Genomic DNA, 234,508 nt, shown 5'->3' with positions numbered 1-234,508 from the left:
TTAAATTCTTACAGGGGGAAAAAAATGACCAATGTGTGTGAGTACATGTGAAAGTATGTAAACGTCTGGACCACTCCTGGTCCAGATTTTGTTCAAGTTCTACGTCAAAATAAGTTAACTAAACCTCTGCAGTGATGAAATATAAATATCTGTCTGCAAGGCCCATTCTATTTATCCATCCATCCATTATCTGTAACCGCTTCCATTCTATTTATATGCTTAGTTAAACATACTAGTAAAAGTTTGCCATAAATTTCACACAGCTCACCGTTTAATTTTTTTTTCTATGTTAAACTGAGTCATTAACAGTAACTGTGCATCGAAAAATACATTGAAAGTGTATTTGTTTTCTTCTTTTGGAAAATCAATAATATAGCTATATTTTTTAATAAATGCCGAGTAAACCTTTGTGTACTCAGTGTAATTCAGTGTCAAGTAATTTCATTGTGCAGCACTGTATACTAGAGTGAGCTCATGCTAATTACTATAACTCCTCCGGATTTTATATATACTCGTGAGAGTTACTTCAAAAGTACACCGAATGTGAGAGTGGTAGACAGTATCTGAGCGAGCTGGTATCACTGGACATTTAAGGAAACGCATGGCTGTAAGGAGTGAGTCCCTCCCTCTGCTGGAGCGGCTCGGTGTCTCTGCTCTTCAGGCCTTCAGCGGGCGGCATGGCGGCGGTGCTCGCACGAGAGTGTGAGACGGAAGGCTGCTCTAAAGAAGCTAAACTCCAGTGTCCTACCTGTATTAAACTCGGGATACAAGGCTCATATTTCTGCTCTCAGGTAGCGTTCCGGGAAGCTCTGTGGGATTTGTGGTAACGTTAACACATCTCAGCTCTGCCTCTCTTTAATGGCCTGCTGCCGCAAGCTACAGTCATCTGCACGCCGTCCCATCAGGCGCTTAAACTTGGGTATAGTTAGTTGCAGATGCTGCTTTTAAGATAGACCTGTTGGTCTCGGTCTTTAACGCGGCTTTTAAGACTCTGACAGACGCTTTGTCACACAGCCTTGGCAAAAGAGGCTGAAGTGGTCGCTGACAAGTTCGCTAGCCTAGCTCAGTGATGTTACTGACAGCTAACGTTAGTTTAGCAGCGCCAGCTAACAGCCGCGGCGCTCGCTGTGTGAGACTGAAATGTGCTTTTTATTTGCGAACGTCTTACTCGAAGTTGCCGCTCCACCTTAAATTGTTCAGCGGATACTTTGAAACTGCCGCACTGTTTAAGGCTGCATCGTTGTAATTAATGGGTAAAAGAAGCCAATTTCAGCCTCATGCTCGGTTTTGGCTCGCAGTCAAACTGTCAGAAAGGTTATAGACTCCATGGTTCATATTGGACAACTAGCCGAGATGAGTGATAGTCCATGTCTGTGATCAATGAATGAATGAACGAAGCAACTAATGAATGAAGATTTAAACAGCTCCGCTTAGACCGATATCAGGAGGTCATCTTTAATAGACAATATGACATTTTTAATGGAGAATGAATTTAAAGACGGTGTTGGAGTTGGTTGAATGAATTTTAAGTTAACAGCGATAGCTAGCACTGTAATTTAGCTCAACGGCTAGTCTCACTTCAGTTTTACAATAATTTGTCTGGTTGACCCAGACTGATGGAGCGTATTTATCTAACAATATATCGACCTTCGGGGTCAGGGTGGAAAGCTCCTCGGGTTTTTCGTAGCTACGCTGTTCCGTTATTCCTCCGTCTCTGTGTTCTGTCGACCACTTGTTGCACTGTCTTCTTTTAAACTAACATTAACCAAACCAGTACATATATCTTTCACTATCCTGATGTACACAAACACCAGAAAGCCGTTATTTACACTTAATTAGCGTGAGTCTTGAACCGGTAAATATTAATCCACATCAGTGTCTAACGTGCCGTTAATGTCTTGGGTTTTAATGATTACGGTAACGATGTCTGGATTGTGTGATGTAGGCAGCACTGAGTGTACAGAGCCTAGCTCTCCTACAATTCAAAACATTTTGGTATCACTTCAAATGTCACCAACGTTGTAACGTCAGTCCACTTCAATTTTACCAGTGAAACCTCAAGTTCAGGACATGTTTATAGTGTATAAACCTAATATTCAAAAACTTCCGACTTGATAGATTGAGTAGCAATATTGTGACACATTAATAATTAATAAAATAGTTAAAATTACATTGTTAATGTTCTTTTCCAGTCATAGATTAAACCTCTAAAACTGTACTCTGTTCATCAAGGTGACATGTAGATGTTATTTCTAAGAAGAAAAAAAATCCCTAATTAATTAAGGCTGTGCCATATCGTATCATGTGCAATAATATCACAAATTAAAACATTTTGGAAATTTGTTCTGAGTTGAAACATTTGCTCCAAGAGAGGAGTAACATCAGTCGTGTGGAGGTGGTTTGGATATAAAATACCAATATTCTAAATGATTCTTTTTGACACAATGTCAGAATCTTGGTAAGTTACAGTTGTTTACAAAATAAGCAAATGTTTACACATTTATTTCTTGTATCTTTTGAATGTTTGAAATTGTTAGATTTGTACTCAAATAAAACTTAATTAAATATAATTTAAATATGAAATTAAATATTAATAAATATGTGATAAATATTAATATATTTTTATTTATATTAAAAATAACATTTATTTTGTTGCAGTAGTATGTTCTTGAAATGAATAAAATTAGTTCTCAGAGTTTTTTATATCTGCAAGAATATTATTATTGCCAAAAACCCTGAAATATTGTGATATTATTTTAGGGCCATATCGTCCACCCCTATTATTAATTTAAAAATGACTTGGATGTAATTGTACACATTAGTTACGGATTTGTGAATAAATATTTGGTCACAGCCTCTATCTCCACTAACCCTTGTGCCACTTGCCTGCAGTTCAAAATCCCTACCTGGCCTAGTTGATGGGATTGGTTCTGTAGGTTTATAATGCAAGAAACACTGGCTATCTATATTTGCCTTTTTGAATCTGTCTTTGGAACTCCGATTCAAAGCTGAATTGCTCAGCCCTGGTGTTGACTGCTTATTTCCCTCTTGGCTTGTTTTCTAGCTAGGCCTGGGCAGTACATTTTTCAGTATTGATGGATATCAGTATTCACAATTTTAGCAATATAACATATATAAATTAAGAACTGTAGACAGAATACACAAAATATTTTTGGTGTGCATACTTTATATTTATTTACAATATTTATCAGAAGATAATGCACATGCATGGTATGCAAATTGCTCAAGTCCAAAAAAATGTAATTGTACTAGACCTGTTTTGATAAAAAAAAAAAAAAGATACAATGCAAAAAACTGTATCATAATTGTCTTAGCATTAAAAAGTTGTGTTAAAAAAGTTATTGGTGTCCTGTTCTGTGAATGCATTCTTAAATCATCTCCACAAAGTATTGTGTAGGCCCTTCTCTAGAGACAAAAATGCTATATTTACCCACTTTTAAATACAAACAGAGCCATTTCATGACAATTTCTTTGTAAAACTGTATGTTAAACTATCAAATGTTCTATTGAACATTTTTATTAGTCTAATACACTGTAGATTTCTATAATGGAATAGTATAATAGTGTTTTAGGTCTGTTTTTGTGTCTTAGACACCACAGTATTTAATTTTTTTTAATTCAGCCATTTTTTCACAAACACACACACACACACTTACTTTCTGGTCCTAAAATCACTCACTGCACTGTACTTGTTCTTCTATATGTTGCATGTAAAACCTGTTCTTTCATAAACTGAGAGCTCTTCTGTGTTTTTAGGAATGTTTCAAAGGCAGCTGGGGTACTCACAAACTGCTCCACAAGAAAGCAAGTAAGTGGAATTTTCCTAAGTTATGTGTTTGTGTCTGTCCCCCCCCCCCTCACATTTATTATTCTGTGTTCGAACAGAGGAAGACAAAACCAAGGATGAGGGAAAGAACTGTGTAGAGAAAGAAGTCAACACAGACCCTTGGCCTGGGTACCGATACACTGGCAAACTGCGACCTCACTACCCTTTGGTATGAACCGAAATGACAAAACACCAACAAAAGACAATAAAAACAATTGTCGGCCAAGCGTAAGTGATAACCTGAACTCTAATTTCCTTTTTAGACACCCATGCGGCTTGTTCCAGGGAACATCCAGAGACCAGACTATGCTGATCACCCACTGGGTAAGACTGGATAAGATTTTGAGGAGGCAAATAATATCTACATGTTCTATGTTTAACACAGCACTGCCTTAACTTCAGAGCCCCATTTGGGGATTTCTCTGCTTTAACTTCTTTGCTGTGTTTTTCCATTTACAGAAGTGTAGAGGGTGTTTTTATGTTTTTTGTTTTTTCCCAAAAAAGTTTAAGATGGACACTCTGTGACAAAGCATCAATATATTTTATGCAGAGCAGTGTCTTCATGAGGACATTAGCTCTGTGTGCTTGACAGATGTTTTTCACTCTGAGAAAATGTGTATTTCATGTCAGTCTAGTGTATATAATAATAATAGGTCCCTACAATACAAGGAATAATGTTTTATTTCCTCCTAAGCTGAAGCTGCAGAATCTCCCAGTAAGTAATGGCCAAGGTGGCCACTAGGACTAGGCTTCTATTTTATTAGTGTCCTACTGGCAGCTGAGCATTTAGATGAGCATTTTGGCTACGTTCGCATTACCAGGTTAAATTATTTAAATCAGATTTTGTTTTGCATTAGTATGTCAGTGTTTTTCAGTGCTGTGTGGACATGTCAAATCTGATCTTTCCAAATCAGTTTTGAGTTACTTTTATATGGTCCTGTATTGGATATGAATCTGATTTGTTGACCTGCGACATGTTTGTGAATGATCAGATTGAATTTCATGCGTCTTTTTGCCTGTACGCATACGCTTAGTGCTGTTGTCATCAGCAAGCACCGGCTATTACATACAGGCTGTGTCTCAAATGGCTCTTATTCCTAGAGAGTGGGAGAGTAAACTGTGTTCTGCACCAAAATAATGCACTGAAGGTTTGAAAATAAGCTGTGGGGTGATAGCTTAATATTAATGAGCTTGTGTTGGACATATTACATGGTACTTGGGTATAGAAGCTTTATTTAAGGGCCAATATTTTACACTACACAGGGCTTGGGACAAAGGAGCAAAAACACATCAATGTGTGAATGCATGCTCTTTCAGGAACAGATTTGTTCACATTACAGACAGATACAGGTTAAATTTATGGATGTGAACCATCAGATAGCCAAATCCGATTTGAACAAAAAAAAAAAAAAAAGAGAGAGAGTTAAAGAGGCTTGTAATGTGAACGTAGCCTTTAATTTAGCGTAGATATTTTCACTTTGAGCAAGTAATGGGCGTATGTTTCTGTGTGTGCGCACCTCATTCATAGAGTATGTGTGCTAATATCATACATACTTGTGAATGTATGTTTACCAGCACAGCTGTGTGTGAGTGCGTGTGTGAGAGAGGTGGTTCTGATGTTTGTGTGAATTTGCATCTGTGTGTGTGTGTGGTGTGAGTGTCTGAAGCTTTTCTCTTGCTCACTGCAGCAGCAGAGGTTGGCTTGTTGGCAGGTATGAGGCCCGCCGCCCCATGTGTTTGTTGTCAGGCTGATGCTGTGTTGTAGGGCTGCAACTAACAATTATTTATGTGATCTATTGTATATTGTTTGAATGATGGCTTAATTGAAACATGGCTTCTGCTGTTTCCTTTCATTGTGCTGTCACAGCACTGTGTTTACTCAAAGGAGTGTTTCAAGGTTTAGAGGTTCAGTACAGATGACCAGATAGTAAACAACAGCATTTTATTCATATACATTCAGAAACCAGCACATGACACAATACACCCCACCACTGGTAACTGGAAATTTTAAAGGTTTAGGTGTGCTAATTTTTTATTTTTTTTTTGCTTTCTTGTATCTTTTTAATTGTTACTTGTTTAAAATTGTTCTTTTTCTCTCATGTGGAACAGGTACTACATATAAAACATTAGAGTTCCAATATAACATGAGGTGCAATACTGCTGCTGCACTGCTTCATTAACCCTTGCTTCATTAACTCTTGTCATTGTCCGAACAAAGAGCAAATAAAGGAGACTTGTCAGCATTTCTTTGAATGCCAAAATCAGAAATAACAATTGTATCATTGGGTTAAAACCTGCATTATATCTTTGTGATAAGCAGTTATTTATTTAAAGGAACAGAGAAACAGTAGAAGCCCTATTGCCTCCACACATCTTGTAATATATTACAAGATATTATAAGTCATTATAAGTCAGAAGGCTCAACAGAGTAAGATTTTGGACTTAAACAGTGCATCAGCTTTATTCCAGTTCTTGAACACTGTTCAACTTTGTTAACCAATTGTTGCAGCCCTACAGTCTTGTCTTATAGAAGTTGCTGAGAGAAGTGAGGATTCACTTATTGTCCTGTGTGTGCGCAAGAGAGCGACTGTAAACTGGAACGATACTGTGTTTATAAATGTGTAGTAGCATGGCTCTTTGTTTATGCATGGCTGGTATCATTACTTAGCTGGTATCGCCATCATGAAGTTGTTTGATATGGATCATAAGGAAGGAAGTGTCAGTAAAGTGGTTAGGTTTTTGCACCTAGTGTGAAGAGTGGAGTGGTGCAGTCAAAGTTAAGGGTTATTGTGTGTGTATAATACCCTGGCAAGAAATAACGAAACGACAGCAATTAGGTTTTTAATTTGTAGCAAATAAAACAACACACATTTGAAACAAAACAACCTTTGTTTAAAAGCTGAACTTTCTATCTTCATGAAACATCAAAATAAATTCAATAATTTTAAATAATGACATTTTTTGGAGATCAAGTTGTGGAAGAAATAATGGAATCACACAATGTTAGGGGGGAAAAAAATATGGAAAAATTTTGTTGGATGCGGTTCAGATAAAACCTAAAAATGATTTCCAGAACAAAAAATATCTCCTCTCATTTATGATATGGGTTTGCATGTCAGGTGGAGGACCAGGGGAAATGGCAACTGTTACCTCAGAAGTTGTATATAGAAATTTTGTAAACTTTTCTTATCTCATCAGTAGAAACTAGGTCTGGTGCTTAGGTCATTTTACAGGGTGATGATAGGTCTTGCCACAGTGCTAAGCGTCTTAATGCATTTCTTCAGGTAATTGATATAAATTCAGTGACATGATAAAGAAACAGACCAAATCTCAATTCCGTAAAAAATTTATGATGAAAGTTAAAACATATGGTTCAAGACTCCTTTCTGAATAACCTCACTATTTAAGAAAGTTAACAATCTTGATTTCGAATGTTTTTTTTTTATTAGTGAGCTTCATGCCTCAAAGTATTCAGGCACATACAAAGCAAAAATGAACTAATTGTGATTTCTTGTGTTTATGATTCCATCATTTTCTCTATATACAATCTGTCAAATATGCCATTAATTCAGATTGTTTAATTGACTTTATTTGATGCATGTTTCGTGCCGAAAGAATGTTCTGCATTTAAGTACATTTTTGCGTCATGTCTGTGTGGGTGTTTTTTGTTTTGTTCTATAAATTTGTAAAGCTAGTGCAGGATTTCCATAATTTTGCCAGAGGTTGTAGATGTTTTTTCAGTCGTGACATGACTTCGTAATGGCAATACTATATATTGTACAGAGTGTGACTTATGTTCTTATTGGTGTTTAGGGATGTCAGAGACAGAGCAGACTCTGAAAGGGACGTCCCAAATTAAAATCCTGAATGCTGAAGAAATCGAGGGCATGAGAGTAGTCTGTAAGGTAAATCTTGTTGTCATTTTAATTACTGCCTGTACCTATGTTTATATGGTGGCTAATCTTTTGCAGAATTAATTGAGGACCCACTGGGTGCAAATTATTAACTTCTGGTATTGCCACACTTGGACCTGAAATGTATTGGTTCTTCATTGTTGCGCTGTAAGCACAAGTGAATTGAAGCCTAATTTATTTAAAAACATATTACACAGGATTACTATGTCAAACATTCAGAATATGTTCAATAATGTAATGTATATATTCATACATGTTAAGTGAGAACAAATTACAGTACAACCGCAAAATGTGAGGCAAATGATGCCGATTGCATCAGGTTCTAACTTCCCTCCAATGGGTGATTAATTTGTAGCTGGCTCGAGAGGTGCTTGACATTGCTGCCATGATGGTGAAACCTGGAGTGACTACAGAAGAGATTGATCATGCTGTACATCTGGTAAATTTATCTTGCTTTGCTTCACTCCATCCCTATCTACGTAACATTTCTTGTTATTATGCATTATGTTCTGTATCCGGACACCACAATTTGCAAGGAACCATTTCCATTACTAATTTAGTAATATAAATACACCTTTCTTGAACTTCCCCAGATGTAGTAGATTTGCCAAAGATATTTTTTTGCAATTTAGGTTTCTACAATTTATCACTGGAGCTATGTGGCCTGCAAAGCCAACAAAACACTGGAAACTATAACCAAAATACATTCCCAAACCTAACATTTTTTTGAACTGGCAATATGATTAATAGCAGAAGTTGCAGTTTGAAGTGAATGCAATTTGTCATCCATAATCGTACGTTTAAGGGAAATCTAAGGCAGCTGTCCACTGCAATTATTTTAATTTTTATAGTTTAAAGACACTGTAGACTGTAAAAATAAATGAGTACATAATAAAAATATTTGAATTTGTTTTTGATTGACAATGCTATTTAAGGCATAATGCATAATCCTGCAAAACACTCCAAGGTTAATTACATTAAATACATAAATTACATTAATAAATATATACTGTATGGTTTCCTTATTTTATTCATATTAAATATTTTGCAGTTCGGTTGGTCCGTTTTTATTGTTTTCTTTTTAATCTTGATTAGTCATCAAAATGATTGGCGGATTACAACAACCTTTCCTCTAGCTCTGTAAACGCATAATGGTGTAACATCTGTGCTGTTTTTATTTTGCTTAAGGCCTGTACAGCAAGGAACTGTTATCCTTCTCCCCTCAACTACTATAACTTTCCCAAGTCCTGCTGTACTTCAGTCAATGAGGTCATCTGTCATGGCATACCAGATCGCCGTGCCCTTCAAGAGGGAGACATCCTTAATGGTACAGACACACACACACAATATTCCCACATCCACCGGTTTTCGAAAATAGACAGTGCCTTAAAGCAAGGTGCTACTCTAGATTTATTTTGAAAGAAGGGCACACACCATCCACAGTAACAGACTCACTGCATGTTCATTAAAATGTCTGATTTAGGTCAAACTTGTGGCCATATGACGCCACCTGTGTGGCTTAGGACATAATGAAGTTGTGAAAAACATCACTGGAGTTGTTGGTAATCACAGTAATTTTACCAGTAGATTAAGTAGTTCCAACAATGTGCTGCTGCACTATTAATAAATATCTCTGGCCCTGCAGTTAATTGGCTATGTGCAATAGTTCTTCCTGTGGTTATAACTTGAGTTCTCTTGTTTCAGTGGATATTACTGTTTACCACAATGGATACCATGGTGACCTGAACGAGACATTTTTTGTGGGTGAGGTGGATGAAGGGGCAAAGAGGCTAGTGCAGACTACATATGAATGCCTAATGCAAGCTATTGATGCTGGTAAGTACTGACAGTTGCTCTCATATGGCATATTTTCTGTGTACAACTGCTGTAAATGAACACTGTGGCCTGTAGAGGTCAGAGCTGCACAGCAGTAAGATGCAGCTGTTCTGATGGGGTTGTGTTGCTTCTGACGTGTTTCTGCAGTGAAGCCAGGGGTTCGTTATCGAGAGCTGGGAAACATTATCCAGAAACATGCACAGGCTAATGGATTCTCTGTGGTGCGGAGTTACTGTGGTCATGGCATTCACAAACTCTTTCACACCGCACCAAACGTACCACATTACGCAAGTGAGAACATATTTATTTATTTATTTTTGGACAGATTTCTCTTTACTTTTAATCCATATTTCATGATGAACAGACCAGGATATGGAAGCAAGACTCATGAGACTTTGAAATATTACCACTTTTGAATTTGTAGCACTGAATTTTTTTGCACTGAAATTATGCATCTGAATGTTGTTGTTTTTGAATAGAACTCGTGAATTTTCAAGAAAACTTTCACTGTTATTATTAGGTTATTAAATTCAGATAAAAAAAATTCAAGCTCAAAAAATGTTTCCACATAATCTGTCAAATCACGTGCTGTGTTCAAAGGGCCATGGGCGACAGAATAAAACTAGTGCAGCATTTAAGGTGAAAAAGTAAATCCAAATGAAGCAATTGCTCATCCTTTGTATCCCGGATGTGTGCTCTGAATTTTTTGTAACTCGTATTTTGGTATCTGAATTTCATCTACCGAATTTGAGCAACTTTGAAATATATTGTCTGAATTTTTTTATCTAAATGTATTAACCTTGAATAATAACAGTGAAAACAGGTTCTTGAAAATTCACGAGTTCTATTCAAGAGCAATTATATTCAGACGCATAATTGCGAAGCAAAATATTCAGAGGTGGGAATTCAGAGGACGTAAATTCAAAAGCAACAAAATTCACATGCATAATTTAAGTGCAAAAAAAATTCAGTGCTACAAATTCAAAGGTGGTAATATTTCAAAGTCTGATGAGACAGATTTGTTTCCATACCAGGAGAAAATGTCCTAATATTGCTATTCAAAAGTTTTCATTTGCATTTTTTGTGAAGTTAATTAATTACAACAATATATTGATTTAATACATGAACTTATTTATTCAGAACTAAACAGGTCGTGTGTGCCTGTTTACACAAAACTGCATTTGTCTGGAAATAATTTCAGTGTCTCTCCAGAGTTGGAACTGAGCTCTTTTGTATTTGTGTGTGTCTGTATAGAGAATAAAGCTGTTGGGGTTATGAAGCCTGGTCATGTATTCACTATTGAACCCATGATCTGTGAAGGTAAGGGCTCAATAATAATATAGATTTCAGTCCTGATTTTGCATATATACCTGCAGAGCTTTTGGAAAAAGTAAGGTAAATACTTTTTTTAAACTGTCCAAACACGGCACAATATTTGATTGAGTGCCACTCTTACACTTTTTTGGCTATTGTAATTAAAGCAATATTGTAAGCATTAGCAAACGTTTTGAAATTAATTTTTCAAAGTAAAATGCCACAACTGAACAATGATACAACTTTGAGCTGAGGGACAAATGGAACCAGTTGAATATAGAGCACTAGTGAAATCCATGCCTCATGCATTCAGGACACCATAAAAGCCTGTGTGGAGCAGCAATGTAATAATTGTGATTTATTATTTTTTTTATAGTAATGGTGTGTATAAATATATAAATTTAAAAAAAATTTTTGTGTAGGTGGTTGGCAGGATGAGACATGGCCGGACGGTTGGACAGCAGTAACACGAGATGGTAAACGATCTGCCCAGTTTGAACACACACTCCTGGTGACCGAAACAGGTTGTGACATCCTCACACGTCGCCTTGATGACAATGGCCGTGCTCACTTCCTGTCGCAGATGTAGAGTGGTGGGGTGAGAACGTAGGCCCTTCCCCCAGTGGAGGACACATTCACTCCGCCCCTGTCACCAATCAGCCAGTCACACTGTGGTTCTCTGTTGGGCAGGAGAGGATTGGCCGAGTGGCCATGCTTATGAAGTGTCTAATTGGGCGAGAAGTGGAGATTTGTTTATTTATGAATGTCATCTGGACTGTCACATGACTCAGCTGTGGTCTGATCAGACTAGAAGCGACTGACCTTTGACCTGCTTGCAGTGCTGTCTTTCTCTGTCTGCTCAGCAGGCAGAGGGGTGTGTGTGACATACTCATGTTTTGTTAGTTTCAGTGTCATGTGCTGGTTGAATAGTCAGTGTGTGACTTCAGGACAAATCGTGATTGTGTCAGAGTATGGATGGTGTACGTTTGAAAGTGTCTTTCCAGATGATACCAAACGGACTCATAAATTTAATATTTCTGCAGTTCCTTTTCTTTTCCTGAGCATAATCTTTGGCCACAGCCTCCTGTTTACAAAAGAGTGCCTCTAAAGATTACATCATCACCAAGAATATGTGTTCATAGAGCTTTACCAGCGTGCACCAGACCCTTTCTCTTAGAACCCATTTCTATATGGTCACATGTGAAAGAAAAATGTGCTGTGGTAGGATTTTGTGACCATTGTATGGTCTGTGACCTGCAAATGATTCTCTTAATGGCTTTGTGCTCCACTGTCGGAATGGTTCAGTTCATTTGTGATTGTCAGGTCCAGAGCTGTTCTGCTGGGCTGATGGAACAGTAGCAGGTTTTAGGTTTTTGGTGCTCTGTCTGAAACATCCGTTAAAACCATGTGAATGGTCTGCATTCAAGCTGAATTAAAACACATTTTCCTTGTGAATGATGTCTTTATTTTGTTTCCTGTGCAAATTATTTATAGACTGGTCTACAGAAAAACTATAGATAACACTTAATTGCATCATCTCTGCTATTAAAAGTGAACATGTTTCCTACAAATATGTATTATGTTTCAATAATGTATATAATAGAGGCAGTCTAGTACCGACTGGTTACAAAATAGATTTCTAGATATAAAAGGGGACAAAATAGCAGAGGAGGTACAGTTCATTGACATGGGTATGGCAGGATAAAGAGTTTATAGAAACAAATTCTGCAGACTGTTCTGGTCAAATAATTTTTGGCTATAAATTAACAGTTGGCTCCAGTATTGTGAGTGGATGTTATTCAAAATCTCTTGGAGTTGTGGTTAGAAGAGCTGCCTACATGAAGTGAAAACTAGCAGATGTTTCATATTTGCAACTTGGCAGGCAGCAAAGTCTGGTATTTCCTTAAGCTGTATTTTAGGTCTGAGGTGAATTTAGGGCCAGTTAAGTAACATCCCCATTCTCATAAATGTTTTATATATTCTCAAAGACATAAAGCAGTAGTTTGTTTGCGCTTGCAATTTTATTGCAGTAGGTATAGAATGCAACTTTTTTCGCAGTAGGTTTGAACCTCAAAAATATTGACTTGATTAGAGATCACCTTGGTAAAATATATAAAGAATGTGTCACAGAAGGTATGGCATAGAGTAATCAATCTCTGGTAGGAGTCTCGCTGCTGATTTCTCTCATTTGGACACATTCACAATAGTACGAATGCTGTAAAAGAGAAGGCATATTTTTACACTGCTACAAACCTTAACACATTATGCATTTAAAAAATACATATAGGACAATACATGCTCTTACCAGTTCCCAGTTTTCATCAGCTGAATGGCATCATTGACCTGATCCAGACTCACATTGTGCGTCACAAACTCATCCAACTTTATACGGCCAGCCATGTAGTCTAGGACTAAATTTGGGACAGAATCCTTACCCTTAAAGCCTGAAATATACAAAAAGACTTTTTTTTTCTTTCACAGCACCACAGTCTCCAGTAGTGGTAATAACATGAAAAGGCTTTGGTACCTTATATTCAGATGATGGTGGCACATGCCAAGTGAACATACAGGTACTGGTCATAAAATTAGAATATCATGAAAGTTGATTTATTTCAGGAATTCTATTCAAAAAGTGGAACTTGTATATTATGCTCATTCATTACACACAGACTAATATATTTCAGGTGTTTATTTCTTTGAATTTGATGATTATAAAAAACTAACGAAAACCCCAAAATTAGTATCTCAGAAAACTTAAATATTACTCAAGATCAATACAAAAAAAGGATTTTTAGAGCTGGCCAACAAAAGTTTGAGCATGTACAGCACTCAATACTTGGTTGGGGCTCCTTTTGCCTGAATTACTGCAGCAATGCAGCGTGGCATGGAGTCGATCAGTCTGTGGCACTGCTCAGGTGTAATGAGAGCCCAGGTTGCTCTGATAGTGGCCTTCAGCTCTTCTGCATTGTTGGGTCTAGCGTATTGCATCTTCCTCTTCACAAAACCCATACATTTACTATGGGGTTAAGGTCAGGTGAGTTTACTGGTCAATTAGGAACGGGGACACCATGGTCATTAAACCAGGTACTGGTTGCCAAGGTTCTGTTGGAAAATGAAATCTGCATCTCCATAAAGTTGGTCAGCAGCAGGAAGAATTAAGTGCTCTAAAACTTCCTGGTAGATGGCTGTGTTGACCTTGGACCTCAGAAAACAAAGTGGTCCATCACTAGCAGATGATATGGCACCCCAAACCATTACTGACTGGAATCTTTACACTGGACCTCAAGCAACGTGGATTCTGTGCCTCTCCTCTCTTCCTCCAGACTCTGGGACTTTGAATTCCAAAGGAAACGCAAAATTTACTTTCATCAGAGAACATAACTTTGGACCACTCAGCAGCAGTCCGGTCCTTTTTGTCTTTAGCCCATGCGAGACGCTTCTGACTCTGTCTCTTATTCAAGAGTGGCTTAGCAGTGACTCCAGCTGCAGTCCAGTCCTTGTGGATCTCCCCCACATTTTTGAAAGGATTTTGTTTCACAATCCTCTCCAGGGTGCCGTTATTGCTTGTAGACTTTTTTCTACCACATCTTTTCCTTCCCAATCCTCTCCAGGGTGCGGTTATTGCTTGTAGACTTTTTTCTACCACATCTTTTCCTTCCCTTCACCTCTCTATTAATGTGCTTGGACACAGAGCTCTGAACAGCCAGCCTTTATAGCACTGACATTGTGTCTTGACCTGCTTGTAGTGCTGGGCGATAAAGCGAGATATGTTTTGTGATTAACTTTCGCTCGATAACGATGATAAGCTTTTTTGTTATAGAGCTTGATAAACCTTAATTTCTATTCCTGGTTAGCACAACTACCTGCACGCTATCTGGCGCATATACTCATGCTATTACGTTAAATGAACAGGCGACCGCATGAATGCGAGAAGGTAAACAAAACTATACTAGGCTTAATTCATGTGCTTGTGTGTATGTATTAAATACATATACATTTATATTAAATATGTTATAGTCTCCTGTTCGCTTTGTGTATTTTGTCTGGGATGGCGACCCCCTGTCAGAACACAAGCACAGAAATTTTCCCTCGCACACAGGGAGAATCCGGTGGGTTTTTTATTCACTCAAAGTGTATTTTCCTTCCAGGAAATGTTTTCTGGTTTGCAAGAGCACTGTTCGTTGCCTGATGTGGTTTTCATCACACGAAATTATTTTCTCTGCTCGCAAATTTTAAATGGATTCCTATGCCATAGATCAGGCTGCTTCTCTTAAATAAAAACTCCCAAGGGTGAAATTTTTCCGCCTGGGAATGCTCCGGACCCTCCGTGTCCCTGAACTTGATAAGCGGTTAAAGGCAGTGAATGAATGAACGTGCGAAACTGAAAACGTTCTAGCTTTTCCACTGTTACAAGCACTGTTCTAAGCCTTCTAATGGGTTAAGTGCAATATGATTATAGTTCAGCACTTAGGAGTGATAATTTATTTATTTATTTATTTTTAACTCTTCTTAATCTTTTTACTCTTTCTTCTTCATTAAACGCTTGAGTTGTTAATGCCCTAAGAATGTTTTCATAACACAAGACAATAATATCATTACATTTATGTGGTAAGAAAATGTTGTTCCAGTGAAAATCTTTCCTTGTAAATCTAAGTAATGTGAACACTATATGTGCATATATATGTTGTATAGTAATGAGCATTTTGTGTATTCAGTCTATATTTTAAAAAGGATGTCCTTTGTCACAATGTGACAAAATGTTAATATCGCGATAAATATCGAGATTGATCAATATAGAAAACCTTATCGTTAAAACATTTTTGGCCATATCGCCCAGCCCTACCTGCTTGTATAAGGTGTCAATGGTCGCCTTTTGGACAACTGTCAGGTCTTCCCCATGATCGTGTAGCCTACAGAACTAGACTGAGAGACCATTTAAAAGGCCTTTGCAGGTGTTTTGAGTTAATTAGCTGATTAGAGTGTGGCACCAGGTGTTTTCAGTACTGAACCTTTTCACAATATTGTAATTTTCTGAGAAACTTAATATGGGGTTTTCATTAGTTGTCAGTTATAATCAAATTAAAAGCAAAAAAAACACTTGAAATATATCAGTCTGTGTGTAATGAATGCGTATAATATACAAGTTTCACTTTTTGAATGGAATTACGTGATGAAATTAAATAAAATTTTTCATATTCTAATTTTATGACCAGTACCTGTATACCGATGTTTTTAGAATAAACTTCCCCAAACACACACGTGCATTCTAAAAGTTCCTTACTATTCCTTTCCACATAAAAAAATGACAGTTACAAAGTGCTAAGTTGAGTTCTTTGACGTTTCAGTTAAACTTTAAAATCTGCCGTGATATTCACACAATCTAGCACCGGCATATTTGAGGTTTTCTTTACACCTTAAACAGTGAAGCAGTTACAGGTGCCTAGACAAAACTACTGCAACATTTAATGTGACACAATTAAAGCCCCTGGGAACCCGTTTTGAAATTGTGTTTTTGTATACAGTAATCCCTCATTTTATCCCTCATGACCACCCGTGAAAACCGAATTTCGGCAAAGTAGAGGAAAGATTTTTTTTATGTATTTAATGAGTATTTGGACTTTTAAAACCCTCCCTGTACTGTTAACATCCCACCCTTTGCATTAAACAGTCATTCTATAATGTTTTTCAGCTGGAACTACATGTGATATCCTACCAGTTTCTTTAATAGAGTAATTCCTAAGCTGTGATTTAGCGTCAGTAAATTTCATTCGGATGTGGACATGAAGCATACATGTACTGTACGTAAGAAATACTTGTAAATGATATATTTTGTCACCTACAGGCTTAGTCTAATACATACAAATAACAAAAAAAAAACTTTTGGCTTTTCATCTTTCAGTTTTCCTAGATTTTCCCTCAATATCCGCGATATAGCAGCCATAAGTCCCCTTGAAAAAACCCGCGAAGTAGCGAATCCGCAAAAGATAAACCGCAAAGTAGCGAGGGATTACTGTAATTCAAAACTGGAGTGTTATGTGAAATGTTCTGTTTAAATAAAAAACACAAAACAGAAATATTATCTCTCCTCCAAAATGACCAGTACTGTTCTCCTCTCAATGTAGAATGGGCAGCCTTAAAAGTGTGTAATGCTTATATCACTATTACCCTGACCAATCACAAGGCTACCATAACCACGCCCCCTCTCTGAGTCAAAGAGACTGATGAGCTAAACCTTAGGAACCATTAGTAAACGAGTTAGTTAGCTATTCAGCTATTCACTGGCTTGTACAGCAGAGTAGCAGCAGGGGAAAGCACCTATTTTAATTATATATATATATATAATATAACGTTTAATGCATATGTATAACGTTTCACATAATAATAAAAAAAAAATCTACAAAAAAAATAAATTAATTCTAAATTTCAAAATGGGTTCCGAGGGGTTTTAACGCTGCAAGTTGGAGAATAAACAGCTATGTTTGCTGCTTTTTTTTCCAATCCAATTTAAGTGCTACAGTTGTTACAGAATGGCTCACAGAGTTCAGGTCGAGGGCCCCTTATCAAAATTTGGCATAGGGCCCAGGAATGTCTCTGCAGACATTTTACCTCCAAACAGGGTCCCTTTCCAGGTCTTTCCAGCAATTAGCTGAATGGGCCGAGCAGAAAAGTCATGAAGATCCGTCCAGCCAACGAGCACACTTACACCCCAACCCTTGGTACATGACTCTAGTGCACTCCTCTATAGAGACATACAAGCAAAGTTCACACACACAAGCCTTTTTATGTTGTTGTTGCAAAAATCACCCAAAAACATAAACACTCAAACACTAATTAATAGAATTTACCATAACAGCCACATTGCCCACACACTCCAGTGCATAGTCCACCCCTCCGTTGGTCATTTCTATCAGAACTTCACTGATCGGCTTGTTGTGTGCTTTAGGGTTCACAAAATCAGTTGCACCAAAGACTTTTGCCTTTTCAAACTTCTGCTCATTGATATCCACAGCAATGATCCTGGATGCTCCAGCATTTTTGCAGCCCATGACTGCAGCTAGCCCCACTGCACCAAGCCCAAACACAGCACACACTGATCCTGGCTCCACCTGTGCACATGTAAGAGTTTAGAAATATATTATTGCATCATTATCCTAAGTGTAGCAGTGGAAAGGGCGTTGATTTTGATGTAAGAATCAGTTCTTATAGTGTTCAGTTATTATAAAATCATTGATTTTTTTCCTCCAAAGTACAATTCTCAAAAGGTGTTCAAGTGTAAGAACGTGAAAAAGGATCTGTTTAATTCTATAATTTAAAAATGTATTGTTTAAACAATCAAATGTTTGTGAAATTTGAATTGTATTTGTAGTGAAACAAGGGTGTGGTGAACCAATTCCTAAAGTCTTACGGTTTAATCAAATTGTTGTAAGGTCAGATGTTTCATTGTAAGGTCAACATTAAAGCTGGAGTAGGTGATATGTATGAACAAGTAAGTTTAAGCAAGATTTTGAAAGATATCCAACCAAAAAAGACCCACTGCAGTTACACACGGGTGATGTAGTAGACAGGCAAATAAGCCATCCAGTCATTGGTCAAATTCAAATGATTGGATAGATTTTTAATAGTCTATATTAAAAGGATTAGGATTTAGAATTTTTTTTTGTCATTAGAGCATTTAATTTACTGATTGCTTTTGGGATCTAAAGAGTATTTAAAGAAATATAAACTTTAAGAAAAATAACCAAGTCTCCAGCATTACCGTTGAGGTCTGTGTTCCTGGACACTAATCAGACCTAATCATGGATAAAACTGGAAAGACAAAAATTCCCAAACAATCCAAATTTGCTGATCTGAGTCAGGAAACCAGCCCACAGATATTTTCTCACTACATCAGGATAAACAACTATTTCATACATAGTAAATGTTTTCGATGTAGTACCTGCAGCAGTGCACGTACCTTGGCAGTGTTGATTGCAGCTCCGTATCCAGTGGAGATGCCACAACCAAGCAGACAAACACGGTTAAGTGGGGCATCGTCATGGATCTTGGCCACAGCAATCTGATTCAGGACAGTGTATTCAGAAAATGTGCTGGTGCCCATGAACTGAAGGATTGGCTGACCACGACATGTGAAGCGTGTATTCTGAGATGACATTTGAGCATATCGATCACCAGTCCTGAAAATGTAAATGCACTTTACCAACTTCAAATTACACATTTCACTTTGCAAACACTTGACAGATTTATCCCATACCAGTGGCTTACCCCTAGTTTAGAAAAAAAAGTAATATCTTTATCTAACTTTAAAAAAAAGTAAGTGGTTGCATTGGACCTTTTGAGTTGAGTCAACTTCAAGGCCTTAAGTAGAATGAAATCAGTAATATCACTTAAAATGAACTCAATAGTCAAAGCTGAATTACTAACATTACTGATATATTTTAGTTAGGTAAACATTTTTTTGGTAAAGGTAACAATTAAAATGAGTACAGATTACTTGTAGCAATCTATGTAGAAGTTTGAGTAACTTAATTTTCTTAGCAAAATTAAACTATTCACGTGTATAAACTCCAATCTGGTAAATAAATTATGCTGCATCCATGTCTGTATAACTCCGTGTGTGTGTATATAGTATATATACACACACACACACACCATTCACTATTTCAAATTAAGAACAAGATACACATTTAACATTATAGCAATTATTTAATGTTTAACAAACAGTTTCACGTCTAACAATAACTGGAAGAGGCAATAAATATTAAGGGTATTCATCAATAAAAACAAATCAAAAACTGTCAATGACACAGGTGTATGTTAGGCCCAAAATATCCAAATCTACAATGTTCTGCTAAAGGTAAACATCAGACACAATATCGCATCAACCCTGAAATTGCAGTATGTAAAAAAAATTGCATCAAATGTTTTTTTTTTTCTTACTATATTTTTAGCCCCATTAAAAAAAACAACTTAATTTTAAAGAACCCCTGAATTGTGCACAGTATTGTTGTCTCTTTACCTCATTAGGTAATGACTGGTCCAGAACACAGTCCAAAGTCCATTTTCATTTAAATTACATTAGAAAGAACCCAAAAAGAAAACGTTATTTGTAATCCTGTTACATGAGTAACTTACCAAAAGACAACTCATAACACAACAAACGGAAAACAGTCAACTGTCATGGCAGTTTAAGGGTCTCAAGGTGTGAGAACTTGTATTTTTTTCCAATTATGTCAGAAAGGAGTGAGAAGTAATCTAAGACAACTTGGTGAGGAAATTTGTGTATTTAGAGGATGGTTTAGGGTGCATGTGATCCATTCCAACAAGTTTTGGTGGATACTTAGTTTGCTTCTGCAATTTCCTACTTTATATATACTTCAGGCTCTGTTGCCATCCATAGAGACCACTGAAAGAGCCTGGTTTCTTCAAACATGGGTGCTGTTTTATGAGAGCCTCTGCAACTGCACACCGCTGTGCATCATTTAGGCAGGGAGTGTAAGAAAAGATGACCTCAGCTAAACACTCCAGAATGTTGCACTTGACAACAGGGTGTTAACCTCTCTTTGAACAAAGGGGAACCATCTCCGAGGTAATTTTCATACACTTTTGGAAGCACTACTTCAATGTTGTATGAAAACTTTGGAATAGGAATGTCAGTAGGCCATGGCTTATGTATTTCAGGATTACAGGAACTGAGTTCTATAGTGTCATCAGATTCTGCAGATATGGTTTCACTTGATGTTTGAGACAGAGGCATTTTCTGACAATGATCTGGAGACAGAGCAATCTGCTGTTGAGGGCTCAGTAAAGTCTTCATTTGTTAAAATTACTGCAGATTGTGCATACACTATCTTCAGTGTGTCTTTATCTTTTAGGTCATTTTTCAGCTTAATGTAATGAAGTCATCCAAATCTGGGTCTTTGTGGTGAAGGCTTATGCCCACTGAGGTCCCAAATGCTTTCTTTACTGCTGCTTCCAACTCTTGCACTGTACATGGGATTCCAGGAAGACAAAGTTTCTTTATTTCATGATCCAAGATGACTCTAAACTTTACAGCTGCATCCAATTTAATGTATCCTTAAAAAGATGAGAAAACAATGTTATTTAGTTATTTTTGCACTGAGTCATGCATGGTTTAGTGTTCTGTTCTTTGTGTGTGTGAAATTGTATTCAGTTTTGAGGAAGAGAGAGAATTGAACAACTAAGAAGAGAATTGAAAGATGATGCACATCAATATCATTTGAATTAGTACACCAAACATTTACCTACTATTTCAGTAAGATATGGTGCTTCAAGCACGACTATGTGCCTTCCTGCAACATTGTAGTCTTGACAGTGGGCATACATCTGTGAGATCCTTCTGTTCTACAAAAACTACAAACTCTGCACTCTCCTGCTCAAATCCTCAAATGTGTTCAACATACCAGGAAATGAATACTTTAGCAATAAAATTAACCTTGTCTCTCAGAATTACTGTCTGAAGAATTTCAACAAATCTGGGCATCCTGCAGTATGTTGTGGCATGGTGCTGGGAAGATGTACACTGTTCTGACCTGGAGAGACTCTTCTTATTGTTTTTGTTCATTTGAATGCAAACCCACTACAGGCACTAGGGATACTCTGGCAGCATTGGAAGTAGGAACTTTTGTAGTTGCATGCAAGTGGTGTGCAATCATCAACTGATGCTTGGCTGCAAGTGAAAATGTTACATTTCTGAAATTTCCTGTATGCCTAACAAATTGTTTGAAATAACGATATTTTGAATCCAAACACTTTAATGAGGGCTGGATAGTGCTCCAGGAAGTGGTGTTTAGGGATCAACTTCACCCGAGGAAATACTTCCAGTAGCCTGAGTCACTGCTCATAAATCTTTGTGTCATATGATATGACATACTTGCTCCAGTATGGATTGGAACTACCACAAGTTCAACTATGTCTTTAAGACACATGATTACAGTCCATCCTGGATCATTCAATGGTATATTGTGTCCTATCATTAGTGGGAGCAACCTAATGAGGGTCCAGTTTTCATGGGCATTTCCTCCAATAGTTTTTCATGTGGAGAATGTGATGGGAATGGCCTGTGGACAGTCTGTCTTATCTCCCCACAAGTACGAAAACGATTTGATTGTGTTGTTAAGCTCTTCAAGTGTGACATTTTTGGGCAATGCAATCACTAAAGCACAGTGCCAATTCCATGGGATTAATCCCCTCAAAATGTCATGTAAAATCTCAGGTGTATAGCCTTCAACCATGTGAAAATGTTTCAGTTTCTCTGTCAGTGGGCAAAGCAATGATTTAGTGCAGGGTTTTCTTGTAGAGTCTGAACTTGAACAGAATAATCCTCTTTCGTTCGCATGCGGAAAGCACCTAATCTCACTTCCTTTTCTTGAAATTCAGAGCGCTCCTCTAGACAGAATCTACATATGTATGGTCTTAAGAAATTTTCAACAAGGCCAGCAATATAATGTGCACCAAGATTGTCAGCAACTACACAAAAAGTCCCTTTGATAGGTTTCCCAAGGACAGGAATCAAAGTACCAACTTGTTCCGGTTTAGCTAAGTCATCTAAGAGTTGCTTAAGAACCTCTGTGTAGCCAAATATTTTAATAATCTTTTGAATTGTATTTTTCATTCTTGTAACAGTTTTTTATTTTCATTGTTTTATTCATTTTATTATTTTTATTGGGGGGAGGGGATACCTAATTATATGTCTATGCGCTGCACTTTGACCCAAACAATTTCCCATTTCTGGGATAATAAAGTATACTTTAACTTTAATGTCATTAGCTTTGAACAAAAGTGCATGGGATATTTCCTAATATCCAGTATAAAGACGTTATCTTATGTTTTTTTTCTAGATGTTCGTAAGGGATTACATACCTCAAAATCATCCACATATAGGAATATGGAGATTCTAAGGTCTTCAGAATAAAAATTCTACGGTCTTCACTCTCTCTATAAATGGCACCATCACAGAATGATCTGCACTGTGTGGGAATAATTGTGCATCCATCATCTGTGAGAAACATTTCCCTGATATCATTTCTTAAAATTTGTTTCAAGGATTCAAAAATTGGAAGATAATGAAAACTCTCCTTTCATTTGGATCAAGAACATATTCCACTAGCTCCACAACATCAAACCTTTGTATGAAATACTGTCTTCTCTTAAAAGATGATGAGAAATGTCTTATCAAAGGTCTTATCAGTCATATCAATCAAATATCAACAGTCATACTTATATGGCTGGAGTTTAATTTCTCAACTAAAGATGTGACAATAGTGTAATCAAGAGTAATCAAAGATTATTCTTTTTTAGGTGTGATTCAATAGTGTCTCTGAAAATTGGCATGGATGCTGATGACAAACTGTAGCTTATCTACTACACCTTTTGGAAACATTATGCACACTTTCCAGTTTAAACAGGAAGGAAACAATTAAGTGCCTGTCATCCTCTTCCAAAGAATATGCATCTGAGCTTGTTCCTTCCACACTATCATCATCAATATTCTCATCTTGAGCAGCTTCAGAGTTATCAGGTTCAACAGTTGGTTCATCATTTTGCAGAAGAACAGTTCCTTTAAAATCACTAACTGTATGTGGTGTGTGCTTTCTGTTTTTGTGTGCTTTAAATGTTCCATAAATATTGGTTTGAAAATTGCATCCTTTAAACATATATTCAACATTACTCTCATTAAAAGTCAAAAGTCTCATTACTTTTAAGGTGATGGCCAACATGTTCAAAATATTCTCTCTCTGTTCGAAACCCTGGTGTCCCACACTCCAGGCATTTATTAGCCTCAGGTCTTTGTGACTGACTTTCCACATGGCATCGAGACAAATGCATATGCAGACTACTCCAAGTTTTGAAGGAGCATGGGCATTCCAAGTACATACAGGGTAATGAAGGATTATAGCCAAAGGTTCCATGATGCAGTCTATAATGTTCCAAAATATCACTTCTGGTAGGTAATACTTCAATTAATCTTTTGCATGGCCAACTCATTTGAAATTGTTTAAAATGGGAAGGCACACCATTTCTCTTATGAATAATCAGGATGAGCCTGATAGACAAACTCACCAGGTTGATTCCAAGATTAATATCCCAGAATGAACTGAACTCCTCTAAATGCCAGTCTTGAATGTAATGTTTTGATGTCATATATTCACACACACACACACACAAAAAAAAAAGAGAGAAAAGTTGTTATAATTTGGATTATGATGGGGTAAAAAGTTGTCCTGAACACTGTTCTGACCTAGAGACTGAGCAGCATTCATCATCCTTTACCAGTACTCATTTATTTCCTATTCTTAAACATTACATGTAGCAGTGTCCTCGTCAATACTAAGAGCTTAATCAATCTCAGGTTCCTCCTACCTGTATCTGTAGTTTGATGAGTCTAGACTGAAAGTAAAATGCTCTTGTGTATCTAAATACAAGAAAAAAAACATAATAGTGTAAGGTTAAAGAGCATCAGTAGTTGCTTATCTAATAACTTTAAATAGTTTCGCGGGATTTTCAACTAAACAATGTGTCATTAGTGCAGTATACAGCATTAAAAAAAGAATGGATAAATTCTCTAAAATCATGTAGACTAAACATACACCTCTGTGGTTAAAGCTATGCATTCTGTTTTAGTAATTTAACAGGTGCCATTGATTACAAATATTTATATGACAGTCCAAGGGGTTGCTGTACCTGTAGTATCCCACCCATGTATGTCCCATTTTGGAGCATTCAATAATCACTTCATTTATGATGCAAAAAATAATATGGCAACAATAAAATTGACAACCAAATTACTCCATTACTTGGTGACGCGTTTTTCTCTCGCTCATTAAGAATGTTTGGACTTTATCGCTCACTGGACACTTGACAACAGCGTGATGGCAGCATCACGAACAAAATCTTTAAGTGTGGGAGCTAAACTCAGAAAAGCCCTTAGTTGTGCTATTTGTAAATCTGACCTTAGCTGTCATCACTAGGTGAAAATTAATGCGAGATACGTTCCGTCCCAAACAGCACGTTAGCTCACTAAATAGCGTATAGAAATAGCTCATATACCATTAGAAGAGCACTCATTAGTGTAGTGTGTTAAGGACCAAAGTCTGCTGTTTGGGACACTGCGCTAGTTGTGCTAGCGAACTAGTTATTGCTAGCTAATATTAAAGCTCTATTTCGACATATAAATACTTCTCTGGAGTCTTTAATGGAGTTGTAACTGAGAAGCAAGTAATTGTTATTCGCAGCGACCCTGTTCACTTTCCAGATAACGCTTATCTAGCTACCAGGAAAAAAAGTTCTATGTAAAGGTAGAGAGTAAAGCCATCCACAAATTTTACAAGACTTGGAACAACAGAAAAAACACCCTTCCAAGGAAAAATGTGTCTAGATGACAGCATCTCTGATTCCAATGGATTTTGGGTCACAGAAAGTTAACTTTAACCTATTGCTGCAATAAAAATAAGCACAATGACACCCTACAAATTACTAATCTACAATACAATTTTAATAATTCCCGCTGTCGAAAGGTCCTATAAAGTTCTCAGCTCAGCGCGACTTTACATCAAACTATGGGGCTAAAATTGCTCACTTACCGTGATATCCAGGATCCATAAAATCCCCAGCGCAAGCCAAGAAAGATGCCCGGGAAAAGTTAACGGTCAGCCCCAGTGCCGACAGACACGTTGAAGCGCAAAGCATCAGGGGAAGTGGATAACGTCAACTCATTTTTTATTCAATTTCATTAACAGTCACACATACTTTCATTAACTGAGTAGGTTAACTCAATTTAACAAAATTTTATGTACACAACAATCACATTGACATATCTACTCGAATAAATTGTGATGGTTTTATTTAAAATGTACTTTTGTAGATACTCACACATTTTGAATAAAGGGAAATAATACTGATATTTTTTAGGATAAAACAATTAAAATGATGGTATCCTCATATTTAGTACTTTTAGTTAGGGAACATAATTGAATTTTATTCTATTGTAATTCATCCTCATCATCTTCTTTACTGCTTAATCCATTTCAGGGGCATGGTTCTATTATAATTGGAGATTTTAAAATTGTGTTGATTTCATGTGGCCCATTTCGTCGGCAGGGTTTATGTTGTTTTATTTTACACTGTCCTGTAATGAAATCATACAAATATTTCACTCTCCTTCTGGAGAAGTGAATATAATTTTACATCTTGGGCACAAAACTGGACTCTAAAACCACACTGTACATTTAGTGACCAATAATGTACTTCTACCTTACCTTTTTTCTGAGAGTGTATGTTTAGTGTATATGTCCTTTATATTTAAGTCTACTTCTTTAGTTTGCATGGGAGCTACAAGGCTAATAGGGCTAAGGATCATGAAAACTTACTATCATTAAATTAACCTTGTGAAAAGAGAATATTAATAAGTAATTTTAAACAGACATGCTTAGGTTTACGTTTATTTAGGAAAATGAAAAAAAAAAACTATAAACCTAGAGAAACAGAAGCAGCAGCCATTTTGAATATTTATGTATCAAACTGTCAAAATATCTGATCCTACTGTTTGTGGATTTGTGATGTTTATCAATAGAAAGATGTCATACACAGAAAGAAGTAATTTTGAGGTCAGTTCTATCTGGTAAGTATAAAATACACTAGCCTCAGTTTTCAGTGCAAAGCAAAAAAAAAAACAGTGTTTTTTAATGTTTGACATGATTTACTTATTCACTTCTTAAGTTTTAGTTTACATCAATAAAATGACTCTTATTGTCTTTACTCATGTCTCATGTCTTACAAAGTCATTAGCTTTTTGAATCTTCATTTTTTATTATTTATTTATTTGTTTGTTGCTGTTTACATGTTTATGTATGTTTCTTACCAGCTTTTCTCACACAAGTTAGTCTTAGGACTCTTACAGAATTTGCATTCTTTGCACTGAGAGATGAAGAGGGGGATGACCTTATCACCTGCAAAGCATTAACACACATAAAACCACATTGAGGGGCCATATGTACTGCTTATATGCTGTCCTTTAATGGGTTAAGAGACTTAATAATGATTCTCCTAAAATTTATTAGTAATTCCCACATTCCTTAAGCTGTAGATGTATCCTTTGTTTTCCAAGGTATATTCTTGTCTAGGAGAAACTACAGAGATTTTGAAGCTGGAGTAGGTGATTTGCTTAAAAACAATTATGAGTGTTCTGACCTGGTTTAAAGTCAGTGACTCCAGGTCCAACACTTTCCACAATGCCAGCCCCTTCATGGCCCAGGACAGCAGGGAAGCCCTCCTTGTGCTTCCCCTCAAGCAGATGGTACAGGTCTGAGTGGCACACACCTGTAGCAATCACCTAAAGCACACAGGATACTCAACATGAAAAGATCACTCCTTGTTCAAAGATAAAATTGAATAACTCTGAAGCAGAGGTGAGAGAAACTGCTTAAATCTGTACTCAAGCAGAAAACATGGGTTAGGATGTACAGGTGCTGATCATAAAATTAGAATATCATGATAAAGTTGATTTATTTCAGTAATTCCATTCAAAAAGTGAAACTTGTATATTATACTCAATATAACTCTGATCATCAAAATAAAATTTGAGCATTTAAATCATAACAGCCATTGTGGAATAGGTCCATTACATTAGCACACGGGATTCTGAACAGGAGCTCAAGCACTCATATAAAAATATTTTAAAAATAAACAGAAATAAATGCTCATTTATTCTGTTTCATCCTGAGTAAACACATACATCACTGTGCATGTACCTCAGATCAGTATCTACGAGAGACAAACAGGTTTGTTTTCACAGTAAACTACCTCAATCTCTACATTGATATCGTCGGACTTTGCAGGTATTTCAGCGTTTTAAAACAGTAAATCACAGAGAGTATTCATGTTTATGTAAAATCCCCACTGTGTCTCTCCACTGCTGAGCTGCAACGTGGAGTACGCATGCGCAGTCCAAAATCCCTTGGACACTGAGTTGTCATTTAAAAATTCATTAACCAATGGGAAGGTACCCCTAAGAAAACCCGCCCACGCGAGAGATTTGTGCCAAAACTGCTCGCAAAACTCAGGGAATGGGCGCACAGAACTGAGAGTGCTCTCGCACAAAACTCAGAGGGCACGGGCAGAACTCGAAGCACTCGCGCACAAAACTGAGAGAGCACTCGCAGAACTCAGAGCTCACGCGCAAACGTCAGAGCTGGATATTTTTTGCAAGATAAGTTTTATGTTTGAGATTATTTTTTTTTTTGTGCGATTCTTTTTGGCACAAATCTGATTCCATAGAAGGCACCCCTGAGAAAACCCGACCACGTGAGAGGTTTGTGCCAAAAATGCCCGCAAGACTCAGGGATCAAACGCCAATAACTCGGGAGTGCTCGCGCATGTAACTCGTGCAGCTCGCATACAACTCAGAGAACTCGCGATCAAAACAGAGAGCACGCGCAGAACTCAGAGCTCACGCTCAAAAGTCATGAAGCACAAACGTCAGAGCTGGATATTTTGTTTCTCATGTTATAAGTTTTATAATTGAGATGAATGTTTTTGTGCGATTCTTTTTTTGCACAAATCTGATTCCATACAGTTACAAGTGCTTGGACAAAACTACTGCACCATTTAATATGACACAATTAAAGCTACAAGCTGGAGAATATTTTTTATTTCTATTTCACCTTAAGTACTGTATTTGTTACAGAATTGCTCACAGAGTTCAGGTAGGAGGTGCCCTTACTGGCTCTGAGCATAGTGAATTTTTGTAGTGAAGTTTGTTCATTTTAGTGCCTATTTCGTTTTCTACTCTAGTTTGTGTTCTATACTTGTCAGTGTTGTGAACTATTGTGAGGCAGTACAGACCCTTTCACAGAGATGATGAAATTAAATCCAAGAAAGAAATTAGTTAATAAATGTTAATCTCTAAAACATAAATGAGCAAAAAGTAAACGTATTCACTTACATATTTCTATGCATGAACACACAATATTAATCACCAATGTATACTGATAAGTACATAAGTAAATGTGACAGGTTAGTGGAGTATAAATGTGGCTTTTTATTATTTATAATAAATGAAAAAACTCTTTTTTGCTAATTTTTTCAAAGGTTTGACATTTTGCCATAACTGCAAAGAAGAAAAAAATAGTCTGAATACAATGGTTAACCTTGATTCGTATTTCATGATCTTGAGGTGGGGCCACTTCGATTTCTTCTATCACCAGCGGCTCATCAGCCTTCCAGGCAACAGCAGCCTTGCATTTAATCACCTAAAACAAACATACACATACACACACACAGTCTGAGATTCTGTACATGAACAGAGGCTGTGTTCTGTGTGCAGTGCTGAATAGTTGTGATTTGTGCAGAAGCCCTGATCTCTAGCTGCACATGGAGCTATTCCAGGCATCTGTTTTTTGCAAGTTGAGCAATGTTTGTCTTAAGCACACAGATTGAATTCTTTATGTAACCCCAAAAATTCTAGATCATTTAGTGTAAGTGTTTCCATATTTTGTATGAGATGGAAGTATTGATTTTATTATGAGGCTCATATCAGATATTCAAATAGTGAAAAATGAGGTTGACTTCTATATCAACATTTTTGTTACCTCAGCACATTCCAAAGCTTACTACTTTGATGTTAAGCAGGAGTATCTTATTTAAAGCATAAAGGCATGCTTCAAGACATGGCATAACTTGCAATATTTATGACCTGTTCTAAAACCTGACTGTTTAAAAGGAGTCCCACCAGATTTTTTTTTCTGTGAAATGGCTCACTTTAGAGAATCCTACTGTTCTGTACACTGGAACAGAGAGGGACCAGAATATACAAATTCTAAATCCAAATAAAGCCTTTCATATTCGTTATCTAAAATTATAACAAAACTTATGTTTCTTACATGCCTTAATCTTTTTCTGCATTCATGACCTTTCATTGAATAGCCTTCTGTCATTGAAAAGACAATTTATTTAAGAGTTTAAAGCTTTGGACATCTGGTTTCTGTCAGCAACTATGTAAAGGATTCTGACTCTGTAGAAATTAGCATTTCACATCTGTTCATTTTAACAATTAAATTATGCAGAAATATAGAAAAATCTGCATGTGCACTATAACTCTCAAATCTGCTGCTACTGGTGCATCTAATGTAATTGTAACCTCATGACACACTAGGGTTTATTTGCCAGCTTGGGCAGTGAAACTATGCTACAACAAAAAGAGTCCTTGAGCAAGACTCCTAATGTTGCATTTGCCTCCCTCTGTAACAGAGAGGATTTGGATAATCTGTGGAGAAACTGTAGTTCACCATAGTTGACTTACTTTTCTTTTCAAGTAATTGCATTGAATAATTTTGCATGGTCAATTTGAATGTGTGTCCATCGTTGTTGCACTTGACTTGATGAACACATACTGAGAAAGAAAACATATTTCACATTACAGGAAAGGGAGAATAAGAGGTAAAAGACACATACCTTCCCTGCAGTAGCCATGTCTTCGTGCTGTCACAAAGAGAGAGAGAATAAAACACTTGGCAATCATTTATATACTGAAGTCTCTATGAGGAAAAAAAATCTCTCTCCACCTCTCTCTCTTTAGGGAGGAGCTGTAGTCTAGTAAACAGATTCAGAAGAAAAGTCTCACTGTTCAAACACTGTATATATGCATTATTCCTTTTAAATTTACTGAGTAGATTATGTAAGAGCATGATAAATGCCAGGTTGCAGTTTATTTGGAGTGGATGCAAACTATCAAACAAAGTTATCAACAGGATTGTATTGTCAGTCAAAAACTACACTAGTAAGGTTAAATACCGATGATGAATATTTAGTTCTGGATGACAGGCACTACCCCAACTCATCCCAAAGGTACAAGAGCCGACTTCATACAACACATCTCTTGTACTGCACAGCCCTGTATAGATCCCTCTTGCTCTAGTTGCGTGGAAACTTTAGGCTTTGGCTGGAGCCTTGCCACATTCTTCATTCTACATTAAATCAAACAGATTTTTTTGCAGTGTGATAAGCTGCAGCTTGTATTCTGCATGGCTTGCTTTTGAATTTTCTTTGTCCTTGGTTCAAGGCTATTCAACTTTGGATCTGTGAGATACACCATTTGAACTGAACTCTTTCTTTTACTGATTTTTCCATGACATCTGTAGATCTGTATCAACACAACAGCCAGGAGTGGTGTGGTTTTACTGTAATTATTTTACTATATGAGCTTGCTATTATGCAGGGTTATATAACCACTAGCACTTTAAACTTGGTTGTACTTTTAAAACAAATTAAGTATGAATATGTATAATGAGTTGTAGCTAATAAATGAACTGAATAGTTTAAAATACTTTTTCTGTCAAACTTATTTTGCACACATTCTGTCTTGCAGAATACTTCTAGTTCTGTAATATTAGTGGGGAATACTGCAAGTTCAGGAGAAACTAAATCTTTATTACAATAAAAGCTGAAGTATGTGAGTCTGACTGAAATTTGAAAGTTCCATGTTCAATATAAATTAGTTTTCCAATTTCAGTGACTGAGGTCTTTTTGTTTAGGATGTAACTTCATCAGAAAATAAACCAATGTCAGTGAAGTTAAATCAGAATGCTACACCCGATATGCAGATGGGGTTTTGTTAGCAGCCGTCTCTTGGTTTACAGTGGTTCTAAATGGCTTATTCCCGAATTGATTCTGATTGTTAATGTACTGTAAAGAACTCATAGCCCCACAGCAGGAGCAGTAAAGGCATTTACTAAACTTGTCTTTATTATGATAAAGACAACAAAATGTCCTCTGGTTTGTGCCTTTTTATTATGACGATGGCGCTATCCCCTTTATTGCTGGGAATCCAGTCTTCCATCTTCCTGTGTAATGTTCCCTGTGACACTGGCTTGTCAGACAACAAAACAACAATAGTGCCACACAATTATAGACACAAGGCATAAACTCAGAAGGGAATTCATTTTTATAGTAGTAGTATAGCATATTACTAATTTGTATTAAGGATTAATTTAGTTAAATGTTAACTAACTAGTTATTTAAGTTTTCTTTAAACAATTTTTAAATGTTTATTGTGAAAATCATTTTCAAAATCAGTCGTGAGAATGTTTTTCTGAAATTCTTTTTAGATGATAAATACTTTTTCTTACTCAGAAACTCCTTCTGCTTCATCTTCAACTTTTCCTGAATAAGGGTGCTATGAAAAACAGTGGCAAATAGAGACTGTTCTAAAATAGTCACACCCTGTAATTAACTCCCTAAAGTTTAAACATAAAAATATAATGCAAAATCTCACAGTAGTAGATAACAGAAGTGATTGAGATAAGCAACAGGCTCTGTCCTAGAATAACAAAAGCATAGCTGATATTGCAAGCTGCTGTTTGGGCTGGAACTATGTTAGTGCTACTTTTAAATACATAATTGGCATAGAATGCATTACATAAGGTAGTCTATAAACTCATCATCCGTGACATTAGAACAAATTCCTTGTTTCTGCAGTCGCTATCCTTTTAATCAGATACATTTCCATAAATTCACTTTGTAGTTCCATGATTACAGACTGTAGTCAATTTTTTGCTCCTAATACTTTGTTAGCCCACTTTCAAATTGCTCTGTATCATTTGACTTGTAGATCATTCTCAGTGCTGCAATGACTGCCTTCTCCTCCAGACCTCAAAGTTTTTCTCTAAGGCTTTTATCAACCCCCTATTCCAGGCTCTGCCCACTCAGTAACCCACTGGCCAATAGCTGCATTGCATTTGAATCCTCCTCCATCTCGATCTGCAGCTGTTCTACAGCTGTCTTTATACAGAGCTGTAAAGTTTGCTCTAAACAGGTACAACATTCTTTTGTGCTTCATGATTTTTGGTCTTGAAAGTGTATGTTGCAATTTACTGTGGTCTTTGTTATGGAAGGAAGAGACCTGTTAAGTTTTCAGCTTTACTGGGAACTTTACTCTTTGTGTTTTTTACTTTAATCATTTCTTTAATAATTTCTAACCCAGTCAGTGGAGTCAAGCTTGGTGTTTTTTTTTACTCAAGCTAAAGGCTAATAGATCTATCTGTTAATATAAAAGTATTAGCGTCTTACAAACTGTCCTGATTAGTTAAATATCGTATCAATAACGATATATAACGAAATAATTCTACTACTGTGTAGTGTACTATGATGAATGTGCATTAATTTTTAATAAAAGAAATTTGACTTTTTGAGACTTTAATACTTAAAATCTATATGATCAAATTCAAAGACCTTGCCTCTTCACACAAACCAAGATCAGAATCTGAGATAACACCCAGAGAGGATCATAAACCACACTTTATGCCACTCCAGGGATGGTTTACGACACAAGGTCTAAAGGTCTCCTCAATGGAATACAGAGAGTCACAGAGACTCACATAATATTCAACTTTGATTCAATGTCCTCTCACACATCTTAAAGACTGTTAAAACAAAAAGAATCAAACAATCATTAATTTCTAAGTTCTTACCTGGTAAACAAGTTGCATATGGGTACAAATGTGTGAAATCAATTCCATTTAGACAATCAAAACAGGTGGAATTAATGTACATGTTTAAAATCACCTTTTTATATGAACTTATGAAGGAACTAAAGTAGCCACATACTCTGTATGTTATTTTGTTAAGAATGAAGTAAGACATGGTTCTGTCTGAATGATATTACTTTGTGTTAACATATAATTGTTTATATTGCAAAAGCATTGTTCCAGAATCCTTGGATATTCATTCAACAGGAATCTTCCTTAAGTCTTTGTATTGCCAAGTGTCATAAATTTCATGTGATGTCACTACCAAGGAAACTACAGAAAATAGTCAATCAGGAGCAAGAGATGCTCCAGTCCTCAATCCTTGAGGACCAATCAGGCCTTCAAGGCGGGTTTCCTAAAATCTGGTTAAAACCAGTGGCGCAGAATTCAAAGTTCAGGGTTTTTTTTTTTAGTGAGGAGCAGTTCTTCAGCTCTTAGTTCTGTGATCAGCTTCAGAGTTCAGCTCTTCAGAAAGCTCTTCAGCTCTCCTCTGGCTTCTTCGGAAGCTCTTCAGTTCTCTCTTACATCTCTCTCCTAAAACAGGCTTAGGCTCTTCCAGCATGGTCTAGGCAGAACAAACCCAGAACATAGAAAAAATGTAGAGAGAAGAAAAGAAGAGGGGTGGAATAAAGAAGAAACTTCCAGCCCAGAAGCTCAGCTAAGAGAGCCCAGAAATTCCAACTTGAAGTTTTATTTTTATTTCTAATAGAGAAAAAGCTATATTTTAAATCCAGCAAAGCTCAGTTCCACACCGAGTGCATGAAAGAGACCTCAGACCTCTGACCCTCAAAATGGTGACAAGAACTTCAAGATCAGCGATGAAGAAGAAGGCCACATGCTCCCTAAGAATGATCACCTTCTGAGGTGGTATCTCTGAGCAAAGGCCCAATAGAGACATGCATGGACATGGGTCTCACATGGAGGAGAATGATGAGTGATGAAGGAGAATCCCCACATACTCCTCAGAATGCCACCAGCGCCGACGGAGTGGTCGTCGTGTCCAAGGCTGTGTCTTTGACCAAAAGTCAGATGGAAGGAGAGGTGCAATCCTTCAAGGTCCGTGTCTGTGAGATGCTCCAGAAAGCCCAGCATGTCTGTGAAGTCCTCTAAGCCATGTCCACTCCTCTCCAGGGATACATAAGGCCACATGGTTGCATTTCTCATATTCCTCACACATTAATCTCCCTGCTCCCTCAGGTATCGCTGTAGTCCAATTCATTATATGAATGTATAATCAATATTCATTATTTGATATAACATGTAATAAACCAGTTGTATTATAAAACCAATTCTTGGTTATTTGTTTGTGTGTACACATTTCTTGTACGGGATTATTACTTTTGGGTCAGATTCAGTTTCGGAGCCAAGAACCTAGAGCAGATCAATGAGCATAATAATTCATTAATAATAATTAATTCTAGCTAATTCGGCTATATTATATGTAATGTCGCTCATCATTATAGCCTACTTGTCCAAGCTGAGACTGGACAGGTAAAGACACTACATATTACTTAATAGCTCCCAACCATGGAGCTTAACAAAATTATTTAATTAATAATTAATTAACACTGACGTGCTACAACTGTTTTTATCTATGCAAAATGTTTTGTCTATTTTTATAACAGCACACAATACAGTGACAGAAACCACACAACAAACTATTTCTTTGGAACCATGGAGTGCTTGCCAGTGATTGTAATACGTATTGAGTAATGAATGATGGGTATCATAGAAATGAGGTCATACAAATCCATGAATATTTGGTTTAGTCCAAGAGATGCAATGCTGCACCACAGGATATTATAGACTATATTAACAAATAATAACATATAGTAGAGCGGTAGGTAAATGAAACACAGCCATAATGCAAAAAGCAATCTTGAGCAAGGAAGGATTTAACTTGCTGTGTAGGGGAATCTAGAGGCACTACATGCCAGCAGACACCCTTGAGTCCCCTTGAAAACTAAGTAAATTGGAATAGGGACTGTATCTTGTATTAACAAATGCTTATTTAGTATAGTTTACTTACACTTCGGTTTAATTAACTTAAAAAAACTGTATATACTACTTAATAACATGTTTCATATGTACTTCAGATTTAGTATAGCCTACTCAGAATTACTATTTCAAACAGCTAAATAACTTCAATTAAAATGTACTATGTGTATATTCAAAATAACTCATTAATCAAAGTTGGGCTAACTACAGTGACATGTTCTGCAACTTAGAATTTGTCAGTTGTGTTTATTTGAACAGCAATCTGAATTACTTATTAAAACCATGCAAACCGATTGCCTTAAAAAGACCAAGTAAGTATTACTTGTGTAACTTAAGTACTTTACACATCCATAAAACATGAATGAAAAGCAGATTCCGTACACTTTAAAATAAGCCCATTTACACAATAAACCAAGGTACTGAGATTTTAAAGTTCAATTATACATGTTTTTATTTGTTTTTGTTTTTTTTTAGAATAAGAACAAAGGCTTAAAATAGGATTGGCATTGTTTTACAAGATGACAAGGTGTGTACATACATGCCAGCAATTCAATAAATAAAATAAAACTACAAAATTAACATATACAGACAAACATAAATTGCTGGTAAACCCAGGGCTGTTTATTTGAAAGGAGAGCCTTAATTTAGTTTAAACATTAGAAACGACATTAGAAAAAAAAAGAATCCACTTAAGTGAGCTGTCCTAGACTCACACTTGATTAGCCATTTAACTCAAGAGGAGATTAAGAATTTGCAGCTTACGTGGAAGTTTGTTCTCTCCCAAGCCAAGCATCACTCTTTGAATGAAATTGAACATGTTTTTCATGGCTTTAGGGTAATTTAAGTGCTAAGCATATGCCAACCCAAACAAGAGGCACATGGCTTGAGGCAGATTCTGTAAATTGTCCATTACAATATCTCCCTCAACAATGATGGCAGTAGACACTGAGTCAAGGTGGAGATGATTTGGAGAGGGAGGCATATCTTCACTGATGACAGTCAGCACCCCAGCAGACACTTGTGCCCAGGCCTCATCACTGTCAGAATCCTGTATAAAAAAACAAACAAAAAATAACATTACATCAGGGAAATGTTGATAGGCATAGCCATTTCTCAAAATATAAACTGCCCTGCCTATACAGCCTTCCAGCCTTTCCCATGAAGTTGTCATAAGCAACAAAAAACAAATGTGAGGAAAGTATACCTGGTCATTTGTTTATTAAAGAAATTGATCCAATATATATTTAACATAAAGTGGCAACTGTATTTGAGCATTTATTTTCAGTGGTATGACTCCCTTGTGCAAATCTGATGATAGTTTAGGTGAAATTTTTGTCCGGAAATTCTAAAAGGTTCAATCTTACCTTCAGTGTGATATGGCCAACTTCAAACCAGCTTTTCAGTGAATAGCTCACCAACAACTGCCACATCCACTTCTGAGAAGGACAGAAAATGTTTTGGTTAAAACACACCACTTGTAGTGTTGTAATTTGTAGATTAGTAGAAATTTGTAGAAACATTCCTTGATATGTGCATGTTTTAAAAGTGCTAGTGAAAAATAAATGTTTTGATATGAATGTATATTTTTTAAAATATCTATTCAAGGTCATAAAAAAATTTAAAGTAGCATTTCACTTGTTTCACCAGTACACAAAAGTAACAGTTCAGGGAAAAAAGCAACATAAAAGTTAAAAATTAAACTTCTTATTTACATTTCAGATGCTAATTACGACCTTGCAACGCAGGTCGTAGATTACAGGAGAACTTTGGAAGTGCGGCTAAACAGTTTTAAGGTGGAACCCCCGTACAGTGACTATTCGGGACGAATACAGAGAGGGGGTTCAATCTTTAATTGGCAGCTGGCAGCAGGAAGGAGCAGTCAGCGGCTGCCGGCGTTCGCTAGTGGTGTTAGGCTGGAGCTGCCAATGACAACCTCCTGTTATGAGTCTTAAGCGCTAACTGGAGACTGACTACGGAACGGTTTTAATGACCGCTGGCAATAGGTAAGCGTCTGTTACAAACATACAGACTTTATACTACGTACGAAACATAACAGACTTTATACTACGTACATTTATTAAATTAGTAACATTGAAAGTGTAAGGTTTGTATTAGCTAGTAGAATGACGACAACGTATCGTAAACGTGTATTGTACTTTTTTTTGCTAGCTCTGTTGCTAAGTTAAATAACATACCTGCTAGAGCTGTAAAGAAAATAATGTATCTGAGTATGTATGATCATTTCAATTATATTTTTATAAGTCTTGGTGTACTACAGAAATTGAGACGAAGTGCCACTACAACTGTACTAGTAACAAAAGTATATTTCATGCATTTTGATGTACAGTATTTCCCCTTTTTCTTTGTTTGCTTTACTTAATGTGACTTAAAACACACATTAAAAAGTATAAATTCCAATATGATAAATATAATTAATGTTTACAGTCTGTGTAAATAAATGAGTACAATTAATTTTCAATCATTCTAAAATAAACAGGCGTAACGGTGAATAGTTTTGAGTGCACCAATCCTGTTTTATACATAGCAATATGTATTTCACTAAAATGCCAAGACACTTAAGATTTGAGAAATTAATATTGTGATAAAAGAAAACAGACTTTCATATAAATGTACTCAATGTAAAGTATCAAACAAATGAAAAAGAAGAAGCATAGATTGAAATAATTTATCTGGCTTTATATATTTATAGAATTGAATGCATTTCACTTTTGTGCTAATAATTATATAAACTTTGACCTAATGCAGTTATGTTACATATTTATTTGTGGTTAAATTATTTCTATTTCAAACACTTTATTTGCATCCAACATCTTTGCTTTATTCCACTCACACCATCCTTTATTTTGGTGCTTCCTACTGTTTTTGTGACTCTGCTCACATTTTCTCCTCTCTCTGTCATTGTTTGTTTAACCCAACAGATCTTTCCTTTAACAAAAAGAAACATTTATTTACCAAAGATATTCTTTCCCCATTTAAAAATGCCTTCTGTTCATCCCCCTATACTCATTTTCTCTCGTCAGCATGGCAGGTAAGAATATCCTAAACTGTAAACCATATTTTTTTTAAAGCTAAGCATGTATTGTCTAAAGGTTTCAGACTAACAAAGTTGCATTGAGCATACGATTTTACACTTATGTTAGTGTTAAAGACCATTAATTTTTAGGAGGCATACATGTATGTGAAGTAGCTCTATGAACTGACCAGTAATAAGTTACTAAAACTCTTGTAACAACGTGGCAAGATTTTAGTTTGTTACCCAGAAAAAGTGAAATTGATTTATTCCGCTATCTATATGTTGTTAGCCAAGTACAGGATTGTGTTTAATAGATGACTGTTTGTGCAGGTGTTGCTTTTGAGTTTGCAGTAGATGAGGAACTTTATTCATTGAGTGGTGACCTTAACTGCCCATATTGTAAGAATGCTTTTAAAGCATCTCGTGAGCATCTTGTCACAAGGCACCTAAAGTACACAGTGTATTTTAAGTACAATGGCATTAGTAAGTGTATATATATATATATATATATATATATATATATATATATTTATTATTATTATTATTTTTTTTTTTGTAAATGTCATCGTATTGCAGATGTGTCTTTGTTTTTTAATTTTATTTAATGACAGCAAATGAAATATACACACATTTTTCTCATTCAGGTAAAATACACTGTCACTTGTCTTTATTGCTGTTGTATCCATTTTCAGTATTTGTAAAAATAATGAATGATTTACTGTTGAATAGAAAACCACACAATGTGAGTCAGCAGTTTTAGAAATTTGTCTTCCAGGTACGAACATAAACAGTGTACACAGGACTAATTCATATTTTGAATACATAATAAGATGCCCAAACGTTGTTATTGTAAATCTAGTTTTATTTATATATATATATATATATATATATATATATATATTTTTTTTTTTTTTTTTTTTACATAATTTGAATAACATTAACATGATGTTTTGTTTAAATTGTGGTAAGATAATTTGATAGTATAGTAATTGTAGTGGAGAAGATAATAGATAAATAGATTCACTGCAATTTATTCTTCCATGGTTGTGAAAACAAGTAATTAACAAATTGGAACAGTAAACACCACTTTATCAAGTTACTAGTGTGATGATGTACAGTCCCTGTGACACATCACCAAGAGAAACCATTATGTATACTTACCTGTACTTACTCACTTGCATACGGGTCATGTGAGAGGGAAAAGAGTACTATCTCTTGAGTTTTACTTACCTGGTTGAATCCATTCTCCACAGAGGGATGGGGGAACTAGCATCTAGAAGAGGGAAAATATATTATCTAATAAATATTGATATTATGAATGAATGTTAAACATGCCATGGCCGTAATTGAATCTTGGTACAGTTGTTAGTTCATTGTTATTTTTATTGTTTATGAAACTTGTGTATCCAAGATACAATAACTTTTACCTCTTAAGGGAATGGTATATTCTAAGGGGCGGGGCTACCTATATATATATATACCACAAAAGAGAAGACTCGGCTAGACCGTAGCGAGAGGAGCATAACCTAAGGGCATAATAAGACTCAATTGATTTAGTTGTCTTTATCCTTTTTGTCTCTGCTAATAGAGAATTTTGTTTTGTTATTTTTTTTTTGTTCTCAAGGAGCACGCATGTATATATTGTATATAGTAATATAAAGTCTGGTGTGTAAATAAAGGTGGAAGGGAACCAAAAGTCGAACCTCTGGTGTTATTTCGAGTCGACCTTATAACATCTCAGGCCTCTCGCCCAACTCTACCCATAAAGAACACCTCCCACCATTTCACTTTGTGATGGTGAAGGGGTGAGCTTTATCACACTAGCCATTTGCAGTTACACCACAACTAACTGGATTATAAAATGTATTGAAAACTACTGGTGAGAAGGATGCATTTGACAGGCAGCTCCCAGTGTCTGAACGGTGGCTGCTCTCGTTGAGTGGCTGCAAACACCTATCGACTTGCAGCCACAACTGATTGACTGGCAGCTGCCAATGGCTGATTAGGAGCTGCCACTGATCAACTGGCAGCTGCAAATGATTGATTGGTAGCTGCCAATGGTTGACTGGCGGCTACAACTGATTAACTGGCGGCTACAACTGATTGACTGGCAGCTGCCAATGGCTGATTAGGAGCTGCCACTGATCAACTGGCAGCTCCAAATGATTGATTGGTAGCTGCCAATGGTTGACTGGCGGCTACAACTGATTAACTGGCGGCTACAACTGATCGACTGGCGGCTGCCACTGATCGACTGAATACGTTCGACTCTGAATACGTTGTGAAAAAACATTGCACCTCACCATGGAAAACTCATTGAGCTTAAGCCTTAAAGGTCTCCTCAGTCTATTTCCCCTGTCATATCTATAAGACCTGCTGTTGAAACTGAATTTAATACTGAAACTAAAATGTTTTTCATAGCTAAATGTACTCTAATCAGTGGCGGAGGGCGGCGGGTAAACAAGTTATAGGCGGCTAACGTTTAGTGAATTTACTATCACTAAGTCGCATATGTGACAGCTTAAATTGTTTCGCTTTATAATGTACAATATTCAATAATTTCCTAAAATATAGTAGATCTTATGTGAATAAGCGGATGTTGGAATCTAGTCTGTAACGAATTTTAAAACAGTTAAAAAAATGACCAACTTCACACAGTCTGGGGGAAGTTTTCCTTTAAATTTGGCTAAATGTATTCTCCGACTTGACTCCAGCATCTTCTTATTCACAGGCAATCTACTATACTTAACTTTAAAATGTGTATTTTTCGTTTTATATTCTAAAGTGCGACGATATGATAGCTAAACCCGTTTATGCTAGCTAACACATCCACGACTAGCTAGATAGAGCTATGAGAGTATTCAGAAATAAAGTCACACAATTTTATTTCGTTAAATAAATGAAAATAAAATACATTTAAATTCGTTGCTTGCTTGACAACTTACCTTACTTCAAAAGACAAAAGCAGGCTCCACCGAAGTCATCCACCGGCCATTAAACCAGTTCTGGGCGGGAGACTGCTCACATCGCAGACTTTATTACTACTTGATTGTTTTAAGCTGTCTGCACTCAAGACAATAAGTTAATTGTTTTTTTGTCTCTACAATTAACGTTAACTTACAAAAAACTAGTAAGAAGTGCATTATCTTCATAACCAAGTAAAGTTAACTAATTAATTTAAGTCATCACGGCTATTACATTTTACAGTGTGATCACTTGATTAAATTATTTTTCCCAATGTTGCTGAAGAAAGTTTTTGTTCTTAACATGTTTCAATTTTAACAGCAGATCTAAAACATGAATACAAGAAAAGACAAACTGATACACTTAATTAAGGTGCTAAATTTCAGGTGCCTTAGCATAAAAAGCAAAGGGCCAACAATACACACACACATGCACACACACACACACACACACACAAATTCCTGTTGCCTCCCTTGTGAAACATAATACTCTGTGTATGAGTTGCCATGGTGATTATCTGTGTGAATAACTGTGCATGACCTTCACTTGTAGGATCCATAAATACCTTCCAGCATTGAGTATACAACAGAAAACATTCACATCGTTCAGTAAAAATAAATATTTGTTTGCCTGAATATGTCCATGAGTGTATTTTAAATATTTACGTTTTTTTTAAACTAGCTTCCTTATTGATTGTCTTCAAACTGAATATAAAAAAGATACATACATGCGCACAAACACAGGGCAGTGGGAAGCCAAGGGTACCTTGCTTGGGCCACCTCAGCCCTGGATGATGAGGGAGTAGACAGCACTGTTTCTAGCTCCCAGCCCCAGCCCCACCCCTGCCAATTGCCCCCAATTTCCTGCTTGACATGGGGATCAAACTAGCAATTTTCTGGTCCCAAACATGCTTCTTTAACCATTAGGTCACAACTGCCCCATTTCACAACAGAAGTCAGGACCTACCAATATTTATTGAAATTAACATTCTGAACATCTGAATAAATAAGGTATAGATTTAGGAACATTGCTGTGAACATTTAAAAACATTTAGCCAGGAGGACATTAGTGAGACCAAGTGCTGATGTTGGATGATTCTTTTTGGTTTAAAAAGCACCACTCCATCTCGAGGTACCGGTGGAGCTCCATCACTCCAGAGACTGCAGTTCCACTGCTCCACAGGACACACGGCAGCCATAAAGTTAAGCGCTGTATACTCATCATGTATTAGTGTGTTGTTTTTGGGACTGAACAAAGCTTCTTACCCGTTCACCCCAGTTGTTTAATTCACTGTTGCTCCATCCAGCTCTCACTGGGGTCTTTCATCAGCCACCAAACCAAGGAGTGTTTGAACCACTTCCAAAGACCATGGTGTAATTTTACCAGCTGCCGTTGTTAGTCGGATAAAACAAATATGATCATTACTGTAGCTTGGTGATTTAACGAGTGGCAAATTGGTGCTGGATGTCTGATTGAAAAGTCATTCTGGCCAATCAGTGCTCAGCAGAAGTTTACACATCACAGTTTAGTCTCTATTCAACCACAAGCATGCAGATACTAAAAAAGTACTCACTTCCACATACCACATTCCATATTTGCCTAATGGAAAGGCATTGGAAAAGAAATGGAAAAGAGTCAAGTAAAGCAGAAGGACTATATGGTAGAAAAACACCATTTAAGTAGCCAAATTCACTAATTATAAGGGGCTTCTACAAAGTTTTAGACATATACTTTATTAATGCCATTTATTACATCAGTGATATAATGGAATACTTGAGAGCTTTCCAAATTATCTCGATCCATTAACATGAACAACAATGTCCATGCACTCAAAGAATAAAAATGAAACCCACAACAAAACATGTTTTTACAGGTGCATCTCATTAGATTAGAATAGCATCAAAAATTATGGAAGCCCAGAATGCTTTGATAGTGCTATTTAGCTTGTCTGCTTTGTGGGGTCTGGTGTCTCTCATCTTCCTCTTGACAAAACCCTATAGATTCTGTCAGCAGAGGGAAGCATGAAGTGCTCTAAAATTTCCTGGTAGAAGGCTGCGCTAACTTTGGACTTGATATAACACAGTGGACCAATACTGACATATGACATGGCTACCCATCACTGATTGTGGAAACTTCACACTAGACTCAAGCAGCTTGGACTGTGTGCTTCTCAACACCTCCTCCAGACTCTGGGACATTGATTTCCAAATGAAACGCAAAATTTACTTTAATCTGAAAACAAGACTTTGGACACTGAGCAACAGTCCAGTCCTTTTTCTCCTTGGCTCAGGTGAGACACTTCTGGGGTTGTCTCTGGGTCGTGAGTGGCTTGACACAAGGAAAGCAACAGTTGTGTCCTGGACATGTCTGTTGTGGTGGCTTTGAAGCACTGACTCCAGCAGCAGTCCACTCCTTGTGAATCTCCCCCAAATTTTTTAATGGCCTTCTCTTGACAATCATTTCAATACTGTGGTTATCCCTGTTGATTGTGCACCTTCTTTGCCACATTTTTTTTCACTCAGCTTTTCATTAATATGCTCTGTGTTAATGACTGCCTTCCGGACATCTGTTAAGTCAGCAGTCTTCCCCATGATTGTGTAGCCTACTGAATCAGACTAAGGGACCACTTTAAAGGCTTAGGAAATCTTTGCTGGTGTTTTGTGTTGACTATTCTAATTTTATGAGATAATGACTTTTGGGTTTTAATTGCCTATGAACCATAATTACAATTAAATCAACATTAAAAGAAATAAACACTTGAAATAGATCACTCCGTTTGTAATGCAGGGCGGTTGGTAGGTGGATTGGTTACTCAAGTGTCCATAGGTGTCAGTGTGTGAGTGAATGTGTATCACCCTGCAAAGGACTGGTACTTTTACATTTAAAAATAAAAAGCCCAACAGAACAGATGACAGATTTTCTTTAAAAACATATAATAACCTTTATTTATATTCCCAAAACAAGTCAATTTTAATTGTAGCAACAGATGTAAAACATTTCAAAATATTTTCCAATACATTTCTCCCAGAATAATGATAGAAAATACAGCAGAATGGCAAAAATGATCTTCAGAGGTATGGCACAAAGCGCAATCAACAAGGTATAAAGGAACGGCCATAAACAGCAGTGATGCACATTTCTACTCTAGGCTAAGAGAAAATGTATTTATTATTATGGAGAACTGCAGCAGTAGCAAAAGAGCATATCTGTGCTACAGCTATAACACAAAGCGCTTTGCATTTTAAAATCTAATTTACAGATAAACAAATTTACAGATATAATTTCATACCTCTAAGAAAAATAAATTCTCAGAGAGATGCATATAGGCCATAATCATATGAAGAGCAGCTTTACCCGTTTTGCTGATTTTTTTTTAAGTATTATGTAAATACAGTACATATTAAACTAGTATTTTAATAACTTCACATAGAAAGTAGGTGTAATAGATTTAAAGCATTTCAAGAACAGCATTTATTTGAACAGAGCTTCTTTACCAGCTGGTTGCTGCCAAAGATGCCTGAATTTACAATTATTAACATGAATCTTAGGTTTAGTCAGAAAGCAAATGTATAGTATTTTTATTACACAATAAATATAATTTGTATTATTTCCCATTTGGGATTAATTAAGTGTTTGCTTGTTTTTTTCTTTTTTCTTTTTTTTGGGGAGGGGTGGGGGGTGTTATGGTTCTTTCTTGCAGGACTCAGAAATATTGCGCTAACTGTAATGGAGTAAATTAATATTCACATATTATTTTTACCACTTTTGTAGGCAGAGAGGCTGATCAATCTGTGATTGAATTTCCAGATAAAGGACAGGGATAAGGTTGCCCTCTAGTGCACTTGTGTGGTGAATGCAGGAACGACAGAAAGGACAATGAGATGTATACATCCAAGAAACATCATTCATGCCAGCATTCCTCTGGCAAAGAAAGTATGACATGATATGTATCATTCACATTGAATAAGGTTATATTGTAGTACCATTCGTTTCTTCTTTTAAAGTGCATTTTTTAACATCCATGCTATTCATGAATATATATTAACTCACTAGTCCGAGTACAAAGTAATATTCAAAAGGGAAGCATGCATATTAAAAGCACCTCACTTAGTGCACAAATGACAGTAAAGATTATTTCTTTCCCACAAATACCCTTTATAGTGCATGGTAAAAGCATCTCATTTCCCCTGCATTATAAGTGATGCACATTTATGTAATCAATAAATAGTCAGAATCAATCTCTGTAATAAAAAATTTCACTGTTAACCCATTTATCATTCCATTCATTTTAAAATGTTTACATAACATAACAGAAAGCTGTCATTTTCAAAATGAGGTAAAAAATTAAAAGCTGAAAAAAATATTAGGTCTTAATTTAGTCCAAATATTTGTATAGCAAAATACTTCAATACCTTTGCGAGGCACTATATATGCATACATAGTCATTTGAGGCTGGCAAAGGACAGAGACAAAAAACAAAAACAAAAAAACATTCATTTAGCTGATCTGTGTTAGGGCAAAAAGAGAGGATATCACTCTTGCTGTCCTTCTCCCTTACTTTCTTTTGCCCCAGGGCTGGCACTTGTTTAGTTTGTCCATGTACGTGCCTGTCCTGCCGAGACTTTTACTTCTGGATATAAATAATGACAATGCAGAGAGTTCCAACAAGACCCAAGGCCTGGATGCCCAGGAACCACAGGAGCGCCCAAAAGAGTATGACCACCACAGGCTCCACAATCTTTTCTCCAAAGTAAAGCTGTGTAAAGCCAACTCCTCGCAGACACTTGTTCAATTCTCCAAACAGAGTGCCCAGCCTCTCATAGTCATCCACAAGTGCTGCGTCCTCCACAGGATTCACAGCAGGCTGAGGCTCCAGCTCGGCACCTGAAATGCCTGGAGATCGCACTCTTGCCCTGAGGTCATTCTGAAAAGAATGGAGAGTTCTTATATATATATATATATATATATTTATTTATTTATTAACTTGGAGGTTGTTTTCCTGTGTAAGAACATTATTATATTCAATATTTCACTTTTCACGTCCAGTACAATCAGTTAAATATGACCAGATATGCTCTCTTGGACATATTACTTCCCTTTTCCACAAGTTCCATATTTCTGCAGTCTTATTAACACATCTGACAGGCTTTGGTCAAAAGTATCACAAGGATCAATCAACGCAGCATGTTTCTTACCATTTTTAAACAGCCCTCTTTAGAAGGACAAGTTTTAACGGCTCCTCCTTTAACTGAGAAAAGTTTACTCTAAGTGCCAAAGCCCAGCAGTGAGGAGCATGGAGCTCAAACGCTGACCTTTATTAATTTTCTCTTACTTATCTATGTCTGTTTTTGCCCTGTTCAATCAGTACATATATTTCTCCATTTAACCTTGACCTTGCGCTCTTACATAAATGCAGGTCCAGTTCTGTGATTGGAGAGATTCAGGTGAAAAGGCGGGACAACTCTGAAGCACACTCTATGAAGCACATCTACATAAAATGGAGCACAAAATCAGAATGACTCATGGTATCCCATGTTTTCAGACTAGGTTTTGGTTTAAACTTAAGAATGATTCGTAGCCTTCAAATGTATGTAACTACACATCATGCAAATTAACACCAAATTAACAGGCATATAAACAACAAATCCACATGCCTGCTATTGGGTAAGACTCCCTTGTGCTGCCTAAACAGTTCAGACTTGTCCGTTTCAACTACACAACACCTCTGAAAATGCCCTGTAGCTGTACGCTGCAAGGTGGGGCTTCCATGAATAAAACTTGTTTTTCCAGCTAATCCAACAGGTGCAAGATATGGCTAAGAATCCAGGAACATGAAAGCCAAGCCCACTATTTGCCATGTTCCTCAAAGCATTCCTGAACTATTTTTGCAGTGTGGCAGCTGGCATTATCCTGCTGAAAGCTTTTTTTCTGTAGTGAGCATGGGCTTTTTCAGCAGTTTGTAACTTTTCTGTGGGATCAGATCAGACAGGCAAGCCTTTGCACCTCTTGCTGGTTCACCAGTCACCATTGTAACAAGATAATAAATGTTATGCATATCAACCGACAGTGGTATCATGTTATGGCTTATTGGTATGTATATACAGTGGAACCTCTACTAACGAACGCCTATACTAACGAACTTTCCAAGATATGAACCGGGCATTTGAATATTTTTTTGCCTCCACCAACGAACCACGACTCTAGAAACGAACCCGAGCCTGGAAATGGGGCTGGAAATGGCCACTGACCCCAATAGGCGTGTCTCCCAGCGCACCCAGACTTGAGTGAGCTTTTAAGATTAGCAAATTGTAGTTTTAGCAATTTAGCATTAGTGTAAATAGCAGACATCGAAATTCGTGCTAAGTTAAGCCGTATCTACGCTTCGTCTCCCCACATTCACCCGCCTACTCTCCGTTATTCCCCCCACCCCCACCTCCCGTCATACAGCCAGTGCCTGTGTTACTCCTCCAGCCAGTCGTCACGTCTTCAAGGTAGCGATGTGTAACCACTTAAAACTTTTGTATTTCTTTTTTTATTACAGTTACCACTGTATTTTATTTATATATATATATATATATATATATATGTTTCTTACTAATTTGAGAGTTTTGTAAACATATATCAGTGTAAAAAGGGTGACTTTCGGGGTGGGCTGGAACGCATTAATTGTGTTTCCATTATTTTAAACGGGGAAAATTGACTCGAGAAACAAACTTTTCCACTTACGAACCGGGTCACGGAACGGATCAAGTTCGTAGGTAGAGGTTCCACTGTGCTATGTATGCATGAATAAGAATGCTTGCTTTTTACTTGTTGGTTGATTAGTGTGTACAGATTAAATGAAGAGGAGGTAATAAGCTATCAACAGACACAGGAACAGACTCAGAGGTGAAAAAGTCTAATGTAAATGTGTCAACCTACAGCAGTTAAGCAGATGGGTACCTCACAGGATTTCCTGGTTAGTCAGATAAATTCTTATGTACATTTTGTTTAAACACTTTTCTTAGGAAATAGCCCTAATACAAGGGAAAAAATATGGTAAAAATTATCCCATGTATCAAGATTTTTAAAGTGAATTGAATTGAAAACATATTACATATACCCCCCCCCAAAAAAAAACTTATATGAGTCATGTTAGGAATTGAAGCATCTTGGAGTTAAATGTGTTGTTTATATTTGTTTTGGGAAAATAACATTCAAGTTGTCTTGAGTCTATATGAACAGTCTGTATTTTCATGGTGTTAATGGTCATATGTTCAGTGCCATTTACTTCCAGTAAGCATGTGACACAAAAAAAATCCAAAAGGAAGTCAGAGGGACATGTTATAAGCAACAAATCAATGCCGTCCAATGAAAAACATGCATCTCCAAAACAGTAACTTTATAGGAGAAGTGGAAATTCTTAATTTTCAATAGACTACAATATAAAGAGATTTTATTCCTAGTAACTTTGGAGCACTTGTATTTGTCCATTCATCATGAAATTTGATTTGAAAGTCAGTGTGAAGGACAGCTGTGTTCAATTCATGTAGTAAACTATAAATAAACAAAATTGGAGATGCATGTTTTTCTTTGGACAGTGACAAAATGTGGACCATATCATTTTAAAGACTATTCTTTTGGGGGTTAAATTATTTATTCATATAGATGTAAAACATTACATTGACACAGTGGCAAATATGATCTGATATCCTAAATATCACCTAATTATCAATTTCAGTTTTTCTTCATATTCTTATGACTTGGTTTAAGAAGAAAAAATAGAATTTATCATGGTATACATGACTGTCCACTGATGGTCATTGTGATTATTGAGTGTTTTGTGCAAGCGGGCCTTATCAATTAACTGGTTCAACTCTCACAAGTTTCTCACTGGATACAGTGTCACAAGACATTTTCTGAAAATGTATGTACTCGTGTAGTAGGGGTTAAATAAGTTAATTCAAACGAAATGACGCCTAGAGAAGGAACACAGCACAGATAATACAAAATGAATCTGGAAATGATTTATTTAGTGAATTACAAATGGTAGAATACTCCTAGAATGGACTAACAATGTGTAAAACTGCCATATGTCAGGGCTGCTGAGGTCTAAAAAGACAGACCCGTGAACCACGCTGAGCCCTGTTTACATTATAAACTCAGGGAGGCAGATCCGAATAAAAGTGGAAACTAGAGGAACACACGGGTAGTTTAGATGTTAAACGGCTGTGATTGTAGAGAGCAATTGAGAAGAGTGAGCGTTTCTCAGAGATGGTTGTGTTCTAACCTGTTCGTGTTGTAGATAGCGGGTCTGAGAACCGTTTGGAGCCGCCGCCTCCAGAGCCCCTCGCCGCGGGACCACTGCTTCGTTTACCGACACTTCACTCGCCATATTCTGTTGTACACCGGAGAACGGAGCCGTGGTTTTAAATCAGTTCTGAGACAGAAACAGGGCCGAGGCCGACGGGCTCAGCGCCGCTTCACTCGCTTCCGGTCTTTACTGTAAAACAACCTCCCAGTGACGTCACTATAACGGAGCCCCACAGCGAGTGTCACATATAAACTCCACAACACTGCAATACACTTACAACACAGCCTAGAGCACCAGCACAACTGATTAGCCGTATATCGGTCTAATATATATTAGCTGTCTCGGTTAGACTGAAATTCATCACAAACTCAGCAGAGTAACAATAGCTCAGACTAATTTACACTAGCTCTGATATAACTTCAACTGAATGAGGATGGAGATGACATTGCGATTTCAACAACCAGAAAGAACGTTAAAAACAACTTATTTTTCTACTCTGACAACTGCTTTATGAGTTACAAAATTTAAATAAATCAAGAAGTAATTGTGGTTTCTGTCAATGCTAACAACCATAAAGAACTTTAAAAACAACGTATTTTACAAGTTTTCTACTCTGACAATTTCTTTAATGAATTACAAAATTTAAATAAATGAAGAAGTAATTGTGGTTTGTATCAATGCTAATGGCAGGATTTTATAATGAGTTATATATTTCAAAGCACAAAAAAGGTCATTAGAGGCCTTTTTGTCACTTATATGATCTGAGCTGTGCAAACGTGTTCATAGGTGTGAACGTGTGAGTGTATGGAGCCCTGTGATGGAGTTTCGCCCTGTTCAGGTGTTCCGGGTGGGCTCTGGACCCACCGCAGATCAGGATGAAGCAGGATAAATGGATTAACTACACATTAACCTCAGTTTGTTTAGTGTCGTAAATGTTGAGTCAAAGACAGCTCTCTCTCTCTCTCTCTCTCTCTCTCTCTCTCTCTCTCTCTCTCTCTCTCTCTCAGTGTCTTGTGTGAATCAGGCAGAATGTAAAATGGCGACTGCGGAGCCGGTGAGTGGAGTCCGTTCTCTTTTTTTTGTTTGTTTGTTTTTGTTTTTGTTGCTCTCTGTCCCTTGAACCCGAGTCGATCTCACTGCAATAGTATTTGTACTGATCGGTTTGGTTTACAATGACTCCGGAATGTCAGTTACTTGCACACTTTACTGAAGTTTACTGGACCGTTTGAATGAGAGCTGCAGGTTTCTGAGCCTTAACTTCACTCATAGCCCCCACTCCCCCCCCCCCTCTCTCTGAACTACTTCGGCTCAGTCCGGTTTGGGGCTTGTTTTGAAAATAGCCGCTGGTAGTCTGAGCAGCTAGCTTATACTAATTACTGTTTCAGATATATTAGTCAGTACACCGAGTCGCATCTACAGTTAAGTTAAATATTTTAACATTTCAGGCTGTAATATATGCTATCCCACCTAGCGTTGTCAATAGCTAGCAGAAGAATTATTTTATGATATCGTTAGCTAGTCAGGTAGCTTTTCCCTTCCTTTTACTGTCCTGGTTAGGCAACGTGTACCATTAACGTTAACGTAACTTGTTGGCACATGCATTGAGCTAATTTAAGCATATTAAAATTATATACCATATTCAAAGATATAAAAGCAGGCTGACAGCTGCAGCTAGTTTACGTTTGGCCGCCACGACATCTGTAACTGTCCAGAGGTTCATGAGCACTGATTCTTCCTTCACCAATGTTTTTACTAATATAGGCTAAAACTCTGCTGAATTTAAAACAACGTTCTGCAGTCGTCTGTATTTTTGCCTGCAATAAACAGATAACGGAACATGGTTTGTTTAGTCCCTCATCTGGTTTCTTTTATGTTCCAGCTGTTGACTTGGTTCAGACCTAAGTTTTACTTGAGTTCAGGGTCTGTCTAATAAAATAATTAACTTCCATGCAAACGTCGCACAACATATTTTGACACTGCTTTCACACTTCTTTATGTTCGATGTATGCCTCGAGATAAATACGAATATAAATGGTGTTGATGTAAATTTATGTTTTTGTATTATTATTCTCAAGGAAGTAATCTTGAATCCATCTAATTGTGAAGAGGAGAACTCTGAGGAAACAAGCCAGGAGATTGTTAACCCTGAGTGCTATATCAAACATCCACTACAAAACAGGTGAATTACAAACTACATTATTAAAAGAGAATGGCAATATGATGTTGTTTATTGTTATCAAAATACAATTCCTTTGTCTAAGCACTGTGTTAATACAGTTCTTATATAATTTACTCCATGCCAGGCTGCATGTGATTCTGCAGCTAAAATCTATGGCAAATTCTCGCATGTTGAAGACAGATTTTGTGGTGATAAGTCCAAAATGATAGAAAATGCCAGTATGCTGTTTGTGTCCCTCCATGCCACTGTTCAGTCAGTTCACTCACATTGCAAGTTGTGGGACTAAAATTTCTAATAATGCCTGAACTTTAACATAGGCTGTTACTGCTCATAAAGATACCAAATCTTTCACTGTAGGACATGACACATTTAAAATCGGAAAGTCTACTGATTTTAAAATCACAATCAAATAATTATTTAAAAATTAGAATTTTCTCTCTGTGGCAGCATTATTCTGATGGTTATCACACCTTAAATACACCTAAGAATTAATAACTGATAAAGTTTTTTTCACATACTTAATTGAATACCAATCAAATAATTCCTCCTAATGGCTTGTTGCTGTCACACAGCTCCAGGGTTCTGGGGTTGTGGATTAGCCATGCAAAAGTGTGTTCTGCCTTGCATCCACTGATTCCAGGTAGTGTCCTTACCCACTGCGACCCTAAGCAGTATAAATTGCTTACAGAAAAAGAATGAATTAATAATTCCTCTCTATCCCCCAGAATGTTTTAGGGCTTATTGTGCTACATTAGTTCAAGCTGCTGCTTGAGAAAATAACAGAATGTGGAGTGGTGTTGCTAGCTAATTTTTAAACTTACTTTTTTTAAAGCTCTTGCTTTCTCCCTCACTTGGTCTTTGTCTTACTCTCTTTCATTACTGTGGTATACACGTTGTATCGACTTGGTTGTTAATCAAAAAACAAAATTATTTACTTTTCTGATTTTGCTTGTTTTCAACAGGTGGTCTTTATGGTTCTTCAAAAATGATAAGAGCAAAACATGGCAAGCAAACCTGAGGCTGATTTCCAAGTTTGACACAGTAGAGGATTTTTGGGCGTAAGACTTTATTATAAATATTCATTTAATGATCAGAAATGACACTTCTGCTTGGAGTGATTACAGTATTTTTGCACCATGGGAGTCAGCTATGACCATAGCATATTGTACATTATCAGAAAAACAAGTAATGTACAGGTACATCATTGTCTAATAAAGGTACAGAGGACAGAAATGTACATCTAAAGCTATTTCAGAGTTTTTAGGCTCCATTTGTGTTCTCTAAATGTGCATCACATTCTGTTCTCCAGAAGGAAATGTAAATATCTGAAAATCATCGTAATATGATGTGCCTGTGCCAGAGCTTTTGATTCTGTGGTTTTTATAGGCTTTATAACCACATTCAACTATCAAGTAATTTGATGTCTGGCTGTGACTACTCACTATTCAAGGTGAGCTTGCATTTAAAGCTTTTAATATATCTGTGGAATGTTGTTGATATATTTTAATAATTACATTTTTTGGGGAGTGCGCTTTTGTTTTGTTAGCAAAATAATACTAGCTTCTTTTTCCTCCTTGTGTACTTCAGGACGGCATTGAGCCCATGTGGGAGGATGAGAGAAATAAAAAAGGAGGCCGCTGGCTAATCACCCTCAACAAGCAGCAGAGGAAATTTGACCTGGATCGTTTTTGGCTGGAAACGGTGAATTTCCTTGTAGAATTACTTCTTCAGTCATCTTTTACAGAGCTTTTTTCAGCCATTTTCCGCTTTGATGTTTTTTAAAGTTTTCACTCTCTTGCAGCTGCTTTGCCTCATAGGAGAGGCCTTTGATGACTACAGTGATGATGTGTGTGGTGCTGTAGTCAATGTCCGAACAAAAGGAGATAAAATAGCCGTCTGGACAACTGACTATGAGAACAAAGACGCTATAACGCACATAGGGTGAGATCAATACGTATATGTAGGTTAAAATTAAATATATTGTGAATGCAATACACATTTATGTATGTATGCGTGTATGTATGTGTTTGTGTTTTGTTGTTTCCACAGGAGGGTGTATAAAGAGCGGTTAGGCATCCCTATGAAAATGACTATCGGCTATCAGTCTCATGCCGACACCGCCACTAAGAGTGGCTCAACTACCAAGAACAAGTTTGTGGTCTGAAATTCTGAGCCTCTGTCTTTCTCTGTTTCGATCTTTATCAGTCTATGTCAGATGCTCTTTGATTTTCTGTTATTGGGTTTGTGAATCAAATCCTATCCTGAACCAAAGTTACGTTAACATAGTTAGGCTTAAAATATTATGAACAAGTAACACTTGTTCACAACCCCAATAGGTATCTCTTCAGACCTCAGGTGATTAGGAATTTAGTTCACAATGTATTTCTATTGGAACAACCTCAGCATGTAATAAGCTACAAGTATTAAATACAACAAACTATGTCCACCCAAGAAAAACAAAAGAAATGTAAGCATAATCATGTCATATGAAAAGTAATGAAAATTTCAAAAGAGTTCAGAAACACATGTGTTGTTAAACAGGACTTGGAGATTGTAAGATATATGATGTGTTCTTTTAAAAACAAATTTTTGTTGAATAATTTAACAGCAGAGGAAACAATTGCCTGTATGCTCTTATCCAGCAGCCTTGCTGCAGTAGTGCCTAATGATCATAAACATATTAATTTATGCAGATTTATCATAACATTTCATTTGGGCAGTTCACTTCCACTAAATTGCATGTAATCAAGCAAATATTCATAAGGCTGCCTTATTTCTTTCAGCATTAACTTTATTAAATTTGGGGTTTTGCAATTCATTATAAGTGTTTTTTTTATATATATATATATATATATATATATATTTTTTTTGAATTGTGTGATGAAGCTGAGGTTTACATTCCTTTTCAGAAAGGTAATACGCAGAACTTTAATTACGCTGTAATGAGCAGTTTGGTTTGTCTGAATGTAACTGGCTTTGATTGGATTTAGCCTAGTCACTGCATTAACCTTAGGTCACTAAAAATTAAAACAGTATCATGTGGATTAAATTTATTTCTCCAAAATATTGCAAAAACTCTTAAATACAAAACTCTGCCTTGTTTCTGGCACACAAATTCGTCCTTTTGACTTGCATATCAAAAAGATATTGGCATTTATGGTTGACTAATGGCTGTAGCTTCTTGCAGGAAGCATATAATTTTCTGTGGGCACAGGATACATGACAAACTGCGATTTCAAAAGAATCAATTCTTAATGTGCAAAAACGTGGAGGGATCCTGTTGTGAGTTTTTATTACAGGCTTTGCTCTGAATGCCAAATTATTCATCAGATATAAATGTGATATTGGTATGTTTAAATTGTTACAAGTCAGGCAGAAACTGTTTTGGCTCACATTGAGCTTTCGTAGTTTCCTAGCTACTGCTTTTTAGTTATGTGTTGTCAGTATATTCACTGTGGTTAAAAGTCAGAGACCATCTTTCAGTTACTTGATTTTCAGTCTTAATGGCTTTAATCAAGATCATAAAATAAAAAAAGCTGAAGTTAAATGTTAAAGGAAACAGAGAAAATGTCTGTCACCACGTGATAAAATTTTGTCTTTGAGAAATGGGTGAAAATCCCTGCAAAGCCTCCCCAAAAATAAAAACTGTAATAAAAGCCTGCATGGACAAACTAAACAGTGAAGAATTTACTATTGTATATAGTTTAATAATCTGTGTAATTCTCTTTGTTTCCTGCATTTTTCCTAACCCAGAAAAATGAATAATTTATACTTAGTGGGTTTTTTGAATTGAAATAAATTATGGTTGGTAGGATGTATACACACTACTGTATAAGCTATAACACCTGAAACAGCATTTTGTCTACATGCTATTCCACAAAAGAATGCACTTTTAATTGATGGAGGGTTAACAAAAAAAACTATTATATATTTATACTGCTATGCCATTCCTTACTTGAAAAGTGTGCATCTATAATAAATAAACACTGATGTTGTTGGTAGAGTGGTAAGAGCTGGTTCCACTGCCAGTGAAGCATGTATTAAGATAATTGGGCATACTTGTTTTCAAGAAATGCTGTTTGAATATGATATATTACATATCATACTTCAAATTAGCTCAGGGAAAATTGAGCTTCTTAAACAAATCCATTGATTAATCTTCATTGGAGAAACATTAATTAATCTAATGTTTTTTTTCTTTGTGTATTCACACATTTAAACAAATCTAGCAAAACTCACTCGAGTTAAACTAATGTTGAAAGCTGTCTCTGTATATGACAGATGTAGCTGCAGAACGTTAAATGCATGTCGCTTACGCAGATTTTCTGTGACTACATCTTGAAAATTGTGCATTATTATGCATGTGGCACTCTCAGAGATAGTGTAAAGCATATTACTTATGCACATTCATTTTGTTCCAGCTGTGTGTCATGTGACCTGCAGTTGTTTGATTTGGGTCAGCTCAGTTTAATAACGTGCCAGGTCAGTTCATCTGTACTCTCAAGATAATTTAGCCCAAAGATTTACATGCTGGTCCATCTGGGTCCAGACTGTCTGGTCCTACCGGATGAAGATGATGTTGTCATTTTAACAGAAAAACAGTGGGTTATCTCAGTTTTCTGGATCAAAGAAATGTAAATATTTTAATTTCACAACAAATGTGTGTCAGCATAAACATCCTCCAAACATCAATTTAACCAAAATACAATTACAAATAAATGCAGTGATAGGCCCAATATTGTTTCTCAGAAATTTCAGAGAGATTTCAACCTAAGGCTCAATACAGTTTTAAACAGGCCCTGAGGAACACATTTTTATCTTGGCCCAATTTTTTAATCATGTCCCACAAAAGGTAATGGGTATATAATGTGGTTCAGAAAAGGACCTCCTCTTGAGTAAAACAGGAAAAATCTCTGAGGAGGAGGAGGAGGAGGACTCAGAAAATACTGAATCTGCAAAAACAAGGACGTGATGTCAACACAGGCCACTTTCAGACTTGAGAAGCTATTAAGATGTTCCCGCTGGGTTCACACCGAGGGCATATTGAAGCTTTCTGCATTATCCTCACCACCCACTGATGATGACAGACATAACCAAGCATTAGCAATTTATACCTTTTTTGTCCACTGTGCTGTCATTAATCAGTGTACGACTTAATACTATAGTCTTGTGATTTCAGAAGATTTATAGAGGTGATAATATGAAACTTCTACTCTCTTTCAAACTGTGAGACATACTACCCTTTGCAAAAAATGATGTAATCACTGGACTTTTCATCTGGAATTTTCATCAAGATTTTTTTTTACTTTAAATCAAATTTACAAAGCAGAGATATGACCAAGAAAAAGTATTTAATTGTTAATCATCTGGTTTAGGGAAACATACCTTAAACAAAGTTACTTGAATTCATTGCGTAATGTTTCCAGATCAGTTAGTGAAAAAATTGATAGAATGATGAGAGTGTTTATTCTAGGTGAATAAATAATGGAAGCACCTTGAATACATAAAATACCAGCATAAGTCTAAAGATGCCAGTTAGTCTGCAGATACAAGGAACTGCTTGCAGACATTAATCAGCTGTTGGACTTGGTGGATTGAATGAAAATATGGCCTCCACATGTTGATTACATGGAGAAAAAATTTCCTCAGATTCTTGCACTTATCCATTTTTCCTGCAACCAACACTTTAATCTGAAGCAATGATTTTTCATTGCTGTGTTATACCCCACTGATTGACAGGTGCCACTGTAACAACGCAATCAACGTTATTCACTTCACCTATCAGTGATTTTAATTTTGTGGCTGATCATTGCAGGTGAGATATAGAGTACTCTAGATGCTGAAGAGGTTTACTTAGTTTAAAAGTAATTTGGCTGCTGCTTTGACAACTACCCTAGAAACAAAAAAGCACAGGATGTTCATTAGCCATTCTGCTGAGAAGCAGCAAATGAGGGGGGGTCCTCTGAAGCGTGGTGTTTGCCTGCTCTAAATTCACGGCTACAGAATTCGTAATGAGAAACATCTAAATCACTTTCATTGACCCCTATATACTCAGACATTCTACTTATTAGTCGGTGATACATATTTGGCAGATTACGCACTGTTGGAGACTCAATTGCCTCGCTTATTTAAAACAGTTCAGAGCGTAAATGTGGTCTAGCTGTAGTTCTTTGTTGAAACACATACACATTGTTCCTAGGAAGCTCAGTGCAGGTCTCGGTGGATGACAGCAAACTATGGAGCTATAAAAATACTGTAGGAACAGCACATTACACACCAGAGACTGATGGGTGGTGGGCTTTATATGGACACTAAAAAAACAAAAACAAAAGACCCATCAGCACATCTTAATCATAACGCCACACACAGTATTCACTGCTATGGCTACTTTGAAGAACGGAAGTGTTGCTGAAAGGAAACAAAGCACATTCTTTTTAGATGACAAGAAATGATACAAAAAAAATCTTAAGATATTTTGTTTACTGTTAAAACGTTTCTAGTTTATTACACGATTAAAACTGAAGAAAAAAAGCGGTTTGTTTGGCCACTAGATGGAGACTCGTTCCAATATGCCCATTTTCTCACTGGCTCAGAGTCAATGCCCATAGGACCCGCCTGAGAGAACCCGCTTGTGAGTGATCTGACATTTTAATGGCTTTTTAAAAGGCTTTCTGGGTTACGATAGAAGGGCATCTACACTCTTTCATTTTCTGAATAAGTCCCTCCATAACTGACAGTTGGCCAAATCTAAGTAGCCACATAACCCAAACAAGGCTGTCTTGTGTTACACTATGGGCTATCCATTACTCTACAGACAGTCTGTCTAAATTTACTCTAGACCTTTTGTTCATAGACAGCATACACATTGACAGAAGTACAATCAAACTTTCATTCTGAATACAGATAGAGAGCTACAAGGATTGAGAACATTCACTGATAGAGGTCCTGTAACCTGTCTGCACATTTTCCTGGAAAATAAAACCTTAATAAAAGCATGTTAAGGCCAGATTCCTTGCTTACAAAGAATCTAAGACCTGTTAAAGCTGTTTCACTGCATCACCTTGCTGAAGGGAGGCGAGCACTCTAAAACAGCAGCTATGTCCTTTGGGTTACTTATTTGCACACTGTAGAGTCTAAATGAGGTTTTAAAGTCACAGACATACACGCACTAGCCTAATTTGGTCTAATCAGGCCTAATGATTCTCACCCACACACCGACCAGTAAATAAGGCTCATATCCCACAGCACTGTGAAAAGATTCAGGATTGAAGATTCATTATTGCCACATGATTGGATTTGGATTTGGAAAATAGTTGGATGAACCAATGTTCATTCTCTGTTCTTATATTCCAGGATTAACATTTATTAGAATGACTCAGCTGGCAGCAAATAAAAGCTGAACGTCTTAGCTAAATATAAATAATTTCAATGTCATAAACTATTTGCTGGACTTCGTTATAGAAAATTAGTGTCGTTTTGTATAGTCTGACCATAAAAGGCTACAATTTCACAGAATAATAAAACATCTAATAACCTTGCACACCAATACGGTTATTGAACAAATCATGTTTGGGATGTTTAATTTATCATTGTCTTGTATTGAAGAACAGTAATGATAACTATAAACCTGGGCCTTGCCAAGTTAAAATTCTGATTTCATTCTGGGTATAATTTTCACTTGAATGAATATTACGTTTACTATTTAGTGTATTAAGCATTCTTTTAAACAAAATATTCTTAAATTATTAGTATTATTAAATTATTTAATAGGCATATATTTTAGCTTGAAAGTTGGGCAGCACAGTGGTGCAGCAGGTAGTGTTGCAGTCACACGTGGGTTCCAGTCCCGCTCCAGGTGACTGTGAGGAGTTTGGTGTTTTGTGTGTGGTGTGGCGACGGGAGGGAGCGGCCAAGAGAAAAGATGTTTGGATTGAAAGTTCTTTTAAAATTTAGGCAGACTGACTTATTATTTAATGAGCTACAGCTTAAATGTGAGAACAACTTCATGAATTTATTCTAAATTTAAATAAATAATTTGTTTCAAATGAGGGTCTTGCATCCAGTGATTCCAGGTAGGCTCCGGACATGCCGAAACTCTGAACAGGATGAAATGGTCACAAAAAATGATTAAATGGATTATTCTATGATTCAAACAAAATTTTTTATTCCCAGCTTGATGAATATTCAGCACTGTTTAAAATGCTCATCTTGGACACAGGAACTCATACACTAATGGTGCTTTTCCACTGCACAACATGGCTGGTCATTCTTCCACTATAGCTTCCCTGCGATATGGAGCTGGTGATGTCACAAAACCCCATCTCTTTTCAACCCAAGGAGAGTTTTAACATCTTTAAAACAGCTCGGGGCAATGTTATGAGCTGCTGTTGTGAGTCGGATAAAAACAAATGTATCTTCTGCTGTAACTTCCGAGATTTTAAAAGCAGCTAATTTGTGTTAACACCCAGGACTTGACATTTGCCAACATCAGCCATGCTGTACGCATTGTCCCAACCTCCTGGAACCAGACTATGAACATAAGCAGTGTCAGTTATGCCTCTGTGTAAAGCAGAGCATTTCGTCACCTTTGGAAGTGCCTCAAATGAAAAAAAGCCTATGGTGCAGGACCCTCCTGCAGTGGCCACATGCAGAGATTTGATGGATAAAAAGTGTATCTAGCATTGGCTACACTGAGGCTACATATTCCAGCAGTGCAAAGCCTATGCACATATGTGCTGTTTCAGCATACTGAGTAGGAGACATTTGCCATCACCAGGTATGCTTGGCTCAGTACTGTTTGCATGGGTCATGACAGGTTACACTGAGGGCAGTTACCTTAACACCAAGCAGCTTTTTGAGCCCTGGAGCTATATTACTCTCTCGCAGTAGTGCAGATAGTGCATCAGGCTACCTAGCCACAGACGTTTTATCTCTTGCTGCCATGAGCTTGAACATTTCACATTTGGTCTTTTCAGATGTAGCTCACTGGATTGCAAATGGACACCGTTTATCAAACCTATCCTAAATCGGTCCACTTTTGCAGCAAGAAGAAATCTCTTGCCTTTTGGAATTCTCCTGCCTTCCTTCTATTGGGGTTGGTGACATGCTTGCTTCCCTCATGCAGAGAGGTGTTTACTATAGACAGTTTGTGATGTCACAGAACCATCCAGAAATTCTGGTCAACAAACCAGGCTCAGGAGCACCTCGGCTTTTGAAGTTGCTTGCAACAGTGGTGTCCTTTAGGTATTTCTTCCCTGTGCAGTTAGGGAAACATAAATTGGTATGCTTGGACAATGTGTCAGCTGTCTACCACATGAATCAGTGTGGCAGAAGGAGGACTGATGAGAATCTGCATCCTGTAGATGTGGGCCTAGAGCATGTTGCTGAGAGCAGTTTACCTGCATGGGGTCTCCAGTAATACAGTGGACACTCTCACAATGCTCTGCCTTAAGGCCAGTGAAGACTACAACCTGACATGGTCTGGTTAAAGTGGGATCTATGTGGAGAAGCCAGAGTGGATCTTTCTGCTTCATTAGATATGACACAATGCCCCTTGTGGTTTTTGGAGAGTGTGTGGGACAGCCTGTTGGGCTGAGGCACCTTATGCTATGAGTGGTTGAGGAGCCCAGCCCACCTGGACAGGGTTTGTCTGAGACTGCATTTAGTTTTTTTGGTGGCCCCATGGTGGCTAGGCAAACCATGGTTCCTACCTCTCCTATAGCTGATATACAGGGCTTTGTGCCAGCAGAGGATTGTCAGAAGTGCTTCTGTTGTAGGCCACAGGCTGTCCCTCTGTACTCCTTGTGATGCTGTTGGCAGTTGTCATCGACTCCTAAACATTGCCATGGCTGTCAGAATGTATGAAACATAAAGCTGGTTACATATGCATATTTGGTTATGTAAATAGTGGCCAGGCTTCGTAGTCACTGGAAGGGGCAAGGGGAACCCGATGTCTGAGGAAGCACAGTGCATGCCAACCTTATATACTCACGCTGGGTCCTTGTGCTGTGTCACGTTTGTAACTTCATTGGTATGCACTCTCAGATCACCAGAGCATGGCAGAGATATATCTATCCACTGCTAAGATCTGCCCAAGCTGTCATCCAAAATTCATATAACCAGTTACATTTCGACAATATCCAATAAAAACATCTCTCCAAAAATAAAAATTTTTGAGGAGACGTTAAAAACCTTCTTAACTTTCAATTGAAGTCAATGTAAGAATATTTTATTTCAAGTAATTTTGGAGCATTTCTATTGGTCCATTCATTAGGACATGTTCACACAGGACAACTGCTGTGTTCAAACACAGTAAACTAAAAACTAACAAAAATGGAGATATATGTTTTTCGTTGGACATCGACAATATGTAACCGGCTTTGTATTAGGGCCATTTAACATTATGACCAGGAGTACTTAACCCTGCTATACATTCCCTTCTCCCCATGTCTCTTTTCATGAAGCTACAAATAAAGACACGACAAATGTGTAAAACAATAATACATCAGAATATTAAATAAGCAATAAATAAATGCATGAGTGATGTAAATGCTGTTTTTTCCTCTCTCGTGTTAGTGACTGCCTGAGTTTTACATTCTCTGGTTCCTGCTGGTGATAAGCTGATGCCAGTCTCGCGCTCTACTGCAAGCATTCAGTGTTGGGCGCTGTGGACGGATCGGCTCGTGGCGGGAATCCCGTGAGGCACTGATGGTTTCCCATGGCAACGCAGCGGCGAGTGAGTGTCTGCTTATGGAGGGTGAAAGAATCTTGCTGAAACTCTCCCTGACGCTTCATATCAGTCAGCCGCTTGGAGAAACACAAAAGCAGAGCATGGCCCCCAAAGCCATGACTCTTATGGAACCCTACAGCAGTCCACATTCAAAACAAAATCTAATATCTAACATGCCAATGCATCCCTGTGTCTGACTTTAATTTTCCCACTTCTGTTTGCCGATTGTGGCTAAAAGTAAAAATTCAACTCGACTAATGCCATTTTCATTTGCCATACAAGCTTTTGCAACACAGTAAAACAAAGGTTGCCTATCTCCCTCCCCTCTGCAAATCTTCACGCTTCTAAAAAACATCAAAGAATCCACCTGCCTAATGAATTCAGGTCATATGAAACTTGTTTATTTAAAACTGAATGTGGACATTATTTATGAGCCATGAGGCCTAAGATGTTCAACAGAAAAAGTCCTTACCTCCATCTGCAGTGCCATTTTCATGTTTAATCAAATCAATCTGTCTGTCTCTCTCTCTCTCTCTCTCTCTCTCTCTCTCTCTCTCTCTCTCTCCCTCTATCCCTCTCCCCAGTCTCACAATCAGCCTTCCCCTGGGGCACTGAACACTCATCAGAGAATAAAGTGGAACTCATCCATCCAGCTGCATGCAACAGGCTGCTGTTCTTTACAGTGGTCAGCCTACTCAAGAGCATGTGTCCTTTTCACAGGCTGAATTGTTTTGGCCACTGGATTGACCCTGTGCCGACTTTGGCATCAAGACACAAGATATGATAGTTTGGGCCTTGGGTTCTTGTGTTAGTATTACCGTGAAGCAGCGCATGTACTCATCCTACTTAGTAAATATGTGAGGATGAATCTGTTAATGCCAGCTTCTGTAAGTCCCGTGTGTTTTGAGCTTAGAGCAAGCCCAAGTGTACATTTTAGCTTTCATTTCTCTATCATTGGATCAGCCTAGAAGTGACAGGAGATAGAAATAGCCCATTGCTGCTGTCACAGACAGCACAGTCTTTCTCCATTTCTGAGATTTTGCTTTTTCTACATGTATTGACTGTCATTTTTATACACAGTTAGGCATGTCAAAGAGCTATAGAGAGCTAAATTCCCAGTTTTAATTAGAACGGAAGTTCACTGTGACATTTTTCAGTTGAACTTTGCTCTAAGGGCAGTCTTTATAGGGCTACAACACAACACAAAAGGTCCTCATGGCATAGCATGTAAAAACGACTGATTTTTTTGGTGCAGAAGGTAGTGTCGCAGTCACACAGCACCAGGGACCTGTAGGTTGTGGGTGACTGTCTGTGAGGAGTTGGTGTGTTCTCTCCATGTCCACGTGGGTTTCCTCCCACAGTCCAAAAACACATGTTGGTAGGTGAATTGGGGACTCTAAAGTGTCAGTAGGTTTGAGTGTGTGTTGCCATGTGATGGACTGGCGCCTCCTCCAGGGTGTATTCCCGCCTTATGCCCAATGATTCCACATAGGCTTTAGACCCACCGTGACCCTCAACTGGATAAGGGTTACAGATAATGAATGAATGAATGAATGTGCTCAGTCACATAATGCTGCTGGTGTGACACAGCCTACATTCTAAATTTCTAAATTGGCTGAATTAAATATATACATCTATTTTTTGTTGAAGGCATGACATTTGATTCGATTAATTACATAGCATCTTATAAAGTTTGCCTTACAGTAAGGTATTAATGTTTCTGATTTTGGAAAGAAGGATTTCCTGTCAGCAGCAGTGCTTGATACTGTTTCTGCCTTTGAAAACATAGTGAGAACAAATGTTCTGGTTTTGCAGGACTGTACACTACGCACACACTTTTGGTATCTTCCAATATCAGCTGCTCCACTGCTGTACAGTGCATTAGCTCACCATCCATCCATTCATCTCAGCAAAATTCTCAACAGGAAAGCCCTTATTGCATAAATGGTGAATTTCATTGGTCTTTATTCCTTTTGGATGCCAACATAGAGCCATTTATGTCATTTAGGCTGCAGTTTGAGACCGTGTCTGTTATGGAGTGCTATCTATCATCAGTGATGAGGTAAAAGTGCTAGAGTCAGACAGGCCGTCAGTTAGAGGAGCGTAACGGGGCTTTCATACTGGTGGTACTTTCCTTCTGTTTCTTGTCTCAGTACTACTGTAGAAAGTGTTGGAGTGTGTGTTGCGTCAGTGCTGAAGATGGTGTTGTAGTCCTTGTAATCTGAGAGAAGCAGGCAGCTTTAGGGCGTTTGGCTGCAGCTATTTTAATCTTAAGGCTGGAGCATTAAGTCAGTGCACTGAGGCAAACGGTGGAGCTGCACTCCCTCAGGGCTGCCGAATATCACTAATAATGCTGAAGAAAGGAATAGGCACAATATGTGAATTATACTGAGAAATGTATTAATTTATGTATGTATGTGTGTGTGATAGATTGTGTGTGTGTGTGTGTGTGTGAGAGAGAGAGAAAGAGAATCTGTGTTTGGAAGTGTTCATATTTCCATTTACTTTCTTTGTTGTAGTTTTTTTTTTTTTGGGGGGGGGTGGTTGTTTGTTTTTAAATGGGTGTTTGCATATACATTGATAAGCTTAATTTTTCTATTGTCTGTAGGATTCTGGAAACAATCACTCATATATGTTTATGATTATATAAATATATATCTGTGTGAGTGAGAGTGAGTGAGTGAGTGAGTGTGAGCATTAGTTGGGTTTTCCTTTAGTCTCTCCTCTCTGTCATTCACCCTACTTTCCCTTCATGGCTGAATATCTCCATGACGACCCCATCCTCTCCATCTCTTCCTATGTCTCTCTCTCTCTCTCTCTCTCTCTCTCTCTCTCTCTCTCTCTCTCTCTCTCTCTCTCTCTCTCTCTCTCTCTCTCTCACACACACACACACACACACACACACTCTCTCTCTGACTCTTCTGCTCTCTCTCTGATTGTCTCTTTCTCTCGGTCTTTCTCTTCCTCAATCTCTCGATCCTACTCTCTCTCTCTCTCTCTCTCGGTAGTGTGCGTCATACACAGGAAAAGTGCCTTATTCCCCCGTGGAACTCAATCTACCCCCCCCCCCCCCCACACACATACAGACGCACACTCACCTGCAAAATCCCAGCTCCTCTTTGCTCGTCACCCTCACGCTCAACACACACATACACACGCGCACATAGGAGAGCTTATTCACACTCTCTGAATAAGTGCGCGCTTCAGAGCCGGTAACGACGGACGGAGGGAGAGAGAGACGCAGAGTGAGAGAGATAGATAAAAAGAGAGAAAAAGGTAGAGAGCGATAGAGAGAGGGAGGAGATAAAGTCTTATTGTTCTCGAGCAGCGTGTATTGGAGGTGTGGCATCTTCCGGGCGTTGTCGTGGAGACGGAAGGCTGCCCGGGTGCTGTTCTCACTCTCTCTTTCTCTCCGGGCTGATCACTAAGACGCTGATCGCAGGGAGGCTGATCCTTATGGCAAGAGCCGCAGCCACAGGTAACCAGCACACACACATACAGCTTCCCGCTGTCACTCTTGTGCACAAATTCAGCGGACAGTGTCATGTGTGCCGTTAAGTGATTTGACTCGGTGTCCAGAAGACACCGAAAGTGTGTGTCTCTGTGCCTATTTGTGTGTATGTGTGTTCTTGTGACAAAATACAGACTGTATGTGTGTGGCAGGTACAAGAGTGGATCAGAGGTGTGTGTATATATGTGTGAGTTGTGAGTCATAAAGAGGGGAGATGTGGTGATGTATTCTGCCTGTGGCTTCAGAGAGAGATGCAGCAGATTCCCACAGCGCACACACTCCTCTCCTGCTGCGCTTTGAGAAATAGAAAAGAGGAGAGGGAACTGTGTGTGTATCTGTGCTTGTGTGTGTGAGTGTGTGTGTTGTAAATGCAAGCATGTCATATATTCTAGATGTTTGAGGAAGTGAATACAGTAATAAAAACTATGAAAAGTATAAGTGTGAGTGTGTAAGCAGGTACTTGTATATGTGAGAGCCACAGTGAAGAGCAGACATTTCCTAGAAAAGCTATGAAAACATACTGTGTGTGTGTATATATATATATATATACTGTCTATATAACCAGTATTAATTACAATTATGGCATTTTACCACTAATATATCCAGAAACATATATCACTTATACATCAGGAAACACCTGTGGATGTTTTTTTCAGATCAGAAACAGATTGGAGCATGATTTAGACTTTTCTAAATTCAAAAATTTGAGTTTTGAAAACTACTATTTAATCTATTGGAAAATAAAAAATGTCATCGCCAGTTTGATATATATATATATATATTGATTGACTGGGGGTTGGATATTTTATTAAAAAGCTTTGGAGAAAACTGTGTGTGCGCTGGTGAGCATAAGTGTGTCACGATCCAAGTGTGTCATGGACTGACCTGATAGTTCCTTCACCTGCCGTGTGCCTTGGTTGGTTGTCAGCATTGATGTGGCTATGTTGGCTGTCTTTTTCTCTCTTTCTCTCTCTCCCTCTCTTGCTCTCTCCTCTCGCTTACTACACTCACACTGCCTTGTAATCTTTCCCTCGCTTTCTCTCCCTTTCACTTTCCTTACATTTTCTCTCCTTCTCACTCCTTCACTCCACTTCGTCTCTCACTACTTCCCCTTTTGTCTGTCACTCCTCTCTGCAATTTTCTCTCTCTTTCTCTTTCCTCTCCTCTAAATCTCGCTCTGTATCTTTTCATGTCTATACCCCTCCACTCCTCCATTCTCTCTTTCTCCCGACCAGAGGTGGTGGGACAGTGATGGATGCTGTTCCCCCTTAAAGAGTAAAAAGTCTGAGGACAAGGGGGACAGCTCAGCTCTGTCGGCGAGAACATAGAGAGATAAAAAGAGAAAAGCAGATGAAGAGCCCCCACAGATAGAGTCAGAAACAGAGGCTGGAGAGAGTGAATGAGTAAACGCATTAGAGAATGAATGAGTGTGTGTAAGCATATTATTCACTTCGCCACAGTGCCGGTTAACGAAGGTGTGTGGGCCAACCGCATTCGTTTTAAATCTTATGAGCTCAGTAGATCACCCAGATTTTGAAGAGCATGATCACAGAAAGTGATACAGAAGGAAAAGGGCAGAGGGTGGAGACTGTAAAGAAATGTAAACACAATAAAAATAAGACACAACCTCCACAGTTTTCTAGAGACATTTTATAACGAGAAAAAGCAGCCCGTTTAAAGTGCAGCTATTACATACACAGTTTGTACTGTTTCCTTTGAAAAACATTGTCTCTAAAATGTATGCTCTGGTTCAGCTGCACCTTGCTCAGTGCCAAGCATCAGGCTAAAGGGGTGTAAAGCTGTGGATTGATATGGAGCTCATTCACTTCCATTGTCATGAGTTTGATTGGCATCTGTGACCCAGTTCTAATTAGTAAATATCAGTACTTGACCACATTCATGTTTATTTGTTTGTTCAAATTCAATCAAATTCTCAATGCAGTGTTCTAATTTCTACTGTAAAGCCTCCTCTGAAGCAAAAGAAGGGCAACTCCGCATTAATGCCCTTGATTTCAGAAAGAACACCGTAAAAGCGAGTAGCTGTAACATAACAATATAAATGTGCTCATGATGGTATGCATTTTAACTTCTTATAGATGATCATGAACTGTACAGTGCTCAATGTATTTAGAAACACAACATTCATTATGGATGTTTTTGTGCAGTTCAGTCTGTTAGAATTCAGTGCTAATGAACAGGATACGTTCTGTGTTGGGTCACGAGCGCAGCTTATCACTGAAACGTGTTAATTAGAAAATCTCTTAAAATTTGAACACTGCCTCTATTAAAGAAAATAACAACCTGGTCGTGTGAAAAGTAACACAAAAAAGTATCATCCTGAACTAGACATACAAACGTGTTAGAAAAACCACACATTACATGTAATCTTTCACACATCCTAGAGTGTAAATTAATTACAACGGATCCAGGTTAACTGTGCTGGAGTGACATTAGCACTGATAGGGGTTAATTTGACACTGACCGTGTTAGTGTGTAACATACAAATAAGAATGTTTGTCTATTCTGGTGACAGAAGGTTTAGTCGAATCCTATAAGCACATAGACATACTCTAAAGTGCATGATCCTGTTAGAATGCTCCAGGAAAACATGGATCTAGACAGCCCTGATGTGTCTCAAGCACTGTTGTATAATATTTATTATTTTGTATTATGCATCATTATATTTCATTAAGGTCAATAGGAAATCAGAATTGACCTTTTTCACCTTGTTAGCTCATGTCTCAGTCCTATTATGCATGATTCATTATTTTACTCCAGTCTTCAGTAGCTGTAGCCTTTATATATATATATATATATATATATATATATATATATATATATATATATATATATATATATATATAGTATGAAATGTGTTTTATTTCTAAAGCAACACCTAGATATTCCCTGTTGTTGTAGGTTAGAAAGTAGGTCAGCAATTAATAATAATAATAATAGAAGAATTTTTACATATATATCTATATAAATTGTTGTGCCTGTTTTACATAATTTTCCATGTCAAGAATATATTGTTTAGATATTTTTATAGCAGGGGACTCTCAACAATCCCTTTTCAGCTCTCGTTGCTCACCAGCATGTCAACACTGTCACATATTTACACAAACATACTCAACTCGCCTTAATTACTATAAGACAAAATTCATGTTTTCTGAGGGGCTTTGACTGTGTAGATTCTTTGCCCACTTCCATTATGAGCTTTGATTAGGGTAATGTGCACCACTGGCTGAAGGGAACTAACATTAACCAACAAATCATGTATTGCCATCCTCTTCCGCTAGCACTGGATGTCATTGAACAAAACATCTCTGTAGCTCAAGTTTTTTTCTTTAAATCTGTTTTATTAGAAATGCATCACCCTATAGACATACCATGTATAAAAACCTTTGGTTCCCTCTGACTTTAAGCACAAATAAATAAGTTATGAAAGTGTTACATATGAAACTTGTTTTTTTGGCCGAACGGTCCAGGCTTTGTGAAAAGCCTCATCTGATGGTGAGGAAGGCAGTGTTTGTGTTGAGAAAATGGAACATAAAAGAGAGCTTTGTGTTTGTGCACATGGATGTGTGAAAGCGAGAGATGGCCAGTGAGAAAGAAGGCATTGTTCCTTGTTTGGAAATAAAGGACTTTGGTGTTTTCAAGAAGACTCTCCTCTAGATCTCTCATCAGCACGGCTCACACTTAGAGGCTCAGGCAGGTTGTGAGAGTGCTTAGATCTAAGAGGAAAGCTCATTGGTCTATCAATCAAATCTGATTTTCACTAAGAGCCAGTGTGCCTAGTGCTAATGTGACTTTAATGTTTATGGCCAAAACCGTTAAATGGATAATCAGTCAATAACATCATGAAGCCTGTAACAACATTGACCAGGCTCATTACAATGTTCTAATCACTGATATATGAGACAAGGTGCTCTTTATATCTTTTATTAAGCACATTATCTACTGTGGGAAGAAGGATCATAATTTTATTATATGGCTAAATATGCCTTATTCTTTTATTGGTTAAAAAAATTCCAAATAATTGTTGATCATTTTGTAATAGTGATCCCAATAACTTTTCAATATTTTCTCATATTCTAAATGTATAAAAAAATGACACATACAAATAAATGAACTTCACAAATAAAGAAGGCAAATTAACTTCAAAATGCAAATGAAGTCCGTACACTGCTGTTAATAGCAATGAGTTGTTTTTGGACCTAATCAAACAAACCAAAGGACTTGGTATTCACTGTTTGGTATTCACCAGTTTCACTAATTGCATGCTAGTCCACATATCAATGAAATAGTGGCCACAAACACTGAGTAATGACCCTGGGGGGTTTGTTAAGCACCAGGCTGAGCTCCAGCAGCCGAGCTAATAAGTCTGACAGTTGAAGTGACTGGCGTTTGATATGAGAAATCTATCTACAAGTCTAGGCTATTCTCCAAATTACACGCTGCGCCGTCAAAAGTGGGATTGTACCTGTCAGTGTGCTATCAGAGTTTTGTGTTTGGTATGGGCGGTGGAGGCTGAGTTGAGGGTATGATACACAAAGCCTTCAAGTAACTCTGGTTGGCTGTCAGATTTAATGGTAAAAATGCTGCTCTTTGTTGCTTGAATTCAGGAATATTGAAATGTTCTGATATTTATCTTTGTATAAACTGACCTTTGCATCTTGAGTATAAGGCACTATGGCTCTGTGGAGAAGGAAAGGTAGGATGTCAAGGTTTTACCTTTATGGCATGTGATTTTTGTTGTCAAGCAATGTTATAATTGTAGTAGGGCTTTGTTTCCCCGAAAAGACAGCTAACATTCTCAGTCCTTGAGCAGTGCTCTGTCATATGGCCTCACGGCTGGTTAAGGAGGAGAAACCTTGGAATTTGGTCTGACCGAGCATGTGTTGGCGCCTTTTAATTAGAGGCATTATTTTAGAGTACAGACGGCACATGTCTAGTTTAGCTGGCCCCTAGTGGCCCCCAGGAACCTCCAGAGTGTCCTCAGGGGGGAGGGCACCAGCAGCAACAGGCCTTTTAAAGGGAAAATGTATTCAGATTTTCAGCGCTGTGATTCATCATTTTAATAGCCAGGTTTCAGAACTCTTTATTACTTTCCAATATTTTCCATCTGATATTGTTTTTTTTTAACCACCCATAGTCATCTATGCCAGTGCCCTAGTGGCCAGGAATAAATTGAAGTTATGATCTCTGTGTGAATGGGTCTCCATGGTTGAGTGGGCCCTGTAACCATACTTCTGCATGCAGTTCACACAGCAGCCTGGCTGCCTGGGATCACGTGAGCAGCTCAGTGTAATCATTAGTGTATTTGTTACTGTGACCGTGTTTCTCAGCAGCGCTCGGCACAGGCGTTTGAACGCAGGTATTTGTTATTCTTGCTGCCTTGTTAGTTTGTTTGGGAACAAACCATTCTCCGAAGTGTCCAAGCCCGAGAACTGTCCCATTCGCAATCTGCATTGTGTGCATGTATTAGCATACATCAGCCCACAAGCTGAATATGTATGTGCAGACGTGTGCGGTCTGTCAGTGCCGCTCTGTGTGCATGTGCGTGTGTGTGTGTGTGTGTGTGTGTGTGTCAGAACTCGTCCGGGATCCATACGCTTCAGCTACTACTGAAAGTACTTTGTGGCGACTCAGCCAAAGTGCTTCCACTGTGCCAGAAATGTCTCCAAACATTTAAAAACTTTATTTATTTTACTGTGGCTGGGAAGGTTTAAGGTTGGGATTTGATTGAACAGCCTATGAACTGCTGCTCTGAGTGGACTGAAGCATAAAAATACAAACTACATCTCTTGTGAAGCCCAAAAAAATGTTTTGTGCCCTACATTGCTTTTGTGCTAATTTGCTTCAGATATAATATTAATTGATTAATTAATACAGTCATTAAATAATGGAGGAAATTGATCATTGAACTAATGGTGCCATTCTTCATGATTTTTTTTTCTTTTCCTAATGTGATTGTCCCTTTTTGAAATCTCATTTCCAAGGCTTTTCACAGTTTATTCAATTTCATATAAATTTTATTATATACTAGGCAGCAGATTTAAAGAGATGGTAATAACCAATAGTCTGATGACACTTTGCACTGATAGGTGTGGTCCAAGAAAATGAGCATAATGACCATGGTGCCATATGATCTGCAGAATATAACCCATCACAGATTTGAAAACACATTTCTGACAAGCAGGAAATTAAAATATTATACTTTTCCAGTGGTAGTTTAGAGTCATAGGTTGAAATAATATTACTAATTGTTTGAGTGGAGAATATTTTTTTTATTCAGGATTTATGGGGTTATGTCACAATCATTATTTTTTGTGGCTTTTCAATTCAAGGGGAACAGAATGGGAACAGGATTTAATCCTGTCGTGAGCAATAGCCTCTTAGCAAAAAAGCTACACAGAAGCCATAATGTGTGGAAGGCTTAATGAAGCATAGCTTTTATTAACAGCATAATTTTACAAAAATAATAAATAAATAATGGTGGCGCAGCAGGTAGTGTCGCAGTCACACAGCTCTAGGGACTTGGAGGATGTGGGTTTGAGTCCCGCTCCGTGTGAGGAGTCTGTGAGGAGTTTGGTGTGTTCTCCCCATGTCTGTGTGGGTTTTCTTCCAGGTGCTGCTGTTTCTTCCCACAGTCCAAAAACACACGTTGGTAGGTGGATTGGTGACTCAAAAGTGTCCGTAGGTGAGAGTGATTGTCGCCCCCTCCAGGGTGGGTCCCCACATTGCGCCCAGTGATTCTGGGTAGGCTCCAGACCAACCGTGACCCTGAATTGGATAAGTGGTTACAGACGAATGAATGAATAAATATATATATAGAGAGAGATTCTGACTATTTTGTCTACAATATTGGAGTTGAACAAATTCTGCTTTTAAGACACTCTCAGGAGTGTAGAATATACCCACAATGGTTTAAAATAATGTTTTATGGAAATTATTTGATTTGTTTTTGTCCTCAAATATAAATTTGACAAAGGCATACATAACTGGCCCCTGGAAAACAAATTAATGTGTTTTATTTTTAAAAAATGATATCTGACTCTGAGTTAAAACAGTGTTAGCCATTTAGTTAGCCAATATAAGACAAGCTTTGCACAGGCATTAAAGAGTGCACAGTCAGTATGTACTATCAGCCTTGGTAAATCCCAATAGCTGCATTATAGTAATGTCCTCTGAGCATTTTGCTCTTGGAAAGGGAAAGACATAATAGTATGCAAAGAGGCAAAAGCGCAAGAGAGCAGGGAACTCCATTTTGATCTTATTACAGATGCTAGAGGTGCAATTTACTAAATCACAACAGTCCATTTTTAATGCTAATATATGCCCTATTATGGCAAAAATATTTGTAAGTCTGCCTTCAGAGTCCTTATTTAGCTAGCTTTTCAGAGTAAGAATACAGATCTCATTTCAGTTTTTAACAGTAGCTAAAACAGAGGAAATCTATTATTAGGTCTTATTCTGAGAACAATCATAAATATGGACCCTTGTTGTAGAGTACTTGCATATTCCTGTAATGTTTCGATTTAATTGAGTCTTTTTGAATTTGTAGAGAAGGCTGTATTCCTACAGTCCATATCCACATTAACAGCCTGTCTTAATCACAGGATCAGGAGGTAGGAGTGTCCATGTGTCAGCTAATGTAACAACGTGAGCTGTGGACAGGACAGAGGTGGGTAGTACTCATTATATTTACTCATGCACACGTATTTTGGTAAAACATTGATGTATTGGTACTTTCTTGAGTATTTTCAAATACCTTTACTACTGAAGTACATTAGTGAGTCACTGTTTTGCTGGTGCCCCTCCAGGGTGTGTTCCCACCTTGCGCCCAGTGATTCCGTGTAGGCTCCGGACCCACTGTGACCCTGAATTGGATAAGCGGTTTCAGACAATTAATGAATGAATGAATGAATTAATGTTTTGCTGGTGTGCTGCTTGGTGATTTAATTTTTAAGAAAACAACACATCCTTCCAAACTTCAGTTCCTACACTGAGAGATAACTCAGCTGTTTTTTGCTCTTACTCTTACTACTCCTAATTACCCTAGAAACAGTACTTGTAACTGTGAGTATGGAGTGAGACAACTCTACGCAGTGTTGAGACTGAAGCAGTATTGAGGTTTTGAGATGTGGGTTTAAATGTACATTTATATTTAAAAAATGGTTTGGCAACATTCAGGAAGCTCTAAGTCAATAAATACATTTGATTATTGACTTACGATTGTTTTCTCAAAATACTGCAAAACATCATTGTCTCATTTCCTTTTCCATTTGAACAGTCGGCCATCACATGCACTTCCACAGAGCTATATGTTTTATTCAGTCCTACAGTTCATTGGATTACTCTGTGCTGAGAGCTGGAGGGCTGCAGCAGGTGTGTGTTTTATCTGTGTTTGATGTGCTGCACATGTACTGTGTCACCAAGCTTCCTTCATCAGGAATTTCAAAGGTGCATTTTTGCTCTATTCTAGTGCCCATGCCAAAGACACTTAAGGCCCATAACAGTAATGCACTGCATGGCAGCCAATCCCAACTGCCCTTAACAGAGTGGCATCGCTCAAAGGCTGCTGTCATCTTAAGTTAATGCCCTCAATACACCGACCAGGGAAAAGGGAACACCAAGCCAGGAGCCCTGTGTTACAACAGTGTGCAGAAAACAGAGCAAGCACCATAAGAAATTTATAAAAAAAAATGTCAACATGTGATGTGCTGAGGTGCGGAATACATAGAATGATGAATTTTAATGATCTCGTTATATTCACCTGGTATTCTTCCCTTCCGTCTCCATTATGATCTATTTAAATGCAACATCATTCATTTCAGGGCTAAATTTGTGCATTTCTTTGCATTTATGCATTTTTTTGTTTTTAGATTTTAGAACCCACTGCTGTTTATATAGTGTCAAATTTGTAAAAGGAATGAACCAAAATAAAGGTCAGAAAATATTTTGAATAAAATCGTTTTCCATTAACTTATATTTAATGAGAAGCATTTTATTGGCTACTCCTGAAAAATACCTGGAAGTTTTGGGCTGATAGTGACATATACACTAATCAACCGAAACTTTAAAATGACCTCCTTGTTTCTACATTCATGCTTCATTCGATCACCTCCACTTGACCATACAGCTGCATTTTGTGCTTCTACAGTTTTAGACCGTAGTGTCCCAAAGACTCCACACATGCTAAAGAAGGCTGGGGAGAGGCGTAGAAATAAAAGACTGTAAGAGTCAGTTTTCTAACCAAAAGAAACTGGATGAAGCCAAGGAGCAAGCCAGACTGAACATCGATGTAGCTCTAGAGTGTTTTCTTATGCCTGAATCAGACATGAGGTAGGTAGATAATGTTTGAACATAGTGCCTTGGGCTCCTCACAGCTTGCTTGCTCTCTCTGTCACAAACATAAGAGTGTGTGAAGAGGTGTATGCTCACTCTCTATGAGTAGTGGAGAGTCAGGCAGGAACAATGTCGCAGAATTATATTTGGTTTTTCCTGACCTGCACTGCTGTTAAAATGGTGGTGGTACACTCAGAGTTATTCTGTACCTTCAATTAGGGAAGATAATTGTATTTTATTCTATTATAATTCTAGATTTAAAAATTGTGATTATTTATATGCCCAATGTCATTTCCAGAACACACATTATATTTTTTATTTTGCACAGTTCAATAAAGAATTACCAAAATGCACCAATTTACATGTCTTATGGTGGAACTGACTGCAAATTCAAGAGAACAGAGCTACCTTTGCATGAAATTAAATGCATACCAAGAGTGCTACAATACTAAAAAGCCTAAGTTACAAATGAGCGTCTCTGGTGAAAAAAAAAAAAAAAAAACAACAACAATAAAAATCTTACAACTATGAGCAAGCTACAGTTAGCTTTTTACTCAAACATACCGTTCCACTTTAAAAGAAAAAAAAAGACAATATCAGGCTTCAATCTGTACATGCTACAACATGGCTTCATAGACACAGAATTTGTCCTATAGTGTATCATGAAGAGGATAATCAATTGACCCTCCCATTGTATCTTGGCAAATGCACTTTTATTGACATGTGACCACTCTTTTTGGAATCATCCATCATTTCCTCCAGACTGTTAGAAATGTTAAGCAAAAAAACAAAGGTCTAATATATTTATGACGCTTGTTGGTGATTTACCCTTGTATAAATCCAGTTAAAACATTTAGCTAAATATTAGCCCGAATCGTTAATTAGCAGTTATTTACCAATATGATGACTCTGGGGCAAAGTGAGTCAAGTACTGTGGGGTAAACTGAACCAGTGAAATGATGCGCTGAAAAACCTACCTCAACCTCAAAATGTTGGAGGAACTACAAGAAGGGAGCAACAATTCATATTTCACTATAACCTTTCTGAATGTTTAATTTGTGTTGGCTGTAGTTTCGCTCCCATGTTTCCAAAAGCAAATAAGGATTTAAAAAATTTTTTTTTAGGTTCAGTCACTACAAAACCCAAAATGCTACAAAACTAAACATCTCGAGGTACAAATGAGTTTATGAATGAAAACTTACAGACAACTTAAACTTCAGCCACATAAAACAACCGTTGTTTTTTCCCCTCAAACATAGTGTTCCAGATGCAGAAATTCTGAACATAAACAAACCAGAGAGAACAGCAGATGTTCCCCAGACTCACTGCCATTGTTTTATTTAATTGGAAACATCCTGAAATTAGATTAGATACTTATGATGTGCTTCTGCCTCACTTTACCTTATATATTTAAGACTACATAAATAAAAGGCTCACTTTTCTTTACTCTCATCTATTTACATTTCTCAGTAACAGCTTCTTGTCAGCTCTGGTTAGGGTTAGGCATGTAGAAGGTTATGTTTAAGGTTAGAGTTAATCTCTGCATATTGAATGTAAGTCAATGCAATGTCCCTTAAATACATAGAAACGTTTGTGTGTGTGTATATGTGTGTGTGTGTGTAGTGAGGTGAGGGTTACTGCCTTCCTGTCGAGTATTGCCTGGAGGGTTAATTAGCATTGCAGAGTTGATGTCTGGAGGCAGTGTCGTCCGCTCATCAAACCCAGTCTTTGTCTCTCTCTCTCTCTCTCTCTTTCTCTTTTTCTTTCATTTTGTATGTGAGTACTCTTTGACTGGAGGCATCTTCTGTGAATGCAATACAGAAAACAACACAAGCACAAATCTGAACAGGACATAGGCACACACACACACACACACAAACACACACTCAATCTAGATATGCAGTGAGAGGGAAGAAGAAACCTGTTGGCCAAACATCAGCGTGTGACTGCACATACATTAGTGCTATTAGGTAATGCAGGCAGGTGGAGGGATGAATGAATCAGTATGTCTAATTTTTTTTGGGAGGATGTCTGTCATTATTTTGCCCTATGTTCTGCTCTATTTCAGATTCAAGCAGTTTGCTTCATAGCTTAATAAATTTAATATCTTCAGTAATTCACATTCCACTTCCTATTTTATTTCTGTTCTCTTGCGTTTCATATTTTTAAATAATATATGAAAATTTTCCACCTGGTTTAGAATTTGTTTGCTTAAGGTGGCAGTGTATGCTCAGACAAATGAACAATGGATGTTTGACTCATTAAAGCCCAGAAAATATCCTTTAGGGCTAAATTACATGGAAAATAACCAACATGGATGTACTCAAGCGACACTCGTCAATATAAAGGAGGCGTAGAAATGAAAATCAGCTTCTGGATTAGTAATGAACACACCAGAGTGTGGCCAGAATGAGCGCGTCAGAGCTGCCGGAGCTGCTGTTACTAATCCACAATGACAAATGTGAAAAGAGCTGCTGAGCCTACAGCAACTTCAAGAAGCCTGGAGAAGAACTGCTGGCTTCTCAAAAAAAAAAATCCTGAAGGGGGATTTAAGTATGTCCTGGGCAAAGGATGCATATATATGTGCATGTTTTTAATGTTTATGTATATGTGTATATCTAATTATTATTCCTTTGTATGTGTGCGCATGGGTGTTTGACTGTTAGTGTTTTTAATCCTTGTGATATAAAGAACAGCTGCTGATAGGCTGAACAAACACATCAAATGGGCATCAAGCCCATCAAATGGGGCCATGTTCCATCAGGCATTATGTCATGCTCCCAGAGTTACAAAAGACAGTTTTACAAAAGTAATGCATGCATGACAATGCATACACAATTAAAACTTTAATACACAAAAAATACTCATTTATATAATGCAAAAACATGCACTCTCACTGCATCCTAAAAGCTGCTGCTGAGTTAGGACAGTATCTCTTTCTTTCTAAGTATTCATTAGTAGCCCACAGGTCACTCAGATGTAGTTGTCCAACAAGTCTATGTAGGTTCCACTTCTTGTAGATGTGTCAGAAAAAAAAAAAAAAAAAAAATATATATATATATATATATATATATATATATATATATATATATATATAAAACCACTTGAGGCAGCAAACTTTTATTTCATTTTATGGAGCTGGAAAAGGAGAACTGTGGGTAAGTGAGGGCTTGTATACTCCAGTGTCTCTGAGCTGCATTTCTCTGCTGCATTTGAAAGATCCTTCACATTGGAATGGTCTTTCTTGCCATCACAGTTGAAAATGAAGTCCATCTTGCTAGCACCCCAGACTTTGTGAATCAGATTATCTCTCTCTCTCTTTTGCTCTCTCTGACTGCTGCTCTGACCAGCTGTCGTTTTTTGTGCCTCATTCAAAAATCAGTCCAGTCTGAAATGTTTCTTGTAACTTCTATGTGAACTGGCAGCTCTGAACAGCTGTAGGCTGAACTTATGGGCAGGAAAAATATAGTAGTGTGCGAAAGTTTCAGGCTGTAGGCTTTTATTAGCTCAGAAAGTAACAATAACCTTAGAGTAACTATACATGTTGTTGGGCAGCAAACTGGTGCAGCAGGTAGTGTCTCAGTCACACAGCTCCAGGGACCTGGAGGTTGAGGGTTTGAGTCCTGCTCCGGGCGACTCTCTTTGAGGAGTTTGGTGTGTTCTCCCTGTGTCGGCGTAGGTTTCCTCCAGGTGCTCCGGTTTCCTCCCAAGGTCCAAAAACCCACGTTAGTAGGTGGATTGGCGACTCAAAAAAGTGTCCATAGGTGTGAGTGTGTGTGTTGCCCGGTGAAGGACTGGTGCCCCCTCTAGGGTGTGTTCCTGCCTTGTGCCCAGTGATTCCGGGTAGGGTCCAGACCCACCGTGACCCTGAATTGGATAAGGGGTTTCAGACAATGAATGAATGAATGAATTAATGTAAATTTTTAGTGGTTTTATGCATGCAGTGTTACATACTCTCTTCACTTGTAGCCTGTGCCAGGTTTTGGGCATTAGTATTTTATTTTATTAAATTAAGCACATGCTTAGAGAATCTGGCTGGAGAAATCATGAATTTAAAGTATGTTTTTCTTACTACTTTGTGACATATACATTTTTTTATTTTTCAAATAAGTTATTCTTGTTCTTTTTGCTGAATTAGTGACAGTTTCTTGAACTCATATTTAGAGTATACCTATAACATAATAGTATTAAAACACTCACCCTACCTGATCTCTGGGGACACATGAAACATATCGAAACTCAGGGGGGCTTGATTGACAGGTGGGCTGCTGTGGGTCTGCAGCACCAAAGAGTTTCTGTGTAGTGTGTGTGTGTGTGTGTGTCTGTGTGTGCAGTGTGGGACGCACAGGGAAGTGAATGTGTAATAACACAGAGATCAATAGCTGGAGTCAATAGCGCTCCAGTGGGCTGGATCAGACTCCCATAGAGATTCTAGAGAAGCCTGTCAGAAGCATTATAGCCAGAAAACACAGGGCCCATACACACCACCTAAACTCAGCTATGCCTGTACCAAATCATCATCTAATGTAGTTCAGCATGTATTTTTGACTTAAACATGATGTGCAAAGACCCTGCTGGCAAGACTATGCCTGTGTGTGTGTTCGTGTCACAGAGAAAACCACCCACAACATACTTTATTAATGTATATGCATATATTTAACTCTTACATGCTTATTCTTACTTCCTCTACACTGCCAACAGTCGCACAAAAGCACACACGCACAGACAAAAAACTCACATGAACACACACTGACACATGCACGAGCACAAATGCCCTGTGGGAGATGGGTGTTTGGCTCTCAGTGACTGTGGTGGTTTCACTCAATGAAAAATGGATGAGCCTAAAATTAGATCAACTAAAATTAGACAAAGTAAGAAAAACCACAGGCTTCAAAAATCCAGCTCTTAGTAAGCGAGACTCTGTCACAGAGAGGTGATAAACACAGAGATATAGCACAGATAGAGATATCTAGTGATTTTATTTTATACCCATCTGCAACAAGATGAAGGAAATCCTCCAATTTGCCTCCCAAAGCTTCGGCAAGGAGCAGAGTGAGGCTTTAGATTGACGCTTCTGTCAGGGTTTGACATCTCTGTAAGAGTGATCTGGATGAAGGAGTATTGGAATATATAGATGCATTCAATGTTTTGTGCTCTGCTCCAAAGCACAGGTAGGGCTATACATACTTATAACACATTTAATCCCTGCCTTCTGAAGAAAAATTTGATTTGAATGTGTAAAAAAAGTCAAGGTCGAGGTGAATCCTACTGAACGTTAAACAATAAAAACATTTGGTAGACTTGATTTTATGTGAAATTCAACTGTGTATGTACAACTTGCAAGTAATATCTTCATAGAAAGACCCAAACTGATATGAGATGCTTTAAAGCAGCGGAACATAAACCTTAGTGCCAAATGAGAACTGTAGGCTAGAGTGGTATAACCACCCCCCCAGCATTGGGCTGTGAGCCATGGAACTGTGTTTACTGAAATGAGGTTTCACCATCCAATTCCTCTGGGTTGGAGTAGCTTTTGTGAATGTGAACTAACATCAGATTTTGAAAAAAATATATGATACAGCCTCTAGGGTGAAGCCTTTGGAGAAGACTGCAGCACAGACAAATATAGTTAATTAATTTCAGAAGAAATGTTGAATGAGTAGGTGTCCACTAACATTTTGCCACATACTATAGGATTAATTAAGATTGCACAAACATTTTTCTGAAATATATGTTTAAAAAATGCTAAGAAACCTTACAGTTAAAAGCAACAAAAATTGATGTCTTTTTTAGCTGGTTCTCAGTCACGTCTCAACCAGCACATATTTAAAATTCCATCCCATCTGGTTTGAGAAGCTGTTGGACAGTGGTACTCAGTTGGCTGACTGCTGTCCAGTTCTGGACGTAAATCTAATTTAATACTGACCAAAAACTAAAACAGCAAAGAGGAGGAAAAACTCTCCTGGCAATCCACCTCAATTTTGCATTTCTCACAGAGCTTGTTTTTATGGCAAGAATGGCACTATTCAGCAGGCACTTATTCTGCCAACCTGTGCTTGTCAAAAGCTGCTTAACAAATTGACAAATGTAGGCCAAATTTACACCGTAAAATAGCATTGTCATAATTACTCTAAACAAAGGAAAATAAATTGGACAATGAAAATTGATTGTTTTGAGGTTTTTCAACTGAAAAAATTTGTTCACACTTATTTCACCTCCATGACACTGCGGAAATCTGACACCTGGGACTCTAATATTAATATTTGAGAATACTTGCTTTTCATTGTACTGTTGTGACTTATATCCTCCAAATAGGAGGAGCTCATGAATACCCCTATGTGCATTCAATATGCCATATTTTGTTGAAAACTATTTTGTTAAAAACCTCCTGCTACTCCAACCCTGTAAAACATTAAAAAGTTGAGGGTCATTTTAAAAATGAGAATTTACATGAAAAATACTTCACAACCCTTGAACCCACCTTCCAAATCCACTCACCTAAAACACATGAACAGTGCCTGATTACAGCTGGTGGAGTCCATGAGAGAGAGCATTGTAGAGAGGAGCGCTATGTGTCGGCTTGTACTCCTGCCTTTTATTTTTCAGTGCAGTAGTTAGACTGACTCTAATTATTGCATAGGGTTTTTTTACACTTGTAAAAAGATTTTTTTTTATTCTTATTATCTGATTCTTTGATTTATTGATTGCTATCAGGATGTAAAAAGTGTTTTAGAAAATTTAGCCTTAGCTTGTACAATACAAGGGGGCGTGAGTATGTCCCAGTTGTGTTTTTAAGCTTCCAACACCTTGCACATTGTTTGTCTGCACTTCAAAGAGGGCCTTAGGGCTTATGGGAAGTATTAAGACAGGGCCTTAGAGGCATTACTGTTCCAAGTCTTGTGATCCATGTATCGATTTCTTTCTGCATTCCAAAAGCAATCAGTGTCTCTCGGTCACACAGATGAAAAAACCCACAAACCGATACACAAAGCCTCTGATTGATTGGATTTTTATTTCATTGGCCATGTTCATGTAAGCAATACCACTCTTGGGCCAATGTTTGGTCCGAGGGGCCTGAGGAAATTTCTCCAGTAATGTCATTCATTTAGTAATTTGTACCCATTTTAGGGCTGTTTGTTGATCTAATATGTCATGATGCGGTGGAAGATCTTGAGTCTTTGAATTGCCCTGGGTGGTTTGAGGCCCATTGAGAACCCTGGCTGTCAGTGGCCCTGCACTGTCACTCCACTAACTCATCCATTAATCCATCCCTGTCTCCCTAGGAGAGGTTTGGAAATGGTTAAAGAAACTGATAAATGCTTATTGCATTTGTTGGCTGTAATGTGAATGTTCGTTCCCCAACAAAATTGTGGATGCCCATAAAAATGTATATATTTTTTTATAATTGCAATTTTATTGGATATTTGTTACATCTCAAAAACAGTTAATTTGAAATAATGTATTGGAATAAATTTTCAAAATATGATTTGCTACTTAAAAATGTATACATACCCCCACACACGGATACATATAACAGGGGCCCTTTAAACTCAGTGCCGTGATGATAACCCTTCAATTTGCCAGTTAAATCTCCAGCAGCGAGAAGCTGCAGACTGACACTTCTGTCACTATTTGACGGCTCTGTAAGAGTGATCTTTATGGAGGAGGAGTGGAGGTGATTGTGGGAGTATTAGAATATGTGAAAATGGATTTCTTTGTGTGTGTATGAGGAAGAGAATAAGAGAGATAAAGAGAATGGGAACCTGTGTGCCTAGGTATTCTCTGATATAATGGAGCTGATCTCAGCTCTCTGTGAGTGTGCCGTGTATGATGATTTATTGATTAGCTTCAATGTCTAAAAGGCCTCTTCTTGATCTAGTCAACTTTGGGCTGAATTACATCAGCCCTCATTCGCTCTCCAGCTGGGGCTGCTGTCGTCAGAGAGGCCTTAAGCTTCCAGTGGATTGAATTGAATTATTAACTCATTAAAACTTAATATACTCCTCCGGTGAGCAGGCCTGCTTTCTTTAAAAAACCGCACCCCCACCACCACCATTACACCCCCCCAAACCCAGCCATGTATTTTCAGTATTTATTCTGACATTAACACTGACAGAGAGACCTCAAACATGCAGCAGGCTGAGCAGCCAGAACCGTGAATGAGATTCAACTGTGTGAGGCCTCACCAATGCTTTCCCTCACTCTCACTCTGTCTCACAGACACACACACACTGATACAAGGGCAATCTCACTCTCTCACAGAAGCTGATACTGTGACAAATGCCGTGGCGTCCGCTGATATTGATTTGAAAGGAAAGCCCACTACTGTGCTTACTAATCGCTCCGAGTTGTCGAAGGGAAAGCCAGCCAAGTCCGCTGTCTGGATTAAAGATGTGAAACAGTCTCCACAATCTCTGCCATTATTTGGACATTTCTCCATTGTTTGGACATTTAATATACACTGCTGCTATCCACTGCTCTCACTAGATGAATGTACACTGATAACAGGAATACTCATACACAAAGCTGCCACACACACCTAGACCTGTTCAGAGGAGTCCATGCTCAGGTTAAGGTACTGTTAACTAGGTAAAACCAAATTAAAAACAAACCAACTTGGCATGGAAGTCTGACATTTTTTACTGTGGATATTTTCAGTCCCTGTAGATAAAAAGATAACGTATTAATAAGAATGATTAATTATTTAAAATCACATTTTGAGCACATTAGCATATTCATTTGAGCATCTGGAGCCTACCCACACACAAACTGTGAAACAAGACATCCCAGTCTTATTTTTCATGTATTTATTTTATGTATTTATTTTTCGTTTTGTTTTGTGAGCTTCAGGAAGTCAGGAAACATGGAATAAAATTAATTTTATTCCTAGATCAAGTGCAGTGACTTTAGGATTGTAAGCCCCCTCATTTGAATGTCTCCAGTCACAGCGCTTGACCTGAGTTTATATGAGCATGCAAAATGGAATAAAAGAGACACCAAATAGGGAGAAGGATCATTTATTCAAAACAGTGAAATAATAGATAGAAAAAGAAGAAAATCAAGAAAAAAAAAAAGCTACAAACAAGCTTCTCACTACTGTGCACTCGTATAAATGTAAACAGTGACATAGTATAATTTAAAGGTACATGTGCTGAAACATGACTGTCATTCTGGAATGACCTGGGGCCTGTAAAAAAAACACGTTGGGCACGTTGACTGTTTAGTCGCGGGACCATTCAAGTCAATCACAATCACAAGCTAGTTCACATGTAGTCTCAGCCACAGGGGTTTTGCCCACAAGTAGATTGTGAGTGCATAGATTAAGTGCGTTATACAGGCCTCACTGTCAAGATTCTGCCAGTTGCATTGTGATAGGCTCTCTGTACACTTACGTATATGCACTTCTGTACCAGGTTCTGGTACTGGTATGACGCGATTCTTAAAGACTGCCCCCTTTTACACGTCATGCCAAAATAAAGGACTTGTGATTGGACCTTTGGTGTATCAGTCAAATTTATTTTGCTGTAGTAATAGGTGGTTCTTGGACATGTTACATGGTGAAAGGTACCGGACTATTAATGCAAGACTACTTCACAAGTGATCTTAAAATGGGTGAGGTATAAACAGACAGAGCAGAGCAATAAATCAATCACATATTATTTTAGACAGAACAATAAACTAATTCATTTTAAAACACAACATATTAATCAATTACAAAAATATTTTTGTTTTAACAATTATTATTGTTGTTGTTATTATTATTATTTTAAACACCCCATTATTTTCCTTAGACAGTAAAAATATACAAGGGGCCTGTAAAATTCTGACTTACTGGCTCAGGGGAGGAAATATTATGTTGCGCACTGCTGTTTAGACAGGAAAAGGATGGTGCTGGGCTAAGTTCCTTTTAAAATTTACTTAAACAGTAAGGAAGCCTTAAACATGCCATTGCCACAGTGGTTCACGACTGATTAGTAATTTATTTCACTTTATATACACAATGTAGTTTATTATAGTGTGGAGAAATTCATGACAATCTTCTTTTGCAACACTTCATTACATACTGCTAATTTAATACATAATTAAGCACAGGTAACAGACTGAAAAATCTTCCCATAGTTTTTTTTTTGTGTGAGTCTTCTATAGAATGAATGAATACTAAAATAATCTGATTGATGATCTGATTCTATGGGTTTTTAGTGGTTTAATGGATTGTCATAAATAGCCATGCCCCCATTTAATAAATGTGACAAATGACAAGTAATTGTGCCTAAATATATAGTGCACTGTATATTAAACCATTTATCATCTATTGAGCAATTCACAGTGAATAGTGCAGAACAGATTCAATAATATTAAAGATTCTAGAGAGGTGATAAATTATTGTAATACTGGAGAACTGGTTCTTTTCACTGTAATAGTGTTGCGTGTGGGATGTGCCATGTAGTCTGTATTTCAGCTGTTGATGTTCCTGATAGATTTCTGCAGATATGCACAATGGCACTGGATTGCACTCAGTCACAGATAAGTGCCATTCTTTAATCACTGTTATGATCACTGAGGTCTGCCTTTACTCTTTATGGCCATTCAGAAGCAGTAAAGAGAGTGTAATGCAGTACAAGTCCTCCATGTGAATGCAGCCCTCTGCAAACAGGTTTATGTTTGAGGTGCCTAAAAATTTCCCTTCATATCTAAAATTTCCTTACATAACCTCCCAGTTTATGACTAACGCACTGTTCAAATAGAGCTAGGTTATTACTGGAATTCTGTGAGGTGTTTCACCCTTCTGCTCAAAATTCTCCTTTCTAGACAGCAGTAAACTGAACATAGTATAATTAAGTTTCTAGTGGGTTGTACTTTCTACAAACTTGAATATTCACACCAACTAGGCGCAAGGCGGGAACACACCCTGGAAGGGGCGCCAGTCCTTCATGAGGTGACACACACTCACAACTATGGACACTTACCAACATGTGTATTTGGACTGTGGGAGGAAACCGGAGCACCCGGAGGAAACCCACGTGGACACGGCAAGAACACACCAAACTCCTCACTGACAGTCACCCGGAGGAAATCCACGTGGACACAGGGAGAACACACCAGACTCCTCACAGACAGTCACCCGGAGGAAACCCACGCGGACGCGGGGAGAACACACCACACTCCTCACAGACAGTCACCCGGAGCGGGACTCGAACCCACAACCTCCAGGTCCCTGGAGCTGTGTGTCTGCGACACCTACCTGCTGCACCACCGTGCATGATAATAAATCTTTGCGAGCAATTTTTGTGTAACAGCTAGTAAGTGATATTTCTTGTATATAAGCCCATGACATGAGATGATTCTTGGAAGAAAAACAGAAAGAAAAACATCAACTTGACCAATATTGACAGCAATGAAATCACAGAGATGCACATGTGTATACCTGAATAAATTACCACATGTAAATTTAATGGTATTCGATCAGGGCAATATTGAAAAGACATTCCAAAATACAAGAATTGCACAGTGGAAGTGCTTCTCCCAACTCATAATTAATTAAAGAGGTGAAAACACTCTAAATCTGCGGGTGTTATTAGCACTAACTGTGTATAAAAGAGAGGAGGGTGATTAAGAGCAGCTCTGATTTGAGAGTTACCCCATGAGATGGGAATGGAGTGCTGGTGAGAGGCAGTGAAAAGCGCCCTTCAGAAAAGGCTGTGTGGGGACGTTGTGAGAGGGTGAGGCTGAGAGGTGAGACTTTCCATGCTTCTCTCCAGGGAGCTGCTGAGCCTGCCGTGAGCCTTTTGATATGGGGGGAAAGTCATCCATTTTTAATGGCATTAACGAACGACCCTGTAGTTCCAGCTTCAGTGGATACATGCGCATGGATCTGAAGAGCCAGCGGAAAACACTTAGCCTATGCCTTTCATTGCTGCTGGATGATAAATTGATCAACATAAGTACACTACACACAGTGTTACTGTCAATAAGATGAGCTTTAAATAGGTGCCTTTTGAGGCAAGATGTCAAGCCGCTTGTTTGTGTGTGGTGTGAATCTGAGAAACCTGTGGAATGCCTGCACTTCACTTTTTTTCTTATTGATTCTGATCAGCAATGCAGGACTGTATCGAGGGAGTGTGGGGTTTCCATGGTAATCACATGTTTGGAAAGGTCTGCTTGAAAAGAGGGCTTGTGTGTGTGTGTGATTGTATATATGTGTGTGTGCATGTGCTACAGTCAGTACACAACAGGGTTTAGCTCTGTTGAGGGCAGAAAAATCTTGGTTAGGACATCATGTCATGTGGTATATGCTAATATATGTGTGCATGTGTGTGTGTGTCTATGTGTGTGTTTTCTGACTTGTGTTAAAATGAGGACAAATCTACAAGTGTGTAGCTCTTCAAGTGTAAAAATATTGCATAATGTCCAATCACACTGCACATTGCTGATGTCATTTTTTAAAGGTATTCACTTGTCCTTATACAATAAATTTTGTAAGAGACCACCTTTTGTTTATGTAATTCACAGTCAAAGCAGCCTTTAGATATAAAAGGTCTAAGAGAACAAGAAAAATCATCAGTATATAACAGTAAATAAAGCTTATTTTTGGAAAGTCGGCTCCTGGAATAATACTGAAAAAAGAATTGTAAAAAAAAAACTACATGTCAGTTTTTATTTACTTGGATCATGGAATGCAGAAAACCTAGACTGAAATTTGGAGATGAAAAAATGTATGTAAATTACATACATTACAAAACTGTAAGTGTATATCTTGAAAAGAATGGAATATGCAATAAAGACTAGGGATGGGCATATATATATATATATATATATATATATATATATATATATATATATATTGAACTTAATAGCTGTTTTGACTGGAAAGAATATAAATTAACTGTGGTCTCTGAATTTTGCACTGTACTGCATCTAAATTAATATAGATCTTACATAAGAAGCACAACTCATAGGAAATGACAACACAAAGCACCAAAAAGTTTTTTAATATTAAAATTGTACTCTAAATCAAGCTGTTTTCCAGAAACCAAGGAGGCAATAGAGTACAAAGCCAGGTCATTGATGTTTGTAATTGACCTGTCATTACCACATAACTAGTACCAGAATTTGGTCTGTTCCTTTCCAATTGATTATTCACCGTTGTATGAATGCCTGTCTGTGCTGCAGGGGGTTTTATCAGCGGGGCAGAAAGTTTTGCAGACAGACAGAAATGTTCCTGCTTTTCAATGTGATATGCAATTACTGGACTTAAAATAATGACTCATTTATTTATGTCTTGTGGGTGTATTTTCATAGCTGGTTATGTCAACTAAAGCTGGTCATGTCAAAACACTCTTTCCAGTCTAAGCCATTTTTGTAGCCACATTATCTGGCAAAGCAAACTATAAGGAACTCCATGTGTTCTTTACCAAATCATTTATACTTCTAAAGATGGGAAATGGCAAATTATTATAACTTTGTTACTGCACCTAATTACAGTTTTCAAGTACTTTTGATTTTTTTCTTTCATTCATGTCCTTTGCCTTTTTCTCACTGCATATAAAAAGAGCGGAATCATATTTTGATAAATGTGCACATTTCTCCATTTCACCTGTGACTGGCCCCAACATGAAGTAGAAAAGGGAATGTGATGGAGCTCAAAACTGACTGCCATGCTGCTGGTTATCAAGGTTAGAGCCTCTGATGTTTTAACAGTGAATTGCATGACTGTCACATGAATATTAAACACACCACTTTCTTGTTTCTACAATCACAGATTATTATCTCAGATTCACTGACTATAGAGGAGCACTGTGTCCACTCACTGTTGTCACAGCATTGGTTATCCTTTAGTCCTTAGTGGTCATACTGCGTACGGGATGCTGTAGATTCAATATTTTGGGTTGGTGGACTATATAGAAACTCCAGCAACAGTGCTATGTCTGATCCAATCATACTAGCTCAACACACAATAACACACCATCACTACAGTGTCACTGCAGCACTGAGAATGATCCACTACCCAAATCATACCTGCTCTGTCATGAGAGAGGACGAATTCAGTAGGCACAGATAGACCACAGTCTGTAACTGTAGAACTACAAAGTACTCCTGTATGGTCAGTGGACCTGAAAGAGGACAGTGAGTAGAAACAAAATGGTGGTAATAATGTTATTGTTGAATCAGTGAATATAGGCCTAAATATGTTTTCTTTGTTCAGTGTAGGTGTGTTATGTTTGACGCAGGCTGTTAATGATGCAGAAAATAACGAATCAATATTAATGTTACAGGTTTAAACTTAGCAGGCCCAAATGCTCAAATTGTGTAACTTAAACTTTACCATGCCTTTAAAATATGACTGTGGATTTGGGCGATGAATTGGAAACTCAAGAAAACAATGAATTATGGGTTTTTTTCCAATAAAATTATATAGGAAATTCTATGTAGTGAATTTGGAATGGATATCATTTAACATATGACATATTAATACCATTTTTGTTTTAACTCTCTCATCTAACAGTAAACCTGAAGAATATTTGAGAACATTTATGTTGTTTTGGTTTTTTAAATAGTTAATTGCATCAATGCAGGCCAATGTCAATCACAGGTAACATGCTTGTTTGAGGTTAATGTTGGCTGCCGTTCACCTAATAGGAAATTTCATTTTTATTTGCTTTCTTACAGCATTTCAAACAGAAAATGCTCCCAAATCACTGGTGACACTGCTTCTAGATGGCAGGGAGATATGCAAGAAGATACATCATCTCAACAGCCCTGCAGAAATCATTGATACCTGCAAGCACTTATTGCCTTGTCCTGCAGAATATAATCGAATTTTAAAATTCAGTGCTGATTTTCAGGAATACGTTGACACAGACCTTAATGACAACATCCAAAACTTTGACAAGTTTCAAGTTTTGTTCAGCTCAATCAAACCAGGTGGAACACTGAAAAGGGTATGTATGTGTTTTATGCCATATTTGGTTCAATGAGGAGTTCGCCTTCACAAAAATGAAAGCATCAACAAGTTATCTAAAATGAGTAAAAAAAAAAAAAAAAAAAAAAATATATATATATATATATATATATATATATATATATATATATATATATATATAATGTGTATTACGTCACAACTATACTAGGTAATAGGGCTCAGTTTCTTGCCTGTGCAAACACATCATGCTATACCAGTTTAACTCCTGGGCAGGACTCCTATCCCTACATTTGTATATATCTTTAATATGATTAGAGCAGTAAGTACCAGATGATGTAATAGAACTCCTGAAAACTAAAGTGTCTTAACACTTTTATGCATTAAACCAGGGGATTAAACCAGGCCAGGGGATTTGGCCATCAGAGATAGTGGACATGACATTTTGTGGGCCACTTGATGTTTTAAATTTTTAATCATTTCAAATACAGGAAAAAAAAGGAAATCACAATAAATAATTCATGAATGAAATGGTGTATTGCTGCACTAAGTAATAATGTATAGGCTACAGTTTAATTAAAAACACAGCTAGTGATGCACTAATAACAGGACAGAGATAGGCCTAGAGATAAATATAGCTCATTCTTTAACAATCATAATCAAGGGAGTAAAACAATCTTGGGACAACTCAGCTTGTTGGTCCTCTAACGTTTTGTGAGTGAGAGTTCTTCATTAGATATTTATAGTCACATTTTTCTTTTGCCTCTTTTTATGCACCCAATTTAGATGTAAAAATGTGCATGGTATTTCCTGGCTCTTTGGATAGTTAATTTTCCTTAAAACATTATTTACTTGTGTTGATTTATACGGCTAATGACTAGGCAGTCATGTCTTTCATTAAGCTGAAGCATTCATGTAACACTATTATCACAATACAGGTGCATTGCTTCCAGCAAGCAACTGAAAGTAGGCCTAACACTACATTTCTGAATAAACATAAATGCATTTGAATGTAGTTCTAGGTTCATTAAAGACCAAGAGCAGGGATGCACAAATATAACTCCTTTTGTTTTAGGATTTACTCTCTAAAACCTTGGGTTTTCCTGGTGGGATTTGGAGATGTTAAAATAAGAAGGTGAAGTTAAACAAATACAAGGTTATTTATTTATTATTTACATTTATTTTGGGGGTGCACTGATATATGAACATGCAATACAAGTTCAAATGTTATATGGGTATTAAGAGTTTATTTCATTTTTTTACTCCATTAACAGCTACAGCTCTGTGTTTTTAAACTAGATTTTGGAACATTATATTGGGTTCAAAACTCATATCTGAACTCATAATCTATGGACACAGATATGACTTCCCTATTTTTATTTCTACTTCAGCAGAGCAGTGCATTAGAATTGACTGGCATTGCTGTTCTTCAAGTAATGATATTCTTTGCTTTTTAAGGCTGAACAGGGGAAAACTGATACAGCTGGTCCCAGTAATAAAGTGAAGGTATGTACTAAAGACCTGATAATAGGCAAAATTGGCTCAGTATTACAGTAGACACTGTCACTGTAATTTACACTGCTGTTTTAAAGCAGTAACACTAATTAATTTATTTAATTATATATTTGTTTATTTATTTATTTTAAGGTTGGCCCACTCAATTCAGGTGTAACGGGTTCTTATGCTCAAACAAAGGTATGTTCATTGAGACCTGCAGGTAAAAGACGTATCAGTGATTTACTTGGAATCATTAAACAGAATGCCCCAAATTTAGATGAAAGTAGAAATGTTATATATGTTTACTCTATGTGCTTTGGTTTTCCAGCTTGGTCAGGGTCCAGTTGATGAAGTCAGACTGAGAGCAATAATTCAGATCAAAGGTCCAAGTATACTGGCAGATTATGAGTCTTCAGGAACATTGTCAGAGACCTCGAGAAAACTTCTTGTGAAGATAGGTGTCACTGACCTGGTGGAGCAGCAGGGATTGTGAGTTGTTTAGTTACTTGTTTTCATACAGTTAACTCTTATGCTTTTATTATTTGTTAATTTGAATGCTATGACAGCTGCTTATACAAATTTTGCTTTCAGTTACCCATCAAGTGATGACAAACTACAGTTAGCTAAAAGCATCATAACGCTATTCCCATCAATGAAGATTAAAATGGGAGAAGAGAATGAAGGATTTGTAAGTATTTAATTTACAAAGCCATGTAGTGAGATAGGGTGGCACGGTGGTGCAACAGGTAGTGCCGCAGTCACACAGCTCCAGAAGTTTGGTGTGTTCTCCCTGTGTCCGCGTGGGTTTCCTCCCACAGTCCAAATACACAGGTGTATTGACGACTCAAAAGTGTCTATGGGTGTGTGTGCATGTGTGTTGCCCTGTGGAGGACTGACGCATCCTCCAGGGTGTGTTCCTGCATTGTGCCCAATGATTATGAGTAGCCTCCGGAGCCACCCTGAATTGGATAAACGGTTACAGACAATGAATGAATGACTGCATGTAGTGAGATATGTATGACATGAAGTAGTTTTACATCTGAATATATGTAGACACTTTATTTTTTACTCTTTTTTGTGGTTGTGTTCTCATCACATATATAGATATATATTGCTATTCACATATCAACTACATGTATACCATATGTTATCCTGTAATTCTAATCTAGGAGCACTTCTATGACCCACTATCCCACAATGGATTCATTGAAATGAAACTGAGAAATCTACGAAGGAACCTTCATGATAGTCAGCGGCGATACCGTCGCAAGCGAGCAATGGCCAGTAATTCATCTATCCATCCAGTGTCCATTACACTGAGAATGCCCACTGAAAGGGAAGAAGAGTCCACAGTGGAGTGGAAGGCTGTAATTAAGAGAATGAAACCATCTCATGAGAACATTGCAGCAATCAAACTGGCCATGGAGAAAACATACTCTAGCCGCAGGTTCTGGATTACAAACAGTGCACCAACAATGGAGGAGATATTTCAACAGTACCCACATTTTATGGATTTGCCATGTTTAGTAAGTACATATTGCATTGTTCATGTCACGTGTAGCTAAGTTGATTGGAGTTTTTAGTCATGGTGTCCATCAGTATAATGTATTCACTGAATTCTGGTCTTATTCTCAGCTTGACTTTGAATTTGAAAAGATGTATCCAGGGAAATCTGATCTCTTCCTTCAAAAATGGGAAGAATCAGTTGTTCCAAAATTACTAAAGATGGCCACAACAAAAGATGATCCCACTGTTCTGGCATCTCAAATCGAGAGTGATGGTAGGCTACTTTTCAGTTCCCTTTAAGGTGTTAGTTTAATTTCAGTGAACAAAAGTTGTTTTTGGTGCTTATACGATTGGGGTGTTGCTGTGCTAAAATTTCAACACTGCCATTTGTTGTCTGTTGAAAATGTGGATGTTTGGTTGACTTTGATATGAAATTCATGGCAAAAATAAATGAGGAATTTATATGAATGTATATGTTTTTACTATGTGAAGTCAACCTGAAATAACCATTATTTACACTGTCAGAATATCTGCCTGTTCCATCGATGAGCTGTGACTTTTAGAGATATGTCATCAGTTTTTTTTTAACCATAAATGTCAAAACCTGGAAAATAATTGGGAAATAAATTATAGGAAAGAAACATATAGTAAATAAATTACTTAGAATTTAAGTGGTGTGTTGTGGTTTTTACAGATAATGTTTAAGAATGTCACCATATTGTTTCCAACCAAAATGTAACAATGAAAAAAAAGCAGTATTAGGTAATAAGAGTTTAAATACAACCATGGTGCTAATCCTATTAAATAAAAAACAAACAAAAAATTCCTCAGTATGCCTTTTTTTAAAGAATGCCCATTCACCTTGACATTTAGGCATAATTCATCATATACTTTATCACATATTACGTCTGAAATCATCCATGAAACCCACTCTGTCACTACCCTTATGCTTTTGCTGTATTCAGAAAGATTGTGGTGATGTAAAGAATTTGATAAATGCATTTTGTTTTGTGTTTATTGTCTTTTTACAGAGGCATGCTTTAAAGCTCTTCAGATGCTCACACACCTTCTGCCTCCTACTGCATCTGGGAGGGGCAAAGGCTGGACCAAATGCAGTGTGAAATCAGCCATATCTTATATCTTGGACATTACACCGGTAGGCACAATTTCTGTGTGTGTGTGTGTGTATTATAAAGTTTACCCATGGTGTTCAAATTACATTCAGGATTTTGACAAATATTTACACTTTCGATTGATTAGAATTTTGTGGTTTCTCACATAAGTCATTGTGAGTGTAGACCCAGCTCTTATATTCAGAGTTTATCATTTTCAGACTAGCTCAGGTCTCATTCAAAGAACCTTGGGTCCCCTGTAATTTCTAACACTGCTCATTCATTTTATTCTAATTTATATCTTTTTTGTAAAACAAAACCCATACAAATACCATAAAGTATATATTAGAGTGTCTATAACTGCTCAGTTACCCTTCCCTAAACGACATGGATATCACCCCCATTGATCCACCCAAATCTCTCTCCATATACTTTAACACACACTCACACACATCTATGTATGTGTATATTCACATACTCATACATATACATATATCTACATATACATATGTCTAAACATACATAATACATTTAAAAAGAATAAATAAATATATACATACATAAATAAATAAAATATGGCCAATCACACTGCACTTTATGCCACATCCTATGCCTGGAGTATTGTAAGGTTAGTTGCATGCATTTGAGCAACATCTAATTTATATCTTAAATATGTTTAATATGGGTTTTTTAATTCTTGTTTTTTTTCAGCCTGGAATAAGCAGTTCCAGCTCGCTGGATAACACTCCTCAAGGAGTGGTGGAAAATCAGCAGCCCCACATCATATGTTTTGGACACCCCAGTACTAAGGCTCAGTACATCATTGTGGCAGACAAGGACAAAGTCACCATTCCACTTGAGGATAACAGTTTGACATATGCCATTGACAAACTGTTTAAAATGTATTGTGTCTGTAACCTGGCATATCCTGCCCAGCTCACATCAGTCTTTAATTTCTTTGAGCATCTTTATGACATGCCTATCTCTGGTGGGAAGCGACCTAAAGTTGTGGAGCTTATTGCAAGGCTTCAAGCAATAATGTAGGTCATATGTTTGTGTGAAGTGTAAAACGTGCAATGAAATGAATGAAAACTCAAGTGGTCTTCTGAACTTGTGCAATAGAGTCCATTTTTAAAAAGATGTCACACCTTGGATCCTTGCCTTTACTCTGTTGTATTCATCTTATTTAAAATGTCTGTGACCATTATTCATGATACTTTAAAAGTTGTTGTGGTTCCATTTGTGACATAAAACTGATGTAAATTTTCACCTGTGGAGTCACATCAGTTCTGTTAAATTATACAATGTACACATCATATATGGTATGGAAAAAAAGAAAAAAAAGTCTTTCTTAATTTCAGGGCCTCAGAGGGTTCCACTAAGCAAATGTCCAGTCAAATGTGATGAATCTTAATTTTTTAGCCATTCCTGATGGTGAAAGTCAATGAATACACTTATTCTCTTGAGTGAAGAATGTAGCATATAATGTGCCAGAATTGTTGCTATATTTAATGCTGCTGATCACAGATCACCATAAATTATTTAATAATACGTTTCCACACAGGCCCAGATTTAGTTTTGAGTCAATACATATCCGGAAATCTTTGTAATTTAATTTAAAATAGTTATAAGATACTAGCCTAAAAATATATTTCCATGGAAGCTGGGTCTGTTGTTGTAAAAATTAAATGTGTCCTAAACAGTTTTGCAGTTTTGCTGCTTATTGAAAACATGAAGACTTTTGGCTATGAAATTGATGTGGCACATAATATTTGTTATTGATAAATAAACAAAATAATTCCATAAGTAACTCTGTTATGACCCATTTTCTTAGTGTTTTGATTAAGTAATCAAACTGTGTGTGTTTGCTTTAAACTTGGGTTTAAATGCATCTCTAGTAACTAGTCACAGTTACTAGTCAACAGTGACTAGTAATTAGTCACTGTTGGGGTAAAAATCATTGTTTATGACAAATGGGACAACAGAAACTACGGAATCAAATTAAATCTTATGTTATCTTATATTAAACATTATTCCTTTTCTTATAAGATTTTTTCAAGACTAAGATATTTGTTCTGACAGTGACAGCCTGAATGTCAAAACGACAAAGTTCTGTTTTTTTAAATGGACATCACATCTTTAGAAGTAATACATTACAATGAAGATCAACTGTATGTTATTCCAAGAAATGGAATGAATTTGGACCTTGATGTTCTATCTTTTTATAATTGTGAACCCGATTAAAAACATTGAATAAAGCAACAACTGAATTGAACTGACCGTGACCCTGACTGGATATGAAGTTTGTCTTGTTTATGCGCTGAGATTAGTCCAAAATCACACAGCATATTTTCCACACAAGATGTATTATTAGAACCCATCTTTGTGTTAAGGATCTTATCACACTACCTGTGCTAAATAAGATAACACATCGTTCATGTTAAAAGTAACACAAAATGTGTTCATGCTAAACTGGAAGGCAGATGTGTTAAAGTTAACACGTTGCATGTCAGATTTAACACATCTGGGTTGAGAGTGTTGATGCGTCTAATTATGTGTACGTCTCTTTTCTTCCCCCCCCACACCCGTCCCCCCTCCCCTTCACTCACAGGTGGTCATGCTGTTCTCTTTGTTCTCCTGCGCTGTGGGGTTCTCCCTCCCGCTGCTCACCCTGTTCCTGTGTCCTGCCAAGGCCTGCCCCGCCCGCTGTGACTGCTCTGTGCCCACACGCTCTGTCACGTGTCACCGAAAGAAGCTGGTGCAGGTGCCTGAAGGCATTCCGATTGAGACTAGGGTGCTGGATCTGAGCAAGAACCGCCTGCGCATTATCACCCCGCAAAACTTCTCTTCCTTGCTGATGTTGGAGGAGCTGGACTTGAGCAACAACCTGCTGTCCTCAGTGGAACCCGGCAGCTTTCGGGCACAGCCACGTCTCCGCACGTTGCGTCTGCGTGCCAACCAACTGACTCTGCTGCCCCGTGGTGCTCTGGCTGGCCTAGGTGAGTTGAACCTGCTGGACGTGAGCCAGAACCGGTTAGTCATCCTTCTGGACTATGGCTTTGAGGAGCAGCGGCAGCTCCGTGTGCTGGAGCTGGCCGATAATGAGCTAGTGTTCATCGCACCACGGGCCTTCAGTGGCCTGCCTGCCCTGCGCTCACTAACGCTGCAGCGCTGCAACCTGAGTGCTGTGCCAGGACATGCCCTCGCGCACCTGCACAGCCTCACAAGCTTGAGGTTGCGGGAGCTGAACATCAGTGAGTTGCCTCCACACGCTTTTAAGGGCCTAGGCCGTCTGCGCTACCTGGAAATTGACCACTGGCCCGCACTAGAGGGAGTACCTAGCCCAGCCTTGCAGGGGCTTAACCTGAGCTCACTTTTTGTTACTCACACCAACCTGTTGGCAGCACCAATACTAAACCATCTGCCCTACCTGATACACCTGAATCTTTCTTATAGCCGCATAAAGAAGCTGCCGGCTGGATGGCTCCGGGGGATGGATCGATTGGAGGTGGTCCGTGTGCGCCAGGCCCAGTTGGAGAGTGTGGAACCTCAGGCCTTCCAGGGGGCGCTGTCTTTACGCTTGCTTGACCTCTGCCAAAACCACCTGAAAACTCTGGAGCGTTCTGTCCTACCTGCATCCATGGTTCTGCAGAACCTCCTGATTGGTCAGAACCCTTTAATGTGTGACTGCCGTCTGCGCTGGCTGCTGCAAAGGACTACACCCCTTTTCTATGGTGACATGGAGCCTCGGTGCAGTGGCCCTGCTGCTCTGACCGGAAAACCCTTTAGTGAGATAGGGGAGCAGCTGCTCACGTATGCGATCTGCACCAAGCCAAGATTCTCTATGTCCTCATACCTGGTTCAGGCTGAAGAGGCTCAAAGGGCCTGGCTGAACTGCACAGCGCATGGAGGCCCAAGCCCTTCTATTTCCTGGGTGACGCCACACAGGCGCCACATCACCAGCAAGAGCACAGGCAGGGTAATCGTGCATAGCAATGGCTCCCTTGAGTTACGTGTGGCTGAGCCCCAGGACAGTGGTGTTTATATATGTGTGGCATCCAACCCAGCGGGCAATGCCACTCTAACAGTAACACTGACTGTTAAAAGCTTGGGAATCAGGGAAGGATACCTCTACGTCAACTGCAGCTTCCCCTTTGACTCCGATTACAACAGCTCCATGGTCAATGGCACAGAGCGCTACACCATCCGAATGGTGCTAGACTTCACCACCATCCTGGTCTCCACAGCCATGGGCTGCCTCAGCTTTCTAGGGGTGGTCCTCTTCTGCTTTCTGCTTCTGTTCGCCTGGAGCCGAGGCAAGGGCAAGCACAGAGGCAGCGTAGACATTCAGTATGTCCCACGCAAGAGGAAAGGAGCCAACAGTGAGCTAACAGAGACCAGCGGTCCTAGACGGGTCAACATGAAGATGATCTGAGAACTGGATGATTCTGGAAAGGTGGAAACAATAACAAAACAATAATTTGTTGAATGTCAAGTTATAAAATATTAAGAGGAACTGAGAGAGACTTGTGACAGTGATACTGTAGCTAGTAGTATTTGGGAAGATAAGCAGCACAACATTTCAGTTGGAGTTGTGTGCTTTAGTGTGAATGTGTGTATGCTTGTGTGTGTATTGAAATATACCATGAGTTCATGGGCATGTGTATGCCAGTATTACAAGGATGTAATAAATTGTGGGAGTTTACAGAGTCAGTTATCCAAAAAAAAAAGTATTTGCGCGTCTTCTGCGATGCTTTGTCTGTTGACAGCATTATTCGGACAGTGCAGATGTGTGCAGAGATCAAGTCGTTGTATAAAGCTCATATTTGTTAGGGGAAAAGTGGTCTATTTATATACGTATATTTTAATTTTCATTATTATTAACCTTCAAATCGCTGCAAAAACTCAAGTCGTCTTCCCCAACAAGCAAAGTATCTACTGGAAAAAGCCTCAGCAGTGCTGTATTGTGAAGTGTTTGGTTTTCGCTCCGACTTGCTGTTCTCTCTTGGGAGATCTTCTAGTTAGCAGAGCCTCTGGGGGGAAGCAGAGAGTCGTCTGCCATTTCGTTGTTGAAGATGTTACAATGTGAGGGCCTATTTGACATGGTGGGTACCAGGGGGCTGTGTTTGTGACTCAGTGGAATTCTGTGAAAATGTTTCTTTTTTGATGTTCTGTCAAATGCTGCTCAAATGTTTTTACATAATAAATATCTTGGTATATTTTCCAAAGAAAATAAATATGAATTATACAGCTTGATTGTTGGTAACATTACATTGCAGAATCTGATTCTTTTATTAGTCAGTGGTGTCTAATATTCCTATGTGTTGAAATATGCAGCAGCCTATTTACAGTCATATTTCAGACTAATGATTTTGCAACCCCAAAAGCTAATAATGATCAGAAGACACTGTTTTGACCAAATTATACCAGCTAGATTAAATTTTTTTTTTGCTAAATATTTTACCCACATCTTAGTTGCAACTTAATTTATGTACAACACCTAAACATATACAAGTACATTTAGCTTAGCAAAAATACAATTACTGACTAGGTTACCTGTAGCCATACAGGATTCTAACCCATTAAAGGAAAAGAGCCCAAACAGGACCACTACCGACCATATATTATATGTGTGGACCATTCTCAGAACATCACAGACATGAACCTGGCCAGATTATATTGCCAGATCTAACTTGTCCATCCATCCATTATCTGTAACCGCTTATCCAATTTAGGGTCGCGGGGGGTCCAGAGCCTACCTGGAATCATTGGGCGCAAGGCGGGAATACACCCTGGAGGGGACGCCAGTCCTTCACAGGGCATCACAGACACACACACATTCACTCACACACTCACACCTACGGACACTTTTAAGTCGCCAATCCACCTACCAACGTGTGTTTTTGGACTGTGGGAGGAAACCGGAGCACCCGGAGGAAACCCACGCGGACACGGGGAGAACACACCAACTCCTCACAGACAGTCACCCGGAGCGGGAATCGAACCCACAACCTCCAGGCCCCTGGAGCTGTGTGACTGCAACACTACCTGCTGCGCACCTTCCGTGCCGCCCCAGATCTAACTTGTGATGAAGAAAAAGGTTTAACACCCAGTGTACATGGATAGTCTATTACTATCACCCACAAATTACTCTTTTCCACTGCATGGTACCTAAATTAATCTACTCAACTTTTTTTGCTTTTCAATTAGGAATACTTTGTACTGGGTACTTTTTAATACCTGGTTCCACATAAGCTGAATGGGGACTAAACCATGATGTGGAAACCTTACGGAGCACTGAATGGCCAAAGAGACTTGTCAATCATAATGAAATGCAGACATTTAGTAAGCGAATACAATGTATTAACCCCTCTGCAATTCTGAGATTGTAACACCCCCAAACAAGCCACCATCCCACTACAATATCAGTATCACTGCTATGCTGAGAATGATCCACCACCAAGATAATATCTACCAAGTGGAGGTCCAATTGTTGTCCCTGTCCAGTGATGTAGCAGATGGTTGATAAACTGTGCAGCAACAGATGGCCTACAATCAGCACTGGCTTTTGTTTACTTACAAACTGCATCTATAATACTCTGCAAAACTCTGAGACTACCATTTGCTTACTTATTTTTCCAGTCAATATAGCCACTGATTGTATTGTCATTTTTCAGGAGATAAAGGACAAGATAACTCACTTGTCACATATTAAGTAACCTAGCGAGAAAAAACTCCAACCTGGAGGAACAGGGGAGACACAACTCTCCAGAGGTGATATATAAACCATGTTTTCTTGACTTTATGAGCCAGTGTTCTACCAAGTGAGCAAAACTAACTCATATGCCACCACTTGTGAGTTGATTGTTGTCTCTTAGGATTGCATGATTTCATCATTGCTTGATTGTCAAGAATTCCTAAAAATCATGCAAAGTAGATCACAAAACTCTTACATTGTAAGAGAAAAGAAGGAACTGTGGGTTTTTAATTATATGTGTTTTTTCTGAGGAAAGAATAAAAATCCCAAAATGGACACATTTTCAAATTAAAGAAAGAATGTGCATGTGTTTTCAGATCTCAATATTATTGAATGTGTTTCAGATTTCACAGATTACGAGAGTGATGTTTGGAGTTGTGGACAAATAAACCAAATTTCTTCAAAAACTGTATCCAAGTCCTCCAATAAAGTACTGAAACTGTAATAAAGGCAAAAGTGGATTATACTTCACACTGAAAATCTGTTATTTAATTTTGGAGTTTCCTGTGTAATTTCCTAAAGTTTATTATTTCCTGATCTTGAAATATCAAAAGATTGCACTTAAGGGCTGTTTTGACTGGAAATTAAATTTATTAAATGCCAGTGGGTCTCTAAATTTTGCACAGTACTATACCATACTATATACGACAGATTTACCGGTGAGTGTAATATAAGGTAAACCTATCGAATAAACTGGTGAGTCAATGTATTTTACAAGGGGGCAGTGCTGTGCTGTGCATCAGGAAGACAAGCCTGAGGGCTTTATTGCTAATGTCATGCTTCTGAAGTGCAGAGGTGAGCTTCATTCCAGATCCCAGTGGTGCCATACGCTGTCCTTGGCCAGGTGTCCATGAGAGTGCAACTGGCCCTCCTCTCTTTGGAGATGACAGGGGTCTCTCTCCCTTTTGATGTAGACTGCATATATATGGCATATGCTACAGCACACAAGAGTCTGGCAGGTCTCTGTCCTCATCCTAGCACACTAATGGTGTTATGTGGTCAGTAATATGAGAAGCTACACTGAATAAGGCAACGAGACGAGAATAGCGTCATTAGTCATGGTGTCAAAAATTGAGGCGCGACGAAAACAGGATGTTAACAGGAATCCAAAGATTAAGAAGTTTATACAACCAGTTTATCTAACAGATTGCAAAATTATTTTAGCCCTTTGCTGTATGTGTGTAGGTGTATCGTAGGGATTCGTCATCCACATAGCAGTATGTAGTGCCTCGAGTGTCCACAGTTTGACCTTGCTGTGTTCTGTCAGTATGAGTTGAGGGTGAGAGCCTGAGCGGGCGTAGCTTTTCTGTGTGAATGAATCTCCTTTTCAGACACATTGCGGCATGAACTGATGCATGAGCTTAGTTGGACCCGAGGAACCGCCTGCTTCCAGAGAAAAAGAGAGAGACAGATAGAGAGCAAGTGTCTGAGGGGAGCTAACAAATAGCTCTAATGAGAGTGCTTGATGAGCAATCTTGGGAGCGAAGCATGAAGCAATCAAGCGGTTATTTATAAAGCCAAGCTATACATGACTTGGTACGTGTCATCTAGGGTGAAGAGCTCATCATGTACCAAGGTTACAAGAGAAACCCTCATACTCTGCTGGTTTTAACTCGAAAACAATAAAACAATAGTTCAGTGGATCTACCCTCACCATCTGCTTTATTAGAAACACCTTAAATCTGGTCACATTCTCAGGTCCATTTACCTTGTAGGTCAATATCTAAGTGTACAGACTTTAGTCCATCTGTTGTCAACTTCTCAGCCTCCCTCTGCTCCATTTATCATTGGTCTGTTTCTGACCATTGGGACCAGGACTAGCCAAATAATATTTGAGATTTTTCTTACCACAGCAGTGATACTGTCATGGTAACCAAATGAGATTTAGGTTTTTAATGGTGCAAGTGGATCAGGCACATTTTGTAATGTCTAGAGACATTTTGTGCAATGTCTCTAGAGAGTGGTATGCTACCAAATTTCTCAGCCATAAGTGACTCTGCTGGTTAAAACTGTCTATCGATGAAGCGTCACGCCAGAACACAGTCTGTGCAATGCAACAGATGGGCTACAGCAAGGAGTAGGGTTGTCACCCATCAAGGATCTCCATAATGGTTGTTTGTCTAAGGAAATTAATTCTCTTCTTGGACAGAAAATTGTCCCAGAATCCAAACACTTTAATATGTTAGCATTTCTTATTATGTTTAAACTGCTTCTTTTCATCCAAACAAATCATTCCTGTACAAAGAATGGGTTTGATTTGGTTAGATTACCCTCAGCACAGGGACAGTTGTTTTAGAAAAATGCACTGCTGGAGACATGTTTGGACAGAAAGCATCAGCAAAACAATAATTAAGAAGATTAAATTCTGTAGCTAAATGGATATCTACATCATCTATTACAGATGCATCAACATAGGAATTGTGTGCTGCTGCCAATACTTAAACATTCAGAAACTGGGACCATATGCACCTGGATTAACATTATATATATATATATATATATATATATATATATATATATATATATATATATATATATATATATATATATATATAAATAATCTGTTAGTATTATTATGTTAGCATTAGTATTAGTATTAATATTTAATCTGTTAGTATTAGTAAGGTTGGCCAGTCTGTAAATATGTTCAGTATGAAACACGTTAGAAAACCAGCCATGCAATGAAGCCTACACAGTGATTCCCAAATATTTCACATTTTTGACTGAGACATTTAGACTGGGCTTTGTTAATCATCAAGGTGTGGAACACCACTTGCCTCTCATTCTGCTAAAATCACTAAACCAAGAACAAAGGAAGTTCAGAGCTTTCCGTCTGACACCTAGTGTCCTCCTGCCTTGCCCATTAGCTTGCCAAATAAAAATAGAAGAAACAGAGAGGGCTGGAGGATCAACATGTCACCAGCTGAACCTCTGCCATAAATCTCACAGCTTCTCTCATATCTTCTAAAGCCTTCAGGAACACAGTCACCCACTACCCAGTCCCAGACAACAGCCAGCTCAAGCAGCTCACTGGGTTTATGACGAGATGCCTGCACTTATGTCCAGGGCAGACTCGGTTGGATTAAATGCATTGCTTTTAGCCTTGGTGCAGTAATGTGCTAGTCACATTGTGTATGTGGTGTAAACAGACCTTCGGCATTAGGAGGCCAATATAGAAATAATAGCCTCCTTGGTTCCCCTGTGAGAGAGGGTGGCACAGGATGCATGCATCTCCACTCTTCCACACCAGCGAATGCTAAAAGGATGAGTGGGGTGGAGGGGAACCTTTCAGGCAGATGTAATGGCTCAGTAAAGACCAAACATGACAATGGCTTATCAGGAATGTATAGACACCTATCTTTATTGCTTATATACATAAATATTTATACGCACATATTTTCACACACATTGGCTTGGATAATTTTATTCTCACAGTCTAAATCAACCAACTCTGGAAGTGCTGTTGCTGTGTATTTCTAACACATTTGTAGGATGAAGCAATCTGGAGGCAACGCCCATAAAGACAGAGAGCCAATAGGGCCGGATGCTTCTTTGTGGTGTTGTCTAGTAACCTGGCCATTAGAGCCATGGAGACGGTTGCTAGGCGCTGCCTAAAAGTGTTGCTAACGTTGCTGCACACTATTGTTACCATGACAACCCAAATGCCTATACCTCTCTCTGTCTTGTTCCCTCTCACTGTCAGCCTGATGAGTCGCAGAGGAATCATCTGATGACTGAGGAGTCACTGCGCACAATAGGACCTGTTGCCCACCAACTCAAACATGCTGCTTCTAGACATCTTATGATCTGAGAGAACCTTACCTACAGAGACCCTGATTTATCACACCACCACAGCTAGTTTCATGTAAAAGAGTAAAGCACACAAATGCAGAACCAGCTTAAGACTTGGCAATGCTGGATGAAGATGTCTTTACATTCTAAGTGGGTAGGGAAGGGTAGGGGTGTTTGTAGGTTCCCAAAGAAGACATTTTGATATTGTAAGGACATTCGGTTCAGCTAACTATATATATTATTAAAAATACTGTTTTTTTTTTATGAAAAAGTAATTCATAACCATCCAAGCGAGGTGTGCGTGTGTGTGTGAGTGAAGGGGGAGAGAGAGAGAGAGAGAGAAAGAGAGAGAGATTTGTAGGGTCATTTGCTTGGTTTATATGAGAAACAAAAGACAGCTTCAAGATAGATAGATAGATAGATAGATAGATAGAAAGAAACTTTATTGATCCCCAGGGGAGCTTCAAGAACACAAGATTCATTATTTCCTTCTGGTTCCTGAGCTAGTTTGGGTTAAATGAGTTGGGCTAGGTGCAGGGCGGCAATATACAATGCAGTAGTATTTATCATCTACATTCCTTCATTCAGTCCCTGTAAATCCTTTGTCTTACCCACTTAGACACAGTGGAAACACAACAAATTCTTCATAGAGAGTGACCCAACGTGGGGTTTGAACCCACAATCCCAGAAACCTGGAGCTGAGTGACAGCGACCCTATCAGGTACCATCGGGCCGTCCACCCGAAAAATACCTCACTACTAAATGCAGGTTTAGACGGTGGTCTGTAAAGAGTACAAAGACGGGGTTGATAAATACAAATAGGAGAACAACTCCATCTAGTGTCAAATAGTGTAACTTACAGTGATACATCTATAGATAACAAAAGGAAGGGTTTACAACTGTACATATTGTAACCAGTCTTCCCATGAGTTTCTGCCTGGATGTCTGCACAGAAAGCGCTTATTATACCAAAGTACACTTTAGGAATTTGCAGCTAAATATTAAACTCAAGCAAAACCCTCTGACCCTTAGAGCTGCCTCAGGAGGGCAGTGTGATGTTGACAAAGCTCTCCAACATCGCCTGGCTCTTCTTCTCGAACCTCAACAGGAATAACTGAGGAAGAGGTGTTTTGTTCGTGTTTGGAGCATTTGATAACTGGTAAGAAACACTCGAGTCTGTTACTTATGGCAAATTCTACCAGTGGGACATTAATCTGTGTGACACAGAAGAGTGTGATAATGGAAGATAATAAATAGGTGATCCCTCCCTCAACACAGTAGCTGTCAGCGTTCAACTTCTTGTTTCATAGTTGTATTTAGCACCGAATAGTCCTGTTTCTAATAAACGTTTAGGTTAAATCTCACCCCCCCCCCCCCCGTAGTTTCAGTTGCGTTTAATGGCGGAAATGTTCATCAAAATCGAAAGGCGAGGAACTCGCTCACGTCTAACCTTAATATATATATACAAAGTCTGCCAAAATATTAAAATGGCATGCCTTTCATCAGCTACACGAACCATATGCTTTGTATTTTCTTCAATTACAGACTATAGTCCTTGCTGCCTACTTTATTAGCCCACATTCATCCTGTTCTTTAAAGCCACAGGAGAACCTAAATATTGAGTTTTTTTCTAATTAATTAATTGGGCTCCTCAATTCTTCTTATGGAAATAATCCCAAAGTCTAATAAATATCTGCTGTCAGTATTGCTCTGCTCTCGATATATAACGGACAGTTCTAAGATTGGTATGCTAAAGCTTATGTGAGTTTTATGCTAACCGCCCCCCAATATGAACTGACACTCCATACGAGTTCACAGTCTCTGCTATGGAGTGTGCCTCAAGTTAAAAGCAGCGTTCATGATTGTAATAAAAAAATCAGAATATGTCTCCTCACCATTTACTAGCTCTCATGTCTCTTTGCATGATTTTAACAGGTGCGGTCAGTAAATGGCTAAAAAAAAAAAACAGTGTCACAATCCAGTATGCTAGGCTTTGTGTCTCTGCTCACAGTAGTGAAAAGGCATCGGGAGTTTTTAGAAAACAGAGAGTACTACAAGTGTTGAAAAGCATGAACCGAGGATAATGTTCTATTCCTGCTCCATAGGTGGGTAACATTGACATATTTTGCTGTTTCTAATTACTTAATGTGGAAATATCTCCAAATTCAGGAAACAGCTAACTGCATGAAAGTAAACACAGAACCAATGTAAAATAAAATTTAAAAACTTAAGGTTCAAAGGAATTTTTTCCACCCCAAACATAGAGCTTTTGTATGTAAACAAACCAAAGAAAATTGCGGTTCACACAATTGTAAACAGTCCCTTTAACTGGAGAAAAAATTCTGGGACAAATTTTGGGACACCCTCTTTCTACAGAGCAATGCTTTTCAGCTTCATGGCACTGCATTTTAATTGTACGATCTCCAAAATGGAATAATAGCAGCAGAATATATCACAGTACAATAACTGTATTTAAAAACATGTGTTTTAATTCATACATGTATGTGCAATATGATTAAAATTTTTAAATAAATTGTTAAAATACAACAGAAGGCTTCACTATATGTGTAAAGGACACTTTTCAAACATTTCAAAATATAAGCCCTAGAAATATTGTTAATGGTTTAAAAAATGTTCTTCATTCTTATGTAAATGTAAATCTATCTTTTTGTATTTCTTTGTTTTTTGTTTCCATTTAGCAAAATATACCAATGATTCATTCATGTACCACTTTATCCTGGTCAGGTTTGCGGTTTATCTGGAGTTTATCCGTAATCTTTGGGTGCAAAACAGGAAAGAAAATGTGTACAGGGAACTGGTTAATTCTAGAGCATCATCTGCTCATCCAGTCACTCACAAACTGGTTATTTTCCTTGATGGACCACTGTTATTTCAGCCCTTCTCTTCAATAATATATGATAACGTTTCCTGGAGCTGTTGTATTTGACTAGAACAGTGCCAGCAAAACTGATCTGTATGCAGCTGGAGAAAAACAGTAATTGTAAGCTTTGAAGGAAAACTGACACCAACGTGACCTTTATTTCTGATGATTTACTTGTTGATTTATAAGATTGGCCTCCTCAATTATCACTGTGTTGGTGAGTTAGTCTTAATGTCTGACCTGTCCTTATTCACACAGGTTTCTCTATGGGGAACTAAAAAGATGCAGTAAACAAATCTATTTATCAGCGTGCCACCTGTGAATCTCACTCTTGCTGAAAGAGGGAGAGAGAGAGCTAGCAAAACACTGGAATATACACTGGGTGTGTGAGGCAACATGTCTGCTGCCTGCCCACCACAGTCTCCAGCTGTGGCTAAGACAGAGGTGCCAGTGGAAGGATGGTGTCCTCTACTAGCTGCCACTTTTGCTTATTGGGACAACATCCTAGGACCTCGCGTCCGGCACATCTGGGCCCCTAAAGGTCAGGGATCTTTATTGCTCAGTGATGGGGAGGTGACATTTCTGGCCAACCACACGCTGAATGGTGAGATTCTGCGAAGTGCTGAGAGCGGCGCTGTAGATGTCAAGTTCTTCGTCTTGTCTGAGAAAGGAGTAATCATCGTCTCGCTCATTTTTGATGGGGAACTGAAAGGTGATAAAAATACCTGCGCCCTGTCCATCATTCTGCCCCAGTCAGAACTGAATTTCTACCTGCCCCTTCACAGTGTGTGTGTGGAGAGGCTCAAGCATATTGTCCGAAAAGGACGCATCTGCATGCAGAAGGTCTGTAGCCTCAAACATTCCCTCACATTACACTTATTTATATCTGGTGTAGTCTGATTTAAAAGACACTTTAAATTGCAAACACTAGTTTTATTATATATATGCTGGCTGTTGGAGTTTTAAAATGTTACTTACGTGTTTGCCCCTTGTGATCAATTAACCCACAAAGAGGCTTTGAAGAATAACAGAACTTTGACAAGAGGACTGAGCTCATCCTTAATTGTATGACTGCAATGGTATAGGGGTGTACACATTTTGGATTCTTGTGAACACTGACTGACAATCATTACTCAACAATTAGTTGTTAACAAACAAGACTAAATTTGCTTTCAGCATGGCATGTCACAGAAAGCTCAACTGATATCTGTTTTTCAAATATGGCACATTTTTTTGTAAGTGATAGTGTTTCATATATTGTTAATCATTTACATCCCTAATACACATGTAACATTATTCTGCAACTGTAATAGTAGTGTGACCACTAAGTTACAGGCATAGTATTTAACAACGACAGCCTGCAATGTTCTAAAAGTCCACTGCCTATGATAATGTGTACAGGGATTTAAAATCTATTAATTTGTGATTTTTCTGATCTTGTGTGTGTTTATGGATGCTGTTTATATTGTAGGGATACAGCATTATTTCTATGTTAACATCTGAGATTGTTCCCATCATGGAGCTGTTGTCGTCTATGAAGACACACAGTGTACCAGACGAGGTTGATGTGAGTCTTCCTTCTTTCATTAACTGATCACCTTTTATTGTTTTTCTTACAACAAACCGAATATAAAATTCCACCTATATTTTTAATTTGTCATAGATCAAAGACACTTTACTGAATGATGATGACATCGGGGACAGCTGTCATGAGGACTTCCTGCACAAGTAAGTGTTAAGCAAATGCTGTGAGATATTAAATAAGAAACTAAAGATATAATTTTGTTTGTAAATTATTTATGTTGTTTCAAGTAATATGTACAATTATAAATACAATCCTAAAAGTAAAATCATCTATACAATCAACTAATGCTGCAGATAATGGTTCTAGGTAGTGACACTTTATGTGAGTATATAAACCATCAGCTCTGTTCATTAGTACTGTTGAAATCATTGTGAAAACTGAACCATTAGGATAAACACAATATTTTGGTGAAAATTGCATTGCGCTGTGTGTGACTGTGGGTTTCAAGAAATCCATCCTACATTCATTCATTATCTGTAACCCTTATCCAGTTCAGGGTCGCGGTGGGTCCAGAGCCTACCTGGAATCATTGGGCGCAAGGCAGGAATACACCCTGGAGGGGGCGCCAGTCCTTCACAGGGCAACAAAGAAACACATTCACTCACACCTACGGACACTTTTGAGTCGCCAATCCACCTACCAATGCGTGTTTTTGGACTGTGGGAGGAAACCGGAGCATCTGGAGGAAACCCACGCAGACACGGGGAGAACACACCAACTCCTCACAGACAGTCACCCAGAGCGGGAATCGAACCCACAACCTTCAGGTCCCTGGAGCTGTGTGACACTACCTGCTGCGCCACCGTGCCGCCTATCCATCCTACAGCCCACTGAAATTATTTATGTTGATGTGATATCTTTATATAGAAAAACATTGCTTTCACTTTCCCACTTACTCCCCCCGACCTCTGCTGTTCTCTCATTCTTGCTCACTCTCTCATTCAGTCCTCCATAAAACACCAGCACGATTCTGATCCCACACAGGCTAGGGCTGTCGCAATAAACGCAATACGATAATACCATAAATACATTTTAAAAATATATAAATAAAAAAAGGGTAAAGAGGTAAGTTATTTTACCCAACTGTTGGCATCTGAACTGCGGCTGAACGGCTGAGGGTCAGTCTTTGTTTTATAAAATAGACTCAATGTCAGCAAACCTAGTCACAAAACCAAAGGCAACGTTGACAGTGTGAGAGCATTCCAGCTTTCAACCCAATGAAAAGGGAGAGCCAGGCAATTCAGTTGAGACAATATGCAAAATCTGTGCCAGAAAGGTTGTTGTGAAATGGTAAATCTGAATTTAAGATCTCATCTAGGTTCCTGTAATAATGTAATGAAGCCCACCTGCCTCCCTCAACACAGAGTCATGAAGCAGCCTCAAAAGGAACGGTTCATGCCAGTTAATATTGCATATTGCAGTGTTGAGCCATGATAAAACACCACACAGGAAATTCTTTCACCGTGACAGCCCTACTCACACCCCATGCGCACATGCTGGATCACTCTCTCACCTCATGATTTACAGATTAAAAACTGTAAACCATAAGTCACAATGAATTATTTCAGTTGCAATTCTAATATAAAATATCCCTGTGATTGTGTCCCCGAGGCACAAAAACGGCCTTCCTCAGTGTGGCCGGCTCATTGAGAGTGGCTCAGTTTCTGTGGCCCAACACATTAGTTAATAAAGTACATGGGCAACACAACGAACATGCATTGCCACCTTGTTCGTCATCATCCTGAACAGATTTTTGAGAACACATTTAACATTACCATAGTGAATGTGTGTCACACAAGCAAGCTAATGTATACCATTAGTTGCACATTGGTTGTCAAATTCTGTGAAACTTACACCAATATATACATAATTCCTAGTATTTGATGTATTTTATTCTCTAATTACACAGATGATTTGATGCATCTGTCTTGCAATATATCAAGTATCACAGAATCACAGTATTGTGATATCATCGTTATCGTGGGCAATGTATAATGATAATATTGTATCGTGAGATGCCCTATGATTTTTTTTATTATTAGAATATTTATTTATTTTTAATATTTTTTTCTGTATTACTTATAAGAAAGGTGTCGGAAAAAATGTTTGTTTTAGTAGCAATATTACATTGAAAACGTCGTATCAGTATCAAATATTGTCAAACAATATTGACCTTGGCTTTGATTTTGTGATGTTGGCAATAATTTTTAATTTTTCAAGTAAAGATTTTTTTTATTCAGGGAATCAAAAAGGTAATTGCTAGATCCTACAGATGTACAGAAATTAAGAATGATTACATAGAAAAATAAAAACTATAAATTTCATACCTGTACCAAGAACCTATTGAACGCCCCTCATAGAAGCAGTCTCCAAATGTATTGCTTTATTTCCATTTTGTTTCAGAGCCATCAGCTCTCATCTTCAGACCTGTGGCTGCTCTATTGTTGTTGGCAGCAATCCAGAAAAAGTAAACAAGGTTTGGACAAAAACACTTGCTCAGCATTACTGCCTCACTCTCATTAAAATTGTTTGATATGTTAATTATGGTTCAGTGACATAAGCTGGGTCACTGGTGGGGTTTAATTTTCCTTTACAGATCGTCCTCACGCTTTGCCTCTTCCTCACTCCCACTGAGAGGAAGTGCTCTCGACTGTGCCAAGCTGATGGTTCCTTTAAATATGACACTGGCTTGTTCGTCCAGGGCCTGCTCAAGGTACGCTGTCTATACACCAACAAACTCTGTTTTTTTTTTTGTACTTTGATTGTATGGTGATGAGAGAACTCTTTTAGAGAGTGCAAATGAGTTTCTGAGTTCTCCCCCTCCTCCCCCCCCCCCACATAGGACTCTACGGGGAGCTTTGTTTTGCCCTACCGGCAGGTCCTGTACTCTCCCTATCCGACTACCCACATAGATGTGGATATTAACACAGTGAAGCAGATGCCTCCATGCCATGAGCACATGTACCACCAGCGCCGCTACATGAGAGCTGAACTCGGTGCACTCTGGAGGGCTGCCAGCGAAGACGACATTAGCCCAGACAACCTCATCAATGCACAGGAATCCTTCACTCCTGATCTGTATGATATTTCATACATGCTGCTGCCATTATATACATACGTTTTTTCCTTACTGCCTTGAGAGGTTAGAGGAACTAGTAGAGCTGATAAAAAGTGGAAATAATAAGAAGTAACTACTGATTAGTAGAAGCCAGTATTTTTCTGTAATTACTTTATGATGGTTGTATTAATCAAGAGCAGCAAGAGAACTATATTTATCATCACAACAACCTGCCAAGATACTGCACTGTCTAATGATGTTAAAAAAATATGACTGGCTGACACCCATGAAAAAAAGAAATTGCACCAAGACATTGGTTTTGTAGACACCCTCATGCTATACACAAAAACCCACGCAAAGACCTTATACAGCTGCTCTTTACTCTTTTAATGTATGACTAATACTGTGGCTTAGAATCTTACAGTTGCTAAGGCACTCATTTGGCTTGGCCTACATATCAGAGTGCCATGATTCAGTTGCATTTTGATTAAAATAAAATGCATGGGCAGTTTAATATTTCATGGAATATGCATTTGTATTGGTGATTTACTGATGTTATTCTTACACAAAATGTTATATTCAGCTTATTAGGTGCTAACAGATATAAAACATTTGCACTGACCACTCCGACCAGAAACCAACAATATATTGTAACCAAAATTAGAAATATGTCTTCAGAAGTAAAGAAACACATTTGTTGTATAAAATATAGTTCCAAACCAGCGAGTTGTTGCATTGAACATTGACATATTGTTTAAAACAGTATAAATATATATATATAAATAAATATATATGTGCGCATATAACCACAAACAGGTCTGCCGCCTGAAGCTTCTACACAATAGGGTTCATTTTAAATTAACTGAAAAGTAATTATATTGTTAATTGTGGCTATTTGCAGGTGTGTGAAAATTCAGTATGTCTGGTTTATTTTTGTGAATATACAGTAATTGGACACTTTTTTGTCTAGGAATATATTTCAGGATGTTATGCACAAGGACACACTGGTAAAGTCTTTCATAGATGAGGTAAGAGCTGTTCTTTATCTCGGGCAATTCCTTTTTTTTTTTGGATACAATAATAATACCATGAATTGTAGGCTGGCACTTTAAGTAGACTCTCAGACCAAAGAGTATATGAGAGGTTCTATAGTGTTAAAAATGTAACACCACACTTGCTTCATGAGCACTTTTACATGTGTGTGTGTGTGTGTGTGTTTAGGTTTTCCTCCTGAAGCCAGGCCTATCTTTGCGGAGTGTATTCTTGTCCCACTTTCTCCTCCTCCTGCACAGGAAGGCTCTGACACTTCTTCGATACATTGAGGATGAGACGTATGTGTCATAAATATTTAAATATCTACACAACATGTACCAGATCAAATTATCTGTCATCTTTTACAAGTGTGTGCATATATATTGTGTGTCTGTGTGTGTGGACATAGGATTTTCATAAGGCTCATAGAGCTGGTTTCCCAGACAGGGATTAAGCATGGTCCTGGACTATACCCTCCTTTCAATGGAAAAAAAAATGCTGTGTAGTCCAGGACCTTAATCCCTAACTGGGAATCATCCCATAGTGTTTTATAAAAGAGAGGTTAAAGAGAACCTCTACAATTGTGTTTTTTACTAATATACAGACTAATATACAGGGGCTTTGTAAATGTAGTACATCAGTTTCAACACAAACAGACTGGAGAGTTAGCAAATGGCAAGCAAACATCTGAATTTTATATAAAGTGTTTTTAATTTCAATCTTGTAATACCTGCTTATTAGTAGGATATAGGGTAGACTCAAGTGTGCGCTAAATCTAAGTATCATTTATAGGATGATGATGCATAAACCAATGCAGAGTTAGATTACATATACTGGGACATTGGAAAGTTAGTTTTTTTTTATACCATATAAGAGAGAATTTGTACCTGGTGTAAGAAGTCCCCACAGTGAGCCTTGCATTAATTTGTTATTCAAGTTTTACAAAATTTATATTTTCTACATTTTCAAACATTTCTAACTTTACATTATTCCAAACCTACAATTAATTGAGTGCTTAAAATGATTTTTAAATTATTATTATTGATCTAAATATAGCAGTTTTAAATAAACCTGAAACCGCTAAGTTTGTCTTAAACATTTAATTATTTTTTAAATTGTGTGCTTATATACAGTACTGTGCAGAAGTCTTAGGCACCTAAGATAATTATTATATTTAAACTATCCATCCATCCATTATCTGTAACCGCTTATCCAATATGGGTCGCGGGGGGTCCAGAGCCTACCTGGAATCATCGGGCGCAAGGCGGGAATACACCCTGGAGGGGACGCCAGTCCTTCACAGGGCAACACAGACACACACACATTCACTCACACCTACGGACATTTTCGAGTCGCCAATCCACCTGCAATGTGTGTTTTTGGACTGTGGGAGGAAACCGGAGCACCCGGAGGAAACCCACGCGGACACGGGGAGAACACACCAACTCCTCACAGACAGTCACCCGGAGCTGGAATCGAACCCACAACCTCCAGGCCCCTTATATAACAGTAAATACAAAAAAATAAAAAATAAAATAAAACATATAAGAAATATAAGGTACATTTTTTCCCTATAAAGTAGTAGGTGTGAGTGAGTTTAAAGAACAATATTTTGTTCAAATTCTCCTTAATTGCCTGAATTTGTTAAATCAAAAGCACTCATTATTTAATATGGACTGCCGCAAGGAGAGATTTGGAAAAACGACACATTCACACACACACAAAATCACACATAGTGCTATAATGTTATTTGGCTTTATTCAAATTTTGGTAGTTATTTGTTGCTTGTTTGTTTGTTTGTTTTATATATATATATATACACACACACACACACACACACACACACACACAAACTGTTGGGGCAAATGTTAGAGACTGAATAGGTATAATTTTTATATTTTCAAATGAAAAAGCCATGGCAAGTGTTTCACTCTTTACAGCTATGCTATACTCATATTTGCAAAAACTTGTACAATTGAATTAAAATTCATAGATCAGTTTCACCTGAACTCCCAGGGGAATTTATCCCAGAAATGCAGTGATCCACATGAAATGTCACAATTAATTAGACCATAGGCATTCAGTAAATGTTTCCAGATTAGATTTGACTTCATTATTTGATCAGATAAGTAAATAAAGTGGTGCGGGTGGCAACATCTCACACTTGGGAGCTACTTTCCTACATACTGAGTAGGCATCGCTGCACCTCTTAATCAAGCTAAATTACTGTATGCTGGCAGGTGGCAGATATGAAGATGGTGATTACGTGGGGTGGACTCCTCTGAGAGGAGGTGTAAATGGCAATGACATATTAATTTCTAAGTTCCAGGATTTTCAAGTGCAAATTTGAGAATGTGGTAGCAATGCAACATGGGAACTCAAACGAGGGAAGGAACGGCATACAAATATAAAAATGGTAGAGAATTTAGTCAGAGTGGAATTAGAATTTCTAGTGGCCGCCAATATTAAGATCACATGCTGTACTCCCACAGGGCATAAAGCATACAACTCTTGATGATATTGATCACAGTGCTGTTATTGATTTAGTGTCAGACAGGACAGAAATTAATTCTTAACTAACAGTGCATTGATCAGAGTGTTGTTGATAATCTTGTTGTAGTCAGAAGGGGAGGAAGCCATTCCGATCACTGCGTAATCTGAAGACTGACCTGGACTTGACTGTGGAAGGTGACTTGAATATCGTCATGGCCATGGCAGAAAAGCTGCGGGCAGGTCTTCATTCCTTTGTGTTTGGGAAGCCATTCTACACCAGTGTGCAGGAGCGGGACCTCCTCATGAATTTCTGAGCATTCACTTTTAAACCCTAACAAAGTACGTATACTGCTAACAGTGTGATTATCATGTAGATTTGTGTGCTGTCAGTGTGATTTTGAGTACTGAATGTCTCAATATAAAACTGTGCAATACAAAGCCACTATTGTAAATGTTTTTTTTTTAATTGCGAGGATTGTAAAGCTGCTGTACATTTAACCCATGAAGGTACCTGATCGTGATGCCAACAAATTTGTTATATTTTTAGAGGTAATACTTAAAATTACTTTTTATTTATATTTATATATTTTTAGAGGTAATACTTAAAGTGAACAGTAAAAAAAATCATCGTTAATTGGTGGACAGTAACGGAGTAAATGTAATTCGTTGTTCCTTTTGGTTTATGTGTGGATAAAACAGTAAGGTGTCTGAACAAATCTCCCTGTTCCAGCTCTCCACGTGACACAGTGGCTTGGCACCGTTGCTAGGAGACAAAGAACAGTCGCTGCACTAAAACAAGTCAAAGTGTTTCTCCACCTAAAATCTAGAACATTAATGGCAGACATTGTTTTTTTTAACTGTGTGTGAATTTGAGACTGTAAGTAATCACTTTCAGTTCTTAGAACCGTTCAGTAATTACTATTAATTCATAAACACAGTTTACAGATCTTTAGATGTCACAATTCACTCACCGAGGGTGAGAGTCAGTTGGAGATTTATTACGCACATTACGTGAATGGGTCAAAACCAGTAGGTCCAAACCCAAAAAAGCAGCACGGAGAGATTAACAAGTCCAAAAAACAAACGAGTATCAGGTAAAAAGCCAGAATAACAAAACGGTAGCCTGTTTAAGGATCAGGTGTCTCAGAACTAAAGAATTAGCTCAAAATATATTCTACAACTATGTAGACAAAATAAAGAGCTTAAAAACACTGTGTAATATTTTTAACCTTAAAATTAAAGTTACAAAATTATTGTGCTTCTCTGACCTGTAATAGAGATGCTGCTGTTGCTACTCTCAGCTCAGAAACTCTATATAACTTTTGGAGGAAGGTAGGAAACCACCCCTTCCCTTCCCCTCCCTACGAATTTCAGTAGAGTGCTGTAAAAGTTAAATGTACTAGGAGGAGCCCCAGGACCAGAAAAATACCCAAATCTTGCCTAGTGTTCCTAAATTATTACAAATATGTTTTGTTAGTGTCCTATGACATTGTGAAAGTTTATATTTGTGAGTCTGTGCTCTGCAATTACACCACCAAATTTAATCTTCTTCAACCGTATGTAGTACACAGTGTAGTGTTACTAGTTTTACGAATCTTTAAAGTGCACGATTTAGTGAGTGTAGTGTAAAGGGCTTAATATTTCTGGACTTGTTGACTTGAGCAACTTGAAACATGTTTGTCCAACTGCAGAGCAATCACAGTAGTTGTGGTCTGCCTAGACATGACAAGTTACATTTCTGCATTCTGTTTGTTTGGAGGGGCAGCACCATGGGTGTATGTAATAGTTACAAAAATTAAAATAGGACATTAGAGCCATAATACACCATGGTATTTTTCCGCTTGATACGTAAGTACATTTGAAGGTAAATACTTTTGTACTTTTTAAATTAAGTGGAGATCTACAATGATGACTTCTACTTTTACTGGGGTAAAATTTTACCTTGAGTATCTGTACATAGAGTACGTGGTTTGTGTACTTTGTACATCACTGATGGAGGGGGCACCAGTCCTTCACAGGGCGACACACACTCACACCTATGAGTAGCCTATCCACCTACCACCTACCAGTTTTTGGACTGTAGGAGGAAACCCATGCAGTCCTGGGGAGAACACACCAAACTCCTCACAGACATCTGGAGCGGGCCTCGAACCCACAACCCCAGGCCACAGTGCCGCCCTATACAGGAAGATACACAGGACAATACACACATCTTGACTGGAAAGCAAGACCTATTTTTTATTTTTGCAAATGGGGCCATTGGAGGTATAAAAAACATCAGGAATTTGTTTTAATTAAAAGTAAAATATTTTTACGTTTGTCCCACTGCATGCAGCTGCAGTCCTAATTTACGCATGCCTAAAAAGAGCAAAGTGCACAAATACCCTCTATGTGTACACTTTACATATATCATGTGATAATGCACGAGTTTGTCCCAGAAACACTCTTAGGGTATTTTTACATTTCTTTTTAAATTAACCAATCTCAGTATTATTAAAATGCACTAGAAAAGAAACCATCTGCAAATGACCTTAATGCCTTTTGTGTTCACATTGTATGCAAACTATAAAAAGAACGAAGTTCGTTTTCTAGTCCTCTTTAGTTCTGATGAGATCTTAGACATCTTGTTTACACCACATATATCATTTAAACCTCATACCCCAGCATCAATTTAATCAGGATGACTCCTGAATGCAGCAGCACTGTGGCAATACTTTTTTTGTACAAAACAAAGAAGAAAAAAATTATACTGCACACATTTCTTCCAAAGACATTTTGCCAGTGAGAGCAGGCAAACCACAGGGACTACAGGTTTATAGAGTAGTATTGAAAATCTCTCCTTTTATTCACCCTGGCCAGGCAGGCGTACGGGAGCCAAGAATCTTGCCCTCTGTGATACAAATTTCATTTTAGAAAAGACAAACAATTCGACCGGGGAGGGCGGCCCTGGCGCCCTAGCGCCCTCTATTGACCAGCCGCCCCTGGTGGTAGGTCATGCTCAACATGAAGGCTTAAAGCATGAGAATTTAATTCACATTTTATCATTAAAATATAATTCATTATCAATATAAAATTATCATTCACATTATCATTTATATTAATAGCGTCTGTTCCATGGAGAAACGAGCGGACTAGGGCTAGTTATACCGCTAGAAATACCGTTTTCTATGTGCTGTAGATATATTTTTATCAACATTTTAACCTATTAATTTGAAAGAAGAAATGTCGGTTTTGAGGACACTTGACAAGTCAGAAAGGTATTTTGCCTTTCCTCGGTGAAGGACCCCCCTCACGAGCTCAACCACCCATTGGTTATTTTTCTCACGTGACCAAAATAGAAGAAACCAGGAACAGCGCGATGGCGTTTCTGTAAACACTCCAGAGAGGGGCTCTGGGATTGGGGATGAGGGTGCTGTCAACGCAAAGTAGACAAGAAAAGCACATTTTAAATATGATCATAGCGACGTGACATGTAGTTCTGCAGTCTTTACGCAGAGGTAAGTTTGTTTTAATGCGGTTTTGTTTGGACTGGATTACCAAAGAGTGTGAGCTCAGGCCTCATCTCAGTAATTAGGTTCCGTTAGCGGTTAGCTGTATATTAGGACTCTTTAGCTCAAATTCTATACATTAGAATTCTGCACATATTTGTTTCGAGCCGATAGTTGTGTATTAGTTCTGTTTTAAGCCTGTTTTTAAGGAGTCTTCAAATAACTTTTGAGTTTCTGTTTGTATTAGGATTGTAGCTGACGTTACATCTCTGTTTCTAGCAGTTAGCTCTATATTACGAATCTAGCTACATACCTCATTGTAGCTGTTACTACATTGCATTCGATCTATAGAAACTCATTAGATTAAATAAGTTTATTGTGACTCTATACATATGTTTCTAGCTGTTAGCTGCGGTAAATGGACTCAGTACTTCTTTTACTAAGACCAAGCCAGCTTCTACTTGGAAAAGCTCGAGTCAAAATAATCTCCTCACGGTTTTGGAAGAACTGCATTTTTTTAAACGGTGTGCGGTAAAGCCGTGTAGGTAAACTGATTTCAAAAGGAAAGCCACAAGTCCCGGGCAGGCAATGAATGTGACTTCACATTCAAATTGTATATACTAAAACCCCCGGCTCCTTTAATACATAAATGTGTAAACAAACAAAGAAATACATTTATTTATTTATTTATTTTTTACAAATGAATAAACATTATGCATGTGCATATGTGTGTGTTTATAGAAAAAACAAGGCTTTGTAAATAAAAGCTAATTCATTGGATTTGATGATGATATCAGGACATTCTGGTGTGTCATTTCAAAATAAAGGCCATGTAAATGTTATTAAAAAGGAATGCTTAATTTTTAAAGACCCATTTCACAGAAAAACGATGTGTCAATCATTTAATATCAAGGCATTCTTGTGTGTCATTTCAAAATACAGGTGTTACCACATCTTTGTAACTGTAATTCAAATTTAATTAATTCATTCATTCATTCATTCATTATCTGTAAGCTTATCCAGTTCAGGGTCACGGTGGGTCCAGAGCCTACCTGGATTCATTGGGCGCAAGGCGGAAATACACCCTGGAGTGTGCCAGTCCTTCGCAGGGCAACACACATTCATTCACACACTCACACCTACGCATTTTGAGTCGCCAGTCCACCTACCAACGTGTGTTTTTGAACTGTGAGTGGAAACCGGAGCACCCGGAGGAAATCCACGCAGACACGGAGAACACACCACACTCCTCACAGACAGTCACCCGGAGGAAACCCATGCAGACACAGGGAGAACACACAAACTCCTCACAGTCAGTCACCCGGAGTGGGACTAGAACTCACAACCTCCAGGTCCCTGGAGCCATGTGAATGCGACACTACCTGCTGCACCACCGTGCTGCCTAATTCAAATAGATTTATTTAGATAAATAGTAAATGTATTTCTTTTAACTTTTCACAGACCAATTTCACTGCAGAATGTTAGAACCCCACCTGAATATGTCACTCACTTCGCGTGTGTCATGTCAGAATGGTAGCTCTTTAAATGATCTTATTTCAGGTAAATTTGCTCTATATTTAGACTATATTTATTAAACAGGAAGTCCTTTTGAAACCACTGTAACATGTCACTCAATTAGTATCAGTTTTTTCTGGTTTGTCATTTCAATGATAACATTTTAATTAAATTTGCTCTATGTTCACAATTTCATTAAAAGGAATCCTCCAATTTGCACACACCAGTTTCCCTTCTTAATGATAGTACATCAACGCACGCATCAGTCGTTTAATGCTATAAGATTCTGATGTGTAAAACCTGGTCATCAGTTCAGTACATCATAATTAGTTTATTGCAATGATTTATTTGCTCTCAGTGAGCTCAATTATGCATATGCAGCAAGTACAGTATGCTTCTGTCAGGGTTCTGACTTGAAGGTGAACAATCACATTACACCTGCACTCCAGTCATTACACCGGTTACCTATTTAGAACAATTTTAAGGTTTCTGTAATGTTTTTAAAATGTCTTTATGTCCATCTTCCTCTTTATAAATACAGAGCTTAATGAAATGATTGTACACTCTTAAAAACAAGAGGTTCTTTGAGTGATGGCATAGAAGAACCGCTTTTGATTCCATGAAGATCAATGTTTGTTTAAGAGAAGTGTGAGTAAGAAAAGGTTTAAAAATGCATCACTCTATCTTAACTTTTTTTTTTTTAAACTCATTTAAAAGTATTAGCAAAAATGGTTTGTTACTGTAACGTTTAAAATACACAGTTCTTCCAAAGCGGGGGTCACTAGTATGACTGAGCTTTTCCAAATGGAGGCTGCCTTGACTGCAATTTACTTTTGTGTGTTAATTCTCTGTATTAATACTAGACATTTCTGTTAGCTGTGTATTATTAGCCTTGTATTTATGCTTCATAGAGCTCCGTCACTCCAGGTAGTACAGTTCCACTGCTGTATGTTTCAGTACTAGGACGTTACGTCTGTTAAAACTTCTCCAGCTGTTGCTTGGCATTAGTCATATTCATATATGTGTGCAGCTGATCCATAGTGTCCCATTCTGTTTAAAATGCTTTTCTTGGCAGATAATACAAGCTGTGTGCTTGATTAACTATGTGAGCAATAAGTTTTATTTTATTTTTTTTGTTTTGTAATGCTTGGTTATGTGTGCCCTTGCTTAATATTATCTCCAATCTCATTAGGTAGGTAATTACATTACAGTCTCTTCCCATTCTAGTCAGCTCTTTCACAAACTTTGTGCATATTAAAGCCGGAATGAGCTTATGTGACTCTTGCAACATTCCATCTTCTTTCAAATTGTGAACTGGGATTGAGGCCTTGAGGAGATTTTGCCATTCATACAGTTCCTGTATTCCATCATGTTTTTTTTGAGCCAATCACCCTGCAGATATCTTTCTGGAATGTATGAATGTGAGAGTGTTGGATTCTTATCAGATATTAAGTTAAGAGTTCAAATGGACAAGAATCTACACAGAAGACAGCTGTCGGTTTTAATGCTTTTAATAAAGGAATTGAATACTTTACCAGGACAAGATTTCAAGATTTTAGTCAAAGCTTATTAAGCAGATACAAACTCCCTGCCTTTCTTTCACTCTTTTTCTCTGTACGTATGTACATATTCTGTTACTAAATTATTCTTGATGGATTTTATAAGCTTTAAAATATTCTATAATTAAATAAAAAGCTTTAATCACCTGTATCCTCATAGGATGTAGAAAGCTGCATATTTTCTGTTTATTGTAGCCTTAAGAGATCTGCTCAGACATGCCTGGTTGTAAGTTAGAATTCAGAGTTCTCTTCATTCATGTCATTCTTTTGTAGGCAAGATAACTAATCTTGGAAGGTCATCAGCTGACATGACAGCATCATTGTTTATTCCTAAACTCTGTTTAGCACCGTCAACATGAGCATGAGTTGTGTATTTAGGTACTAATAGATTTAAAAATATCAAAATTCAATATATCCTTCATTAATATTTTATTATTCCAGATATTCTGAATCTCATATTCTTCCTTCTCTTCAAACCTGTTTAAAGGGAATGTGTTACTTGAACACAACACAGGGTGCTTAGCAGACTTAACCTTCCTTGCAACTTTTCTATTGCAACACTTTCTTTGTCAATTTCATCACCTGTGTTGTCATGCAAGTATGTGTTTGAAATGAAATTGTATTTTACAATTAATATGTATTTTCTAATGAAAATGCATATTCATTCTACAGACATACATATCTGAGGTTGAGTTGAGATTGAGTAAGATTTAGCTGTAATATTAGCCTGTAATGAACTTTGTTTCTAAACAGTTAGAAACAAATTCATTATTCAGAAGACTCTGCCCTTACAAAGTTCTGAAATGTTAGATGGTATTGCACAAAACACATTAAGGATTACAGCAGCACATTTTTTCACTACATTTCCATAAGCACAGTGAACAGTAAAGATTTATCACACATCCAAAATGATACTGCCAACATGGCATTAACATAATGCTTATATTTTTTCTCTGCAGTGGGGTCTAGCATGGAGGCCAACAAGAGTCTTGTTCCAAGCTTTGAAGATTTGGATAATTACCTGAACAGACACAATTCCAATTTAGTCTGGCTTCTTGTGGGTAAGAGAGCATTCAGTCTATATCTGGATTAAAAGTAGCTCATGCATATTTTCTGTAAATATCAAATTGAATACAGTTACAATACAGTGAAATTAATGACATTAAACAATACTATTGTTAAAAAAAACATAATACGAAGATCTAAAGGGTCCCAGTTAACACCTGTGTCTTAGATATGATTTCTTTTACATGAAAGACCAAAAAAAGGGATCAATCATGTTGTAACATTTTCTGTGTTATTTTCTTTCAGCCACTATTCTGTCCTGTGGATGGATCATATACTTGACCTACTACAACTCTCGTAATATTGGACTCGTCCTTACCCTTATTATCAACAGACTCTACAAAAATGGATACATACACATTGGTCAGTAATTAGGTGCATATGTACAAAATTATATTGTTCAATGGATGGATAAACTAAAGAGCCAGGATTAAGGGTGTTTTATGCTGTTGCAGGCTCCTTTTCCTTTTCTGTACTCTCTGGCAAGGTCATGTTCCGAGATGTTTACTACATTGATGAGGACATGTCAATTAGGTAGGTATATGAGACTTTTATTTTACTATTTTGATAAATATTTGTAAGTGTCCAACAACTATTTTCTTACAGTATGAATGTAGCTTTTTTTTTTTTTTTAAACGTAATTTGTGTTATAAAAGGTGCATCCACTGAAGGCTCTGTCTTTGCAAGCCAAATGGTGCATCAGCGCCCACAGCATGGGTTACTTGTACATATGTAAAAGTACCATTGCTGCAGAGAGGCAACGTCTTTCACTAGGACATCCATGGTTTTTTCAGGAAGATAATATTAGGCCAATTTTTGTACATGCTTCAACAACTTGGCTTCATAGACACACAATGTATTATTTAGGCTGGCCTGTCAAGATTTGTACATGTTTGACATGAATATTTTATATTAACAATTTCATTTTAACAAATATATTTCACAGAATTCAGGATGGCTTTCTTATATTCCGCTGGTGGAAGATGTATAACCCTAAACAGAAGCAGCATGGTGAGAATTTGACACTAAATATACCAATATGGGGATTTCAGTCCAGTGCCATTATTGTTCATTTTCATGTGCTTATCTGCTGAAGTGGATACTGATACTGGTAGATCAACCATTCATAAAATGTATAAACTGGGATTATATCTCCCTGGATTAATATATTTCTTTCAGAATACAATAAATATGTTTTCAAATATTAATGCCACTATATTTTTATGCTGCACATACCGAATTGTATTCATAGAGATCATTGTAATCATGTATATCTTACAATATTTTCTGTTCTTTTGTATTGGATATAGTCTCTCTCTCGACAAGTAAAAATGTTAATTTGTTTGGATACTTGTTTTTGCTTGTATGCAGTCACTTAATCTCTGGGATGTACTTGTGTGCTGACACAGATTTTTTACTGTAATTTAAGGTCAATAATCTGATTTTGTTTTTTTGCAGATCCAAAGGCTGAAACACGACTGTATGTGACCATTAATGGCTTTGAGTTTCACGTATATAACCGAACAGATCTTTATGCAAGGCTACAGGAAATATTTGGGTTGGAGCCCACTCTTATACCACCACGACGAGATGAAGAGAAGGGCAGGGAAGAACAAAACAAAACTCTTGACAGGTAGAAACGTTGCAGTTACAGTTACCAGTAATGTAGTTTGTGTGTGTGTATATATATATATATATATATATATATATATATATATATATATATATATATATATATATATATATATATATCTTAAGGTAAGGCTTCATATCTGTGATTTTTGTGTGTTTTTCTGATCTTTTTGAAGTGTTCATATCAAAGCTGAATCTCAGGACCCCTCCTCATCCTGGAGGTCTCTCATACCAGTCATAAAAGTCAACATCAGCACAGTGAGTACAGCAATGAGGCAAAATTCTGAGCTGTTGTCGGCAGGTCATGCTGAGGACATGCTGTTCTGTATATGGGGAATTTCGTGACTCAGTGCCTAATTCCACCAATAAAAGACCAGGATTAATGACATGAACATATTCAAGGCATTACCTTTCCTTTATCTCCTTCTTCCTCTCCTTCACTGTTCATCTCAGGGCCGGGTAGCATTTGGTAATCATCACCTTCCCCAGACTCTGTGTATGAACTTTGATGACGCATTCCTGACCTATGCCACCAAGCCTCCTAGCAGCCACCTGGATCAGTTCATGCATATAGTGAAAGGCTCACTGGAGAATGTGCGTGTCATGTTGGTTCCCAGCCCTCGCTACCTTGGTCTGCAGAACGATGAGTGAGTTCAGCAAATGTCCTTCAATACTAATGCATAAACATTTATACAAATTAACTGGGAATAGATTAAATTTGATTAGAATTTCATGAAATAAAAAGCTAATTTCACAAACATAATCTAATATAGATTCAAAATATAGCAAATAACTGCCATTACCTTTGTGCATACATGGAGGCTCCCGAGTTGAGCAGTGGTCTAAGCGTTGCCTTTATCATCAGGCCTAATTTGGAGTCCCAAAGGCTACTATTGACCTTGCACTGGAGGTCATGGAACAACTGGCAATTGACTGGTGGGGTGGAATTGGAGATAATTGTTGAGGAGAAAATGTGGTAAAACCTTTGGACAAACAATAATGAAAAGAGAATATTATGCTTTTATTAAAAAAGCCAATGCAAGTGTTAATCTTATTTAAACATGAAGATTTGTAATGTGTTCTGTATTCAGAAATAAGTCTGATTAACCTCTCAAGTGATCTTGAATGAAAAAAAATTATCTTTATATTGTCAGAGATGTAATGAGATGCAACAGTGAGCATTTATTAGGACATATGTTCTAGTGTCAAATTTCATAATTTGTGGCTGTTTCATGAAGGATTTTAAATAAAAATACACATCTTTCGCTGTAGCTGTTAACATTGTTAAATGTAGGCTAAAATTTAGAAACTCCACGCAATCTTTTTCTCGGCAGAGGAAGTGAAACAATGTTTGCCAGTCACTGTTTCTTGCAAACCTTGTCTGTGGCAGTAATGTTATAAATTTGTAAGTAGGCATTGAGCTTCCCTTCAGAAGACAAAGAGGAATAAGTCTGTAGTTATGCCAGAAAGAACTGAGAAACAGATTTTATGTAAATTAGTGGCCATATTTAATACTTGCTTTGTTTACATCACCAGCATTTGTATTAGTTTTAATTTTAAAACCAGTTCTTTAAAGAAAAATAGGAAATTTCAAATAAAAATCTTCAGCCCAGCTACGATTTCTGAACAGTTCTGCTTTTGCAGTGAGTTGCATTCTCTTGTTGCAAAAATAGTACATTATAGCAAGGTAGAAACACCCCAATAAAAATGGGCATTATAATGATATATTTATTAATGATACATATTATTTTCAGGATGAAGAGTGAGCTTTATGCATAAAAACGATATAGTGTAGGTCATTAGAAAGAAATCATAATTTGTTTAATTAAATTTACTGCAAGGGTTTTTCTGAAATTCAATTTCTAAATATTGTAGCTGTGTTTCCAAATGTATTTTGGAAATAATGTATATCAAAGAAAATGCATCATCATTAAATTTTTGGTGTATCACTCATAGCTGCTCCACACATTTCACATTAAAACTGATTGGGATGAGTGCAGAATTTAATTTCCTGCGTATTTGCTTCTTTTCAGGCCACCTAGACTCATGGGAGAGGGCTTTGTTGTCATGCAGTCAAATGATGTAGACATTTATTACTACCAGGATGAACCAGGTTTGTGTGTTTTTGATTTCTTATTTATTTTAATTGTATTCCTCTATTTATTTGTTGGCTATTGCCTTCTTGGATATGATTGCACACTTGCACATATAGCGATTTTAACAGATGGCAGTCCATGACTATTTTCATTGATGTACAAGGGCAATTTAGAATTATCCTTTAATAGTATGATGTCAGGTAATATTTACAGTGTTTTAGCAGAAGAGGGACAGCAAAACGAGATAACAAACTCTTAAAAAAAAATAAATAAATGTAAAAAATAAACACAGTTAAAAAAGGAATCAAAAATCAAAAGCTCTGAAGAATAATTACATTTAATTGCACAAGAAAAACTTGCACAAGGAAATGTATTGCATGTTACTATGATTATGGTGATAACAGTAAATATTTACTAAATAAAGCCATACTGGGGCCATAGACTGCTGACGGAATTGTTTAAATTGCCTTTGTGTTTACTCTGGGTAGGTCTGGTCCCTGAAGAGCTGGAGAATGGAGATACAGAAGCCTGTTCGGAGGGAACTAAATTGCAGGATTTGCCTCCATGCTGGGGCTTAGATATAGTGTGTGGCAAAGGAACAGATTTCAACTATGGACCATGGGCTGACCGACAGAGGTAAACACACAGATGTGCTCACAAAGAAAATGTCTTCCTTACTGCAGTACCTGGTTTACAATGACTTTCTTCTGATTCTGTCATCATAGGGACAGTTTGTGGAAATTCTTCCTGCCTGCAGACTATCAACCAATGAAAATGAGTGATGTTCCTACACCAGGAAAGCCCAGACAAATCCTAGCCTTTGAGCTCCGCATGAACATCATTGCTGACGCTACCATAGATCTACTCTTCACCAAGAACAGGGTATGGTCTGTTTGTCGTTCTCCCTTTTTTTTGTTTGATTCTCTGTGCTTTATGCTGACATGCATGTAATGTTCACAATATTCATCCATAAAGTTTAATTATGCATCTTATTCATTTTTACAGGAAACCAATGCCATTCATGTGAATGTTGGTGCAGGTTCTTATTTGGAGGTCAACATTCCAATGACTGTTGGAGAAAATGGTAATTTTTTCATACATGTTTCACATATGAAAATGGCAAGTGCTTATTGATGGTTAACCAGATTGCCAAATACTGGCTCCCACTGACAGTAGAAGCTCACTTGGCATACAAAAAGAAACCATAGTATATTCATAGATTTATTTCATGCAAAACATTAGGAAAACACTATTATTTATATATGAACATGACTGAAATTGTAAAAGTGTGATGTGGCATCACAGCTCAATACTACATTTATGGTACCTAGCATAGATAATCTTATTCTAGAAACCTAATTTTTGAGCTGTGCTGTTTGAACAAGGACGTACTAGACATTCTTACACTACAACATCAGGTTTCATACAAACTGATTTGACAAACTGGCAAGTCACCTCCCAACTTTGTTTAATCTAACGTCTTTGATGGTAAAGTTAGTGTGACATTCACAAATCTGTTATTTATTTATTTTTTTTATTTGATTGCTTACAGTTTTGATGTAACCCTTTTACGGTTTGTTGTTGTTGTTGTCTGTATTGTGTTGTTCTTCTTATTGGTAATATGGTTGATACATTTTGGATTTGTGTGAAAGCATATCAACATGTGCTGTGTCTGTCTATCTGTCTATGAAGCCAGAGTTTATTAAGCATATACAAACACTCTGTCTCTCAGGCTATTCCCCCACAGTTAAAGGTCAGTTACTGCATGTGGACACCACCAGCAGCATGCAGTACAGGACTCTGCTGGAAGCTGAGATGTTGGCTGTGAGTATGCAGTAGTTTTTTTTTGTGTGTTGGACCATATAGTAGTCAAATTAATTAATATTTCTTCCTTTCTTCAGTTTCATGTAATAGCAGGTTACCCACGTGTGTGGAATATGCCTCAGTCCTGGCAGTGTGAGATTGAGGTGTACAAAGCCACTTATCACTTCATCTATGCGCAGAAGAACTTCTTCACTGGTAAATACTCCTGAAACTGTGCAACTAACTGATAGATGGACATACTTTGCCTTTTTTTTTTTCTTTTTCTTTTTATTAATTATTTTTAATATGATCTCTTCTCGCTCTGTACAGATCTGATCCAAGACTGGGCCAGCGATAGCGAGCCAGACATCTATTCATTTGTGCCATACTCCTGGAGTTTTAAAATACTTTTTCACCAGTTTGAGATGATATGGGCAGCCAATCAGCACAACTGGATTGACTGTTCCACTAAACAGCAGGAGAATGGTGAGTGACTCCTGTATTGTTATTATACTAGTGCTGTGGTAACTACAAAAGCCCTTGGTTTAATTGTGTAAAATTCTATTCCAGTGTATTAAGTTATGTAAGCCTATCCAAAATAAACCGTATTTCAGGATTAGTATTCAAAGTTTACCACTGAAGATTGAGTTACATCCTTTTAACTATGATTCTTATGCAGTTTCATGCCGTGATTTCCATAAATCTTTATTTAATTTCACTCTGAATCCCTTACATTCTCCAGTGTATATTGCTGCCTGTGGAGAAACTCTGAATATTGGCTTCACTTTACCCTTTAATGAGTTTGTTCCTGCCACCTGTAATACGTGTTTCCATTTGAGAGTGAGTATAAGCACTAATATACTTGTTTAATTGTGTTGTTGACTGAAGAGAATGTTCTTAATAAGATAAGTGGTTCGTGGTCCTGGTCCCTGTGGGCCACTGCCCTGCACTGTTTAGAGATTGCTCTGCTCCCAGCACACCTGATGCAACTAATTAACTAATTAACAACCTCTTTCTGAATCTGAAGTGAGTTTGATAGAGTTAGAAGAAACCTACAACATGCAGGGCAGTGTTCCCCCTGGACCTGGATTAAGAACCTCTGAACAAGCAGTAGACATTATGACAGTTTTAATCCTTATCATAACAAGTCATGATATGTTGCAATGTTTCTCTGAACATATCTGAATATTGTTAGTGATTAATGAATGTTAAACTGTGGTGTGTTTCATTGCAGTGTGAGAATAAATAAGCAAGAAAATAAGCAAATAAAAATATTTTTTTTGTAGCATGTGAAATGACTACATTAAAATACCATGACACGTATTTTACCACGTTGGTGACAAAATTTTGAGTGTTCATAAGAGTTATATAAGATTATTTTGTCGTATTATCCACAACAGTTGCTTTAGCTATGAATATGAATAAATGAATGCTATTTATTTTATTCAGGCAGAAGACACAGATATGCGTCTATGTTTACCTGACTGCCATCCCAGTCGATATCCACTACTCACCCTCACCAAGGATTACCAACACAGCAAGGCTCCAGCAGATAATAACATGTCAACAGAGGCGCAAGGAGCTCATGCAAAGAACAGCAAAGCTCGCTGGAGAAACATGACCCATGCTGAGTAAGAGGGATTTTTGTTAGTTATTCTCTGACCATGTACTGTTTTGTTAGTAAATACGTATGGATTTATTAATTATTCTTCAGGGCAGGATGGGTGGATTGCTGGAGTGTGCCAAATTTTGGGCTCATCATAGACTATACATGGCATCCCATCTACCCTCAGAAGTCTGATCAGCAGCTCAAACAGTCCTGTGAGTTATTTTAAAGTTTCTATTCTTAATGATGTGCTAATTGTGTGTTAAAATCAGGTGAATGCTCAGGCACTCTAGGCCAAACCCATGCCTTAAATTAAAGACAAAGTGTATGGTTGTAAAGGGTTTATTCAGTGAAATATTGCAAACAGACATTACAGATCAGCAGTCTTTTGAATATTTTCTCTAAAAACCTTCAAAAAGTCTCTCAGCCTCTCAAAGGACATCCAGGTCTTGATTATGATTGTGAAGATCTCCTCAGTACGGTTTATGACTGTGAGGTTCTCTGAGCTTTTCTTCAATTTTTGCAGTGTCTGAGATGGAAGAGTCCATGCTGTCAGCCTTGCGGCCCCCAGAACATACACCCCCTGTTCCTCCTCCCCCACGAGTGCCATCTGACCCTAGCCTGCTACCTCCAGACCGGCTACACGTGGAGATGGAACTCAGCCCTGACTCTCACATCACCCTTTATGGGCCCCTGTTCAGAGCACTTGTGTCAATCAAGGTATGAAAACAATACATTTGACCTGCAGGATTAATTTACTACATATACTAATTTAACTAATTTACTTTTACTACATGACCTGACATGTCCGTATAAAACTGGACTCAATTTCTCTATTTGTTTATTTAGGAGAATTATTTTGGTGAGGATGACATGTATACAGACTTTGAGGAGTCTCTGTCCAGTCCAGTCCTAAGCTCGTGCTCCTCCTCGTCTGGCTGGACTGGAGTGGGTCTAGAGGAGAGCAGTCGCAAAGATACACCCCATCCATTGTCAATGCGCCCCTGGGACATCACTGTTCTCATCAATTTGCACAAGGTCCATGGGCGCCTACCTACAGTAAGTAAACTACTGAGACACGTGACTATAAGATGATTACTTTTGTTTGGGATCAACAGTGACTCTGAGGAGCTCTCAATATTGTTTCATTAATGCATTGGAATTTTTTATCTTTTATGTGACAGCACTGCAGCAGTGACAGTCCTGAAGGTCCAACTGGATATATGGAGCGCCTTTGTTTTGAGATGAAGAAGGGTTACAGAGAGACCCTACTGCAGCTTGTCCTCTCTCCTGTACATGTGTTTGTTAGTGATAATTATCAGGTAGGGTAGCTGTAATTTTACTGCTCTCTGTTTTCCTAAATTTTTCATTCTTGTAATGCTTGCTTTATTCATAATACTGTAGCGGCCTACGGTTGATGGGGTTTTGCGTGACGGCCATCTCAGTCTATCAGGCTTGCAGATGCGAGCTCATGCCATGTTCTCAGCTGAAGGGTTACCAGCAGGCAGTGACACACTTGAATATGCTTGGCTCATTGACATACAGGCAGGATCTCTCACAGGCAAAGTTACTGTGCCACAGGTGTGTATCTCAATGTCCAAAATGAGGTACTGTGTATGCAATAGAGAAATTCCATCCTGTGATGAATAATGAGTGATAAATATTGTGGGTTTTTTTTTCTCCCTCAGTGTGCCTTCTTGCTGGAGTGGGCAGAGACATTTTTGTTTCATGCAATGTCCCGTGAGTTCCAGCTGGAGCAGCCTAAACCCTCTGTCACCTGTCAGCATGGAGTTGACCGGCGAGTGTGTGATGCGAAGGTACAACATTATCTCACACAAACAGACAGTATGTCATGCTTAAGAACAGTATATTTATCAAGTACAGTGATTACTGATTTGATGTTAATATGTAAACTTATTGAATTTTATCTGTAAATTGTGTGAAGTATGCATCCTTGCCTGGACCTTGCCGGACATCTGAAGATTTGAAGTATACCATGACACGCTTGTCAATAGATGGAGCCCAGATTTTTGTTGTGGAGCATGGCTGTGCCGCCAACATTAAGGTCTGTCATATTATTCCCTGCATGCATTTCTATTACTCATTTTTCTAAATGAACTCTACAGTAGTTTTTAGACTGGAGTTTGTATTAGGACTAGGTACTGAAAGAATGGTGCCACATTTGTAAGGAATATGCATTTGTGGGATGAGCAGTAGAGCTGAGTATATGGCTTGCACACATGAAAAATTTGCCAAATCCTCTCTGCCAATGACAAACAGCTTATTCTGCCATTTGGTGTTAGGTGGACTGGATGATTGAAATTTGAAGAAACAAGACATATTGGCAATTTAACAATTTATTAATTTAACAAACAGGAGCCTCAGTAGCGTGTAGAAGAACCATACTCAGCCACAACAGCTTGGCACCTCCTCCTCCAGCCTGGTCACACACTGCTGTGAGTTGGCATCCCATTCTTCATCCAGCATTTGTTGCCAAGTCAGCCAACGTGGTTGTCTTGGTCACTCTGGTACAAACAGCACGCCCAAGGTGATCCCACAAGTGTTCAGTGGGGTTGAGGTCAGGCCTGCTGGCAGAACATTCCATCCTCTCCACTCCCAAATTCTGGAGGTAGGTTCTGATAAACCCCGCTCTGCTGGGGTGAGGGTTATCATCTTGGAGGATAGAGTTCGGTCCCAGACTGTGGAGATATAGGATTGCCACTGGTTGCAGAATTTCATCTCGATATCTCTCTGCATTAAGATTGTCTCCAATGAAGACAAGTCTCGTTTTCCAGTGAGGGAGATGCTGCCCCACACCATCACACCAAATAAGCTGTTTGGCACTGGCAGAGAGGATTTGGCAAATTTTTCATGGGTGCTATCCACATACTAAGCTCTACTGCTCATCCCACAAATGCATGTTCTTTACAAAAAGGGAAATTAACAGGCTTTCCAACGGTATAGGATTCATTGCCAAGAAGCATTGTTACAACAAAAAAATACATTTCCTTACTTTTTGTGCTATGTTTAGTTTTATAGAATTGCATTTCACAAAGCAATCCATTGTATAAGACATTGTCATTGGGATCATATGAAGTGGTTACAGTATAGTTTTCTCACAAGTGAATTCTAGAAGTAAATCATTCCATATCCCACTTAAAAATATATATGTGCATATATTAGATTCCAATATAAATCTGACAGGTTTGATGTAGAGACAAAACAATATTGAAAAGGTGCATGACGATGTACAGATCCTTTATGTACAGTAATGTTAATCCGCGACTGTGATTCTGACATTACTGTTAAATAAATGTCGTAATTATTTTTATTCTGTATATTGGTTTACAGTTAGAAATAGCTATTGATTTTTGGTTTCAGTATCAAATTGAATGCATCATATCTGTATCGTTATCACATATTTTCAAATGATCCCTAGCCCTAGTCTTTTTGGCATTACTATAGCTGAACTGACTTTCATAACCTACACTAAAAAGATGAGACTGTATGTTCTTCACAGACAGGCGCATTTCGTTTGGCTACCTGCAATTTGCACACCGCTGCAGTAGGGGAAGGCATCAGTGCTGTCCTCCAGGACGTTGTCATTGCTCAGTTAATTGAGCAGCAGGAAGCGGTGAGGCTTGGCCTCCCTCCACCTCTTCTGCGAAGATCCAATTGGCTAGATGCTGGCTCTGTGACTTTTAACCTCCTAACTGCAGATGTGGCTTTGGCTGCTGATCATCCAGCCAAATATGAGGTACAGAGACATTTCCTGGAGCTCCATGACATGCAGACGAAGAGGTGAGTGTACTTATAAAGTATAAATACCATATAATCATATGCCAGATCTTTGGCGTAATGTGATTAGGAAAAAATATAATATGAAAATATCTTATGATATATTCATGATACAAATTATGCATTGACATTTTCATTATTCTGGTGGTTGTTATGCTTTAGCAGACAAAAGGCCCTAGTAGTTCCCCCACTACACACAATTGTCTTTAATGTTTCACTTATCCTGTTCTAAATCCAATGAAACATGATTGAAAGAGCTCTTTAATATAACAGCCATTTGGATGCATAATCATAATTTGTTATGATTATCATAATCAAAAATATTGCCCTTTCCTTTAAAAGTACCTTTGTGCTTTTATAAATTGTAATTGTTTGTGTATGTGTGTACAGGCTATGGTTTTTGTGGCCAGAGGAGAAGTATAAGCGAAGTAGAAACCGTTGTGGGTGTTTAGGTGGATGTCGTTTTTTTGGAGGCTCAGCTGGAGGTTTGGACTTTTTCCGATTGGAGGAAATCACTCCCTCGTCAAGCTCTGCATTCTCAAGTGGCAGTGCAGAGAGTGACATGAGCTATGGTCAGTCACTATTGCAGCCTGGAGAGTGGATTGTCACCAAGGAACCACCTAAACTTCCTGAAAGTAAATTCACTATTAGGCCTTACAAAATGTTTAGTTCTTCCTTTACATAAAACTGTCAAATGGAAATTTGTTTTTTGATGTTGCTGGTTAAAATTCAAATACATTTCTTACAGCTACAGGTGTGGGAGTGCGTAGGGATACGTGTTCTCCTGCTCCAGTGGTTGACATGGAGAGGCGTGGCCAGCACCTAAGCTTACAGGTACCTCAGCGTTCTCACAGCTCTGCCTCTTCTTCTGAAGAAAATTCCTCATCTAGTGCTGCACTGCCACTATTGGCTGGCGAGCGAGAAAGCCCCTCCCCCTGTGCAGAGTGAGTGCATCATTCATTCACACAAACATAAGCTGATAAAGGGAAGTCTGACTGAACATTTTTGCGCACATAGTGGAATATAAATGTTTTGGAACACCTGATGAAATGACACATTTCCTTTATTTTCTAAGTGATAGTATATAAACATCTTGCTCAGAAAAGGGAATTTTGTAATGCATAATTAAAATATAAGATGTGCAAAACTGTGTTGTATTTTTTTTCCTAATATGTGAAAGGATACAAAATAAATAGAAATTATGCTATAAAGTTTGGTTACATTAGAAAATCAACAGCATCAAAGTCCCACTCCTGCTATTTATGAAACCCTTAAAACCTGATATCTGTTCATCGAGATGACAGATATTATTTCCAAGACACACATCCCATGACAATTTCTTAAAAGTAGCTTTGATGTAACTATACACCTTTAATTTCATTCAGTATGCACAGATCTATGAATTTTCAGTTAGTCCCATCTCTGTCTTCACTTATTCCTTCACTGCTTGTCTGTAGTTCAAGCTTACTTGGAAAGCTTAAGGGATTGTTTCTTCAGGTTTGTGATATATAAATCTGGCTGGTAATTTCAAAGTCAAAAAGCATAGCCGTGTCATCGTCTTCTTAATTTGGTTATGATATGTTCTTAACATAAAAAACAACCTAAAACACATGACAACGTTTTTTCACAAGGCTAAAAAAATGTATTGTTTTAAAATTGTGACTGTAGAACATTGAATTCTACTATTTCAACTGCTAAATTTTTTTTAATGTATCTACACTTTGTTTTTGTGTGTGTAGGTTAATGAGTGTAACCACTGACGGGCCTATCCCTGACGGCCCACCAATGCGTTCTCCACTCCGTTCGCCTCTTAAGCGCCAGTCCTCTGTCCAGTCAGCTCGCCTTGGTAGTACGAAAAGCTTGTCAGCTGCTGTCTTTGCAGAGAAAGCCCCGCCCCCTGCAGGTGTACAATTTAGCAGTGAAGTGTCCCGTAGTGATGAGAATGTTTTGGACTCGCCACGACAGCGCCGGAGTTATGGCTCTTTCCCTTTCACACCTTCAGCAGACTCCAGCACATTCCATCAGTATCGCTCGGTGGACTCCTCCATGTCTGTGGCTGACAGTGAAGCCTACTTCAGTGCCAATGAGGACTTTGAACCAATCAGCAGTGACGAGGGTCCAGGTACTTACCCGGGAAGGAAACGGAGGAGGAGACAGCAAGGACAGCCCCATATTGAACATAGCCGCACCTCAATATATCACAGTGTGGAAGGACCATTGTCAGTGACAGAGCCACGCCCACCTCCACTGCCTAGCCACACCTCACAGGCATCTTTTGTGTCTGCACTGGGATTGGAAGAAGAGGGTTCTGTGGAAACTGAGAGGGCAGAGCCTGGTCTATTAACAACTCAGCCTCAACTAATGGCTTGTTATAATAATTACCTTGCCCATTATCATGTGTCAAACTGGGCAGTCAAGCAGCCTACAAATAAGAGGACATCAAAATCCTCTCTTCATCGGCCTCTTGATTTGGACACACCCACCAGTGAAGAAAGCTCTGCATCCTTTGATCAGTTGTCCATTCCTGCTTTCAAGGCAAGTGTCTGCATATATGTAAACTAATATAATTTAAAACAGAATGTTATACAGTTTTATATAATTTTTTTTTTTGTTGCACTTGGTCAAATTAAATGTATTTTGGTGAAAATAATTACACCCCCTAAAGAAAAAAAAAATCTGTTTTTGAATGCAAAATTATGTGCAAAAAAAGTGGTTATTTTTACAAATTTGATATAAAACATAATGTGGAATGTGGTCTATAAAAATGTTATGTCACATTTTGTAAACCCTCATTCTTTTATCAACATGTTAAACTTAATATGAAAAATAGCAATTTTGCACTAGAAATTGTAGAAAAAAAGCAATAATTTTAACTTTTAAATTTTAGTCAACTTTGTGAAAAGTGCTAAATAAATAAATAAATAAATACATAATAAAAGAGGGTTTTTTTTCCTCTTGGAAAGTATTAAGAATTTATAATAAAACCAGAGGTGTCCAATCATGTCATTACAATGACAAGTATGTCATTAATAATATAAATGTGTATTATATTGTGCTGCAGATGGTTAAGGCAGGTCTGTCTGCGAGCTCCCTATTAGACAGAGGGGTTCAGCTCATGGGAGATTTAAACAGGTAATGTAGTGAAACACTCAGAACCATATAAAACAACTTTTAATTCTACTAGTATTAACAAAGCATGCATCAATGCACAATTATACTTTAGCATTTAGGTTTGTCTCTGTCTTTGTAGCACTCCATATACACCTCTTGACAAGCGGGCCATGGAAAACACAGATGAAGATACAACAACAGAAGACTGGACTGTGGATCAGCCACTAGCACAGACCAGGACCACTGCTATTGTAGAAGTCAAAGGAGCAGTCAATGTTGTGCTGACCCCTCTAGTTGCTGAAGCATTGGACAGGTCGGTATTAAATTACATAGCTTTTAAATCTGTGAGCCTTTTTACACCTGGGGTTTATATGCATTTTTAGTGACCAGCTCATGTTTGGAATTTGTTTGCTGACATGAAAAGCAAATACCCAGGAAGCTTTTTGTTATTATCAGATCACCCAAGCCATATTGGGAGGTTATCAAACAAAGATATTGATTACATTTATTACAGGTGTATTTGTGTCAGTGTCTACATACATTTATACCATTACATCACAGTGAAGCCAAGTAAAATGTTTTCCTGACTTCTTACTCTTTTGGACTTGCGCTGACCTCGGTTGAAATTGCGGCGGTGGCAAGATAGAACTTTTTCTCCACAGCGCAGATGATTAGTTTATTATTGGAAATGTTTTTAAGGTATCTTTCAGTTTTTTGACCGTGTATTATACTGTCAGAATATATGAACGTAGTGGGAATACAACAATATGTATTGATGTCGTTTCTGTGTGTGATGGTGCAATTGGTTCTCATCTGTTTAACTGTAAACAGATTTGAGCCAGTTTATTCACTTACAATCCAGATTATGAAACACATGTTAATGCAAGGTGTAACACTCTCTATGAGTTTATGATATGTATTGTTTTATTTGTGTACAGTATGTTAAATGTTTATATATTGACTGTCATAGGTACATTGAGTCAATGGTGCACTTTGCCAGTATACGCCACCCAGCCTCCATCCTGGACGACCTGCATGGCAAAGTGTTGAATGAAGCTTATCAGATCAGCAAGTCTACTGTGGCAGAGTCTGTGAGTAGGCGTGTTTTACAGTGTTTAGCTACTGTTTAACAATGATATGCTTACATTGCTACATGCACAATGTGTGGAAGTTTGACAGGCATTCCTATGCTTTAGTTTGATGGAAGATGCAAAAAGTTGTTGTAATGAGTGTGTGTGTGTGTGTTTGTGTGTGTAACAGAGCACTGTAAAGCCAGAGCATAAAATCTCTAAAACTGAAGGCACCACTGGATCTCTGAATACACCTCATGGACAGACTGACCTGTCTGTTAAACCTGATAATGTGAAAATAAAGGGCCTGCAAGCCAATGTTACTATCCCCAAGGTATGTGCCTAAGAGAAATAAAAAACAAAGGAATTGTGTTGATTGACTTTGATTGATTCTTTTTGTCTGTGTGTGTGTTTGTAGGTGAATCTGTGTGTGCTGCAGGCTTCGGTGGAAGAGGGCTCTCCCTCTAATAAGAGTGTCACACAAGTCTCACTTGTAGCCCTCTGCTTTGACAGGCTAGCTATCCAGCTCAGAATGAATAGGTAACAGTCATATCTGTTTTTCCCATGTGGTATGGCAACTGGGGACTGAGCATTTTAAAGCAGTGCACAGGTGTCTCAGTTTAATTAATATCTGTTACATGTAAAGCATGCAGTCACTTATCACAGGATCATTTTTGTTGTTTCCTTTTAAACCAATTGACTCTAAATACATTCATAAAAGAAACATGAATTTAAGTAAAATTACCTGCCATTAACTTCTCTCATAAATGTTAATTGTTAAATTTCAACCTGTTAGTCTGTTGTAAATGTGTCCTGTGAATAGTTTTTTCAGATCTTTGCAGTGCAAGGGATTTAATGGGTTCTGAAAAATATCTCCATAATTGAAGAATTGTTCACAGCAGTAGTGATGCCAACCAGATGTCTCGTAACGATGTCTCGTATGTTGTGATTGTAATGTGCAGGGGAATTGTGGAGGACACAGAGAAGCCCTCTGTAATGATGGAGAAGTTCTCTTCAGCATCTAAGATGGCTCCTCAGTCCAGTGGTTCTCTGCGCTCGAATGCAGGGATAGAGAAAGGCAAAGAAATAGCAGCCAGGCTCAACATTCATCGTATACACAGCCAGCTGCGTGGTCTTGACACATCAGGTACAAGCCTAACTAAATCCCATGCTTAATCATGCACTAATCATTTGTTTTCAAATGTTAATTAACTACATGTACACATTTCAGATGTGATTTACCTGAAGGGTTATGTGTTTGATTTGTTTGTGTTAAAGACCTGGGGGCTTGTGCTATAACTGCAATTCCATTTGAGAAGTCTAAGGTTCTCTTCAGCTTAGAGGAGACAGATGATTTTGCCTTGGTGGATGAGACGATGCCATCAATCAGCACAGATCATGTCCCAGACCACGTTTCTGACCTGGCCCGCTCTGGGACAAGTCCTGAAAAATGGGGCTGGATTATGTTTGAGTGTGGGATTGAGAACCTTACTGTCAAAGGTATGTAAACATAATTGTATTTTAGCTTCTTTATTAATCACTAAAATTGAGCTGTTGTACAGGCTTGATCTTTATTTGTGTGATTTTGCTCTCCTTTCTCAGGGGGCCGTCAGTCAGGCGCGGTTCTCTATAGTGCATTTGGAGTGATGGGGGGAGCTGACACGGGTTGCAGGGGTGGTGTTTCTAAATCGAATGGCTCTAGTGGCTCTCAGACAGGAAGTGGCTACAGCACTGATGTATCTGACGACAACCTGCCTAATGATGCTCATAGCCCTGCTTCTGAGCCCAATAACAACTCTGATTCTGATGAACAGGTACTGACTCATGTTGTTCATAGTTAATTGGCTTCTCTTTTGCTGTTCCTTTCTGTCTGACTATAAATTATGGTGTACAGGATGAAGGAGTGGAGTCTGATGACCTGAAGAAGGATCTCCCGTTATTGCCCCCTCCGCCTGACTCAAGCAGTATGAAGCTCACTATTAAGGAGATCTGGTTCAGTTTTGCAGCTCCAACCAACATACGATCTCAAACACAAGCCATGTCCAGGTACATAGATACACTGAGGAACTTCTAAAGTTAAAGAGACATATAGTAAACTGTCAGCAAACACTGTAAACAAAGAAAATTTAACATGACAATATGGAGCATGCCTATAATTGAATCAATAAGGAACAAGCAAGCAGTTGGCATTAAATATTTTACTCCAGATTATTTAGGCCTTAAATGAATTCTCTAATGAATGGTTTTTAATTAATTAATATATATATATTTTTTTTGCAGACAGCTCAATCTGTTAAGCACTGCAACTCCTGCTATTGGAGCATGGTTGGTACCCATTGACCAGTTGAAAACCACACTGCAAAAACTGGACATGGAGGCTACACTGCGTGTGTGCGCAGTTATGGGATGTATAATGACAGAGGCCTTGGAGGTCAGAAAAGTTTTTAAAGATGTTTAGCACTACACATGCATCTATTCTAAAGGACACTAGTACAACTGAAAGTGTCAGTACAGATTTAATATGAAAATATTCTTGTTTTTACAGAAGAAAAGCATTCACATCCCATTTCGGAGCAAGTATAATAGAGTGACCAAGCGAGCACGCTTTCTGCATGAGAACCCTTCTTGTTTACTGTGTAACATTCTACACCGCTACCTTCAACAAGCAGACTACAGTGTTATAGAAGAAGCTACTATGGTAAAGCTCCAAAAGCATTGTAAGTTTGATTGTGTATTTGTAGTTAGTCTTTTTGTGGATTCTAACATTCCCTTTTTATTTCTGTATTAGAATGATGGCCTGCCAGCCCTCGTCACACTGAAAAAAGGTTTGGTAGCACTTGCCCGTCAGTGGATGAAGTTTATTGTTGTCACTCAAGGCTTTAAAGCAATTGGTCTGCTACGACCCAATCAGATGCCAAAGCCCAAAGAGCCTGTACTCTCTGATCCTGACCCTGGTCTGGGAGTAGACAGCGGCGCTGCCCTTCAGAGTGACACCAGTGCTGATGGTGTGGAATTTGAGTTTGATGCAGGTACCACACAGGCTTTCTCTCAATTTTAATTGTAAAAGTATATATATAAGTGTATATATATTCTCAGTAAAAAAAATAAATAAAACCATTAATTATAATAACACACAAATAAAAAGTCTGTTTGGATGAGAGATTTGGATTAATTGAAATCAAACCATTTTCATGCACATGAATGCACACAGAGCGAACACTGTAAATGCATGCTGGACAATTTGATGTCGTGTGTTAAGCATTTCTCAATATTATTGTTTAGGCACTGTCAGTGAACACACAATGCTTTTGGAGGGTGTGGGCAGTCGACCTGCCCCCACTGGCAATTCAGCCCCTGTCAGTGGTGTTGAGATAATGAGGAAGCTGTCAAAGTCTCACACACACAGTGAGTCTGGCCTCAAGATCAAGGTATGCTTCTGTACTAATAATAAAATAAAAAAAATTTTGTTTGTAGTTGTTGTAAGTATTGTACCTTCATAGGGCTTCCCTGAGAAATTCTTTATTATTGCTATTATCCACCCCCCAGGGCTCACATCCTTACCAGTCTCTGAGCTATACGAGTGGAGACACTGCAGCTGATTCGCCAGCTCATGTGAGTCGGACAGGGTTGCAATCTAATCACAGTCCACGGAAGGAGTCTTTGTTAAGCTACCTAACAGGAAGCTTCCCTAGTCTGCATAACCTACTGGAAGCCACACCTCCTCGTACCAGTGAACAAGTAGTAGCCAAGAGCAGCTCTCTGACACGGACAGGTACATTTTTACAAATTCAAAGGTTAATCTGTTTTACACTAATATTATAAATATATGTTATATCTCACAACACATGTTAAGTACATATCAAAATCTAATGTTTGTTTCCTTTCTAGGCAACAGCCTAGGCACAGACATGCTGACAGAACATCCGCTCCTGTCTGAGCCATCCTCTGTCAGCTTCTACAACTGGATGTCCATCGCTGTCGGAAGTCGCCAAGGGGGCAATGTGCAGGAGTCTCCCCTCAGTCGCTCTCAGCATAACAGTCTGCAGACAGGAGGTGTGTTTGACAGTAAAATATTCTTTTCAGTCAAAATTGAAATTTTAATTATTAGTAACTATAATTATTTTACCTATTTTGTCTCATTATAGGAGTTCTTCCAACCATTCCATCAGCATCAGACTTCAACACAGTCCTGTCAAGTGATCAAAACACAATGGACACACACTCTCAACACACACACTCTCAACACAGTACCAGTCAAGATGATCTGCTTGAGCAAGATGAGACCAACCTCTGCCCTGCAGCCGTGCAACTGGCTGATGCCCAGGTAATGAATGTCAAAATACTGTTAAATTGTTTGTTTTATGAGATAGAAAAGTTGTTTTGCAATAAAGAAATACAAAAACACTTTTTTTTAATAAGAGCTGAAGAAAGTCATGTGAACTCTGTGAAACGTCTGCCTCAGTAGCAGTTTTCAAGGAAAAGCAGCAGGTTCACTGGACTATGGTGAAGTAGGACAGTGACACACACTTGGGCCACTCCTTTCTTACATGCTGCTAACAGCCCTGTCAAAACTCTCTATCAGGCAATAGTTTCAAAATACATTCATGCAAGGTCAGCAAGAATATTGTGTCACACTGAACAGCCAAAGCATTTCATGTCATGTTTAAGTGGATGGGAGCTTTTTGGAAATTAGCTTAAACTTGGCAAAATGTTTGAATGGAAATACCACTCATTTCTATCCCAATTTGATCTCTCTTTATTCTCTACATTAACACGCACCATATTAAAGTTGCTTGGAGTAAATAAATCAATCACCCTTGTGTTATAATGTGCTGCTCTATGTATGTGTTTATGTAGGTGGTATTTAAGCCTTTGCTGAGTCACACTGGAATCCAATCTCAGGACACTCCACAGTCACTCAGTTATAAGATGTATTTTGGGGAGCACCTGTCCTTCAGTGGCACACTGGAATGTTTGAGGGCAGACATTGTTGATTCAGACACCAGCAAAGACAGAAAGAACAAACGAGCCCACAGGTAACACATCTCAACACGTTTTTATTAGACTCCACACAGATGATGATTTGCAAAAAGTTAATATTACATTTTCCCTACTATATAATACCTCATGTAACACCTTTCAGAAAATATAATGCATGATAAATTTACCAATGAGCCAATACATTGGCTCATTATCAATACAGGTACTGACCATTTATTACACATGCAGTATCTAAATCTGAGCTGAGTATGAGGTGAATGATGTGCTTCTCTACGAGGTGCTGCAGCATATTTTTTTTCAGAGTTAAATCTCTGTGCTAGAGGTCTAGTATGATTTGAGGGGTGGTTCCGCAAACAGGTATTAAGCCAAATCCGGGACTATATCCGCCTTTCAATTGAGGACTAGGCTTAACCACCCAAAAATCAGCTTGGTGTGTTCTCCCATTGTCTGTGTGGGTTTCTTCCAGATGCTTAATTTTCTTCCCACAGTACAAACACATATTTTGGTAGGTGGACTGGTTGTGTGAAATCGTCCACAAGGTTGTTCCTACCTTGTGCTTAGTTGACTCTAGGTGGTCTCCTGACTGCGATAACTCATAGTTCACTGACACGGCTTCTACAGGGATTTTTTTTTAATGTTGTTCTGAGCCTTTTATTGGACCCTTCACTGTTCATATTTGGTGCTATGATTGTGCTTTAAGTGTTAAAACAGACTGATGATATTAACTTTGGTTGCTGAAAGTGCTATTTGTCATGGTTTACAATTGACATCTTTATGTTCATTGTTGTCTTCACTTAAATCAAAATGTCCCAACAATAGACACAGCATTGTTCTTTGGTACAAACTGCTTGAGTTACTCGGCTGACCTCTGTGTCTAAGATCACCTCCATGTTGTGTCCATGTGGCAGATTGGAAGGGGCAGAATCATGTGATAGTAGAATGGTTTTAAGGGTACAGTACATGAACACAAAGTGGGAGACAAATTAACAGGATTAACAAAAATATGAATAAAGAGAATTTAAAGAAAAAAATTGAAAAAAAGGAAAAAAAAAATGAATTCATATAGAAAATATTATGTTGATAAATGACGATTTCAATGAATTGCCCAGTCCTACTCCTGACCCAGCACAACCCTGGTCAGGAAGAATTGGTTACAGAAAATGAATCAATGACTGGATTAACCATTAGAATTTGTAGCCCAAAAATGAATTCAATAATATAGTTATATTTGAAATACTTGACCAGTGTATCTCTTTTAAAAGATTCTTTTTGATCGTCTTTTGGAATTAGTTTACGATTTTAACACAATATATTGAGTTTATTTTGAGTGATGGTGAAAATAAGCAAAAATTATTTTTGATAATTTCTCTTTATTGTTGTATTTACCTAGGCATGAAGATTTTATATTTAAAGCATTTAGCAGATGCTCTTATCTAGAGCAACTCACTAAAGTGCTTAGTGTTCGTACAGAATGTGTATCCTATCTAATACAATGAGTTTGAGTCTAAATTCCCCCTGAGCTCAGATGCAGCCAGTGCTGATGCATAGAAAGAACAAAAACGTAAAAGTGCAATGCACAGCATCTAGTCAGTGCTCATACCTTGAAATAAAGGAGTTTAGCACAGTAAAAGTGCAATACCTTCTGGTACGGTGTATAAAAATTATTTATTTATGTGAAAAGTCAGGACAAAATTCCAGAAAACACACTTTTCTCAAGACCAAAAAATTACATCCTGACTTTTCTAAGCTTTTTTAAATTTCAAATATGAAATCAAGTTTTTATTCCAAAAACATGAACCAAAAGTTTTCATTTTGGTTACTAAAATTAGGGATAGGTGTAATGTTAATAAGATACATTTATTGTTGTCTGTGGAAAATCGTAATATGTGTAGTTGGACCAATGTGTGTGTGTGTGTGTGTGTGTGTCACAGGCAAGGCATGGTGAATCTTCCGCCTCTGGAGTTTAAGCCAGCACTGATGATTGAAACGTTCAGTCTGAATGCAGTGATCCTGGAAAAATGCATGTCCTCACCACCATCAGCCAGTGCACTCTCCTTCCATGAGCTGAGCCGACGTCCACAGGCCAGTGTCCACTGTCACTTTACACTGGCCTGCCAAGCCATCCGCCAGCATGTGGATATGGCCCTAGTGCGCCTCATTCACCAGTTCAGCACCATGATTGATGAAATCAAAGCCACGCAGACGGACATTAAGCTCAGCCGTTACACAGCAGGCTCTGCCTCTCCCACTCCCACCTTTAAAGCTCGACCGTACAGAGAGTTCCGCTCTTCAGACTTCAGCCGTAGCTCCCGAGGCAGTCTGAATGGTGCTCCCCGCCTCAGCACACAGAAGAGCAAGCGGGCTCCAACCGGGCCAGGCATGGACACTCTGACCCGCAACCGAGAGCCACGGGGCAGGAGCTCGCTAGCCAGGTCAGAGAGGAGGACATCCAAAGTGTCACGCAAGGGTTCGCGGGATGTGGCAGATCACATGGCTATCCAGATGGATGACTCTGATTCTATCACAGTGTCTGAGCAGAGTGAGCCGTCAGCTGAATGCTGGCAGAACATGTACAAACTGCTCAATTTTTACTCGCTTATTTCCGATCCCACCGGCATCCTGGAGAAGAGCCATGACAACGCACTCTCAGGTGAGGAAGCCACTGCTTACTATGTTTAGCCACTTGGTGCCCAGCTGCCTTTCAGCAATGGCTTAGCCAAAAATCTGATTTTCAATGAAAAATTCTTCCCTTTAGCCCATATGTTGGGCATCAGCCGAGATGTTTTTTAAAAACATATATACCATAATATTTTATATAACAATGCAATATACATAAAATAATATATAGTACTTAAAATAAAATATACCAGCCTGAAGTTAAATGCGTCAGTCGGATGGATAACCATTTGTTAGGGGGAACGTTTTACTTATTTATTTATTTATTTATTTATTTATTTATTTATTATTATTATTATTATTGTATTTGTATTTGTTTTCAAGTGTTTTCTCTCTTATTCCAGAGGGTGGGCGGAGCCCTGCTGAGCCACCTTGCAGGTTGGTTTTTGAGTCAGAGGCAGAGTCTCCTCCAAACCGGCCAGGGCGTAGGCGGAGTTTGGTGAGCTCTGAGCCTCAGCATGTGACACTGATAGTTTTTGGGGTGGGCATGGTCAACCGCACGCATCTGGAGGCAGACATTGGAGGACTGACCATGGAGGCAGAACTAAAGAAAATACATGGCAGCTTCACACTGAAGGAGAAAATGAAGGGTAAAGACCTCAAAAACTCAAGCGCTTTGCAAATTCTACGGAGATTACACACATTCTTAACTTATTTTACTCTCTCTAGATATTCTTCATCAGAAGATGACTGAGACGTGTGCATCAGCTCACATTGGTGGAGTGAATATTGTACTTTTGGAAGGAATTACACCAAACATCCAGTCAGTATCTGCTCTCATGCTGAGGCTTACCTTAACCCTAAATCTTTAAACAGCTACATATCTTTGGTTTTGAAATACTCCTTTAAACATTTTCTAATAACTTTACAATTTGAAACAAAGCAGTGTTTTTCTTATTTGCCTGTTTCTTTTAAATTATTTTCCATATTTCAGAATGATCATAAAAACATTTTTTGAAAAATGTGCAGGAAACTCATCTATTTCTTCTTTCTTTCTTTCTTTCTTTCTTTCTTTCTTTCTCTTTCAATTTTTTTTCTTTCTTTCTTTCTAATTTTTTTCTTTATTTTTTTTTTTCTTTCTTAATTTCTTTTTCTTTCCTTCTTTGTTGCTTTGCCATATTGTTTTTTTTGTCTCTCTCGCTGGCAGACTGGAGGACTTCCCAACCTCCCCTACCAGCACAGCCAAGCAAGAGTTTCTGTATGTTAAAATTTCCCCTGTCACCTTTCCATATTCCTCACCCTATTTTTCTTTCAACTAAATATTTTCCATGTTCAACACAATTATATTTACCACACGTCTCCTAACTGTATCTGTGAATTGGCAGCATTCCTCAAAGATTGTCTATGGTTGTTGTTGTTGTTGTTGTTGTTTTAATACCTTATTTTATGTTGTGCTTTACTAAATTTTCATGCTTTTCATCAATCTACCCAGATCTGATCTGTCAGTTTTTTTAGTGCAGTGCTTCTCAACAAGAAAGTGTAAAATATTTATACGCATTCAAGTATTTCAGTGAAATTTATGCAATTTAAAATAACGAGTAATTCGAAGAACCTACAGTACAGAGGGTGCATTTCAAGGTACATCTGTTAATAAGTCACGAATGTTTATACAAATCAACAAAATTCAAGATCGAATATTACATTTTTATATAATTTTTTTTTTCTCAAAATATTTCTTTTGAAAAGTTGGTTTGAATATGGCCTACATATGATAAAAGCTGAGTACCCTTGGATTTTTATTTTTATTTTTTATATTAATGTATTGATTTATTTGTGGTTATAGCTCATTTTTAGTGTGGCTCAGGGTGGGCTAATTTGATAGTGGTAATGGGTTACTAAGCTGTTGTGATGTGATGAAAGAATAGTGAGAAGTGTTTTACAATTTTGTGTGACTGTGAAATGCACTTCATCTCTCTTCTCTTTACTCATGTGCTGGTCTGTAGTTACTTGTTACCAAACTGTGACATCTAAAACTTTGAAAAAAACAGTTCCCATTACATCAGATATTTAATTGTTTCATGAACATATACATTTCTTACAATTTAGTCACAAATGGTTGTGTGTATGTGTTGTAGGACGGTGGTGAAATGTAATATTGCGAAGTCTCAGGCTCTGTACAGTGCCCAACGTGGGCTGAAGACTAATAATGCTGCTGTGTTTAAAGTGGGTGCCATCATGATTAATATACCCCAACATCCTGCAACGCTGCACAGCATGATGGTCCGCAGCTCCCATCAACTCTCGAAACAAATCTCGGACCTCATTCGCCAGCCTTCTAATCCGTGAGTCAAAAACTGAACTGAATTATATTTATGAAAAGCATTTCTCTCCTGCTTTCTTTAACTAAAATTGCTTTTTATGCTATTTGTGATATTAACTCAAGTGTTTTAATTTTAGTCCCCCACCAAACAGGGAAGAAACACCCACTCCACAGCCATCTGATAAGGCCTCAAGTGTTAATCAAACTCCAGTGGAGGCCATTGAGTTTCCACAGCTCCCTGAAGGACTGGAAAAGAAGCCAATTGTACTGAAGTTCAGCGCTATGTTAGATGGGATCACTATTGGTGCTGCCCTGTTACCATCTCTCAAGGCAGAATACAAGATGGGCAGAATGAAGAGCCATGGGATGACTGGTACTTTCTTTCACATCTTACAGTATAAAGATGCAGGGTTCCCTCCAGGACACTGCTTATCCTGGAGTGGAGTGCTACATTCTGCAGCAGGTTTTCTCAAAAGGTACACAGTGTGCAGATTAGGACTGCCTGGTATTATTTTTTTGAGCATAGGATATTAAATTCATTTCTGAAAGAAAGAGAACATAGAGATTTGAGATTTTTAAAAAATGAGAAAAGCACTTTTTAAAAGTCCATAGAAAAGGTATATTTAATATTCATATTGAAATGGTGCATTGAAACAAAAGAGGCTCCATAAATCTAACACAAGCAGAGTATGTGTCAAAGCAAGAATAATCTGTCTTGTTTTGCAGGTGCCCAGACAAGGTTCACATTTGAGCTCCCCAGTCACAAGCTGTGTTTCCAGTCCAAAGTGTCCCCAGTGGATGTGTCTGCCATGCCTCCCTCAGCCAGCCTGACCCTGCCACAGGTCACTATGTCTGGAGAATATATCATCCAGGAACATGAAGGCCACAGTGATACTGTCTGGGCTCCTGATGACATGCCCACTAAACATGGCAGTTATCTTCAGGGCAACTACCTGCGCTGTGTGGCTGAGGTTAATAATTTCCTCTCACGACTTAGGTTTTTGTAGTCATAAACTGTTTAATTGTTTCTGGCAAAAGTGAGAACTGTGATCAAATTCAGTAATGGATATGTTTCCTTCAGATTGGATCATTTGAACACAACCTGACTACAGACCTTCTCAACCACCTAGTCTTCCTGCAAAGGGTCTTCATGAAGGAGGTCAATGAGGTCATTCAGAAAGTCTCAGGTATGCTGTGCTTTGGACCGTTTAAGTCATGTTGAATGACTTAATTTGGAACTATGCTGAATGGATTAGTTAAAGGACTTTAAATTTGTTTTATATGTATAGTAAGATAGTGTACACATTACTTTGTATGTGTGTGTGTGTGTGTGTGTGTGTGTGTAGGGGGAGAGCAGCCCATTCCCTTGTGGAATGAACATGATGTGTCGACTGATGGAGACAAACCTAAAATCCTTCTTTACTCTCTCAATCTCATGTTTAAGGTATTTTTAACGTATTAGATAGATTTTGTATTGTTTAAAAAATAATAATGAATGTGGTTATACTTGCCATTTTTTCATGTTTTGACAGTCTTTTTGGTTATTTTGATAACCCTGATCTAATATATCTACAATCTACAAACAAAGTGAATGTCTTAAATACAAAGGATTTTAATAACTGTAACTATTATAACTAATATTTTTATGATTAATTGCAGGGCATTCAGATGACAGCCACCACTCCATCTATGAGAGCTGTGCGCTTTGAGACAGGATTGATTGAGCTGGAGCTATCCAATCGAATTCAGTGCAAGGCCACACCCACAGGAAGCAGCTATCTGAAGCTTTTTGGAAAATGCCAGGTGGATCTGAACCTCGCCTTGGGACAAATTGTCAAACATCAGGTAGGTTTTCCCACACTGTCTTCTGTGCACTCAAAACATATACCATTCTTCAGTCTTTACATTGGTCTGTTTGTTAGGTTTATGAGGAGGCAGGATCAGATTTCCATCAGGTTGCATATTTCCGTACTCGGATTGGCTTACGTAACGCTCTCCAGGAGGAGATCAGTGGGTGTTCTGATAAAGAGGCTGTACTCATCACACTCAATCGACCAATAGTGTTTGCCCAACCAGTAGCATTTGACCGAGGTAATTTGTTAATCGGTGAACAGACTCTGAATGTATACAGTGCATCTATGTATATTTGTAATAATTTGTCTCAATTGTGTGTTACAGCTGTTCTTTTCTGGCTGAACTATAAGGCAGCATATGACAACTGGAAAGAACAGCGTCTGGCATTAAACTCTGACATACATGTGGCCACTAAAGAAGTGGTTGACAAATTGCCAGCAATCCAACAGACTAGTGTCCAGGCTTTCAGCACCCTTTTTCTACAGCTTACAGTCAATGACCTGGGCATCTGCCTTCCTATTACCAGCGCCACACAGGTAACTGTCCAACCCATTCAGCTTTTTTACTAAGCCTTTCCTGCAGTAATTGACTGAACTGTTGGAGTCCTTTTTGTCCCTTTCTGTGTACTCTCAGTTGTGAAATCTCATTGGGAAAATGCTTTGTTCATTTCTCCTGTTTTTTTTTTTTTTTTTTTTTTAAGGCAAATCACAGTTTGGATTTTGACACAGGTTCGGCACTTGTGCTGACCATAGAGAGCACTTTGATCACAGCCTGCTCGTCTGAGTCTCTAGTTAGTAAAGGACACTTCAAGAACTTCTGCATTCGTTTTGCTGAGGGCTTTGAGACCTCATGGGATGACTGGAAACCTGAGATCAGAGGAGATCTGGTCATGAACGCCTGTGAGTAATGCTTTAGTAACACATCACTGAAGTCTACAAAAGACGGGTTATTTCTAAATGTGTTAGCAGTTGGAAAAAATTAAATTCACATTAAAGGGATCTTTTATCTTTTTCCTAACTTTGCGGCAGAGCTCAAATGTCAACTCTGTTTGCAGCAGAGTGCAAAGCTGTGTTGAAATCCTCTTTCATATGATACTTAAATCTGGTAAATATCCAATATCAAATTAAAAGTTAATTTTCCCCCTGTTCACTGTATGCCATCTAGAGTCAGCATGCTGTATTTTTCAGGTTGTAGTTACGTTCCTGCTCATGACAGGGTTGTCTCTAATAAATCTGTATATAAAATTTCAAGTAAGGTAAAATATAAAACATCAGCACTGAACAATAACATTTATAACATGATCACTGCTTGTGTGGATGGATAAGGTTTAAAATGCTGTGCTTAATTTCTGGATTTCCTCCCCAGGTGTTGTTCCTGATGGCACATATGAAGTTTGCTCAAGAACTACAGGCCAAGCCTCTGCAGGTAGAGGCTTGTTTCTGTGTCTCTATCTGTGTGTGTGTGTGAGCATGTTTGCATGGTTTTAGAGTTTTTACTGTGTGTATTATATCACTCTGGCTGTGTTTTTGAGAGCAAACAATATGATCTACATTTGCAGAGAGCAGCAGTGCAGGTACATGGACCCTGAATGTCCTTTGGAAAATGTGTGGAATAGATGTACATATGGACCCCAACATTGGCAAGCGTCTCAACGCTCTTGGAAACACACTTACCTCTCTGACTGGTGAAGAGGACATTGACGATATTGCTGACCTCAATTCAGAAAACATGGCCGACCTGTCGGATGAGGATGAGAGTGATGGCATGTCCCCCACCATACATATGGTCAGCAGTCTTTTCCATGTGTCGAGGCTCGTGTTGTTTGATGTCTTTCTGTGTTAATATTTGATAGTTTATTGGGTTTTTTTGGTAAGAGGAATGTTCTAATGTTTTTAATCAAACCCTGTGTCTCAGTACCGTGCCTTTTTGGCATTTTGAGTCAGTGGGTTATAGGTCCTTTTCAAACAGATTACCTTTGGTAATCAACCCCGCTTAACAGTTTCATTATATAGAGATTACTATGAAAAATGCTGGTGTATTGCTGTAAGACAGGGATCTCAATTTATGTGTGGACCTCTGTGTTGTTTTCTCCAAGAAGGGCTGATTCGGATAAAAACAGAAACAAAATGTAATTGAATGTTTAACGTAAAAAAATCACAAAGCTGTATCTACTGCTTTGTCTTCAATGAATCCACAATTGAAACAGATTTTATTATTGGTCTAAATTAGAAAAGCAGGTTTTTTTAATAAATGTTTCACTTGTACACAGTGCTCTTTTTGCTTTGAGTAAGCCTAACTTGATTTATTATAACTGATATTTTATAACCAGCCATTATACATTTGGACTAGTGTATGGACTATTCAGGGACAAGTTCCCCAAAAACATCTTAGTGTTAATATCACCTTAACTGGTAGAGAGGGTGTTCGGTTATCACTTAAGAAGGTATTTAGCTGCAGAAAAAAATGTAAAGAAAATAAAAAATGAAGTAGGCCAGTATTTTGAGATCCCTGTTTTAATTCTGACAGTTTGAGAACTTTTCTTTTTTGTCTATGTCTTTGCACAGAAATTTATGAAGTCATTGTCTTAGTGCTTATGTGTCCTTTATGCTCTGTGGAAGTTATGTAAATGCTAGATGTTTGTGGAAGTGTGTTTGGCTAGCTGTGTGTGTGACCATTGTTCACAGTGTGTGGAAGGGGATCTGAGCCCCAGAGTCTCATTCAGGAAGCGGCTGGTGAACAGCATTCTGGGCCTTAGCCCTACACTGCCCCCTCGATCCCCCTCAGCGCACTCTGAGTATCGGAATGTTTCTGCTGCGTCCTCGATCACTCGCTCCAAGTCAAAAAGTGTTCGACTGCCTCCCTCTGCCAGTGCACAAAGATCTAAACACCCAAGACCCCTGTCCTGGGGCTGTGTATGTACTTTAGAGTTTAGTGTGTCTCTCTCTATCTCTTGATCTTTCTCCTTCTGTCTGAAACTCCTCTTTCTGCATCTGCATTGCCCTTGGATGAACTGTGTGAAAACTAAATTTAACCATCAAGGACATGTGTAAAATATATATTCTAGATAAACTAATCAACTCAATGAACTTCATATTGAATTTGATGGACTGAAACAGATCAAAGTGCGACACAGATTGACAACAGATATTGTCTTCTAGAAGATGAAATAAAATAGACACTACTGCTTGTGTCCTGACGGTGCTGGCGTTGTAGCAGCTTGGACTTTCTGGAACCTCTTGCTCGTTGTCTGCTGTCTTATTCTTCTCACTGTGAGAAATGGGTGACCAATCTCATTTTAGTACCCCTTTCCCCAATCCCTGAGGGCCAAAAGGGTGTGTTCTTGTGTGAGTTCGAATGAGGTTGGAGTGTTTTTCAGAAATCCTTGTGAATTAGATTGGTGGATTGGTGTTGTGATTTTTCCTGCTATGCTGTTAAAAATTTGTTTAGTAAAGGCTCTTGTGGCATGCGCTGCAACTCACTAGGATCAAGGGCTGAAAGATTGTTTAAATATGTATATATATATATACACACAATGGGATACTGTTGTAATTACATTTTCTATAATCAAAACTCTTATTTTAAATGAATCTTGGCCTAAATAAGAGATGTATTTTAATTAAAAAAATTGATCATCAATCAGAAAAATCACAATTATAAATCATTCCCAAATCGTTCAGCCCTAATAGGAGTATAGCATTCTGCTTTGGGTTTGTGATTTTTGGAATTGGGGTGTGTGTATATGAATCTGGTGGGGCTACATATTTAAATAATATCTTTATATTGACTTTCATCCTTAACCAGGAGTCCGTTGACCCACGAAGGCAGGTGGTCACAGGCAATCAGATCATCGACGCCAGGGGACGTAAATTCACCAAACGCTTGGTGGACATCCGAGAGCTCAATGAACAAGCTAAAGTCATTGATGACCTCAAGTAAGACATCTACACAATCAATAAGTTAAGCTCAAGTCTCATAAAGAAGAAATTCTGAACCTTTTTTGTTGATACTTTATTTTCTCCACTTCTTTCTCTTCTTGCTCCATTTCCTAATCTTTCCTTCTCAGAAAACTGGGAGCTAGTGAGGGAACCATAAATCAGGAAATCCAGAGGTACCAGCAGCTGGAGTCAGTTGCTGTGAATGACATTCGCCGCGACGTGCGCAAGAAACTTCGCCGCTCTAGCATGAGGGTGAAGAGACCTATATCAGCATTTAATGTCTTTCACACTGATCTTGTGCTCTCGGAAAACAAAACAACTGGGTGTCTGTGTGTGTTTCAGGCTGCGTCTCTGAAGGATAAATGGGGTTTGGGCTATAAGCCAAGCTATAACAGGTCAAAAAGCATCTCTGCAGCAGGCAGACCACCCATGAAAAGAATAGAGCGACAGAGGTAAACACACCTTAATGTATTTATTTTCTTTTGATTATTTTCTAAATCATTATATGCATATTTTCTAAATTACATTTGGTTCTGTCTCTCTCTTTCTCTATCTCTATCTCTCTCTCTCCCTGCATCTCTGTCTGTATGGGTGTGCAATGTTAGTTCCAGACTAGGAGAGATGGATGACCTGCCAGACATTAAAGTTGATGCTGCATCTCCGGGGCCAAGGGTTACCTTCAACATTGACACGGTACTTTGTGTGCATGAACGTGTAGGACTATGCAAATATCAGAGGCCACCATTCTTTTTTTTTTTTTTTTTCTTTTTTAAAGTCAACATGAATATTAAGCCTGAATGTGTGGGTGTGTGGTGCTCTGTGATGAATTAACTCTGTGTTCAAGGAGTGTTCCTTCCTTGCTCCCTATTATTCCAGGAAGGCACCAGTCCCACCGTCACAGAAAATGAATGACTATTAAAGGACAAGTTATTCATGTCTTTGTGAGATGTTTTTTTTTTTCTTTTAATGGGGCTCACTTTTCCAAGATTTAGTAAAATACCAAACAGCCCCTAAATCACTCATCTTTAATATATCTTCTATAGAGAAATTCAACTCCACTTAGGTTCGAAAGAAATTTTAAGATCTATCTACTCTGAGTCAGATCTTTCAATTTATTGAAAAAAAAAAAAATATGGGGGAAAAATGCCCTGCAAATCTCTGGGTGATAAGCCAGGTTTGAACATTAAATAAAGACCTAACCGACCTTTAACCTAGCTTGCATTTGACTATGGTTCTTGCTTTATTTTTTGATGCTGAAGAAAGAATAACATTTTCTTGGTCATTAAATAATGTCTATTGAACTTACAAATCAGCAGTGTGTAAAATCAGAGAGCACCATTCATCTATGTATGGTCATATTTATATAGTCATGAGTGTTTATTTTCTTTTCTTTAGGTGATGGTTTATGGTTTACATTGTTAATTCTTGTTATACATCATTGCTCCATGTTTGTTGCTTCCTGCCATGCATATGTTTTGTTAGTGTCTTTCTTGTAGTCATAGAGAACTTTTCAGACATGCACATTTGCATACACACACAAACACAGCTAAAATGTTTCTAACTGCTTTGGCCTTTGTTTATCTCTGAGTGTAATCTTTTGCTGTGTCCAGTGAATATCATCTCAGGAGAGGTTCTTTATTTTTCTGCTATTAGAATCTCTCCTGTACATAAACATACACACACCCTCTTTCAAATCTGGACGGGTTTTTCATACATGTATTTATGTTCAAGATGAATAATGTGCAGCTGGACACTCTACAAACTCCACTCCCACCTCCACAGAGTCCAGCCAACTCTGTTTTCAAGGTATTGCCCAAATGTGGAAATCACTTATATATGAAATATTTAACTTCATTTTGGATAACCAAATCTGCCATTTCAAAACCCAATCAAAGATGGCTTCAGAGCACGAATAGGGCTGCTGCACCTCTCTGTCCTGGCCTATGGTTTTCCACTGGATCAGTTTCACTCCTGCGTGTTGTGCTGGGACTGAAATGTGATGTGATGATTATCTTCCTCTCTTTTTCTTAAACACACACACTCCCAGCCCGTTCGTCATCCTTTGTATGTCTTGCTGGTTGACTGTCACTTTTATAGCTCTGGAATTGGGTTCATGTCTGTTCCATTTTCAAACTGTTGGTGTTTTCAAACTGTTACCATTGCTTCATTTTCATCTGTCTTTTAATTGCTTCATGTCTCATCCCTCTCTCCTCCGTTGGGTTTTGGAGAAATGCATGTATTGGGGAAAGGAGAACTATTCTCTACAAAAATACTAACTGGTTATGAGCAGCTGGTCAACAGATTTGGTTATCATGAGAATTTTATGGCTACTGTAGGACTGAGTTTAGATAATCTGTGTTTGTTGTCTTATGGATTTGTTGTTAGAAGCAGGAGCTTGTGATGATACACAGGAATGTGTTCCAATTTAATGGGTACACTGTCTTATTTTAGTGGAACAATACTTTTATCCTATATAAGGACAGAGAATTGTTCACTAAATGATACTATAAAAGAACAATTACCCCCAGTGAACCATGCTTAAAAGTGATCTTTGCAGGTGAATGTTTAAAAAAACCTTTAGACAGTACAGTGGTTCTATTCTGAGGTAAGGGTTCTTCATAGAACCTTTACATTTTGTTGAGATTTTTAGTCTTCACACTCACATATTTAATTTACATTACATTTTTTTACATTAATCTAAATTTGTATTTGAAAGCATAAATTGATCATTTGTAATCAGTCCAAATGTCCATCTTTGGTAACTTAAATAATTAAAAAAAGAAAATTATACATAGCTTTGATTTTTATTTTTTTTTTTATTATTATTTTTTTTAATCCTTAAAACACCATTAGACGTAGAATGTTTAGCTTTGTATCTGCTTAAGGTGGGAAGTCTTGAGTTGGAAGCTGATTGACAAAGTTCCTGTAGACCTTAGGATGCATAGATAGCATGGTAGAAACATAGATAGATGGCTGGGTGAGTAGATGGATACTCTGACTGTTGACTTTTGCTGGTTGTTAAAGTTCCCGGAGGAGACAGAGATGGACTTATTGTCTGTCACCATTGATGATCCCATTCGCCATGTCCCATCATGCTCAGTGTTCAGTGCGCCCACCACACCTGAAGTCTTCTCACCCAGCATTCCCTTCCAGCCCGATGACAGTCGTCGGGACGACCTGTCCACCTCTTCATCAGAGGACTCCGACAAGGAGGATGAATTTGACCGTGAGAGGACACAAAACTACTATCGTCGGCCAGTGTGAGTTCCACACACAGTACATACGCTCAATAAAGTAAAGAACAAATTCAGGATCTGGGGTTTACTGATTCTCGTCCTTATTGGACCTTATTACATCGTACATGACTGTTGAACACGGGACAGACTGGTTTAGACAGCAGTAAGTATACATTGTCTTTTAATTAATTTTTTTTTTTTTTAAAGGAAGCAACACTGAAATCTGTTGTTCTAAATAGGGCTGTTTAGACAGGGTGAGAATGGCACTGTATTGTTTGATCCTTGTGTTATTTTGATCTAAGCGTGTGGCGGAAAAGGGGTAAAATATGTCCCCTTTTAAAATTAAATTTAAAAAATGCATACGTGTGTGTGTGTGTATATACAGATATACACACACCTCAGCTCTCTTAGTTTTGTCTGGACATATGGATTACATCACATTCAATAAGCAAAGAAACCACAAGCTTACATATGCTCTATGATAGACACCATGTATCTGTATTTGTCAGATCCTCCCAGAAAAAGTCCTCAGGATTGGCTGCGTTATTCAGCGAGCGTTGGCCAGCCACACCTCCACAGCGTGGAGCTTTGACCCCACCCAATGAGCGGAACATTGACTTTGAACTGGACGTGCGTGTAGAGATTGACAGCGGGAAGTGTGTGTTACATCCTAGCACTCAGCCACCGGAACATGAGGAGCTCTCAATGCGCAGGTAACCAAATAAACCAAGACCATTACACATATACAGAAACATTCATCCAATAGTCACTGTTGTGAATCATATCTCAGTGTGCAACATGTTCTCTGTAATTGTGTGACTATTTTCAATTTCACCCAACGCTTGCATACAGCTACAATCAAATTTGTGTCTGAATGATGATCCTCCCACCCTGTAGGAGTTGTGATCGCAGTTCTCGGAGTCTGGATCAAGATTCTCCTCCAAAAAAACGGAAGCTTCAGCCAAGCTTCACCTCCAGTTCTAACATGCTGAGTGCAAAGAGAGTGCCCTCCTCCTTACAGAGCAAAAGCAGTGATATCGAGACCACAGTCTTTTACATCCCTGGAGTAGACGTCAAGGTTTGCTTTTCACTCACTCTATCAATCAGAGTCAGAGTAATACACTCTCCATAATGTACTCGACTGATAATTACAGTTAGGCCAGAAATGTTACAGATACATGAACATAAATGACAGTGCCCTGCCAATTAATAACAAACTCGAGGCAAAACAGTACACTCAGTTCAAAACAGTATTTAGGAACAGATCAAAGATCAGGGTGTCTATTAACTACATCTTATATTATTCCAACAGCCCCAACAACCTTAACCTTAAGATTGGTTCCTTTGGTCCAGTCCAAACAAATAATGATGCATTTTGAGTCCTGGTTTAGTTCAAATTAACACGGACACATTTACCATTGGGACCAGGGTCCATTTCAGTAGTACCAAAGCCGGTAAGCTTGAACACACCCTATAGGGTCAAATGTTTGGGGATGCCAGCTCATCCAGCATTTTCTTTTGAAGGGTGTAGTTGCCTGCATTTATTGTAAGTAACAATTTGTAAATTACTAGAAAGCATTTAAAAAAAGTTGGAATAATTCATGGCATTTAGCCATGATGGCATTTATGAACAGACAATGGATGACATTTAGCTTAGCTTCACAAAACTATATTTATTTTTCCTTGTTTTCTATATAATTTCTGAATGATAAGCCTGTGTGTGCATGCACAGATGACAGTTGCTTCTTACATGCATACATGATGTGAATTATGTCTCCACAGCTGCACTACAACTCCAAGACACTGAAGACCGATTCACCCAATGCGTCACGTGGCTCCTCCTTACCAAGGACCTTCTCCAAAGAGTCCAAGCTGTATGGTATGAGAGACTATCCTGGCCCTGTGCCCACAGCCTCTGGCAAGACTAACACACTTCTCTCCCCACCTCCCCCTCCTCTGCCCTCAGGTACACACACACACTCCGTCTTTCTCACTGCCTGCGTGCCTGCGCCTGGCAGACCAGCTGCATGCTCCCAGCTCAGCCTATGAACATGGAGCGTGGCCAATGAATCTGCTCTCAGCTGTACTCTGCTGCTTCTGCTATAGCACACATCATGTGACATTCTTTCTTCAGCTTGTAACATTCTTTCTGTATGGGTTTTCTGTCAGTGTATTTTTCTCAACATTGCCATGATGCAGATGCCCCCACAGAGTCCCTCTCATTTTGTTTGCATGGCCACCTGCTATGGACATCTTTCTTTACGTGTATAAAAACTGTCAAAATACAAGGAACTCCATTATCACCCTATCCATGTCACACGCATGAAGGGCTCACCTAAGAATGGCTCTTTCTGTAGATGAAGGTATCAACTTGCATGTTCCACTGCTGATTGTTATGTTTTTGGCCCCTTTTCTTTATCATATTCTGTAACTAGAATCCCCCACACCTCGTATTTAAAAAAAATAAATAAATAAATAATACAAAAAAATAAATAAAAAAACATATAGGTTATAGCCAAACATTTATATAATATGACACATTAAGGACTGGGCCAGAAATTGTCATGGATATGTTGAACAAAATATATTACTATGGGATCTCTTTCCAATAAGCTTTTTAGGGGTAGTAACCATGTTTATGTCATGTAGCATCATTAGTTCTGCCTCTCACCTGATGCAGCATGGCTTAAGACCCCTGGCTACTTTTCTCTCCATTAACGTTTGAACTACAGCCAACCAGCAGAAGATTTCTGTGGTTTTGTGAATCTACTATTCAGACAACAGTGTGTGCTGACATCATGACATGGGTAAAAGAGATTAACTACTGTTTGTTTGTGTGTGTAGCTAAAGGCAAGGGAAGTGTGGGTGTGAAGACTGCTAAGCTGTATGCATGGGTGGCCCTGCAGACTCTTCCAGAGGAAATGGTCATTAGCCCTTGCTTGTTGGATTTTCTTGAGAAAGCTTTGGAGACCATCCCCATTACACCAGTTGACAGAAACTATACAGGTGTGTGCACTTTAAGATTTAAACAGTCCTTCAAATACATATTTGTTATTAGGATATATAGATATTATCTCTGATAATTATCTCCTTAAGTGTATTTTTTGCATTTTTGTGTGTTTGCGTGTCTGTGTGTGTGCGCGTGTGTGTGAATAACAGTAAACGCTCCTGAGGAAGATGTTGGCCAGTTTGACTCAGTGGATCCGCTAGAGGAGTCTCAGGTGTCTCTGGTGTCTGCCTCTACCTCTCCCTACTCCTCCTTCCCTGTGGATGTAGTTGTCTATGTCAGAGTACAGGTACTTCTTTTTGTTACCAAAGTTTAATCTTTATTAACTGTTATAAATAAGTTCTTTTGTTAATATCTGCAGTAAGTAAAAAATAAATAAAAAATAAATACAAATATATACACACACCTTATAAAAAAAATCAGTTAAATATTTAGTTTAAAATGTAATAATAGTTTGCCGTGTTCTCCCCTTGTCCGTGTGGGTTTCCTCCGGGTGCACCGATTTTCTCCCATGGTCCAAAAACACACGTTGGTGGATTGGCAACGCAAAAGTGTTCATACGTGTGAGTGTGTGAGTGTGTGTTGCCCTGTGAAGGACTGGCGCCCACTCCAGTGTGTGTTCCTGCCTTGCGCCCAATGATTCCGGATTCGTTCCGGACCCTCCACAGCCCTGAACTTGATAAGCGGTTACAGACAATGAATGAATGAATTAAAATGTAATAATATTTTCCTGTCAATTTTTGTGCATGATTCCTGTTTATTTTGCTATATTTACTGTAATATTTAACACATATTGGAAAGAATAAAACTTAAAGCATATCATAAAATCTCCAAAGCCTGTCGTCTTCCACCCAATTCGTTCATCAAATGAGAAGCGAACATGCATTGCAATATGCAAATGTGTGTTTTCTGTAGAGGATGTGGCATATGCAATTTGTAAAAGACAAACATATACAGATGTTGTGACTCCAAGTGTTTTAAGCTGTGCTTTGAAAGATGTTACAGGAAGTTTGTTGCCTTTCAGCCATCTCAGATTCGCTTCAGCTGTCTGCCCATGTCCCGTGTGGAGTGTATGTTGAAGCTGCCTTCCCTGGACCTAGTCTTCTCCTCCAACAGGGGTGAGCTGGAACCCCCCAGCGCCAACCATGCAACTGAAACACCTCACACACCGTCCTCCACGCCACCATCTGTGCACAATGCCCAGAGAGTGCCTGGCAGCAAAGGTAGGATCTCAGTGCTCTTTAGGCCTAACAAAATGGACAATTTACTTATTAAAAATGCAGTCCTGAAAGTTTGGAACATGTTTAGTCCATTATTTATACTATATGCCATTAATGAGGTTAATGACATACTAATGGTTTGCTTGTTGAGCTCATGTTTTTGAGTGCAATGAAACTGAGAAACCTTTTTAAAAAAGGATCCAGTTGCATTCATAAGGTCCTAAAGGCCACCAAACTTTTGCTTTCGGCATTTGCTTTGGTTCTTTGGGGAGGGCTGGACAAGAAATAAATTAGGGACAATTTAATTTGCTTGATTTTCACATGCCTGCTTGTGGATTGAGCAGACAACATTTGATTATTGATCTTTGGTCTACATCAGTCATGTAGCCTAAGTGTTTTCTTTGTAATAATTTGAACTGTGTCTTCTTTGTCAATTATGTCCTTCACCAGGTCCTCCTTTAGGTTTGGGCAGTCCTCTGGGGAGGAGTCGACACAGTAGCAGTCAGTCTGATTTATCAGGCCCCTCCACTAACTCTTCAGGGCTGAGCTTCACAGCCTGCATGTCTGATTTTTCTCTCTACGTGTTCCATCCCTATGGGGCGGGCAAACAGAAGTCTGCTGTAACTGGACTGCCACCTGGACCTGGCCCACTGGGTAAGCAGAAAACAATAGCCACCCTGTATTGTGAAGCTACGTCACTCACTGGCAGGAGTTGCTGTTTTGCATAGTTAATATTTCTGTCTAAGCACTTTGCTGAGGTGCTGCTAAATGCTTGTGTTTTAGGAGCAGTGGAGGAGGAGAGCACCTCTGTGACTGGCAGGAAGGACTCTCTTTCTATTAACCTGGAGTTTGTCAAAGTCAGTCTGTCCAGAATGAGGCGCACCGGATGTCCAGCCTTTATTGACACATTAATGGCGAGCAAGGGTGGCAAGATGGACACCACACTCATTAACATCTCGGGTACATTTATAACATCATCATCCAGCTGTCATACAGCAGACTGGCTCTGGATCCATTTGAATAAAAATATCTATTGTTCCTAGGGTAACCTCAAACTTAACTGTGATTTTAATATTTTGGTGTGATTCAGAACATGTTCTTGAAGGAATTAATTATACAGTAGGATACGGGTGGTTAATACTAAGCTTTTGACTTTTTTAAAAAAATTGTATGTTTAAAAATACAAATAACTGTTGTCCAAAAAGTGCATTCTTTTAATTGTAATAAATTACGTTTCAAATTAGTTGCATTTATTTTTGTATATAAAACAAGAACGAAAAAAAATCTACTATTAGATTTTTAGGTTCTGTGACTGCCCCAGCGTACATTGTCTTAGAAAGTATTTTGGAATAAATGTTTTTTCTGTTTTTATTTAGCGGTGTGCGATATTGGCTCAGCCTCCTTTAAGTATGACATGAGACGCCTCAGTGAGATATTGGCCTTCCCAAAAGCTTGGTACAGACGCAGCATCGCTAGACGACTGTTCCTCGGAGACCAGACTATCAATCTACCAGGTCAGACATTATAAATTTGGTGTTCTGCAATGTCAGTTCCATTCAAATGATCCTGTCCTGTTTGACCGTATTTGAGCTGTTCATGCTCACGTCTTTGTGTTTCAGCATCAGGTCCAGCCACCCCAGACTCAGCTGAAAGTGTAGCTCAGCATCTGTCTCCTGAATCCAGCCGAAAAGCGTACTGGAGGACATGGGATGGCCAGTCAGCCCAGCACCCCAGTGTGTTCAATGATTCCACACCCAGTCACACACACCTCAAATCGCCAGCTACTGGCCGCTCCCGCAGTGTGTCGGACTCCTCTGCACCCCGCCGAGGTTAATACATAAATAATTAATGCTGTTATACTTTACCAAAGGGCCCACTTTCTACATAACTTCTGTTTGCTATGATCCTGTGCAGGCTTCAGCCAGTTGGTGCTAGTTTCTGGAATTGTTGATGGAGTCTATCATGATGGTTATCAAGTTGGATATGTTAACTGGAGTTATGTAATAAAATTTTGGGAGTAGGACCAGGCCCGATCTCTTTTCTTCAGCCCTATATACCCTCAAAACTCACAATTTCCGCTATGGACAAACTCGCTCGTACCTCCACCCTGTCTCCGCTCGTTTCTTGTCTTTCATTCACCTTATTTACAGTGGGTTTGGCTTTATGCATGTTCCTCAGTCGCTCTGAACTCCTTTTGTGCTTGGACCCCTAATAACATGCACTGTTTGCGACTTTAAAGAAAAATGGGAGATTCTTTTTCCTGCCTGCCACAGTGATCATCAATCAGATATAGAGCATGCTCTGACAATAGTATATTGCTGTATATGACCTGTAACAAATTGCATGATGCATATTTTTCCATAGATATCCACAAAAGTGTTTGTTTGATGGTCTATTATCTCTCTCTAGATTCTGTGACCAAGACATCCACACCATCCTTCCGGAATAACAAGGCAGCAGCACAACAGGGGTCACCTTGGGAGACACTGGTGGTGTTTGCCATCAACCTCAAACAGCTCAATGTCCAGATGAACATGAGCAATGTCATGGGCAACAACACGTACGAGCTCAACTTTCACCACATACACGATCACCTGCATTTATATGAACATACAAACTAGATATTTCATCACAAAAACTTTTTACATGCTTTCCATATTATCAGACCAATAGAAGAATCGTATACAATATTACCACATGTTTTAATATATACAACCAAACTCTGTTTGTAGCTGGACCACAAGTGGGTTGAAAAGTCAGGGGCGTCTGTCAGTGGGCAGTAACCGGGATCGTGAGATCAGCATGGCAGTGGGACTGGGCCGTTCCAAACTAGACTCAAAAGGTGGAGTGGTGGGAGGAAACATTGATGTTAACACACTCGAGATGGTCTGTAAGTACACGCTAATTACTTGCTTGCACTTTAGGATTTTCTGTTCTCTGAGCTTTGAAAACTCATTATATTTAAAGTCATCTTCGACAACTTTTATTTGAACATTCACTTTCACAGCATTTTTTATCTAACATTTCTAACAGCCCATATCTCTGAGCACCCCAACCAGCAGCCCAGCCATAAGATCCAGATTACAATGGGCTCAACAGAGGCCCGACTGGACTACATGGGATCTAGCATCCTCATGGGGGTCTTTAGCAATGCAGATCTGCAGCTGCAGGATGAATGGAAGGTCAACCTTTGTACTGAGGCCAGCTTATCAGAGAAAAGGTAAGGAGTTACCAGGTGCGTCCGCTGGCCTAGTAAAGAGAGGAGATATCTGTCATAAAAAAGAAAAGACCAATAGGATTTTGTCCAAGCATTACCTAAAAAAATTACAAAACAAAAAATATGATTGGTCAAAATGTAAAATTTTTTATTTATAGTAGTTTTATGGCTTGTTTCAATAACACAAATTTGTTTTCATGATTATGTCATATATTTGCAATTTTGTGGGGCCCACAGTGAGATCTTTGTGCATGGAGACCTGCAGTGGGATATCTTCCAAGTCATTATCTCTCGCTCCACCACACCTGATCTCATCAAAATTGGCATGAAGTTGCAAGAGTTCTTCACTCAGCAGTTTGACACCAGCAAGCGTGCTCTGTCCACCTGGGGCCCTGGCTCCTTCCCACCCCCCAAAACGCCTGTAACCAATGTGGAGAAAGGTGCTACTGACATGTGTGAGTGTCTCTTCATGAAGGAATTAGCCCGTGTGCCTATGTGTCCTTTGTGTTTATATGTGATTATGCTTTGAAGGGCTGTATCATTAATTTTAATGAGGTCTGCTAAGTAATTCATTCTCTCTCTCTCTCTCGCTTTCCTTTTTATACTCACAGATATGGATGCAGCTCATCACAGGCACTGGCCGGCTGTGTTGAAGATGGTAGCTGGCTGTCACATCTCACTTTTTCCAATGCCTCTTCCTGAAGATGCTGTTCAGCTAGGAGGATCCATGAGTCTCCATGGCAACCACATGACCCTGGCCTGTTTCCATGGGCCTAACTTCCGCTCTAAGTTGTGGGTTCTGTTTCACTTGGAGGAGCCTAACATTGCGTTCTGGACCGAGGCTCAAAAGATCTGGGAAGATGGTACTGAAACCTGCCATACTGAAACATTAATCCATACTAACAACCTCATATCACCATTAGAACACTGAATGTTGTAAAAAGGGCAGCACATACAAACTACATAATATATCTAGTTAGACGGTCTGCAGTTTGAATGAACATTGTTTACAAAGGCATAACATTCTCTCTCTCTCTCTCTCTCTCTCTCTCTCTCATATCATTTATCCAGGCTCCAGTGATGACTCCACATATATTGTACAGACTCTAGACTTTCACCTAGGACACAACACCATGGTAACCAAGCCTTGTGGAGCACTAGAGAGCCCTATGGCAACTATCACCAAGGTTTCCCGCCGCCGACATGAGAACCCACCTCATGGAGTTGCCACAGTCAAAGAATGGTTCAATTATGTCACAGCAATGAGGAATGAAGGTAGAGCACCCATTTATACACACAAATTACTTCCCCAATGATTACTTCCCATATGTGATTTTGTTGATTTTAATATTTCTTGTAAAGTTGTTAAAATAACTGTAATACTAGAACATTTATAAAATGTACATTCCACAAGTATTGTGTGCAATACAACTTCTAAATTTTCACAGCCCTATAAAATAAGTGATTTTTTTCATACAGATTTAAATGAACAAAATAGTTGAAACAAGTGGGGCAACACCCATAGGGTCTACACTGCAGTTTTACAAACACAGTAACAGTCTTCTCTCTCTCTCTCTCAGAGCTGAATCTCCTGCGGAATGTAGATGCAAATAACTCAGAGAATGGAGCTGCTGCAAAGAGCTCCAGTCTGCTGAGTGGTTTCCGGGGCTCATCCAGCTACAACCATGAGACTGAGACTATTTTTGCTTTGCCGAGGATGCAGCTTGACTTCAAGTCCATTCATGTGCAGGACCCAGAGGAGCCTTCTCTTAGCGGTACTGCTACTGAGGCATTCATTCTTTCATTCATTCATTGTCTGTAACCGCTTATCTAGTTCAGGGTCACAGTGGGTCCAGACCCTACCGTGGGAGGAAACCGGAGCACCCGGAGGAAACCCACGCAGACACAGGGAGAACACACCAAACTCCTCACAGACAGTCATCCGGAGGAAACCCATGCAGACATAGGGAGAACACACCACACTCCTCACAGACAGTCACCTGGAGCAGGGCCCAGGGGGATAAACCCACATAAATCAGAAAATAATTTATCATGGAAAACCAATAAAAAAAAAATAAAAATAAAATCCAACCAAAAAATGTCACCCTTGATCTAAAGCACAGGAACATCACAGCGTGATTAGTCACAGAGAGACTGTTACACAATACCATGCCTTTACACACCATAAACCTACCTCATGTCTCATTCACATGTAAGAAACTACCCCATAGCTTTGGCTTTATCCCGACACTTTATTGGAAGACTTCTCTACCACCATCTTTCTTTTCTTTATTTAGCCGTAGAGCCTGCAATCCTCTCTGCCTCCAGGGATGAGTATCTGTGCATGCAGTAGTAGACAGACAGGGAGTCTGTATGATCATTTAGTTTGGTCCGTGTGGAATGAAGGTTCTTATAGTCCTGTGGCTTGTTACATAGGAGGATTTTTTATTCATGTCACCAGAGCATTTATTTCACTGATTGCTTTCAGGATGTAAATGTCTAGAAATGTATATTTAAAAAAATTTTAATCACCTACTCCAGACTTAACCCTAAATTGACTGTGCCTTACACACAAAAGAAGTCTTTCTGAACACCAAACTTTGTGTCTGTGTGTGTGTTTTGTTTCTGCAGATGCCAGCAGCAAGCCCAAAGTAGAGTGCAGTGTGGTGACAGAGTTCACCGATCATATCTGTGTCACCATGGACGCTGAACTCATCATGTTCCTACATGACCTGGTCTCTGCCTATTTGAAAGAGAAAGAGAAAGGTAAAAGTAAACATTGACTTACATTACATTTCAAGCGGCACAACAGCTAAACCATAGGAACATATTCTGTAAAACAACAGTGTAAAATACCTTCTGTCCCACTATTATCAAAATTCAGCAATGCTTCAGTGTGATTATGTATAATAGCAATCTAATATTTTGATTAAAAGCTGACTGCTGATGTTCTTATTTATTAAGCAGTAAATAGTGCATTATTTATCATAATCTTGTGTGCAGCATTTGTTGAATATGAAGACTAACTGACCAGTGATTATAAGTTCAGTAATCCCTCGCTACTTCACGGTTCCGTTTTTCGCGGATTCGCTACTTCTCGGGTTTTTTCAAGGGGGCTTTTTTATTATTTACGTGTATTAGACTAGACCTGTAGGTGACAAAATATATAATTTACAAATATTTCTTACATACAGTACATGTATTGTTCATGTCCATATCCGAGTGAAATTTACTTACGCTGAATCATAGCTTTTGAATTACTCTATTAAAGAAACTGGTAGGATATCACCAGCTGAAAAACATTATAGAATGACTGTTTAATGCAAAGGGTGGGTTGTTAACAGTACAGGGAGGGTTTTAAAAGTCCAAATACTTGTTAAATACATAAAAATATCTTTTCTCTACTTCGCGGAAATTCCGAAGTTCCAAGACCACCCGCGGAAAAACGAGGGATCACTGTATATTCAAACTAGTTTTAAGATGTCACAGGCACAGGTTATTTTATTGTATTAGTATATGACACATTAACCACTGTTGAATTAATTTGGCCAAAATGCATTATGTATATAGAAAAATATATAGCTAAATTTTAATAAAATAGATAAATAATTGAGCTAGATTTAAAATGTAAATCCTATTTCTTTATGCTGAGGATCCACATTTGCCACATTTTTTTTTTTTATAATAATGTGCTGCAGCTCTGTTTGCCCCACGGATGTTTTCATCACGGCCGGGACAGAAGAGTCCCACAGCGCAGCAGGAAGAGGGCTCGACAGAGAAAGAGAAACCCAAAGAGGACAGCACGAACAGTACCACGGTGGACTGGAGAGAGTTTCTCTGCAATACATGGCACCTAGAGCCCACACTGCGGTATAATGGATAATACATGCTTCTTCCTTACTACACACAACACTATATAAATAAAAATGAATTGAAATATAGTGGTTATGTGGTGCAGCAGGTAGTGCTGCTGTCACACTACTCCAGGGATCTGGAGGTTGTGGGTTCAAGTCCCACTCCGGGTGACTGTCTGTGAGGAGTTTGGTGTGTTCTCCCCGTGTCTGCGTGGGTGGATTGGCGACTCAAAACTGTCCATAGGTGTCTGTGTCACCCTGTGTAGGACTGGCGCCCCCTCTGGGGTGTGTTCTGCCTTATGCCCAATGATTTCAGGTAGGCTCCGGATCCACCATGACCCTGAACTGGAGAAGCAGTTACAGATAATGAATGAATGGCTATGTCTGGACATCCATAAAGACAGCATTGTAATTTTCGTCTACAGTTTAAAAATTCTAATACATCCAGCCTTTCAAACAGGTCGCTTCTGTAGCATTTAATTTTACTATCCAGGCTCACAAAGCAAATAGAATATATATTTGAAAACATGAATATGAGAACAAACAAATAAATAAAAAAATATATATATATATAAAAAAAATAATAATAAATAAGGAAATCTTATTAAGCAAACTAGAGCTTTTCAAACACGTTGAGTCGTCTGGTGTGTTAGATTGTTTGTGTGATACATTTTTCATTATATACCATATTAAAAAAAAAAAACATTGAGATTGAGCGTACCGTAAATAAACCAGTCTGAGTTTGAATATTTCTGACACAAGTGTGTGGCATTCCAGAAAGTTTAAACTGAATATTAGACATGTTCATGTTTAGGAATGAAGTAACATATCCACCATGTCATTCAGGATACTGAATTAAAGGATTCTCATCTGACCTTAATACATTTTTAGAGAAAGCTTAATTTATTGCTAAAATGTGACACATTTAAGATCTTTTTGTTTGGAAAAGGTCACTTATTAGTGATTTCTGTTTATAATAATGTAGTACATGCCTCTTTTAGGTTAATTTCATGGACGGGCCGAAAGATTGACCCAGTGGGAGTGGACTACATCCTGCAGAAGCTGGGCTTCCACCATGCAAGGACTACAATTCCCAAATGGCTTCAGAGAGGAGTAATGGACCCACTGGATAAGGTTCTGTCTGTTCTGATTAAGAAATTGGGCACAGCCCTGCAGGATGAAAAAGAAAAGAAAGGAATAAAAGACAAAGAGGAACATTAACACACACACACACACATACAAATGTAAGACCTGGATAAATGTGACTATGAACTAATCTGTAACACTGGAATTATGAACACTACTGTACAGTATATTGCTGCTCACAAACGTCACTGCAGCCTCGTGTGTGAAATTGGTTGAACAGAAGCTTACTGTGGTGCATGTGGTCATTTTGCTTCAGGAATAGTGGAAAGTTGCTCCTTTTTTTCTGTATATTTTTATGTGAAACTGCAATTGTCCCTAACCTGGCGTGGAATACCTGTTGGATGTCTTAACATGGATTATATGCACTTATAAATTTGGGGCTTCATTAACACTTCACTAACTCTGACTGCCAGTGAGACCTGAGGCTATTTCAGTGTTTTGGGGCGGTAATTCAGTGTGGCTTAAAATTTACAGCATCTTTTGATGTTATGCTCACTCTAGCTATTTTAAAATTTCAACCCATTTGACTTTCATTCTAAATGTTAGAGGACACGAGCCAGTTGTTCTGCTGCCCACAGCTTTTCCTAGATTCTGCCATGTGTGCAGGAGTGCAGATGTCCTCTAAGCTTGTTTAAAGGTGATTCAGTGTTTGGATGGTTGGGGTAATTTAGGCTTAAATTAATTTGCAACAGTTGTTTTAACAGGATCAAACATGAGATTGTATTTTGAAATGTGAATTTTTCTAATATTCCAAGTGATTTTTATTTGCATTTAGTGTGTTTTAATCTAAAAATAATGTATGTGTAAGCCTGTTAAGCCTGTGTGATTTACTTTTTTTATGTACATTAAGTGCAATAGACTGTTGTATATACTTACGTCAATAGATTCAATGTGCTTTAAATGAATAAAAGAATTGCAACTGTTTGCTGTCTCTATAGGGATTTGGGTTTCACAAAAAGTTGGTCTTCCCACGTGACCGATTTGATGTCGAAGGCTACAGATTTACTTAACTTAATCAGATAACCTCAAACTTTGGTTTTGATTGCAGCAAGGACCAAAATTAAGCACAAGACAACAACCCAATTCTGTACATAGTCACAGCTTTAGATTTGTGATAAAAATAGTCTACAGTTCTTTAAGCTGCCCATCAGTAACCTGTAGTTTCTGAACGGGCCGCTAGGTGGAGATCTCTGGCATCAAAATAGGTTCTAAAGGTCTGAGAACCAAACAACTGAATCCATAACTAATAAATGACTTTTTGTAATTGAGAAAACTGTCATTGATACTGAGAAAATGCAGAATAAAAGCAAATATTTCTTCAAGAATATTAAATTCAAAATAGAGGATTATATATAAGAAATATTCTGTTTACAAACCTGTTTTTATAACTCAGTTCTCAATTACAAAATGCAATTAACAGAGCAATTATTAACAATTTGCAGCTTCTCACTCAACCTGCAGTTCTCAGATCAGCTGTCAGAATGAGATTCACACGTTTCTAAACATTTTACGCCAGAGGCCCAAATGGTCCAGTCCATTTCCATTTCTGAACAGAATTCTACACGGTGCCAGTAGTCAGTACAAACCATCTTCCTTATTATAATCAGTGTCAAAGTTTGTCCACAAATCAAGTTCCCTTTGAGTAATTTTATTAGTTTTTGGGATCACATTAAAAGAGTAATATAACAGACATAAGGATTAACCCAGTTCACAAAATTGTTTTACTTAAAAAAAAAAAAAATAATAAAATAATATAAAATGGTAATATTAAAATACAGATTATAAAGCAAATATGTAAATGTTCATAAATCTAGCACCTACAATAATTTAATTGGAAATTCACCATTATCTTCTAAAGAATTTTCTTTACATTTATTCTTGAGGAAGGTCCTTAGATTTGTGACGTATTCTTTAACCGAAGAGCTTTACAGCTGTTTGTATAATGATGAATCTTAATGCCTTCTTAAATTGAAAGCACCTGCCCATTGTTGCTACTTAGCATAAGTATACACTCGCCAATTACCATAAAGTGGGCATGGAACTGTAGGGCTATGTGAATAACAGGGGAAAAGCAGACACTACAAACCACACCATGTTTTAGGGGTCTATAGCCCACCCCCACTAAAATGTTCTTTAGCCATTTTCGGGAAATAAAATCTCAGCTAAGGAAAATATTGGTGAAAGATTCTGACATTCACTGCAGAAACTGCATTGTTTAATTTTGGAGATGAGTATGAAACAATACGTATAATCAAATTTACTACTAATAAATGGGGAAAGAAAATACAGTGGACTACTTTTTAAAAGTTTTATTTCACCCAAATATTACAGAAGCGCCCTGTCTGAATTTACTGTGCCTTTTTTAAAAAAAACAAAAACAAAAACAAAAAAACTCTGAATAGGTAGATTTCACAGAGACTTGACATTCTAGCATGTTACATAAACTCAAAAAAATGAGCTAACAAAAATGTGCTAAAAATATGCTGCTCTATAGTTAAATGTATTCTATAACTGACTATAACAAGAAAATGTAATTCAAGGGCTATCCATAGTGTCTTTAATGATACCACTGGTTAAAAAAAAATAAACAAAAAAACCACAGACTCCTCTCTTTGGCAGTCTGTTACTATCAATAATTCCAGTATTATTATAATTTTGGTCTTTCATATACATTTCCATATACATATCTACTGTTAAAAAAAGGCATCTATCTCAAAGATTAAAATAGGCATCAAAAAGATTCAAGTTTGGCGTCGGTAATGCTGTGTAGTAATGAGGCTGTTTGGTCTGTTGGCTCTGTGTTGAACGCACATTGACACAAGTGTGCATGAGTGTGTTTGTCAGTGTGCACACACTCGAATCAGAGAGAGGTTGAGTGTGAGGGGGACCTGATGTGGATGCTCCACAGGGTACTACAGTGTTCACATACTTCCCTGATCAGACACACACAGTGCTTTCAATATCGGAGAACAGTCAAGACGACGTCAATACCACTGAATCATGAGGAGGAGGGCTGGCCATGGAGGGAAGGGAGGAATGGTCTGCTCTACACTTCTGCTGCCTTTTTTGAGCTTTTTTTGGGACCTTTTTTGGCAGCCCTTTTGGGGGTGTTCTTTGTCCCAGCTTTGCGGCCACGTTTGGCTGGTTTTTTAGGCAGGGATGCTTGAGTGGTGTTGGGAAGCTCCTTGCTGAGCTCTGCTGAAGACTGCAGGTCTGAGTCTTCGTGCTCTTGGCAGCACAGCTGGCCTGTGACAGGGTGTGGCCGCAGTGCACCCTCTTCGTGGGCCTTACAGAACGAGTTGGGGCACTGCTGGCAGAATGCATCAGAAGGCTTTCCACACACGTCACAGTGGTGCCAGGGACAATCCCAGCGACCTGCTCAGAAGATTAACAAGAATTAGCCAAATTCATCACAACCAAGATCCATTTACTTTTTTTCTTCAACAACTACAAATCTAATCATAAAAATCTAAATTAATAATTTAGAATTAAGGCAAATTAGGATCTTTATTTTTCTCAGCTAGGAAGAGACATGTTTAGAAACAAACACCATTTCCAGTACGTACCCAACACAGTTTCACAATACTCGAATTCACTATGAAAATAATGAACCCATTCTGATGAAGATCATTTTATGTTACACAGTAGCATATTTCTTTTGTAAAAAAAATAAACATCTATATTTTAGGGTCAAATAAGAGAAAACTATTGTAAGTAAATTCAGAGTGATGGGTGTTATAGATATTATATATAACATTTATTGTGTGGAATTGTTGTCATATCATGCTACACAATACAGCCTAGCTGGAAAAAATAAAAGGTATAAAACCATACAATGCTCCTTACCAAATGGTCTCTTTGTGCGATCCAAGCAGGACAGATGGTAGGCTTTAGTACAGCCCTTCTTATCACACAGGACCAGCTCTCCTCCATCCCCACAACGGAAACACTCGTCCTCAGACTGCTTCTTCACTTCACTCCGAGCACGACGCTTTCGAATCTTCTTTTTCTGTGGCTTTGTTTTGGACTCTGAAGATGGCGCAATCTGCAAGGGGATTAAAACAAATTAAAAGTGGCAGCATAATATGTATACACTGTCGGAATGCTCACATAAACAATGACACCCGTACCGTGTCTCCATTTTTGTGGATTTTTACTTTACTGCATTGTGAACACAACACAACAGCTGTCCTTCATATTGTGTGAAAATGTCATGATGAAAAGGACCAATAGATTAAATAAAACCTTTTTACACTGACTTCCATTTAAATTTAATAAAAATTTGGTTTACCTTGGGTCTGTCCCCTAAAAAGCCACTACAGTTCGGTGCACCACAGCGACACACAGTCTTCTCATTTCCCAAACAATCCAAATTGTAGTTAAAGGTCAATTCTGTACCTAGAGCAGAACACAAGCCTTCAGCAATCCAACACTGTTCTACCATTACAAACCATCAACAGTACAGAGTGTTGTTGACTGTGCACCTATTATACATTTACCTGTTGGGATGTCGCAAACAGCAAACAGTCCAACACGTGTGTCACCATTAACCGTCCACTTCTGAGTCTCACAGTTGGGCTGACAGCTGTGATTCATGAAGCGGGAGTAGTTCCCTTTAGGTCCTGCATCTATGATCCGGTCCTATACACAGAGACCAAATTATTTCAGGTGATGTTTTTCAAGCATTTATTAAAACTTGTTCTGGTAGTCATAGCATTACCACCGTGTGTCTCAAACTGTTTATGTTTGGCTTAATCTAACCAACATCTCGATTTAAAACTAACAGGCAAGTTAAAATAACAAGGTGTGAGCATGAGACACCACCCCCACCAACACAGCTGTAGTATTTAGTTCTGTAGTGCCACAGCAGACTACCCAGTGGCACTCCCAAAGAAATACTATTCTTCTAGCTCCACTGCACATGAGCCAGCCACTAAACAGACTGTAACCTGTGCCAGAAGAGCTAACAAACATTCTGTAAAAAAAAACTAAAGTACGCATGTCAGCTTCATAGGGCAAGAATGCAACGTGATTGCAATGAGTTTACCTTGTCAATGGTGAGCATGTAGAAGTGAGTGATGTCATTCTCCTGGGCATACTTTATCCTCGCTCGGCACTCCTCTTCATCAATCAGCTCTCCAACATACTCATTCACAAACTCTCCCTGAGAGGGAATAAGGGAGAAGGGAGAGAAAATAAATTACCATCAGTTCCATACTCATCAGCCTGATGGTTAGGGAAGAGGGCATGGGACTTTGTTTCAAACCCCTGGGGGCAGGGGGAGTGAGTGAATGAACAGCCCTTTCTCCGGATTAATATTCAATGCTGAAAGCACCTAAACCCCAACTGCTGTGGCTGGCTGCCCATCACTCTCTGGTTATGAGCGTATGTTGCGAGACCGTTTATACATGTGGGTTCCCTGCCATAAATGTGTTAAACGTAGAGTCTCAGTGAAATAACAAGCAAGTTTCATATTTTCAATACTTTTCAAATTATTCACTAAGAAAAAAAAGGCAGAAAGGCAAAAAATTTAAGCCTGTTTCCTGTTCTAACCTTCTTTATGTCTCGTAGCGTGAAGAGGCCCCAGCCCTTGCCCGCTGTGCGGAGGATTTTGGTCTCCGGGTAGAGGCGCTTAGTGAAATCCTGGTTCATGCAGCGATCCCCGGCTGGACACACCTGAGGGTGGCACTCGTATAGAAGCATACGGTTCAGACACTCAGACTCAAAGCTGCAGGGGCGCTCATCAGTAGGCTTACAGTTACACTTGGGAATCTCAGAGATATCAGCTGTGTAGATCTGGACACGGCCACAGGGTTTGTTGATCTGGGGTAAATAGAATTGTTGTTACATTAACAGAGGTTTAATTATCATCACCCATAACATGAAAGAAGGGGGGAGAAGAGGAAAATAAAAATCTGTTAATCTTCAGAAGCAAACTTGTCTTAAAATCCCTTATCAGGATTATATTTCAATACCTTGATGTATTTATATGGTGGAGGTTTCTTGCTGTTCTCCAGGGCCTCTTTAGCTTCTCTCTCCATTTTTATCTGTTTAAATCGAGCCTCAGCCTCCAGCAATGCTAATAACACAACGGAAAGGGAACCATGTTTTACGTCATCATGTGAAAGATTTTATGGTTTTAACTAACAAAAGCTGAAGCCAATATTAAAGCATAGTCTTTACCATTCTTGAAGACTTTGCCAATTCCATTGCGCTGGTGCCTACTACCTCGGTCTCCCTCAATATAAGGAAACACACGGCCCTGGTGGGTCCAAAAGTAGTCCTTTGATCCAAAGAAGTAAACAGGGAACTCTCCGATCTCATGCTTCAGGTGCTGGATATTTGTAGGGATGTTTCTGGGGTGACGTATCTCTGCTGGCCACCACCTAGGGATTCAGAATGGCTTGTATTTAATGACAATTTAACATGAAAATCTTTGCTGTTTTAAAAATAAACCAGAAAGTTCAGTATATGCTACAGAAAAAATGGCAACTTTAAAAGTCATTATAAAAAGTTTTATCTATGTATAAATACTGGTACTCTTTCAGAACACAGTAACAAATCTAAATGCAGGCTGAAACTTGCCTGTAGTTCCCCAGCTTCACCCAGATTATGTCCCTGTACTTGGGCTTCTTGCCTGAGCGACAGTCATTACAGAACCAGCTGCCATCAGGCATGGCAATGTTCAGACAGTCAGGGTGAAACGCAGCTGGACACGACTCACAGCATAGCAGACTGCCACCTAAAACACAAACAGACAAAACTGAAAACACAAAAATCCACAGCATGGTATAAAAGGTACATAACATCCTCCATAATAAGTATCTCAATTATAACATCTTATACATAGAAGGCTTATATTTTTTAGTTAGATTGCAGACAGCAACAATAGTTAATGCAATATTCTAAAGGGAAATGTTATGAAATGTTTTGCTCAAATATGCATTTTTAATCAATGCATTGCACTGTACCTACCCTTGGAGCAGATGAAACACCAACTGACATTGACATGTGAATGATGGCTGTAGCCCTTCTTAGGGTTGAAGTGATTAGTACACACAATAGACGCAGATGTCAGCATCTCTGTTCCTGCAGCCACACACAGGTCTCCAGCATGATAGGCCACTGGGCAGCGCAAACAACGAATCATCTTTCCTAAAACAAAAGCAAAAAAGACAAACACAAAACAAAAAATATCAGCAATAATAGAGGTATTTAATCTCTACTATAGTAGCAGCTTATATAGTACAACAGAAAAGGAGGAAGCGCCTTGTATTGGGCCTCTATTGGTTTTACCTTTGGTGGCCTTTGCAGTGCCACGGCTGCTGTAGTGACAACTGAGACAGGTGTGCAGGGGGCAGCGGAACCCTCGATTATCAAACACAGTCAAAGCATTCACACGCAAACATGTCTCATGGTAAAACCTGCCACAATGCAGGACACTGCAGCGTTTCACCTCCCCTTCAGACTTCTTACAAGTGAAACATATGTGCACTCCTGAGAAACCAAGAATGAGAATGAATTACATATGTTACAGGTCATTTTATATGTGCGTGTGTGTGTGTGTGTGTGTGTGTGTGCACATGCGTGCATGTATATTCTTCCTTACCTGTCCTGCAGGCAGTACAGAGGACTTTCTCAGAAGGTTCGTCTAAACCCAGACACTGCAGGTGGTAAGTACCATAGCACTGTCCCTCACAAATCACAATGTCCTCACTTGTCTTTTCACAAATCTATACAAAAATAGCTTATCAGTAAATGACTGCCCATGACATTACAACAGATTACAGATGAAGACACAGCTCGTTCTCACTTACCTGACATACACTCTCTTTTTTAGAGCTGGCTGAGCGCTCTGCCTTCTTGGTTGTATTGGATTCGTCAGTACTTTCACTTGGAGAATCAGGTCTGTCCTCACACAAAGACTAAAACGCATTTAATTTCATGGTTAATATGGCAGAAAATACCCAGGTCCAATTAAAAAAAATTTTTTTGTTGTATTAATAAATTACATTAGATGTGTCCCTCCAAATCCCAATATAATGAAATGATATGGAAATGAAATAGCACGCGCACACACACGCGTTATCCCTCTTTATTGAAATTTAAAAAGGAGCAATCTGTAAAATTCTCCAGATTCTTTAGATTACGGGACAGCCATTATTTTGATACTAAAATGACAGGATGCATATAAGTTTCTATACTAACTCATGATCAGCATTTATGACACATTTCATATTTTTAAGTACTCTTCAATTATTAATCAAAAATAACCAATTAGTACAGTGCTTTATCTTATTAAAATGTTGAGTGTGTATTTTTAAAACTGGGAGTATTTTTGTCACTGATTTTCTGATTTTACAACTTTTATTGTCCCCGTCTGTTGCTTTAATGCTGTGAATGTTTTCAGATACTGATTTATCATTTTATATTGCTCTGCATTTATTTTTAATACTAGTTCATTGTCTGATACTAATTTATCTTACATTCCCCTGCCTGTACATTTAGAAAAAAGAAAGTAAACAATATGATTTTATTAGCCCACTGTCTTTAAAATAAAATTGTGAATTAAATGCAAGAAGCTGAATAATTCTACTGCGATATCAGAATTTAAGTTCATAGTCAGGTCAACATTATTTTATACATAAGGGTGCGAGTGTACTCAACTATGTGTAAATGCAAGCTTGTCATCTGAATACTTCAGGGCATATTTGGCTTTTTTTTTTTAAATAAATATATGTGCCTGTTTTATAGTGGAGTACTATAATATAAAACAGTACTCCAACATATTTGAAAGATTAGCACCATTTCTTTTTACTATAATCAGATAAAACCTTCTTAAATATATTGTGCTTTGTTTATTGGTACCTTTTGCTTGCCAATCATGTTTGGGTTCCATCTTTTAAGGGGTTGTTTTGTCATTCGAAGAAAAGGCTTGCTGGTGGGGATTTTTTTTATTCTATTTTTGGTCTGGTCAGATATCAATATTATGACATGCAGATTTTTCCATGGCTACTGCCCTTAATGTGCTAACTTTTAAAATGTCAGAGGCATAGGGCACCCAATCAAATGCAAGAGAAACCTAGCATCAGTCAATAGTGTACAGACTTTGGAATATTTGCTAGGGACTTTGGGGTATGGACAGTAGTAGAGATAAATTATCACAGCTGATATCCAACCCTAACACATTGAAAGCGTTGAGTTCAGCCTGTAAAGATTGGCCTTGTTGATGTTTGTAGAGAACCTAACCCCACAGACTTTGAAAGACTTTACCTTTTATTGATCTAGACGTTAAACATATTCTAGGTTGAACTCCACCACCTTCTACCCCAGCAACATCTTTCTTCTGTAACCCCCTGTAGCATAGCACCTGCTCTTAGATCATTCACCAGTTTACCTTTAATTCTCTGTCCCTCAACATATGCACCAAAACAAACACTGGAGTTTAATTCCTTTGCTTCTCTCTAACTTTGAGGCCTGCAACAGGAACAGATATTATCCAGATCCAGAAAATATGGAGGACAGGACTAATAAATGCAGAAAAGAAAAAAATTATCATAAAGATTTGTGATCATAATATATAACACCGCCATCAGTGTTTTTCTTGTTCATTTTATTTAAAAATAAATACTAGATGATCTACCACCAAAGAACAAAGAACTTTTTGTTGATTTTAAGAACTACAAGGGAATTACTTATTTATTCAATGTAACTGGTTAGAGTAAAGCATGTGTAGTTTAAGGTGGCTGTGCGCACCTATATGGAGTTTTATAAACAAACTAACGCCACAAAATGTCTCCCCACCACTTGCTTTTACAATATTTCAAGCAGACACACACACACACACACACGTGAAAGACAAATTCAGCAGTCCTCCTCTCTCTAAGAGATATGTATGTGTCAACGTGGCCGAGCCAGCAGAAGGTGAAATAATGTTCCTACTCGCAAAGTGCATTTCAACCCTACGAGTCAGTCAGTCAGTACGCAAAAAGTCTCTTCTAGGCCAGACCGGTAGGTGGTTGGGCAAGAATTAACGTGATAAAAATTAATGTTCTGCCATGATTTAATTATTTATTAAAGACACTACCCTGTTATCTAGACAATGTGTTTAATAAAATCAATAAATACATTGATTACTTCATTCATATAGAGGAACTCTTCACCCAGAAACTCTGAGTATACTTAGAAAAATGGTGGACCGGGAAGTCCATATGTATTACTTTGTTGCACAGAGTTTTTAATTGGTTACAAAATCATAAAACTGTTTTCTGGACAGATCGAACTGTAAATTTGATACCACTCCCATTTAATAATAATATTAATGCACTTAATTCAGTACCAAGGACCGATTTGATATACAGCACACTTTGGGACTGGCAAGATATAAAGCGGTTTTGTGGCTCCTCTGCTAAAATATCTTAGCTTGTCTATTTTGTAATCCAGACCTGCCACCCTCAATAGGCAAGTTCCTTCTCAAAGTGGAAAGAACATGGTATCCATAAGTTTCAGAACCTGTTCAAGGATGTTTTGTTAAATTTTTCTGATTTAAGATCCAATTTTGAAATCCATAGTAGGATTTCTAAAAATACTTACAAATTTGCTGCTTAATTACTACTTTGGAAAATTAGACCTATTGTCTCTAGGGTTGTCAAGTTTGGAGATTTTGTTAAATTCCAAATTTGTTTTGTTAAATTTGTTTTATATACAATACTTTTAATAAGTCATAACTCCTCCTTACACTTACAAATGTGTGGCAAAAAGATATGGGATGTGCTTTTACTGATGAACAGTGGAATAGTGTGTTTCAAAATGTCGTCCTGTAATAAAATAACTGAACAGAATTATACATTCATGCACAGAAAGCATCTTACTCCTGTCCGTTTAAGCAAGATCTTTCTTGTACATGTTATAGAAGTAAAACATACACCGGTTCAATTATTCGTGTATTTTGGAACTATAGGAAATTAAAACACTTCAGGAAACAATACACACTTTACAGTTAAGGTTCTGGAAATTCATATAGATTTGCCACTAATGAAACTGACAATTCTCTCCCCCTGAACTTTCTGCTCTTTTTTACTCTTCCATACATAAATAAAAACCTTTATTTATTTGCTAATAAAGAACACAAGCTAACCAATTACTATAAGCCTTCATGACACTACGTATGAAAATATTTTCATTGACAAATTTACTCTGCTGAGTGTTTTACAGTAAAATCGCCAAGGTGGATGAAGATAGTTATCATACCTCTGATTGTAGTTGAGTCGATGTGCGACGTTTCTTGGATGAGGCAGATAGCAAATTGTCACTTGACTCCTGCTTCCTTTTTCTAACACGTTTGGCCTTAACTGGAGGATCTGATCCTGAGCAAATGGAATAAAAAACAGATATTATTTTAAAAATAACCTAAAAGACCAACATCAAAACTCCTTTCCAAACCAAGCTTTACCTGAGACTGGTGTTCTAAATCTCTTCCTTTTTTGTATGGCAGAATTCGCTTTCTTTCTTCTTTTTATGACCTTTGTGTCAGCAGTCTGTGCCTTCAGAAGGGGAAGAGGAAAAATTACCTGGACCATCAAAGCCAAACACAAAGGCATTTACTGTATTGCAGACAGATCCCATTTAAAATTCTGAAGAACATTTGCCACTGATTTCCAGTGTAAAATCAGACCTTGTCTTAAATGTTATTCTTGTGTATTGTATTTATTAAGAAAACAAAATTGACTTGGCATATAATTTTGGGGTCTGGACAGCCTGCCAACCCACAAACTGTGAAATAAGATAACCCAGTTTTTGGTAAGATTCCCAAGTCAGATAGAATGGAATAAAATGATCCATTCTGATTTTGCTTTGCTTCTTAGAGTACCGAGACTGTATTATATTTTAACTGCAAGTCTGAGTCTCTCCAATCACTGGGATGGATACACATGTGAGGGAGCAAAGATGATGTTAAACAGAGTAAAAAGGACATAATGAGGACAGAGAAATACAAGTACAGATTAAATGAGGCAAAATAAAGCAAGGAGAATAAAAAGAACCAAGTAAAAATAGCTAAAAATATGAGCCTCTGCTCACTCACTTCATATTGCTAAGCTCTCAGTCTGGGGTGAGCTTTGGCTCATTATCATTTATAGGCGCCAATGTTCAAACCAGTCATTCTGAACAGGGCCGTGTAGACAAGGTGAAACAAAACGTGAAAACAAGGTGAAAACAATGTTTAAACAAAACATGTGACAGACCTTTCATTAAGACCCCAGAGAACAGTGATAACTTGTGGGAAATGGGAAGTCTATGTCCCTTTTAAAAGGGTACACCCATTATTTGACATACTTTTAGAGTCTTGCGCTGTTTGACACCTTCCCCCAGCTTGGCTCTCTTCCTGGGATGCGTTTCTTCCTCCTGCTCCTCATCCTCAACCTCTAGTGCACGCTTTCTGGACACCTTCTTAACTATATATAAAAAAATAATGTATTACATGCAGTACAGCATGTCAAATTATATACAAGAACATCTACAGAACATTGCAATGTCCTTTCATTTTCAAAAACATAATTAATTATTTAGGGAATAATTACTAGCTAACCTCTAGAACCAGCATCTGCCTTGACCTTTTTAAGTGATTTCCTTATCTTGCCCACCTTTCCACCTTAATAAAGGGACAAAGAAAAGTATTGACAATAGCAAATATGTAATTAATAACTAAACACATACTGAAATCCACACTCACCTATTATTAAAGGCTTGGTCGTTTCAGTGTTTGGATTTGCCACAATGCTAACAGATGCCTTAATTTTCTTATTTTTCAGAGAATTTGGTGCTGCTGGAAACTTCTGCCTGAGTTTTCTCTGTTTCCTCTGAGGTACTTTTAATTGAGGGTCAAATTCAGCAAAGATGATAGCCTATAGATGGAGATAAACAAATTCATGTAGTTTTTACAAAAAGCATCTTGTAAAGACTTATGAAAACTACCTTCTACAGAACACTTTAAACAAAACAAAATCATGTGGAAAATTCACACCTGTTTCAGCAATGATTCTTTAGCCTGTTTTCTAGACTTTGTCTTTTTCTTAACTTCATGCTTTTGTTGGGTAGTTTGGATATCCTGAAAGTACAAAACAGACACCATTACCTAGAAGGCGAGACACAATTAGATTAAATGAGTTATAAAATACCCATACCTTTACTAACCTGAAAGGTGGAAGAGTCCGTGTGAGGAAGAGCTGTGACAGGGACTACTTCGTTCTTTCTCCTCCTCCTCACAGGAGTGTTGGACCGCTTGTATGGTCCTCTCTTAGCTTGTGTAGGTGCTTTAGTGGCAAGGGGCATTTTATCTGCTGAAGTGCTGCTGTCAGTGGAACATGGAAAAGGGAGAGGGCTGCTGGAAGTCTGTACAGTAATGGGACTGGACTGAGTGGAGTCTGGAGGAGTGAGGCTGACTGGTTCTGGAAAAATTTCTTGACTATGCTTTAGCTGATCCTGTTCACGCAGCTGCCGCAGCATTTGCAACATACGAGAGTTGAACTGTGGCTGGCCGCCCTCATATGTGAAGCTGAACTTGGTTAGTCGCTCCTCTACAGATAAAGTTACAGCTTCTGTTGCTTGGGAGATGCCCATCTCCCACTGTATCCGCAGCTTACGAGGTATTGGCCGCTGAAGATAAGATATCAATCTGTTAAAAAAAAACTTCACCACAAATATGCTATTCAATTGATTAACATGTTATTTAATCAGAAAAAATAGGTATTGATGGATTAGGTCAAGAGAAAAGTTAGACATACCTTCTTCTCATCAGAATGGGCACATGTTTTTTTGTTGCCACGAGAGAGTGACTGGTACTGCTCTTTTCCTGAGAACATGACAATATTCTTGCCAGCAATGTATCCTCTCTCTGGAACATCACTAAAATACTGTATGTGGTACAATAACCCAGTCCTGCTGCTTGAGGCTGAAGAGAAGAAAAACAAAAAACATGGTGTCATTTCAGCTAGACTACACCACCAATGGGTTTATATTCTTAAACTGTTGTACAGAAATTACCCTTCTGTCTGAAATGAAGATGTAATTCTGGGTCTGCAGTAATCATGCACGGCCACCAGGGGTATCCAGACCCTTTAGTCCAGACAATGTCTCCCTCTGAAAACTGCACATGATGTTGCTCCTCTGTTTGTGCAACCTTCACTTTATCCACATCCTCAACACAAGTGTGTTCCTTTGTCACTAATGTGGGCTGACATACAAAAGAACAAGGATTTTTATTTATTTATTATAGATAAGGATTATCTATATTATTCTTTGAGGTAATATAGTAATAATAACTCAAAGTATTATTAGAATTCAGATATCCCTCTTCTGCTTAATTGTAATATTTCTGTATGTTATTTAAACATATTTTGCAATGTATCAATACTATAACAGTTCTGATATTTTATACAAATCATTAAATGACCTCTATTGGTAAACGATGCATTTAACAAGTAATTAACATATAGAAAATTATTATTTAGGCGAAATTTAGAGCACACTTGAAGAACACATGCTTTAATATATATTGGCAAAGGCTGTGCCGGGTGGAGGAGATAAAAGCGCAGGAAATAATGGTGCATTGCATTAATGACACTATAGAAAACAGCTTCTTGTTTGGATTTTTGATTACAATTTGTATATCATGTTTTAAAATCAGACATTCAATGTATTCAAAAATAGTAAGTGAAATCAGAGCCATACCCCATCAGGTAACGGAGATACACAGACAGGTACATCAGTGTCAGAAACATCAAGAGACTTAGTAGATGGAACATCTGTGTCAGGTGGGAGGCCATGTGATTCTGTGACTATGCCAAATGGCTCTATGCTGGTATTCATGAAAGATGATCTCTCTGGTATAGTAGCAGCAGAAACAATTGAGTGTCTTCTGTTTGGTGGCATTCTCTTCTTTACAGGTGCCCTCTTCCTCTTCCTCCCTTCTCTTATACAATTTGCAGAATCCAAAAGGCCCTCTGAAAGGCTCAAATGTGCATTTGGTTCCTCAATCCCCTCTTCTCCATAACCCGTGTCATACCGACTTGGTGGCGATGACTTCCCATTAGCCAAATGTTGGGTGAATTTGAATGTGAGCTCTGGTGAGGATTCAGATTTCCTCTGGGGGCTACCATGCGGAGGGTCAGCCTCAACCCCTTTAATGAATTGTGCTGCAGCAGGGGCCACACAAAGCTTTGTCATTTTATCTTGATCGCCATTTAACAATCGAGAAGTCAAATCCTTCAGACGCTCATGTGTGTGGTTATGGTTACCCATCTTCTGCAGAACACCTTCTTGGGGGGTAGCTGCAACATGTGTAGCTGATTTATCCAGCAGAAGGGCAGGATCTGTGCTTCCATCACCACGCCCCTTACATCCACCTGGTGAACCAGAGAGCTGCTTCATACTGGTGGGGTTCTTTGGCTCAGGCATTGCAGGCAGAGACCTCCCCTTGCTGTCCATCACTGCCTATCAGGGGCCTGCTGTAATGGCAGGGGATAAACAAATAAAAATCTGATTATATGTTTTACACTCCTCTTCAGTGTATAGATGAAGAAGGCAATACTAGTTGTAAACATTCATATTTTATTCAACATAATTTAACTTTTTATTAAATGCATGTGCATGTTTTTCAGTCTTCCAGTCAATGATCTTGCTAAATTGCCATGGCCTGGTAGTTAGGGAACCGGGCTTGTAACTGGAAGGTTGCCAGCTTTATACCCAGACCCAACAGGTCCTAACTGAAGTGCCCTTGAACAACACCTAACCCCCAACTGCTCCATGGGCACTGCGGGTAGGACTGCCCACCACTCTGGGAATGTGTGCACACTGCCCTTTACTGTTCACTAGTGTGTGTAAATGTGTTTTAAAGCACGGATTGGGTTAAATGCAAAGAACAAATTCCTGTGTGTGCAAGTACAGTGGCCAATAAAGTGATTCTAATTCTAAATAGCAAACTTCTGATTGATGTGACACCACCCATCATTGATGACTCTCTTATTTGGAACACTTGAGAGAGGTTCCTTGGGAACCTCCAGAAATTTCAGATTTTTAATCCAATATAATTCAACACATACAGACAGTCCAAAAGTGCTACTTTGTTGGAACCTGTGGACTTGTTTAAACTTGTCTAAACAAGTCAAAATAATAATTATTATTATTTTTAATGTAGGTTATGAATAAATTATTCCCTTTGAATAGTTAGTTATCATACTGAGGTAATTATTAACTAAATACACAATTTTCCCAAATGTCTGGAAAAAAACAAAAACAAACAAACACACAAGGATAAGTCAGAACTATTCTGGATAAATCCATGAACGGACTGAACGCTTGGGTAGCTGCTTGTGCCCGTTTACTGCATCCTGGCGCGTTTGGAGAAAACCAGAGACGTGCGTAACACCGCTGCACCTGTAGAGACTGGAGTGACGCGAGAAACTGGGCGGCATTTTACTCTCACATTAAGAGGTCTAACAGCTAAGATGCCGTCGGTTGTACAGAACCATTGTCGCGCTCTGAGAACATACACAAGTCCATGTTAAACGCCCTACATAAAGATGGCTACCCTCTTAAATGTGCAGTGAGTGGGTGGTTGGCTGCTGAGCGGTTAAATGAGATCTCAGTCCCATTGAAATCTCTGTGCGCCAAATCCGATACCAAGTGCTGGAATATCTGAGCGATTAAATAAACAAAAAGAAATCCGCTTCCACATTAAAAAGGACACAATGTCTATTAGTGACAGCATCAAAATATTTACACCACCGAGTCCTTTCGGCAAATTTAATGTGAAATAATTTTGGTTTCACATAATTATAATAAAAAAGCCGACAGACTCAGAATTGTCATTCAAGATGTAGCAGCTACCTCAGTGAAGAGCCTCGTTTAAATGATGCAAGAGGAACCTATTGATCAGATAACGATTATGGGCAGACAGATTTTTGATAATAAATTTAACCAACAGACCAGCTAACCAACGCCAACGATATAAACAACTTCACTTGGTGAGGTTAACATCGCCAATTAAGCTGAAGTTGCTTCTTTTTCGAAATTTCCGTCCCACCTTAAATGATGCAGCTGTTATAATGCAGCACCTCGGGCGCCAGAATGAAGCCTCTGCACTATTTAAGGTGGAATGGAAAGTTATTTTTAAAAGTAGCTAATTTCAGCTTTGTGCAGTGGAGCGCTTCAGACTCTCTGCCAAAAGCTATTAAATCAGCCACTATAATATGTTAATAAATAAACACCCTGCAGATTTTATATCAGCTGAGTTACAAGTTATTGGCGCCGCAATAGTTCTACAAAAGGCATCAAGCGGAAAAAAACATCAGGCTACAATGGTAACAGCTAGCTGACTACCCTTAGCATTTGCAAAATATTTTGACTATTAAGTCATGGCTCATCGCAGTACATTTTTCTAATTTTAGCTACATAAAATAACACTTAAACCCAGAAAAAGACAGATACATCAGGTTCCGTTAACCTATGGGAATGTCAGCTGTAATGACCGCGGCGAGCTAACTCTAAATAACCTGAAACCTCTGTTTGAGCAGTAACCGATAGAAGAGAAGAGTTAGCACTGTTAGCATTAGCACTCTGCAGCCGCTTCAGGGACGCGGCTCCGATTCTCCACAAACACACACAGCCCATTCGGCTGTAAAACTACACCAGTCTTTAACAGAAGCGTATTTTAATCACACATGCCCTTTCAATGGTAAATAACCTGTTTCGAAGCATAGCGATTTACTCCAACCTCTATTCATTCGACTGAAGTCTCAGGGAAACTCGCTCCAATCAGCGCGAAAATACTGACCGCTGATTGGTCGTCGGCGCGGCGCTCTTCACCCGGCCTTTTCAAACACTGCGGCGCTCCTCTCCACACCGCCGCCGCAGAGCATCTTCAGAAACACACTATCTACGGCACAAACACTCCCCGGCCACGGCCCGTACCCAACAAATGCGGCTCCTTCGGCGTCTGTTTTTGTTATTTTTAAAAAGTCCGTCGCTCGGCGGAGCAGAATGGCCTTCAGCGCTGGGAGAAGGAGGGCATCCTCACCATGTGACGTCGAAGCTGAGAAGGCGGGATTCGCTTTTGTGTTGCCAGATCTGTATATATTAAGACGCGACGGGATACTACGTGCATGAAGAATGTACATAAATATCAGTTGGTTAATATGTTATATTTACTGGAATGATATGGTTGTTAGTTAATGGACTAGCGACGTAGATAACTTTTGTGTGTTCTGCAAATACAGTAGGATATACATTTTTGTATAAGCAAACATGATAGGTCGACTGAATAGGTGGCACAATTTGGCAACCCAAAATTAGCGCGCCACATAGAGTCCTGCAGAGCCAAGGTTTGAACTCTGGCAGAGCTCCTGAGCGTGGTCCTGTAATGTAAAACTTCACTGAATGTATCAGTGCTGCTTCTTAGGAACCAACTTAAAAAAAGTCTCAAAATGAGATGGCACACTTTGTTTTTTAAAAATGTGCATGTTGTTGTCATGCTTCTGGAAATCGTCTTCTGCTGCGTGCATTGAAATATTTTTAAGTACAATGCATTTTGTTAAAATGCAATGCAAAATGACGAATGAGCTGTTTTACCAAGAATATGTTTTAAATGTAGCAATAGTATATTTAAAGAAAAAGTGCTCTGCGCCTTCCCGGTCCTCCATGTTTTTCTCTAAACCGAAAGCTGACAAAAACAGGTGGATGAAGTAGGCTATAATTGGTTCAGGAATATAACTATTTTTTCTGTTTTAATGTAAATTGTATTAAAAATTCGCGTGATAGTTATAGAATCGACACGTGATGAGATTCTAACCTGATTTCGCCTAAACCATGTTTTCAAATCAGCATTGATAGTGGTCGAATTCGAGACTGTGTGTTCCGTCTTTGCATTTCTGATTTGGAATGTTTCGCAGGGAATGCAGTTGAATATGCTTTCATTTGCCTTGGCCTCCATTTTTCTTCGTGGGTTTCTTAGGGATTGTAGTGGACACCATTTCCATTCGAGCTGAGGGATAAACGAAGAAACACACATTTTACAGAGTCGGATGTATCGGACGGGGCCTTAAGGGGAAGGAAATAGAATTCCATATAGTTTTGAATACTACTGAAACAGTACTGCTCCTCCGGGGTTCAAAAGCTATGGCAAGGGTGAAATGTCTCCTGGTGTCTGCGTGCTGGAGCTCCCTCTTGTGGCCGAGCTGAGCTCTCTCCGGAGGCGGAAACGGCTCGGGCCTCCCCTCAGTTACCGACTCTCAGAGCGTAGCTCATCTGAACAGAGCTTAGCGAACAAGGACATGGCTCACAACAGCAGGGACTATGGATTTTGGAGCTAGAACGTGTATAAACCGTCCGTAAACCACTTGACCGTCGATTAGTCAGATTTACCTTAGACATCTTCTGACTCCATACACAATCACTATGGCTTTAATTTTGTTTTCGAGATCTCGGACTCCGCTGATGAAGTCACCTAACGTCAGATCGCTAAAGAACGAGCTCAGAAAAGGTAATCTTCTTTATTTTGAGACTGTACGGGCTTATATTGTGCTAATGTTATTTATACTGGCTGTAGAAACCCTTGTCAACCCAATGTAATTATGTTAGCTACCTGACTGGCCTTGTTATTCTCAAATTAGCCGCAAAGCGCAGCCTGTCTTTCTGTCAGATTCTGTTAGATGCGGTGGGAGACGCTCAATAACCAATAGGTTTCAGTAAATAGCCGAGGGCGTCTAAATATAAACAGAAATTTCAGAATTAAACGCTCGAGTGCTGAACGTGTCGGTAAGGTTACGTAGATCTATGCAAGCCCTTTCAGATTTGTGTGAAACTAAGTTGTTTTGGGATCAAATGCTCACTCTGTTCAATTAAATATGATCAAAGTTAACTGCAGGGATGCTTAGCTAATGTTGGATAGCAAGCTTATAGACGACTGAAGGAAAATAAATGTTAGCTTACGTGATTAGCCAATAAGCTAACGGGGAACATTTATCGCTACATATTGTGATAAAGATTTAACTTTACTTTGAATTGTAAAGTCGATTTAACACAAACTGCAATATCTATTTACTAAAGGACACAAAGGAGAGTAAACCTGAGTGTTGGGCAGATGTTTAGCGGTAGTATGACACGTGTTGTTATTGCTGACTGTTTGGCTTTTGTGCAGTGGTCTGATACTGTAGATAAATAGGTAATTTCCAGAAAGCATGGTAGTGTAAAATCGCCCCAGTATTGACGGGTTGTTTCTGGTGGAGACATTGTCGTTGGCTCATACACACGTGTCGTTAAAGAAAAATCCACGGCACGGGGTTTCTGTCACATTTTATTTTGTGACTTCAGTGAGGGTCGTTTGCACTTTCAGGACCGAGATATTCAGGTGGAATGCCTTACTAAAGAATGCCGTTTACTCTGAACTTTTAGAGGGGATATTGGTGTGTAACCATTTCTTTCATTTTCCATGAGTGAGTCATGCTGCTGGCACTGTAATTTTGTAAGGTGATTTTATTATTTTAGCCAGCCTAACTCAAGACAAACGTGCTCACTGCTGCCCCAAGTATACTGGAGGTTGTCTGAGGACAGGCTCCTCTTTTAGCTCTTGCTACACTTGCTGTAAATCTCATTTCACTGTAGCTTCCTCAGAACCCGAGGGCGGTTTACTTCAACTGTATCGTTACATCAGCAGTTAATATTAAGAATACTTAACTTAATGCCAAAATAAACATGCAAAATTAGCCTTTTGGTGCATTATCAGGAAATATGTATACATGCAGTGTCATTGTTGATAAGGTATATCTCAGTCATGGTAAACAAGGATGTCATGAACACTTAAATATTTAAACAATTAAATATTTGTGATCAATAATATCTTTTTTTTCTGGTTGCAGAAATACTAGACACAATATGTCATGTATTCAATAAAGGCCAAATTTTCTTATAATGACCTATGCACAGTGACGTCTTGATAAAATCTTTTACATCCCTGGACTGGGTTTTCCAAAAGCATCTTACGATCACATACAACACTCTCGAACATGTTTTTTGAAACCCTGAAGCCATCAAAACAATTACTACATTTTTTGTTACAGTGCACACAATATAGTGATATATTGAAGAAAGAAGTATTCAGATAATGAATGAATAAATAAAAAAAAGTATGAATAATACAATCAATTTGTATATATACATTATCAAATCCATAGATTTGTAACTTTCATATCTTAATTTTTCCAAGGTTCACAATTCTGTTAATGTTGTTAAAGAAATTATACCTTGCCTGTGTAAATTTAGCATTATTCATAGGTATGAAATGGAATCGATTTGGCACAGTGAGGCAGTGATCTCCTGGGATGCAGGCTGCCAGTTGGCCTAGAAAACGTAGATGGCTGTCATCAGTTTTCTTATAGTTTTTTTCAGATTCCTCAGTTTGTCAGTACAAAAGTTGACATAAGAAATATCTGTAAGTGTTACTTATGAATAATATATTTGAACCCTGATTTGTGTATTTGCAGATTAGCACAGTGTTATACCTATTACTCTGTTTAAAAGTAAAAGAATTGTAGTATTGATGGAAGCATTGTTTATCAGGAAAGGGTTATTTTTCTGTTGGGTATTTGGCAAGCCACCTCAAATGTCCTTGCAGAGACCTGTCCCAGGTCATACAAGTATCTACACCTAGAGCAGCCAAATGAAACATGACCCAATACAAGCACCAAATTCACATAATGGGAGACAACAGCGGCATGGTGGCGCAGCAGGTAGTGGCGCAGTCATATAGCTCTAGGGATCTGGAGGTTGTGGGTTCAAGTCCCACACCTGATGACTGCCTATGAGGAGTTTGGGGTGTTCTCCCTGTGTCCGTGTGGGTTTCCTCCGATTGCTCCGGTTTCCTCCCACTTTCGTAGGTTGAAAGTGTCCGTGTGTGGGTGTCACCCTGTGAAGGACTGGCACCCCCTCCAGGGTGTGTTCCTGCCTTGTGCCCAGTCATTCGGGGTAGGTGCTGGACCCCACCGTGACCCTGAACTGGATAAGCAGTTACAGAATGGCAATGCTCCTAACCTCTCCTCATTTATCCTCTTCTGAATGTGATACCTGCTTCTTAGGACTGTAGAAGTAAGTCTGTAGCAAAATAGGATTATGGTACATGTTTACATAGAAACATGATATTTCCCTATGAGATTATTGCTTCCCTGAAGTAAGAGCTGATTCCCAGTTCTCATTTCTCGATCCCATCTGGATCCTCCTGGATACAATGCTGCTGACTATACAGTATTAGAGCTGTTATAGCATTTTCTAATTGGTATAATCATTTTGATTTTCAGTTTAAAATTTTGTAAAATCCTAATGAGTAAATTATGAGTTGAAAACAGGAATTTCAGGTCACTCTCTCTAACAGGGCTAACCCTGTGCCACACTATTAATGTAATGATATTAATCATAAGAAAATGATGTTCAGACATGAATGGGTGTGTTGTGGAAAAGTTAATTGTGGAGGAGAAATCTACTGGGTTCACTGACAGGCTCCTAATCAAATTTGCTGTGACTGGAACATTAAAGATTAGGTTCCCATAGCAACAGGGCATCAGGGTGGGAGCAGCTCTCCATGACAGAACTGAGCCAGAGTTGTTTGTATCTGCACAAATATTTAGTGCTTTTTGTATTCTTCAGATGACTCAGTGTGCCAATTTCTTGTGAGCCAAGACTTCTCACCCAACCATTAAACTGGAACTTATATATAAATTATATATATATATAAACCTGAATATGTTTGCCACAAATATCCTGGCTTGAAACGTCATAGCCAGCATATACACATCAGCAATGTGTGAGACGCCCCAGACACATTATGGTACTAAAGTGGCACATGCAGAGCCAAAAAAAGAAACAGAAAGCACATGAATATAATTATTTACTGGAGGCCTCAAACAAAACTGAGTCATATTTCAGTTTAGCAATACATGCTTCTGGTTTTCAACTGTTAAATATAGTTTCATTTATATAAGGTTTTGTTGAAGTTTATATTACTGCAAGTTGGATTTAAACAAGCTTTAATGAATTACAGAAGTTGATCAACAAAATACTGATTCCTCTTTAGATTACAAATATCGAAGGTTTGTACTGAATTTAAGTTACAAATCTTGTCATTAAACAGTTAAAAACAATACTTCTGTAAAATCCAATGCAGCCCAAACAGCTTTAAGATCAGCCAAGAAATTTCTTTAAAGATCTGAAGCCAAACACAATGTAACCAAACAACTGGGCATACTGGGTCAGAGGTATTCTTCAGTGTGATGTTCAAGAAGAGGGAAAGGAGGCAGAGTAGCAATTAAGTCCTGGTGTATATTTTGACTTCCTGGCAAGAGCAGGATTAAGCTACAGGTACTGGCTCTAGGTCAAAGGTTTCAAATACTGTACAGTACAAGAATGCCTTAAGAGACTAATTGCTACTTAGGGTCATCTCAGGATTAGGCTGCTTTAGGAAACCTGGACCAAAGGTCGTGTAGATAGCAAAACTCACAGGGGGAGAGGACCAAGGGTTGAGGACAGAAAACTTGCATGAAACTTGTTGTAAACATTTTGCACACAGCAGAGGACAGGTGCATGATCTTACTAGAAATGTACACGGTGGTTTAAAACTTTTTGAACCACACACTTGTATGGCAGAAGAGAACGCAGAGATTTATGGCTAAATGCCCACATGGCTGATTCTGAGGAAACAGGAAGAGGAAAGGTTAAATAAATGCTAGAATACTGAGATATAGTGAAGTGCTCAGCAGCACTTTAAACCTCAGTGTCCCATTATTCCAAACTGAAACAGATTGGCACATAGTAAAACTGAACTGTGGACCAACCAGAGACTGCTTTTGATATACATTTGTTTTGTGAATTGAATGTGTGAAAATGGAGAACCTTTTTTAAAGGTTATAAACATTTACATTGTAAATATGGAGGTGTATGTCTAAGTCAAGAACCATTTTGGAACATTTATATTTAAGAGTTTTTAAAGAGACTGCTTCCCAACTGAAATTCTCAGTAGTTCCATAAGTGGAAAGATTTGATGGCTCGTCTGAGTTCATCTATTCACCTTACAACAACAGAAGGTTATGGTTTTAAAAAGTCAGATATCAGAAATAATCTGAAGATTATAAGGAATGTAGAATATCAGTTTGCCTTTATGTTCCCTAAAAATGTAAATGTATGAAGTACTTCTCATCACATATTCAGGTTAATTTCATCTGTGTTCCTAGTTGTTTTAATAACAGGTTTGAAGGAGTATCTTAGTAATATTAGCCCTGGAAAGCTCTTGGTAATTGCACTGTCCTTAGCTGCATTAATTACTATGGTAACTGTAGGCTGTGTATGTGCACACGGCGTACCTCACACTCTCTTTGCATGTGCTGAGTAATGAATGATTGAAGAGTCTGCAGCTGACAGGGAGACATGAGTTTGCAGCTCTGTATTGAATCTCTTTGAAATTCACTCCTGACCTATATTCAACAGAGAATCTTCCCAGGTCAGACACAGCTGACCACCAGTACACCTCAGTATTTTATTTATGCAATTAAATACATGAAGACTGTTATTGACTATGGTGACCAGACGTCCTCTTTTACCCGGACATGTACTCTTTTTTAGACTTTAAAAAATGTCCAGGATTTAGTTTTTCTAGAGTTTACATAGAATTTCGAGGAGCGTTTCTTTCACAAACTAGTCCCGCCCTCCCCTACTCCGATTGGTTCACTTGAGTGAGAAGGGGGCGTGGTAAAGTAGCCTAAAATCTTCGGATTGGACGGTCTGACTGTAGAGCTACCGTTAATGGTCGATAACCTTCTCTGTAAATATTTAATTGGTCAGTCTGCACGTCAGTAGTCCTTGTTTACATCAGGCAAAGCTCATGTACCTACCCTCATCTCGAGCAGCTATGCCGAAACGTAAATGTAAGTTCTCGGGTAAATTAAAAAATAAATTCCCATGTTATGTGTAGCAAATAAAGATGTAAGGGACCTAATAGCACACATAGGTTCAGCAAAGCATACAACGGCAGCGAGAGGTGAGACCTCATCACCCCCCCCCCCCCCCCTAGACGTGTCCGCTTTTTCACCATCTCAGATCTGGTCACCCTATTATTGACCACTTTATGGTGGTAGTAAAACAAGTAAAAGGACTGTGGATGTAGTGTCCAGAGGCTCCCACAAACATGGTTGCCCTATGTGGGGGACCGATTTATATGGCATATATTTGTTCATTCATGGAAAACAAAGCAGCTATTTGATTCCTCACATCAAATGAGTTCAGTATGAGCAAGAGAGGGAAAATAATAGGCTACAAAATATACTCTATTAAACATAACATAGAGAAACCCAGAGTAAAAATGGCAATGCAAACAACAAACACCTTAATTTAGCAGCAAGATTATATAACCAGTTACGCAAAAAAATAGTGTCTGTCTGTAATGTGAACGAACATGTCCCTGAAACAGCATGTGTGTGCATATTAACATGCTTATGCTGCTCTGTCCCAAATGGTACCCTAAGCCCTGTGTAATTCATCTAGCAGCCTAGGTCCTTAAATATTGGCTTTAACACCTACGTCATTTGCAAAATATTGAACAATTCCAAGCCAGCTATGTACAGTTCATTTTCTAATATTTATTTTGGTGCAGAAGCCATAGTTATATCACCTGCACAGTGCACTCTGTAGGACGCATGGAGCCATTTGAGAGACAGCCTGCATGGCACTGCCAATTCTTGCTAATGACCACAGCATGCGTACAGATGCTGAAAAAGATGCAGGAAATCTGACCTGTCACATTCATGTCTCATGCCCATGCATCAGATACGAATCTGATCTAGAACCACATAGAAAGTGATTAAAATCTAACGTAAAAAGATTGTATCTGACATGCCCACACAGCCCTATTAGATGTGTCACATTAAGGCAAAAAAAAAAATCAGGTTTGCGACATTTCATTCTGGCAATTCTAAAGTAACCATTTTTATTCTCTCTGCTATTGTTTGGGTGTTTCTCCATAGCGTTGCACATATCAGGTGAAATAAGTTTAGTGACTACTGACTCAGTACATGAGGAGGATGTCATCCTGTGGTTTTGTGGCCAGTTACATACAGGCAAAACAAAACACATCTTGGCAATAACAGAAAGGTAGAAAACAGCAAATGAATGCAATATATGAGAACAATAAACTGTTTGCAGTGTCAAGTTTCTGCAGTCCTGGGTCTTAAGTAGGAGTGAGAAAAATACCCTACTAAATCTCATACACCTCTAAAATAAGTGTTAACCCATACATTTTGTAATGGAAGCTGAAATTGTTTATAATATAAGATTAAGACATCTGGCAATTGATGTCAAAACAGTTGATACATTATGAGTTATAAAATTGAAAAGAAAAAAATAAAATGTGTCCGCTTGACATATAATTAACTAAATGTGATTACCTACATGGTCTGTATAAGTGTTTATTGTAGCACCTGAGAATTAAAAGATTGAACTAAAAGATACAGAAGCTGTATTAGATTTTAATGCAAGGCTTCAGCTGCTCAGTAAACTTTGGTCTGATTTTACTCTTCATTATTCACCACATGTTTAAAAAAAGTAATTAAAGCATTAAACTATGTTTATTACTTGTTATATAATCATTAGCACATTACACACTGTTATTTTGGTTGAATATTACAGAATGTTGCTACTTATTTTTTTATATTGGTTTGCATATGAAATTAATGTCCTTGGATATGACTGTGTGTTGTGTTCTAAGGTGATTTTTATGCTTTTTGTCTCTCGTCTGTTTCAGGAAACCTGACTGAAGGAGCCTGCTTCAGTTGTGCTGCATTAAGGCTTGGTACAAACAGGTAACGTGACCTGAAAGTATAAAGAGCATTATAAATTTAGCCTTTAGCAGAAACCTTTTACGTTTACCTCTACTGTTTAAAACATAGATTTTTCTCTGTATCCCTAAATGTAGTTTATCTACAAAGGGTGCTTTAGTGTATCATGTATGATTCTCAGTTTTGAGAGCTAATAAGAAATGGATGCTTAATTCACCAATTGCCATCATGCAAACTGCATGTCTAAAGCATCAAACAAAATGTAGTAAAGTAATCTCAAAACGTCTTTCTGACACTGTACTCATTGTTGCCAATAAAATTGACAAATTAAAGAGTTCTTAAGCTTTGAGGGTGTGTTCAGACTTCATAGTTTGATTCCCTTGGTTCAAAAGAAACATTGTTATATTTTAGTCTTGGTTTGGTTTGAGTTCACACTGACATGTTTACAACTGAATCAAAGTAAGTAAAAAAATAAAAGTGAGGTTTAAGGCACTTAAGACTTTCATTTTGTGAGCCAGTTGTCAGCTGGCTGTAATGCAGTTATCAGTGTTGTGTGGTGTTTTATCTGGAAGTAGTTTTACCAACTGAAAGCACAATTAGAGGTGGTAAAATGGATAAAGGAGTCAAAACAGCCCCTGAAAGCACGTTTGTCCAAGTCTGTCCTTGACTCATTGTTTGTTTTTAACATGCTGTGATTATTATAACATGATTATTATAACATACAGTGTTTGATTTGTTTAGATGCCTTTGGTTCATATTGCTTTCACACTTGAAACAAACCACACCAGATTTTGGCTGAAAACTGCCCAGATGGTCTCTGTCAGCTTGTTTGTTGTGCACCAGAGTTTGAAAGTGAGTGTTCACACTTACTCTAATAAACCACACTTACAGAACAAATGAACCAGGATTCATTTTAATTGTCAAATTGCAGTTGTCAAAAAACTGACAAATCTGAACACACCCTGAGATAACTACGGCTACTGTGCTAAGCTAAGAACCTAAATTTGTACATCAGTGATGATTTGGCTGTGAGAAGATTTGAACTTAAATGTCTTGAATTTAAATGTTTTAGTCAAAATCATCTGTAAAGGTTGTGAAAATTTGACACAGTTTTACGGTGTATGAGGAACAGAGAGAACTGAGGTCTATCTCTTTCTTTTCATTCCTATTCTCAGAGGCAGTTCAGTGGCTCAATCACTACCTCTCAGGCCACTGCTCAATCCTGACCACACGTCTGTCCATCACCGCTCCTCATTCACTTCATCTCATGTTTCCTGTGCCATCTTTATATCTGACTCCAGCCTGCCAGGCCACTTTCATTCAACCTATCACCCTACAAAATCTCACCTGTGCACTACGCCTGTACGGTGGGTGCACACCACATGCTGTCTCCATGATGACTCGAAGGTGGAACGCTCATTGCGGTCACTGAAAGACAAGAATAAGAAGCTGGAGGAGGGGGGACCAGTTTACAGCCCAACAGTGGACGCGGAGCCTGTGCGGAGAACACTAGGGCAGCGTGTGATTGATGAGATCAAGCATTATTACCATGGCTTCCGGCTGCTGTGGATTGACACTACCATCGCTGGACGCATGTTGTGGAGAGTGCTTAATGGACACATACTGTCACGGCGAGAAAGGAGACAGGTAAACAGACATTAAAGACAAAAAAGCCTGCCAAATTTGCCAATGGTTAGCCAAAAAATGAAAGCCAAGGCAGACTTGGCTAATTAAGCTAATCTGGTTAAACTGTGAATTTCTGCTTAGTGAAACACCCGCCAAGAGTGTGCCTCCACATGTGTGTGCAAGGACATGAATGTGCACTATTTTCTAGCTAAATCTTACCATCCTCTTTCTGCCATGTCACCATCACATGTATTTAACTCCTTGTAATGTCATTAAGTGCTGAGGAGGAGATGGATGCCAAAGAGTATTTGGAGTGATCAGGATAGGCCTGGTGTAATGGTTTAATCCAAACCCTGTAAATCCTGACTGGATCGCTTCTCCTGATTAATGACTTAAATTGGCGTCATAGAGAGTCTCCATGTAATGGTCATTTAGATGGTACTGTAAGCATGGTGTCCTGGAGAGAAGAGATTTGATGGAGTCACTGTGGTCTTTGGCTCAGGAGATTGATAGAATCAGACACATTTAACAGACTGGAATGGTCTTTGACTTCACTGAGATAAAGCGAAAAAGTTGAAAGTTGTTGCACTGGTCAAAGTTTGGGTTAAATATATAAAGCTGCATGGGTAAATACAAGGTCTTCTTTTCCTTTTATTCTCTTACTCTCATTTTCCTTACCTTCACTCCACTTTTCTCTTTCTGTCTTCTTTGCCCCAGTCTTTCTCAATGCCTTATTCTCTTCCTGGCTAATGATTGATAAGTCAGCAGAGTGCTTCTGTAGTGATATGCTGTTCTGGGCTGCAGTAGATGTGTCTGCTGGCTGGTGTCCCAGTGTCTATTGTGGTAATATGATGTCACACTGCTAGTTGCAGAGCTTCCTGCAAAGGTAAAAGAGAGGTTAAGGCCACACTGAAAGAGAAGCTATCATGTAGCACATTAGAGCTATGATGTCCCCCTCCTTGTTGCATTCATTGCAATATTAGCCCTGACTTAAAAAGGGACCACTGACAGTTCTGTAAAGTTCTACAAATCTCAGAAGTTGTTTAAAAATGACAGTTTTCATGTGAAAGGTGTGGGTTTAAATAGTTAAAAATGCATCCATAATTATGCAGCTATGTTACCAAGCTTTAATACATAAATGGCTACACGTTAGCAAGGCAACTAGCAAATGCATTTATGGAGAAATAAGTTTATTCCTTTCCATACAACATTTGTCACTAAACAATTATAACACCAAATAAAATATGGTTTAGGTTTTAGCATTTAACATAAAGTAATTAATTTTTTATGGACTAGCAGGCTGCTGTTCTGTCTTTTAGCTGTTGCTGTGGTGCTGAGAATATTGATTGAGATGCAGAATGGGGTGTACATGACTGACCAATGCTGGTGTGCAAAAGGGCCGGGCCTACAAATCCCAAACAAGAGGACATGTTGTCTGGTATCTAAGACACTATTGTCCAATACAAAGAATCTGGACCATCGTGGAAATTTCTCCTAAAATGTGCTCTAGCTTTATTTAGCAAGCAACATCAAGTACTTTAAACTGGACAAACCATTAGGGTTTTTTTTTTCTCACTGTCATACTAGCTTAATGTTATCATGGCGCTAACATCTGACTGTCTATCTGAGTCTCTCAGCAGACACATGACTCGCTACGTGTGGTGTTACATTCCAGTAAGATCTCAGCTCAGATCATGTTTAAATTTATACTGTCCTGTCTTTTACTGATTACTGAATGGAAAGTGTACCATGGCCATATCTGGATACACACCAGTGATTAGTTACTGAATATTTGGTTGTCTGACATTGCGTCAGAGTTTTTCAGAGTTGCCCTTCCAGGAGAATGAAATAAAATTTTTATCATTGAAAGAATGATAAACTAGTCTCTGTTCTTGATTAACATTGCCTGACTTAGCCATTTGGCAAGTTATCAATATGATCTTTTTTTTTTCCCCCAAATGTAATATACTCAGTATTTCAGTACTCAGTTTGATGACAAACATAGTGTTGGCTGAAACCTTTTCTAAGCAAATTAAGAGATTGTAATTAAAAGCAAATTGTCAAAACTACAACTACAAAGAGTAACTACAGTAACTACAAAGAGTATATTAAAGTAACAAAGAACAGTTTCCTCTTGCCAGTTTGTCATGATCCAGTGTGTATTTTCTTAAGCGTCTTTCTTAAGAGTCTGGAGCAGGAGAACATTAATGCACAGGTCAAGTTTTGAGTTCCTCTGAGCCAGCTGTTTTGAAGAGTCACTGCAGTTAGCTTGTAGTGGAATTAAAATCATTTACATTAGAGTTTCTGTGTAGCATGAGAATGGCTATGGTAATGTGAATGATAACAGCCTCATACAGTTACTACTTTACTATTCAGGCCAACCTGCCTAATATAAAGCAGGTTAAATGTCCTCATGCATACCTCAAGCCTCAGTTAGCATTTACTTTAGCTCCCTACTGCTGAGCTTCCCTCCTCCTTTCTTAATGCCCTTTCACATTCAGGCTTCTTATCAATGCCCATTTGCTGTCCTTTCTCTTTCTTTTCTCTCTCCCTCCCTCTCTCTTTCTCTCACTCCCTCTCTCTCTCTCTCTCTCTCTCTCTAGCTAAAGCTAAAGCTACCAGAACCCATGCCTCTTATTCTCCCTCTTTCATTTTTCCCCCTTTCACCCTCTCTGACAGAGGCAATATACATGTCAATGGGAAAAGAACAAAGCCTCTTTTCAGCCTTGCTGCCTTTGTTCCTATAGGACCCTGGATATGCAGGTGGAGAGAGGAACCTTCTGTGAAGGCGAAACTTAAATTACACATTTGAAACACTTAAGTCTATGTTTGGAACTTTGGAATTTCAAAATATGAGTGCTGTTTGTCATAGTTTCCTCATTAAATCTTTTCCCTTATGATTGGTCAGTGCTATATAAGCAAGAGATTAGTGGAGACATGATGGCTTACAACTGAGGATGTCCAAGCCTGTAAGAGAAGGAAGGGGGATGGGAAATGTAGGTCAAGATATGTAAGAAGATCCATACTGGTACACTGCCTTGTAAACTTAAATTGAAACATTTCTTGTAAAGTTTTGGAGCTGGAAGAATTTATTCCAACCTCATATATCCAATGAAAACCATGCATCTACAAATAGCATGTTAACAGAAGAAGGAAAAAACCCTTCATAACTTTAAGTAGAAGTCAATGTAAAGAAATTATTTCGGAGTATATGTTCTGGTCATTCATCATGAAACTTTCACCTGATGTGACGGACATCTGTTGTGTTCAAATGAAACAGTAAACTAAAAATTGACAGAAAATGGAGATGCATGGATTTCTTTGAACAGGGACGATATGCCTTCATTGCATCACCAGATTTTATGTAATATTTGATCATTTTTCTCAGTATTTAAAATTGTATGTTAATAATTTTAATATTTTTCAAAATAATTTGATTCTGTTTACCTATGTTTCAGAAATCTAATGAAGTTAGTCAAATGTAGTAATAGATGTAGAGACTTCTATGTGAACTTTATCTGTACGTTCACATTACAGATAAAGTTCACTTACATTTATGGCTAGGAATTGTCTAGATAGCCAAGTCCGATGTGAGCAAAAAACAACCAAAACATTGGGACTGATTAATAAGGCTTGGAATGTGCACATAGCTTAAGTAATTTTTAAATTAAAATATTAGTAAACAGGGGCAGCATTGTGGTGCAGATGTTAGTGTCGCAGTCAAAATGTATGTCACCCTGTGAAGGACTGGCACACCCTCCAGGATGTGTTCCCGCCTTGCACCCAATGATTCTGGCTAGGCTCCGGACTCACCGCGACCCTGAACCGGATAAGTGGTTTCAGACAATGAATGAATTAGTAAACATTATTTATAAAAATGAACATCAACAATATATAAAATGCCTTTTAGCTCCCTACATAACTTATTAAAAAATAATATAGGGACCACAGATTGTTCTTGTAAAGTATGTTAAATATAACATACTTTATAAATTTTTGCTTTTTAATTTGCTTTTCATTTTTTAAAATTATAATTATATATTTTTTTCCAGTTCTTGAGGACATGTGCTGATGTATTTCGGCTCCTGCCATTTCTGGTCTTCATCATTGTTCCGTTTATGGAGTTCTTGCTGCCTATTGCTCTGAAGCTGTTCCCCAACATGCTTCCGTCTACCTTTGAGACTCAGTCCAAGAAGGTAAAATGATCCTCCGGATGTGCCAACATTTTTCATACTTACAGGAGCGTTTGACCATGATTTTTTATTTCTTTAATACGCTTGTGTTCAGAATTATCTAGTCATTTCAAGTTTGGAGACCCCTGGTCAAATTGACTAGGTTTGTTGTGAAAACAACACACAAAATATAAAATATTCCTTATGCATAGGATTTGTTTCTTCCAAATATGTTACATTTAACTGTAATATTGCACTGGGCAGAATTTTTTTTCTTAGTGTTTGTGTTAAAGTTACTTTCATTTAGAAAGTCAACAAAACATGTAATTTGTTGAAAGCAGGTAAAGCTTCTGCATGAGGTTTCTGTAAGGTTTCTGTTGGACAGGACAGTCATTGATGTTTACAGCATTACATTAACAATGATGAAACCCTTTGTAAAATAATAAGTTCTTTGAAGATTCATTGGGAATATGAGGGGTTAAGATGTGGTTTTCATGTAGATTTATTGGACTCCAGAAGATTAAAAAACATGATTTTGTATCTTGTAGGAAGAAAGGTTGAAGAAAGAGCTGAGAGTGAAGTTGGAGATGGCCAAGTTCTTGCAGGACACGGTTGAGGAGATTGCTCTGAGGAACAAAGCAGACAAAGGCAACGTCACAGAGGAGTTTTCTACCTTCTTCCAGAAGGTAATACAAAACATTCACACTTACTGAGTCAGTCCTGACAGTACATTTGACCCTGACCAGAACATTGCTTTAGATAATCCAGGATTTGGCTGATTTGATGAACTCAAAATGTCTGGGTCATTGAAGCGTTTCCCCACCCCTGTTAATCTCCAAAAGTCCTACATCGCCTCCCTGTGGTCAGCCTGGAAAAGACCCTCATGAACCACCTCGCGAATCATGTTCTATTAGTGAACTGCGACGTTAAAGTCTTAAAGAAGCTCTAGTTTTACCAGGGAGGTGCTAATATTTAAATATTTAATTAAAAACGACTTAATCTGGAGCATAATGCTTTCTTTAATTTGACAAACCCCAAGCTCTGTTATGTTGTAATACTAGTTCTGTTCAGATCCACCTCACAATAGACAGACCACTTTATTGTTCCCAGTGGAAAAGCCATGTGTTGTAGCAGCACAGTACAAAAAGACAAGAACAAAGCGACCTAACCTAATTACTGATGTAAAAGTGAAGTGTAACTATGTAACAGAAATGCAGAATATAGGTAAAATAAAATAAAAATAGTTGTAAAATAAAACACTGTTTAGTAAGTCACATAAATATTATGAAACTACAATAGAAATAAGATTAGGATAAAGTACAGTGCACAGTTCGGTGTTTAAATATTATGCATATGGCCATGTAGTGATAGCGATATCTTTTTATTAATCAATGACCAGGGAAAAGTACAGTGATCAAGGTAACTGAGGATACGTCAGTATATTTGTATGAGCAGTAAGAATGAAATGAATAGTTTAGATTAAGTGTCTGATTTACACAACTGAGTGTGTGTGTGGGTATATATTGTTTATATACATTGTTTATTCAGTAATGTAACTTGGTCATATGATATTACTTTGCAAGGTAGCTGTGATAAAAGAATAACATATCAATAACATGGTATACATTGCAAACAGTACCATAACCATATGTTGATGCATGTGCCATATGTACACAACGGTATTGAGAATGTCCAGTTGATGCTAAGTGAACCTATAATGGTTCACCAGAGCCTAAGAAAATAAAGTAAATGCCGAAATATTATAAATATGAAAGTGACTCTTGCAGTATGGTGTGGTTTCTGTCTCGTTAGACGTTAATTGTGAGTTGAATAAACCGGCATAACCAGCCTTATACTAGAAAACCCTTAATGAGGTTTTATATTTTTATCGGTTTTGATGTTTATGCTAAAGCCGATGTGAATGTTTGGGCCATGATGTTTGATTTTGGGCTGTGTGGTAAAATCTGGAGTTTGTCTCTTGCTCTTTATTTTCTTCAGATCCGTGACTCAGGCGAAAGGCCAAGTAATGAGCAGATCATCCGCTTCTCCAAGCTGTTTGAAGACGAGCTGACCCTGGACAACCTGACCCGACCCCAACTTGTGGCTCTCTGCAGGCTGCTGGAGCTGCAGTCAATCGGCACCAACAACTTCCTGCGCTTCCAGCTCATCATGAAGCTCCGTGCCATCCGAGCAGATGACAAGGTGCCTGCATCAGCACGTTAATTCCTTCAGAGAATTGTTTTCGTGAGCCACTTAGAACAGAGATGAAAGTAGATAAAAGCAGATACATGTGAATGAAGTACGTTTTTATATTTTTACTTTTTTCTCTCATGTGTTTTCAAATTGCAGCTGAAAAATGGTAGTATTTGTAAAATATATTTGTTAGCAATTGGCCTACTCAGGTTTTTATTTTTGTGGCTGAAACCGTAGAACATGTCATATCTCCATATTATTTGTCAAACAGGGATTATCAGGGGCCAGTCAGGCCAGAATTAAAATAGATGTCTTCTGACAAATTTCTTACACACTGACTTTTTGACACTGGTATGGAAAGCAGTTGACTTTTAACAAACAGTGTTGTGTGAACTGCGATTTTATGCCCTCAGCTGATAGCAGAAGAAGGATTGGACAGTTTGAATGTGAATGAGCTTCAAGCTGCTTGCAGGGTGCGAGGAATGAGAGCTCTGGGTGTGACTGAAGACAGGCTTAAAGACCAACTGAAACAGGTAACACACAGTGCATCAGGAAGCATGAGCTGGGTATAAATCTGAGAAGTTATCTGGCTGAGAAATCCTTTGTTAAAATGTAGTTGACTTCAGTGTACACAATCTAATGCATATATAGTGTGTATTGTATCAAATGTGCATGAATATGTGTCCAGTGGTTGGAGCTGCATCTGAACCAGCACATCCCCACCTCTCTGCTGCTGCTGTCCAGAGCAATGTTCCTCCCTGATACCCTGTCACCTGCAGACCAGCTTAAAACCACACTGCAGACCCTGCCTGAGATAGTGGTATGCACTGCACACCTACATACACACACACACGCACACACACATTTGCCCGCATGGCTGTGGGCATAGACCAAAATGAGTCACACCAAAACAAATGACTACATTTTGGCTATTAGACTAATGTTAAATGACTGTTTACCCACAGTAGAGAAAACTTGCAGATACCTAGGAACCTGTCTGAGCCGCTGGACCATTTACAATGGCAGAATCCTACATGATTATATAGATAATGTGATTTATAATTGTTTTTTTTTTGCTGCATTTTTTGTGCCATGTTGATACGTGTGTGGATGTGTTTTCAGGCTAAAGAGGCTCAGGTAAATTTGGCAGAGATGGACTTCTCTAAGGTGGATAATAAGACCAAGCTGGAGACCACACTGCAGGAGGAGGCTGCTATCCTTCAAGAGAACAGAGAGAAGGAATTGGAGCGTCTGGCTGATGCTGCAGAAAAAGCCAAAGAACAGCAGGTTTGAACCACAGTCAGTCACCTATTACCATTACTAATCATAGTGAGAGACTTTGTTCCATGATATTTTAAGTCTTAGATTTGTGAACACTAAAAGCTAATATGGCTGCACTGTTGATCCCATTTCATCCCACTTTCTTTGCTTGGATCATTAATGATATTGGGGTGTTCTACAGTCTGCTGGACCCATGATGCAGCATGAGGCCATACATTACAGGGATTTTTGAAGTCACTATGAGAAGTGGTAAAATTATTTTAATGAAAAAGCTTTGCAAGAATTATAGCCATATTAAAATTATATTAAAAAAAATAGATTTTTTAGCTGTGAAGCCACTGCATTATATTCAGGGCCTTTCACAGTTTTTAAACCAACACAGTTAATTTCAATGTATTTTATTTTGCTCTGTGTTTGTGTTTTCAGAAGGCTGAAGTTGAAGCAGATGTTGCTATTTCCAGTGTAGATGTGGCCATCCATTCTGAAACACTACGAGACACAGCACCTGTGCTAGAAGGCATTAAGGTAACACTGAAACACATAGAGGAGACAAACTGACACACTATGACACATGAGCAAAATGAGATTTTGTGAGCATCATAAACAAATAATCATGCTCTAATTTAAAGATTTGCACTGTCATGTTATATCTTTTGTTGGCTGCTTGTGCTCTGCAGAGGTACATTAATTTTATTTTATATACATGATATATTTACCTCGATAAATTTTGCTGCTTGAAGTTATGTTGCAGCTGGGCATATACCATTCTGCTTTATATCAAATTCATAACAAACTTCTGGGTTTTCTGGATGGGTGGTAATCCCTATGAGTACACCGATCAAGTGGCTGAACTACCTCAAATTTAATTTGATAAATGTTGTTTCAAAATTAAAATTACTGTACCTTTATAAAAAAACAAAAAAAAACAAAACATATATATATATATATATATATATATATATATATATATATATATATATATATATATATATATATATATGTATATGTATGTACAAGCCCAAATTTATTCATACCCCTGACAAATTTTGACTTAAATGTAGTTTTATTCAACCGGAAACGACACAGGCATCTCCCAGGAGTATAATACGATGATGTACAAGAGGCATCATTGTGGAAAAAAATATTTCTCAGTTTTTTTTTCACATTTGAACAAAAATGGCATGTCCAAAATTATTCATACCCTTCTCAATAATTAATAGAAAAGCCTTTATTGGCTATTACAGCAATCAAACGCTTCCTGTAATTGCTGACCAGCTTTTTGCATGTCTCCACTGGTATTTTTGCCCATTGATCTTTAGCAATGAGCTCCAACTCTTTGAGGTTGGAGAGTCTCCTTGCCATCACCCTGATCTTTAGCTGCCTCCACAGATTCTCAATTGGAATCAAGTCAGGACTCTGGCTGGGCCACTGCAAAACATTAATGTTTTTGTCTGCTAACCATTTCTTCAACACTTTTGCTGTGTGTTTTGGGTCGTTGTCGTGCTGAAATGTCCACTGGTTCCCAAGGCCAAGTTTCTCTGCAGACTGCCTGATGTTGTTGTTGTTGTTGAGAATCTTGATGTATTGCTCTTTTTTCATGGATCAAGTTCCCTGGTCCATTGGCTGAAAAACACCCCCAAAACATTAGGTTCCCACCACCATGTTTGATAGTGGGGATGGTGTTCTTAGGGTTGAAGGCTTCTCCTTTTTTACGCCAAATGAAGGACACATCATTGTGGCCAAACAATTTTATCTGCTTTTTCTAGTTTTTCAGTTCTGCTTGTCACAATCTGAATGAATTAATGAATGAATGCATGGTTTTTTAAATGTGTGTTTGTGTGTTCACTCATTTTCTTCATGCTTTATCAGTTTGAGCAGTGGCAGAAGTTTCTACGCATTCAGGTTATACATTTCTGCTTTCATTCAGGCCAACAGCTCACTGGCCGTTCTGCTCTTCATGACTTGAGATTCTTTACCACACTGTTAGACTTGGATAGATAAGGAAATTCATAATGAATTGGGGTGATTTCCAAATGAGTTGTTCTCCTAAAATGTACTAAAACAACAATCAACATTCTCCTTGTAGGCAAAATGTTTTCAAAATATTACTGTTAAATTTAATATAACTGCTAAGGGGTGGTGTTGAGTGCTATACTCTTACTACAATTTTAAAAGCATCATTGTGATAAGATGCTTTTGAGAAACCCAGACTAGTTTAGTAGCAGTAGTGTCATGAACAACAGAAATATCTTGTCTAGTTTGCTATACACTTTTCCCCATTTTGTGTTTGTGTATTTGTGTGTGTGTGTGTTTGTTTAGTGGTTTTTACTGAGGAAGGACACACCTAAAAAATGCTCTATTACATACACTTGCACTAAACTCTTTCTTTCCTGTAAACTTTAAGAACCTTTTTTTTTTTTTAAATTGTTCGGTTGGTCTGGCTAATTTGGACAGCACCTTACTGTAGGTTATTGTTAATATGAATATGTAACACATACCTAAGCCTCTCAAAAACCTTTATAAACAGGATACTGAAGCTGTTATGTTATCAGCATTATGTATCTATTAACATGTTTTAATCCAAAATAAAATGTCAAGACATCACACAGCATCAGTGTCAGTAACAATCAAACCTTTGTTTATAAATGCTTATGTAGTTTTATGATATTAGACATGATGCGCTTAAGCATGTATAAAGTAGCTTAATGAACACTGCCCTTATAGTGAAGTGTGAGCCTGTTTTGTATGTATACATTAGTCTTATTGCCAAAGCCCTTAGATTCTGTCTTTTTAGATTGGCATAATATTTTCTGTATTTACTTCATAATTTTTGTCTCTTCATCTTCTAATTGAGGCTCTTTGTGTGTCTGAACAATTGTAAAATGATGCGTGTAGTGATATAGATTGTGTGATAAACTAACTGTGATGTTTAAACCAATAAGGGCGAGGAGATCACAAAGGAGGAGATAGACATGTTGAGTGATGCCTGCAGTAAACTGAAAGAGCAGAAAAAGCTCCTCACCAAAGAGAAGGAGGAGCTGGAGGAGCTGAAAGATGACGTGCAGGAGTACAATGAGGTGAGGAGGAGTGGGAGAATATACCAGGAACAAATAAAACCACTGGAGGGCACTACATTCATAGGAAAACTTTTCAACACCCGTTGTCAAAGGATGTGTTTATTTTAATTTCAAACAACACTTATCTGTACATGTTACTGAAAAATGACTGTGTATTTGCAGTTCAGTTTAACAACTGGAATAAATAATAGCCTATTGCTTTTAATGACGAGGATGTTGTACAGATTTTATTTATTTATTTATTTTTTATTTTAATTTTTTCCTGAACGATAAATTCAGCAAAGGGTGGCACGGTGACACAGCAGGTAGTGTCGCAAGCTCCAGGATCCTGGGGTTATGGGTTCAAGCCCCATCTTTTGCATATCACAGCCTACTGATGGGCTGACCTGGCAGTCTCCATTGCTTGATGTTGATATCTCTAGCTCCACTGTCCAACGTGACTTCATACTTTTACCCTAGAAGTGTGGTATCATTGGACTCAAAATCCAATTGGGTTTCCCAGCACAGGTTAAAATCCTGTTCTTGATTACTAAACACTTTGTATTTCTCCTTTTAATTACAAACAAATAAAAAAAAACCTGTCATGTCAGGAACAGTGTTTATTAAAACAAATAAATTTTTTGTGATATATTTTATTTCGATGGAGCAGATTCAAAGCTACTTAGCCTGTATCAAAAAACATGAGTTCAGGATCAAGAATCATTTCTCTTATGCTGTTAAAATGTCTGCTGTTGAGTTATGAGTAGTTGCCTGCCTTTGTTCTTTTTTTTGAGAGTGTAAAGAGCAGCTTTAAATTTTGGATTTGCAGTACTGAGCAAAATACTTCAGCACCTAGGATTATTTTTATTATTTAAAATAATTGATAATTTCAATAAGTGTGGTACATATATAAAATGACATAAAATTACAATACATACGAAAATAACAAAATAAAATAACAGTACAAATATATATGGGTTTTTTTTATTAAGACTTAAAACATGTCGAGTTTGTGTCCAGACTTCTCCTTGAGCATATGAATGTGTTTAATTAATAGCACATTTGATTTAACATAATTAAGTATTATTAATAAAACTAGGCATTGGATGATACTGGACTTTTCTCATGATCTGTGTCTGCCCTTGTCATCTTCAGGATCTAGAGGAGATAAAGAAGGAGCTGTCTAAGACTGGGCAGGAGAAGGAGGTGGAAGAGTCTAAAGCCAGTAAACATTTGTCCCGTCGGGTCAACCGTATGATCGGGCGTATGGATAAGATCATAAATGAGCTGGAGAAAGATAAGCTGGTATTGGATGGACAGATGGACAGTGAAACTACGCCCCCTGTTGGGTAAGATAGATCAATGTTAGAATGATTTATGCAGTCATGTGCAAAATCCTTTTTAAAAAATATATTATTATTTTAATTAATTAATTAATTATAATTATAAATATACTTTTGTTGATTTATAAGTGAAAATAATACATTTAATAACTTAACACTTACCTCTCTGTTTTAGATTATGTCAGATAATTTTGGAGATTTATTTATTTGTTTGTTTATTTTAGATGTGCACATCTGTATTCTTACCAGAGTATATGTATTTATGTCCATTAATAAAATGTTATGTTTCTTTTGCCAATTTAGATTTTTGCATATGGCTGCATTTGTGTTAGTAAGAATGTTTTTTGTTTTTGTGTATTTGGGTGTGCACAGTTGTATTTTGATGTCTCTGTGTGAATGCGTGCTTGTCGTATGTTGGAAATGGTTTTGAGTTCCAATAAAATGGTGGTGGGAGGATGACAACACATGGAGAACAAGTCAGGTTATTTAAACATAAAAAGGGTTCCCAGTTAAATTAATAGTTTCTTTTTGTTGTTTTTTATAGATTGTTCTTTGAGAAACGTAGTGACTTACAAAGGTAAGAAAAGAAGATGCTGTAAGGTCTCTTGCCTGCCAGCTAAAATTAACAGACTTCATAGTTTTCTTTTCATGTTTCGGTGTGTCAGTTCAACTTGATTTCATTCTAATCAGTCATGTGTAAATCTGCGTGTGGTTTTTTTTTTTTGGTCATTAATTCTACTCATTAGGTGGATTCAGTTGATCTTTTGATCAATATCATTAACAGTTTAGTGTTTTCATTGCTCTCGTTTTGTCAACAAATTTAGCAGACAAATTTTCTGTGTCCACAGGCCTGGTGAGAGATTTATAAAAACAAACAACAAAGAATCTTTACCTCTTTTTCTTGTGCATGTAACAAAGAGAAAGAGAGTACAAAAAATCTTTATTGAGGAAAAAAAATACATTTATTCATTTATTCATTCATTATCTGTAACCGCTCATCCAGTTCAGGGTCACGGTGCGTCCAGAGCCTACTTGGAATCATTGGGTGCAAGGTGGGAATACACCCTGGAGGGGGCGCCAGTCCTTCACAGGGCAACACAGACACACACACACATTCACTCACACACACGGACACTTTAGAGTCGCCAATCCACCTACCAACGTGTGTTTTTGGACTGTGGTAGGAAACTGGAGCACCCGGAGGAAACCCACGCGGACACGGGGAGAACACACCAACTCCTCACAGACAATCACCCGGAGCGGGAATCGAACCCACAACCTGTGTGACTGCGACACTACCTGCTGCGCCACCATGCCGCCCAAATAATATTTATATTTTTTATAAATCTATATATATTTAGTTTAAACATTTAAATATACCAAGAATACAGTGCTGTGCAAAACAGAGACAGCAATTCTTTATTTAATTTCAAAACACCTGGTATGTACCTCATTTGTCAGAAGACATTTTTGAGGAGATAATTAAGGTAATAAGATTTATTTTGATTATAAAAAGGGATTTCTATCAAGCAATATTGTTACAATCAAATCAACAATAATTAAAGCTTTCATAATCGAGAGGCAAGAAAATCAAGCTCCACCCTTGCTTCATATCTGAAAAATGCACAGTTGTTTTCGATTTATTTTTCAACTGGGCGAATACAACTTCACATTGTGAAAGCATATTTTATCTGTTGAAAATACATAGCTGACACAAAGAAGTAAAAATAATAACAAAAAATAATTTCAAATCAAACACTAAAGGTACTACTGTTCTCAGAACAATAAACTGGCCAACCCAGAGCCCAGACCTCATTGCCACTAAATTATGAAGATCTGGAAAACGAGAGGCAGAAAACTTGCAAGAATGACTTTGTGTGATTTCCTGTTTTCTGTACCTAATGTTTATTTTAACTGGTAATGAAATAAAAGGCAGTGTAGTCTCTGACCTTCAAACAGTGCTGTAAACAATTTAATCTTAGAAAATTTCATCGTGTGTTCTGGGAACCCTGTGTAGCATCTGTGGCATGCATTCAGGTATGTCTATCTGTGGCCTGTGGGAAGGAAGTGTTGGATGTCTACATTGCATTATAATGGCTAAACCTCAACCATTTCTCTGTCTACAAATAAACACAACACCCCTGTCTACAGGAGCCATTTAGCACAAATCTGCTGCGTACACCTGATGGTTGGATCGGATTGAGGTCCAATGAACCACACCAAGATTTCCAAACAAGAGTTCCATTTAACCAGACCAATCAGTGCAGAAGTGAAAACGCCCTTGGGTTATAAAACTTAATTACAGGTTGAAACACATTTTTATTAAAAGAAATAAGTGATAATAAAAAAGATAGAAAAGCCAGTAATATGGAAGGATTCTAGTTCCTGTTATTAAAATAAAATTTTACCTGTTATTATAATGTTTTCATAAAACCTCACTGAGCCCTACAGAACACATTTTCGGACACAGGGGGTATAATGGTCATGTGATTTTATTGTAGGGATTTGGAGACTGGTAGCCCAATATTGCTGAAAATATTCAGAATTCTCATAATATTACAACTTTTAATCTTGAAATAACGATGGGTATAATCCCAAATGTAACAAGTTTCTTCTTGTAATAAGTAGGATTTGAAATTTGAAACATAACTGATAAGAAATATATATCTTAACTCTTAATTTGTAACTCTTAATTCTTGAAATACTTCAATACACTTTTGCATCATTTACGAAATGTTGTTAATTTCATGGACATGGTGACATAAGCCATAGGCAGGTCTCTGAGTAACAAGAGTGCAGAGTTGAATGTAGGCCAGGTTGGATGTCCACCTGTGCCTTCCCACAGGCCGCAGTGAGAGGCTTCTCCATACGTTTGGTTCATTTTCCGACTTGGTCCTCCTCCATCATCTCATTCTCTGTGTGTTAGCGAGTAATTGTTTCCTGTATGCAGTATTTTCCTGTCCTGTAGGGAGAACCTGATCAGCATCAACGAGCTCATCGCTGTCATGAGGCAGATCCAGAGCATTCCAGAGCAGAAGCTGCTCAGCATTGCAGACGCACTGGATGAAAACAAGGATGGCAAGATAGACATTGATGATGTTATGAAGGTAAAAGGGGGAAAAATGAAGCACAGGAGAAACAAGACAGGGTTCTCATAGTCTTTCTGTGGAGCTGCAAATTAACATTTGAATGTAATCTTTCCATTCAGATTAGGTGATCTATATGTTATTAATGCACTGATATGGATTTATTGAGCTCTAAAAGATAACTATTAATTGTTGCTGATATGGATACCAATCATTTTTCCCTTAATGTTATACATATTTAGTGCAATTAAGACTGGATTAAGTATGGATAATTGTGGTACTGTCCATTTTAGTAAGTCTGAGGAGAATGGAGATTTTGGTTAACAGTTATTAAAAAACTAATCCTGACTTACAGTCTAATTGGAGATGCCTGACATCAGGTGGGCCTTTCTAATCAGAATTTCTGAATCTGTTTCTGCTATGAGAACTAGAACTGACATAGGATCTGTATTTTCAGGTGGTGGACTTGATCGATAAGGAGGACATAGATATCTCCACTACGCAGGTAGCAGAGATCATGGTGATGCTACAGAAGGAGGAGAAGCTGGTGGGGAAGGAGAAGGCCAAGGAGAAGGCAGAAAAAGAGCAGGCAGCTAAAGTTCAAAACTAAGCTCTAAACATCTGTGGCTTCAAGGGAAAGGAACAGTTGAGATATTGGTGCTGAAGCCCCTGGTTTCGTACTTGAACAAAAGTGAAACAATATGATAAACATGAAAAAATATAAACATTTTTATTCAACCCCTTAACCATCCTCAAGTAGTGATGTAATTTCCTGTAAGCTGTCTCTCACAACACCTAGCCCGCACACCCCACATACACCCCTTTCATTATCATTATCATCATCATCAATTCAAGCAATTTAGATCATTCCACTGCCAAAGCTATCATTCTTATGTTCATGTTTGTGGTCTTTTCTTTTAATCAGGTTATTTTCAGTTAATGGCTGAGTTGTTTAACAGAAGTCAGTGAATGTAGCTTGGGGGGAGGCAGTCAGTTATTTTTGTGAAAGGCCAGATGCTAATGAATGATTTATTGCCTAGGATCAGATTTTGCTGCATGCATTTAATGAATTTTCTTTTTTTCTGTTTGTTATTAATACTTGACTGTTGCCTTGAGTGAATATACAGCCCCTCGTTTTTTCGACAATCCCAGATATTAAAAAATATCTAGCTTTTGTAGTATCACTAATATGCCAGATAAAACCAAACCCTCCCTTAAAATAATATTTACAGGAATATACCTGCAGTTGTCAACTTAATCTGTCTTTTACATCTGTAATGTATGGTCTGTTACTGCAGAAGACACATTTTAAAATAATTATAATGCAAGTCAATTACTTGTTCAGAATTCACCCTTAGGCTTATATTATAAGAAAGCTCTGGGTCCACTACTTTATACTAAATATAACTTAGGACACCCGATATAAATCTATATTAACATTTATGAAGGCTTACTCCAATGTGTGTTATCTTTCATAAAGGTTGTTTTGGTAAATATCAAATTTGGTGATATCAATTTGACATAATCCTTTTCTCACATTAGGATAGTTTTTTTTATTATTTTATTATTTTTAAAGAAATTGACATGGTTTGCTATAACAGCTTACACTGTAGCTTAGTTATATAGAGATGGATTTCCACAGACAGTGCACACATCTGCTCCTCTCTGACATGGTGAGCTATGCCACTTTATCAGCATTACATCACTGTGACATACACTTTAATGACAACCTAGACGTTATATCAAAGAGCAACCTTTATGTGAAATGTCCTCTGTTTAAATAAGAGTTTATTCATGTGTATATTGTCAATTATCATGGCAAGTTTTTGTCGTGTAGCTTTGCAGTTACAGTTAGCTTGGGGACAATTAGCTATAGTATATGTAGATGCTGGAGATTTGCTGGGCCAGGGAGTCTTGTATGCACAGGATGGATAAGTTGGAAAATGCTATTAGGTGCTTATTGTCAGAGAGAGAGAGAGAGTGTGTGTGTGTGTGTGTTTTGACAAGAAGATGAAGAGAACTGTGTGCAGTGCAGACAGAACCAGCATAGGACTCGGCTCACGCCCAGCATGGTGAGGCCAGACTGGGTACAGTTAGTCCAAACACAGGGTAAACATACACTCCATACATGGAAAGGGTAGCGAGCAATGGCAAAATACGTGCGCACACACTAATACACACAGGGTGAGAGGGAAAGCATATTTTGTCAGCATAGCATTGCTGCACAGGGCACAGCAGACAGTGAATACATCATTCCCAACCCTAAACATGTCATACAGAGAGAACAGAGTGTCTGAACTAAAAGCAGTATATCTGCTCCATCAGAGAGAAAGAGAACGTGAGAGAGTGTGTGAGATAAGCATCTTTTGGAGTTAGCGTGCCTAATTATTTCAAATTGTTCTGTAAGCTTTAGCAAGGCAGCAGACAGCCTGTGTTTGTGCAGCTACTGTTTGTATATCCACTTGTAGGCCTTAACATGAATCACTCTGCATTATAACTTCTGTTATTACTGTTGTGTAAAGGGAGCAGGGTGTATTATACTGATGTATGATTGCACTATGATTTTTTTAATGATTAAGCTCATTATTATTTGGGGTCTTGATCCAGACTCAGGTACATTTGTGTAAAGTATGCCAAGGGCTGCAGGAGTTGCAAGTAAAGAGATTTGAAGAAGTGGAAGAGAGTGTATTTGTTAGAAAGGATGAAGATATTTGGTGTTTTGTTTTTATTTTTACATTTCTTTTCTTTTACACTTTTTGCACACACTGCTGTGTGCTCTGCTTTAATACAAGGCTCCTAGCAAAGACCAGTAGCTGTTTGGTGAGGTGTGTGTGTATGTAATACACAAGAAAGCACAGGAGACCTGGAGGCAGGGTAAATAAAGGAAGGTACATAAACTTGTATAAAGGAGAAGTCCACAAAATTTTCAAAATCATCAAAATATCATATAAATGCAGTTCCTATATAAAATAAAAACAGATTTGATGTGAAATGTGGGACTGTAGGGAAACTTCCTGACTCAGAATTGTTTATAGGGATTGTGATACAAATCAGATATCTGAAGTTTTCATATTGGATAGCAGATGTCTTTGATGGCACGCTAGACATTTTGAGTTGATCTCTACTACAGTAAGTTTCCCTACGATGCACCATTTCAGATAAAACCACACTGAATGACTTTTCTGAAAGTTCATGTAAAAATGCTGATATTTTTAAACCTTTGGTATATATTCTTTATTTCTTTTGGGTGTGTGGGCTGGGGGGTAATTCTTTATTTATTTATTTTTTTAGATCAAGTCATTATACTGTACTCATATGGATACCTGTATGAGTAATAGTGGAGTTTCTGTATTAGAAAATGACATGAGAAGGGATTAGTTTTACAAGCTGTATTAAGCTAGTGTCATAGACTGAAAACACTGAATGTGTTCCTTCCTAAAGAAGTGAGGCATGTTGAGGAAGTTCTCAAGGAGCTTGTGCTGGACTGAGCTGCACTTGGGGGCCCACTGGAATTTTTGAAACATTACAAACTCAGCATATAATGCATGAAGTAGTAGTTAACTGCCTGTTGGCACCATTCTATTATATAACACTTGAGCATTTCAGCTGCTTAGTCAAAACCTAATGTTACCAAAATACAAAGCTGAATGAGTAGATATGATACTAAAATATATTATTAAAATCTAAAATTCCAAACCTGTGGAAGGATAAATGGGTCAATTGCCTCATTTTTCATATTTTAAGTATAAAATATGTGCAGAAAATCTGCTGAGAGTATACAATACTTTTTATATGCATCTTCATGGTTATAACTGTACGATTGTACAGTGAATTTGGCTGTTAATCATTTAATTATTGAATGAATTTCCATTTAACCAAATATTTGAAACAAGAAGAGGTGGTCTGTACCTCTGTGCTAATGTGTTTGTTTATTTATTATTTAATTATTTAAATCTAAGTAGGGGAACAAGCGCTAAAATAGTATTATATTTGAAAAATCACCCAAAAACAAGTGAGATCTTAATTTTTTTTTTTACTACTACAAATAATGGTGCATAATGAGTTTTTGCTCTGAATAATTCAGATGTAAATATAATGATTTTAATGCTAATTCAAGTGGTTCCAAAGTACTGAATAAAATGAGAAAAAATATTGTTGAGTAGCTGTGTACAATTTCTTTCTTTTTTTCCTCCCTTTTCATTTTTTCACAGATCCATCTTCCATCCATATTACATCTTTTTGTTTCCTGATTTATCATCTACCACCTCTAAGGATACAGACACATGTATCCTTGCTTGTAAAACCCCAGTCAAAAAGCCCTTTGAATGATTTAGCCTTGCTTTGGTACTGAAGCCACAGAGGCCTCCACACAAAGCTGCTACACACCATCAGCCTTGCTTTACCATTCCCTCTTTTTTAATCAGTGGTTCTTCATTTTGGACTTCTAGGTCCTTGAGTCTGCTTGTATACCTTGACTAAAATTAATATGCAAGAGATCAAAGCAATACTTAAGCGTTTTTTACATTCATAGCATACATTTGTAGCATGCGTGATTACCAAACTGAAAAGGACAGAAAACCTGTCTCAAAATGAAGTCAAGAGTTTAGAGGGTACTTGGCTTTTTAGTTTGTATTTAAATACGAAACGTATCAAAAGTAATCTTTGTGTTGACTGAAAATGATACATGGGAGGCACCAACTTTAAAAACAATAATTAAAAATAATCATAAAATAGAAGGGTGGCACGGTGGTGCAGCAGGTAGTGTTGCAGTCACACTCCTCCCACAGTCCAAAAACACGCGTTGGTAGGTGGACTGGCGACTCAAAAGTGTCCGTGTGTGAGTGAGTGTGTGTTGCCCTGTGAAGGACTGGCGCCCCTCCAGGGTGTGTTCCCGCCTTGCACGCAATGATTCCAGGTAGGCTCTGGACCCACCGTGACCCTGAGCTGGATAAGCGGTTACAGATAATGGATGGATTAAATAGAATTAGAAAAACAATAAAAAGAAGAATTAAAAATAAAATGCTTTCCAAGCACTATAATAATTTAAAAAGGGAGGTGTTGGTGGGTGCATACAACCTGCTGTTCAAGGCTACCCTGGAGCCAGAATGGACAAATACTGCTCACTACACAACAGTGTTTTTTCTGCTAATGTGGTCTGGAGCTTTGAATTTTTCCAATGTATGGAAGCCCAAGCAAAAATGCCACTCAAACTGCACATTTCTGAATGTTTTGGGTTTATAAGGTAAGACTTGTTCAAAGACATGTTAAGAGACTCAAGGCTAATAGTTAACTAGCTAGAAAAAAGAAAGGAAAAAGCTAAAATATTAAACTTTTTAATAGTTAATAAGAATAATATACTAAATGACTAAGAGAGTTGTATTTAACAATGTGACATACTCCATTAGTCAAAACAATCTGATAAAGTTCTATTTAACAACCAGGCCATTGTCTTCTACATGTACTTGAACAGGAAATAAGTTCGCATTAGAGTATTTAGATTCAGCTAGATGTTGCTACTAACCACTAGCTAACCCCTTTACACAATGAGCTGTCTAGAGGAAGAAAGGTCAGTTAACTAGGGTCCCTAGCCTAATGACTATGTGATGTGGTTACCCAATATGGAAGTAAGGTGTTGGAGGCTATTGTGAAGGAATGGGAACTGAGGGCAGTTTTCACTTCTTGAGATCCTGAAGTGGAGTCTTCAAGAAGGAACTCTGGTATGACAAAGAGGCTTGGTGCAGGAGTGAGGCTGGGATATGGGAGATAGTGGAAGTTTGTGAACCTCTCTTCTTAGCACCCTGGAACTTGTGCGCTTTACTACCTACACTTTTGAACAATCTCTATATGCTTGGGCCGGTCAACCATGGAGTCAGCACTTGGTTTCTTCAAGGATCCTTAGGTAAGGGGAGGGAACCCCTCCCCAGTTCCTATTCCTTCACAATAGCCTCCAACACCTTGCTTCCATATTAGGTAACCACAACACATAGTCATTAGGCTAGGGACCCTAGTTAACTGACCTTTCTTCCTCTAGACGGTAAAGGGGTTAGCTAGTGGTTCATAGCAATATTGACAAACATTTGTGTAAAATGAACTACTGATTGAAATTATTTCGAGAAAATATTGAAAAGGCCTACTGAGATTATGAAACACATTGAAAATGCTACGTCCTAAAGTTAATTAGGCCATTGCAGGTGAGGCCTAACGGGTGAAACTGTTGAAAGATGAGGGTTATAAATGGCAATATTTTGCAGCAAAGTATGCAGCCAGTGTAGAATTGAGTTTCACATTTTGAGTTTGGCTAATCTGTTGTAGTAAAGCATACATTTCTATAACTTTTAAAAAATATTTTAAGAAAGATGCCTAAGAAAGCTAAAGAGTGAAGTGTTTACTAACTTTTTTGGCTAGTTTGTACATGGGTGATAAGAGCACAACTGAAATCCACATGGAAAGCAATGTGTTAGTGATCATACCAGAATGTGTATTATAGCTGATGGTCTACACAAATGTATCAATGTAAACCTGATTTCCTTAAAGCCAATATAACTTTAACAGCCAAAACAAATAGGACAAGATAATACTGAGTTGAAATCATGCACCATCTCAGAGAACCCTTTTTTTTTTTTTTTTTTTTCATTTAAAAAGCTTCAATTACCCTGCATTGCCCACAAGACCATTCGTGGAGTAAGAAATAGCTGGGGGTGCTATGTCTCAAAGCAAGATGCCTCATGGCATTACATGATTGCTCAAGCCATTTTAAAATGTTAGGGCCACAATTTGAAAAACAAAATGATAAGAAAAAACTTCTGAGAATAAAATCATACATTTTTCAAAATTAAAGCCAAAATAGTTCTGTGGTTAATGTTGGAAATATTCAGAGTAGGAATATTTAGAGAAACACTGTTTGGGTTATGAAATTTTTCTAAGTATTTAGATAGACATTAGATCCCAAGACCGAGCGAGTGAGTTGTGAAAGAAGCAGTCAAATGAAGTGAACAGAATTTTTTATTATACACATTCATCCACATGACCTGACAACTAAACACGTCTACAATGACTGACTACGATGCATATGGCTTAAGTTTATTGTACGTGTCCATAGGCCATAACACGATGGAACCTCATTTTTTGCTGCACAGGCACTGGGCATGCTGGAGTTCCTCTCACTCAGGATCAATAATTTTCATAATCATTCTAATTGTATCCTGTGAAACTACATGTCCTATACACATTCCTACCCGATTCAGCATTGATACTAATAACAATCTAGTCCTGATGTGCCAGAGAACTGAATATTTATTCCTAAAATATATGTGATGCTATTATAACTTCAACAATACACAACATTCCTCATTTTCACTGCATAGGGTTGTGTCTGCCCCATTATACATACAGTTAAATATACTGACATATTTTTTTTATTATTATTTGATGATTTTTTTTCTCCTCTACCTTAAAACTCTGTCATAATTCTCTTTTGAGAGATAGAACAGAACCTATTAAAACAGACTGGAAAATGTTAAGTATGTCACCTGGACTGTTTGAAAAGTTTAAATCTCTGGTGTAGATTTTACTGCTGATTTTCCAGTCAATGTTTCACATATATTATGCAGCTCAAATTCAGTGGTGTTACAACCTCTACATGATGTGGCTATCATTTGTGACAAGACTAAAAGCATGTCTTGGTGCCAGACTCTTAGATTACCATGAATGTCTTGCTTCCAACCGTCTGAAATCCCAACTGAAAAATGGTACCTGAATGTATTTTGCATGTACATCTATTTGTTAGAATTTCATTCCCTCTATTAGACTGACGTCTGAAGTGGTTTGGACAACAGTATTACTTGACCTACATTTGAGATGCTTTCCATTGTCAATGTGTAATGCTTTTGGAGTGTATGCATGGACAGTGCTATGGTAAGAGACAGTGGTGAAGTAAATGTTGCCCTGTGAAATTATGAGTGCTGGCTGGGTGCTCGGTATGTTCTGCTCTTTGTAAGTGGCACATTTCTGTCCATTGACACCTCACGTCCAACATGCTGGTTAAACTGCAACCTTTGGCTGAGTCTTGAGATAATTTAGACTGATCATGAGCTGTGTAATACAAACCTGAGATATTGCTCACAGTGTATGTACAGTGCTGAAGCTAATGCTCATAGACAGTGGTGAAGAGAACAAGTCTAACTCTCTGTAAAATGCTTCACTGTATGCTTTACTCCCTCTGAATGGCTAGGTTGAGATGTGTTTATTTTGTATACATAGACGGCCTTTATCACACTTTCGCAGATATGTACTTATTATGTAATGTTTCAGCAAGTTCAACATGTCTGGGTTGTGTTAGGTAACAAAAGATGTGCATCATATGAAGTGTATTTTTGCTGGTTCTGCTTGCATACACTTCACTGTTTTCTATTCTGATCTCTAAAATAGCAAATCAGTTTATCATTTACCTTATTCAGCACACAATGTGGTCTTGATAATATGACCAAAAAACAGATTGTAATGTAGAAATGTTATATTTCATTTTGCATAGCAACCCTTGCATCTCTACAATGGATCCTAATAAGAAGGAAAAGAGTGTATCAAAGATGTTCTTAATTTGCACCATCTATTGATCTATTCATTCGTACAGTGTAAACAGCAGGGTGGCACGTTGGCGCAGCAGGTAGTGTTGTAGTCACACAGCTCCAGGGACCTGGAGGTTGTGGCTTCGATTCCCGCTTTGGCTGACTGTCTGTGAGGAGTTGGTGTTTTCTCCCCGTGTCTGCGTGGGTTTCCTCCGGGTGCTCAAAAAACACACATTGGTAGGTGGATTGGCGACTCCAAAGTGTCCGTAGCTGTGAGTGAGTGTGTGATTGTGTGTGTTGCCCTGTGAAGGACTGGATGATAGTAAGATCACTATCAGGAAAATGCTCCAAGACTGACGTTTTTAGGAGTTGGATCCTTGCAGATGTCTCTGAACACCTGAATGTAAGTTTCTCACAAACAATGGAAGCTGTGATAAAACCAAAATGGTTTGTTTGATGCTTCTCAGTGTAGTTTCCTATACTGACCGTTCTGAATGCAAAATAAAAGGTGTTCTCTGGCTTTTACACAGTATTGTAAAAGCAATGACAAGTAGATATATTAGTAACAGTACATTCAGAAATGCATTGACCCGTACCACATCTGCTTAAGAATGTGTTTATTGACAGTTTTAATTGGTATGTACAGAGGTTGACAGGATGATTTGGACTAGCTCCCATCTAAACCTTAGCCATAAAACTGGTCCCAAACAAACAAAAAACAAAAAAATGTGGCTAATGTAATAGCACTATAACTCACTGAAATATAATCCACTCTGCTGTAGTAATGTATATGTCAGCACTAATAATGTGTATTATTCAGTATTGTACAAGATCATTTGTATGTATTTCCATGCTTCCATTTGCAGGTGACAGGTGAATGTGCTTTTGGATAGGATTTTGACCTGGAATAAGTTTTTAAAAGTCTACCCACCTCTCAAGATCATTCTGCAAAAATAATGACCTTTTTGTGGTAAGGGCACAGTCATGCCATCATACATTGCTGCACACTTTATTAAGAAAACCTTTTGTGTAAAATATTTGAAAAAATATTATATATCATCTAACACAGATGGTTCTTTATCCTTTGTTATTTTATCTGAAAACACAATAAATTAGACTGTCTGAGACTTAGTCCTCGATTTTGTGCTCTGAGGGGCAGAGTCAGGCCAGTGTGTTTCTGGAATGACTAAACATTGAAATGGAGGTTTAAGAATGTTAATGAAGCAAACATTTACATGGAGAGTACACTGCTGACATGCTGCTGACGTCAGATACATTCCCATTTTAATCTCCTCTCTCCCTGCAAACTGACTCTACGGAGACTAAACCATTCGTTTGTATTGGCTTACATTTAATAAACAGATTTTTCTCTTACAAAATGTAGTAAATGTACCAAGGAGTATCTGGTGACCAAACTTTGCTAGTTTTGCACTAGATGTGAAATGTGCAGTTGTTTGTCATTATACAACATACAACAAAATTTGTCTTCCTCATTTATCTGTGGCAATGAACATACACTCACACTAGTGCAACAGGGGCTGTGAACTCACCCCTCCCTGGCGCCTAGGGAGCAGTTGTGGGTTCAGTGACTTGCTCAAAGGCACCTCAGCCATGGATTAAGGGAGGAGGACAGTGCTGTTCTTTCATTCCCACTGCCCTCTGTTTTCCTGCCTGCTGTGGGAATCAAATCAACAACCTTTCAGTCCTAAGCCTTCTTTAACCATTTTATATAAATCTTTAATAATTATATATATATATATATAACATATATAACAAATCTGTCCCTGAAACAGCCTACATGCACACATTGATGCATTTATGTGGCTCTGCCCCAAATATGCCCTATATGCACTGTGTAGTGCACGATGCAGGGCCTAAAATAACACCTTCACCCAACTACTGCGCAATAAGTCAAACACAAATCCATTTGTATTCAGTTATCACCTGCACGGCTCCTTTTCTGACATGCAGTGCATTACTTTGGTTCCAGAAGCCGTAGTTTCATCATCCACACTGCACTAGGAAGCACTGCCATTTCAGACACAGCATGCCTGTCACTGCCACATTATGATAGCGTTAAGCACATGTGTACAAGCAAAACAAAAAAACAGTCTAAGCTTCCAATTCACATTCATGTCGAATGCACAAATGAGATATGCATCTAATGTCGGATTACATATGTAAGGCTACTTTCACATTAATCAGCAAATCTGATTTTTATTTATATATAAAATTTTGGCCTAAATTAAATTAAAATTGGCAGTGGCCTTGGTGGTTAGGGAACTGGGCATGTAACCAGAAGGTTGCTGGTTCGATTCCCAAAGCCGGCAGGTCATTACTGAAGTACCCTTGAGCATGTGTGCTCACTGCCCCCTAGTGTTCACTAGTGTGTATGTAAATGTGTGTTTCACTGTACGGATTGGGTTGAAATGCCTAGAACAAATTCCTCTGTGTGCAAGCACAGTGACCAATAAAGTGATTTGAATGTTAATGTCGAGATCCATTCATTCCAAATCTGATTTTTGTCAGATGGTCCTAGATTATATACAATTTATGTGCATGTGACATGAATCTGAATGGTCAGATTTATTGATTTTACCTGTATGCATGTGCTTGATGCTGTCAATCAGCCAGCACTGGCAGAGATATGAAGGCTGGCCTCTTTCTTCCTCGTTAGTGCTCAACACAGAATGAACAGAATGTTAGAAAAGTAGCCGTGAATGTGAAAGCTGAATATACATGGATTTGAGTTTGACATATTGTGCAGTACTTGAGTATAAATCACCTTATTTAAGGACAGACGTCATGCACTACACATGGCTTAGGGGCCCACTTGGGACAGAGCCTTAATTTATGGTTTCTGAGTCACTGTACATACGTTTCTAACTATAGTAGTCTCCAATTCATAATAAAATAAGGGAGTTATAAGGATTTAAGGGATTTGTAAATAAGTTGTCCTGTCTTCTTTGACACCGTTTAGTGAAGGTTTATGTAGATGTCATATTTGACCACTAGGAGGCAATGTGTGACAGTATGTGCAGCATGAGAATGCAGAGACATCAAACGGCAGCGGCACACACGATCACCCTCTGTTCTCACACACACACACACACACACACACACACACACACACACACACACACAGATACACTCGGAAACAAAACGATGGAGGATTAAAACGGGAGAATTTCACAATCTACAGTGAAGCAGTGTGTTGGAACAACATGCACAATAAAATCATTACTTCTGTTCAGTGATGATGTGTCAGATATCTCACTCACACACGGTCTCTTTCACACGTACACACACACATTTAATATACACTGCACAATACTTTTTATATACATTTCCAAGTTTGGAGACATATCACTTAATATCTTTCCGCTCAGCGCGAGCACTTTAGTATAGGTTCTTTCATTCCTCTCTGTATATACGTCCTCCGCCACCCCCTCTCTCCCACTGTCTCTAAATGCTGTGTCTAGTTGTACTCTGTCCTCACAGTCAGTCTGCAGTCTGCCTGTAATAATATTGTTCCTCTTCCTCCTACAGAAACACATCTCCTCTGCTCTCCGCCGTTCCCCTCGGTTACCCTGCGTCGTCACGGCGCCTGCAGTCACCAGACCCCTGGCACAGTGTCCGGGAAACTGGGTTGTCATGCCAACGGCTGCGGTCAGCAATGGGAATGCTTATTGGCTGATGAAGATGATCTTTGTGAGTCATGAGAATTCAAAAAAGCCAAAGAAAAAAAGGGGGCTCAGAAACTATGAAAACAAACAGTACTGGTTTGAATAGAGGAAAAATCCCACAAGCGGCACTTTGGAGGCTCTGAGGTTTGCCCAGTGTGCTGTTCTGAAATGCTGGGTTAGCAAAGCCCACTAAATGGGTGGTTATTCTGGCCTTTAGTCTGCATCCCAAACCCACATTGTGACATACACATCAGATGCTTTATATAAACCCATTACAGAGCGGATACACTGTCTATACTCTTCTAGTGCCCTATGTGAATGGAACAAATATACAGCCATGAACTTTGAATTATTTGCTCCAAAAAAATTTCAAAGATGGTGATACAATAGAAGCAGAGACCTAGATGGGTTCCTGTGGGACAGTGTCAATACTGACCTAGTCTCAGCCACAGATGCTCCGCCCACAAGTTGACGCAGAGTCTGTTACCTTCAGTGCATGTACTAATTCTAAGTCAGGATTCTGCCAGCTGCATTCTGATTGGCTCTCTGTACATCTGAGTATATGCACTTCCATGTATTATGTACTGGCTGTACTACTGGTCTAACATGAAAGAAAGCCTCCACACGTCATGCCAAAATAGACTTGTGATCTGTCCTTTTGCATGTTGGTCAAATTTCTTTTCCTGCATTAGCAGGCGAAAGGTACGAGACTCTACAGAGAGTTTGGCAATGCAAGACTAATATTGACCCTAGAGCCTTATCCTTTTTCGTCAGCACTACCCCATTGATTTCAATGTACTCAGGGTAAAGACACCTATGGATAGTGCTCTAGCATTGCAGTTGTTCAGTATGCAGCAGCCCTCTTAAGAGTTACCAAGAAGGGGTTACTTTTTTGGAGTATGGGAAGAAACCAGAGCACACGGAGGAAACCCATGTGGACACAGGGAGAACACACCAAACTCCTCACACACAGTCACCCAGAGCGGGACTTGAACCTACAACCTCCAGGTCCCTGGAGCTGTGTGACTGCAACACTACCTGCTGTACCACTGTGCCGCCCTGTTTAACTTTTTAATTCATTCATTATCTGTAACTGCAGAACTGTAACAGTTCAGGGTCGCGGTGGGTCCAGAGCCTACCTGGAATCATTGGGCGCAAGGCGGGAATACATCCTGGAGGGGGCGCCAGTCCTTCACAGGGCAACACATACACTCACTGGTTCACTCACGCACTCACAGCTACGGACACTTTTGAGTCGCCAATCCACCTACCAACATGTGTTATTAGGCCGAGGGAGGAAACCACAGCACATGGAGAAAACCCACGCAGACACAGGGAGAACACACCAAACACCTCAGAAACAGTCACCCGGAGCGGGAATCAAACCCACAACCTCCAGGTCCAGGTTAAAAAAAAAAAAAAAAAAAAAAAGGCAGGAACACACCATGGACAGGTCATCAGTCTGTCGGAGGGCATCACACACTCACAGCTGTAGACAGTTTCACACAACCAAACAACTTACTATGAGTTTACTTACTTACTTACTTACTATGAACACAAACTCCTCACAGACAGTGACTTGGGGCCAGGCTTGAACTCACAGCCCCTTCTGCCATGCTACTATACAGCCTTGTCTTTGAAAAGATATGCCATAACGTTTTTACAGACCAAATTTCATGTTGTATTATTGCTCAATATGCTAAAGTCACCAAACCAGCAGAACTGCCTGCTGTTTTCAGCAAATCTGTTGAAAAATGTTCATTGCATACATGCAGCTGGTTTGCAGCATAGTGTATAACAGCGCTGGCTTGTTTGGGGAAGGTTGGTGCTTGATGTAAATGTATACATAATGTAAATGTATACCAATTAAGATTTCTCAGAGACAGTGTAAATGTATGCCAGTTAAGATTTCTCCTGGCCAGACTAAGACCTTTATTTTTGAAGAGAGAATGTTAGGGATTTAGCGGTTAGGGATTAAGGCTCAGAGGAGTGAAGATGTCTGTAAATGAGGACGTGTCCCACACTGAAGAGGCAGAGAAGTTGAGAGGTGTACTTCAGTGTGGGGAGGCCATGTTGGGTCTGGCATTGGCTTAAAGCTGGCTGTTTGGCATGAAGCGGACAGTAAAAAGCGGGCAAGATTTAAGGGAATAGAATGGCATGTGTGTGTGTGTGGGGTAGGGTTCTGTTGAGCAGGTGTTAGGGAAGCTGCTCTTTAAGAAGGCTGAAATGCTGGCACTGATCAGGGAAATGAGCGAGAGAGAGAGAGAGAGGAGTAAGGGAAAGAGAAAGTGGCTGGTGTAAAAAGGATTTCCTGGCTGGAAGACAGCTGGTCATTCCCTTAGGACTCATTACTGCTCTCTGACAATCTAGTGGCAGTGAATCACACACACACACACACACACACACACACACACACACACTCTAAACTAGGCCACTATTAATGTATAGTTAGACCATATAAAGCCAAAAGTTTGTGAACATTGTCTTTCCAACATAAATGGTTTAAATATGTGGTCTGTCCTCTGTGGTTAGTTTAGATGCTGTACACTAGGTGTTTCCCAACGTCTCCTCAAATGGGCAGAACAAATGGTCCAATAATGAAATATTTTCTCCATCACACAGGTCTTATCTGACAGGCTGGAAGCTGCTAGATGCTTCTTGTTCATTGGGTTGATCGTAGAAAAACGTTTTTAATGCTACCTCCTGAAATTCAGAGCACCAGTGAAAGACCACCTTTCCACTTACACAAAGATCTGTGTGTGAGCGAATGTTCTCTGTAGCTGTAGTGTGGTGGGGGAGATATTTTTAGAACTTTGATGTATAGCCTGCTCTGTTTGGTAACGTAATGCTTTTCAGTACAGCAGTGTGTGTGTATGTCTTTCCACATTGCCTTGTAGAAAGCAAAATATGGCTGCAGCTTTTCAGAACCCTTAGAAGATGTTTGCAATGAACGTCAAATTCTCTGAGTCTTGTTCTGATTAAATCGAGAACATATTGAGGCCATGTAAAGTATTCCTGTGTGTGTCAAAGTGTTTGTTTTAGTATATTTTTAGGACAAATTTGTAAAAAAAAAAAAAAAATTAATGAAAATTTAAATAGGCCAATGTACTTTAGAAATGTTGAGCAAAACTACATTATCTCTGTAATTCCATCCAATTTCCCTTTGCTAAGGTCAGTGTATGAGTAAAGGAATTAAGTAGTGTTTACGTGTGCATGTGTGTGTGTGAGAGAGAAAGGCTCAGAGTACTCTGCACATGTGCGTATTTGTGTAGTTCACTCCATTATCTTCCCTTAATATGTCTGAATATGACTGAAAATACCACCTGTCAAGTCACGTTCTCTCTCTCTCTCTCTCTCTCTCTCTCTCTCTCTCTCTTTCTGTCTGATGGGGACAGATGGCTGTGCTGCAGTGCTATGTTGGTGAAGCTGCATCTTCATTTATTCTCATTACGGTTTGGGCCTGATATTTGGACACTGCAACTGTGTGTGTTTGTGTGTGTTTTCTCATACGCCAAAGCTCTATGGATTTCCGGTATATATGAAGCTGAGTTTGCAGGAGTCTAATGGGACAGAGAAACTCCTCTAATCTTTAGTGGCTTTGTTTGAGGAGCAGCTATAGACTGCTGTTGCTTCACTATTAGCCCAAAGAAGCAGTGATAGTCATGCTATGAATTTAACCTCGCAAGAGCACTAATTAAAATCTTCCAGCGTTTTTGCAGAGCCAAACATAATCGTTTTGTTGACGATGTTTCACTGATGAGAGTTTTAGCTTAATCATTCACTGTAACGCTAACCTTACCATGGAGAGATCACTAGTTTAGTCCACAGTGATGCCTCAACCATCTGCGTCCACCAGTCTAAGAGATCACAGTTTTGGCCTCTGTCTCTCTGGGAGGGTAGAATGGCCATCCTTTTCCCACACCTCACCCAGCATAATGCAAAAATGTATCACCATGTCTATACTAGGGCTATGCCATATCGCATCGTTCGCGATAATATCAACATAATGTGATAATAGTGAGATTCTGACTTGTTTATGTAATGACATAATGCAGTTACCCATAATACAGCCTACTTTCTTTACATTAATCCTTTTGGCACAGTGACATACGGTGGAAAGTGGCTCTGAGGTGGAGGAATTTGGTCCAATAAAAGGGGAGTGACTTCAGTCTTGTGGAGGTGGTTTGGTTACTTGGTGGTTTGATATTGTGTACAAATATATTTATTTAATATAATTAATAGTAATTTAACATTTATTTTGTTGCAATAGTGTGTTTTTGAAATTAATAAAACTTCATATTGACAAGAATATCATTATCGCCAAAACACTCTGAAATATCATGATATTATTTTAGGGCAATATCACCCACCCCTACAGAAACGTACTACACATATAACCCTATTCATAGGAACCTGAAACTACAGCTGGAGCAATGATGCTACAACTAGATTAGCAAGATTAGCAACTTCTTAAAATATGTGATGAATTAGCATTATCTTTGATCAGGAATTAAAGATGGTCTCCTATTGTTATTTGGAACTTTTGAGGTGTGCATGTGTGCATATATTTGTGTGTGGGTGAGCGCAAGAGAGAGAGAGAGAGAGTCAAAGAGAATTGGGGATAGAGTCGTGTCACAGCTGTCATCTCTTACTAAGAGGGAAAACACTCTGCTACTGAATCAGTCTGAATGAGGATAGATCATTTCACTTACAGGCTTCTGGGGCTAAACAGGAAAAGGATTTTTTTTGTGTGTGTGTGTGTGTGTTAGAGAGTGAGATTTAGACTGACAGCCCTTGTCGATATCTCCATTTTTGTCCTGGCTGGGTGTGTCCCTGCTGTCACTAGTGTGAAAGGACAGGTCGTGGTGTGGCGTGTTCTTTGGCCTGGCTGGACTAACTGCTTTTCTTAGAACTCACTTCCCTTCAAGTCCTCTTTAACTCTATTTTCCACTTGGCTCATCTTTTTCATAACTGCCCTCCTCCTGTGCACCGCATCTTAAACCCCAGGCATGAAAAGCATCAACAGCAGCATTATGCACAAACCCCCTGCAACTTTTGTCCATATTACTCCCCTGCCCTTATAGCCTCAGTGCCTGAACAGAATCAAAAGCCTGTGTGCAAGTTCAATACATAGCTAAGATCTCTCTCTCTCTCTCTCTCTCTCTCTCTCTCTCTCTCTCTCTCTCTCTCTCTCTCTCTCTCTCTCTCTTCTCTCTCTCTCTCTCTCTCTCTCTCTCTCTCTCTCTCTCTCTCTCACACACACACACACACACAAAAAGAGTTCCATTGTCTAGAGGGTGCTTTTGTGATTGAAGAAGTAGCAGAGGGGGATCCTCTAAGCCATGTTAGCGAAACTGACAGCTTCATAGAGGGAGAGAGAGGGGGATTTGAAATCTTCGAGTGAGCCTTGTGGGGTTTTTGGAGGTGCTGGCTCCAGAGAGCTGTCCAGCCCTGTGCTGCTTCCTGTCTCTCAGCAGGCTCTCAGGACTCCCTCAGTGATCCCTGATGATTGCTGAACACAGTCTTTTACGCAATCCTCAGGTGAAGCGAAACCCAAACCACTGAGCTCCACTGAGTAATCTGTTATTCCAAAGAGGACAGGGTTTCTGTGGCTTCTCCTTTGATTAGATTTACTTCAATGTTTTTGCACTGTTTGTGTTCCTTCAAAGCCACATTATCAAAATGTTCCAAAGAATTTTTCCCCTTCTGAACGCCTTGATACATGGCCTGCTTATGAAAACATTAGATCTTATTTGGGTGAGCGGGGTGACATTTTGTAAGTAACCACTCCTCGCCAAATGAGAAATATGATATATATTATAAATAGCTTTTTCATGCTTCCTGTATGTCGTCTTTAATTTGTATGTGTTGTTTCTTGTCGTTATTGCTCTTAGCACACCACAAACACTGCCGTTTGCTCGCCAAGATAAAATAAATCCCACATGTACTATAGTAACTTCTATGTAATAACATACTGTTGTCTGCATCTGCCCAGTTTAAACACAAGACTAGCTGTGGGGTCTTTGTAATCTAGTGTTGGCATCCAGTCCCATCTATAGGGCTCCTAATAGAACACACACACATAGACATGGAAGAAGAAGGGCGTCTGGGTGTGTGTTTGTGGGGGGTGGTTTGGCTTTTAATGGGGAGTGTGTTTTGGCTTGTTTGCTGCATTGTTTGGGCTGGAGATGGACTGATTGATGTGTGTGTGCCTTGGGAACACAAGTGAAGGAGATACTCAATGAAATTTCTGTTTGGGAATTCACACTGTGCGCTTAAAGACTGCAATGAAATGAGGACAGAGCCAACACAGACAACAGAAGACCATACGTTTACATGCACAGATGACATCAGTGGGACAGTGATTAACAGTAACAAAAAAATAAAGGATTTTAACTGTGGGTGCTCAATGTTCACCAACTCTAGTAATCAGTGTGTGTCTCAGCTGTATGTGTGTGTGTGTGTGTGTGTGTGTGTGTGTGTGTGTAACTGAGAGCTGATAGTGGTCAGCTGTCTCATTAGTTATATCATTAGGGTGCACAGCTGAGCACTGAGGAATAGAAAGATTCTCTCTCTCTCCCTCTCTCTGTCCCTCTTCCTGTTTTTCAGCATATGCTTGTCGTTCGGTAATTATATGGGGATCAGCGAGCTAGAGAAACTCTGAGCCATTTCATTATCAGCTGTCTTACCTGTAAAGCTTGTCTCAAGTATGTCTTTGTTTTTATTACAGTAATTCTGCACTGCTACTTCTACAGCATGTGTCCATATGCCCACATAGATTTGCTGTGATATCATCCACTTACCTCCATCTGCTAGAATCTTACATAACTTTAAAAATGCGTGACGGAAGGACAGTCAGTTGGCAGTCACGGTCTTCTGTCAGATTATGCAGATCGACCTATCCTTGCCTTGGCCACTAATGCATTCTTTCATACCAACTGTTGCAAGGTTGGACAGTCTTTAGGGAATGTTGGCAAATATCCCACTCGGTCTAATGAGAAATGGTAGCATGACTCTTTTTTTTTTGTGAATATGCCAATAATTAGAATGCAATATTCTCTAGGTCATGTCATACAATTTACTGTAGCACGGAAAAACATACTTGAAAACCATGATGACACACTAACGCAACATATCCCCACAAAGACAGAAACAAACTGAAAAGTCAAATGATCCTCTGTGAATTGGAAGAACGTTATTGAAAAATAAAAATAAAAAGAAGTGCAATAGAACGTTAGGAGACTAATCCCTGTAAAACAGTGTGACTGCGTAGTTCATTCTAGGACAGAGTGACTCAGGAGAGAAGATGGATCATAATGGAAGGGGAGAACTTTCTAGGACATTGCAGAGTAATGTAAAAGTGGAACAAAACTAGTACAGCATGAATGGGTATAACATTCTAGAACAGAGTGGCTCTGTGAGCATTCTAGAACAATATGAATAGAGAGAGCATTCTAGAGCAATATGAATAGAGAGAGCATTCTAGAACAATGAGACTGGGTAGATCATTCTATATTAAAGAATGAGTATAAAAAAGGAGAACCTTGTAGAAACATTTGACGGGGGACAACATTTTAGGAGAGAGTCACTTGGAGAGAACATTCTAGAATAGTATGAAAGGTGGAAAAAGCAAAGACCAGTAGACAGAACAGGAACGGGAATAAAATCCTAACAGTGTCTTGGGACAACATTCTAAGTTGATACGAATGGGTTGAACATTCTAGAACAGAGTTAGTCAGGGAGAGCCTTCTAGAACATTCAGATTGTGCAGAACATACTACAATAGTATTGAATGTGGAAACCATTGTACAACATTATGAACAATAAAGAAAACATTTAGTTTGAAGGAAAGCAAAGTGGAGATTTGGGAGTTGGGAGGTCTGAGGAAAATAATTTAATTCAGTTCTAGTCTAATCTAGTGCAGTTCATTTTAGAACTGAGGGAATGAGGGACAACAGTCTAGACCTCTTTTACAGACTCTCACTCTCACACACACACATTTTCACAGTCGTAGTGAGAGCGTGAAAGCATCTTTCATGCGGATGTGAAGACGTGGCAGTGGAGGAATAGCGCTCTAATGCGTCTTTCCGATAAACGCAGGGGAAGAGTAAATATTTGTTCCCGCACAGTTTTCACAAGGCCTTCCTGTTCAGTTCCTTACTGCCTCATTCACTGCCCTCTCTCTGCCACTGTATCTGCAGTGTGCTGTCATAAATAACACACTGACTGATGTGTGTGAGGGAGTGTGTTTACACAGGGTTAAGCAGTTTGAAGAAAATATAGTAAGGATTTCTTTGGACTGATACTGAAAATGTGATTTAAGGTTATTTTCTATACATTATATAAACTG

At 38.3% G+C, this 234,508-nt stretch overlaps 10 protein-coding genes and 3 long non-coding RNA genes across 26 annotated transcripts; 8 read left to right on the top strand and 5 right to left on the bottom strand.

The window, feature by feature from the left end:
- The first annotated feature begins 556 nt into the window (after positions 1–556).
- Positions 557–12,394, top strand: metap1 (methionyl aminopeptidase 1). The gene is made up of 11 exons (XM_066679718.1): positions 557–791; positions 3,778–3,829; positions 3,907–4,016; positions 4,111–4,171; positions 7,661–7,752; positions 8,117–8,200; positions 8,950–9,088; positions 9,466–9,597; positions 9,745–9,888; positions 10,852–10,917; positions 11,334–12,394. The coding sequence occupies exons 1-11, from the start codon at positions 678–680 to the stop codon at positions 11,498–11,500; spliced, it is 1,161 nt and encodes a 386-aa protein (XP_066535815.1). The 5' UTR covers positions 557–677; the 3' UTR covers positions 11,501–12,394.
- Positions 12,395–12,824: 430 nt separating this feature from the next.
- LOC136705900 (alcohol dehydrogenase 1-like) lies at positions 12,825–30,430 on the bottom strand. Its single transcript, XM_066679719.1, has 9 exons — positions 30,379–30,430; positions 29,076–29,177; positions 27,118–27,259; positions 26,789–26,876; positions 18,866–19,085; positions 17,757–18,017; positions 17,518–17,650; positions 13,217–13,355; positions 12,825–13,126 (listed from the first exon to the last, which is right to left on the bottom strand). The coding sequence occupies exons 1-9, from the start codon at positions 30,394–30,396 to the stop codon at positions 13,096–13,098; spliced, it is 1,134 nt and encodes a 377-aa protein (XP_066535816.1). The 5' UTR covers positions 30,397–30,430; the 3' UTR covers positions 12,825–13,095.
- LOC136705901 (uncharacterized) lies at positions 19,614–26,779 on the bottom strand. Its single transcript, XR_010804098.1, has 4 exons — positions 25,512–26,779; positions 24,292–24,343; positions 23,992–24,047; positions 19,614–20,985 (listed from the first exon to the last, which is right to left on the bottom strand). It is a non-coding gene; the product is annotated as an uncharacterized lncRNA (long non-coding RNA).
- Positions 30,431–36,228: 5,798 nt separating the features above from the next.
- Positions 36,229–41,563, bottom strand: LOC136705902 (uncharacterized). The gene is made up of 4 exons (XR_010804099.1): positions 41,427–41,563; positions 39,712–39,754; positions 36,812–36,883; positions 36,229–36,495 (listed from the first exon to the last, which is right to left on the bottom strand). It is a non-coding gene; the product is annotated as an uncharacterized lncRNA (long non-coding RNA).
- Positions 41,564–44,390: 2,827 nt separating this feature from the next.
- fam241a (family with sequence similarity 241 member A) lies at positions 44,391–49,928 on the bottom strand. The gene is made up of 2 exons (XM_066679585.1): positions 49,715–49,928; positions 44,391–46,369 (listed from the first exon to the last, which is right to left on the bottom strand). The coding sequence occupies exons 1-2, from the start codon at positions 49,817–49,819 to the stop codon at positions 46,070–46,072; spliced, it is 405 nt and encodes a 134-aa protein (XP_066535682.1). The 5' UTR covers positions 49,820–49,928; the 3' UTR covers positions 44,391–46,069.
- Positions 49,929–50,540: 612 nt separating this feature from the next.
- Positions 50,541–55,885, top strand: eif4eb (eukaryotic translation initiation factor 4eb). Its single transcript, XM_066678683.1, has 7 exons — positions 50,541–50,792; positions 51,814–51,917; positions 52,880–52,975; positions 53,304–53,367; positions 53,505–53,618; positions 53,719–53,858; positions 53,967–55,885. Exons 1-7 carry the CDS (start codon positions 50,775–50,777, stop codon positions 54,079–54,081), a joined length of 651 nt encoding a protein of 216 aa, XP_066534780.1. The 5' UTR covers positions 50,541–50,774; the 3' UTR covers positions 54,082–55,885.
- Positions 55,886–65,891: 10,006 nt separating this feature from the next.
- Positions 65,892–99,952, top strand: lingo2b (leucine rich repeat and Ig domain containing 2b). 2 transcript variants are annotated; one of them, XM_066679622.1, is made up of 3 exons: positions 65,892–66,124; positions 73,780–73,844; positions 97,152–99,952. In XM_066679622.1, the coding sequence occupies exon 3, from the start codon at positions 97,158–97,160 to the stop codon at positions 98,973–98,975; it is 1,818 nt and encodes a 605-aa protein (XP_066535719.1). In that variant the 5' UTR covers positions 65,892–66,124; positions 73,780–73,844; positions 97,152–97,157; the 3' UTR covers positions 98,976–99,952. The 2 variants fall into 2 exon arrangements, with proteins under 2 accessions (XP_066535719.1, XP_066535717.1); XM_066679620.1 differs by lacking the exon at positions 73,780–73,844.
- LOC136706105 (uncharacterized) lies at positions 91,752–92,404 on the top strand. Its single transcript, XR_010804115.1, has 3 exons — positions 91,752–91,931; positions 92,073–92,120; positions 92,251–92,404. It is a non-coding gene; the product is annotated as an uncharacterized lncRNA (long non-coding RNA).
- LOC136706104 (uncharacterized) lies at positions 92,409–96,751 on the top strand. Its single transcript, XM_066680038.1, has 5 exons — positions 92,409–92,610; positions 93,092–93,448; positions 93,558–93,702; positions 94,460–94,584; positions 95,252–96,751. Exons 1-5 carry the CDS (start codon positions 92,452–92,454, stop codon positions 95,582–95,584), a joined length of 1,119 nt encoding a protein of 372 aa, XP_066536135.1. The 5' UTR covers positions 92,409–92,451; the 3' UTR covers positions 95,585–96,751.
- A 6,139-nt stretch (positions 99,953–106,091) lies between the features above and the next one.
- On the top strand, positions 106,092–116,594 carry c9orf72 (C9orf72-SMCR8 complex subunit). 2 transcript variants are annotated; one of them, XM_066679132.1, is made up of 11 exons: positions 106,092–106,248; positions 108,229–108,813; positions 109,442–109,537; positions 109,634–109,698; positions 110,047–110,322; positions 111,959–112,031; positions 112,152–112,268; positions 112,398–112,633; positions 113,584–113,641; positions 113,835–113,944; positions 116,266–116,594. In XM_066679132.1, the coding sequence occupies exons 2-11, from the start codon at positions 108,367–108,369 to the stop codon at positions 116,450–116,452; spliced, it is 1,665 nt and encodes a 554-aa protein (XP_066535229.1). In that variant the 5' UTR covers positions 106,092–106,248; positions 108,229–108,366; the 3' UTR covers positions 116,453–116,594. The 2 variants fall into 2 exon arrangements, with proteins under 2 accessions (XP_066535229.1, XP_066535230.1); XM_066679133.1 differs by lacking the exon at positions 110,047–110,322 and having other exon boundaries at positions 106,093–106,248; positions 116,266–116,592.
- A 2,913-nt stretch (positions 116,595–119,507) lies between these two features.
- Positions 119,508–171,201, top strand: kiaa1109 (KIAA1109 ortholog). 3 transcript variants are annotated; one of them, XM_066678190.1, is made up of 87 exons: positions 119,508–119,635; positions 123,660–123,761; positions 124,012–124,128; positions 124,221–124,299; positions 124,712–124,776; positions 125,224–125,398; positions 125,574–125,655; positions 125,851–126,044; positions 127,431–127,510; positions 127,982–128,129; positions 128,219–128,375; positions 128,499–128,577; positions 129,226–129,317; positions 129,395–129,512; positions 129,627–129,782; positions 130,039–130,136; positions 130,746–130,927; positions 131,011–131,117; positions 131,429–131,622; positions 131,752–131,961; positions 132,087–132,224; positions 132,307–132,483; positions 132,591–132,719; positions 132,848–132,967; positions 134,423–134,703; positions 135,091–135,335; positions 135,449–135,644; positions 136,440–137,235; positions 137,762–137,832; positions 137,951–138,124; positions 138,782–138,902; positions 139,072–139,215; positions 139,300–139,421; positions 139,844–140,028; positions 140,160–140,381; positions 140,484–140,695; positions 140,776–140,927; positions 141,162–141,312; positions 141,427–141,579; positions 141,670–141,910; positions 142,164–142,309; positions 142,428–142,653; positions 142,770–142,934; positions 143,027–143,205; positions 143,739–143,917; positions 145,814–146,532; positions 146,903–147,148; positions 147,228–147,321; positions 147,706–147,756; positions 148,634–148,840; positions 148,956–149,191; positions 149,545–149,789; positions 149,900–150,005; positions 150,165–150,262; positions 150,478–150,663; positions 150,741–150,909; positions 150,997–151,208; positions 151,373–151,571; positions 152,038–152,097; positions 152,231–152,457; positions 153,357–153,584; positions 154,474–154,604; positions 154,736–154,859; positions 154,950–155,059; positions 155,213–155,300; positions 156,339–156,413; positions 157,632–157,867; positions 158,353–158,556; positions 158,741–158,921; positions 159,626–159,809; positions 160,688–160,849; positions 161,003–161,139; positions 161,875–162,073; positions 162,521–162,724; positions 162,854–163,030; positions 163,447–163,584; positions 163,690–163,899; positions 164,480–164,630; positions 164,803–164,960; positions 165,104–165,290; positions 165,525–165,742; positions 165,899–166,150; positions 166,359–166,562; positions 166,868–167,062; positions 167,919–168,053; positions 168,986–169,157; positions 170,143–171,201. In XM_066678190.1, the coding sequence occupies exons 2-87, from the start codon at positions 123,671–123,673 to the stop codon at positions 170,360–170,362; spliced, it is 15,084 nt and encodes a 5,027-aa protein (XP_066534287.1). In that variant the 5' UTR covers positions 119,508–119,635; positions 123,660–123,670; the 3' UTR covers positions 170,363–171,201. The 3 variants fall into 3 exon arrangements, with proteins under 3 accessions (XP_066534287.1, XP_066534288.1, XP_066534289.1); XM_066678191.1 differs by lacking the exon at positions 153,357–153,584; XM_066678192.1 differs by lacking the exons at positions 153,357–153,584; positions 156,339–156,413.
- Positions 171,202–172,581: 1,380 nt separating this feature from the next.
- On the bottom strand, positions 172,582–188,322 carry nsd2 (nuclear receptor binding SET domain protein 2). Of its 5 annotated transcripts, none has more exons than XM_066679366.1 (24): positions 188,118–188,322; positions 185,015–185,790; positions 184,328–184,517; positions 184,069–184,235; positions 183,479–183,940; positions 183,309–183,392; positions 183,018–183,189; positions 182,874–182,936; positions 182,621–182,739; positions 181,740–181,830; positions 181,538–181,653; positions 178,105–178,212; positions 177,897–178,020; positions 177,584–177,784; positions 177,263–177,442; positions 176,873–177,029; positions 176,471–176,673; positions 176,263–176,366; positions 175,841–176,110; positions 175,335–175,451; positions 174,787–174,928; positions 174,579–174,685; positions 174,134–174,332; positions 172,582–173,662 (listed from the first exon to the last, which is right to left on the bottom strand). In XM_066679366.1, exons 2-24 carry the CDS (start codon positions 185,768–185,770, stop codon positions 173,334–173,336), a joined length of 4,461 nt encoding a protein of 1,486 aa, XP_066535463.1. In that variant the 5' UTR covers positions 185,771–185,790; positions 188,118–188,322; the 3' UTR covers positions 172,582–173,333. The 5 variants fall into 5 exon arrangements, with proteins under 5 accessions (XP_066535463.1, XP_066535466.1, XP_066535464.1 ...); XM_066679369.1 differs by having other exon boundaries at positions 185,015–185,787; XM_066679367.1 differs by having other exon boundaries at positions 188,028–188,122.
- A 790-nt stretch (positions 188,323–189,112) lies between these two features.
- Positions 189,113–218,360, top strand: letm1 (leucine zipper-EF-hand containing transmembrane protein 1). 6 transcript variants are annotated; one of them, XM_066678791.1, is made up of 16 exons: positions 189,113–189,821; positions 197,118–197,175; positions 198,327–198,798; positions 202,830–202,973; positions 203,498–203,635; positions 204,948–205,151; positions 205,556–205,675; positions 205,831–205,962; positions 206,265–206,429; positions 206,850–206,948; positions 209,366–209,500; positions 210,635–210,828; positions 211,126–211,149; positions 211,367–211,399; positions 213,791–213,929; positions 214,366–218,360. In XM_066678791.1, exons 1-16 carry the CDS (start codon positions 189,737–189,739, stop codon positions 214,516–214,518), a joined length of 2,295 nt encoding a protein of 764 aa, XP_066534888.1. In that variant the 5' UTR covers positions 189,113–189,736; the 3' UTR covers positions 214,519–218,360. The 6 variants fall into 6 exon arrangements, with proteins under 6 accessions (XP_066534888.1, XP_066534887.1, XP_066534890.1 ...); XM_066678790.1 differs by having other exon boundaries at positions 213,773–213,929; XM_066678793.1 differs by lacking the exon at positions 211,126–211,149 and having other exon boundaries at positions 189,114–189,821.
- The last annotated feature ends 16,148 nt before the right edge of the window (positions 218,361–234,508 follow it).

The sequence above is a fragment of the Hoplias malabaricus genome, chromosome 8 (genome assembly GCF_029633855.1).
Source record: "Hoplias malabaricus isolate fHopMal1 chromosome 8, fHopMal1.hap1, whole genome shotgun sequence".
Lineage (NCBI taxonomy): Eukaryota > Metazoa > Chordata > Actinopteri > Characiformes > Erythrinidae > Hoplias > Hoplias malabaricus.
This window is presented reverse-complemented; position numbering and strand designations above follow the sequence as displayed.

Excerpts from the sequence above, each read along its gene's own strand:
- kiaa1109 (XM_066678190.1), top strand. The coding sequence starts at position 123,671 with ATGGAGGCCAACAAGAGTCTTGTTCCAAGCTTTGAAGATTTGGATAAT. Across the intron at positions 126,045-127,430 it reads CTTGGTCTGCAGAACGATGA|GCCACCTAGACTCATGGGAG; the intron begins GTGAGTTCAGCA and ends GCTTCTTTTCAG. Across the intron at positions 150,664-150,740 it reads GACAAATTGTCAAACATCAG|GTTTATGAGGAGGCAGGATC; the intron begins GTAGGTTTTCCC and ends TCTGTTTGTTAG.
- c9orf72 (XM_066679132.1), top strand. The coding sequence starts at position 108,367 with ATGTCTGCTGCCTGCCCACCACAGTCTCCAGCTGTGGCTAAGACAGAG. Across the intron at positions 109,699-110,046 it reads CATGAGGACTTCCTGCACAA|TTCAGGGTCGCGGTGGGTCC; the intron begins GTAAGTGTTAAG and ends ACCCTTATCCAG. Across the intron at positions 112,634-113,583 it reads GAATCCTTCACTCCTGATCT|GAATATATTTCAGGATGTTA; the intron begins GTATGATATTTC and ends TTTTTTGTCTAG.
- eif4eb (XM_066678683.1), top strand. Across the intron at positions 51,918-52,879 it reads AAACATCCACTACAAAACAG|GTGGTCTTTATGGTTCTTCA; the intron begins GTGAATTACAAA and ends TGTTTTCAACAG. Across the intron at positions 53,619-53,718 it reads ATCGTTTTTGGCTGGAAACG|CTGCTTTGCCTCATAGGAGA; the intron begins GTGAATTTCCTT and ends ACTCTCTTGCAG.
- LOC136705900 (XM_066679719.1), bottom strand. Across the intron at positions 26,877-27,117 it reads AGTCACTGACTTTAAACCAG|GTGATAAGGTCATCCCCCTC; the intron begins GTCAGAACACTC and ends AATGCTTTGCAG. Across the intron at positions 19,086-26,788 it reads AACTTGTGTGAGAAAAGCTG|GACTGGTGATCGATATGCTC; the intron begins GTAAGAAACATA and ends TTACATTTTCAG.
- nsd2 (XM_066679366.1), bottom strand. The coding sequence starts at position 185,770 with ATGGACAGCAAGGGGAGGTCTCTGCCTGCAATGCCTGAGCCAAAGAAC. Across the intron at positions 174,333-174,578 it reads TTTTAGGGGACAGACCCAAG|ATTGCGCCATCTTCAGAGTC; the intron begins GTAAACCAAATT and ends ATCCCCTTGCAG. Across the intron at positions 173,663-174,133 it reads TCGCACAAAGAGACCATTTG|GTCGCTGGGATTGTCCCTGG; the intron begins GTAAGGAGCATT and ends TCTTCTGAGCAG.
- letm1 (XM_066678790.1), top strand. The coding sequence starts at position 189,737 with ATGGCTTTAATTTTGTTTTCGAGATCTCGGACTCCGCTGATGAAGTCA. Across the intron at positions 197,176-198,326 it reads TTAAGGCTTGGTACAAACAG|AGGCAGTTCAGTGGCTCAAT; the intron begins GTAACGTGACCT and ends TCCTATTCTCAG. Across the intron at positions 202,974-203,497 it reads TTGAGACTCAGTCCAAGAAG|GAAGAAAGGTTGAAGAAAGA; the intron begins GTAAAATGATCC and ends TGTATCTTGTAG.
- LOC136706104 (XM_066680038.1), top strand. The coding sequence starts at position 92,452 with ATGCTTTTATTATTTGTTAATTTGAATGCTATGACAGCTGCTTATACA. Across the intron at positions 93,449-93,557 it reads TTATGGATTTGCCATGTTTA|CTTGACTTTGAATTTGAAAA; the intron begins GTAAGTACATAT and ends TCTTATTCTCAG. Across the intron at positions 94,585-95,251 it reads ATATCTTGGACATTACACCG|CCTGGAATAAGCAGTTCCAG; the intron begins GTAGGCACAATT and ends GTTTTTTTTCAG.
- metap1 (XM_066679718.1), top strand. The coding sequence starts at position 678 with ATGGCGGCGGTGCTCGCACGAGAGTGTGAGACGGAAGGCTGCTCTAAA. Across the intron at positions 9,889-10,851 it reads AAACGTACCACATTACGCAA|AGAATAAAGCTGTTGGGGTT; the intron begins GTGAGAACATAT and ends GTGTCTGTATAG. Across the intron at positions 10,918-11,333 it reads TGAACCCATGATCTGTGAAG|GTGGTTGGCAGGATGAGACA; the intron begins GTAAGGGCTCAA and ends ATTTTTGTGTAG.
- fam241a (XM_066679585.1), bottom strand. The coding sequence starts at position 49,819 with ATGGCGAGTGAAGTGTCGGTAAACGAAGCAGTGGTCCCGCGGCGAGGG. Across the intron at positions 46,370-49,714 it reads GCTATCTACAACACGAACAG|AATGACCTCAGGGCAAGAGT; the intron begins GTTAGAACACAA and ends CATTCTTTTCAG.
- lingo2b (XM_066679620.1), top strand. The coding sequence starts at position 97,158 with ATGCTGTTCTCTTTGTTCTCCTGCGCTGTGGGGTTCTCCCTCCCGCTG.